Below are 262203 nucleotides of genomic sequence, written 5' to 3'. Positions count from 1 at the left end.
GGCAAATGGAGAGCTCTGTGTGTGTGTGTGCCTGAGTGGGAGCCCAGGCTCACAGGCAGGGCCATAATGAGATCTGGGGCTGGGGAGCTGGATCCACACAAATTCGTGCTGTGAGACAAGACACACATTGGTAACAGGGAGGGTGATTAGGCAGCACAGCAAGCCAGGAAAGCCTCCTTCTGTGGGAGCCTGCAGACCAGACTCAGGTGTGCTTTTGGGGGCCAGGCAGGACAGCAGGAGGGCGGCCGGCAGCAGGATCCAGGGAAAGCTTTGCCATCAGAGCTGGGAGCTGTCGGAACAGAGAGGGGGAAGGTCCAGCAGAGCTCACGGGGAGGGTTTTGGGTTTTGTTCCATCAGCTGATGGGGTCTGGTCGCTCTCAGGAGCTCCACTGGAGCTTCACTCCTTTATTCTGGCCCCTAATACGCGTTAAAACAGGATAGGAGACAGGACAGGTTGAACAGTTAGAACATCGACTGGACTTGATGATCTTATAGGTCTCTTCCAGTCTTGAACTTCTGTGATTCTGTGATTCTGTGAAAAGTGGATGTGAATCTTGGAGTAAGTAAATTTTCAGCAGAGCAAAGCCGCACAAAAATAAATTTAAAGCCTAATATTGAAAGCCAGCCCATTTTTACAAAAGTAACCCTGGTAATATCACAGGATGATACACAAGCATTTGTGTATCAAATGTACATCCCTTTTTACATACAAGCATTACAACTGAAATGTTTGGGCAGTCACTAGCCAAGGTTTAATCCAATCAGCAAACCAATAACAACATAAATAAATGAGTCACTCCCTTACCAAATTAAGGCCTCCTTTCCCCAAAACACAAAAGTGTGTACAAAAAGCGTAATTACACGAACTTCATCTCTTAAAGCTTCTGAATAAGATGCTAGCAGAGCTCAGGGTCACTGAAAGCAGAATCAGCTCATGCCAAACGTGCCTCGGTGCCAGCTGGTTGATTTCCAAATAGTGTAATATCAAAAACACAGAAAAGCTCTAAGAATCTAAGAATCTCCCCAAAATGTTGGCAGGAATGACTTCCGAAGCGTGTTCCAATCCCCACACTGAGTCAAACATGCAAATAAAAGATCTTTTTTACAAGCACATGTATTCAACATGAATATATCCCCAGCTGTACTTGTACACTTTGCAGCAAGGTATTTTTCCTAGAATCCAATCTGGGCTTGCCCATATTTTCCTAATATGAGCCATATTTGTGGATATGGGGGAATTGCAGGAAATCAGAACACAGAAATGCGTGTATTGGGGGAAAAAACAAACCAAAAACCTTTGCAATGTGGGCTTCTCATCACACAAAAATCCCCGGGCGTGTAAATAAATGAAAAAAAAAAAATCCAAAAATATTTAAAAATTGTTTGTGCTGTGAAAGAGGCAGGTACTAAATTGTCACTGCCAATTAGTCACGGGACTGCAGAGGAGCAGCAGAAGCTGGGGAAAGCTGCTCTTGTGACAGCAAATGGGAAATTAAATTAAAATCCAGGGCAAAGCCAAAGTGCTTCCAGGAGATGTGGAGCTCCCCTTTCTGCAGCATTCCTGTGTTTTGGAGGAGCAGGAGAGCCAACAGAGCCGTCCCACCACTTGTTTCCTGTCTTTGGGGAAGAGAGCATCCACGCACACATGCACAGGAATGTTTATTTTGGCAGGGTTTGTTTTAATAATTATGTTGGAAATGATGGGGGTTCTACCTTGCCAAAAAAAAAACCAACAACAACAACAACAAAACCAGCCAAACAAAAAACCCCAAAAAATAAAACAAAAAACCCCAACCCACCAAAAAATGCAGAAACAAACAAAAAACCCCCAAAACCCAACAAAACCCCCGAAAATAAAAAAAAAACCCTCCAAATAACAAACAGACAAAAAAAAAAACCCAAACAAAAAACTAAAAACCCAACTCACAATAAAATCCAAGCAGAGCCAAAGCAGTGAGGTTTGCAAGTGAAGCATTTAATATATATATACATATTATATATATATATATGTATGACATATTATATATATATATGTATGTATATATGTATATATGTGTATATACAAAACATACACATATATACATATATATAAGAGTATGTATATACAAAATGATATTTTTATAATTACTGACATCACAGTATTATTATTATTATTATTATTAGTAGTAGTAGTATATCATCAAGCCTGTTTTTTCTTAGGTATTTTTAATTTTAGTTGGGTTTTGAATTTGTTCATGTGTAAAGTTTTAGATTACAGGGTTAGATAATTTTTTTAGGATTTGGTTTATTTTTTTTTTAGTTTTTATATTATTTAGGATTTTTTTAATGTTTGGGTTTATTTTTGGGTTAGGGGTTTTATTAGTTTTTTTAGAAATTTGAGTTTTTATTTTAGAGAAGTTGTAGATTGTATAGAGGAAGTTATTAGAATTATTAGATTAGGAATTTATTAGAATAGAAAGGAATTTATTAGATGAAATATTAGAAAGATAGATTTTTTTAATATTTAGGGTAAATTGAATATTTTTAATAGGGATGTAATAGATTTAGAGGAGAAGAAGGAAAGCAAATGTCGAAAAGTTTTATTTTTTGGGTTTTTCAAATAAATTAGGTGTATAATTATAGTTGTGAATTATATTTGGAATAAATTTTAGTATTTTTAAAATGGGAAATTATCTTTATTTTCCCCACCATTGGCCGAAGAGATTTGCTGGCACTCCTCAGATAGAGTTTCAGGGGAGAGAAAAGTGTTTTCCCTGGTTTTAATCTTAGTGCGGACATCAGAGCCATCTCCTGGCCACTGCAGGCACTGGTGGAACAGCAGGAAATTTAAAACAAAAAAAATTTTAAAAAAGCTTTGAAATTGAAGGTGTGACGTCTCTCAGGAATTATTTCCTCCCCAATACCCAGAAAGTTTAATAGAAATCACAGGTTAGGATTTGATCAGTGCTTCTCTAGTGTACCAAGGAAATCATCTTGATCTTCTGTTATCATCTTTGACCGGAGAGTTGTCACTTGCTTTGGATTTCTTTATCCTCCTTCAAATACAATATAAATATAAACACAAATATAAATATTTATTTTTTTACCAGTGTATTGCAAAACCAAAAATGCTTACAAGTTAATTAGTCACACATTCCTTATCAGGCTTTAATACTCCGTGCTTACATCCTACAAAAAAAAACACTGACAGGACACGAAATTCGAAATTTCATTTTTATTTTATTGCATTCACTGAAACGAGCCGAGCTCAGCCGAGCCGAGCCGAGCCGAGCCGAGCGCACGAGCGGCTCCGAGCTCAGCCGAACCGGGCCGAGTTCAGCCGAACCGAGCCGAGTTCAGCCGAACCGAACCGAGCCGAGCCGAACGCACGAGCGGCTCCGAGCTCAGCCGAACTCGGCCGAGTGCAGCCGAACCGAGCCGAGCTCAGCCGGACCCAGCCGAGCCCATGAGGGGCAGCCGCCCCACCGCTGTGAGGGGCGGCCCCACGGCACCGGTGGGCGTGCCGGGGGCTAGGGCACTAACGTTGCCGCCGCCGCCATTCCCGCCCGCCACAGCGGGGGTGGCGCTGACATGGCGGCGGGCGGTCACGTGGCGCCGCCATCCCTCCCGCCCAACGTCTCGCGTGGGCCGGGAGGAGGCCCGGCCGATCCCGGCGTGCACCGCGCCTCGCCCCCCCCCGCCCGTCGCGCGGTCGGCCCGGGCCGCGCGCTGCCCGCGAGCCCCGCCATGGCCGCCGCCATCATGGCCGCGCCCTGAGGGCACCGACCGGCCCTGCCGCGCCGCCCGCCCGCCACGCCCGCCGCCCGCCGCCGCCTCCCGCCGCCAGCGCCGACATGGAGGCCGTGAACGCCTTCAACCAAGAGGTGGGAGCCGGGGAGCGGGCGGCGAAGCGCGGGCCGCGGCGCGGGGGGGGGGCACACACGGCGGCCGCCATCGCGTCCCCCGGCTCCCCGCGCTTCCGGCCGGGCCCGGGCCCGCCGCCTGCGGCCTGCGCGGGGAGCGCCGGCCCGGGCCCGCCGCCGGGCGGGGAGCGCTGCTGCGGGGGAAAATGGAGGCGAGCGCAGCCGGGCCGTTCAGCGGCCGCTCCGCGAGGCCCCGCGCGGGCCGGGCCGGGCCGGGCCGGGCCTGCACGGCCGGAGGCGTTGGAGGGAGCCCCGGGCCGGCCCGGCCGCCTCCGTCCTGCTCCCGCTGCCTCGCTCCCCTCCGGGCAGCGGCGCAGAGCGGGGTCCGGGATCCCGGGCCGGATCGCGGGGTGCCCGGGCCGTCACGCGGTGCCGGGGAAGCCGCGGGTCGGGACCGGCCCTTCCCGGTAATGGCTGGGCCAGAGAGCCGCGGCACGGGCACAGCCTGCAGGGGCAGGGAGCCGTGGGACGGGGCTCGTCCCGGGGATGGGACTCGGGGATCGATCCCAGTTCCGGGGACTTGACAGGCTGAAAGCCGTTTACTCGCTTTTCCTACGGCGCAAAGGTCCCTCCCCGTCTTCTTCTGGTTTTGGCTTGGTTTATTTCTTAGTCAGTGGGAAGCAAAGAGGGCCGTGGTTGTTTTTTGCATAATATATAGCAACTCCATCCAGCCTCTGCTGTGTAAAGTTTTTGACACGTGACTTCAATTATTATTAATTACTGTTAGTTGTACTTCTGCCTCAGTTGGACAGTGTGGCTGTGCAGCCCCTCCGTGGACACAAAGTCACGTAGAGCTGAGGCAGAGCCTGTTGCCAGGTTCGTGTTGGAGGCTGGGTGGCTGTGCCTGCCCGTTGAACAGAAACAGGAGGGATGGCAGCTGCTCCCCTGTGATGGACTCGGGATTTGTGAGGCTCCCTCTCTGCAAGGCTTTGTCACACACGCACCTGGGAATGCCCTCATCTGAACCAAAACTGTGCAAGAGCCAAGGGAAAAGTGGATGGCATGCAGATCCCGTTAGTGGTTTGTTTATTTGCCAGTGTTTTGGGGGTTTGTGCAGCTCCAAACCAGTGGGATGGCAGGTGCAAGGCCACCTTCCCCAAAAACCCAGAACGGCACACGTGTGTCATTTTCAGTGTTGTAGAAAGAGTCAGCGGCGACGTTGTGAATTTCCCGCCTCGGTGTGAGCGCGGTGCAGGCAGTGCCGGGGCTGGCACGGTGGCCCCGGTGCCGGTGCCGGTGCTGAGCGTGCCCGCAGAGCAGGAGTTGGTGCTCGGGGATCCCGTGACCGGCCCGTGTCCTGGCAACCCGTGTTTGCATCCCACCTCTTGCTGTCCTGCGGGAGCGGGGGGATGCCTTCCCTCGGGAATGCTGAGGGAAATCCTGCTGGGGGCTGCCGCTGGCTTCAGCCGGATCTCGCATCTGGGGGAGAGGAGTGCGCTCGCCGAAATCCCTGTCGGCAGCCCTGGGCGCGCCTGAGCACTTCCCTGGAGCTGCTGGTGTGGAGCAGCGCGTGGATAACTGCAGGGGCTCCGTGCTTCCTGCCCTGCTCCCTCTCAGGGGCTGTGCAGGGCAGAAAGCCCAGCTCACACTGCTGCCTTCCTTCCCTTTGCCTGCCCCGCTCCTGGAGCTGTGCGCGCTGCAGCAGCTGTGAGGGGGGCGCGTGTACGGCAGGGTTTGTTCCTTTCTGCCCTTTGCCAGGGACAGAGCTCTTGCTGCAAAGCTCTGGGGGTTGTTCCCTCAGTGGTGGGGTAGCAAGGGCTGGTGAGGCCTTCGGGGTGCCACTCCCAGCTCCCTGGGGAGTTACTGCCTTTATTGGGAGGGGAGCAGCTTCAGCAGTGAACATGGGCAGCTACAGGGCACCCCACAGGGGTATAGGGCACCCCACACGGGTACAGGGCACCCCACAGGAGAGTACAGGGCACCCCACAGGAGTACAGGGCACCCCACAGGGGTACAGGGCACCCCACAGGGATACAGGACACCCCACAGGAGTATAGGGCATCCCACAGGGATACAGGACACCCCACAGGAGAGTACAGGGCACCCCACAGGAGTATAGGGCACCCCACAGGGGTACAGGGCACCCCACAGGGATACAGGGCACCCCACAGGAGTATAGGGCACCCCACAGGGATACAGGACACCCCACAGGAGAGTACAGGGCACCCCACAGGAGAGTACAGGGCACCCCACAGGGATACAGGACACCCCACAGGAGTATAGGGCATCCCACAGGGATACAGGACACCCCACAGGAGTATAGGGCACCCCACAGGGGTACAGGACACCCCACAGGGATACAGGGCACCCCACAGGAGAGTACAGGGCACCCCACAGGGGTACAGGGCACCCCACAGGAGAGTACAGGGCACCCCACAGGAGTACAGGGCACCCCACAGGGGTACAGGGCACCCCACAGGAGTACAGGGCACCCCACAGGGATACAGGACACCCCACAGGAGTACAGGGCACCCCACAGGGGTACAGGGCACCCCACAGGGGTACAGGGCACCCCACAGGGGTACAGGGCACCCCACAGGGATACAGGACACCCCACAGGGGTACAGGGCACCCCACAGGAGTACAGGGCACCCCACAGGGGTACAGGGCACCCCACAGGAGTACAGGGCACCCCACAGGAGTACAGGGCACCCCACAGGAGTACAGAATACACTACTGGCCTGGAGTTCCTGCACTTGCTGGAGGTGCAGGAATTCCAGTACTGTGCCACTGTAGCCAGGGAAAATTGCAGTTTAACCCTGGCAAATGCAGCTGCAAATCCAGTTTGGTGCTGCACTCGCCGTGGTTGCTGGAGGTGATTCCCTGGAGGTGGCACCTGCCAGCTCTTGGCCACTTTGCCTGAAAGAGGAAATGCCATTTACTCCGTCAGGTGCTCCCACCATTTGGGGTTTTTGGGGTGTTGGCAGCAGTTTCTCAGATGGTGGGAGGCCCAAGTTCCAAGTGTGGCTGTAAACCTGGTGGGGTTGCTGTCCCCTCTTGGGCAGGGAGAGAAGTGAGTTTGGCTCTGGCAGGGGGTGGGAACTCCTGGGTTGTGTAATTTGTGTTGGATTGTGGTGCCATTGCCGATCCTGTTCTTTGGACCTGCATTTTGAGTGCAGCTTTGCCAGTGAACGTCCTCCTCCAAGTGCTCATGTTGCTACAGGAGCGTGCAGGGCTTTTGTATTGGCTGCTGTATTTCCCTGCAGCTGTGGTTTGAGCAGGTGCTGCCAGCTGAAGGGGGGGGATCTGACAGGTCTGGAGTGCAGTGTGTGTTCTCTGAGGAGTTCATTTCACCAGTTAGGATTCAGGTGTTAGGTGGGCATGTTATGTTACAGTATAAATACATCACAAAAGTCAACTGCATAATGGGACAGAACTTTTTTTGGTTTTAAGGAAACAAGCAAACATTTTTCTTTGAAAAAAAATTAAAAATCACCCCCCCCAAACACAAACAAAAAACTCCCCACTGAACATCTGCCATATAAATCCTTGGCATGTTTTACTTTAGGGGATGCCTTTTTCTTGAATCTGGATAACTTGAGGCATAGTTTACTGGGTATAAGAATTAGAAATAAAGATTTTTTTCTCACAGTCTTGCTGCTGGAAGTAGAATAAAGTCAACTTTCCTGTTTTGTAATCTTTTATTTGTGTTGAGTAATGCGCATCACTCACTCAGTCCCGTGTCTCAGTGTTAATGTGTGCCCCTGAAACAATTGATACCCCCCTCATGTGCCTGGAGACAAACCCATGGGAGCGCTGGGGCTGGTTATTTAGAGCTGGAGCTGCACCTTCCTTTTTGCTGTTTGCCGTCCTTAGGGCACAGGACAGCTGGGATCAGTGGGGCAGTTTGTGCCTGTTGGGGACAGCCCTCCCTCCATCCTGAGGAGCTATAAATAGAGGGCAGCAGGATATCCTTCCCGTGGTTCTGCTGCAGTTCCTGGAGCTCAGCATCCCCAGCGGGGCTCCCCGTGCACAGAAAAGCACAAGGACACAAGTGCCAGGGTCTGGCTGGGTCTCTTTGCCCCGAGGCTGTTCCAGGAGCCCTGGGAGCTGTGACACTGCGTGGGGATTCCTGGTTAGAAGCAGTGGCACCAGCAGCTTTCCAGGAGATGGGCTGGACAAAGAGCCCTGCGCTGCTCCCCAAGCTGCGTTTCCAGAGCACGTGAGGAGAAACAAAACTCCATTCTGTGCCCTTGCATGATGTCATTTTCATGAGAGTATCTTTTGTGAAGACGTTTCTCCCCAGTGGTTCAGGATTTGTGAATGGTCTTTCCAGGCCACAGAAGTAGCTTGGTTGATGAAGTGCTGCTGAGCTTCATTCATTGCTTGGGGGTCAGAGCTGGTCAAAGTCAAATCTCACTTATTTCCCAACGAATGCAGCCTGGCAGCTCTGGATGTTGTGGTGCTCTCTTACCTTCAGCAGCACCTAACGCTTGCTGTGCTTCACAGCTGGTGGTCAGGCATTGCAGACTTGCATTGGTCCTCTGAGATACAGCTTAGCAACACATCCGCCTCCTTCCCTCGAGGAAAAACGGGGGCCTGAAGAGGAAAGGGATCAGTGACTTCTGTAGGGGAAGGGAAATGTCTAGAGTGACAGCATTGCTTTCAGAGATGTGGCCGTGCATTAGCAGTAAAGGAGTTTTGGTAACAAAATAGTGCAATAGCTGTGCTTATTGGTTGTGGCCTCCACAATCCTTTTGTTTCTGTACAGGAACATGTAACTGCAGCTAGGCCTGTGAGTCACTGGAGGTTGGCTGCTTTCTAAATGCATGAATAAAATCCATTCCAAAGGATGGTGAATGAACGTGGAGCCTGCTTTGGGAAGGGTTGTTGGACACCCAAGGCATGTTGGAATGGCTGAGGGTGTGTTAGACTGCTCTGGAAATTGGAGAAGGGGAGGCTCAATGAGGTGTCCTGACAATGACCTGGGTGCTTGATATCCCCTAATCACTAACCACTGTCTGGTTCAGGAGCTCCTTCCTCTCTGTGCAGCTGCTGTGCTCTGGGGTTTGTTCAGTGACTGGATGAAACGGGCCCACAGCTCTTTGTTTGTAAATACAGACACCTTTCTATGGCACAGACACTTGAGCAGGAGGGCCAAGCCAAGGAAGTCAGCTCAAGTCCTAAAAGGCACTTTCACTGTGTTACCCAGACATAAAACAGATTTTCTTAAGATCATACCTCAAGCTGGGTAAATGTAAAAGTAGCACTTCTCCCCTGTACTTCAAAACCCCCTGGTTCTCAGGTTTCCATGTAAACTACACCATCAAAGGACATTAATTACAGAATGAGAGAAATTAATCATTTGCTGCTCAAAAGGCTGAGAAGTGAAGGCCACCAGCACCCGTTCCTCGTGCGCTGCCTGCACTCACAGGGCTGCTGGGCTGGAGCAGGGGCACAGTGCGAGCTGGAAGGGCTGTGCTCGCTCTGCCCCCTGTGAGCTCCTGTGTTTCACACTCATTGTGCCTTTGGGCACAGCCCCTCTGGCCTTGCTCTCCCTTTTGCTGGTCTGCTGTGCTTTCAGGCATTTTTAGCCTGAAACTGAGCAGGTGAATGTTCTGCCTTCTGCATCCCTGGCTTTGCAGATACTTTACCTTGTAGTTCCATCCTGCTGGGAGAGGCACCCAGAAATGCCCTTAAATCTTCAGTATTTTGTACTGTGGCTTGAGTGTAATACCCTTGAAGACCTCTGCTTCTCTTGTATCCACATCCTGTAAACGGGCAGTTAGGGGCAGGGAAAGCAGAAAGTCGTTTCTAGCAGGTCACAGCATTGCAGGCACAGGTTCCTGTTGTGCGGCAGGACTTTGGAAAACCTCAAGCTGTACATTTTCTTCGCCTTTGTTACATCCTTTTTTTTTTTTTTTTTTTTGTAAATAGAGTGTAAATTTTTGTGTCCAAGTTGTTCCTTGAGCTGATCATGAGAAACTGGATGTACTATTGTGAACCAGCCCTCTATAAATAGTGCTGGGGTGACTGTTTTGTATATTGGTTTGGGAAATGTGTGTGCAAGAAGATCCAGGTCTAACTGAGCAAATGCAACTGGAAATACCTGGGTGTCCTCTGAGCAGCTCCTCCTTCCAGCAGGGAGGAACCACGAGGAACTAGGAAGGGAGCTAAAGTTTAGCTGTAGCCATCTCTAAAACATGCTGTTGACATGTAACATACCAAGAATGACATTAGAAATGACTGTAAATAGTTATTTGGTGTTCTGACATCTTAGGTAATTTCAAGAAAAGGAGCAAAATACTGAGGTGAAATTCCAGGAGGTGGTGGGAGGGGTGAAGAGAGATGGATGGATGGATGGATGGATGGATGGATAGATAGATAGATAGATAGATAGATAGATAGATAGATAGATAGATAGATAGATAGATAGATAGATAGATATGGACACTCATGTATATGTGCCTCTTTCTCCCTGGCAGTTTGTGTCCTGGGATTTTTATTTTTTTCTGTGTTTCCCCCAGTTGCAATGTCCTGCTTGGGATACTTTTAGGACATTTCTCTTTATTATTTTGCTGCACTCGTTTCATGTCGCCTTGGGCCCTGCTCTGAGCTCTGCCAATTTCCTTGGGGTCTCTCCTTGTGTTCCTGAAATCCAAACATCAAAGCAGTGCTTCCACACCAGCTGCTTTGTTCTTTTTCTGTGGGACTGGATCCTTTCCTGGAGGAGCCAGTGGCTTCTTCATGGGTAAAGGAGGGGATATGGAGTGTCTGTTGTAATGCTGCCTCTTTTTCTTCCTCCCCATCTCACTTTTGGAGCCTTCTGGTGGTTTGTTTGTGGGTGTTGGGGTTTGGATTTCCCCCCCATTTTGTAACCTCTTCAAACAGATTTTCCTGAGATTTAATAATAGCACTGACTTTGTTCATCAGGAGTCTCTGCACTTAATTCTAAAGCACTTAAGTTTAAACTGAAAAGATGTTTTAAAAAACCCATATCAGCTCACAGAGCCCTCTCTCCTTCTGTGTTTTATCTGGCAGTTTTCGTTTGTCCATACTGTGATTTCTCAGCAAGCAGTGATGTTAGCTGGGGTATCTCTTACAGCTGCAGTGGCTTTAAAACCCCAACGTTCTGGCACAAGAACTTGCATTTTGTGGGGATGAAAAATGAAAAGTCATGGGCTTGTGTTGGTGTTGGAAAAGGCATGTGGCTACCACTGTCTGCAAGGACAGCTTTTCTTCTTTCCTGTCTCCTGGATCAGGAATCAAATTAAGAAAGTAGATACAGAATAAGAAAGTAAATTTCCTTCTCTTGGTGTTTCCTAAGGCTTCCTTTTGTACAGCTCCAAGCCCTGTTAGCATTTCCCTTTTCTCTGAGCATGTGGCCAGTTTTTTATCTCCTTCATTGATGGCTTTTTTCCTTAACTGAGGCAGTGGATAAATCTGTCTAAGTTGGTCACTTCACCAGTATCTTGGAACTTATTAATTAATAACATAAGAGACAAAGTTTTAAATGACATCTTACTTTCCATTACACTGACAAATGGAGACTCTTTGATTCTCTTACTTTGCTGTGTGGCAAATAATTGATGACATTTCTCACTCGCATTCAAGGGCTCAATTTTTTCTTTATGATGAAGACAAAAATGAAATTATGTAACACAAACCAGTTTTTTCTGTGATTTGTGAGGAATATTTCAAGGTAAAAACAATTATGTGTGTGTGCTCAGCTTTCTGTGTACAGTCCTGGTTTCCCTCAGTTTCTGAAATGTGGAGCCAATGCTTATTTTCAGTTATGGCAAATGTCACCCATAAAGATGACACATAACTTCTGTATACTTCATATAAACCTCTCTAAACTTCATATAATATCAATAACTTCTGCAGAGGTTGTCCTTGAGGAGTGAACTTTTCCCCTGGGAGCCACATGGAGGGTCAGACAGCCAAGTGTGCAGAGCAGTTCTTTTTAGCAGTAACCTGGTAAATGCTGATTTCCTTGGCTTTGTAAAGCAGCCACTCTTCCCAGGGCCAGCCAGCACAGTGTGGGATGGCACTGCTCCAATCACCCACCTGAAATGTTGTTTTTGCTTAATTGCTGAACTTCAGAGTGCATTTCTAATGTTTGTTTTCTCTGTTTAGCTCTTCTCACTGATGGAGATGAAACCTCCTATTTCCCGAGCAAAGATGATTCTCATCACAAAAGCTGCCATTAAAGCTATTAAGGTAAAGTACAACAAAACAAAGATGAAACTGGAGCAGCAGCAATGTTTTATTATTTCACTTGTAAGTAAATACTCAGGATTTCCCAATCTCAGCTTGGGGGATGGTTTATTCTAGTTCCTGTTAAGGCTGTTGTCTAGAAACAAGTGGGTGGTGAATCTCATCCCTTGGTTTTGGGCTGGGAGCAAAATGCCAGCTTGATTTCTTTGAGTCGTTGCTTTTTCATGCTACACCCACTCGAGTGTTGTGATTGTGTGTAATAAAACTAAATATTGCAGGATGCAGCTGCACCTTAGCATGTGAAACCAGTGTGGATTGCAGAGAAAGTAAATCCAGAAAGCTTTCACTAATACTTGGCAAGCTCTGTGCGTTGTGTGCACACTGACACACTTCTGGCTTGGGCCTGGCTTTCCCCCATGGAATATTTTTCTGTTTGGGAACATGGTGCTTTTTGGAATGTGACTGCAACATTCCAAAGTGGTAGTAAGCACAAAGAGTTAAAATGCTTCTAAAATGATGTGCCACTGCTGAGGAGATGATAAATGAATGGCTGTATTTATTTTCCAGCTCTACAAGCACGTTGTCCAGATTGTGGAGAAGTTTATCAAAAAGGTAAAAAGTAAAAAATGAAATTTATTGATATGCATTGCTAGATATTGCTAATAATGCTAGTAAATAACCAGAAAGGCTTCTGTTCCTTAGGGATTGAGGGAGGCAATTCTGGTTTGCTAGGTATCACTTTGTCTGTGTGAGTTCCACACTGTAGTTTTCCATAACACATAAAGGAGGGAAGGAAGGCAGTAAATGGTGAGATTTCCCACCTTCCCTACACAGCAGCTGCGAGGCACCTGGAGGTGCTGAGCTGAAAGGAATCATCACTGAGACAATAGATAATTCCAGAGAGTGCAGTGTTCATGCTTGCCTGGGCAGGAAGAGCAGGGCTGGGCTGCAGAGCAGGGTTCCAGCCCCAGAGCAGGACCCCAGCCCCAGAGCAGCTGTGCAGGGAGGCTCAGAGGGTTCCAGCCACAGAGCAGGGTTGCAGAGCAGGTTCCAGCCCCAGAGCAGGGTTCCAGAGCAGGTTCCAGCCCCAGAGCAGGTTCCAGAGCAGGTTCCAGCCCCAGAGCAGGGTTCCAGAGCAGGTTCCAGCCCCAGAGCAGGGTTGCAGAGCAGGTTCCAGCCCCAGAGCAGCAGGGTTGCAGAGCAGGCTCCAGCCCCAGAGCAGGGTTGCAGAGCAGGTTCCAGCCCCAGAGCAGGGGTGCAGAGCAGGTTCCAGCCCCAGAGCAGGGGTGCAGGGAGGCTCAGAGGACTCCAGCCCCAGAGCAGCAGGGTTCCAGAGCAGGTTCCAGCCCCAGAGCAGGCTCCAGCCCCAGAGCAGGGGTGCAGAGCAGGTTCCAGCCCCAGAGCAGGGTTGCAGAGCAGGCTCCAGCCCCAGAGCAGGGGTGCAGGGAGGCTCAGAGGACTCCAGCCCCAGAGCAGGGTTGCAGAGCAGGTTCCAGCCCCAGAGCAGGGGTGCAGAGCAGGTTCCAGCCCCAGAGCAGCAGGGTTCCAGCCCCAGAGCAGCAGGGTTCCAGCCCCAGAGCAGGGTTGCAGAGCAGGTTCCAGCCCCAGAGCAGGGTTGCAGAGCAGGTTCCAGCCCCAGAGCAGGGTTGCAGAGCAGGTTCCAGCCCCAGAGCAGGGGTGCAGGGAGGCTCAGAGGACTCCAGCCCCAGAGCAGCAGGGTTCCAGAGCAGGTTCCAGCCCCAGAGCAGGTTCCAGCCCCAGAGCAGGGTTGCAGAGCAGGGTTGCAGAGCAGGTTCCAGCCCCAGAGCAGGGTTGCAGAGCAGGTTCCAGCCCCAGAGCAGGGGTGCAGGGAGGCTCAGAGGACTCCAGCCCCAGAGCAGCAGGGTTGCAGAGCAGGTTCCAGCCCCAGAGCAGGGTTGCAGAGCAGGTTCCAGCCCCAGAGCAGGGGTGCAGAGCAGGCTCCAGCCCCAGAGCAGGGTTGCAGAGCAGGTTCCAGCCCCAGAGCAGGGTTGCAGGGAGGCTCAGAGGACTCCAGCCCCAGAGCAGGGTTGCAGAGCAGGTTCCAGCCCCAGAGCAGGGGTGCAGGGAGGCTCAGAGGACTCCAGCCCCAGAGCAGCAGGGTTCCAGAGCAGGTTCCAGCCCCAGAGCAGGGTTGCAGAGCAGGCTCCAGCCCCAGAGCAGGGGTGCAGGGCGGCTCAGAGGACTCCAGCCCCAGAGCAGGGTTGCAGAGCAGGTTCCAGCCCCAGAGCAGGGGTGCAGAGCAGGTTCCAGCCCCAGAGCAGGGGTGCAGGGAGGCTCAGAGGACTCCAGCCCCAGAGCAGGGTTGCAGGGAGGCTCAGGCCCCGTTCCCCTCTCTCTCACCCCCTGGTGCTGTCCCGCAGTGCAAGCCGGAGTACAAAGTGCCGGGCCTGTACGTCATCGACTCCATCGTGCGGCAGTCCCGGCACCAGTTCGGCACCGACAAGGACGTCTTTGGGCCCAGGTTCTCCAAGAACATCACTGCCACATTCCAGTATTTGTATCTGTGTCCATCTGAAGACAAGGTAGGACGAGCCCTTCGGGTGTTGCTGGGCACTGATGGGTGCTGCCTGGGTAGTGATTTGGGGGTTCTCTCTCACCCTGGCAGTGACTGCCGCTGAGGGTTATCACAGATGACAGCCAAATGCAAACTCAAGTTAAAATGTATTTTGCCTGACCTCATCAGTTTTTTTACACACGCTTCAGCAGTGTAAATGTGCCAAAAGTTCTTCTTGAGGCTCCTTCAGAACTTCCTGCCACAACAAGACAGCATTGCAGGAGAAGCTTTGCTTTTGTTGGCAGAGACTGTTCTGTTCAGAAATGTTTTCTAAGAAAATCATCATGTTGATTTCTTTAGTCTTTTCCAATCCAATACTTGAGTTTTGTTGGTGCTCCCCACTGTCAGGGCTGGTCTAAGGCCTCATTTTTCTTAGTTCTGCTGTACCTTTTAGTAGAACAGAGGCTCAGAAAGTGGTGTGAGTTCCTGATGGTCCAGAGAAGATGGTTTCTGTGACCTCTGTCAGAACAGTTTTGAGACTGCCAAGAACAGTGTGGTTTAGAAGCTGCCAGTTGGTTTCCAGAAAATCACCTACTCCCTTTCTCTTTGTAAGAGTGAAATAGTCCTTTTCTACCTGACTTCCTCTCTGACTCTAAATAAGCTTTTGAAAGGCTTTGATGCTCTGCAGTTCTCTAATGTGGAACATTTAGACCTTCAGGCATTGAATCTACTATTTGGGAGCTCCTGGGTTGCTGGCCTGTGAAACAGAGCAGTCCCTTCTCCTTTCTGTTTCTGCATGACCATTTTGTTCATGTGAGTGAATGAGACTGTCCATCTCCTTCATGGAACTACTGGAAATAGGGAATATTATTATTTAAAACACACTTGCTTTAATGAAGTTCTGTTTCCTAAAACCAAAAATACCCTGACCTGCAGATCCTCAACAGCTGTGGGGGATATCTGAAGAGGATAATGCTGCTTTTTTTTTTTTTTTTTTTTTTTTACAGCCTTTCTGTAAAATTAATATGTGACTGAAAATTGGAATATTGCTTTTGCCCATTTTTTGACCTTTGTATGATTTTCAAGTTCTTTGGAGAGATAGAATACCCAAAGCAACAAAAAGTATACTGTTTATCAGACCAAAATGTTACTTAAAAATAGACATTTTAAGTTTCTCTATAATGGATGTTATTTTAGCAAACATTTTGTAAAATTTTTTAATCACTTAGTTAGAGGTGGATTTACATGGGTGTATAAAACTGAGTCACAGTGAAAGAAGAGAATCAATTCATTTGAACTAAAAGGTACTTGAAGCTTCTGTGTGTGCAGGTGAATGACTAAGTCTGCAGAAAGAATAGCAATCCAACATGTGTTCTGCCTTCTACCTGCTTGCATGTTCCAGCTGAAGCAGCACAACTACTGAGACTTTTTTGTGTGAATGCTGGGCTGAAGAAGGAAAGGCCAATTTGCAGCTTGTTCCTGGAAGCTGCGTTGTTCTTCATGTCCAAAAAAAAAAAAAAAAAGAGCTTAAAATAACAGCTGACAATCTAATTGACTCTAAATTAATCCTGCAGTGATCAGTGAGGATGTTTCCACTTGCTTTCCTCATCTTTTGGATAATGATGGAGATGCAGTTTCTGGTCTCAACATAGAATTAGGCACAATACCAAGCAAGGTACTCAATCTGACTTCACAGTGTTGTGGTAGCATTTTCTGGTCTAACTGTCCCTCTCTTCATGCAGGCTTTCCAGCTTATTTTCCTTTTCTCTTTTTGGTCACATGGGTTGGGTGTTTCATCCCTGTGCAGACATGGGGCTGAAATGATGTCCTGGATTGTCCATCACACCTGGATTTCTGCCTGGCCAGAAGAGTTTTAGGGAAATGTCACAGGTTGCTGTGACAGTAAAATAAGTTGTCAGTTTTTATCTTTGCCACTTCAAAGGTGTTGCTGCCCTCTGTCACGACACAGGGTTTGTTAAGCTGGTGTGATTATGTCACTTGCTGCTCACACCTTCTCTGCAAACAGAGGAAAGTAGATTCAGCATTGGTGCTTCCTTTTGTTTCAACAGAGTAAAATAGTTCGTGTTCTGAACCTCTGGCAGAAAAATGGAGTATTTAAAATTGAAATCATTCAGCCTCTCTTGGATATGGCAGCAGGAACCAGTGCCACTGCACCCATGGCAGAGAATGCTACTAACAATGAAGGTAGGAATGACATTGTAACTTCTGCTCTCAAAGGGCACATGGCAGCAGCTTGTTTGCCTTCAGCACAAAGTGTCTGCTCTTGGTTCCAGCAGTGACATAGCAGTAAAGTCAGCTTTGTCACAATGAGCAGCCAAACTCATTTTAAATTACTGCTGATACTGTACTCCAGAAATTATCAGCATGTGAATACTGACTTGGGAAATATATTAAATATATATATATGCATGTGTACATATATATACAGGTGACTTCAGTGTGCCCTCTTAAACAGATATTTTCTCTTTTGCTTTGGAATATTTTTATGTGATTTCTCAATTTTATAATTCTTATGTCATTATTTTAATGCCAGAGTCCAGATAAGTAAGTGGGATCTTGGATGTTAAAGAGCTTCATCTTCCTTTCAGTCAGCTCAGTAGCTGAAAGCAGCAGCTGCCAGTGTCTGAGTGTGCAGCCCTGACAGTCTTGTGCTGGTGTTTCACATCCAGGTTCTCAGAGAGAACATTTGTGCCTGGGATTTTGCACGGGCTGCTGCCTGAGGAGCGCTGACCTGCAGAGCCCAGCAGTGCCAGGCTGCCCACTGTGCCTGCACTGACCTATTTAGTGCCACAGCAGAGCTTGCAGGGAATATGCATTCCACAGTTCCCTCTCTCTGCAGAGAGCAGCTTTTTGGCTCTGCACTCGTGTTTCACACTGAGCTGTGGTAACCTCCTTGTTTACTGTGCTCATGGAGCAGGACTGGGAAAATGGAGTGGAGGGAGTGAGGTGTGCTGAGAGACAGCAGAACACTGAAATATCTCCAGCTGTGTTCAGGGAAGTGTGTCCCATTAAAGGCTTTCTAAACCTGCCAGGGCCAGGGAATGCCTTGGCATCTGAGCCTGGGGGCAGTGGTGGCTGTACAGTTGAGTTTTGGGGCGGGTGAGGGGCACTGCCTGGCCGGCTCTCTCTCCTCAGTAGGGTGAGCAGGTTGGCTGCCCTCTGCAGTGATCTTCTGTGGGGTTAGTCAGGTGCACCAGAGGGGGAAATTTGGCCCTGCAATAAATATGCTAATGAATAATAGTAATAAATACATTAATGCATTATGTGAAGTAGAGTCTGTTTCACCCATAAAAACAGAGAGAAATGCAAATTTTCTCCCTTGAACAAGCAAATATCCTGCTGAATGTATTCAGGAAATAATTGGGGAGTTACTTTATATTTAAAAACAACACATAGCTTTTTGCTTTATTTTTATGTTGCATTTCACTTCTGGGAAAGTATTATTCAACACATTTGCCTGTGCTTGCTGCCTGTCAGCCCTGGAGTTATTTGAAGTGCAAACAGAGGAAGGGCTTTAAAGGAGTAGCTATTGCAAGGCAAACATGTTTGCTTAGTGTTTCAAACTAAATATTTCTGTCTGTGGAGTTTTTTTAACTTACTCCTTGTACAGCTTTATGAAGTCCATTAAAACAGATCTGGTGAACAATAGTTACTCACAGTATGTAGGAATTGATGGGATTATTGCTAATTTATGTGGTACTGGCAAGATGTTTATTAAAAAAGGTGTTGTAATGTAAGGCAGAGAGAATGGGAACGCTAATAGAATATCTTAAATTGTGATCTCAGTTTCAGCAAAGCTTAGTGGAAATGGGAATCTTTTCCTGGAAAAATGAGTAAAAATCATTTTCCTGGTGGGAGGATTTATCCATCAGCTGCTGGTGTGGTATGTGCACATGCAAAAGGAACGTGTGAACAAACTTTATCAAAGAAAACTGCCTCTGAAGTAATCCTTAAAAACCTTTAATTATTGCCAGACTTGTCTGCAGAGGTTCAGTTACTGGTGGAAAATGCTGAGAGAAACTCAGCTGCTCTTGCAGTGAGCCATGAGGTGGTTGATCCAAAAGGATGAGCCCAGGCCTGTGGGAGCAGAGCCACCACTTTCAGGGTATTGAAGCTCACTGCTAATGCTGTTTGAGTGATGAGAGCTTTTCTAAACCTGCACAGCTACAAACACAGAGCTGGGAGCTGAAATTCCGTGCGGGAGCAGCTTTTCTGTCCCAGTGCATGCCAGGTGCAGGTGTGAGCGGTGAGCAGAGCAGTTCATGGCAGAGCAAACAGAAAATGCAGCTGGGGTGCTGCGAATAGGCCCTTTTGGGATAAACGGGGGGTGCAGGCAGCTGACACTTGCTGTGGGGAGCAGGAGGGACCCTGTGGAGTCTCACAGCCCCCCCTGTGTTCTGGCCCCCCAGGCTCGCCGCCCCCTCCGGCCAAGGTTCCCTCGGAGCCGCCGCCAGTGACCGCGAACTCGGTGCCCGCCGTGCCGCAGCTGCCCAGCTCCGACGCCTTCGCGGCTGTGGCCCAGCTCTTCCAGACAACGCAGGGACAACAGGTAACCTGCTCGCTGTCCCCTTCAGGGCCTGCCTGAAAGGAGGGGAAGTGGTGGCACCGACAGCCTGGGTTTGAAGCAAAAGCTTCCCGAAGGTCTTCGGTGGGAAAGAGTATTTAAATTCTTCCATACAATAGTTGTGATATTTCATGATATTCAGTGCCTAAGTAATTGGGTACAAATTGATGCAGTAAGAAGGTTTCTGGAACAGGTGGAATATCTCAAAGGAAATGAGGAATTTCATTGGTCGGTCCATTTAAATGTTTGCTGCGTTGAAGGGCCTGAGCACTGCAATGTTGGGATCTACTGAATTCTGCCACCAAAGTATTTAAATAAGGGACTCGTGGTCTTGCTGTTAATGCTTCACAGTTCACTCAGGTTGTGCTGTGTTCATCCCCTGCCATAATCTGTATTGACATAAAATTTATATCCTACAGCTCTTTCAATACTTGGTGTTTATATGAGGACATTCACTTCACACTGTCTCATGTTTCTGTAGCTGCAGCAAATCCTGCAGACCTTCCAGCAGCCTCAGAAGCCCCAGTCACCGGTCATAGACAACACTGTGATGGCTCAGGTTCAAGCTATTACTGCTCAGCTGAAAACCACAGCAGCACAGCCCCCAGAGCAGAAAGCTGCTTTCACAGCACCTGAGCAGAAAACATCATTTGACAAAGTAAGTCTTGGTTTACATTTTCTCAAGATGGAGAAATCTGGTTTTGGACAGTTTTTATTTGGTATTGGAATATAGATTTCTGTTTTTCCCCAATTCTAACCTTGTCTTTAGTTTCAGAGCTTACATTGGTTGTAAGAATGTGATAATAAAGATATTTTGGCTGCCAGTTGGGTAAGATACAGAAAAAATAGTTGTGCTGATGTGGTTTCTTTCAGAAGCTGCTAGATCGGTTTGACTACGATGATGAACCAGAAGCTGTGGAAGATTCTAAGAAAGAAGATTCAACTCCTTCCCCTGCAGTGTCTCAGCCAGCTTTGTAAGTTCTGTGTCATAATAAAACTAACAAATCTTTGTCCTAAAACATTTTTAGGTGAGAAAGTAGATTAAAATTTCAAGTTAGTTCAGTTTAACTGAATTAACAGTCCAAATTTAAAGCACTGTTAACAGTTTTTGGTGGGGAGATTTTTGTGTCTCTTTACTTTGGTGATCTGGTGTTGCCTCATTGGTGGAGGACTCTGTTCTGTAGAGAAAAGCTCAGATTTAGTTGCAGGATGAGTTCCATGTTTTTACAGTACATCTGAGGGTGTCAGGGCATCACTGCATCAGCTGGATTGCTTTACTGGCTGGGGAAAGGTGCTCTTCCAAACGTTGTGATAGATTCTAGTATTCAAGAAATGAAAATTGCCTTTACAGTTTTATGTTTGCAAACATTCCATCCCCACACAAGCCAGCTCAGGCTCCTGTTTCCCTTTTGCTGTGCATTATGATGAAGTCTGGAATGACATGACCACATGCCAGTTTTTTCCACAGGACCTCTCTCTCATTCAGTGCACAGGCTGGATGGTGCTCAATGCCGGGGTTAGTCCACATTTCTTTTTTCCCTGCTTCAGTGCGTGGCCCCATGTCTTACTCTCTGTATCTGCATCTAAAGCCTGCTCTCAAAACCAGAACCACTAACTCTGTCATCAGCTTTCTGCCTGTGTCTCTCACCTCGAGCACCTCATGTCCACCAGTAGTAGCTCATTCAGGGTCTCTGAAGGAAATGGATAGTGTTTGCCTTAGAATGCAGACGGAGCTCTGGAGTGCAGAAAGAGGAGGTAGGTCACAGGCACTGCTGGTGTCTGCCCAGCTGGAGGCTTGTGGGCATGTTCATGTTCTGTAGGTGGTGCTTCAGGGCCTCACAGCTGTGCAGGGTGTCCCTGAGGGTGGCATCCCGTTGCTCCCAGTCTGGGGCATGTGAGCTCGGTAATTCTCTCTGTAAAGTACTGATCTGTCCACAATCTTCTCAGAATGGTCTTCTGACGCTGCAAGGTTCCATTTCCCATCACCATCAAATTCCTTTCTCCCCTGAAATGCTGCTGAGTTTCTTGCACAGGCTGTGTCTGCAAGCAGGTCCTGTTACCTGCAGACCTCCAGAATTCCCTGAGCACTGTCCATTCTGTGTGTTGAATCAGGAAGTGATGGGCATCACTGTAATAATCCTCATGTGATAGCCAGCGCCTTCTGCTCTGCCCTATTTCCTCCCAAACCAAAGTGTTTTCTTACAGCAGAGGTACAGCCAGTTTTTTCTCCTTGAGGGAAAAAAGCGTTGCCTCTTTTGTTCCCAAAAGAGGAGCTGCAAAGGGAGAGAATGAGCCTAAGGCAGAAAACCTTTCTGAAATGTTTCTGCAGGCTGAGATCTTCAGCACGCTCATAGAAGTGCAGGGGCGAGAGAGGCTCTAACCTTTGTGTAGCATCGCTTTAAATGTGAAAGGACTGCTCTTAGAGTGGAGCAAAGATCAGGAAGCCACTCTTTCTTCCTTTTCTTTTTTTGTTGGAAATAGGATCATAGCAAAGATAATTGTTCTGTCTCATATAACAGCCAGAATGTGTAAATGTGCATAGAAATCTGTCAAATAAAGACAAACCTGTGCATCTACTGACTTGTCTCACCAAAATACTCCTGTTTTAGTGGGTTTCCAGGAGAAGGCATGCAGCAGCCAGTGTTTCCTCAGCTCCCAAACATGGATCCATTTCAGCAGCGGATGATGGGAATGCAGCAGGATCCGATGCGGCACCAGGTAACCCAGGCTTTTCCCTTGTCCCCCTCTTGTGCTTTCCATGCTTTGCTGTTTCCTTTGGTGCAGCAGGAAGGAAGTGATTTTCCTGCTGGTGAAGAGTGAATGTGGCTTAGCCCTGCATCTTCCCAAAGAAACATATCTTTGGTGTCTGTCCTAGTCAGGCTTTGAAGGACAAGATTGTTACTTGTGCACCCAAATGCTTAGCCTGCTTCATCTTTTCCCCATCTTTTTGTTTGTTTCCCCATCTTTTACTGCTGGGAAAGTGAATGTAATTCCTTCTCCTAGCTGGAATTCTGTGTTTTTTCTCCTCCCAAGGTGCCTCTTCCTCCGAATGGGCAGATGCCAGGCTTTGGTCTCCTGCCTACCCCCCAGTTCCCACCCATGGCTCAGCCAGTGATGCCTCCAGCAGCACCAGTGCAGCCAACTTTCCAGTCTCCCTTCCCAGTGCAGGCTGAGCCACACCTGCAGAAACCCCACCAGCAGGTGAGCAGCCCTTGCAGCGAGCAGACCAACTCAGATGCTCTCATACATGTCATTCCCAAATGTGTGTGGATTGTCCTGGAGCAGAAGTGTCAGCATGACCAGGACACAGCTGGCTATGAGGCTGGCTTTGCTGGGAGAGAGCTCCAGGACTTAGCCCTTTCCTGCCTCCAGCATAATTCAGCCTTAAAGTAGTTTCTTAAAATATCTTGGAGAAAAGTTGCAGCAGATCTCACTTTGCCTGGGATTTTGATGATGGAGCGTGATCCACTGACTGATTTTAAGGAATAAAATCATGTTCTGTGGAGATGCAGGTGTTGCTGAAATGGGGTGAAATGTGGAAACCAATAATTTGCAAATTGAAAATGGGAATTGTGTGAATTATTTCTATGGTGCCTTTTCAGTGGCTGTGTTAAGTACGTGCAATACTGGACCGTCTCCCTGCTAGTGATCACAGGGTGAAGGTTTTGAGTCACATCACTCTTTAATTTCACACATTTGAATATTCAGTGTATTTTCAGTACTGTTAATTTAGTCTGAGCATAACAAGAAATAGAATGCTTGTCCTACTCACCCCTAACACCTGTCAATTTCATGTTTTAGGATATGGAAGTGGAACAGCCTCCCATTCAGGAGGGAAAACGGCATGTTTCTGACAGTAGGAAATCAAGATCTAGATCTGCATCAAGGTAAGTGAGTGAAAGTTCTTTCAGTGCAGGAATGAAAAGCAGATTAACAGCTCTAAGATAATGAACCTCTAAAGTCATCTCCCTTCTAGGGAAAATATTGTATCTGTGCAGTTCTCTCTCACTGGGAGAGAGCAACTTCCATTCCTTTCAGTCCAGAGCAAGTTTTAGGGAGGCAGAATGTGATAGTTTAATTTGTCTGTGCTCTAAAACACTTTTCTTATGAAAACCTTTGTGATCTGTGACTTTGTGTGTCACTGAGATAATGTGTCACATCCCAGCTGACCGAGCAGGTCTGGCTCCACTCTCTGCCAGTCATCTTGTTCACCAAGATGCAGTCGCTCTGCACGATTTCTCTGAAGGTCTGCCACACCTTGAGAGGTTTAAAACGTGAACACGATGTAAAATACAATTTCAGCGGCAGAATTTATTTAGAATGTATTATAATCATTTTTAGCCATTTCTTTGTAAAAGCAGTGAACATTTGCCTCATTGATAGAAGTGTAATTTTCCCTGTGGTGGACGCAGTTTTGCCGGTCAACTTCAGCACAAAATTAGGACACGACGAGAAACTTTTTGTGTGAACGAGCTTGGATTGACATGTTCCCTTCCCGAGGGAGCCCTTGGGGTGCTGCACAGCTGAGGCTGTGTGGGGCTCTGAGCAGGGTGCCTTGGTTCCCACAGGTCCCCCAAGAGGAGACGCTCGCGGTCGGGCTCGCGCTCGCGGCGCTCCCGGCACCGGCGTTCCCGCTCGCGCTCCCGGGACCGGCGCCGGCGCTCGCCCAAGTCCCGCTCGCAGGAGCGGCGCGAGCGCGAGCGGGAGAAGGAGCGCCGCTCCAAGGGGCTGCCCCAGATCAAGGCAGAGACTGTCAGTGGTGAGTGTGTTCCCCTCCTGCTTCTCTGGGTCACCCTGCGCCTTGCCGTGGGGCCCGGTGTTCTCGCTGTGCTCCTTGGGGTCAATGCTGCTGCTTGTGCTCTCCGGGGCTCGTCCAAACAGAACGAGAGTTAACTGCCTTGTGATTCCTGGTAGGAATCTTACCGCACTGCCCTGTGCTTCTCTACTCATATTTAGCATTTCTGGAGTATCCCCAAGTTTGAGGTATTTTGGCTGTAAAATACGAAAAAGCTGAAACCCCCTGTTTTTCTTTTCCTTCCTTCGAGACATAGAAGCAGATTGAACAAAATGGATTTGAGTTAATTGTAAATTATTACAATTTTTCTAAGTATATCAATCCTGTGTATTTCCCCAACCTGAAGAAGAGATCTTACCTGGAAAGCACACAGGCTGATGGTTGGATTTCTGATACAATCCTGGCTTTGCCAGCGTTTATACACCAAACGTAGTAGTCCTGTGCATGTTCCTTGGGAGTGTGGAATCTTCTCATCAAGTAAAATAAAAAGATTCTTTCTTATATAAGAGAGACAAAACCCTGAGGTGTTTCAAGAGCCAAGTGGTGAGTGATGGTCCCAGGGGTAGAGCAGCCCTGGAGCTGCTCAGTGGAAGCTCCCTGCAGTGCTGTGAGATGTGCTGCTGCCAGCACCTTTCCCAGGTTCTGTCAGGTTGGCTGTCAGAGTTTGCAGTTCTGTATCTCTCAGGTGGAAAACCTGGATGAGTGTAGAGTATTTCTGCAGTAACCTGCAGCCTGGGGGATACCTTGAGCTCCTTTCCTGGTGATTACCCTGGGTTCAGCATGGGATAGGTGTGGGTTATCTGTGCTATAAGGACCACCTGTGCTAACTCTTGGTTGTAGTTTGCAGTACCACACTCTGGGTAGGACAGCTGGACAAAAGGACAACTCAGCAGGATGTAGGAAGTCTCCTGGAGGAGTTTGGCCCCATTGAGTCCATCAATGTGAGTAGAAGGGGTGCAGTGTGAGCTGCTTTGATGTGTTTGGGTGCACAACATCTCTCCAGGCTGCTGTGAGGCAGAGTCATTTCTGATACATTCCAAAGAGCTGGCCTCTCATTTTCCATGTCTTGTGTTTTTGGTGTGGGCACTCAGAGCATGTGGCTGACCTGTACACAAACAAGAAGGGAGCTGCTTTGGTTTCCTGCAGTATAAAAGTACAGAAAATTACCCCATTTTCATAAAAATCCTGCTTTCCCTGCAGGATGATGGCTGCAGAATTACATCCCATGCTTCTGAGTTCCTTGGCTGCTTCATTTTATTTGATTATAGGAGCATGGACTCTCAGCTGGTGTTCTTGTTGCTCTTCTGTCATTTTAGCCATAAACACAGACAACTATTGTTTTATTTTGCTGTATTTAAGGATATTTTATGTATAAATTATAGCTGTTCCAGTAACTTCAAAAATTTCATTCATTCAAACAAACAAAAATAAGTGACTAATTTTCTTTCTATTCCCAAATTTTGTAAGAGAACATAGGAGTTTTTTCCCCAAATTCATTACAAATAAAAATTACTCCAAATCTGCAGCTAGAACTGAATGTGGAGGTGCAGCTGGCAGAGTGAAGGGGGATACTGTTGTGCATTCCAACAAAGTAACTAATTGCCAGATGTTAAAATTTACTTGAACGCTATTGTTTAGCAATTTAAAATGATTAAATGTGCAAAAGTCAGCTGTATTTTAGAGTTTGGAGGTTTCAGAAGTTGTGGAAGTCTCAGTTCACTAGAAATGTGAATTTCCAGAAGATAGTGGCTTTCTTAGCCTCTTAAACTAACATTTCCTTCCGTACTTGCACAGCCCCTTTGGAACAGCCCCTGATGCCCCAGCTTGCTGTAACTGTGCATTTGTGTGCTGTTCACTGTTTGTTACCCACAAAATGAATTTTTTCCCTCAACCCCACACAGATGATACCGCCCAGAGGATGTGCCTACATTGTCATGGTGCACAGACAAGATGCCAACAGAGCCCTGCAGAAACTGAGCCGAGGCAACTTCAAAGTCAACCAGAAATCCATCAAGGTACTGCCTGAAAGCATCAGGCTTTCCAAAGCTGCTGTAATTACTGTCATCCTGTCTCATCTCTGCTGGGCTTTGGGCTATTTCAGACTCATATGGGTTCTGGAGATGACATTCTGTAAAATCCTGCAAAAATACATCAGTGAACTGGTTTTTGGGAATTATTGTTCCTGGTCTGTAGTGGGATAGTGGAACCTTGTATCAGTTTCCTTGAAAGATTGCCAATAATTATCTGTTTAATCAACCAAAAGGGTGCCTTTTTGCTCATTGCAGGGGACTGGCACTGTCTGTTTCTTGTTGCTGTTATTTGTCTCCTAACAGAGTTTCATTACATATGATAATCCTACAAAGAGTACTCATAAATAAGGAAATGTGCATCAATTAGTGAAGTTCTTCCTTCTGTAGAATGTCAAATTAGTGTGACACTGTCCTCCAAAGGGAAATGGAATTAATCTTGGTGGCTGGGGATCATCAGAAGAAGCTGGCTTTATGCATTTTTACAAATGATGTGCAAGAGTCAAGCCAAGAAACAGGAACCAAGTCTGCTTAAAAAAATACTTTCTTCAGAGTTCTGTAGCTGTTTCACTTAGGATTTTTACTTTTTACCCTCAAATGTTTTGTGAGAATGAAATGATAAATCCATGAAAATGGGAACATTTTACTGACCACTTGTATTTCCCCCTACCCAAGATTGCCTGGGCTCTGAATAAAGGAATAAAGCCAGACTACAAGCAGTATTGGGATGTAGAACTGGGTGTGACTTACATACCATGGGACAAAGTCAAACCTGAAGATCTGGAAAGTTTCTGTGAAGGAGGAATGCTGGACAACGAGACCCTTAGTCCAGGTACAGTGTCACTGCATGGTTTTTATTGAACCTTTATTTCAGGATTTGACCATTCTGTAAAGTTTGCCCAATTAGCTGGTGATTATGTGCTCTAATTGTAGCATCTCCTCAGGCTGAACACACAAAAATCAGCAGTGTGTTTTAAACAAAAATGTAATGAATCGTGAGCGTAATGTCAGTGTGTTCCAGTCCTCTCAGTGCTTTTCTCTTTCCCAAAATGCCCCCTCACTGATCCCTCTTTGTGCTTAGCTGGCTTTTCCCAGGAAGTTCTGACAGACAATAGGGGCCATTCCTTCCATAAATTAGGTTTAAAGCGATATTTGGCATTTTTGTTACTTTGCTGCAATTCTTTAGAGTCGTATTCTCTTTTTCCTTGTTTGAGACTTGAAGATGTTGGGATTTTTAGAAATGAGTTTTCAGAGAAGTGGCAAAGCTGCTGCCTTCTTGCCTGAGAGCAATAGAATGAACCTGTTGAAAACTTGTCCCAAAGAGCCTTGCAGTTTTTGTCACAGATAATGTATCAGAATCCTGGGTGTGTATGATCACTGTCAGTGCAAAGGATTGTTAAATGACTGCTGAAAGGAGCAAGTTTATTTGCTGTGTTCAAAATAATTTGGATTTTTTATTGTCAGAAACAGTATAAATGCTTCTTAGCTCTATGCTGTTATTACCTGAGTATTTTCAATTTTTGTAAACATGACTAAACATGTTTCACGTGGCACTGCTTGTCTGACCTGTGTCTGCTGGGATTTTGTTTTGGGCAGAGTGGAAGGGAATTCCCAAGAAGTCTGAGAATGAAGTGGCTCAGAATGGAGGCGCAGAAGCTGCACACAATGAACCAGTGTCACCTATTCCCAAAGCTTTACCTGTCCCAATTCCTGTTCCCATGCCTGCACCAATAACAGTACCTCCTCCACAGGTGAGAGTTGTTCCACAGAAACAAACAAAACTCACTTGAAATAATAATTCAGGGAGGGAGGGAATGCCATGAATGGGAACTCTGTTCTCTCAGTCACAGAGGAATTGCTGCAGTGGCATCTTTGTTTTAGAAGGGCTGAATTGCGTCTTCAGGTTTTGTGATTGGCTTTGTTTTGTTATTTTTTTTATATATTAATGTTCCTCTGAAAGCTTTTCTTATTGGCAGATACTCCACTACTTTTATATTGGTAGTTTCTTGTCAGTATATCAGAGCTAATTTAAATTCAGAGTTTAATATAAAGCAGAAATAAAGGAAAAGGAAACACCGGTCACTCTAATGTGCAAACTCAGGTAATGAGAAAGAGACAAGCAGAGGTTTTTAGTTGCTCTGAAGTAGTGAGCATTCCAGTGGATCCCGTCTGGAAATCCATCACGCTGGGTGCACGTGAACCCCAGGTGCTGTGTGAGGGGTTTGTGGAGGTGAGTTACCAACAGGCATTAGCACAGAGGAAAATTCTCTAATTACAAAGGCAGACAGGGCTGGTGTTGGCACTTTCAGTGATGGGAGTTCTGGAGTGCCCCTGCATATTCTGTGCGAGTGCCCCCTTGTTGCAGAGGAGTTCGGGGTCGCTGAGATGTCCTGGTGGAGCTGGACAAGGACAGAGATCCCCAGCGGGACACAGAGCCATTGGGGCACTCTTGGGGTAACCCATGTTTCCCTTTCCTTTGCCAGGTTCCCCCCCATCCATCAGGGCCCCCCGTGGTCGGTGCACTCCAGCCCCCAGCTTTCACAGCACCTTTAGGAATTCCCCCTCCTGGATTCGCCCCCGGGGTGCCGCCGCCGCCGCCGCCTCCGTTCCTCCGGCCGGGCTTCAACCCGCTGCATTTACCTCCAGGTTTGTGGGGTGGGCCAGCCCGGGCCCTGCAGGCCAGAGCTGCACTGGGCTGTGCCAGGGGCACTCAGGGCTCCCTCTGCTGTGCTTCTTGTAGGGTTCCTTCCTCCCGGGCCGCCGCCTCCCATAACCCCTCCGGTCTCTGTCCCGCACACTCCGGCAGTGAACATCCCAAACTGTGAGTGCTGGGCCCTGGGGAGGGCAGGGGGCCTGCAGGGATTGCTGCCTGGTGCTCAGCGTGCCCTTGCCTTGTTCCTCAGCTACAGCCGCTGGTGGGAGTGAGGACACCACAAAGGAGTCGTCCGTAGGAAATCCCATCCCGACAGTGGTGTCTGGAGGCAGAGGGAATGCTGAAAGTACTGACGCTTCCAAACTCTATGGCACTGTCCCACCTCCTGTAGCACCTACCAACGTCCCTGCTCCTGTCACCCAGGCTGTTCCACTCCTTGGTAAGTGCCCTCCTGGCTAAGTTCTGCTCTTCATTCTTCCCTGCATTTTAAATACCATTTTGGTTTGGCTACTGACTCACAGGCCAGGGGAAAGGGAAGCACATTCTTCTCAACTTGTTGAAATTTCTGTCCTACTGTTGGCTTTCAAATCAATTTTAAAGGCTTAGTTTTGCACAGGAGAAACAGTCAGTATTTTTTACTACTGAAGAGCCAAAGCCATGATGTATAAGTTACAAATTCAAATACTGTCCACTTTTAGCAAGTGAAGGTTTATACAGTCTAGACAATGAACTTAGAGCAACACATCTGTATGACATAGAAACCAGATTTTAGACTCAACTATTAGATATACAAAATTACCATGCAGAGAAACTATTTTTAGTGTATTTTTGAAATCTCTGAGGATAGGGTACATTATGTATGCAATAAATTTTTTCAATAGAACAGAAAAGCTTTTATGCAGCCCTGCAGTAGGACAGGTTTTGAAACCTTTGTAAGAATATTTTATTTAACTATTACCAAATGTTTTTCTGACTAGCAAACCCAGGGTAATGGGAATATGTTGCTTAAATTACTTTTCCTAATATGATACAAACTTGGTCAGGTTTTGAAAGGGAGTGTGAACTGTTACAGAACTTTGCTAAATGCTTATTTTATGATGGCTTCGGATGGGCCAGTGTCAAGAATTTACTCCGGAGACTTGTTGCGTGCAAATTTTAGTGAGATTACTACATTTAGGGGATTTTGGGCCTCTACATGAGAGCCTAAGAAATGAATGAAAAGCTAATTTTGTGTTAGTGTGTTTCTGCCCAGAATTTTCAGTGATCACTGAAGAAAATCAGAGATTTGTCTCCCTGAGAGCTCAATGCTCTATTGGATGTGAGGGCTAAATTTTCCATCCATGACTAATGATTTATGGATACTGCATGTTGAAAACTTTACAGAAGACCCTTTCAAAACAGAGAAAAGCTTGAGAAACTCTGTGGTGACACCATGGAGTCAGGGAATTTTGTTAGGAATTTCAGAAATTCACACCTTCCTGCTGAATGACACTTTCTGTGAAGGTAGCTCAGAGTTCTGGAGTTTCACTGTCTTGGACAACATAACCTGCACTTGATATTCCTGGACTTGGGAATGTGTGAGGTTCTGAATGATTCTGTAGCAAACTCCAGCAAAATCCCACCAGATTGACAACATGGTCTCCCTCTCAGGAATTCCCTGGCAGTATTTAACACTGTAGCTGTAGGATGCCACATTCCCCACTGGAGAACATGCAGAATGCTGGAGAACAGCAGCTTCAGAGTGGAGTGAAGCCCTGCTGCTGTTGTGCTGGATCCATGAGCTTTTGGCTTGTTCCATGTGTTCCATGAGGGACAGACAGACAGCACAGAGCTCCACGTGCTGGGAGGTGATTCAAGGGGTTGGGTTCAAGTTACTGGAACCACTGAGTGAGCAGAGTTTGTGTACGAGTTAATCAGCTGCCAGCCCTGGTGACATGGGAATTATCCCAAGGGAATGCAGGCTTTGTCCAGCTGGGGGAGATGGTCAGGTCTGTATCATAGTGACAGGCAAATCTGGCTTCATCCTTCAGTAAGGATGGCTCCTGTGCCCTCCCTGGACACAAGATCCTTCATGCCAGCCTCAGCACTCTGGGCTGTGTTGTAGGAGTCGCGTGATGTAACTTGGGACGCTTTGGTGTGTGATGGTTGCTCCTCCCAAACCCATAAAATCTGTTGTGAAGGCAAGGTGTGGTTTTGCACATTGGGACAGAGCAGCAGGTGGCAGGTGTGAGGGAACTGGCTGCAGCAGGACAAGCTGGGTCAGGAAATCACCTCAGGGTTTCTCTCAGAGCTCAGGGAGTTCATACCCAGCTCAGGAAACTGCTTGAATGTCAGGTACTTCCTAAAACAAAAGAGGATTTTAACTTGCCCCAGACATGGTGTGTGTGTCTGTAGCATGAATTTCCCTGAGCATTTTCAGTAAGCTGGGATGTGTTTCTGGACAGCTCTTTAGGTTTTCAGTTGGTGCCTGATTTTTCAGAGAGAGCAAACTCCAGTAGTTCTACAGTTGCTTTAGCCTCAGCACTGAAGAGGGGTGATATTTAAAATAAATGTAAAATACAAAGTGTCCAGCTCTGCAGCCAGTGCAGTTCAGAATGAAGGAGTTCTAGGTACAATTATGTTGCTTCATGCTGCAGTTTGTGTAGAAATAAGATTGAGAAATTTAATGACTTATTAAATGTGAAACTTGCCTCCCTCGCCTCATGTTCATGCTCTGGTAACCCACATCTGCTCTGCTGCTTCTAAGCAGAAGCACAGGCTTAACTTCAGCTCTTTAGTTCTCAGTTATTCTGTTCTGCCTTGTTTTAATCTTCTGAGGAAGATTAAAAGATGTTTTTACCAAGAAGAATATCCCCAAATCTCAGAATTCCTGGGAGACATCATTAGCTATGAGTCTTGTCTTGCTAGATCTGTAGTTCTGTCACAGGAGGAGTTTAAACTGGGTGGTTACAGACCTGGTTATTGACCAGGAGGGGAGAAGGCTTTGCATTTTAGAGGAAGGAAAAAATGCAGAAAAAAAAAAAAAAAGCTGTTGGTACTGGACCATTTCTCTCCAAGAGTGGGAGCTGTGTCTGACTGCTTGCAGGGGAGGGGCAGAGGATATCATGGACTCGAAGATGTCACATGAATCTTCTCACTGGCAAAATCCAACTTCCTTCCAATATGGATTTAAAGAGCACTCAGGTGAAAAGGTTTCTGTCAGAGACATCCCTAAAGTCAGTGTGTGGTGAGAGGGCAGCACAGCAGGCTCAGCTCTGTCTGGGGACAGGTACCAAAGCTGGACAAGGGAGGGATGAACACCACGGCAGCTCGTGTGGCTGCTCCCAAGGGCAGTTTCACTGCTGACATTAATTCCAGCATCAATTCCCACAGCATTTCATCCTGGTTTTTCCCAGGCAGGGGCTGTGTTCCTAGGGCAGGAGGTGCTGGTGAGCAGGAGCAGATGGAGCAGCAGTGTGAGGGCTCTTGGAGCACGGGACAGTGCTCCTGGTTCAGACTGGAGGCACCTGCCCTGGGGTGGTGGGCAGGGCTCAGCTGGAGCTCAGGATTCTTGTCAAAATCCTGTTTTTGGCTCCTTGTGTTGGTGTCCAGGAGCTGTGGGCTCAGCTTTGTCCGACAGTGTTTTTGGAGAGGGAATTTTTTAACTCCTATGAAGAGCATAGGAATAAAACTGGAAAATAGTTGGTGCTGCATATGTGCTATAAAGAATGGAACACTATTACAAAAAAAAAGAAGCTAGGGATGACCTGTTGAATTTCCTTTTAGTTTACATTGCAGGGTTTATTCTAATGTTGCATTTTGTTTTAGTTACATTGCCAGGTTTATTCTAATGTTGCATTTCCTTTTAGTTTACATTGCAAGGTTTATTCTATTATGAATCTTTGTTGTGTCCCTTTTCTGTGGAGTGGTAAAGAGAGCTGTGTTCAGCTGTATTCCAGCCTCCTCTGTGCTTGTTTCTGGTGCTGTGCAGCTGTGGGGTGTTGAGCTGCTGTTTGTGGCAGAGGGAAATGCCTGAATCCCACTGGAGGGAGTGGGGTGTGTTCGCCTGGAAGGGGCTTTGGCTAATGTCGCTTGGGGAAGCAGGAGGCTGAGCTGGGGCTTAGGGAGAGCTGTTCCTGCACCAGGGCAAGGCTCTCCCCAGGGAAGTCTCTGGGATCAGGGTTAGCTGCTGCCTGGGCACAGCCCTTGCTGCCAGCAGCGCACAGAGCCCAGGCCGCTCCGCTCCCGGTTCTGGGCCGCTCCTTTCCCAGATAAGCGCAGATTATTGGGTTTGAGGTCGGGAAGCGCTCCGCACCCCGGCGCCGGCTCTGACTGTCGCTTGTGTTCCTTGCAGGCACGCAGGGGGTAGCGCCGCCGCCGCCCGCGCCCGTGGTGGGGCTGCAGACTCCGTCCACGGGGCTGCTGGGCGCCCGGCCCGGGCTGATCCCGCTGCAGCGCCCGCCGGGGATGCCGCCGCCGCCGCCGCTGCCGCGCTTCCCCATGCTGCCGCCGCGCCACATGCCGCCGCACATGATGCACCGGGGGCCGCCGCCGGGCCCCGGCGGCTTCGGCATGCCTCCCCCGCACGGCATGAAGGCGCCCTTCCCTCCGCCCGGCCACTTCGTGCGGCCCGCGGGCGGCCAGGGCGGCGGCGAGGAGAGCAGGGACGGGCGGCAGTTCCGGAACGACAGGCAGTTCGCGGGCAGCGGCAGAGAGCAGGAGCGGTTCGGCCGGAGATCCTTCGGGAGCCGCGCGGACGGCGAGCGGGAGCGCTACGGCGGCCGCGACGAGCGGGAGCACGAGCGGCCGGGCGGGCGCGACAGGCGAGACTGGGGACGCCGCAGCCCCGAGCGCGACCGGCACAGGGACTCGGAGGACAGGAACAGGCGCTCCAGCGGCCACCGAGACAGGGAGAGGGATTCCAGGGATCGGGAGTCGCGCAGAGACAAGGAGGAGAGCCGCGGCAAGGAGAAGCCGGAGGTGACAGACAGGGCGGAGGGCGACAAAAACCACGAGTCGCACGGCGGCAAAACGGAGGGCGCGGGACTTGTTTCAGAACTGGCTGCGGGAGACGCCGAGCCCGCGGGCGCCAGCGCCGCGGCGGAGTCAGCGCCCGAGGCTACCTCATCCCTGGAACAGGCGGACAAGGACACGGGCTCGGCGGCCGAGGCGCCGCGCTAGGGCCGCCCGGGCCGCGGAGCCCGGCGTGGCTTGTACAGTGCTGTAAATCCGCTTCCGCCCTGCGCCCCGAGGCGGGGCGCCGTGAGCAATTTGATTGCTTCCCTTCTATTTAAAATAGCCACAACATAACATAAAATACTGAAGAGATGATTAAAATATTACCCATTTTTGCTGTAACTTTTTTAAAGTTTTGACTTTAAAAAGTTTACGAATCAGAAGTAGAAGTGCTTTCTATTTTTTTTTTAATTTAAGAAAAGGTAACGGTGAAAGCTCCTCAAAACAATAGGGATGTGTTTTTAATAAACTCTATTTTCGTAACAAACTTTTAACGTGTGCTATTCTTCCTACGCTGCACTGAAGTGGAAAAGGAGTGTTCAGCAGCCTAAAGTTGGAACTGTTAATGCTGTACTGGAGTCTAAATTAGACTGGTTTGGTTCTGTTTGTTAAAGGAAATCCATCTGTTTGTGTAGCGATTCACAGAAGTGAATTTTTATTTGTAACAGTCCTCTGGAGTTTTAGATTGCTGCATTTTAATGAGCTACTTGACCACCCCGGGTAAACGTTAGTTTTAAGATGTTAATTGCAGAGTTAACTGTTTTAGTGTTTGCAATGCAATCCATTCTTTGCTTTATTTTTTTTTCCCCTCCCTCCCTTCAGTTGGTTCTGTGGTTCCTGTTGCTCCTAATTTGCCTTTTTTGAAGAAGTGACCCCTTCAGGCACCGAGCATCTGCTCTGAGGTTACACAGAGTGTGCCAGGCTGGGCAGTGCCTGCTCTGCAGCTTTGGTACTTGCTGGGAGTGAGACCTCGGAGGCACCACAATTCCAGCCTGGCTCTGCAGGCGGGGCTGGACAAGGACTGGGCCCTCCCTCCATGGACACGGGGCTGCTCCTGCTCACCCTGCCAGAGGTAGGTTGTGTGCCCCGGGCTGGGGACAGAGGGTGTTGTGGCACCTCCTCATGAGAGCCCTGCCATGTGCTGTCAGCTGTGCCGAGGGCAGGTGCAGTGTCTCTGTGGCTGATCCCTGGGGCAGGGATGCTGTGGGAAGTTCTGCCCACCCCATGTGGCTCAGAGCTCCCATAACCCCAGCAGCACCAGTGTTTGAATCCTGTGCGTATTCAATGGTTTTTTTGCTCCTTGCTATAGGTGTGTTCTACCTTTAAAGCTGGGGATTTTGCCCCAAGGGAAGGGCAGCTGCTTCCTCACATCAGTCCTTTTTTACAGCTGCCCTGCTGTCAAAGAGGGCAGAGGGAATTGTCTCTGGGGAGGGGAGAGGGTGGGAGAGCCACTGTGGAGCTCTGGGGAGAGGACATCTATTTTTATGTTCTTGCAATAGCAGAATAAAGAGAGAAAGAACCTGTTTACAGATTGTAGTGACCTCAACTTCCATGTGTTAAAACTCGTATCCTCACTGGTTGTTTCCTGCTGGGCCCACGGGACATTACCTTGTCCCACAAATCCGGGTTTGAGCCTTGGGAAAAGCTGCTCCAGCTCTGTAAGGAAGGTAGGTTTGTTTCACTGAGAACACCTCCTTAAAGAGCTGGAGACGATGAGAGGCACAAGGCTGCTCTGTTCATGCAAATCCCACCCCTGTTCTGTGCCCCAGTAGGGATCTGAAAGCCTGGAAAACTGTGGAATAACTCTTTACACCCTCTGCAGCAGTGCCTGTGCACAGCCCTCACAGCAGCAGCAGCAGCAACCCTCTGGAGGAGGCACAGGGAGGTGAAGACTCACACACTGCTCTGGCAGCAACAGGGAACGTAAGTTCAAAGTGTTTTTACAGTATTCCTGCTCTCCTACCCAGTTCCCTTAGTACCTCAGTGGAGTGGGATTACCTGGAACTACAGCCTGCTACTCCATGAATATCCTGAAGCATAGAAGAAACAACACTGATACAAGTCCTTGTTGAAGTGACTCGTTTTCTCTATGAAGAGAGAGCCTGAAATCTGCTTCAGGACACACCAGAACAGGATGGAGGCTGGCACACAGTGGCACTCCTGGGATTCTGCCTGGAACCTTGCTGGATGGAATTTAACCACGCACCTGCTGAAGCCCAGGCCCCCCTTGCCAGCAGGAGCACATTTGGGCCTTTGGGTTTTTTCTCCTGTTCACAGACAGCCAGACCGGGGTGTATCTGCCCAGAACATTTATTATACAAGTTTGAAGCCTACAAATGCTGCCCCTGCCCCAGGAGGAAGCCTGACACACCCAGGGGCTGGAACAGGAGCACTACACGTTCCCTCAGAGCAGGGATGTGACACGGAATGGTGGCAGCAGGAGGTGAGCAGAGACCACAGAGCCATTCCATCAGGGACACTTTAATTCAATGTACATCATACAAAAGTCGGTCGGTCTCCGGCGTGCGAGTGCTGCTCGGGATGCAGAGGAGCAGGACATGGATGACACATGTGAAGTTGCAGGAGGGGCAGGAGCAGCAGGAGGAGCACTGCAGGCAGCATTCAGCACTTGGCAATCCCGATCACCCCGCAGGCCAGGCGGGGCCCCGCGTTCCCGGTCAGCAGGCTCTCGTCGTTGCCCCCTTTGCCCAGGTCATCCCGCCGCTCGTGCACCTGCAGCACAATTAAAGGGACATTAATTGATCCAGCCATCGCTGCTCCTGGCAGCAGCAGCACCTCCAGAGCAGCTACACCCCGATCTCCAGGCTGAAAACTTCCCACTGCAGCTGCCCAGGGGCGATTCAGGCACCCGCAGCAGGGAGAGCAGAGTCAGGACATCTGCAGGAGGCTGGCAGGGAGGTGCCACCCAAGGCACAGAGGGATGGAGCAGGATGGATGTGGACGCCCTGTCCCTGCCCTGGGGCCCCCACTCACCACCATGGTGCGGCCGATGATGCAGTGTGGTCCCGAGAGGGAGATGACGGAATCCTGGATGCACACCTCGGCCACGCCTCCCTTGGCAGTCACATTGCCCAGGTCTCCCACGTGCCTGCACAGACACGGCAACCTCACAATGTGCCCCGCACCCAAAGCTTTCCAAGGCAAGGCTGGCAGTTCATGTTACAGCACAACAAAGGCTCCCAAATCCAGTGGAACAACCTTTCCTGCAGACCCGGTGAACACCGCCGCTGTTCTCAGAGCTTCTGCTGCCCAGGACAGCTCAGCTACTGCACAGGCTTTTGGTTTAAGGGGATTAGGAGAAGCTGTTTGTCAGGCAGCAGGTCACAGGCAGGGCAGGAACTGCTCAGTCCCAGCCTGTGCCAGGGATGATTATTCCAGTCTGGCATTGCCCCATCACTTGGCACTCTGCTCTCCCACACAGCTTGTATCAGAGCTGCATCTCTGCTAAGGCTTCCCTGGAGAGCTGAGCCTGGAGCAGTGGAATTGTCACAGGACTTGTGGACATGCTGCTGTGCTGTGTCCTGCACACCTGCCCCAAGCACAGCATTCCCTCCAAATGCAGCTGATCCTGTTGTGTCAGGCTCCTCTGTCCAGATACAGAACCTGGAATACTGACACATCCCTACCAGGCTCAGCCAGCCCAGGGCTGACCACCAGCTTTCTACAAAAATTCCTATTTTTAACCAAGTCCTACAGAACTGGGTTAATGACAGCTCTTCTCTGAGGAATCTCCTCGTTTAAGCTTCCAGGAAGCATCACTCCAGTTGTTTCTTACCCTGATACAAGCAAGACCCACTTCTTGCACCCTCCTAAGGAATGCCCCTGGCCACAGCCAGTGCAGGATCGGGATGTGCCGAGGCTGCAGAAGCCCCGGTGTCCTGCAATCCCAACCTTTAGCCCCGAGCAGTGCCTGCCAGGGCCCAGCACACATTTCATGCTGTGTCATGCAGGAGCTGGCTCAGATCCAGCTCTGCCCGGCCTGTGGCTCAGGTGGGATTTGCCAGCATTCCAAGGGCTGTCCCGAGCCCTGTGCAAGGCCAGGCTCCCTGAGCCCTGCTCCCCAACCCCAGCAGGCACGGCCACAGCACTTCCTCTGGCACCCACCCAAGGGAACTGCTGTGAGAGCTGCTCCCAGGGAACAGCCAGGTCCCACATCCCACTCAAATCCAATACTCAGCACGAGCATCAGGCCCTCCCTGTCCCCTCCACCCAAGCCGTGACAAAACCACAAAGTGTCCCCAGGAGAGTGTTTCACACCACACTCTCAGGGAAACAAACTGCAGGAGTTACCGAAGAGCAGCTAAGTGACCTCGGGAAGCCTGCAGGAATTCCCAGGGATTTTCTGGCGATGCCCATGCCCTGGACTCACCTCTCAGCATCGCTGGGACCCCCGTGCTTCTTCTGCTCCGGGTTGAAGTGGGGGCCAGCACTGGTGCACCCTGGAATAAGCACAGCGTCAGAGCAGGATCCCAGGATAAAGCTGCTGCTCCCACAGCGCTCCCAGGCACAGCAAAGAGCTCCTCTCCCGTGCCATGCCCCGCTAATCCCTGCACATAAATCACCTGCCACAGCCCTGCAAGTCCCAGGCTCAGCCAGGAGCTTTCTTATTTCATAACGCTGAGTTATCCAAGCGCTCAGGCGAGCGCTTGGTATGGCAGCTCTTGACCACCAGCCTCAACAGGCTCAGCTCAGAGTATTTATTATCCAGGAAGCAATTCCTCAGCAATGGTCACGATTTCCTCACACAGATTTGCAACCGTGAGAGCCAAGCTGCTGCTGCAACACTGCTCAGCTCTGCGGGGCTGAGCAGCCCCTGTGCGGGGACACCAGGGCCGGCAGGGACACCTTACCATTGGTGTTGTCCCCGAACTCATGGACGTGGAAGCCGTGCTCTCCATCGGCCAGTCCAGTGATTTTCCCAGTCACTTTCACGGGTCCCGAACCCTTCAAAGGAGAGCATTGATCAGCACAAGGACTTTGCCACTGCACGGCTCCGTGTCACGCCAAGGTGACAGAAAGGCCCGGCCACGAGCCCAAGGCAGCGCTGTCCGCAATGTCTGCGTTCGTTTAACGCCCTCGAACGCGTTCCTTCCCCTGTTTATCACTAAGCACAAGGAGTGCCTGTTATCTGACAGGGCCTTCCAGAAAGATCCCGTACTTTGGCAGAGTGACCTCGCGGCCGCGCTCCCGGGCCGACCGCAAGGGACAGCGCAGCTCCGGAGGGCCGCGGCCATTTGGAGCCGCAGCGCCCTCGGGCTGAGCCCGCCCGCTCTCTCCGCCACGGCGAGCAGGCTGGAGAGGGGCATCCCGGTGGCTCCGCACCCGCCGGGGCGGTCCCGGCGGCCCGGCCGTGCCCTCACCTGCTGCTCGAAGTGGATGACGCCCTCCACAGCCCCCTCGCCGCGCATCACACACACGGCCCGCACCGCCGCCATCTTGTGCCCGCCCCGCCCGCAGCGCCCGCGGACTGCGAGCAGGCCACGCCCCCTCTCCCGTTATATAGGGCGGGCGGGCGGCGCCGCGGCCAATCGCGCTGCGCGCCGCGCGCCGCTCGGCCAATCGCAGCGCGGGGAGGCGGGAGGGGCGGGGCGCGGGGAGGTGGGAGGGGCGGGGCGCGCGGCGGCGGGAGGCGCCCTCTGGCGGCGAAGGTGCGGAACGGGGACCGGGACCGGGCTCGAGAACGGGAACGGGAACGGGAACGGGAACGGGATGGGGGTCGGGACCCGGACCGGGAAGGATTCAGAGGGACCGGGAGCGGAGAGGGCGGTGCTGCTCCCGGCACGGCTCACGGCGCTGTCCCCTCCGTGCCGGGCCGTGCCGTGCCGACGAGCAGCGCGGCGTCCCCGCTCCTGCCGCAGCTGTGCCGGGCTGCGGGCGGATGCTCCGCTCCCATCCCGAACTGGAATGCGGCTGTGAGGCCGCCCCCGAGGAGCTCTGCTGTCATCCCGGTCCCGGTCCCGATGCCGGTCCCGGTCCCCGTTACGCCCCTTCTCCGCCAGAGGGCGCCCCCGCCGCTGTGCTGTCGCTGGAGCCGCTGGGCCCCGGCGCTGCTCGGAACCTGAAGCAGAATGGCAGAGACGGGAGCGTACCTGGGGCTGCTCCGGACACCTGTGCCAGCGCTGCCGCCTCCCCGGGAACAATCCCTCATTCCCCGTATCCAGTTCTAACCCACTCCGTGTCGCTTTGGAGCCTTTCCCCCTCTGGGCTCTCTCCAGCAGCTCCAGGTGCTGCTGCTCTGTCCCCACCAGCTCTGCAATGGGGTCTCACCTGGGCACAGGGACAGAATCCCCCCTTCCTGCTGCCCATGGGGTTTTATTGATTTCTGTAAAGCCCAAGTGGTTTTAAGTGACTGTTTTGGGCCCTGATCAGGCCAGGGAAGGATGCAGAGAGGTTGTGGTTGTTTCACACCTCACACACAACAAAGACCAGAGTCACGGCTCAGGTGACATTACTGCAGCAGAGATTTGTTTGTTAGAGAGCACCAAACCAGGTGAAAAGAGCTTGAGCCAATAAATACATGGAGGCCGTTTGTCGGAGAGAGAGAGACACACACATTGGGATTTGCAGCTTAACCCTGGGAAGATGCTGGGAAGAGAGCAGCCAGAGCTTCCTATCTAGGAAGGGAGAGATAAAGTCGTGGGAGTTCATCAGTCCTGCAGGGTCTGTCAGTCCTGCTGTGCCTGCAGAGGAGTCACTTGTGAGGGAACAGGGACAGCACAGCACCCTGAGCCTGCTCCAGCGCCACGAGAGCTTCCAGTGTCCTCCAGCTGGCCCTTGCATGATTTAAAGAGGTTTCTAAACTTTTAAAAAATGCAAATATCTCGTTTTACTTCGCTGCAGGGCTTTCTCTTTGAGTCTGCTCTCCAAGGCTGCCCCGATGTTTTCTTTAGTTTGTTGTTTCCTCCCTGCCAGTGAGCTCCAAGATGTGCCCTTCTCTGTGCTCCCACATAAATGTGGCACAAACAGCTGGACAGGAGCCAGATGTGTCAGCTTTCTTCAGAGGTGAAGTGAAATAACCAGGGGTAATTTCAGAGGCTGATGGCGTTAGTAATCCTGGGCTGCCCCAGCTGGGCAGGTTTGGTTTGGTTTTGTGTCACACACTTCTTTCTAACTCCTTCATTTTCTTACATCTTGCCATTAGGTGAGAAAATCCACACCCCCAGTGCAACTGAGTTTCACAGCGCAAAAATCATCATTTGACCGTGCCACATCAAATGGTGATTGATTATTTTGTTATCCGGAGTATCAGAGTCAGAGAGAAGAGGAAGAGGAAGAGGAAGAGGAAGAGGAAGAGAAGAGAAGAGGAAGAGAAGAGGAAGAGAAGAGAAGAGAAGAGAAGAGAAGAGAAGAGAAGAGAAGAGAAGAGAAGAGAAGAGAAGAGAAGAGAAGAGAAGAGAAGAGAAGAGAAGAGAAGAGAAGAGAAAGCATCTTGGTTCTCTCCCAATCTTACAGTTTAAAGGCAGTTTGGGCATCTTGATTCTCTCTTAATCTGCCAATTTAAAGGCAGTTTTGGCATCTTGGTTCTCCGCCAATCTTTTTTAGTTTAAAGAATGAAATAACTGCTGCGTGATGGAGGTTAACAGCAACATAAACTGTGCAGAGAAAAGTTAATAAACTTCTCAGCAAAATGTGACAAAGTAGCAAAAATCCCAGCCCTTAGGTCCTGTAAAAAGCTGGCCCAGAGCAAGGATAAAGCCCTTGAGGGAGCAATTCCTCCGTGGGATTTTATACGAGTTAAAAATGAGGGAATTTCAGAGTTGCATTTCCCGTGGCAACCATACACGTGGTGCAAACAAATCCCATTTCCTGCCCGTGGTGCTTCTGTGGGGAAAGCACCGAGCTGGAACGTCCATCCCGCTGTGTGTCAGGAACAATTCCTGCATTGCAGGGTCAATACAAGCCACTCCTGCCTCGGGGGGATGCTGGCACAGGGCGCTTACTCTGTGCTGCTGAAATTCGTGCTGTGGAAATGGTTATTTCCCCGCAAACCTGTGGAAAGCCCGCTTTCGGAAGGAGGGGAGGCGCTGCTGCTGTGCGGGGGGTTGGCGATTAACGCAGAGTCAGCGGGAGAGCCTTTGCGTGGAACGGGCGAGATCAAACGCACATTCACTCGCAGCACAGCCGAGCTCATCTTCGTGCTGCTCGCCCTCGCTGTGCCGCCCCCCGAGCCGGGCGAACCCGAAACGCGAGCCTCGGAGCAGGGAGAGGGGCCGTGTGGGGCGGGTGTCGGTCAGAACTTTGTCCCTGCTGCGGGTGAGAGCTGCGCCGTCTGCCGAGCCCTGCCCGCCGAGGGTTTCATCCTTTGTGACATCCTGCCGGGTCCCGTCCACCGGGGCCGCGAGGGGCCCGCACAAATCCTCCGTGCCCCTCTGCAAGCGGCCTGGCACGGTGGGACTGGGCCCGCAGAAGGGCAGGATGGGGGGAACAGGGTGGGACTGGGCCCGCAGAAGGGCAGGATGGAGGGGAACAGGGTGGGACTGATCCCGCAGAAAGGCAGGATGGAGGGAACAGGGTGGGACTGGGCCCACAGAAAGGCAGGATGGAGGGAACAGGGTGGGACTGGGCCCACAGAAAGGCAGGATGGGGGGAACAGGGTGGGACTGGGCCCACAGAAGGGCAGGATGGGGGAACAGGGTGGGACTGGGCCTGCAGAAGGGCAGGATGGGGGGAACAGGGTGGGACTGGGCCCGCAGAAGGGCAGGATGGAGGGGAACAGGGTGGGACTGGGCCCGCAGAAGGGCAGGATGGAGGGGAACAGGGTGGGACTGGGCCCGCAGAAGGGCAGGATGGAGGGGAACAGGGTGGGACTGGGCCCGCAGAAGGGCAGGATGGAGGGGAACAGGGTGGGACTGGGCCCACAGAAGGGCAGGATGGGGGGGAACAGGGTGGGACTGGGCCCACAGAAGGGCAGGATGGAGGGAACAGGGTGGGACTGGGCCCGCAGAAGGGCAGGATGGGGGGAACAGGGTGGGACTGATCTCGCAGAAGGGCAGGATGGAGGGAACAGGGTGGGACTGGGCCCGCAGAAGGGCAGGATGGGGGAACAGGGTGGGACTGGGCCCGCAGAAGGGCAGGATGGGGGGAACAGGGTGGGACTGGGCCCGCAGAAGGGCAGGATGGGGGGAACAGGGTGGGACTGGGCCCGCAGAAGGGCAGGATGGAGGGGAACAGGGTGGGACTGGGCCCGCAGAAGGGCAGGATGGGGGGAACAGGGTGGGACTGATCTCGCAGAAGGGCAGGATGGAGGGAACAGGGTGGGACTGATCCCGCAGAAGGGCAGGATGGGGGGAACGGGGTGGGACTGGGCCCGCAGAAGGGCAGGATGGAGGGGAACAGGGTGGGACTGGGCCCGCAGAAGGGCAGGATGGAGGGGAACAGGGTGGGACTGGGCCCGCAGAAGGGCAGGATGGAGGGGAACAGGGTGGGACTGGGCCCGCAGAAAGGCAGGATGGAGGGAACAGGGTGGGACTGGGCCCGCAGAAAGGCAGGATGGGGGGAACAGGGTGGGACTGGGCCCGCAGAAGGGCAGGATGGGGGGAACAGGGATACAGGGATCCCGGAGCTGCTGCTGCGGCGCGGAGGGATGAGCGCAAGCAAACTGGAACTGAGCTGGAGTTTAAAAGGGTTTGTTAGCTAGAGCATGGCAATGTCCCTTCTGGAGCTGGCCAAAGACAGAATACTGTCCAGAAAGCAATCTGAAAAATATTATTTCTTTTTTTTTTTTCTTTTCTTTTTTTTTTTTTTTTTTTTTTTGAGTGAGAGTCTCTCAAAATGTTTACACTCTCAGGAATGTTATTTTAGCTACTGAAAGGCACCTAAAGGAATGCAACCAAAACACTGCCTGTCTGTGCATAAACACAGAGTTATATTTATGGGGTATATGTTTCAAAATATAAACTTGGTAAACATCACCGAAACCCAGAGAAACCCCCGTGCCTTGCCATGCTTCGTGACTGGATAAGGATTTCATTCACAGTGACGAGAAGGAAAAGCTTGGTGTTAGATTGGATTGCCAGGTTTTTATTTGTGAAAGTTCTTACAGTGGCAACTAAACTGAACAGAAAACTTTGCGAATGCCAGCCCGGGTGAGCGTGTGCCAGAGGGAGGATCCAGGGCTCGTTTTGGGTTTATTTCAGACACAAAGTGCCCTGCACTCTCATTTGTGCCTCGTGCACAGGGCAGTGGTGCAGCAGGTGGCAGGCAGAGGTGCCTTGGGTTTAACCCAGCCCTGTTGGGTAATCCTTGAGATGCAAAGTACAAAACCACAGGGAAAATGCTCATTATTGCGCAGTTAGAAAATAAACACTACCACAGGGTGAACTGCTCTGTTTCTGCAGGAAAGCAGGAAGGACAAGCAGAATATAACAGGCAGGTGTCCAGAACAATAAAGATGTGGTTTCATTTGGAGTTTTAGACACGTGGCTTGTTCTCTGGGAGCTCTGGATGGTTGGGAACCACAATGAAACAAAGCTTCGAGGTGCTGCTTTAACACAAGCACTTAATGAGTGGGAATGCAGCTGGAAAATGCACCAGCCACGAATCTCCATACAGCTCCAAGGCACTGTGGAGCATTTATTCATTAATATTTGAGTGCCCTGCATCTGTGTGGAAGTTTCCCTGCAGTCCCCAGCCGTGCCAAGGGGCTGAAGTGCATTGCAGGAGCAGCCCACAGACTTTGCACCCAGGGCAGCCCCATCCCTGCAGCTCCAGGGGCTGGAACAGCTCCCCAAAATGTGCTCACAGCACCACTGTGTGCCTGCAGGGCTGCTCTGGAAGGGGCTGTGCCGTCTCCAGAAGCTGAACCACGTCCAGCCCTGCCAGTCTGGGGCATCCAGGTGGGCACATGAGCCTGGTGGGACAGTTTAAAGCTGCTGATAGTCCGTGGCTGGCAGTGCCCAGCCTGGCAGTGCCCAGCCTGGCAGTGCTGCTCTGTCTGCAGCTGGAGCAGCTGGAGAGCAGCCCTGACTGCGGTCATTCCCTAATCCCAGCCTGCCACTCTGATCCTGGCTAAGCCAGGACACTTTAAGGGGTCAGTTTAAGGCTGCTGACAGTCCCTGGCTGGCAGCCACCATGCCCAGCTTGGCAGTGCTGCTCTGTCTGCAGCTGGAGCAGCTGGAGAGCAGCGCTGACTGCGGTCATTCCCTAATCCCAGCCTGCCACTCTGATCCTGGCTAAGCCAGGCTTTGGAGAGCCGGGATTTTCTGCCCAGGATCGCTCTGACACAGCTCCAGGTGCAGCCCTGCTCTGCTGTGCCAGGCACCTCTGCAGAGCCAGATCCTCCTCCCTGCAGCCTCCCGGCCCTTTCCTCTCCTCCTGCCCCTGGCTGCACCCCCGGCAAGGGGTTTTGGGGAGCCACAAGCTCCCCCCATGGCATGAACATTTCTGGGCGCTGATTCAGACACTGAGCTCTGTCTATACAGAAAACAGAGGCCGGAAAGGAAAAACCTGCTCAACACAAGCTAGAGCCAACTTGTTGCTTCTTAGATTTTTTTCAGGTTCAGCGTGGGCTCTGATGGGGACAAAATGAACAATTTGGGGCAGTTTGCTGCGGGCAGTTCGGGGTTTTTAGCTCCTGGCAATTACCAGGGAACGGCACAGGACGGCGCCGCTGCTCCACGGTTGGGTGTGTGATTCGTGGAGCACGGGCGCCATCCTGTGGCGTTCATCTCTGGGCGCTGCTTCAGACGCCGAGCTCCGATCTGTACAGAAAACAGAGGCAGGAAAGGAAAAACCTGCTCAACGCAAGCTAGAGCCAACTTGTTGCTTCTTAGATTTTTTTTTCAGGTTCAGCGTGGGCTCTGATGAGCACAAAATGAACAATTTGAGGCAGTTTGCTGCAGGCCGTTCGGGGTTTTTAGCTCCTGGCAATTACCAGGGAACGGCACAGGACGGCGCCGCTGCTCCACGGTTGGGTGTGTGATTCGTGGAGCACGGGCGCCATCCTGTGGCGTTCATCTCTGGGCGCTGCTTCAGACCCGAGCTCTGATCTGTACAGAAAACAGAGGCAGGAAAGGAAAAACCTGCTCAACGCAAGCTAGAGCCAACTTGTTGCTGCTTAGATTTTTTTCAGGTTCAGCGTGGGCTGTGATGGGGACAGAAGGGGCAGTGTGAATGAACAGTTTGGGGCTGTTTGCTGCGGGCGGCTCGGGGTTTTTTGGCGCTGGCAGTTGTAAGGGAGAGTCACAGGATGGCAGCCCTGCTGCTCGCACCGCCCATCCATTCGTGGAGCACGGGCGCCATCCTGTGGCCTTCCTTTCTGGGCGCTGCTTCAGACGCTGAGCTCTAATCTGCACAGAAAACAGAGATAGGAAAAGGAAAAACCTGCTCAACACGAGATAAAACCAACTTGTTGCTTCTTACATTTTTTCAGGTTCAGCGTGGGCTCTGATGGGGACAAAATGAACAATTTGGGGCAGTTTGCTGCGGGCAGGTCGGGGTTTTTAGCTCCTTGCAATTGTCAAGGCACGCCACAGGATGGCGCCCCTGCTCCACGTTTGGGGGACAGGCTCTGCCTCCCTCAGTGCTTCTCAAATACTATAAAATTGAGAGTGACAAAAACAGCAACAAAAACCCACAAAAACCCAAGAAGCCCCCCACCAAAAAACAACAAAAATACTCTTATGAGTGAGAGGTTTGAGGAAGCAAAGGGAAGGAATGATGTAGGCTGATCAGCTCCACAAAAATAAAAGTCCTTTTTCATCTAGCTTTGTAAATTTGGTACCTCGATGCATCTTGGATTGTGTGAGAACATAAACTGTGGGAAGGGAAGGGAAGGGAAGGGAAGGGAAGGGAAGGGAAGGGAAGGGAAGGGAAGGGAAGGGAAGGGAAGGGAAGGGAAGGGAAGGGAAGGGAAGGGAAGGGAAGGGAAGGGAAGGGAAGGGAAGGGAAGGGAAGGGAAGGGAAGGGAAGGGAAGGGAAGGGAAGGGAAGGAAAGGAAAGGAAAGGAAAGGAAAGGAAAGGAAAGGAAAGGAAAGGAAAGGAAAGGAAAGGAAAGGAAAGGAAAGGAAAGGAAAGGAAAGGAAAGGAAAGGAAAGGAAAGGAAAGGAAAAAGGAAAAAGGCCTCCTTCCATGTCCCACAGGAACTGTGGAGGATAGCTCATCGTTTTGTGCAGGACAGATTCTGCCTTGCAAGGGTTGAAAACAACTAGTCTGGAAAAAGATCTAAAGCTTTCACGTGGCTAGAAATGATTGCTCTAATTCCTCTGGGGACACAGAGCAGATCTTTACATGGATCTTGCACAGACTGTGATAAAAACAAGGGCCATAAGGACAGAAAAACCCCTCCCATGAACATGAAACCAATCTGTCTGGGGAAAAAGGATTTTGAAGTGAGTGGCACCACAGGTAGCAGGAGTACAAGCAGCCCAGCTCTGCCCTGTTGGTTTAATGAGTTTATTTGGAGGCAAGGCAGGGACCCCACTGCTCACAGGCCCTGCAGAAGCAGTGCTGATGATGGGGCTCAGAAATACAGATAAATGGAAGGGCAGCTCACTGCCCTGCTGCCCACTCCTCCTGCAATTCCTGCCTCCTTCCCCGCTCCACACGGACACACAGGTGGGACAAGGGGCTCTCTGCCACCTCTGGTGCTGGTTGTGCTCTCCACACTGCTCTCCCAAAGCACTGGGACGCTGGGAATGCTTCCCAGTGCTTCCCTCACGTTGGACAGGCCATGCTGTAACCCACTGGTGAGTTAAAGGGCACTGGTGTGTGGCTTTAATCATTTAAATGAATTATTCAGAGGAGCACACGGGCACAGCCACCTTCCCATCAGCAGCAGGTAATCGGGAAAACATCAATATTTGAGGAGGAGGAAAAGCTCTGGGCTAGGGATGCAGCCAGGTGCTCTCTCCTGTGCCTTTCACAAGCAGCTGTGAGAGGCACAGGAGTACATCTGTACATCTCATGGAATCATGGAATGGTTTGGGCTGGAAAAGTCCCTGGGGATCACTGGTCCCACTGCTGTGCTCGGGCAGAGCTGTTTAATGTCTCTGCTGGTGACAAGGACAGTGGGGCTGTGGCACCGAGCTCCGTGCTGCTGTCACACACCAGGGGGACGGCATGGGGCGTCCAGAGGGACCTGGGCAAGAACTCATCAAATGCTTCTCCTCTTCTCCATATTCCTACAGGATGTGATCCCTCTGCTGGCCTGGCAGAAACAGCAGCTGAGAAACACCTGGGCAGGCGTTTTTGTTATTTCTGAACACCTGGGCAGGCATTTTGTGATTTCTGAACACCTGGGCAGGCATTTTGGTGATTTCTGAAGCCTGGCAGAGCTTCTGCAAGGCACTATGAGGCCTAATGGGTATTTTGCACTCAGGGGAGCAGACTGTCCTCACTAAAATTCGAACTAAGCAGGATTACTCATTATCTGTGCATGGAGCTGGCAACCAACCTGAGTGACTTACATAAAATCCAGAAACCTTCATTATTGCCTTGTTGTTCCTGTTTTCAAAGGCAAAAATAAGGCAACATTTTCTGGATTGGGGAGAACATTTCCTGAGAGCTACAGGGAAATCTGACAGGAAGGTAAGTGTTCCACCAGCACAGAACAAGGCCTAATTCAAACCAGTTTGGATGGCCTGGCTTGTACTGCTCACAGCCCACCAATATTTTTGAAAGAACAGTTTCCTCATTTTTATTTTTTTAACCCTTTGCCCACCTTCCCACTTGCAATGTCCCGCGTGGTTCCTGTCCCTCAGGAGCATTCTTTTGTGTGGAGGAGAAATTGCAAAGAGAGAAAAGGCATTATTTACATAATAATGTGCAAAGAGGGAAAAGGCTTTATTTACACAATAACGTGTATTGCAAAGAGAGAAAAGGCTTTATTTACAAAATTGAACAAGTGGAACGCCTGCAGTAGAGACAGAGCTTTGCTTCTGAGCTTTCCTCCTCCACACAGGTTATCCCCAGTTAAGTTTGGTGGTGTTTATTGAGTTACCAAATTGTTTGTTTCTGACTGAGCTGCTCCTGTGTGTCCCTGTCACACACGGCTCTCCTTTTGCAGCTCAGTCATTCCCGAACTCAGGATTTCCCTGGGAAGGCGTTTGACTCCTGCTGCACTCCCTGCACACCTGGAATCAGGTATGTGTGTTTATTCCTGCTGATTAAATGCTCTGCCTGAAGTGCTTGGTGTGGTGATGCCGTTTCAAACCTGCCATTAATTACTCAGTGCTTGATGAAGAAAGCTGACATTTAATATTTGGACTTGATTTGCGAGCAACACGTGATCAATGATATCTGAGATTTTGTGTTTGGTTTCTAGAGGCAGAACAAATACACAGCATTAGAAAATAAATATTCTTTATTAGATACACAATGGGCTGGTTTGGATTTCCCCACTCTGGCTTTCAGAGGTGCTGGGGAGCTGCTCCCAGCTTTTTGTGCTGAAAGCCACTGTCAGTTCAGGCACAGCTCATGTTTATTTGTTAGTGCATTATAAAATGTGCAGCATTCCTCGTGCCCACTGTCCTCTGCCCACCTCCCCTGTGTCTGACACCACAGAAACACGTCCAGCCCCACATCTGGGCAGGTAATTCGTGTTTCCAGCACCTGGGTATCACCGAGAGCTTGCTGGCTGCTCTCTGTTTCTGGGGTTACATCTCCTTTCCAGCGGATCGGGCTGGGAAGTGTACAAATACCGTATTTAAGGGAATTTTGGCACATTTCATATTTTGGGACAGAGGCAGAGATGGGGAGAGCTCAGCCCTGGTCCTGGGGATTTTAAAGGGTCCAGGATCCAAGGAGGAGGGGGTGCCTCAAGCATTTCCTCACTGCATTGCCAGAAAAGATAGAGCTTTATCATTTTAGTTAATGGCTTTAATTAACTTTCAAATTAATTGTTTTAATTAATCATAACCAATATGTCTGTTAATTATCATGTGTTATTCTTAGATTTATCTTAGCCAGCATATAGCAAAGTTGTCATAAGCTACTTTAGTGGGAATACAGCTGGGCAGAATGACTAAAACTTTAACTTGTTTATAAACTAACTCTGATGTGCTCCAGTGACCAAAGCCTGGGAGAAGAACATGGATTGGTGCGAATACCTGGAACGCAGAATTTAAGGATCACAAGGACACTTTGCAGAAAGCAGAAGGTAAAGAAGATGCTAAAAGGAGTCAGCAGATGTGTTGGAAAAGCCCTGCTGGAGGAAGTAGATAATAAGACGACTAAAAATATGGACTAATTAGCATGACGTAAGCAACCAATAACCAGTAGGATAGAATACTAATTCATGAAAGAGACCTGTGTCAGTTACAAACGCCTTTATTGGATGAAACATACGAATAGGTGAACAAGTTCTGTAGCCGTGTCTGCTGCAATTCCAGCCGCGCATCCCCTGGCCAACAATAAAGCACCGTCTGGCGCTCAGACACCCTTGTGCGAAGCTTTTACTCCTCCGGACGGTGCGAGAGGGTTTGTTGCCGTCGCGGTTGGCGGCGGGGAGCGCTGCGGTGCCGCCGGTGCCGGGGCCGCGGAGCTCTGAGGGGGCCCCGAGTGACCCTGAGGGGCCGCGCGCTCCCGCCCGCCGCGCGCGCCCGGCGCGCACCGCGCTGCGATTGGCCGAGCCCCGGCGCGCGCCGCGCTCCCGCGGCCCTCGGCCCCGCCCCTCCCGCGGCCGCGCGCGCCCATTGTCACGCACGGGGCTCCCCGACTCCAAAGGCCCCGCCGCCGCCTCCCATTGGCCGGCGTGGCCCGGATTGACGCGCGGCTCGGCCAATGGGCGGCGGCGCCCGCGGCGGGCGGAGGGCTTAAGGCGGCAGCGGCGGCGGCGCGCGCTGAGCCGCGGGCGCCCGGCGGGCACCGGGAGCGGCTCCCGGGGCGGGCGGCGACCCCCGGCCACCGACACCCGGTCACCGACACCCCGTCACCGCCCGACACCGCCCGCCTGCCGCCCATCGACCGACCACCGACCGAGCTCCGGCGCCGTGCAGGTGAGTGCGCGTCCGGTCGCGTCGCCGCAACGCCGCGCTCACCGGAGCGCCCCGCGCCCGGGCACCGCGGGCGGCCCCATCCCCGCTCCGCTGCGCTCGGCGCGGGGGGCGTGCGGCGGGTCCCGAGCCCGCCCTGCCGCAGCCTCCGGGAGCGCCGGGGCTGCCCTGGAAATGCCCCCGCCGGGCCGAGCCCCAGCCCGCTGCCTGCCCCGCCGGGAACCGCGGCGGAGCGGCCCGGGGCGCGCACAGCTGAGCGCGGCGGGGCACGGGAGGCGCCCGCACCGGCCGCCCGGGCACCGGGGCGCGCACCGGTGGGGGGATGCTTGTAGGCCGGGGGTCCTGCGGGAGCGCGGGTCCCGGGGATGCTCGGAGGCCGGGGGTCCCGGGGAAACGGTGCCCTGCAGGAGTTGGGGGTCCCGGGGATGCTTGGAGGCCGGGGGTCCCAGGGAAGCGCTGCCTGCCCTGCAGGATTAGGGGGTCCGGGGAGATGCTCGCAGGCCGGGGGTCCCGGGGAAACGGTGCCCTGCAGGACTTGGGGGTCCCCGAGGATGCTCGAAGCACTGGCACCGACGCGGTGCTGATGGGGTGGCAGGAGGCAGTGCGTGCTCCCAGCCCCACCACGCTGGCCTGGGAAGCGCTGAAAGTGACAGAAAGGCAGAAAGGGACACGAAAGCAAAGGCAGAAAGTGACACGTTGTTCCTGTTGTTCCTCTTGTTCCCCGTCAATGTCCTTCCGTCCCCCCGGATCCCGAGGGCTGGGCTGCCAGAAGCTGACCAGGGCTACGGAGTGGGTACGCGCGGGAGTTGTTCATAATTTTGAAATTCTGGTTAAAAATGTATTGGAATAGGTCAGGGCAGGCTGAGCTCTGTGGAGTTGGGTGCTGTGCTCTGAGCATCTTTCCCGCTCCCCGTGTTATTAAAATGCTCCTGTGGTTTTCAATGACACTTCGGCGCTGTGATGTAAATTATTGAGCAAGGGCACGCAGGACTTCCCTCACCTGTGCTGGAAGGGCCCAGTCCCACCGGGAGCACCTTCCTGCAGCCCTGGCAGCTCCTGGGGCTGCTCTGCTGTGTCCCCGTGCTGTCCCTGCCCCGGGTGCTGCTGTGGGATGGCACAGAGCTGCTGTCCCTGCCGCTTCCCAGGGATGGGACAGTCCCGTGGGGTCCCGAGGGTGTCAGTGACCTTGGCCGGTGCGGTTCCCTCCCAGCTTTTGCCCTTCTGCGCCGGTTTGGGGGCTGAGAGGTCCTGGAAGGGTCCTGGAAGGGGATGGTCACCCTGTGGTCGCAATTTTTGGCCGTGCTGCCCTGGCACCTCCATCCTGCTTGGGGGAAAATGAACGGGGCTGTTCCTTCCCTCCCAGGGCCTGGAATGGTGCAGGTGGAAAAGGAATGTGGCATGGTTGGCTCCCCTCAGCTTTGGCTGCAGGCACATCGCTCCCATTCCCACTTAACTGCCCCAAAATCGTGATTCCCGTGGAGGAAAAAGCCATTTCCTTCTCCCACAGCTTGGAAATGCGTGTTGTGGCAGGGAATCTCCCCAGAACGGTTTATTCTGCAGCCTTGCTGTTGTTGTTGCATTAATGACCCAGTTATGCTTTCTGGGATTTTCAAGGCAATATTGTGGAGTTCTTGCACAGATGCCGTAATGGTAACTGACTCTGGGCTCTGGCCCTGCTTCATCTCAGGTGATGCTGGCTGGGATTTGCCTTGAGGCAGACAAGACGAGCTGCTGTTTGAATTTTGGTGCCTCTGAGTGCTCCTGACCGAGTAGAATCCAGTGACATCCAATGACTCCTGCCCCATGTCTGTGCAGGGGTTCACCTGGCCTTACCTGGCAGAGGAAAGGCCCTGCTGGGTTTTTTGGTGTTTCCTGGCGTTGTGCAGCCCTGCAGTGATGAAGAGCATTGGAAAGGTGCCGGGTTTGGGGATCAGTGTCTGTAAAAGGTGTAAAACCACGTTGGTGAGCGCCAGGGCTGTGCTCTCGGGCCGGCTCCTCGTGCTGTAGTGAGGAGCAGGGTATAAATAGCAGCGCTGGGGTTCAGCCACTGAATTCAAAGTTATGGTTTCCACAGCAACCAGCGCTCGGGCCTGCCTGGTGTGTGGAATATTCCCGTTTTTGAGGAGCCCATGTGGCTGGCATCTGCTGTGGTGCTATGTCCACTCCGTGTGTGAGCATCTCCCCCCTGTCTTCCTGCTCTTCCTCTATTCCAGCTTCCAGGGACAGGGATAATGAATCCCCAGCCTTCTCCTGGGCCAGCAGTGTGTGCCCCACATGCCACCGTGTCCCTTTGTGTGCCAAGCCTTCCTTTGGGTGCTGGGGTGTGTTGCTGTATCCCACCTGTGCCTCCCCTCTCTCCCTCACCTGGGGGTTGTTATTTCACTGCTGCACCCTTAGAAATGAAATCAGAGCTTTGGGGGGACCAGGGGATGTGCCCTGGCTGCAGGAGGATGGGGATGCGACGCTGGCTTTAATAAATGTTTGCCGTACAAATGTGCAGTGCTGCTAAAGTGGTTTCATTTATAGCCAGGGGGCTGATGTATCTGCATGGTTGTGTCCAAGTTACAGTTTCCAGAGCAACTGGAGCAGCTTTGTGTCTTGCAAGACTGTTAACTAAAGCATGAAAAGTTATATCAAATTTTCCTCTCTCAGATTCTCTAATCTCAGCTACTGTTAAAAACACAGCTGTGCTTATCTGGGAGTGTGTTTGAGAGCCTTGAACGACCGGGCAGATCATCTTCAGGTGTGTGCCTCTGCCGTGAAAACTGGGATGGGGAACGCCAGCCCCCGAAGGAATGATGCTCAGAGGTAAAGGCACTTTAATGAAAAAACCCAAATAATCCACAAAAAAAAAAAAAAAAAAAAAAAAAATCCAAGCCAAAAAAAAAAAAAACCCCAAAAAGGAGTGACATGTGCCCTGTGGAGTGGGGGTAATTTTGGACATAGAAACATCAGACAGGTCTCAAGCTGTTGGAGGGTGCCCAGAGGAGGGACATGAGGATGGTGGAGGGTCTGAGGGGCCACACAAGGAGCAGCTGAGGGCACCTGGAACGTTCAGCTGGAGGCGAGGAGGCTGAGGGATATCTCACTGGGGTCTGCAGCTCCAGTCTCTGCTCCCTGGGAAGGGCTGGAGCTGTGCCAGGGAGGGCTGTGCTGGGAATTGGAGCTCACAGAGCTCCAGGGATGCTCAGGGTGGGATTGTTGGGGTGAATATGCAGCAACAGGGGTTGGGCTGGATGGTCCTGGTGGGTCCCATCCAGCTCAGGAGATTCTGTGGCTCTGTGAGGATATTTGGGCTCTGTGGTCTTGTCTGTGACCAGAACTAGTGACAGAAACCAGTGCACAAAGGCTGAAAACAATCATCAAGTGAAGGCTGGAATAAGGAGTAGGGTTCAGGATCCCCTTACCTGAGGCAGGCCATGGTGCCAAAAGCTGCTCTGTTATTATTTTTTAATTTCCTTCCCCTCTCCTTTGGCTGCTGCTCCTTCCTCCCTCTCTCAGCATCTCCCAGACCTTATCTGAGCATAATTTCAAGGGCCTTGGGATAACACCAGGTCACTCTCCCAGTTAGAGCCCTGTCCCTTCCCAGCAGCTCTGTGTGTCTCTTCCTCGCTGGTTTCTCCTTGTTCAGCGCTGTTGTGTCAGTAACAAGCACAGCATCCCCTGGAAATGGACCTGCTGGGTGCCTGTGCTGGTTTGTGAAGTGCTGTGTGGGTTTCTTGGGGAAACTCAGCCCGGAGACTTTTAAGTGTTGGCTGTGTCAAAAGGAATTAGAAAGTGAGTGTCTCAGGGCTCTGCCTCTCCGTTTTTATTAGCAGCTCAGGGTTTTCCTCCTCACATTTACCCAGGATGTCATGTCCCACTGGTGTCCCCCTGCCAGCAGCCCGTGGATAAAATGGAGGAGGAATTCTTCTCCTACGAGATGGTTTTGGAATGAAACTTAACCCCCAAACCTTGTGATCTTTGGTGTGCTGCCCAGACTGGGGAAACAAAATGATGGAAACAGCAGCTGGAAGGGAGCTGCAGTGCCTTGAGCTGCTCCCTAAACGGCTTTCAGGAGAGGTGAAGGATTTTCCTGCCCAGGATTTGGGCGTGGGAGGGATTTCAGTTTGGAGCAAGGGAAGGGATTTTAGTTTGGAGCAAGGTTGCAGTGGGCTGAGCTGTGGATATTCCAGCTGGGCAGTGTCCCTGCAGCTTGGGCAGGTGGGAGACAGGAGGAGAAGGCTCAGATCAGAGAGGAGAGGCAATGCAAGGCTCTTTGCTGTGTGCTGGGATGAGAAGGGGCAGGCTGCCACTGAGCAAAGCAATTCCTGAATTGTGTTTTCCCCCAGACGCTGGGTTTGGGTTTGAAAAAAACCCAGTTCAAGTTCTGCCCTTCCAGCTGCTCCTGAGCACTGACTGGGGCAAAGCAGTTCAGGAATTGTGTTCTCCCCCAGACACTGGGTTTGGGCTTGAAAAAAGCCCAGTGTTAATGTTCTGCCCTTCCAGCTAGGCGAAGTACCAACTTTGGGCTAACTAAGGCTTTGTGCTGGCTGAAAACAATAATTTCACCCGCCGGTGGGGAAACCTTTCTTCTGGTGGCAGCAGAACCCTGTTGAGAGCTGAGAGCCCAGGCTGCAGTGGCGGAGGCTGGGGACAGCCCTGGCCACGGTCACCCTGTGCGTGAGAGGGCTCCGTGCTGCTGAGCACAGCCTTTGTGTCTGCTCTCTGCCTGGCATTAGCACAGCTTTCCTCCTCGTGGATAAATAATTTAAACACCTGGGCTGATTAAGTGTGTGCATCTCAGCTCGGAGCAGTCGTGACTTCATTTATGTATTTGTTTTTAAATTCCCGGAGTAGATTCAAAGCAGCTGCAAATAGCTGCATCCCAGACACATCGGGCACACCTCGGGGCTGCCGCTGTGGTGGCAGGGAGTGTGGCAGTGCGCCTTTGCCTCCCCATCAGCAGCGTCTCGCCGAAGCTCCGGGCTTTACTGGCAGCTCGTTTGGTGTGCCTGGCAGCGGGGCAGCACTGCTTCCCTCGGCCCAGTCCCCCAAACCAGGCACTGGAGAGGGCAATCAGCGCTCAGACCGGCTCTCAAAAGCGCTGTCAGACAGGAGTTCCCCGTGCCTTTGTTGTCACAAAGTGCTCTCTAAAGGAGCTGCCTTTACAGAGCAGCTCAGTGTCTCTGGGCTGCAGTTAAACCGCAGCTGGAGAGCATCTCTCATCTCTCACTCACAGCATCTCCTGTCTGGAGATGTAAAACCCCGTGCCAGAGAGCTGCGCTGCAATTCTTTACCCGCGGTTTTCCCGCTACAACTGCGCTGCTCTGCAAGAACACGAACCCCTGACTGCCTGTGCCTGGCCTGTCTGACCCGCAGGAGCCAGCGTGCAGAAAGACAGCAGCATCAGGAAAGTTTTGCTTGGCTTTTGGGGTTTTTTATTTCCCACCTCCCCTTTTTTAATATATATTTTTTTAGTTTAATATACATATATTAATTTCGTTATATATACATTTAAATATATATCCTATATACATATATATAATATATAAATATATTACATTATATATATTCTATATTAACATATATATTATATATTATATAAAATATATAAAATATATAGTATCTATTATATATATATACACTGATATATAAAATATATATAGTATATATTCATATATATATTTTATGTATATACATAATATAAAACGAAATTAATATATGTATATTAAACGAAAATATATTTTAAAAATATATATTTAGTTTTAATATATATATTTTCGTTTAATTTTTGTGGTTTCCAGTGGCCTGGTAGGTTTGTCAAGGTTTCAGCCCTCCCTGTGGCTTCCCAGCCTCCCTTAGAGCAGTGCTCAGCAAGCCAGGGCAATTCCTGCTGGGATCCAGTCCCTGCTTGTCCCTTCCAGTGCTGTAACAGGCAGGTTTTGTTGGTTCAGATTATCTCATCACACTTTGCAACCTCTAAGGCAAATCTTAGCCTGGTTTGGGGAGGAATGGGCTCTCCATCCCTCCATGAGCTCTGCTGGGAAGTGTGTGTGAAACCCCGAGCACCCAGCCAGCTCCTCACGGGTTTCTGAGCTCTTTGGAGCTTCCATGACAGCCCAAATTCGTGCCCTGCCTGCATTTCTGCATTTCTGCATTTCTGCATTCCTGCCTGCAGGACTCGCTGGGGGCCTCCACGTGAGCTTGTTCCTTCTCCAGGAGCCTTCCCCGATGTCTGGGCACTTGCAGAGGCACTTTAAAATGTGCAGGAACACAAAAAGGTTAAAAAACCTGCAGAGAGAGCTGAGTGCAGTTAAATTTTCCACTTCATGTTGTAGAAAGGCGTTCAGGAGGTGGCAGTGGGTTTTGATCCAGAGGGTTTGGTGTCTGTGATGGCCATGAACTCAAACACAACGAGTTCCACCTCAGGCTGAGGAAGAATTTCTGTCCATGGAGCCCTGGAACAGCTGCCCAGCTGTCTCCATCTCTGGGGACATCCCAAAATCCCAAATTCCTGCTGTAAGTGGCCCTGCCTTGGCAGAGGGGCTGGCTGGGTGATCTCCAGAGATCCCAGCCATCCCTGGGACATAAATCCTGCCTTGTTTCTGCTAACCTTGTCCTGGCCATCCCTGTGTCCTGGCAGAGTCCCCCTGACCCCCTGGCAGGTGTGGCAGTGAAGTCTGGCTCTGGGATTTCCCATAAATCTTGGTTTATTCTGTGGGTTCAGCAGCAGGACAGCCTCATGCTGCCCCTTTGCTGCGAGGAGGGCACTGGAGCTGGCAGAACCACCTGCCAGCACCATGAAACGCCGAAATGCACAGCTCAATGGATGTAAAAACATCCAGGCCAGTGAGCTGCTGTTGTGCAAATCCCTTTTTGTTATGTCTGTGCTTTTTTTATGGGGGCTGGCTGGAGTGGGAGATGGCTCAGTGACAATAAGGTGAGCCATTAGCAGGGGTGGGTTTGGGGTTTCACAGGGCTGGGATGAGCTTGCTGGGGCTCAGAGCGTGCAGCTCCAGCCGGAATGGATTGGTTTTGTCTCTTTCCCTTAAAGCACTAATGAAATTCCAGCACTAATGAACAGGATGTTCGATTAAGCAGCTCCTAATGGGCACCAAGTGCCTTTTTAGGATCTTTCTCCTCCTCCCCAGCCCCCTGCTCTGCTGGGTTCACAGTGCTGGGTTTTCCTCCTGGTTTCCTAGGCTGTGAGTGGAGATGGCAGAGCTGTGTGTCCCTTGCTGTGTTGTTTTTGGGGAGTTGTTTGGCCTGGCCTGGCTGGGTTTTGGTGTTTTGCCTTTGGTAGCAATTACTGCTGCTTGCATTTGTGGCTCGCAGTGCAGAACAAAGCTGGTTTGTGTGCTGGCCAGCGGGAATTGTTGACAGTGCTGGAGACCTCTCATTGTGGCCAGGACCTGAATTGGCCCAACTTGTGCTGAACCCAAATTACTGTGGTTTAATTTTAGCTTCAGGGCTCCCGTGCTGGAATATTTGCTTTTCCTCTGGTGATAAAGCAAATAGAAATGAGTGTTTGAGGTCTTTCCTGAACCTGCCATGTGAGACGCAGAGCTGAAGTGTCACAAAACCTGCCAGAATTTCTATTCTTACCCTTGTCTGCTCTCTGACTGTGCTGGTAACACGGAGTTATTGTGTCCCAGGGGGTGCCTAAACTCATTCCCTGCCTGTTTCAATCTGTTTTCTGTGTTAGGTGCAATATTCTGAGTGTGAGGGACTTGCTGGGGGTTCTGCATATCCAGTTACTGGAGCAGCTCAAGGACCATGAACCATTTAAACCCCAGCTCAAGGAGCTGGATGGGAAGGTGGAACCCCTCAATTTGGGGAGCTTTTTGGCTGAGAATCTGCTTTTCTTGGAGCTCTGAATGGAGCCACTGGTGTTACCTGGGCCTTTTCCAGTTTATTTTCTCAGTGAAATTGTCCTGAGCAGGATGGTTTGAACAGGAACGTGTCATTTAGGAGGGTTCAAGTTGGGCATCAGCGGGGTTTGTTCCCAGAAAGATTTGACATTGGAAGGGATGTCCAGGCAGGTCTGGATGTGGCACTCAGGGCTGTGACAAGGTGGGGATCAGACACAGGTCACATTCCATGACTTCTCCTACCTGGACGGTTCTGTGCTTTACAAATGTCTGAGAATGGTGTTTAAGTAATGGATTAATTGTAATTATTGCCCTGGAACCCTCCTGATGTGCCTCTGTCCTCCCTGAAGGGGCTCTGTGAGTGAGAGAGGCCAGGGCCTTGTTGTGCTTTGGGCAGTTGTTTGTTGGCAATGCAGGTTTTTGTCCTTGTGTCCCAAATTAAAGCTGGTTGGCTCTCAGCTTGGAATGGGTGTGAAATTCCTGCTCCTCTTGTGCACGTGGGAAAGGTTTGTTGGCAGCGTGTGATTTCAGGGCAGTGCTCTGATTTGCAGCACAGGGTGGCTCCAGAAGACAGGACAATAAAAGGACAATTTTCCTTGGGCTGCTTGTGGGTTTCTGGAGGTACCTGCTGGGGCAGGATTTGGGTTAACCTGGAGCTCTTTGTGCAGCTCCCCCTGAAGGCATTCTGGATTTTCTACCACTCTGAACTACATCTGTATTTCTATATTTGCAATATGAAGGCTAGGCTTGCTTTGGTTGGTTTATTTATTTATTTTAATGTGTGTGTGGCTGAGGTGAAGGGTGAATGAAGTGCAGTGTAAAAGCTCCTGCAGTGTCTGCAGCCTGGCCTGGGGCACTGCCAGGGATCCAGGGGCAGCTGCAGCTGCTCTGGGCACCTATGCCAGGGCCTGCCCACCCTCACAGCCTCGAATTCCTTCCCAATTTGTATTATTATATATATTTATATATATAATATTTATATATATAATATACATATATAATTTATATATAATATATATTTCTCTATATATATTTATATATAATATATATTTATGTACAATGTATTTTTATATATAAAGATATAATGTACGTTTTATAATATATATTTTTATATTATATATAATATATTTACATATATTTATATATAATAGATATTTATAATATATATGTTTTATATTTATATATAAATATATATTTATAACGGTGTTATATGTCTATACACGTATATATCTATATATTATATATAGATATAATATACTCTTTATAAAAATATAAATATTTGTGTATTTTATATGTGCTAATATATTTATATTTTTATATGTGTATTATATTTGTATATTTTTATATATTTACATATAATATATATTATATCTAAAATAAACATTATAAATAATATATAATATATATAAACTATATAATCGTATATATCTCTGTAATATAAGGAATATATAATATTCCTTCCCATCCCTGCCTGCCCTCTGGCAGTGGGAGGTTCATTCTCTCCCAGCCTGGGTTTGTCCCTGGCATTGCAGCCCCTGCCCTTGGCTGCAGTGACCATCACAGGATGTCACAGGGCCATCCCTGCCAGGTCCCTAAACCATGTCCCTCTGGTGTGTGACAGCACCACAGAGCTCGGTGCCATCAGCCCCACTGATCCTGTGCGTGTGGGCACCCCTGAACCAAGGCAGGGTGGAAAATGTCCCTGTGCAGTGCTTGGCTGCATGTGTGAATGCAAATGCTTGATTTAACTGCCAGATCCCACACACCATCCCCTTTTCCCTGCCTTTCCTCCCCCCTGGTGCTGGAATGTTCCCTGACGTCCCCCCCTCTGGGCTTGGGCAGGGTGGGGGAGGCAGGGGACAGGCAGGAGGGACCTGAAGGGGCAGTGCAAGGAGTGCCTGTGGCCCTGGCCAGCAGGGAGAAGCTCTGCTCTGTGTTTTTCATTCCCCCTCCTTTCCCTTCCTGGAAAAGCAGGGAGAGCGTCCCCAGCGGGACCCTGGGGTCTGAGATAAGCTGTGTGCATTCTTGTGGCAGGAGTCATCTCCAGGTGGGCTTTACCTGTCCCCAGGGCTCCCTGGTGTTCTGTGTCACAGAACTAAACTTGTTCCAGTCCATGAAACCAGGGCTGGCTCTGGTGCCCTCCTGCTGCCTTGGACTGCTCCGTTCCAATGGAGCATGCCACAAGTTAGGTTTTGTTTGTTTGTCAGCGCTTTCTCCATTGCCTCCTTTTGCCCTGCAGTGGGAGCAGGAGAGGCAGCAAAGGGCGCTGAACCCTGGGCTTGAAACCAAACTCTCAGCTTGGTGCAGCTGTAGGGGAGAAAATCTATATCTTTTCTTCAGAAAACCAAATTTTCTTGAAGAGAAATTGTGCTTCAGAAGTGTAGAAGGACATCCTTGGGCCTGGCTCTTGCCTTCTCTTTGCTCCATCCTGGATGGGGGACAAAGCCAAAGGGAAGAAAGAGGAAAGAATGCGCAAGAAAGAGGAAGGAATGTTTTTCCAGAAGGATTGGAGCTCTGTGTGCTGCAGGGCTGGCAGCAGAGTTCTGCTGAGAGCCTGTAGGATCCAAACCCTGCAGAGGAGGAATGGGAATCACCCTGGTGGGATTTGGGATGGCAGGACATGAAATGCCTCAGAGATGTGGCTGCTGCAGCTGCTCCGGAATCAGTGAAGGAGGGAAATTGCCTCCCTGAGAGCCTCAGGGTAAAATGTGAGCAGCTTGGGCTGGGGACCTTCTCCCACATCATCCCAAATCCTTGTTGACAGAAGGAATGTGTGGATTTCTTGCCTGCTGGCTCCTCTGCAGCAGCACAGGCAGACAGGGACCTGTTTATCCCCTGGGCCACCAGGAATCTCTGAGGTGCAGGGAAATCTGCTGGGTTTCTGTGCCCCCCTCCATGTGCAGGGCTCTGTCTGCTCCCATTTCTGGGTGGGCACCTTGGGCAGACCTGTGTGTGCTCTGTGACCCTGTTTGTGCAGGGAAACCTGGGTTGGAATGAGGGGAAACAGTGGCATCAGTGATGGTTCAAAATAATGTCCATGGTGGACACTGCTCTCTCTTCAGGCTGTCCTAAAAAGAACATAACCCTGCTCCCAAGCTGAAGCTGGGAATTCTTGTGGTTTTTGTCCTTTTGAAAGTTTCCCAAGGAAGAAGGAGAGTCACAGAGCATTTCTGAGTTACCCAGAGGTGCTGCCCTGCCTGGGCTCTGCTTTCCCAGCACCAGGGTTGGTGTGCTGATTGCTGAGCTCAGGCTCTCTCTCCATGAATTATTTCCTTGATCTCAACTGCCAGTTGTGCTTCAGTGCTGAAACTGCATCCTCTGGAGAGCTGTGCCAAAAATGGGAGATCTTGTGATTGGCTCGTTCTGGTTCTGGGTCTGCACTGGGCTTTGAGAAGGGATCCTTTCATCACCATGAAGGGGAACTTTAATCACCATCACCCCAGGGAAGGGCTGCAGCTGGGTTTGGAGGGGTTTAGGCTGGATTTTAGGGTGCTGGGCACTGCCCAGGCTCCCCAGGGAATGCCCAGGGTGGGATTTGGGGGTCTGTGCAGGAACAGGGGCGGGACTGGATGGTCCTTGTGGGCCCTTCAGCTCAGGAGTTTCTGTGATAAGGGATTATGGAAATACAGAGGCTCTTGGAGAGCTCCAAGTGTCCTCACTCAGCTTGGGCTGGCAATTCTGGGATTCCCCTCAGCATGGATAGAAAGAACAAGTTGTCCCAAGGGAAGGGTTCTGTGTCAAAAAACAAATTCAAAACAAACCCCAAACCCCCTGCTTTTAAAATTTTGTTTCTATTATGTCTGTGCACTTAGTCACCTGTTTAATATGGGGACACAGAGCTGTTCACCCCATCAGAGTGTACAATGATCTCTCAGCACATCCTTCCTTCTTTCGTAGTGCTGGAGGTGGTGGGAGGAACTGTGTGTGAAACTCTCTTTATCTCCCTGAGAGCAAGGTCTGAACCTGTCTGTGCTTCAGGGGCAGGCCCTGCACCTCCTCCCCTGTCCCTGTGCAGGACCAGCTCTTCTTCTTTGCTGTGCTTGGGACTCTGCTGTTGCTCCGCAGCACCGTGGGATGGGAGGATGGCAGAAATGCAGCAAAGGAGGGCAATTGTGTGTGTGTGTTGTTTTCTGCTTCCTCCATCCCTAGTTTTTAGGTGCCTGCTGAAGAGACTCTCTAATCACAAGCAGATTGGAATGACCCCGTTTTTGAGGCATGGGGGGTTTGTGTCTTTGTGGAGGAGTTGGGAAGTGCTGGGCTCTGAGCCTGCAGGACAACTGATAGCCATGCAGCTCCTCTGGCTCACCAACAAAGCTCAATCCAGCCCCAAACCTTGCCTTTCCAGCTGGGTATGGCACTGTCACTGCCCCAGGGATGCCTGCCTTTAAAATTATGTCTGTAAGCTCAGTGCAAAAAGAGAATTTCTGCCCTTCTAAGCTTTTGAAAGAGATTCAGTCAATTTGTCTTGTGCTAACCTGTGCCAATGTTTTCCCTGCTTGAAATACTCTCTCTTCTAGCTGAGATTAAAAATTTCCCGTTCTCATTTAACTTTAGAACATTCTAAAAGCCAGGCCCTGAAAGTGAGCCAGAGCAGAGCTGTTGTGTGTGACTGCTTTTTTTACAGAATAAGATGTAACTTGCAGGAATGGTGTTTCAGGGAATTGGAACACTGATAGTGATCTCTCCATCCATCCAGCTGAAATCACAGTGATGTCAGAGTGATTGTCAGACCTTGGCTTTCTGCTTTCAGATCTGTTCAAGGTTTGTTCTGCTCTCTGGGTCTGTTTTTATCTCCCTTTCTCCTTATCAGAGCGCTGCTGCCACTTACTCTGCCCTCTTTGTACTTGGCTTGCAGTACCTGCTCCCACTCCAGAGGCCCAGAGTCAACACGCTGCTATTTTGGTTCCAGCGGTGTCTCTAGCTGTGCTTTTTTTTTTATTTTTATTTGAGGTGAACGTAACCCTCAGTGTTTATTTGTGCTGAAGTGGTGGCCAGCCCGTGACCCCAAGGGCAGCGTGCTGGAGCATTTCATGTTCAAAGAAACAGAGAAAGAAAATAAATCCCAGCCTAACCAGGCAGCATCAGCCTCAGTGATGCTCATGACAGTGACCCTGCCAGGGGCTGGGAGCTCCCTGTCTCGCTGGATAATGGCAATAAGGGGTCAGGTTTGTCACCTGCCACAGTGATGGGGCTGCTCCTGGTGCTGGCATGTGCTGCTGCTCCCTGGAGTTCTGCAAAGCTGCTCCTAGAAAGAGGCCACTGAGCTCCCTCAAAATAGCTAATTGAGGATGTATTTAAGCTTGTGTGTGTTAGAGGAGCCTGCCTGGCTGTAATAGGATTGTTGTGGCTCGTTTTAATGGTGCTGATCTGACTGGTGTGGGTGCCTGAGTGCAGGACAAGGTTTGGGAGCAGCCTGCTAGTTGGGCTGATCCTGTGGGGATGGATCCCATTTCCCTCCTGGTAGCAGGGATCCAGCAGAAGGAGCATTCCTGCTGCTGCTCCTTCCTCCCTGCTGGGAATGCTGATCCTGTGCATCCTGTGGGGATGGATCCCTTTGGCAGCAGGGATCCAGCAGAAGGAGCATTGCTGCTGCTGCTCCTTCCTCCCTGCTGGGAATGCTGATCCTGTGCATCCTGTGGGGATGGATCCCTTTGGCAGCAGGGATCCAGCAGAAGGAGCATTCCTGCTGCTGCTCCTTCCTCCCTGCTGGGAATGCTGATCCTGTGCATCCTGTGGGGATGGATCCCTTTGGCAGCAGGGATCCAGCAGAAGGAGCATTGCTGCTGCTGCTCCCTCCCTGCTGGCTCTGCCTGGCCTGGCACTGCAGGTGACCCACTCTGGGGACAAGGAGAATGTCCTGCATCAATATTTGAGCTCAGGGCTTACTCATGCATACAGAACTCAGCTTGGTTTATTTATTTGGTGCAGTGTTAGGAGCTGAGCGCTGGGAAGTGCAGGGGAAGGCTCCTTGTGTGTGCATTCAGCACAGGGGTCTCAGTGCTGTGCTGCTGTGGCAGAGTTTATTTTCATTTCTTCCTGGGGCCTTCCTTCAGGATGTTTCCTTTTAGCAAAGAATTAAAGGGGTTTTAGTTTGTTAAACATTCCTTATATAACCTCCAAAATGTATTTTAAGCAGAAATCTGATTTTTTTCCTCTTTTTCTTTCCTGCTGAAATAGCAGGACGAGTCTTTGGTGGGAGGCTGTTGCTCTGCTTTGTGCCTCTGCAGAATTGCTGTGGGAATTCCCATTGGAAGTGGTTTAGGTGCTGGGGAGTGTGGGCTGTGTTTCATGTCAGGGCTGCACATAAAATTGTCCTCACTGTTAAGTTCCCTCTCCACAGGCAAGGGGATCAGGACTAACCCTTATCAGAGCAAGGAGGGCTGTATGAGCATCCCACTGACAGGAGAAGCTTTGGGCTTCTTCCCTGGCAAAGCAGCCTGGTTATGGGGCTGCTGCCTGCTGAGGGAGGGTCCAAAAATCTCCCCCTGCCTTTCTTTTAAAAAGTGTATAAAAATACAATAAATTGGTATTTTCTCCTTTGGGGTTTAGATTGAGCTTTTGCTGCAGCAGTGTCACAAACTGAGGAGGAAAACCATGAATAAATAAATAAATATGCCAAAGCTCCCCAAACCCCACTGCCTCTGAGCCCTTCACTGCAGAAGTATTTGACTTTAGTGGCTTGTTTTGAGCCTTGCCTTCTGAGCCCTTTGCAGTCAGATGTGCTGCTGAGAGCAGCCTGCAATAACGGGGCAGTTTTGCTGCTGACTGCTGGATGTGAGAGGGAAATCCCTTTTTTCCTTTCTGCAGATGGATTGCTATCAGGTCTCTTCTCCTTCTCCTGCAAGAAGGTTTGCTTCAAAGGGCTTGCAGTATAAATTCTCTGTCTGATATTTGCCTTGAATGGGTAGCACTGCTAAAAAATTAATGGAGTGCAATAGCCTGGATGATGCTGGTGCCTGTGATGTGAAGGAATTTTATATTCTTCTTTTCCTTTTAATTGCCTGCTGCACGTTCTTGTTAACTATCTGTGTATCTATCTATATATCTAATTTTTGTGTTTTCCCTGTGTGTGCAGTCCCTGGGGTGCTGGTGATCAGTGCTGGGTTGGCACTTCAGCCTGGCATTGTGTGGCTGGGGCACCTCTGATGTTTGTGCTGATAACCCCGGGCAGCTGGGGATGCCTCAGCTGGCCGAAATGCACCTGAAATAAGGAGTTTGTAAATTGAGGACAGTTTCCTGAACAGGGATTTCCACTGCCCACAGGGTGCCCAGTCTGGATCTCCCCCACTTTTCTCTCAGCTCATGTGCACACATGGATTTTTTCAGGGATAAATCAGAAGGGGCAGAGGCAGATTTAACTCTGGAGCAGTGTTTTATGTCACTTTGCAGCAGTGTTTATTTCCCCTGGGCAAAAGCAAATGGTGAATACCTTGTAGAGATTGCAGAGAAACATTAATTACTGTGGCATATTCTCCTCCTTGGCTCAACTCGTGCCATTTTCAAAGCCTTTTCCATAGCTTGGATTTGTTTGTGTGGGAAGTCAGTTACATAATTAAAGCAAATTCTCTTCCACGATTCTGTGTTTTTCAGCCAAATGTTTTCCCTTAAATTAGTGCTGTCTGTAGCTGGGTAAAACAAGAGGAGTGTCTTCGTCAAAGTTTTTCTTTCTCTTTTGAAGCTTTTTTCATGTCCTCCTCCTAATGGGCATTTCCCAATATTATTCTTTGTGATTGTTTTGTGGCCGTTGTCCGCTGTGGTTTGCAGAGGCTCATTAGGAGGCAGAGCCCTTGATGCCCAGCTCAGGGTGGTATTTATGATGTGTGAGGTGCTCTCGCCCCTTTGAGGGGGGTTGCAGGAGGTGTTGCTGTGAATGGGAGTTGCTCTGATGAGGAAATTGCTGTTTTCCTGCCTGCCCTGCTCCAGAGTTTTGGGTGCTGGTGCTGCAGGGGAGTGCCTGGGGTTTGGGCTGTCAGAACATTGGTGGCTTTTCCTCCTGCCGGGCCTGACCCAGAGCTGGGGCAGCAATGGGGGTGGCAGGGTTCAGGGAGCCCACGGTGCCCACCTGCTTGGGGTTATCTGGTTTTACCGTGCACACAAGCCCCAGGAGCTGGGCATGGTGCTCACACTTCCCAAAGGCTCAGGGGGTGCCAGGGATGGTGTGGCAGTGCTGGGAGGCTGCAGCCCTGTTAGGTTTGAGGGGTGGGAATGGGAAGTGAGGGTGTGTTTGGCAGGTGTGGGGTCTGATTGAGGGCAGGCTTCACAAGGCAGCGCTTTGCGGAGTGTGGGAACCTCTCCTTTCTGGAAATGTCCTTGTCCTGGTGCCTGGGCCATGGCTGGAACTCTTCAGGTGCTCAGGAAGTGCCACACCAGGAATTCCTGGGACACCTCCAGGGTGGGCTCTCCAAACCTCCCTGGGCAGTTCCAGTGCCTGAGCACCCTTTCCATGGGGAAATTCCTGCTGTGCCCACCCTGAGCATCCCCTGGCCCAGCCTGAGGCCATTCCCTCTTGTCCTGTTGCTGTCCCCTCCTGTCAGGAGTTGTGCAGAGCCACAAGGGCCCCCTGAGCCCCTTCCCAGCTCCCTCAGCCTCTCTTCCTCAGACTTAACCCTCTGCACCCTTCACCAGCTTTGTTGCCCTTCCCTGGCCTCAGTTTGAGCAGGATCTTGAAATTTTTCCATTCATTCCAAGTGAAATAAGAGTTTTGTTGAGCTCCAGAGTATCAGTGAGCTGGCTGGAGCCTGGAGGTGCAGGCACAGAGAATGGGAATGGCACTGGAATGCCAACTGCACTTGAAGAATCTGCTGGAATCTTGCGCTCTGGTGTGGGAATGCAGGGCCTGGGCTGGGACAGCCTGAGCTGGGAGGGAGGATGGAGCGGTGTGTGCGTTCTGTGTGCTGGATGCACTGCAGGATGCCCAGCCTGGGTTTCCCTGCCTGTTCCTGCATTTCTCGGGGTGCTCTGCTGCGTGTGTGTGTGCCTGCAGGCACTGGGGGAGTGCTCCCGGGGCAGGCAGCCCTCAGGAGCTGAATCACGGCTTCCCTGGTGGAGCCCCACACCCTCGGTGTGCCAGGAGCTCCCCGGGTGGCTGCAGTGACACAGACGGCGGGATGGGCGCCGCGGCTGTGCCAGGAGCAGATGGGGCAGTTCTTTCTGTTCCTGCTATCCACTCCCCCATCTCCCCAGAGCCTGCTTTTCCAGCCCCAGACAGGCCTGTGCTGCTCCCTGATCCCCACAGCTCCTGTGGGTGCTGCCCCTGTTTCCTCTGTGAGCAGGCACCCACCCAGCCCTCACTGGCTTCTCCAAGGGTTTTGGGGGAATCTCACCCTGAAACCTCCCTGTGCTTGGTGCATTGTTGTCTTTGGCTGCTCAGAGCCACAAATGTCACATACATGAGCCATTCCTTGCTGAATTCCAGCATGGCCGTTGCCCTTTCTGCAATCTGCCCGCCCTGCTGGGCATGGCAGTGTGTGGGACATGGCTGTGTCCTGGTCCCTTTGAGTAATTGTGTGCCGACCATCTTCTCGCCATCTCCTCACCCTAAAATCCCTGGAGCTGACTCTAAGGGAAGAGGTCCCAGCTCTTGTATGGGATTCTGCTCCTGAGTGCATCCCTGGGCTTTGAGTGCATCCCTTTGGCTTTGACACCGCCACGGAATCACCCCCACCACCAATTCTAATGCTCCTTTGCCACTAAAACAAAAAGCAGAATTCCTTTTCACAGCCTTTCTTGTGAATCAGGGGCAAACATTGGTGGCTGTGGGTTGTGGCAGCAGGACCCTGCCCTGGTGGCACAGCTGAGCTCAGGGTGGTGTTGAGCCCCGGTTTGCTCACCCCATTCCCTGCCCAGCCCCTCGAGCAAGTTCTGCCTGGTGTTCAGTGCAGGCCCATCTGTTTTCCTGTGTGTTCCCCCTTCCCTGGCAGCCTGATCCAAGTGGAAAGGTGAGGTTGCACACGTGGAGCAGCTCCTTTGTTGTCCTGGCAGCTTGTTTGCCAGCAGAGGAGCCAAGTGACAAAAGGAGCGCTGGGGTTCTGCTGTCCTGGAATGTGCTCCTAATGCAAGGTCCTGGGGATTGCTGACAGGAGCACCTGAGTTTTGGGGTAATTTGGAACCTAAGACATAAAGGTCTCTTGGAACTGGGACTGAGCAGCCTCTTAAAGATGCTGAAATCTGTATTTTGAGGTTTCACTGTGTGGTTGCAGAGAGCCCCATCCCCCTGTGCTCCTGATCCGCTCAGAGCTGTCGCTGCCATCCAGCTCTGCCTGTGCCATCTCCTTCTGCCCTGTCAATGGTAACTTAATTTCCACATTTGCAGGCCTTAATTAATTATGGATAAAGTCATTTGTATGAATTTTAGAGCTGAAGGGCGGTGGATTAATGGCTCTTGGGGAACGGGAGAGGAGCGGCTGTGCCAGCGCCCGTTGCTATCCCTGGGCCAGAAGGGCTCCTGCTGTCCATGCCGTGGTGTTTGTCTGTGTGCAGACACCCTGCGCTGTCCCCTGTCACCCCGCCGAGGCTGATTTCAGTGCTCCAGGCCCTCCCCAGCCCAGGAGGGGTTTGTGTTCTTTCCCTGGAAGCCTTGCTCCGGAGCGAGCGGCCAGCGCTCCCGCTCCAGCAGTTTGGCTTGGCAGGGATTGCTGCTCTGGGCCGGCTCCAGCCCTTCCTCTGCAGCCCTGGGGCAGGCAGGGCGCTGCCAGCAGCCTCCCCAAGCCCTGCTGCGGGGCTGCCGCTGTGCTGGCCTCGTCTGGGTTCCAATCCCCTGGGCTGGGCCTGTCTGCAGGGCAGATTGCCATCGGCAGCTCCAGGCTTTTTTGGGATTTTAGCTTCCCCGGGTCAGCTGGAGGTGATGGGATCGTGTTGCCTGCAGTGACTGACAGGGCAGTGACAGAGTTTTGTGCTGCACAGCTCCTGGTCCCATTCCCACCCTTGTATTCCCACCCAGCCCCAGGAGCAGCAGCAAAACCGAGCGGGGCTGAGGTTTGCGTTCCTTTATCACACACTATCAAAAAGCATCCAAACACCAGTGCTCAGATTACTCACAGGGCCCTCTGCTTTTGGGTGACTTCTTCCTGCTTAATCCTTTCTTTTCCAAGCTCATAATTCCGTGGCAGCCTCTTGATCCTTATAGTTCTCTGCATTTTGTTTGTTTGTTGTCTCTGGCTGTCCAGATCTTTCTCCCCATGTTTACAAAATTGTGCTTGGTACCCATAAAACGTTGGTGCTGTAGTTTGGGCTCATTTTTGGTGAGATTATGATATGTGACTGGAAAAGAGAGGCACAAGTGGAAGCCTTTGTAGTTTGGGTGATGTAGCCCAATATTTTATGGGATCAGGGAATCACAGACTGGTTTGGGATGGAAGGGATCTTAAAGATCACCTTGGGCAGGAGCAGCTTGCACTAGCCCACGTTGCTCCAAGCCCTGTCCGGCCTGGCCTTGGACATGTAAGGTTGTGCTAAACTTTTCTTGAGGGTTTAAAGACAAACTTTAAAAAAGCCCCAAACCCCAAAAAGCATGTTTGCATCGATGTATTGAGCCGGCAGCAGTCCATGCAAACAGGAACGTGTTGAGGCACTGGAGTTCCCCTCTGGCACGTGGCCACAGCTCCTGCTGCAATGCTCAGCTGCCCTGGAACCTGGTCTCAGAGCTCTGGTGTGCGCTGGTCACACCAGTCACTCCAGCTGTGCCTGAGCCCACGGCACCACTCTGTAGTTAAAAGAAGGAAAGGCAGAAAAAGCAGAGCCTTGGTGTTTTCCTGTTCTCACCAAGCCTGAATTTTCGTTCAGTCCTCCCTTAGCAGTTCATGTGGTTGCTCAGTGTTGCTTCTGTGTGAATGTGTAGCATTTTAGCTGCTGGTTTCCATAGAATAGAAATGATTTTTTTTTTTTTATTTTCTATAGCTAATCAAGTCACAGCCCAGTGGCTGTGCATGAGAGGGTGGTACAGCAGGAGGAGATTGCCCTGAGATTATATAACACAGCACGTGTTGCTTACAATGGTCCCAAAGAGAGGGGAAAGCAGAGGTAGCTGGCCCAGGAGCACTGTGGATGTTGCACTCTTAGTTTGCCAGAGGGTAAAAGTTCCTGGAGCTCCGAGATCCCTCCCTGCACATCCAGAGGATCCTGGAGGGCACAGGAGCTTGCAAGGGTCCCCAGGTGTCACTGCTGAGTGGTTTTTGTGGATTTCACACCCTGGGTAGGCAGGGCTGTGGGTGAGCCTCTCTCACTTTGACAAGATCCATCCCCATTGGTCTCAGTCCCCTCTCTGTTGACTTTTGGCCATTTCTTAACCAGCTTTAAGAAGAATCTGGAGCCAAAAGGGGTCTCCTAGCAACGAGGGAGGCTGGAGAATGGGTCAGTGATTAACAATTGTGTCTAATGAAGGTTAAAAATGCAGGGCAGCCCGGAATGCCTCAGCTCCAACCTGGGGGTGATGTTGGTGGGAAGGAAATCTGTATCAGCTGTAGCTCTGACCTCATGAGCACCACGTTTCAGGGCCTGGAACCAGCCTGAAGTCTCTATTCCTCACTGATATCTTACCAAAAAAGCATTAAATAACCTTTGGATGAGTAACACAGGCATGCTCTGTGTCTGACATGTGCTTTTCCCCTGGCCATGTGACTTCACAAACAAACAGAAATAGATCTATCTGCACAGGAGAGTGGAAAATGTGTGGAAAACAGGGAGTCTGGCTGTGGAGCAGAGATGGGGAAGGACTCCAGGATGGGATTTCTGTTCTGGTCACCTGTGTGGGTGTTGGTGCACTGTTCCTCCAATGCCTCAGGAGCTTGGTGAATGCATTTTTCTGTATTTATTTGGCAGAGTGATTATTTTCCCGAGTCCTTGGTGGTGCTTGGATTTCTGGGTGAGGAGGTCCCTGGCAGCCCAGAGTAGAAGAGGAGGTGTCTGGGCTGTGCTTTCACTGACCCCAATAAATTAATTTACCCCAGTGAGTGTCCCAGCACTGCCCATTGCTGCAGGAGCACCCAGTGGGAATTTCAATCACGGGAGCAGCCCTGCATGTGCTGGATGTGATACCAGGGCTGTTCTGCCAACTCATTTACTTGCATTGGCTCATCAGCTCCTGCAGTCTCTTGCCTGTTTGCGTCTCTGTTAATTAACCCCCTTTTCAGCCCTGTCCCCCAGTCATGTGCTGATCTCAGGGGTGAGGAGCAGCTCACAGAGCATTCCAGGAGCCCTGTGTGGAGGTGATTTATGTTCCTGAGCTCTAATCCCCCATCACTGCCCAAAGCTGACAATATCACTCTCTTCCTTCACTCCCCTGACCATTTCCCCCTTCCCCTGCTTCTCCTGAGTAGACTTATTCCCTTATTAAATGCATATTTTAAAGGTGCCTTTCACTCTGCTATTACTCATCACCTTCCTCACCTCCCACCACTGGTCCAGGACAAAAATCACCTCAATGCCCCTTTGCACAGGAGTCAGGTGGTGTCTTAATGAATGCTCTCCTTGCTTGGCTTTGGCCATTAAACACACTCTGCCACTGCTGGCTCTTTATGGCTCCAGCCCAAGTGGTAAAATCCATATGTGAGACTGTGCAGAGGCTTTTAGGTGTCATTAGGGACCATTAATATGCAGAGCAGTGCCAGGAGAGGCTGCTGGGGTGGGCAGCATCCATCATCTGCTGCAGGAGAGCTTGGGGTCAGCAGAAATGGGCTGGATTTGGGCGAGGATTCCTCATCAGGGCTGGGATGGGGAGGACAAGGCAGCCCTGAGCAGCTCTGGGGTTCCTTCCATCCTCCTTCTGCATCTTTTGGGTCCTGTAGCTCTTGCAGTCACTGCAGTGACTCCTCAGCACAGAGAGGCTCTGCCCAAGCTCGATGCCTCGGACTGCATTTGGGTAAATTGAATTAACGCCCAGTTTCAGGCTATCTGCTGATAGGGTTTGTTCCTTCCTCCTGCCTCCTTCATTAGCATCCTCATTTCTGCCCTCTGAGCCTTTCCCTGGGTTTGCCCATTCATTTGCCACCAGGGATGGGTTTGTACACCCAGCACCCGGGCAGGTGGGTGCAGGGGCAGCCCTGGCACCTTTTGGTGGCACTTTGTGGGTTGTGGTCTCCATTTTCCTGTGGCTGTGTGATGTTTGCCTGGCGTGCAGGGAGAGCTTTCTGCCCCGCTTTCCTGGCTCTGCACAGCCTGGGAGTGTCGGGGTGTGTGCTGTGGTTTGTCATGGCTCAGTAAGGAAGGGAGACCAGCTGAGCAAGGGCTTGTGTATCTCCCCTTTATTTAAAGAGTGTTCCTCCGCCTGGGAAAGTTCAAAAGATGGTTCTCTCCGTGCTGGTTGCTGATACTGGGCAGGCTGGAAATGTGGGTATGTTAATGCTGCTCCTCGTGGCATTCCCTGCTGGAAACAGAAAGGGTTTTCATGTGCCTGGCCTGGGAGCTTTGATTTGAGATGAGTTCTGTCAGCCATGATGATAAATTACACTGAGAAGCGTGGTTTGGTTTGCAGGGAAAGCAGAGACATTGGAAATGCAGCTGTTGGCCCTCCTGGCTCTGTGGGAGGGGTCCCTGCCCAGGAGGGGCTGCATCTGCTGGGCTCAAGGGTCCCTTCCGTGCCGTGGTTCCGTGCCGTGGTTCCATCCCGTGGTTCCATCCCCTGGTTCCATGATGGTTGGTTCTGGTTCCAGGTGGAGCTGGCTGCCCCTGCAGTGACTCCTGCTGAGCGTGGATGGAGGGGACAGGAGTTTCCACTTTATCCCATGGGGGAATCACAGAATTACTGAGGCTGGAGAAGACCTCTGAGGCCATCCAGTCCCAGCTGTGCCTGGTGCCCACCTTGTCCCCAGCCCAGAGCACTGAGTGCCACCCCAGGAATTCCTGGGACACCTCAGGGATGGGCACTCCAAACCTCCCTGGGCAGCCCCTGACAGTGTTTAAAACCCTTTTCCATGAGGAAATTAATGCTGATGTCCACCCTGAGGCCGTTCCCTCTCCTCCTATCCCTGTCCCCTCCTGTCAGGAGCTGTGCAGAGCCACAAGGTGCCCCCTGAGCCTCCTTTTCTCCAGCTGAGCCCCTTCCCAGCTCCACTCCCTGCCCTGGACATGCTCCAGCCCCTCCTGGAGCGAGAAGCCAAAAAACAGGGGAAGAAAAAAGTTTCTGTTTGCTTTCTATGCTCATTAAAAACAATGGGAGTTCGTGGCTAAAAGGGAGATACACTGGGCTACATTTACTAAGCCCTAATGTGTTTGTAGATAAAAAGCAACCTGACACGTTTCTGTGCTGGAGATTGATAATCTAATTCCTTCACTTGCTCAGCAGGGACTGGAGCAGCATGCAGTTATTTACATGTAGGGAACATTAAACAGGCACCTCTTTAAACCATGTGTGAACATCAAATCCTACAGCCACTGCTGAGGAATGGATATGTGGGAAACACAGGAACCAGAATAGAGCAGAATAAAAAGGTGTCACTGCAGGGAGCAGCTGTGCCAGGGCTGTGTTCTGTCCCTCAGCCATGACTCCATGCTCTCAGAAGGCTCATTTATTATTTTATGATGCTATATTATATTAAAGAGTACTATACGAAACTATACTAAGGAATCCAGAAAGGATACTTAGGCTAAAAGGCTAAAAAGATAATATTAAAAGGCTAAAAAGATAATAATAAAAAGCAGTGGAGAAACCACCGCTTTCTGTATCATAGGAGCCCTAAAATACCAATTTTAATGTGATATTGTTGTGATATTTTAATGTGATATTTGTTAAATACATTTGCTGGGCTCCTCTGTGGCTCTGAGCACTTCTGGGGGCTTTGGGATAAAAGGAGGATTTCCCTTTCTGTGATACAGTGAGTTTCTATCACAGAAATTCAACTGTTTCCTACCTGTAGAACGTTCTTTTGGTGGCATTATGACAAAATACTGACCTTTGAACCTCTCATCTTTTAACCCTCTGCATTCCTGGGTCCTGAGAGGGATGTGATTAAAAATGTGGAAAGGGGAACCTTAAGCAATGTTTTGTTCTTAAATCCCCACCATTTTTAAGTAGTATTTTAGACATCTCTACTGTATTTGAAATGAGTTTGTCAGAGTGTAATTACCACGAGCAAGGTAAGGAACTCATTTAAACACTGCAACTGTAGTGGAGAATCCAATTTTCCGAAATCAGTGGAAATTGTAATTGGAGTCATTAAGCGCCGCCGTCGGTAATTAAGAGTCAGGTTTTGACATTTTGGGCTCTGTTGCTAATTATCCGTGGAGAGGCCACAAAAATGTTGTTTTTGCTGAGCATTTGGGGCTCCCTGGGCCTGTGCAGGTGCTGGCCATGCTCACACAGCCCAGCAGAGCCTTCACTGCTGCCTCCTCTTCCTCTGTGTACAAATAGGAGAGGGAGAAAAGGATTCCTCTGGGGGATGCTCTGCAGTTTGCCAAGCCAGATCCCCAGCTCCTCAGGCTGCCATGCTTTCAGAGCTGGGAGTGCAGATCCAGCTTGGTGAAACATCTGGATGTGCCTGAGGAATGGAAGTGCTGATGGATGGAGTTTTTCAGTGCTGGAAGTGCGTCCCTGTCACTCCCTGTTTGCAGCGTTCTCTCTGGCAATCAGCATGTTCTGCATTTTGAACTCCTGCACTTCAGGCAGGATGCTTTGGCCATAATGATGGAGAAGCCGTGGAACCCCTGATGTGCTGATAGTCATCATCAGCTACAACAAACCTAATGTTTATTTTTCTGTTCAAATTCAAAATTTCCAGAGCAATGGCATTTATAAGGCTTCTGTCTTTAATTTTGTTCTTTTCCCAGCTCCCAGGCTGTGCTGCCTGGGCTTCCAGCATGGGAGCTGAGGTGATGCTTTTGCAGCCACCAGTGGGTTTGTTTGTGGGTGTAATCTCCTGCTCTGGGCCGGAGTCTGTTGTGACCTCCTGTCTCAGTACAAGCAGAGTCCAGCCAGAAAGTTTCCTAAAACATCTTTAGCACTTTGGCCATGCTCATTTCTTAGGCATGTGGAAACCAATGGGATTTCTGGGTAAAACAAGTGTTGAACTTCTTGCTCTGGTGGGGGTTTTACCAAATTGGGCTTCCCTTCCCTGACCTATAAAGGTTTCTCCTGGACTTGTTCCTGATGATGTTTGGTGTGAGGGATTAGTGGGGTGGATATTCTTGGGATTTGTTTGTGGTTTCTGGATGCTGCCCTGCTCAGAACACCCAGCAGTGCCTTGATGCTGAGGGGCAGAAGACAGGGAAGCAGCTGGGGCAGGCAGGATGGAGCCAGCATTGCCAGCTTTGCTGGGCAGGATGGAGCCAGCATTGCCAGCTTTGCTGGGCAGGATGGAGCCAGCATTGCCAGCTTTGCTGGGCAGGCAGGATGGAGCCAGCATTGCCAGCTTTGCTGGGCAGGATGGAGCCAGCATTACCAGCTTTGCTGGGCAGGATGGAGCCAGCATTGCCAGCTTTGCTGGGCAGGATGGAGCCAGCATTGCCAGCTTTGCTGGGCAGGATGGAGCCAGCATTGCCAGCTTTGCTGGGCAGGATGGAGCCAGCATTGCCAGCTTTGCTGGGCAGGCAGGATGGAGCCAGCATTGCCAGCTTTGCTGGGCAGGATGGAGCCAGCATTGCCAGCTTTGCTGGGCAGGATGGAGCCAGCATTGCCAGCTTTGCTGGGCAGGATGGAGCCAGCATTGCCAGCTTTGCTGGGCAGGATGGATGGAGCCAGCATTGCCAGCTTTGCTGGGCAGGATGGATGGAGCCAGCATTGCCAGCTTTGCTGGGCAGGAAGGAGCCAGCATTGCCAGCTTTGCTGGGCAGGCAGGATGGAGCCAGCATTGCCAGCTTTGCTGGGCAGGATGGAGCCAGCATTGCCAGCTTTGCTGGGCAGGATGGAGCCAGCATTGCCAGCTTTGCTGGGCAGGATGGAGCCAGCATTGCCAGCTTTGCTGGGCAGGCAGGATGGAGCCAGCATTGCCAGCTTTGCTGGGCAGGATGGATGGAGCCAGCATTGCCAGCTTTGCTGGGCAGGATGGAGCCAGCATTGCCAGCTTTGCTGGGCAGGATGGAGCCAGCATTGCCAGCTTTGCTGGGCAGGATGGAGCCAGCATTGCCAGCTTTGCTGGGCAGGAAGGAGCCAGCATTGCCAGCTTTGCTGGGCAGGATGGAGCCAGCATTGCCAGCTTTGCTGGGCAGGCAGGAAGGAGCCAGCATTGCCAGCTTTGCTGGGCAGGCAGGATGGAGCCAGCATTGCCAGCTTTGCTGGGCAGGCAGGATGGAGCCAGCATTGCCAGATTTGCTGGGCAGGAAGGAGCCAGCATTGCCAGCTTTGCTGGGCAGGCAGGATGGAGCCAGCATTGCCAGCTTTGCTGGGCAGGCAGGATGGAGCCAGCATTGCCAGATTTGCTGGGCAGGAAGGAGCCAGCATTGCCAGCTTTGCTGCAGTCCCCACAGTGAACTGTCCTTGCCCGGCTCTGTGTCAGCCCCTCTGCTCCCTGTACAGGGAATCCTCCTGTGGCCCTGTTCATTTAGAAACTTCAGGTGGATGCACGGTATCATCAGATTCCACCTGTACCAATATTTTTCCAGTACATTCATGGTCAGAAATCTTGAAAAATGCAGCAGTTCTGTGCCATGATAATGGAGGCATCTCTTTTGCTTTGGTTTTGGCAGAAGAGAATTTTCTGCGTTGTTTGCTGTAATGAATTCCAGCAAATAATGGGCTCTTGCAGAAGGGGTATATTTTTCCCGAATAACTTCAGTTGTATTCTAAAAAAATTAATTGTTGAGATATTGTTCTTGTTTTTTTTTTTTTTTTTTTTTTTATCACTTCTTCTACCATGATTAGGGAGAGAGAATTTTGTTGAGTAACTATGTAATGAAAATATTTACCTTTCTTGCTGGGAATTCCTCATTTTATATGAGGACTGCCCTCCCCACACCAAGGGTCTCTGTCAGTCAAGTTGGCTCTCCTGGCTGTGGGGATTTCAGCATCTCTTCCTCTTTAGTCCTTTCTATACAAGGATGATGTCCCATGACCAGATTCTCCCCGAAGTTATTTTAGAAAAGCCCTAAATTGTGATCAGTGGATGTGTTCCTGTACAAGTATCCCGTGGACACATAAATATATATATATATAGATAGTAATGTTAATGGCATCTCAGCAGCTTAGAAAGCAGTTAATTCACTTTTGAGCCAGTGTTTTTGCCTGTGTGGAGTGGGAGTTGTTGCTGACATGTGCTGGAGTCCTTCCCTTGCCCTTCAGCTGCTGGTGGTTTAAATAAAAACCACTTTCCTTAGGAGTGTGTCAGAGGAGCTCTGTTTTGGAAAGCTGTTTGCTTTCTTAAGTCCATGTGCACATATGTTTTTCTCTTTATGGTCTTAGGTTTCAGTGGTGTTTAAACCTCATTTTTCAAAACGGAGTTATTTAGAAGTGAGATTATTGTGTGAGTCTCTTTCTGTGTTTGTGGGGAAAATGGAATGGAGTGATGTGTTGTCCTCTGTTTACCATCCTTGCCCTGTTAACTTTCTAAAGATGCTTTTGGGGCTGAAAACTCAAAATAAGAGATGGAAATGCCTAGAGAAGTGTCATGGTCTTTTGTAAACTGCCTAAGACTATCCAGATGTGTAAGGGCTGGTGTAATTTTGAAAATGAGAAGCTGTCCATGCCTGCAGCTCTTAGAAACCCGATCCATCAGTTTTTTGTGGGGTTTTGAGCATCTGGAGCCATTTCCTGATTCTGCAGGAGCCTTGGTGAGCAGCTGAGGGCTGAGTGCCTGCTGCCGGTGTGCCCTGCAGGGTCCCTGGTGAGCAGCAGTGCAGCAGCAGCAGTGCAGCAGCAGTGCAGCAGGGCTGTGTGAGCCCAGCTCTGCCTCAGGGCTGCCTGGTTGGTTCCAGGGGGAGCCACGAGCATGTTTTCCTCCCCAGGCTGGCGTTCTGTTTGGTTTCTCACGTTCCCCTGCTTACTCATCCCTCCTCGCCATCGCTTCCCCCTCTCCCGGCTGGCACACAGGACCCCGTGCTCATCGCCGGGGGCTGGCCCTGGCAGCCAGAGAGATGCCCAGAATCGCTGTTGTGGGGTGGCACGGCCTCTCTGGGGCTCGGGATGGGGCGCAGCTGTGTCACTGTGCTGGGTGGGACGGACAGGGGGAGCAGGGATGGACGGGCCGTGTGCAGGGCAGGGAAATGCCATTGCGGCCTGAGTACCGCGTGTGTCGCAGTGTTTGTGCCTGGCACCTGCCTGGCTGCAATTGCTGCTGGATTCCAGGGCTCTCTGCTCTGGGAGCACGTGCTGCTGTTTGTTCTTGTGGTAGGCAGCACGGGAAATGGTTTAAGGTTCTTGTGGAGTGTGGCTGTTTTGCTGTTCCCTGTCTCTCCACCTCTGTGTTTGGGATGTCACTGCATTTCCATGTTGCACATTTACAGACATTTGTTCAGTGGTCATCTGTTGCATTGCACTAAATAGTTATTGAGTTATTTGCACCCATCAAAGCTTTTTGGCCAAGATTACCTTTCCATTGCTTTTGGAGGGTGTTCTGTAGCCTGGTGTGCTGTTCCGTTCCTGATTTTCAGCTTCATTTTCCTCCAGATCCTTTCCTCTAGCCATCTATATTTAAAACTATCCCAGGTAGCTCATATATATTTTTATAAAATCTTTCCCTAAATGTTTTTTTGCTCTTGATGCAAACTCACAGTGAGGAATTTTAGATAACTTGATTCCACTCCTACATTTTGTGCATGACTTTTATCACTCACAGTTGCACTGGAAGTGTAAATACTGTCTTATAAAATATGAAATAATCCCAAATGCTCTCAGTGTGCTTGGGTTTCAATTGGCTTTTAGGTGCTAGGAAGAATGATGAGTTTATACTTGGTATTTGCACCGTGCAAAGAACAGGCAGGAAAACTCTGCTGGACACAGGGCTGGAGCCATGGAGGAGCCACTGCAGGGCTCTGGCATTGTTTGCCACGCTCACCTCTTTATTTTTGTTTTAAATTTCCTTTCCCTGGAATTACTCATGCTTGATTGTTGCAATTGATTGCAATTGTGAGAGCTAATTTTAGTGCATCAATCTGACAGTGGAAGGCTGCCAAGTGTTTGTGTAATGGAGGAGAACAACTGTGCACAGGGTTTGGTGTGGGGTGTGCTCGTCTTCCTTTCTGCAGCCAAATACCAGCAGCCAACCCATGGGCTGATCAATAGGAATATTTTATATATTGGGAATATTTGTGAATAGCCAGTTTTCTCCACCAAGAAAATTCAGCCTGCTGTGGAAGCAGGAGAGCAGTTTACAGGGGACAGGCTGATTTTATTGCCAGGATAAAGTGACCATTGCCTTAGTTTTGAGATGAATAACCAACCTGGGTTCACTTTTTAACTCTGTGTGATGGAGCAAAGAGTGTTGTTGCAGCCCCAGGAGGCAAATCTGGTGTGTTTATCTGGTGGAGCTGAAGAGTAGCACATGGATATATGGATCTGGGCCCTTGGAAAATGTCAGAATTCCAGGGACTGGCAAGGAGGGGAGCTGGAGTTGCCACAGGGTGAAAATGGAAACTTTATTTTTGAGAGAAATATTATCTCAGGGGTAAATTTGGCTTTTGCATCCACATTTTCATTTATCCAGGATTCAGGATAGACTGAAGTTGAGCTGCTATGTAGCTGGGCTTCCCTCCTTTTCCACCTGGATTTGGAGCAAGAAATGTGAAGGGTTGGAGAGGATGTGGAGATGGCAGTGGTTGGTGCTTTTTGGGACAGTTTTTACATGGACTGAAAATGGATGCTGAAAAGGAAAGCTCATCTAATGGATTATTTTTGGTGCTGAAAGGATGGGCTCTCTGCAAGATTAGATCCCAGAGCTCAGTGGAACTGGTGTTATCTCTCTCCCACGGGTTTTTGGTGTCTCCTCTCACTTGGGGTTTTTTTTTCCTGTCGTTCCAGTTGTGATTTATCTCACATGCTTGTTGCACAACAAGCTGCCATGATACCGACATTGGTCCTGGTTATCCCTCCAGAGTTATTCACAGATAGAAGTTCTGGCAAAGGCAGGGACAGTGATGATGATGAGAGGTGGAGGATCCACCTGCTTGAAATATCAGTTCATTTTTTTTGGTGTTGCTTTGGGGCTTTTAAAGTTCAGCTTGGTGCCATATGGGTTTTACTTAAGGACATGGTTTGTCCCTGGAAAAATGTCTTGAGAAAGGATGGAACAGTTGAAATATGCTCAAGACAATTAATTAAAATGCCTTTCAAGGCAAAGGGACGGAGAGGTTTTTGCCCAAATTAAAGCTCCAGCCTGGTGAAACATTTTGTCTCAGTTACAAAAGGAGCTCCAGTACATTGCTGTGCAGCAAGGGATGAGCCAAGTGCATCTGTGAGGTGTGGGAGTGACATTTCAGAGCCCACTGACAGCCTCCTTGTCAAACTGAGCATCATCCCTCTCCTGCTGCTGGCTCGGAGCTCCTCACTCTGCAGGGCAGGATTGCTCCTCTGGGAAGTAACACTGGCAGGCACGGGCACCTTGGGCTGGGAGCAGGCTTAATGAAATAAAAATACAATAAAAATAAAATAAAAGGTTCAGTGGGAACAGCCTGCCTGCAGAAATCAGGCCTCCCTTCCCTGCCAGACAGCACAGGGGGCCAAGGGAAGAGCATGAAGTGTTTTTCTGAGCAGTGATGCCTTCTCCATCCCGCTCTTCCAGGTGCTGCAATAACTGCACGTTACACTGTGGTGATGCTCCTGAGCCTGAGCAGGTGCAATTTTCTCCTTCCTCACAGGAGGATTGGCAGGGTAGAGCATGGAGAGAGACCTGTGGGGCGCTGTGTCAGCTGTGCTGGCTCTGGGGAGGGAAGTGGCACAGCAGAGGGGACACAGGGAGCTGCCAGACCTGTGTGCCGTGCTGCCAAGTGAGCAGCTCCAGCCTGCACGGTTGTGTTTACAGGGAGCTGGCAGCGTGGTGGGATTGTGTAGGTTAGAGGAGCTCTCTGGGCCCACCTCCCTCTCGGGAAGCGCTCAGCAGCGTTCCTGTGTGTGTGTGTGTATAAACAGAGGTGTTTATACACGTGCTGCTGTGCTGCTCCCAGAGCAGGGCAAGGATGGCTCTCAGGGAGGACAAGAGAGGGGCAGGCACTGATAAAACATTCCTGCTGATGTGTAATTGCAGGCCAGAGCCAGGGACAGGACCGGGGGAAAGGAGCAGTGATGAGAGGGCAGCAGCACATCAGAGAGGCTGGCTGGAGGGCAGAGCTGAGGTGCAAGCAGAGGGCAGGTTTCCTTTTTGGATGTGTTTGATGTGCAGCTCCTGCAGAAGCAAATTCCACTCCTGTGGAAGCAAATTCAGGGCAGCAGACAGTGCTGCGAGGCTGTGCTGCTCCGTGGGCTGCTGCAGAACCCCCAGAGCAGGTTTTCTGTCACCAAAGGTGAGCTGGGTGACAGGTGAGGAGTGTCCCAGTCACTGGTGTCTGCAGCCAGGTGTGAGCTCTGTGTGAAACAAAGCCACTCAGCACACATTCAAGGGCTGCTTTATCAACTTTTCTCTCTGGGAAAAGTTCCTGAACTCTGCAGTGCTTGGGGAGAGGGCACTGCAGGGATCAGAGGGCACTGCAGGCAGGACAAAGGCTGGGCTTGTTGGCTGCTGGCAAAGGCCACGTGGACAGGGAGGAGGAGGAGGAGGAGGAGGAAGGCATGCCGGAGGGTGGGCCGGGGTGGGTGAGGGCTGCAGCAGCCCCACCTCAGCCCAGCCAGGGGAGTTCAGGGGCTGCAGCGTGGGGAGGGGATGATTTCCAGAGCAGAGAGCTGGGATCGTTCCCAGGAATGCCATAGGGTTTTGTTTCCCTGCAGGGTGAAGCTGTGGGAGTTCCTGGGAATGGCCCCTTGGAAGCCAAAGCAGGAGCTGGCCTTGGAGGGGAGGAGAGGAGGAACTCCTGTGAGAGCTTCAGTGGGGCTGCCCGTGACCTCTCTCTGCTTCCCCTGGCCTGTTTTCCAAGAAAATGGAAAGGTTTCCAAACATCCTCGAGTGGCAGGGTGGTTTTATTTCTTCTAAATGACTTTTCAATGCCCCAGACCCGAGCTGCTGTGGGTTTGGGCAGCCTGCTCTCACTGGCACATCTGCACAGCCATTTGTGTTCGTCCCTCCTTGCCCCTCCACGTCCATCCCAGTTGGTGCTGCAGGATGAGCCCAAAGCCCTGGGAGTGCAGCTGTGTCTGCAGAGCCCTGGCAGCTCCCTGGGCTGTGCCAGCCTCTCAGCAGGATCCAGAGCTGGGCTGATGCTCCCACAGTGTCCTGCTGGCCAGGCCAGGGCCTTTGGGCTGCTGCCAGTGAGTAAAGCAGGAGTTGAGGAAGGTGTTGGAGGTGTGATGTGAGCTAAGAGGCGTTGGGCAAGGCACAGGGAGCTGGCGGGAGCATTTTGGGAAGGGAGAGCAGCCTTGGAGCTGGGTGCCAGTGCTGATGGAGGAGATGGATGGTGATTGAGGAGCTGCAGGGCTGCTGTGGCTCAGCTCTGTCCATTCAGTGCTGGATGCAACACCTGGGTGTGTGCCGGGCCCTGGGAGGGCTCAGTTTGCTGAAAACAGCAGGGACAGCAGTCCAAGGGCACACGGAGTTGGGGATTGATTGCCGATTTTGGTTTGTTTGGCCATCTCTCTTTGTCACACGTCACCTCTGCAGCCACCAGGATCCTTGGGGGGGTGCACGGCAGCTCCATGAGCTTTTCCCCCCAGATTTGCACCAAAACCATGAGAAGCATCTCGATATCACCCCTTTGCAGCCTGAGCTGATTTCTGCCCTGGCAAAGCCACGAAGAGATAAAGCAGTGGAGAGCTGAGAGCTAAATCTGTGCTGTACAAATGCTGGGAGCGCTGTAATAGGATTGCTGAGCTGGGGTTACATGTCCTGCAGGGTGATACAGGCTGTGGAGCCACGTTAGATCAGGGACAGAACTGGGGATTTGCAGCGCTTGTTGGGATGCTGGGCTTCCCTGTGAGCAGAAAAAGGGAAGAAAAGGCTTTTGTAGATCACACAAAACGGATCCCTGGGAAGGCTGGAGCTCCTGGGGCAGAAAACATCAGTGCTCTGACCTCAGGGTGGTTGGGTATCACAGGTTTTCCTTACAATAAATAAAAACACTTTGTAGATCTTGCAGCTGAACTTCTGTTAGTTTATATGGGAAAATTGAATGGTTTTAGCAACACTTTGATTTGTTTTTCTGCTCACCTTTCAAGAGATGCATTAAAACCTCTGCACACGTATTATTGAAATGCAGCTTTAAGCTAAGCTTAGGAGCTGTCAGAGCTGGGTTTATCTGCCCAGTCTGGCCTTGCTCTCTCTCCCTGAGAGGGCTGTGATGCAGTGTGAATTACAGCACAGCTCCTGCCTCTCCCAGAGCAGGGTGATCCTGAGCCATCTGTCCATCCTTGTGCTCCTCCAGGGGGGAATGCCTCATGTCCCAGGGAGCTGCTTGGGGAAGGAATTGTGATGGGACAGGGGCTGGGAGGAGGGTTGTTTTTGGGCTGGGAGAAGGATTTTGCTGGCTGGAGGAGGGTTTTTTTGGGCACCACCAGTGTTGGGTGCACAGGTCCTGGCTTCATCCTGTGTGACTCCACCAAGCAGATGTCTGGGATAATGGCTGCATCCAGTTGTTGGTGAGTTTTGGATGAAAATCCCTTTTTTTTTTTCTGGCTGCGCCTCTTCTTCCCTGTGAGATCCTGGAAAATTTAATTTTCCGTGAAAACCTGGAAATTTGTGCTGGCACAGGGGAGGTGTAGCTGTGACCCCAAATCCCTGCTGGGGTGGATGGGGTCTCCCTGCAGGGGTTTGGATGGAGGAACTCACGTTGGGTTTGGTGGATTTTGGAGGTGTTTTGCTGTGTGGGGTTGGGCTGCTGGCTCCTGGCAGCTCCCTCCCCTCTTTCCCAGCTGGATTGTCCAAGCAAAAGGCCATTGCCATGGAATTATGGATGGATAAAACAGAGCAGGTGTTTCCTCCCGGGGTTCAGGTTACCAAGCCCATCAGGACATGCCAAATTCTTACATTTTAAATTCCCTGATCCCCAGGAACAAAGTGAATTCCCAGCTTTGGAGGCTGACATCGTTCACAGGGATTACAAGGTGTGTTGCTGAAGCCCTGGGCACGGATTTTCCTTGTGGAAATGGATGTTTGGAGAGGGTTGAAGCCCCAGCACAAGCTGCTGCTGCTGTGGAATGGGAATTGCCGTGCGGGTTTGGAGCAGGGCATGTCGGAGCTGGCTCATTCCTTTGGCAGGTGTCTGATGCTGTTGCATCATGCCCAGAGCTGCTCAGTGGTGCCTTGGCCAGGGATGCCCTGCTCTTCCCATCCCCTGGTGTGGGAGAGCAAGCATTTTCCATAAGGAGCTGTCAGCAGGCCCTGGGCAGGGGAGAGCCAGAGGAGATCTCTGCTGGATGGGAGCTGTCAGTGCCCTCATGCTTCCAATCCTGGGCAGTCTGGGGGTTGTATTTGCTGGGGATCAGTGACCTTTCGCTGCTTGTGCAGGCGTTCCGGGGCTTTATTTCATAAATACGTTAATTTTGCTACCTGAGACCTCTGCCAGTGCGTCCAGGTTGCTCTGTGAGATCCGCACTAACCCTAATTCTGCTGAGAGCATTGAAGTGGGAGCCAAGCTTTGTGTAAAGCTGCAGCTCAGGGGCAGCTGAAGCCAAGGGCTGTGCAAAGAGATGCTTTAGAGCAGGGAAAAGCTCCTGCACCCATCGTGTCTGGGGCTGACCGGCCGCAGGGCCAAGGGAAACTGCCTCAGTTGGCTTTTGTGGCTCTGGCAAATCCCGTGAGGAGCAATCGGGGTTTGAGTTATTGCCCCCCTGCACCAACAGGTCGAGGTGTGTCAGTGATAGCAGCCTGGCTGCTGGGGTGTGTTTCTGAGTGTGTTTCAGGGGGTCACAGCTGAACGTCTCTGCGCATGTGGGTGCTTCAAGCTGACCTTTTCATTTTCTTATTCCAGGAGCGCCGTGGGACAGCCAATGTTTCCCTCTCGTCCTGATTGCTGCTGTGCCAGCCTCATGTGAGTAATGCCGGGTGGCTTTGGTGAAGGTGTGTGTGTTTGCAGCTCCTGCTTTGCTCACCTGTCCTGGAGCAGAGCCCCCAGCCTGCAGAGCAGGAGGAGGGGTCCCTTGGCAATAAAACAGGGGTTTTTGGGAATAACAACATCCAGGCTTCTTGGAGATGCAGAGGGAAATGTTTCTGTGAGAGCCCCTGCCAGGAGCCGCGTGTTTTATCCAAGCCAGCAAGTCCAGGAATGTTGACAGACCACGGCAGCACTAAATGGGGACAGTTGGTCGCTAATCTTTGCAAAGACACAGAACTGATTAAACAGGAGGATTCCCTGGGGCAGCCTGGAAGGTGCAGTGCAAGGGTGACCCAGAGGCTGCTCTCTGGCCCCTGCCCACATTTCTGTGTGCTCACTGCAGATTGACCACCGTGTGCTCACCCCTGGGGCATTCTGTGTGTGCTGCCCCTGTTGTGGCCTTTCAGACAAATCTGTGTGTGTGCACAGCTCTGAATTGCACTGAGAGGGAGGACACGGGGAGTTTGGACAGCAGAGGGGAGAGATTCTGTCCTTCAGTGCCTCACCATTGACCACAGTGCCCATAAATGAGTCTGAGTCCTCTTGCCCTGTTGTGTTTGGGGTTTTCTTGTCTCTGTGCTGCCTTCTACCCTTGCTCCAGACATCAGGGTATGGTGTGTTTCCAGCCACACAAATAGGAGCTGTTTTTTTGTTCCAGAGTAAGTTTTTTTTTTTTTTTCCAGCCCAGTGGTTTTGTAGCGCAGAGACAAAAACAGAAGAGAAAAACAGGATTTAAAAAAATGTCAGCATCATAAAGGAAGAGGGATGACACCAGAGGACTGCTCTATCATCAGAGTGAGCGTGCCCCTGTGTGAACGTGTGGCAGGGCAGCCAGTTAGCAGAAAATGATAGTGAAACTGGTGATATTTCCAGTCTCCCAGGGGAAAGCACACGTGCTGTACAATGGATAATGAAATGTTATGGTTTTTATGTCTGATACGTTAATTCTGCCAGGGCAGTAATCCCGAGGTTCCAATCCACATTTAAGTTGGGAAGATATGCACAGGCTTTTATTGAGGACATAAACTACAGTGCATTTAAGGCAAAATAGCAGGAAGATGGGAGAGCTTTCCATTTCTCTTCCCTTTTCTCTGTTGTATCAAATACTGACTCGTGCCACAGGGGCTGCTGCCCTGAAGCCTGGTGCTTCTTCCATGGCTGACACAGAACTTAATCCCTTTTTTTTTTTTTTTTTAATTTTGGCATTTGTGAATGAATTTGTGATGTTTTGGGAGTCAGGCTGCTGGAAGAGGCAGGCAGGATGTGGCAGCCCTGCTGTGGTCATTTTTGGAGAGCCCTGTGGAGGAAGGAGCTGTCTTGGAGCCTGTCTGGCTCTCTTGTTTCCCAGCAGTGCCATCAGAGCAGCGCAGGAATTGATGGACACCCTTGGTTGAAGCTTTCCTTGCCCTCTGTGGGGCTGTGCTGCTTTGCTGTGGCTTTTGGAGCTTCTCCTGCAGGCTGATGTCCCAGGGGACAGCTGCTCTAAGGACCAGGGGGAGGGAGGAAGAGGAGGCTCCTCCTGGAGAGGCTCTGGATCCCCTGGTGGGGAAGGTGCAGGGACCTCCTGGGCTTTCCTGTGCCTTTCTGCTTCCTGCAGGAAGCTCTGAGCTGGTGTTGCTGCAGTGGGAGGGGAGGGATGCTCACACCCTGTGAGCTGGCCTGGCCTCAGCTCAGGCGCTTCTGCAGAGCCCCAAAATGAGGAACAGGGTTATTCATGTCTGGGAGTTCCCTCCTGTGCCCAGCCTGGCTCTCTGGGGGAAGCGGGCCACCTTATCAAAGCCATTTCTGCAAGTGACCCAGCCCAGCATTCCTGGCATGCCTCAGCACACTTCTGCTTTTGGGCAATCAGTGCAGGCCCTGACACTGAGCTGCTCTGTTCCTGTGCAGCACTGAGTTCTTGTTCCCCCTGCCCATTTATTGCAGCTTCAGTGCCTCTCCAGCACTGCCCTGTGCATTAATCACGTCTGTGTGCGTGTGGGGGACAGAATGGAGGGAAAACAGCTTTGGTCACAGACTTGCACAGGGCAGGATGTGCCCTGATGCCTCTTAGAGCTGGAGCAGTGACAGCAGGCAGCGTTGCAGTCCCCCTCCCAAATGTTGTGTTTAATCCCAAAGCTGGCTTTAGCCCTCAAGTCACAGACAAATACTGAAAAGCCTCATAAGAAGTAGGAGGAACAGGCAGGACTTTAAAAAAAAATAAAGTACAAATGAGGAAAAGCAATCAGCAGTTGTGGAACTGTTGTGGTTTTCAGAATGCAAGGCTTTTGCCAGTAACAGGGAGCAGGTCTGTGCCCTTGAGCTTGCTTAAGAAGTTAATCTGTGCATGAACTCTGAGTCTTGGGCATCACTCGGAGCAGCGGTGGCTCTCTGAGCCTCACTCTTGCACAAGTAAGAGGGCAGGATCACAGCACAGCAGTGGCACTGGGAGCTGGGGGCTCAGGTGAGACCCTAAAGCAGCCCTTCCTCAGGTGAATGTGTAGCTGTGTCTGTCAGGGTTGCTCCAAAAAGTAGCTTGGAACAAGGTTTAAGAGCTCTTTATTTTGTTTTAAATGTGCTGGTACTCAAAGACAGCCCAAGACTGCAGTTCAGAGAAGATGTCTCTCCAGTTGCTCCTTGCTTTCCTGTGGCCCTTGTTCTGCCTCTGCTCTCCTTGCCCTGCTGGCCATGGAGAAGAGTCACGGTTTGAAGGTGCTCCCTGGTGGAGATCTCTGCCTCATGGGTGGCCCTGGGCATTTGGGAATTGTTTGGGGAGTTCCCCTGAGCTTGGGGTCACTGTGTCAGTCAGGGAAAGGGACATGTGGGGTCCTGCCAAAGCAGGATCAGCTCTGGGACCAAGCCAGGCTCCTCTCAAGGCAGGCTTGAAAACCTCTCCTGAGATGGTGATCCCACCTCCCTTTTAGCCAGGAGTGTCTTTGGGGTGGAGATCTTGGTGTATCCCAGCTGCTGTGCCAGTGGCTCCCTGTGTCCCACTGGAACATGGTGCCTCACAGAGAGCACAGATGGGCACAAACTGTGCTTTGAAATGAGAGGTTTGTTCCTCCTGAGCAGCACGGCGCTGGCAGACAGACACAGGCAAATGGAATTACTTATATGGGATGTTGTGGCATGGCTTTGAACGAGGGGAGGATGAACAGGGAGGGTTGAAAATCAGCGTTTACTTTCATGGGCAGTTGTGTTGCTCTTTCACTTAAATGAGTTGATGGGAGTTTTAGGAGGGAAAAAGCCCCCTGAAGGCAGCTCAGAACAGGTGAGCAGGCAGGGAGGAGCAGGGCTGGCCGTGAGGCACAGACAGACGTGTGGCCGGTCCAGCTGTGCCAGCTGTGATGCCACAGCCCTGAGTCAGCTGTGACAGGCAGTGCTGTGGCCCCGTGGGCAGGACTGAGGTGCAGATCCCTGCTGCCCCTGGGGGCTTTGGTCAGGCTGTGAAAGGCTCAGGGCCCCTGGGAGAGCTGTTAACAGTGTGTGCTCCCTGTGCCCTGCTTGGGCCAGGGAGGCTGAAACCAGGTCAGGCCTGCTTTTCATTGAGGTGACATTGAGGGGAGATCTGTTGGGTTGTTTTTTTTTTCCTTTTTAAACCATCTGGTTGTAATAGAAGAAATGAATTGGAGCTTGTTTTCTGAAAATGAGAACACGTGCAGTGGAGCAGCATCTTTTATTTTTGTGCAGGAACTCCTGGGACACCTCCAGGATGGGCTCTCCAACCCTCCCTGGGCAATTCCAATCCCTGACCACGCTTTCCATGGGGAAATGCCTGCTGGTGTCCAGCCTGGCCCAGCCTGAGGCTGTTCCCTCTCCTCCTGTGCTCCCTGGCTGTCCCCTCACAGCTCTGAGCCCTTTCTGCTGGCCAGGGGCAGGGGAGGGATGAAGGGCAGGAGAGCAGGAGCTGCCATGGGAAGATCTCTGCCCTCCCTTTCCGTGGGACCTGGAACTGGGATAACAGGGCACAGGGTTCCTCTCACAGCTTTTCCCTTCCTTTCTCTCTGTCTGTGCCCAGGTTTGGATCCCATATTGAGCTGTTCTGTTCCAAGGTGTGTGTGCAGCTTTGGCTGGCATGGATAGGAGATTTCATCCTGTATTGTGTTGTTTTGCTCTTCTCCACATAAGTACAACTCAGGGGCCTTTGCTGTCCATCGCACAGTGCTGGTTTTACTCAGCTGTGAGTGGCTTTGGGCGCCTCTGAGGGTGTCAATATCCTGTGTGTTTAATGCTTCAGCGCAGCGAGTCCAGAAGCTTGTGATACCTATTTTTAGTGCTGAAAAGTTTTGACAGCTCCAGTGAAGCTCCATTATCCATCCCTTGACAGCCTCGTCAGCAGCGTGCAGCTTGTCACTCTTGCTCAGAGCTGCTTTTCCCAATGAAATTCAAACTATTGGCAGGGATGTGGTGCAAGTGTGTCAGAACTCAGCGTGGAAATGACAGCAGCTACTGCCTAGTTTAAAAAAATCTATGGGAGGAGGTGTTTGCATTAGAGGTCTTGAGTAAAATGTTCCTCCTTGAGCATTCCCATGGAAAAAGGAAGCAGGCCTTGTTCTGTTCAGCTCTGCCGAGCCTTTGGATAATGCTCCCAGGGATGCACAGTGTGGGATTGTTGGGGTGTCTGTGCAGGGCTGGATGGTCCTTGGGGGTCCCTTGGGTGTCTGCAGAGCCAAACCCTTCAATTTGCCAGGCAAACCCTGAAATTGCACCTTGTGCTGGGCCCAGAGGCGGCTCCTGCCCCTTGTCACCTGTCTGGGTTTGGCAGGCAGAGGTGCTGGCTCGCTGCCACCGTCCCCTCCCTGGAGCTCACCTGGAGCCTTGGCAGCTCCCTTGTAGCCCAACAGCAGGGATCAGCTTTCCCAGGAGCTGCTATATCTGCTGACCTCTCCATAGGGAAAAACCCTCCTGTAATTCATTACCTGGCTTCTGTGGAGGCTGAAAGGGAACCATTTGTGAGTGAACAATACATGCCTTTCACAACTGCCTTTCTAATCCCAAATAGAAACATGAGGCTGAGAAAACCTTTTTGATAGCAGGGAGTGTGGATACATTCAACCCAGGATAATTTTCCATGGCATTAATGTTCTGTAATTGCCAGGGGGTGCTTTGCAGGGTTTTATTGGACAAAGTGAAGGCAGGCAGTGTTAGACATCAATTTGAGGGGGTAGGAACAATTCTGATGGTGGTGTGATGGTTTTCCTTCAGTGCCCTCTTGCGAGGTGCTGCTTCACAGAGTTTGAAAGTGGAGGTTTCAAAAAAGCAGTGCAAGCTAGGTCAGCTTTGTTCTTCAGTTTATGACTGAATGCAAGCTGGCCCGAGCCAAGCTGTGCCAACCCTTTGCTCCTGCCAGGCCACACCAGGAGTGGGATTCCAGGGTGAAAGCAGTGCGTGGCTTGGCCACATCATCCACGGGGCACTTTGGAGGCCAGGTTATGTGTGTAGGGTCGCAGTTTTTTCAGGATTTCCTGGATTCCCAATGTCCCAGTGATGTGTGCCCAGCATCGTCTGTGCTTGCGGGATGTTTGGAGAGGCACCAGCACTGGCCTGGACACCAGCTCCTCGGTGTTCCCTGGGGCTTTCCTGAGGGATGATCAGTGGCTGGCAGACCCCAGGTCGTGTCCTGAAGGATGTTTGATCAGAGGGGGTGATGATCACCTCAGGAACGCCACCGTGACTTGCAGAGGGACCCGAGTGGCCCCACCTGTCTGGGTGCTGAGACAGAACTTGCTCCAAGGCCACCTGTGTGTGCAGGTGGAAAACAAGACAGATGCAATCATGAATTTTTGAAGCAGCCTGGCTTTGTAAAGTAAGCCTTAGTTAAGGAGATACGGTCTGCAGAGCCCTGTGTGAGCCCAGCAGAGGCTCCTGCTGTCTCACCTTGCTCTGTGCTCAGGCTGAGTCACTGGCTGAAGTGACTCCTTTCTGCTGCACCAAGTGCTAATCCATTGTAAAAATGATATTAACTCATGCCTGCTAATTAGCAGGTGTGCCAGGGTGTGAGAGGCCCAGGATGTTAATTAGGGCTGATAAAAACACCTTTAGCAGGATACAGACCTGGATTGTGCCTGCCTTCCTTCCACCACAGAGAAGGGCTGTGCTGTGGGACCTTTCTGGGTCTGGTGGGATCAAAAAAGTCCTTTCTCCTCTGGGCTGTGTGGTGAGATGGATATTTGGGGACCCAGAACCTCCCTGGAAGGTTCACAGAGTCACAGAATGTCTTGAGTTGGAAGGGCCCACAAGGATCATCCAGTCCCACTCCTGTCCCTGCACATCCACCCCAACAATCCATCCCTGGAGAGGTGTCCAAAGGCTCCTGGAGCTCTGTGGGGCTGTGCCCATTCCCTGGGGAGCCTGGGCAGTGGAAGAACCTTTTCTTGATCCTCCCCTGACACAGCTCCAGCTGCTCCCTGGGTCCTGTCCCTGTCACAGGGAGCAGAGATCAGAGCTGCATCCCTCATTGAGGTGTGACCTAAACCTTCTCCATTCTGGTGGGATTCATCCTGCCAGAAGGATGGAAGGAGAAGAGACTCAGCTGAGGAGGGGAGCGTCATTTTGTGCCCTACAGAGCTCATGGCTGCTCCTGAAGCTGCTGGAGATGCCATCCCTGCATCCACCCCCTCCCCTCGGAGCTGGCCAGGCTGGCTGTGCCGTTCCAGGCAGAACATCCCAGGCTGGCTCCCAGCAGGTTTGGCAGTTCCTGGCTGTCCCCAGGGCAGCCCGACGGGGTCGGGCTCTGCTCCAGGGAACAGGGACAGGAGGAGAGGGAACAGCCTCAGGCTGGACACCAGGAGGAATTTCCCCATGGAAGGGGTGGAGAGGCACTGGCAGGGGCTGCCCGAGGAGGTTTGGAGTGCCCATCCCTGGAGGTGTCCCAGGAATCCCTGGGGTGGCACTCAGTGCTCTGGGCTGGGGACAAGGTGGGCATCAGGCACAGGTTGGACTCGGTGGTCTCAGAGGTCTTTTCCAAGGAGATGATTCTGTGGTTTAAAACCCACCAGTGGTTACAGCAATGTCTGAAGGTTTCAGCAAGCTGCTCTGCAGCAGCTCTTGCTTTCCTGGGAGTTGTGGCACGCCCAGGGATTGCTGTGGGTAGCAGGACGAGCTGTCCGTGCTGTGGCAGGGTGCAGGTGGCGCTGGCAGAGCACAAGGGTGCTGCTGCCTTTGCCCTCCCAATGTGAATTCAGTGCAGAGTTGGCTGCTGATGTGTCACAGCAAGCACCTGTCCCTCCTGTGCAGGGTGGCTGCAGCGTGGCTGCAGCGTCTCTGGGAGCTGGGGTGTCACACCTGTGTGTGGGTGCACACCAAGGCCGCTCCAATGGGAGTGATCCCATTGCAGTGGGAGTGATCCTGCTCTGATGGGGATGATCCTATTGTGACAGGAGCGATCCCGCTCCAGTGGGAGTGATCCCACTCTGATGGGAGTGATCCTATTGTGATGGGAGCGATCCTGCTCCGATGGGAGTGATCCCACTCCGATGGGAGTGATATTATTGCGACAGGAGTGATCCCACTCCAATGGGAGTGATCCTATTGCGATGGAGTGATCCCATTGCAGTGGGAGTGATCCTGCTCTGATGGGAGTGATCCTATTGCAACAGGAGCTCTGATGGGACTGGTCCTGCTCTGACAGGAGTGATCCCAATCCAGTGGCAGTGATCCCACTCTGATGGTAGCAATCCCATTCCGATGGGAGTGATCCTGTTCCAACAGGAATGATCCCACTCCAGTGGGAGTGATCCGTTCCCACTGGAGTGATCTTGCTTTGATGATAGTGGTCCTATTGCGATGGGAGCGATGCCACTCCTATGGCAACGATCCTGTTCCAATGGCAGTGATCCTGTTCTGACAGGAGCGATCCCACTCCAATGGGAGTGATCCTGTTCCAATGGCAGTGATCCTGTTCTGATGGGAGAGATCCTATTGCAACAGCAGCGATCCTGTTTCGATGGGAGTGATCCTACAGCAATGGCAGCGATCCTATTGCGACGGGAGTGATCTTGTTCTGATGGGAGCGATCCCATTCTGATGGTAGTGATCCTGCTCCGATGGCAGCTATCCCATTCCAGTGGGAATGATCCCCTCTAATGGTAGCGATCCCGTTCCGACGGCCGTGATCCCATTCCAGTGGGAGTGATCCCGTTCCCACAGCCGTGATCCCATTCCAATGGGAGTGATCCTGTTCCACTGTCAGCGATCCCTGTGCAGTATGGGAGCTGTGCCCTGTTCCAGCGGCCCCGTGGGCAGGCACAGCAGGGCAGGCACCACAGCCCCCGTGGCCCTCTGAGTCACCATGGGTGGCTCACCAAACCTGCTCTTCTGCTCGGGGTTCCCAGCCTGAAAGCTGCTCTCCGATTGTTTGTCTGCCATGGGAGCTGCTGGTTTGTTCATTCAGGATTTAAATTCACCATAATGCTGAAGATTGCTCCCTGGGCCAAACAGTGTCTGACCCCATCCCATCCCACCCTCCTCCAGCCCTGTGCTGCTCTGGGCCGTGCCTGTGGTCACGGGGCACCTCGTGCTGGGCGTGGGTGGCTCTGTGGGAAACAGCTGAGGTGAGGAGTCGAGGCGCTGTTTGAAGTGGGCTCGGACTCACTGCTCACTCCTGTTCCTGGTCATGGGGTCTGTGAGCATGGCTGTGCCTTGTCAAATTGTGTTTCTGGTATCTTGTCCCTGTCCCAAAATAGAATCATTCATCCCTTGCTCAGCACCCGGGCTGTGGAACCCCACAGCCCCACTCCAGCTGTTAAACCCTTTTGGTGCCACAGCTGTCTCTCCAGCCCTGGGTCAGGACCAGGCTCCTGCTCGTACCTTTTGCCTTTTTATTTTATTATTTTCCTCGTGGTTCTGTCCTTTTCCCAGCTCGTGGTCACTGCTGGGTTGCAGAGGGTGAGACTGTAAGGGTATTGCTCAATAGTCGGTATGTCTGAAGCATCGTGTACAGTTGTAGATGTTAATTTGTTAACTAATTTGATTTCTGCTTGTAAAGAACATTGACTGTGCTGTCTGCTTCTTTTTCAGAGCAGTTTCATACCTGTTTTTCCTGTCCCACATAGGTGGTGCAGAGGCAAGTTGGGGGATAAACACAGATGGGTTTTGTGTCGGTATTTCTTATTTATAGCAACCATTAGCCAGCCCTGGGCTGGAGGATGCTGCTGCTGCTGCTCAAATCTTAATCCACAGATGGTTGTGTGGAAGTAGGGAATTAAGTAAAACCAGATCGATGTAATTCCTAATTCCCCATCCTGGAAACCCTTCTGCACCTGTGAGAGCAGCTGCGGGTGTGTTTTTAAGGAGTCCCTTCCCAAAGCCCCCTCCCGTACGGACCAGGGAAGCCCTCGGGGTGCTGGGGGAGTGCAGGGCAGCGGCAGAAGGCACAGGCTGGGTCAGAATGGTTTATTTTCTGTCTCCTGCCTGCGAACACAGCAGAATCCCGAGGGTTGTGGAGCCGGTACACCCGGAATCTCTCGGGCTCCTGGGGATCGAGCTCTGGGCTCCTCTCACAGCCGGTGAGTTCAGTCACCCGGAGGGATGTCCCTAGGAATTCAGATTTCAGGAGCCAGCGGGGCTGAGTGGCAGCTCGTCTGCAGCCTGTGACGGCAGGAATTCATCAGGAGAGGGAGGGAGGGGGAGAGGGAGGGAGGGACGGAAGGGAGGGAGGGATGGCAAAACCCCAAACCTTCAAACACACCCCATTGACCCATCTCATCTCGGCGTGAAACTTGGCCAGTTCCACCCACTCCGGAGCGGCAGGGGAATGCGATGCAGGCGCTTCCTCCTCCTCCTCCTCCTCCTCCTGTGTGCTAGCGGCGGCCGGGGCTCGGCGAGCAGGAGGCGAAGATGTTCGTGCTGCTGATGATGAGCGGTGAGAGCCGGGCATGGAACGGGACCGGGATGCGGCACCAGGATGCCGGGCTGGCTGTCTGGTGTAGGGAACGGGACCGGGATGCCGGGCTGGCTGTCTGGTGTAGGGAATGGCACCGGGATGCCGGGCTGGCTGTCTGGTGTAGGGAATGGCACCGGGATGTGGCACCGGGATGCCGGGCTGGCTGTCTGGTGTAGGGAATGGCACCGGGATGCCGGGCTGGCTGTCTGGTGTAGGGAATAGCACCGGGATGTGGCACCGGGATGCCGGGCTGGCTGTCTGGTGTAGGGAACGGCACCGGGATGCGGCACCACCGGGCTGTCCGGCTGCTGCTGTGTGTCCGGGAGGGCTCTCCCCTCCCGATCCCCTCTTTTGTGTGCTGCTTTCTGTGAGTTGTGTTCAGTTGGGCTCTCAGGCGCTGTTTGCTTCTCCAGGGTTTGTGCTGATTGCATGGGGCCCGGGGAGTTGATAGCTGAATTCCCTAAGAGAGAAAATGTGGGATCGTGTTACTGACGGGAGATGTTCCCTTCTCCAGCTGTCTGGCTTTATTTTCCGTAATTACAGGTTGCCACGCTCTTTAATTGTTGAGAATGAGCCCCGTGAAAGGTTTCAACTTGACTGCAGCCCTGCTGGGTGTCCGTGCAGGGCAGTGCTCTCCCTTTTGGGGGGCTCCCGCTTCCCAAAGATTTGGGAACTCTGCCCACCTGGGACTGGGGGGACAGGGGGAACCTCGGCCCTGCCCAGCTGCTCATTTTCCTGCCGGTTCCTTCAGCGATGGCTTATCAAGTTATTTGATGGCTTATCAAGTTATTTAATATCCCGGGCGCTATCTCAGGATCTAAATTGCCTAATTCTTGGGTCGGTGACAGGAAATGTGAGCACAGAGCCCTGGCTCTGCAATTACTGTGACTAAGCATGGGGATGAGCACCCAGCAGCAGCAGCAGCAGTGCTGTCTCCTGCCCTGCTGCTGTGCTGTCCCCAGGGCTGCTGGGACACTCTGTGACAATGTCAGGGATGGCTCCTGCTGTCCCCAGGGCCACAGGCAGGGACCTGCCCTGACTCAGAGCCATGCGAGCCATTAGCTGTGAGCAATCCTCCGGGGCACAGGCAAAGGATCCTGCATGCCTTTTCCTGGGATGTAAGTCACTCTGGAAGTGTGCTCTCGGAGTTTTGTTTCACGTAGCAGAGCTGGCTGCTGGTTCTTGGATGGTGTTTGAATATTGCAGGAGGGATTTACATTCCCACATGTGATGGGCACTGTGGAACGGAGCGAGCAGGTTTGGTGGGTGTCACTGCCATGCCTGTTCTCCCCCATCCTTGCAGAGTTTGAAGTGATGTGTGCATTATGGAAAAGGGGTGGAAAAGTGCTGTGCTCAGCAGGGCGGGCTGGGCTGAGGGATCAGGTGCCCAAATGGGGCAGGCCTGCTCGTGCTTCCTGGGGAACCTGCTCTTTAAAGGATGCCTGGCTGGTTCCTAACTGGTTTTGAGGAAGAAATACTTTATTTTTCCAAAATGCCTGACAGAAAAAAAAATAAATCTGCCAAACCACAAATTTGCATCATTTCGGCGTTTGCTTGAGTTTAATGCTTTTGCTCTGGGAGATGAGTGGTTGGACTCCTGCTGGAGTTGGTGTTCAGCAGAAGCATTGATTTGGCTGTGAGTCTATTAGGCAGCAGTGTTTGGAGCAGGCTCGTTTGTCTCCAATGAAGTTACACACTGTGGCTGGACTCGTAGGTAATGGCTGTGTGGAAAGGAGCCCCAGGGAAACGCGGCTGATCCCTGCAGGATCAGTGACTGGGCTGCTCCAGGGAATGCCTGGGAATGCTCTGCCCAAAGCTGGGGCAGCAGGATGAGCTGGCAGCAGTGGGAGCTCCCAGCAGGATGGCTTGGCTCTGAACTGTGAGCTCACTGTGTGCGTCAGGCAGAGACACCTCAGTGCTTCCCTCTGCCTCTGGTGGGCTCCCCAGTGCTGTCTGCTCCCAGCTCTGAGGGTTATCAGCTCAAAAAATTAAAGGGGCTCTGATGGGGGGCAAAAAAGGCCGCTGGAATAAAGTACGAGCTATAAATAATTAATTATAAAGAAAAATGCAGTGCAAAAGTAACAGTGGCATCGAGTCTTTGCAGGAATTAATCAAGGAGGAGGGTGAGTCTGTACTGATGTGTCTTCCTGGGTATTATTTCGTTAAACTGGCGGCTGTGCAGAGCATTCCACGGAGTTTTATGGCCCAGTAATCCATTGCTGGATGAGGGGAATACATTATTTATAGATCAGAGTGTTTTAACATCCTCGCATGGGTTGTTTAAGGAGGTCAGGATGCGGAGCGGTGGGAATGGGATTAGCCCAGCTGTGCCACAGGCAGGGGGCGAAAGGGGAAGTCACCACGTAGATGTTGGTGTTTTTATTGTGCCTCACGAGGCACAGGTCACAAAAGAGGGGTTTCCAGAAGCAGGATGGAGTTTTTATTGCTTGTGACATGTCAGACTGTAGGTGAGCTGGAAGCAGACAGGAGCATCCCTCTGCCTGGTTCAGAGCCCCGCTCTGGCTGCGTGTGTGTGTGTGTGTGTTCCCAGTGGGATGCAGGCACAGGGCTGAGCAGGGGGATGGATGGATGGATGGATGGATGTTTGTGAGGGCTCCAGCCCCTCGTGCCTTGGTGCTGCTCCTCGTGTGGAGGCTTTCTGCTCTCTGTGTGCTGTGTCCCAGCGGCACAGCCCCGGGAGCCCGCGCTGCCACGCAGGTGCTGCATTCGCTGCACAGTGCTTTTAGTGTAATTGCTTCTTCAGGCTGCCAGGCAGGCTTGCCACGGGAGCTGGGATGTGCTGTTCCCAGGCAGCTCAGAAAGCCCTCCCAGAGCCAAGCAGAGCAATGGTGTGGGCAGGGGAAGGGGTGCCCACCGGGCAGGACTGCAGGCTGAGCCCAGCCAGGGCTCTGCTCCTGGTTTGCCTCAGGGATCCCCCTGCTTCCAGCACCCACAGCAGTTCCTACTCTCCTTTTTGCCTTCGATCCTCCCGGCTGTGAGCTCTGGGCTGGCAGAAAGCAGCAGTGGTTCAAATCTGACACTTTCCAGTAGTGCCTCGACATGGTGACACTCAGTGGTCTCAGAGGTCTTTTCCAGCTGTAACAACTGTGTCATTCCATGGTTCTAGGGGTAGTTAGGAGCCCAGGCTCCTGCTGATGTTACAGGGTTTAACCAGTGGCCAGGCATTCTCTGCGAGAGCTGTGTGCCTGTTGTTGGGAGGAGCATGGAAAATGTGCCGTGGTGCCACTTGAGCAAGGCTGGTACGGGGCAAAGTGAGTCACCCCGCACTGCCAGAGTGCCCCTGAGTTACAGGGAGCGAGCAGCAGCTCTGGGAGCTGCTCTGGGCTCACCACAAATCGCCCTGCACACGTACATCCTGCCGGGAGGCAGGGCATTGCCCAAAATCTGCCATGGCCACTCAGCAATGTGGCAGTCACAATGGGCGTGCTCTTGTGTGGGTGTGAGGGCAACAGGGGTGCCAGTGAGCAACCACGGCCTTGGGAGCAGCTGTGTTGATTCCTGAAGGGGCAAAACCAGTTATTTTCAGTTATTCTCTTCTGAAAACCGCTCTGCCTTTCTATTTGTATTTCCCATCCAAGCAGTTTGGGAGCCGTGGGCGCAGTTTCTCCTGTGAGGTGCAGAAGAGTGAGTCACTTGTTGAGGGGATGTGATACTGGGTAGTAAGTGCAGAACCAGCTCTGGAATTGCAGAGCCTTTGTGCAAGAGGTGTTTTTTCCTGTGTGTGGAGGGAAGTGTCCCTTTCATTTGTGTTGGAGCTGTTGTCCTGGTGCTGTTGTCCCCCTGCAGAGATGAAGCTGGGCAGTGTAGGGCACCAGCAAGGCTGAGCTGCAGCAGCTGGGGAAGTTGCCAGACCTTTCCAAAGCCACAAAGTGCTTTTGGGGTCTCTGAAACAGCAGAAGTTGGGCAGAAGAAGGGAAGTGTGTAGGTTTTACATGAATACCTTCTTCCCTTGTTTCTGGGGGATGCCGGGATTCCCTCCATCCCCTCCAGTGCCCAGTCGCAGTGCTGGGTGAGCCCCCAGCAGGCAGAACAAAACACCTTGAGCTGTCTGCTTCCCCCTGGGAATTGCCTGGCTGCTCGTTTGCGCCGGGCTGGGTGGGGAAGGTGTGTGCAGAGTGTGCCCCAGGCCCTCAGACGCTGCCGTGCAGACAGAGGCTCCCCATTGCGCAGGGGCACCCCGGGAAAGGAGCTGGGTGCAGCCACCTCACTGAATCCCTCAGGCTGGGGTCAGCCAGTCCCAGCTGTGCCCAATGCCCACCTTGTGCCCAGTCAGAGCACTGGGTGCCACCTCCAGCTGTTCCCTTGGGCATCTCCAGAATGGGCACTCCAGGAGCTCAGGAGCTCTGGGGCAGCCTGGGAGAGACAGCACAGAGGTTGTGCATGGTCCCCCTGTCCTTTTCTGCCCCCATCCTTTTTCCCCCCATCCTTTCGCCCCCCCAAACACACAGAGCCAGTGAGACTTGAGGCGCAGTCCAGAACTCTTTTATCCTGCACAACTTCCAAGAGAACATTTATGACAATAACAAGCCTGTGGGAGTCAGTTCCTCACTGATTTTTTTTTTTCCCCCAAATTAATCTTAATGCTTTAGTAACATCTGGATGATTGCTTGGTAATCTTTTTCTGGGAAGTGCTTTTGTGTGTGTGTGTGTGTACTTTGTTGTGGAGTGATAAATCACTGTAATTTACCAGCCTGGTTTTTAAAAATTTGGAGAGTCATCCTGTGTGATGTGTTCCTTGGAGCTGTCATTCCTGGAGGCACCTGAATGGATCCATGACATTTCAGCTCCTGTTTACTGCTTCAAACAGCTCTTTATGCCTGACATGCTTACCTGAGCATACCTCGAAGTTTGGAGTTTGTGGAGAGTTTTCTAAAAGGGAAATTAAAAGAAATAAGGGATTTTTTAGGAGGAGTAAGATGCAGCCACTTGTTTTAAGTCTGTTGGAGTTGGGGAATTCATATAAATGTCCAGTTGCAGAGTGAGAAGCTATTGGGAATATCCCTGGGAACCCCTGGTCATGGCTGTCCATTCCCAGATGGCTCAGGCAGTGCCTCTGTGCTGAAATGTGCAGCAGGGGCTGAGGCAAGACAAGGGCAGAGTTGCACATCCATGAGGTGCTCCAAGAGCTGATTCTGTATTTCCAAGCCTGGTGAAGCAATGCAGGGAGTAGGCAGAGAGTGTCTGGGGCCATGAGAGACTCACAGAGCCTTGGTTTGTGCTTCTGGGCTGGTGGAAAAAGAGAAACCAGGGCTTTTTTGGCTTTGAGAGTAGATCCACCTGCAGGGCTTGGGAGAAGGGGCTGGATTGTTTGGGAATGGAGGCATTGCAGGGAGGGTGTGCTGGCAGCCTCATGGGGTTCACAGCTAAAGGAGAAACCTTGTGTTTGCAGTACCATACAGCTGAACTCCTTGGGAACTCCTGTCCAGGCAGAGCAGGGGGCACAGAGCAGGGTCAGGATTTGGGCAGGCTGGAGGTCACACAGAGGGCCTGGTCCCTCTGAATCTCTGCAGGGACTGGGATCTCATCAGGGTGCATTGGTTGGTTCTGCTGCAGAACAGGAGGCTGACCCACTTAGTGCCTGCCAAAACCGGGCTCCCGTGCTGGGCAGCACTGATCTCTGCCCTCTGGGACAGGGACAGCACCCAGGGAACAGCTGCAGCTGTGCCAGGGCAGGTTTAGGCTGGATTTCAGGGAAAGGTTCATCCCCAGAGGTGCTGGCACTGCCCAGGCTCCCCAGGGCATGGGCACAGCCCCACAGAGCTCCAGGAGCATTTGGACACCACTCTGAGTCAGATTGGCATTGTTGGGGTGTCTGTGCAGGGCCAGGAGCTGGGCTGGCTGATGCTGTGAGTCCCTCCAGCCCAGGATATTCTGTGATTCTGTTAAATTCCATAGGAAATGGGAGCTGGGCTGTTCTGCTGCCTGAGGCAGGACGGTGATTCCCCCATCAGCACTGGAGAGATGGAAACGAAATAATTGCCAGTGCCAGGTCTGTGATGACAGGAAAAACAGCTCCAGCTTTGTGTGTGAGAGCCCTGGACCCAGGCTCACATATCCTCATGTGATGGGGAGCTCTGGTTTCAGCCCGTGCAGGGTGAATCCAGCCAGCCCCATTTCTGGAACCTAGACCTGCCATCCCTGTGGTCCCATTCTCCCTTGCACTGGGATGGGCTCCTAGTCCATGCTCCAGGTCGAGGGGCTCATCCTGCTGCTCCCCAGAACATGCTCAGGCTGTGCCATGCTTATCCCAAGGCTTGGTTTGATTTGATCTCCCTGTGTTTGAAACAACTGCCCGGGCCATGTTCCCAGAGCTCAGCAGCCTCAGGAGGAGCCCAGCTCACCTGGCACTCACACAAGATTGCAGATATTTATTCAGCTCTCTCAGAGCAATCTTGAACCTGCTCATCACAGTGTGCATCTCACTTGAAGCCACTCCAGCTGTGCAGAGCTATTTTTGCACAGGAACCCTTTGAAATTTTAATGCACTTTTCGCTCGTTGAACCCCAAAATGAATCACTTAAGGGAGCAGCAGCAGCAGTTTTACAAATCCTCTGCCTGCAACCTGTTGCTTCCACTGAGTTTTCTGTAAACTGCTTTGGGAAAAGTGAAACACATCCAGGTGTTCCTCAAGAATGTGATGGGATTGTTGGGGTGTCAGGAGTTGGACTTGATCCTTGTGGGGTGTCAGGAGTTGGACTTGATCCTCGTGGGTCCTTTCTAATTCAGGAATATTCTGTAGATCTGTGGTTTGAGGTCATGGCAGCATGTAACACTGCTGAGAAGGAACCAAGGACCAGAACCTTTTCAGCAGGTACATAAAATTACCCTTTCATCGAACTCTTGTTACAAACAAGGTCTGGATTTGAATACAGGAAGATAAAACCTCATAGATCTGTGGTTTGAGGTCATGGCAGCATGTAACACTGCTGAGAAGGAATCAAGGACCAAACCTTTTCAGCAGGTATACAAAATTACCTTTTCTTCAAATTCTTCTTACAAACAAGGTCTGGATTTGAGTACAGGGAGATGAAGCCTCGCAGAGCTCCTGATTCACTGTCTAAATGGCAAGGAAATGTCTTGGCTGGCTGGGGCTGCAGCGAGCTGTGAGTCACATCCCCATGGAGCTGGGGACAGCAGGGACAGACTTGCCGCCCCCCTGGCAGCTCCTGCCTCTCCCAGCAGACGGCTCCTGCACGTGTCGCCGTGAGCAGAGCTCTGCTGAGGTCCCACAGACTCCATCCACTGGTGGGGAAGCCTCTCCATGCTCCTCCCCAGCTCCCACTCAAAGGGCTTTCCAAAGCCCCCAGTGCTCCAACTCCTCGAGCTCACTGAGGCTTTCATTTCCAGGAGCCTGGAAATGAAAATCTTATTTTATTGCTCAAGCTGGACCAAATTTCACATTGAGAGTTCTTGCTAGTAAAAGTGACAGAGCAGTAAGAGGATTATCTTGGTCCAACCTCCCTTTTTAAACCTAGCAGAGGAATGCCAGGGATTCATATTCCACTATGCCTGACCTACAATTTATGGCAGCATTATCCCAGAGTCATGGAGTGGGTCCCACAAGTCTGGAGGTGCTTGTGACTCCTTTCACTCGATTTTTAGAGGCCTTTTCTGATGAAGTGGCACCGTGCTGTCTGAGGAGACATTTGTCACTGTCCCCTGCACGGGCACCTCACCGGGATGATCTCAAAGGTCCCAAACCATTCTGTGATTCTGTGATTTATTCTGACTTTCTTTCAGTGGTACAGGAAAGGAGCTTCTCAGGCTGTAAAAGGGGCTTTGAGACTCAGGGAGATTTCAGGTTCTTGCTGTGAATCCCTGGAATTGGGTTGAGGAGCAGAGCCCTAATCTAGCACCTTTTTGCTCAGACACAGCTTTGGTTAAGCCTCACCACTGAGCAACCACTAAAGCTGGCAGGCAGCTGGGGTGCTGAAATCCTTGCCTTGCAATTTAATGAAATCCTCCACAATTTAAAAACTTGGTGGGAAAAGGAGCCCTCAGCATGAAATAGCCCTGTCCTTGTGTGATGAGCATCCCCCGTATCTGGGCTGAGAGTTCTCTGGGGATGTTCAATAGGTGAAAATCACTTTGTGTAGGGAAACACAGGGGGATGGACCCATCCCCTGTGAGCACTGCAGGTATTCCATGGCAGCAGTGGCCCCAGATGGGCCTCCCCAGGCCCAGCTTTGTGTTGGGCTGGGTTTATCAGCAGCACAGGCTCTGAAATGGCACTGTTGGGGATGGGGTGGGAGGGCTGGGGCTGCCTGGCTGTGATTATCCCCCTAGCTGCACTCCAGAGCTGTTATTTCATTCCCATTGTGGCTCTGAAATGGTGCTCAGAGGATTAGGGGGATGTGGATGTGAGCAGCTTGATCCCCGAGAGCCTGGGCTGGGTTATTGGGGATTCCTGCAGAAACTGAGCTGAAAATTGGGAGTTTGGGCTGAAGGACCATTCGTGTCTCAGCTTGCCACAGCCCTGTGCAGATAGCCCTGTTCTGGGGCTCCCGGGGCGTGGATGCACTTTGCTGTGCTGCTGTTAGTAAGAGAACGTTGAAAATATTCTAAATATAACCCTTTGTTAGTCCAACGCAAGACCATTTTAATTTTAAATCAGCAAATATTTCAGCTGGGCTTCCATAAAGAGTATTAGTTTTTAATTATTTCTGGCATTTTCCCTGATTAAAAATGGAATTTATGACTCTTCTAGTTCTAATTTTGTTTACTGACTTGGCAGGTAGCATTGCTCATGGTTTCCTTCATGAAAGGCACTGTCATTTTGGAAAAAGCTGGATGGCTCTTGGGTTGATGTATTTCTTCACCTGAATGCATTGGGAAAATATTGGTACATTTATTTAAAGTAGATTGGAAAATATTGGTAGATTTATTTAAAAATTGGTGGATTTATTTAAAAAAATATTTAAAGGTGGTGGTGCTAACAGCTTATTAATTGTTGTTGTTTGAGCATCAGGATTTGTGTGACATCAGTCAAACTTATGGTCAGTCTAGTCCAGGATGTCAATATTTGGTTTCCCTTCAGCTGAATTAAAATTTATAGTTGGCTGTCATGATAGTAAATGGGAATTATTTTGATTAATTGTTTTCTGTGTGCAATTCCAACCCATTGTGGTGCACATAACCTGTTGTGCATCATCTTTTGCTGAGTACATCCCTCAAAATTGCCCCAGCAGAGGCATGAATGGTATCCTTTCTGTGGGAATTTATCACCCTGTTGCAACTGGCACAGCGAGGGAATCAACAAAATTAGACAGCATTTGGGTTTTTGAATCTTATGTTGGTGTTAAGAACCGTGTTCAGTGCTGTTATTTATTACTTGCCTTAAATACAGGCTAAGTTAGGAAACATCTACAGTGGGACATGTTATTTATCTGCTCACAGCATGTGGCATGCTCCAGAATATTCCCCCAAACTCCTTAATGCATTAATTGGGCAAAATCTCCCCCGACAGATAAACAATTCCGCTCTGCTTCGCGTGGGTGGATGGAGTTTGAGCAGAGAAAGCCTCCAAGCAGTGTTCCTGTGGGATTCCCAGCTCCTGGTTCAGTGCAGGCTGGCAGGCTGGACTGGGGGCTGAAGCTGTGTGTCCATGGATTTCCACCTGGAATTTCTCTGGGAAAAGAGCTGCAGTGCAGAACTGCAGTCTGCTGGGATGGAGCCACCCCTGGGCTCTGCTGGGAGCCCCTTTCCCACTCGAGCAGCGCTCAGCTGTGCCCAGCCCTCCCATGGTCACACCTCTGAGTGCACAGAGTGTTTCTGGGCAGAGCAGGAGATGGATTCTGCAAGTCTTGCACAAACAAATGGCCCTTGGCAGGCGGGACGCTGCCCTGCTCTGGCCTGCTTGCTCAGGGTTCCAGTAGAACGGGCTCCCTGGTACAGGAATATCCCAGCAGAGCTGGAGCCAGGGCAGGGCTGCACCTTCTCCCTTTGAAGCACCATCCTGCCTGTGTTTGCATTTTCTGCAGTTTTCCTCGTGTGCTGGCAGAGAAATGTCAGGGTAAGTTCCCTGAAAACAAAGGATTGGAATGAATGAAGTCTCTCTCTTAGTCCTGAAACTGGTTATGGGCTTTTTTTTTTTTTTTTTCCCTAAGCCAGTTAGGTTGGGCTTTAAAGAGCAACCCTCAAACCCCAGACAATGCAGTAGAGCCAAAAGCTGGGAGCAGGTGTTGCCCGCTTGTTCAAACACGTCCAGGGCTTGTTTCCTTTTCACAAGGCACTTGGAAGTCAGGCCTTGAGGAGGAAAACTAAAATGGAGCTGTGGAGCATGAGCTCAGAGCGGGGGCCCTGTGCCCCAGAATTGTGTATGTACATGTGGGGCTGTGAGAGGAGCAGGTTGTTAACCCTGCTGAGCCCTGGGAGCAGAGGCGCGTCTCACACTGAGCCGTCCCAGGGCTCTCCAGCCTTTTTGTGTGTTTGTTGTAATCTCTCTGCCCTCCCTGGGGCTGCCATGGATCCCTGGCAGTGCCCAAGGCCAGGCTGGACGGGCTTGGAGCAGCCTGGGACAATGGGAGGTGTCCCTGTCCCTCTGAGAGGGTGGCACTGGATGGGCTTTAAGTCCCTTCCAGCCCAAACCATTCCATGGTTCTGTGATTCCCATGCTGCAGATCTTGGCTGCCTCATGGGCTCAGATTTTACCAGTGTTTGCTGCATTTCCTGCACAAACAAACGCTTGTTCTTCCTGATTTCACTTCCATGTTCAGATCCCATCAGGGCATGGTTCCTCCACGTCAGGAGTCCCCATCCTGACATGTTGTCTCACCTGTAAAGTTGGAGGTGCCCATTGTGTAAAACCTTTCACAAGTCACTTTGGGCTGGGAAAAGAGCGTGGTGGGGCAGAGCCTGCAAGCTGGAGCAGAGAGGTGCCCTGCCAGGTGATTATACATTCCTTTTCATGGCTTGTTTGGGTTTTTTTAAGAGGCAGAGAATGAGCTGAGGCATGTTGGAGCCTGTGTGGGGAGCGATAATGGAGCGCTGCTCTCCTTTCCCACAGCTGGGCGGAGGGAGGACGTGCCAGAGCTCAGTGCCTGGCTCCTTGTGCTCACAGCCCTGTCCCCTGGGGCTGGTGGGACATGGGGAGGTGCTCAGGGGGCTCTTCTCTTCCCTGTGACACCCTCATCCCTGTGCTCTCCTCACCGTGGTGCTCCTGCTGTCCCCTTTCCCATCCCACCATCCATCCAGGCAATGAGCTCTGTGCCCCCCTTTGTCCCCTCTCCTCTGCCCATCCTGGCTCCTCAGGTAAAACAAAGCTCAAGGGGGATGGGGATGATGCAAATAGGCCTCAAAGCACATTTGCAGCCGTGCCTGTAGCAGTTTATTTGTCTCATTTCAGAGCCATTGCACGGCTGGTTTGAATTACCCCTCCCTCGTGCCCCGTTGTGCTGGTGAATGGTCAGGCTGAACAATATCCCGATATTAATTGGTGCCCTGGGATTTCGGGTGCTGCTTGGAGGAGCTTCCCTCTGCTTCTGAGCATTAAGTCACTCTGTAAATGTTTTTATTGTCTTAAAGAGGGGTTTACTGCCTGTTTACATAATTACTAATCTAATAATTGCAGTGGAATTGAGCCCTGAAAGTTGGTGGATCTTTGTGAAACTCTGCACAAAGGAAGCCCGTCAGGTTCTTGTAACTTTTATAAATATAAGCCTCTGGAACAATGTAACTGACAGAAATCCCACAAAAACGTCCCAGTTAATGGATTTTCTGTTTGCAGCACTCTGTAGGGTTACAGAAATGCTGGTGGCTAATTGCAGCCTTGCAGATGGCACCAGGAGGGATGGATTTGTGCTGCCTGCCTTTGGCTCCCTGCAGTTCAGAGCCAGGAACACTTTTTGCAGAGGGAGGAGAGTATCTGGCTGCTTTTGGGGTGCTTTGCTGGGAAAATTTCAGGTATGTAAAAAAATACACATAGGTTGTTAACAAGGATGTTCTCAGAGCTTATTGTGACTTTCTTTTGAGGGGCACTTTTTTGTTTGAATGGGAAAATGAGATGGGGATTGTGGCCTGGGAGATGGCAGAGAACTGCCTGTGCTTCCTCCTCCTTCTCCTCCTCCTCATGACGGGGTCTGCTGGGGCACAGCAGGGAGAAGGGAAGGAGGAGGAAGAGGAGAAAGAGCCTTCCCTGCAGCCAGGGACAGCCCCTGAGAGGGGCCAGTGCAGCTACTGAGGGGCTGTGAGTCAAGGAAAAGGTCCTAAAAATGAGGAAATTTTTAGGAAAACAGAGGAAATGGTCTGTGGAAAACAGAAATAACATCTTGTTTCTCTGGGCTCTCCCCCTCTGTTCTTTGCTGCCTTTGGCCTTTTCCTTCTCGCCGCGAGCGTTCGGTGCGCGCGGCAGGGCGAGATTTCCCTCTGCGACATCGGGAGCCTTTTGCTCCCTCTCCAAACCTCATGGCTGCTTTGGGGGCCTGGTGCAGGGCCCAGGGAGGGGGTTTTGCCCCTGTGAGCCCCTGAGCAGCGTGGCTGCTCTCTGGCTGGCAGGCAGGGTGTCAGGGAGCCGCTGTGCGCGGGCGGCACCTCGCCGTGCCCCAGCTTGTGTGCGCCGGGGCTGGGCAGCTCCCCGGGCAAGAAAAGGCTGCAGTCAGCACTGTGCAGCCAGGGAGACAGCTCTGCTTGCCCTCTGCCCGTCCCTGCTGCAGCCCCACACATGGGCAGCCATCAGAACTCCTCTGGGAGCGTTTGTGTTGCCGTGTCACGCCATTGGAGCCGTGCTGCTGCTGGGGAGCTCACCCTGAGCTTGGTGTGCTTTGGGACTCGAGGAGAGATGTGTCACTGTGAGCACATCAGCATTTTGCTGCTGTGACCGTACTGCAGTGGCCTCTGCAGGCTCAGTCAGAGGTCCTGTCCCTGGCCAGTATTTGTGCTGTGGATCTGGCCCCAGTGTGAGGCTGTGCTTTGAGTGCTGCACTGCACAGAGCTGTCCTTGCTCCCTTAATGTGCAGGGAATTACATATTGAGAAAGGTTTTGCAAGAGTTGATTAAAAACTGTGAATAATAAAGTACAAAATATGAGGTTTTTTACCTCTTCCCCCTCTTTTCATGTTGTTATGTCAGCTCTGAAAAGTGGTGGAAAAAACCAAAGAAAACAAGTAAGGAAGGAATTGCATTTGAAATATCTTGATATTGCTCATGGGTGGCTTGAAGGGATGTACAGCCCATCAATGCTGTGTGATAAGGAGATCTTTTCAGACCAAGACTGTCTTTGATGGTAGAACATCAGAGGTCCCCAGAGCACATGTAGGGCAGGCTCTGTAGTAGAGAGCCGAAAAGTTGAAGGACTGGCACAGAGGTTACTGCCTCCCAAAAAGTGATACAAGGGCTGGTGCAGAACCATGAAGTGCTTGTTTAGCTCTGTTGTAAATGTGTCCTTTGCTTCTCTCTCTTTAAAGGGCTTCCCTTGGAAATGGCAGCAGTCACTGTGTGTCTGAGGTGCATCACTCACTGCAGAAATAGTCACTGCTCTGCCCTGGGTCTGCAGGATCAGTGTGAGACGTGGCTGTGGCTGCTGGTGCAAGGGACAGTCACCTCTCCTGGTGGAAAAGTGTCTTTCAGGAGGAAATCCCTGGTCCCTGGTTATTTTTAACACCCTTTGGAGTAAGAGCTGCTTTAAGCAGTAGCACAGTGGGGGCTGTGTGCATGCAGACAGAAACAGTGCTGGGAGGTTACTGGGAGAGGCTGGATGTCCCTGCAGGCTGGAGGTGGCTCTGGGGGGGGACAGAGGCCACTCAGGTGAATTCAGGAGCTCAGGTGGGTCAGTAATCCCCTTGCAGCACGGGCAGGGTGCCTGTGGTCAGTGTGTGCACGGATAGAATGAGTGCGCATCTGCTGCAGGGTTTGCTTTCATTTGGCTGGGAGTGCTGCTGCAGAAAGCACCAGTGGCTTTGGCAGCCACTAAAATCATCTCCTGCTCTTTAAATGTAGAGAGGAAACTGGATCTTTTCTTGCAGGGCTGTTTTGGAAAAGTGAAGCACTGAAATGATGGAATGGCACTTGCTGCTGAATATCAGAATATGGAGAATATCAGTCCCAGGTTGGAGAAGACCTGTGAGGTGTGGGGTCCAAGCTCACTAAGTGCCATGGGCACTCATTAATTACAGTGCTGGATAGATTTGCTGTGGTTTTGTGTGGTGGTGAGGCTGGTACCTCACCAGCCTGGCATTTGGAGGAGGCATAGCTGTTGTTTTATGAGCAGTTTGCATTCCTCATACATATTTTAGAATGCCTAAAAAAAATTCCCACTTCTTCGTACTTGAGCTCAGTGTTTTGTTTGTGTGACTATAGCAGCATGAAAAGGAGTGAGAGCCTGGTGCTGAAGTATTCCCACTAGGGTTTGGAGCATCTCTGCCTGCTCCTTCTCTGGCACTGTTTTTGGGTCATTTTCAGGCAGAATTAGGCTGGAGCTGTGCAGGATGCCAGGAGCTCACAGGTACCAGCCCTGCAGCTGCTCACCTGGCACCCCTCACAGGCAGCTCCCCGTGCCAGCGACAACATTGTGCCCTTATTGACCACAGATGGCAGAGCCGGAGCAGGGCCTGCACCAACTGTGCAGGATTTGGTGTTGGTTTTTCCGGCTGCTCAGGAGCAGCGTGAGTTTGGGAAGGATGAGCTGCGTCCCTGAGTGCAGCTGTGCTCCCTGGGTCCCACTGAGGCCGGGAGGGCTCCAGGGCAGGGTTCAGCCCCTGCGCCCCAGCTGGATGCAGTGGGGCTGCTCAGCTCCTCTCTGCCTGTGTTCCATTGGACACCAGCTTTGTTCTGAACTCCTGAGTGAAGCTTCACTCGTGCTGAAGGTGTCTGCTCTGTGTTAACCTTGGCCATGATGAGGATTGTACGTTCCAGATGAGGTCAGTGTCTTGTGCAGCATCAGGCACTGCTGTTTCTGCCTGGCAAGTCCTGCCTGGTGCACCCTTTGATTTACATTTGCTTTTCCTGGCATTTCTCTCACACCCAGGGAGCTCATGGTCCTCTGGGATCAATGTGAGACACGAGGTCTGTGCTGTGCTCTGACTCTTCCCAGCCTTGTGTCCTCAGCACAAGCCACCAGCACATTTCATTTTTATGTGTCTGCACTGAAAACATGAAAAGGCTTGATGAGGTAATTCTCTCCTCAGCACAACCTCTGTGCAAAGTTTCTTATGCAGATCATAATTCCTGTGCCACTTTTTGTCATCCTCAGCTGCGCTAGCAGTTTCCTGGAAAGGTGTCTTCTGCCTTTCCCCTCTGGAAAATGGGTCATCTTCCTGCAGGGAGTGATCAGGAGCAGCAGGCAGAAATTAATTCCCATTTTTCCTGTGTCATTCCCTGTTCCATCTCCCAGCTGTGCTCCCCAGCCTTGCAGCCCATGGACAGACAGATGGATGCATCACTGCTGGGATCACTTGTTCTGCACTCCCAGGCAGGATCCTGATCCACAGGTTTTAATGTAAAAATTCCTTCCCACAGCCCTGTGGTTGCTTCTCTCATGGGTTTGGGATGCAGATTGAAAGCTGACTGGCACGTTTCAGGCTCTGGATTTTGCTCCTGATAACCTCAGATGTGGTGATTCACATGTCTCTCCCACCATGCCCTCCCTGGAAAAGGAGGCAAAGCCTTAATTTGAGTTGGAGGCCACACTCAGAGCTGATGGGGATCAGCTTTCCCCCCCGAGCTGCCTTAGCCTGGCTTTCGGTACTTTTGCTTTTCCTCTGCAGAGCATTTGCTGATCCATCCCTTTCCCATCCTTCCCAGGGTGGGGGCTCACCTGAGCCCTGAGGGTGTCTTATTCTGGGATTTCCATCCCTTATGGGTTCTGTCCCCTCTTTATTAAAGAAGCACCACCCAGCCATGTGGCCTTGGAGGTGTGTGTGCCTCCCTTGGGGTGGGAGAGCTGTGACTGGAACCAGTCAGCCCAGATCAGCTGGTGCCATCAGGTTCTGCCAGGTAAAACCCGAGTGTCTCCTTCACCCTTGGCAGTGCCAGGCTGGTCCTGAGCAGCCCAGCTTTGCATCCCTGCTGGGGCTGATATCAGGAGATGAGCTCAGCAGCCACCTGGGCACTGTGTCAGCATCTTCCCTTGTCCCTGCCCCACCAGAGAGCCCTGTCCATGCTGCACTGCCATGCCAGGCAATAATAACTGGTTTGGGCAAGTTTAGGATGTTCAATGCATGCTTTCTGCTGGTTCTGGACACTGCTTTCCTCCTTGGTCACCCCATACCCTTTCCCAGTGGGATGTGGCTGTTCTGGACACTGTTCCCAGAGGGAAGGGAGCCCTGGGGAGCCTGGCAGCAGGAATCCAGCCCTCCCTGCAGTGCTGGCCTCCCCACCCCAGTGCAGTTTTAGTGCAGGATGAGTCCTGAGCAGCGGTGATTTCACCAGGAGCTCGCAGACAGACAGATCCTGGTGCCAAAACTTGTGCAAGGCATGCTGTCATCTGCTAAGGACATCCTTTGCTCCAGTCCTTTTCTTCATTATGGAAGTTATTCTGCTGTCCTTTCTCCTGACTCTGAAGCAGTGATTGAGGAAGCTTACACAGCTCTGGTGCTCAGTGAGGTTCCTCACCCTTCTCAGAGAGAGAGAGCAGAAAGGGAGAAAAGCTCTTCTGATCTGCCTGTGTTTCACACCAGCACAAAGGGAGAGCTCTGCTGATCTGCCCGAGTTGTGTTTCACACCGGTTTTTCCTCTGGAATCCCTCCCTAGTACTTAAGTCAGGGTATCTAAAATTAGATACTTCATATCTCAGGCACCATCTTAATGATCTGTGTGAGGTCTTTGGCATTGCTTGAAAATCAGATTACTTAACTCAGCGCTTCAGTGAGGAGATACAGCAAGCACTTCCTCTGCAATTCCCCCTACCACAATTATTGCCCTGAATTTTTTTCCGCACCATTTTAATCCTTCACATCCTGTCTGGTTGGCCACTCAAGCCAAGGGTTTCAGGTTTTATTGCTGGAGCCTGTGGTGCTGGCTGGTTCTTCTGTGCAAGGTCCCACTCCTTGGCTGTACAGGGAGAGCTCCCCCAGATCCATTTGGAGCTCTGAACATTTTCTTGTTCCTTCTCAATCCTTTGAGTGCATTTGGCACGTCCCACCCTTGCTGTGTATCAGCAGTTCTGGGCTCATTTGGCACAAGCAGAAAGCCCTTTTTAAGCTAAGTGCAATAACAATAACACAGAACCTAAAGGTAAATAAACAAGCCACACCTTATTTTTTATTTCAGCTGCATTTTGGGAATTCTTTTCGTTTTTCGAGTCTCATTTAGACGTGCACACAGTCCTCAGAGGCTCCATGGAGGCCAAGGGGGCTCCTCCTTCCCGGCAGCTCCCTCCTGGCTGGGCTTAGGCTGCCCCACAGGCTCCGGGGAGTTGCCCTCGTGGCTTCCCATAGATTTGCTTATGTCTGATGATCTGAAATTAGAATCCTTCCCCTGCTCTGCCCTTTGCTGGAAACGTGTAAAACCTTGCAGATTCCCCCCAGGCTACAAAGGGGGATTTTCCCACCATTAAAAATAAAAGGGAAGGGAAGGAGAAAGAGTTAAAACATGCTCAGATAGTTGTAAAAATGATTGAAAAACAAACCCACAGCGGTGTCAATTATTCACATCCCCTCTATAAATAGAGAAACCCTGGAGAGGGGGCTTTCCCTTGGGCTACCTGCTCTGCTCTTTCATTAATTTATTGCCACGGTGCTTTGTCAGTGCTGTGCTCCTGGTTCTGTTCCTTTAGCTGGATTTGGGGATGACTGGCTGTTGCCTCTGTGGAGGTTTAAGGTCTCACAAACACAAACCTTCCTCCCTCCTCCTCTTGCCTTCTCTTCCCTCCCTTGGGAATTGTCGTAGGGGTGGTGCTGCAGCTGTAGGAGCAGGGCTGCCCACACCTTCCCCTTCAGGAGCTCAGCTCAAAGGGAGTGTGGGTTTATTTTTCCTTGCCCTCCTCTTCATCTGGAGCATCACCAGCATTGTTCTGGCAGCCGTGACAGACGCGGAGGGTGAGTGCTAGCGAGACACTTGAGAGGGGTTGTGCAGCTGGAGCTCCTCCAGCCCACTCCTGGGGATGGACGGATGGATGGATGGATGGATGGATGGATCCCTGACCTGCCTGCATGGTCACTGCCCTCACACTCCAGCTTCAGGAGCAGCCACTCTCCTCAACAGGTACTATAAGCTGTGCTTGGCTTCAAATTCATTTTTCTCACGGGCAGCGCTCGGTTTGAAATTAATTTTTCTCACAAACGAAAAGCTTCTATGGCATTTTAAATGTCACAGAAAGAAAACACAGAGAGGAGCACGTTTGTCATTTATTTTTGCTGCTTTAAAAGTCAACCAGCTTCTGCAATGCTCTGAAGTTGGTCTCGGGGCTCAGTGTCTAGATGGAGAGTGGGGAAGCTTGGAGCATTTTGGAATTGCATTTGTGAACCAAGATCTGGGCATAGACAAGTCTCTTATCCATCCATCCATCCATGGGTCCAGCACTGGTGCAGCCTCACCTCAGGGCATGGGGGCAGCTTTGGGCACCACATTTTGAGAAGGATCTAAAGTTACTGAAGAGCATCCAAAGGAGGGACACGAGGATGGTGGGGGGTTTGGAGGCTTGTCAGGGTGTCTGTGCAGGGCCAGGAGCTGGACTCTGATCCCTGTGGGTCCCTTCCAGCTGAGGATATTTTATGTTCCCTCTCCTGTGGGTTTTGCTTTGCAGAGGGCAGCCCAGGGACGTGGGATGGGCAGAGGCAGAGCCCTGGAGCACAGGAGAGCCTTTACCGTGGTCTCAGGGCAGGGCATTGGCTGGGCTGGTCTCAGCAGCAATTCATATTAACTGACTGACTATTAACCAACAAAATGTGGCCTCCAGTCACAAAGCAAGGGCCTGATTGTCCATTTCAGGAGATGGGATTGAGCGCTGGAGTTACAGTGGTGTGAAACTGGGATCATGGGTGTGGGGAACTCAGCCCAGAGCTGCTGATGGACATTGAATGGTTTCTCTAGGGAGTGCTTACTGCTCCTGTCTCTGTACGCACATCCTGCTTGATGGTGGAGTTACCAAGGGTTTCTCCAAACTGCATGAAGATTTACTTAAGCAGCCAACTGATTGCATTTGAAGTCTGACAAAAGCAATGCCTCATAAAATGAAAAAGTAAAAATAGAACTGAAAGAGAGCTGTCGTCCTTCTCGCCAACTTTTCCTGTTCACTGGACAAGGGGATGTATTTGCATAGTGATTTTGTTTCATTCTGGAAAGGAAGGGCTGTGCTTTGGAAAAGAGGCTCTTAGAAAGCTACGGTTTCCATGTTTTTCATCCTGTCCATGCTGTCAAGCACACAGAAAGCAGGTGTGCTGGATTTTTCTCCAGACTCTTGGCACTGCAGACTGCTGCAGCCCCTGGCAGCCAGAGCTCTGTGCTGTACCTGGAATCCCAGGCAGCAGATGTGAGGAACAACAAGGTGCTCCTTTACTCTGTTCTGCTCCCCTCGCTGTGTTCAGTCCATGCATGGAGGTTTCCTGTGCTCCCAGCCAGGCTTGGCAGCCCTGTGGGAAGCCCTCGGCCTGGTTTTGGAGCTGTTTTGTGGCTGTGCAGTAAATACAGCTGTGCTGCCTGCAGCCTCCAGAGCGCGGGAGCTGCTCTGACGTGTGCAGGGCTGGCTCACACACACCAGGGACGTGTCTGAGCATCAGCAGCACTCAGTGCTGACAGGGATGTTCTGTCTCCAGTGTGGAAGTTGAAAAAGCTTTATTTGATTTTTTTTTTTAAATCAGGTCAGTTGTTCCACGTGTTGATGTTTACAATGTCCGTCTCCCCTGAGAACAAGCTGGTGGGTCACTGGTCAGCTTTTCCCTTGGCTAGCATCCATGGAGCACATGTGTGCAGAAAGGGCTCTGTGCTGGAAAGGAAGTGATGGGGCTGTGCTCATGTTTCCCTCAGCCCTTCCTCCTGGGAAATCGCATTTTGCCCTGTTGGACCTTCCAGGACCTTGCTGGAAGGGAGGCTTTGCTGGGGAACTCGAGAAATTCTGCTGTGGCAGAGCCTGGGCTGTTGGAATGAGCCAGGACACTGAGGACTGTTCCAGTGCATGTTAATGTCAGACAAAGTATGAGAAACAAATGTTCTTCTTGAAAAGTACGAATTGCTTTAATTTAGGACAGACTGTCTGAGGTGGAAAAGTTAAATGGAGCAAAACTTTTCAGGAAAGAGTTGATGGATAATGATAAATCCTTGTTTTCTGGAGGAGCTTGGTGCCCAGAACTCACCTGTTCATGGCAAAGGATGTCACTTTGGAGCACATTTTAGTTACAAACTCTTCCAAAGCCACGTCAGGCTGGAAGATCTGACAGAATGCTGGGCTGTGTTTGCTTTGCTCCTCTTTTGGGCAGGTTTTTTGGGGCAGTAGCAGCAGGCAGATCTGAGCAGAGATGGTCCCAATTGCCTTTCCTGGAGGTGAGGAGTGCTCGTGGCAGGGCTGCTCCCTGTGTGGTGGGTGCAGGTGGGGAGCCTCCTGCCTCTAGGACCTTTTTTGTCAGCAAGATTCCCCTCTTGGAAATCATTGGCAGCTGGCATGATAATGAGTCCATTTCAATATAAATGAGCTTCATTTTATTAATTTCTGCCAGCTCCTGAGCAATTCATGAACTGCTTTTCAGATCTCTACCAACAGCTTGGGGGAAGAGGGGGAGGTAGGGAGCAAAGAAGGGAACATGAAGGAAGAGAAGGAAAACAAGAACATTTTTAATTTTAAAAAGAGCCAGTGACTCTCATCTCCTTTGAAAATCCAGCCAAGAGTGAGGATCACACTTTCCCCACCAAGCAGCTCCAAGAACATGAAGGGCAGCAGTAATCCCTCCCCAGGTTTTTGCTCCTTGGGACCTGTGGAGAAGTTTGTAACTCTCCCAAGTTTGTGTGCAGTGTTTAGGTGATGTTTTAGTGCTGGTGCCTGGCTGGGAGAAGGTTGGGTTGGGTGAGAGCTGGGTTGGGAAAGCACTCAGCCTCTGCCAGGCCTGCACTGGAGCTGGGCTCCTTGCAAGGATGCTCACCAGCGGTACCAGGCCTGGAAAGGGCTGGGATTTGCTGCCCACATGAGCTCAGTGGCTGACTGAAGGACTGTCCTAAGGATTGTCTCAGGTCTAGGTGAGCACAGACTGATCTCTTGTATCTGCCCTTTTGTGAGCACAATTAACCTGAGAAGCCTTGCTCACAAAGCCAGATGTAAATGCTCTGCTCCAAATGGCAGTGAAATCCCTGCCTGGCAAACCTCCCTTTCCATGAGTGGGACAGCCTGCAGGGAAACCTCCTGTGAACCCTCCTGGGTGGCTGGGCTCCCCTTGCTGCCAGAATTCAGCCTGCTCTGCTGAAAGGTGCCTCTCTTGGTGCTCATCCTCACGTGCGGGTGTGGTTTTGGCCCTGAGCTCAGACAGACCGGCCTCAGCAAGGCAAGGTGAAAGTCTGGGGGGTTTTGGTTGGGAAGAGGAGCTCTCCACATCCCGTGGCTGGTGGCGCTTGACTGGGTTTTCCATTTATTGTGCCACCATCAGCTCGCACCATCTGAATTTTGCCCGGTGCTCCTTAGGTAAGTGCTGATGACAGCCCCCTGCAGAAGGTGCTCTGTCCAGCCCTCCCTGCTAACCCTGCTCTGTCTGATTTGTTTCTCTCCCCTTTCTCCCCAGGTTTTTGGCATGTAGGCATAGACTCTGAGGCGGGAGCGATGGAGTCCCTGAGTGGCAGGTGCTGACAGCTTCTGCAGCCCCAGTAACTGCTCCCTTTGGGGTCACTTGCAATTCTGTACCTCTCAATGCCACAGCTCTCTGGGGGAAGGTTGCGCTGGATACCGGGACTGCCTCGGAAGGTACAGGTGCCTCCCTCGTGTTTCTGCAGGGCTCCGCTGGGCTCTGGGCTGCTGGGAGGGTGAGGGATGAGCTGCATGGCTGGCTGCTGGGCTGGGCTTTCCGAGGGTGCCATCCCTCCCTCCCTCCCTCCCTCCTCCTCTTACTTGAGCTGGGTCTTTCTGGAGTCCATCCTGTGCTGTAACACACGTGAGAGTGGCTCACAAAAAGGAGTGGTTGGTTAAGGGGTTCTAATGTGAAAACAGTGAAATACAAGGGTCTTTCTGGAGTCCATCCCGTGCTTTAGCACGTGTGAGAGCAGCTCACAAAAAGGAGTGGTTGGTTAAGGGGTTCTGATGTGAAAACAGTGAAATACAAGGGTCTTTCTGGAGTCCATCCCGTGCTTTAGCACGTGTGAGAGCGGCTCACAAAAAAGAAGTGGCTGGTGAAGAGGTTGTGATGTGAAAACAATGAAATATGGGGGTTTTTCTGGAGTCCATCCCGTGCTTTAACACATGTGAGAGCAGCTCACAAAAAAGAAGTGGCTGGTTAAGGGGTTCTGATGTGAAAACAGTGAAATGTGAAAGTCTTTCTGGAGTCCATCCTGTGCTTTAGCATGTGTGAGAGCAGCTTACAAAAAAGAAGTGTCTGGTTAAGAGGTTCTGATGTGAAAACAATGAAATATGGGGGTTTTTCTGGAGTCCATGCCATGCTTTGACATTTCTGAGAGCAGCTCACAAAAAAGAAGTGTCTGGTTAAGAGGTTCTGATGTGAAAACAGTGAAATACAGGAGTCTTTCTGGAGTCCATCCTGTGCTTTAGCACGTGTGAGAGCGGCTCACAAAAAAGGAGTGTCTGGTTAAGGGGTTCTGATGTGAAAACAATGAAATATGCCGCTGGAGTTTCTGAGAAACTCCAAGGCTTTCTGTGGAATTTCAGCCTCTCTGTTGGCCTTTTGAAAAAAGCACATTTTAATTACAAGAAAATGTGTGTGTTCACACTTGGTTATTAGTCTTGTACATTTTTCTATGTGGTTCTGGTGAGTTCAGTGGAAATCTTTGTTGTTGGCTGGCAGATTTTAGCAGAAGTTTATTTCTGTAGGCTCACTGCCCGCTGTGGATTTGATCATTGTTCTGGTTCTCACAGCCTTCGAGCTACGCTCCAGGAGAAAAATACAGATTTGTCACCAGGGCCTCCCACTAGAATCTAATTTTAAATTTGCAATCTGTTGTCTTGTGAGGTGCTTCAAATTTGGTTGGAAATTCAGTATTTTTCAGATATGCTCCTGGAGTCTAGTTGTCCAACCCTTTGTGGGTTCAGGGGTTAGTAACATAGGTTTAATTGAAATGAGTATTCTGGTTTTGTAATTATTTTAAGAAATAATTTAATATCGGAGCAGGGAAAGAGGAAGGAGAATTACTGTTTTAAAAGGAAATTGTGTTCTCTGAGTGGGCCATCATCAGTGGTCATCTAGAATGTGATAACTTATGTGTAACCGTTTCATGTAAGAGTCATCCAGCAAAACCTCAGCAGTTCAGCTGGAGGTCAGGCTGCTTTTCCCACATACCCAGTCTAAGGAACACTGGTCTTCCTGCAGAATTCATGCTTTCCCTGCTGGCAGCCTAGTCTTGATGTCAATCTGAAGTTTGAGCTCTCAAAAAGCATATCTCAGCCCTCTGTTCTGTCTCTTGATGTGCAAGCTGGCTTAAAGGTGGCTTTGTTGAAGTTTCTGATGTTTTTCCAGGAAGGAGCAGGATTTCTGGGGATGGATGGTCAGGCCACCTCTTGGGGATGTGGAGGCAGAGCTGCCACCCCTCGTTTGCCTGGCTGGGGCTGCAGATACAAATCTGCATCTTCTGTGAGTGCCTGAGTCAGGGCAGGGTGCTGGTGCCTCTTCAGGAGACGTGCCTGCCTCCCTGCTCTGCTTCTCAAGCCTCTCCCTCCCAGAGAGAGAAAGAGAGATTTCGTCAGAGGCCCTCTGTTCTCACAAAAAGTTTGGGTTCTGATGAATCAGCATTTTCTGCTGGAAACACCCAGCCAGCCGTGCTCACAGCCCCTGCGAGGGTCAGGGTCACTCACAGCAGATTGCTCCCACCACCACAGACCTGTCCAAAGCATGCAGATGTGTCACACTGCATCTGTGTCACATCCTGGTGGTACCTTGATGGCTCTGTAGTGGTGGCCTGTGCGTTTGGCAGCCGAGCTAACAAGGGGAGCCTTTGTCCTAGCAGCGCTTGCGTGCAGCTCCCATTAACATTACTCATTTTCTTAATTTGATACAGATTTTTTTTCTCGGAGTGTGCTGAATGCAGTTAAGGCACAGACAGGCAGCATCTGGCAGTCGTAGCCGAGCACTCTGAGCCGCTGTTGCCCCAGGGTGTCTGCTGTGGCCCCGTGGGAGGGGGAGGCTGGGGCTCCCCTGCCCTGCCCAGCTCTGCTCTGGGGATGCTGGAGTCTGTACAGGGCCAGTTCCCCTCTCAGGGCTGCCTTCCACGTCTGCCCTCTCGGCTCCCTGCTGCCAAAAACGAGGAGGTGTCACTCTCCAGAGGCATTGTCCCCTCCTGTCCCCTCTGTGTCCCCAGACAGACACCCTTGTGCTGCCTCTGGCACGTGCCAGGCCAACTAGCTCAGCAAAATTAACTAATAAGCTTTTTAAGCTTTTCATTTTGTTGGTTTTTCTTTTCCCCCGGATTTATTTTCTGCTGTTTTAGTGGACTCTGCTGCACGAGCACTCGATTTGGTTCAGGGTAGCTGGTGGGAATGCCCAGCCAGCTGTGCAGGAGGGAGGCAGAAATGGGGTGACAAGGCAGGATTTGGGGGTGTCCCTTTCTGAGGAGCCCCTCAGCCTGACCTGGTGGAGTTGACTGTCCCACCCAAGCTGTGTCCTGCCTGTCCCATGGAGATGGGCTCTGCCAGGGCATGGTGACAAACCTGGGGATGGCACTGTCTTGCATGTCATGCAGGCACTGGGCAGCGTTTGGGAGTTCAGTGGGATCAGGCAGGGCCTTGCCAGGGTGCAGGAGTGAGCTGTGGGCTCACTGACAGCCCTTTGTGGATTTGCAGACTCCTCACCCAAAGCAACAATCCACTGAATTGAAAAAGGGTCGGCTGTTTGCTTTGAAGTCTGACACTTCTTGCCAGTCTCTAGCAGATACTTCATTGTGTGAAATCACTCCCTGAGCATTCCTTCTGTGGAGGGAAGAGTTCCCTCCTTCTTTCCAGGAGAGTGTTATTTCCTCTGGGATGCAGCCTGAGCTGCTGCTCCTTTCCTCACCGAGCCCACTTGTGCTCCTGTTGCTTGTCTGGCTTGGGGAAATCTTGCCTGGTGTGCTTGGAAGGTAAAGAACCATTGCAGGTTTCAAGAGGACTTGAAAAACTGCTCATTCTCCTTAGGGTGAGATGGGAGGGATGGCTGGGGATAAAGGGTGGAAAATCCCCCGAGATGGAAGTGTGGTCAGCAGGAGCCAAAGCAGGAAAGCATTGCCCTGAGAGGGTTTCTTTTGTGGGATGGGAGCACTGAGGGCTTGTTTTAGATATCTGCAGAAGAAAAGATGCAGGTTTTGTGCTTTAAAATGTTCAATAGCCAAAAGCTGGCTGAGGGTTTTTCAGGCTGTATCAAAGAGCTGTAGCTCTTGGGAGATAATGAACCCTTGTCTAGGGATTGATAAAGCTGTCTTTTTCATTTTTGTTTTAAGATTTAAACCTGCCCTTTATTCAGTGCTTTTATTTTTCTAAACAAGTCATGTCAGCCAAAGGGAGTTCTGCCATTCATTTCTGTAGATGTAGGGCATTTCCCGCTGTAGTTTATTTCACCTGCAATTGTGTTTATGTTCAGTGCAGAAATGCCCAGATATTGATGGTGTTGTCTGTTGCTCCAGCACTGAACAGACTTCTAGCCTCAGCCACGAGGAGCTTTGCTGAGCAGAGAAGCAGAGGCACAGTCCTCCTGCTGTGGTCAGAAGTGTCAGTGCAGAGCTCAGTTCTGCCGTGCTGTCCCATTGTTTGGTGCCATCAGTTCCTCACTTTCCATGTGTTTATGTGGGGCTCATTCAGTTCTGTGCAGCAGCAATTGTGTGTATACAGATGGTGAGGGGAAATGGGTGGTTGCATTCATTCTGCCAGCATCTGGGTCAGTACCCACCAGCATCCTGGCAAGGGAGAGGAAATTGCCCCAAGAAATTAAAAACTCCAGATTATTTTACTGTCAGGACAGGTTTTTATTTTCAACCAAAACTGATGGAAATGCCTCAAAACAAAGAAGTTTTGTCTTGGAATTTCTTTTCAAGACTGATGGACTACTTTTCTCTATGTAGTTGTCTCGTGTGTAATTCAGGATTTAATTTTGAACTTTGCCATTTACTTTTCTTCTTCTTCTTGCTGTCAGGCCAGAGGGGAAGGACCCAATACTACTGATAAAATATTTCTGACATTTGTTGAGTGAGATCACAGACCTCAAAGTGTTTCCCAAGGTTGAATCAGATCATCACTCCCACCTCCTGGATGGGAAACCTGTTCCACGGCGGGACATGCACAGCTGAATAATGCAGGAGGCTGGGGCTGGGGACACCAACCCCGTCCCTGCGTTCCAGCTCAGATCAAAGAGCTCAGATCTGCTTATCTGCTTCTGAGGGAGTGGGAAGGAGAGGTTATTTTTGTCTAGTCTGAGTCACTCATGCTGATTTATTTTTCATAATATGGCTTTCTTGTGGGGGACTCTCGGTACCTGCCTAATGTTGCACAGTTTTTTTGTTCCAGAAATCAAACCTGTCATTAGCTCGCTGCCAAACGGGTGGGTTTGTACTTTGCTGTTCGGTGCTTTGCTTTGCAGTTCCTAGCCAAAAAAAAGGTGAAATCTCAGCTAAAGGTGTACATGCCTCTCCTTGTCAGCATCTGTTACCTGCAGATAAACAAGAGCTGTTGATTTTTTGAGTCTGTTGGCTGGAATGGCGGCGCTGATGCTGAGGGTCGGGTGAATGCGCACAGAGCTGAGATGGCACTGTGGTGCTAAACTGGTTCTAGTTCACACCGAGCTGCAGGGTTCAGTCCTTCGCTCTTCTGCACTCTTGGTTTGCACAAGTTTGTGTGGCTGTTTGCTACCTTCTGATTTAACTGCATTTCTAGGTTTGCTGGTGCAGCCGCTGGCTCCTGTCATTAATTAATCTGTGGGATTATCGCCGCAGTTAGGGCAGTCCCTGCGAGAATCTGCGGTGTGGGTTTTGGGACGGGCTGGGTAATTAATTAAATTAAAAACGAGTTGTTGGAGCATTGGGGTGTCCGCGTGCCTCCCTCCCCTAACGCTGTGTCCCTTGCAGACCGTGACGCCATGGGCAACGCGGAGAGCCAGAGCGTGGAGCAGGCCCTGTACGGGGACAAGCAGCCGGCGCTGGGCCGCAAGCACACGTCGCGCTCGCTGCGCCTCTCGGGCAAGGCCTCGCGCCGGGCGCGCCACGCCTCGTCGGGCAAGGTGGTGCACCACCGCGGCTCCGAGGTGAGCACGCGCTCCAGCAGCACGCCCAGCATCCCGCAGTCGCTGGCCGAGAACGGCCTGGAGTCCTTCGCCGCCGCCGAGGCGCGCCTGGAGGACTTCGGCAGCGCCACGTGGGCCGAGCGCGTGGACATGGCGCTGCGGCCCGTCTCCTACCACACGGACTCGTCGGTGACGCCCAGCGTGGACAGCAGCACGGCGCTGACGGCCGCCTCCGTGCACAGCGTGCCCGACTCGGAGGAGAGCCGGCTCTACGGCGACGAGCCGCCCTTCCTGGCCGAGGCCGACGCGCGGGCGCTGCGCTACGCCGCCAACGGAGCCGCCTTCGCCGACGCCGCCGCCTTCAAGAAGAAGCGCTCCAAGTCGGCCGACATCTGGCGCGAGGACAGCCTGGAGTTCTCGCTCTCCGACCTCAGCCAGGAGCACCTGACCAGCAACGAGGAGATCCTGGGCCTGGCCGAGGAGAAGGAGGCCGAGGTGGCGCGCGGCCCCGAGGCGGGCGGCAGCCCCCAGCCCCTGGTGGCCTGCCAGCGGGCCAACTCCATGAGTGACCTGTACTCCCCCAAAACCCCCGGGGCCACCATCAACGGGGGGCCCCGAAACGCCTTCGGAGGGTACTGCCGGAGCCTGGTGTCCGACATGCCCGAGCTGGGCGGCCATAAGATGGCCTCGGTGGGCGCCGAGGACACGCCCTCCTCCTACAGCAACTACAACACGCTGCCCTGCAGGAAGTCCCACTGCCTCTCCGAGGGGGCCTCCAACCCTCAGATGAGCCATAGCAGCAGCATGCAAGGCAGAAGGGCGAAAACCACCCAGGTAAGGCCGTTTTCTGCTGTGCTTTGGCATTTGCTGGGCTGGGCCTATAGAGGAAGGTTTTCTTCCTTTCCGAGCAGAGAGATGCTTCCAGAACTAGTCAGTCTCCAGGGCTGGCTCTGTTCCATCACTGTCCCTCCTTGATCTGCAGCTCTCCTTGGACCTTTTGCACTCTTCACTGCCTCTGAGAAGGGGAAATGTGCATTTGCCAGCAGAAGATTTCCCTGCGTGTTTTGCAGTGCTGACGGTTCCTTTTTTCCCAGGGTAACTGCCAAAGCTGATCACTCCTCTGCAGAGCTGTCCCCCATTCTGCCCTCCCTGCCTTGTCGCCCTCCCCTGCCTGCACTCGTGGCTGGAGGCAAAGAAAAAAACCTGTCAGTGTTTCCCCTCCGTGCTAGACCCTCCCTGGGCTGAAATTTCACTCTTCTAATTAGCTGATGTTAGTGTCTGTGCAAAACATCTCCCTGAAACAGCACTGGCACTGCCAGGCCTGCTGTAAAGTGAGAAATGATGGGGCATGGAGATGTGTGGAGAAGATGCTGCTTCTCTGAGCCAGGGACCGCAGAGAGTCAAGAGAAGCTTGGCTGTCAGGTGTGCTTCCTGCACTCCAGACACCAGGCCTGTAATTTTGGGCCTTTCTTACGTTTTTCCATGCTTTTCCCTGTCCTGCCTGAGGGAGTTCCTGCCCCAGGCTGCAGGCAGTGGTTCTGCTGGCAGGTTAGTTGTAGACAGGGGCAGGAAGGAGTTCCAAACCCTGCCCAGACTCGTGCTGGGATGGGGCTGCTCAGGGACTCCCTGGCCATGCTTGATCTGGGGACATAGGCTGCTGCTAAATATAAAACTGGCATGCTGAAACAGATGCTGCAGCAGCCACAACAGCAGCTTTGTTCTTCCAAATCAGTTCTTTGCTCTCCGAGGTGAAAAGCCTTTGGTGTGCCAGGGCAGGATAAAAACCTAGAGAACAAGAAGGGAAAAAAAAGGGTTTTGGCAGCCTTGGAGCTAACAGCTTTCCTGAAGACTGTTGGGTGCAGCCTGCTTTCGAGGGTATTTAAGGAAAAAGAGAATAGAGTCAGTGATGAACAGCCAAGCATTTGTTTCTCTTCTTGGTGCCTATGCTGGCATTCAGAAGATTCCTCTGAGGCATGTAGTGAAAGTCTGGAATTTAAGTAGTATTTTGTGAGGCCTCAGCCATACCCAGGGAAATTATTTCGTGGGGCTGGTTTCACTGGATGGATCTCCCGAGACAGGAGATGATGGCTGTAAGGAGTCTTAGCAGTGATTATTACCATGGATAAATTCAACAAAATTAAAGCTTTGCAAAGGTCAGAATTCCTCCTCCCAAGTCTTTAATCCCAGCAGCATCCTGTAAGTATAAGATAGTTGTCAGAAATGAAGTCATGGCAGCCCCAGCCTAGCCTGAGCAAGCTTAGGGAAATGACTGCCATTATGTGTTTGAAAAGGCAGAAATGAAGTCCAGATTTGCACACAAAGTGAAAGGAGTCCTTGGTGAGCCTGGTGAGGTGGCTTTGGATGGGGTGAGGGGAGGGAATGACCAGTCTGTGTCTGCAGCAGGTCCCCAGGCAGCAGTCTCGCCCTTTGCTCCTCTTTCCTTGGCACTGCTGGTGTGAGTGAGGCTGTGTCACTGCCCTGCCCTTACTGTGCTCCTTGGCATTCTGCTGGCCTGTGCCAGCTGGCACTGGGCACCTTTGGGGCAGTTTTGTTTCCCTCTGCCCTCCCAGTCTTTCAGCGCTTTTATCTTTACACTCCTGATGACCCCATTGCCCCGGTGCCTGCCATGTGTGTCCTCGTGCTGGAAAACACTTCCTGCTGTAAATGTGTGTTTTGGCCAGCCTTTTAAACTGCTTCCCCCATCCCGATCCCACAAAATCATTGTTAAATCTTAGGGCCATGAGGCCACCACACAAAGGTGCCCCAGGGCCAAGTGTAATGGGGTGTTGGATGCCGTTTCCCTCTTGGCTTCAGGGCCAGTGAGGTGTCACTGCTCCATGGAGTCCCTAATGGGTTCTCCTAGCCAGGAGTGAAGTTTCTGCTCAGATCCCTGCTGTCAGTCCTCACAGGACTTTGGGGCTGTGTTTGCCTGTGGTTTGTGGGTTTTTTTCCCACTTTTTGGAAAGCTGTAGCTGGGATATCTGCCTGTTTCTTTAGTCTCAGCTGCCCTGGTGCTGGAAGGGCCTGATGATCACTGGTGGCTGACTTTTGACTGGTTTAGTTCCTGAAGAAGGGTGTGAGGGCACAGCCTTGTGCCCTGGTGTTTGGTTCCCAGGTCCAGCCATCATTCCATTGCATGCTCATGAGCACCATCATGGTTCCTGTAAGTTAAATTTGCTGCAGGTTCTCACTAGCTGTCCTGGAGAAGTGCATCCCAGAAGGAAGGTGCCAGAATCATGGCTGGACATGTTTTGTTCTAATGCCTTATCCGTGGGTTCTTCACAAGTACGTGGTTTACATTAAAGTGAAAAACACAACACACCAAAACTGGGGAGGAAAATGTCTCCCCATCCAAATTTAAACCTTCAGTTGAACGGTGGGAGTCCCTCTCCAGTAAAGGGAGGGAGCTTTTCCCCATGGAGAGCCAGTTCTATTCAATGTGCACAAGTGATGAGTGCTCCCAGGGTGGCTCAGGGGCTCCCACGCAGCAGTTCTGCTTTTCCCAGCGCTGTGCCATTGAGCCAGGCTTCCCGGGGAGCCCTGCTGGGATCGCTTTGGCTTTTGGAGCCGAGCTGGTGTAGGTGGAAAGGCCTTCATTGGCTGCCTTTTGCACCCTTTTCTCCGGGAATACGAGCTTGGATACAGCTTGTTCTGACTGTGGGTTGTGCGATCCCCAGGATCCCGCAGCCTGTTCTGTGGGATCCAGATTTTATTTAGCAGCCCTGTTGTGTCCTGGGGCAGCTAAACATCTGCCTGCAGGAGACTGCCTCCTCCCCATCCTCCTCCTACTGGTAGACGTTCAGGGACAAATGTACCCCACGCCCGCCTGCTGTTGTGAGCCCTGATTGACATTTCAAGGAGGGAATTTCCCAGAGAAACTGTGGCTGCCCCTGGATCCCTGACAGTGTCCAAGGCCAGTTTGGACCGACCCGGGACAGTGAAGGGTGTCCCTGGCTTGGCAAGGGGTGGAATGAGATGGGATTTAAGGTCCTTCCAACCCAGCCCTTCTGTGATTCTGTGAATTAAGGGATGAAAACCTTGAGGTATGGTTTTGTGCCCCTTCCAGGCCTGTCTTGCCACCTCCTTATTCCATATTCCTTGTGAAGCTGAGTGGGGAGAAGGAACAAATTGCTGCCTGACTCATGTGGAAGCTTCAGCGCCAGCCCCAGGCTGTGTCCTTGGCGTGGTAAATCCCCTTTTGTCCAATTTTCACATTTATTACTATTTTTAGGCCTCTCTAGGTAGCCTGCAGGAATTTGGGATTTCAAACCTTAAAAAAAAAAGTCCTACATTAAAATTTTTGCAGATTATGCAGGAGATGAAACCAAGGGGGTTTGTGGGAATGAGATCAGGATGTACAGGGAAACCAGTCTAAAATGAGACAATCTTTCCAGCTGATATTATTTTTTTACTGTCTCAGGGAATTTCATAACTGGTTACAGTGTTCCATTATGTTCTGTAGGATGGCTAAACTCCAGAGAGCTGACACTTGCTTTTAAGTTGTGTAAAAGAACTTTTTCCCAAAATCATTTTGTGGCTTTGAGGATATAGCCCCAAAATGGAAAAGGGCTACATAGGAAGCACCATCCAGCCCAGTACCTTGTTCCCCAAATAACTGCTCAGGGAAAGGAAGAGATGGAGTGTGGGGTGAATTTTCCCTCAGGGCGTTTTCCCCAAATCCAGCAGGTTAGAGATTGGAGCCTTCCTGTGCAAGGAATGCATCCAAGGCTCTCGGGCAGACCTGTCCCCCATGGATTCTCTTCTCTGAAATCTTCTGCTTCTGGCTTCCCCTGCATCCTGTTCACTCTCTGCAGAGCACTTGTGGCCTCCCAGCCTGCTCTTCCAGCCCTCCTCAGCCATGGCTTTTCCAGCAGAGCATCTCCAGCAGCTGGAGCTCTGCTCCCCTCAAGGAATGCTGCCTGTAGCCTGGAAAACACTGCTGTTTCCAGCCCAGGTGTGATTCCCAATCAGATGGACCTTTAATCTGAGCTGTCTGACTCCAGATGGAACGGAGGAAGGAACTAAAGACAGAGTTGCACCAATTCAGTGGTGATTGCTGGCACACAGGTTAGTGGGTAGCTAAGAGCAGGGTGCTGCTGCTTGGCAGCTGCACTCCGGGGCTCACTGATTCCAGCCCCTTTCAGAGATGGTTCCCAAGGGCTCAGTGTAGCCCAGGCCACGTTCCCAATCCCCAAAAGCTGGGACTGGGACTGTTTGGCTCCCAAAAGCTGGGTCTGGGACTATTTGGCTCAGTTGGATCCCACTGAGGAGCAGGGCTCCACTGGTCACCTGCTGAGACTCTGGGCAAGCCAGCCTGAAAAACCAAATATCTCTGCCTTCAGCCCAGGCCCCCGGGCAAGGAAGGGCTGGAAACAGGCTGGGGGAAACAGAAACCATTCTTTTTTTGGGGCAGCCCAGGCTTGCAGCAAGGCAAGCTGCTCAGGAGTCCACATCTTGGTTCCTGGCCACAGCCCTGGAATGCCTGGACCCAACGAGCTGTTTATGGCCTGGCTGACTGGAAGTGGATTCGGCGAGGCAGGCTGGATCAGAGAGCTTCAGAGGCAGACTCAGAGAGGTCTTTCCTGCCCTGTCACCCAGATGGAGGAGATTAGATCAGGTATTTCCTAGTCGGGATAGTTCAAAGCAAATAGTCACTCCCTTCAGAGCACACAGCGCTGCCCCAGCCTTGTCGGGGAAAGGAGCATGTGAAAATTGGTGTTTTGGTCTTGCTGGCAAATATTTTGATACTTTTTCAAAGACCTTAATTTGTTTTTCTTCCCTCTCTCTCGGCCGGAGGCCAAGGGAAATCAAATCACCAGCCCTGATATTTGATCTAGCTCCACTCAGGCGTGTTTTTTTAAACAGTAGGACTTTGTCATTCATACATCTGAAGTGTATATAACAACATTGGCAATAGCTGTATTCTCTGGGAAGCTCTACACCCTGCATGCTCTTACTTCCAAGCATTTTGCACTTAGAAATCACAGCCAGGTTGCCCCAGCTGCTTGTTTGCTGGGCTGTGCTCACTTACACGGGTGCAATTTGCAGGAGTGCTCCTTCCCGTGTAAATGCTCCTTTGCAGTGTGTGCAGGGGTGCCTGGTTCTCCTCCCTGACGACAGGCATTATTTGCCTGCTATCTGCAGCCTGTGCTTGTTCAGGTGAGCTCCTCACAGGTGATGTGTTTGGGTTTCAAGCTGCTGTTCTAGCAGCTGTCCCCCATTTCTACCCTCTCAGGAGGAATTGCCTCTTCTTGGCTTCCGCAAACACAAAGTAACCCAACCCTGTGTTTTAATTTAACTGGGAGGATTTTGATGGCACGCTGCCCTTGGTTTAACTCGATCGCAGTTTGGCTGCCTTTATTAGTTTTTGGCTAACTCAGTTCCTCTGGAAACTCCTTCAGCTGGGTGGTCCTGGGATGAGAGCAGGGTGAATTTGGGGGTCCTCCTTTGGGAACAGAGGCATTGAACACTGCAGCACCTGAGAACTGAGGGCAGGGTGAATTTGGGGGTTCCTCCTTTGGGAACAGAGACATTGAACACTGCAGCACCTGAGAACTGAGGGCAGGGTGGATTTGGGGTTCCTTCTTTGGGAACAGAGGCATTGAACACTGCAGCACCCGAGAACTGAGGGTGTGGAAGGTGGGAACTCACCTCAGATCCGTGCAGGTGTCAGGAGCTGCAGGCAGGGACCACACTGCAGCAGGGGATTAGGGCTGGATTCTCCTTCATGGAATTGTGGATTTAGCACCCCTCAAAAGCCAGGGAGGAGCTGGTGGGGGCAGTTGAATTTTCCGCATTTCATGTCTGACAGCTCCAGGGCTGCAGGAGTCCCTGTGTGTCCAGGATTTCCCTTTAGGGCACCCAGGGTAAGAAAGGCAGGTTCCTTGGGGAAGCACAGGGATGATCTTTCTGCCACATACTGGCTGGGAAACATCTGGGGCATCAGTGAGCCAGAAGTGCTGCCAAGCCTGGTGCCTAGAGCTGAGGTGACAGCTTAGCCCTGAGACTTTCCCAGGGATTACTGCCCAGACACCTGTGGCTGTGACTCATCCTTTCATCACAAGGCTGCAGTTCATTGCCAGGGGGAGTATCTGGAGGTCTGGGCCAGTCCGTTTTTGTCAGGAGCAAATTTGATTTCAGAGACCCGTGACCCGAACCTGCTTGCTTATTAAATTACCCTGAGCAGCTTTTAATCACACATGGAAGGATTTGTTTATTTTATTTTTTCTAAATTTAACTTTTTAAAAATTTCGACTCTTTCAGACATCTCAAGAGCTGCTGCCCCAGTGCAGTGAGTGCAGAGAAGTAGGAATCAAAGCATTTCTGCCACTCAGGTTTCATTTCATGATTTATGATTTATCTCTGCTTCTCAAGTGACTGTGGAGAAAGGATTCAATTTGGATTTGCAGCAAGCCATGCCTTGACCATCAAATGATGGCAGAGTCAGTACTGAAAAGAAGGGAAAAACACTTATCAGGCCAATCTTTCTCCAGAGAGGAGCTTCAAAGGGACAGCAGTCAGATAAAAGCATGCAAACCATCAGGCTGCTGGCCCTTTTGAAATGTATTCCGTGGTGCTTGCCTCAGGAGCAGCCAGACAGGTTGTGTGCAATCCCTCTTGCTGAGTGTGAGCAACTGATTGCTCTCTTGCTCAACAGGACAGGGAACAAAGGACAGGCACTGGCTTGGAGGGAGCCCCTTGCCAGGAAAACCCCCACTCAGCTGGACTTTTAATGTAATGCTTCATTCAGAAAGGAGTTTTAACCATGAGGAACTGCTCCTATTTATGGAAGTAAGATTTTTCCTACTAAAGCAGCCCCAATGCCCATGAATCAGTGCTGCTGGTGGGGCAGGAGGAGGTGATTCACCCAGGCTGTGACAGTTTCTGTGGTGGAAGTGCAGCTCCTGCAGGCACCCAGAGTGTGCCCAGTCATGAGCCAGAGCTGGGCAAGGCTTGTCCCATCCCGTGCTTTCTTCCAGCAGAGGCCAGCACCAGGTATGTTCAACATGGGGACACTTGGAACCTGTCCCAAAGCTCCTCCCCTGATTTTTGCTAGCGGGATGTAGACATTTTTCCTAAAGCAAAGAGGTTTTCTCTGTTTATCTTTTAAATTCAGCTAGAATTATTTACCAGATGTGGCTGCAGCAGACATGCAGAGGTGTGAGTACCATGTGAGCATGTGCCAGAGCTACAGCACCAGGTACATTAGCCTGATGTAGTTTCTGCATTACAGCTCTATTCCCCACTGCCTTGTTTTGCTTGTTTTGCCTGAACCCCCGTGTTGATGTGGAGAAACAAGCCTGTGTTTAAGTGGGTAGCTAATGCTTGCAGCAGCACTTTATTTACCCACTTGGTTCAGCAGTTGAGCTGCTCCCTGCACTTGATGGAGCTGTGATAACTCATTCCACTTCATTGCACTGGGATGCTGCTGGCACGTGGCCTTGGTGGTGACAATGGCCCCATTCAGCCCGGCTGTGGTCCTCGTTCCAGGGCTGATCTCTGTGCACTGGGCACCTCTCCTTCCTGTTTCCCTTCAGCACTGTGTGCTCAGCCTCCTTCCACAGCCCCTGGGCACCTCAGGGACACCCATGGTGCTGCTCCTCCAAGCCCTTGGGCCGTGCCACGGATCCCCTCCTAAGCCCAGCCCTGATCTCCTCTTGAGGCTCCCTCCACACCACATTTCATAGAGCAGAGCAGTGCTGGCAGCTCTGAGCATCTCTGCTCCCACCTTTGTCTGCTCAGACCCTTCTCCTGCCCACAAGGCTTTGGTAAGGGGTGTTGAGGAGTGGAAAGGGCAGTGCAGGGAGCAGGGCTGTAGCCTTGCACTGAAAAGTTCTTTCGAGTCCAGCCTGTCACTTGGGTTGTGGTTAAGGTTGTGGAGATCTTTGCAAATTGTGCTACAGTTTAACCTTATGGGCAAGTATAACAAATGTATTTACTCTGAGTGCTCCATCCCTGAGGTTTTTTTGCAAGTTACTTGTTTTTATAAGCTGATATGCTCATACATTAGTTACAGAGTATAAGCCCCATTTATTGACAGGGAAACTGAGGCAGTTTAAACGATGTCTCACCAAGGTCGTCTGAATAGGCTGTAGCCTTACAAATCCTGTCTCCCTCAAGTTGGCGGTCTGTTCTAGTAGTTGTTTTCTTAAATCAACTTATTTTAACTAGAGGATCAGATATGCTAAGTTGTCTCAGCTAAGATTTTGGAACTAACTATACTTTTTGTATAGAATGATGGAATCATAGGATTATTTGGGCGGAAGAGACTTTAAAGCTCATCCAGTGCCACCTCTGCCATGGCAGGGACACCTTCCATTGTCCCAGGCTGCTGCAAGCTCTGTCCAACCTGGCCTTGGACACTTGCAGGGACCCAGGGGCAGCCACAGCTTCTCTGCCCACCCTCACAGGGAACAATCCCTTCCCAAAATCCAATGTAAACCTGTTGCCTGTCAGTGTGAAGGTAGCTGGCTTCCCAAAACCAAGTGCACTGGATGCACGTGTGGCTGTGGAAGCTGCTCTGGGTGGGGACAGGGTTGTGCTTCCAGGAACCCTGCTCAGCTCATTCACACTGGAGCAGCAGAGCGGCCCTGGCCTGGCCAGAGCAGCCTGGCTGCATCCAGTAACCAGCTGGACCAGCAGAGCTGCGCTCGTTCAGCAGGGAAGGAAGTGCTTGTTCTTCCAGCTGGACTCCACGTGTCCCCTGGGGAGCGGTGTTTATAGAGCACGGGCCCATCCATTGCAAATTAATGCCTGGAAACTCAGTCAGCCCTGCCCTGCCCCTCAGCTCTCCCTGCTCCGCAGGAGGATGGGTTCACACAGAGCTGCTGGAGGCTTTCTTTGTTTGCACAGAGCTGCTCTGGGATACAAAGAAAACTGGTGCTTGAACCAACATCTGGAAGCTTGTTTTCTCTCAAAATAAATACTCCATTCTGCTACCTCTTCTCAGAAACTCATCTTTTAAAATTTTTTTTTAACTTGTGAATCGAGAGCTAGCTGCCCTTGCAGGAGAGGTAGAGGTTGAAATTCCTGTTGGTTTTGGCCATATTTTTCGCTTCTTTGCATCCTCTTTGCCCAAATACTTAAAATATTTACAGAGCTTGGCCTTTGTTTGTCCTCTGAAATCTGCCACAGATGCCTGCAAATACCGAGGTGGTGGTGGGCATCCCCCTGGGGGGACTAGCCTTGTAGCAGGGCCCAGCTGAGTCTCAGCCTTCAAAACCCCAATTCAGTGGGGTTTTCTCCTGTCTTGCTCAAACTGGCTGTATTCTTGTCTCTTCTGATCCTTGCACTGCGAGTTCTTGGGGACCAGGAAGGGTCTGTGGGATTTGGTGGGGAATATCACATGGCCCATCATTACAGTTTGTGATGAGAACAGAAGTAATCTCAGCCACATTAACCTGTCAGGAAGGAAAAAACAACCAGAGCCTTTTTGGTTACATAATTCTCAAAGGTCGGCCTTGGGGTGTCTGAAATGTATCTTCGTCTGTAGGTGTGAATGCACAATATCAATGTTTTCTCCTCAAAATGCGTGGGTTGGGCGCTGCTTTTCTCAACGCTGCCAGTTTTTGCTACCATATGTTCTCCCTTTGCAAAACCTTTAGCACTGTTAACTTGGCTTAATGTAAACAGATGATGCTGCATCTCAGATTCCAAATTGCCAAGGCTGTGGAGGCACCACCTGGAGCGATGCACGTGGGACTGGTCTTTGCTAACCTGTGCTGGAAGCTCTGCCTCCACCTTTTGGAAATATACCATGCCTCTTCCTCCAGCTGTTTGTTTCCAGAAAGGAGGAATCTTGCCTTGGATGACCCAAGGGCAAAGTGTGGACCTGCAGGGGCTCCCTGCAGCAGTCAGGTGTCATTGTTAGGCTGGATGTGACATACACGCGTGCTTAGGGTCTAAGGAGAAAAAGATTTTTTATTTTGTGTGTTTTTTAGTTTATATGTTTTTAACAAAGCATGATTTTAAGTGATAAACTCCATTACAATAACTTATATATTTACTGGTGTACAGCCCTGGAGCTGTGAGATGTTAAATGTTGAAAACACAGTGAAGCTGGAGGGAAATGCGTGAGGCAGCTTCACCCTTCTCTCTGAGGTGTACAGTGCCTGTTTGCCACCTTTTCCTCCAGTTGTTTGCCTTTGGGACAAGAGGAGACAAGGGATTTCCATTGCCAGAAAAAATGGAGGTGAGAAAAACCATGGTGCACCCAGGTGTAGCCATGACGTTTTCTGAAAAATCCTTTCCTTAGGATTTTTCCTCTTGAGAAGCTGAGAGGCCTCAGGAGCAAAATGTAAACACTGCTTTTCTGCTGCTGCTGTGGAATGCAACAGGTAGATCTGTGATTGTTTCTAGTTAATGGCCAATCACAGTCAGCTGGCTCAGACTCTCTGTCCAAGCCACAAGCCTTTGTTATTCATTCCTTCTTTTTCTACTCTTAGCTGGCCTGCTGATGAAATCCTTTCTTCTATTCTTTTAGTATAGTTTCAATATAATATATATCATAAGATAACAAATCAAGCCTTCTGACACATGGAGTCAGATCCTCGTCTCTTCCCTTATCCTCGGCCCCCTGTGAACACGGTCACACCCAGGCTCTTGGCTGAGCTGTCCCCTCACCCCATGTCTCTGTCCCTCGCAGGACGTGAACGCGGGCGAGGGCAGCGAGTTCACGGACAGCGGCATCGAGGGCGCCGCCACGGACACGGAGCTGCTGTCGCGGCGCTCCAACGCCACCACGGCCAGCTACTCGCCGCCCGCCGGGCGCGCCTTCGTGGGCAGCGACAGCGGCAGCAGCTCGGCGGGCGGCGACGGGCTGCGCCAGGGCGTCTACGAGAACTTCCGCCGCGAGCTGGAGATGAGCACGGCCAACAGCGAGCAGCTGGAGGAGGCGGGCTCGGCGCTGAGCGACGAGCAGAGCAGCGGCACGCTCAGCTCGCCCGGGCAGTCCGACATCCTGCTGAGCGCCGCGCAGGGCACCGTGCGCAAGGCCGGGGCCCTGGCCGTCAAAAACTTCCTGGTGCACAAGAAGAACAAGAAGGTGGAGTCGGCCACGCGCAGGAAGTGGAAGCACTACTGGGTGTCGCTGAAAGGTACGGGGATGGCGGGCAGGGGTGTGCCCAGGTGGGCGCTCTGGGTGTCACTGAGAGGGGCAGGGGTGTGCCCAGGTGGGCACTCTGGGTGTCACTGAGAGGGACAGGGGTGTGCCCAGGTGGGCGCTCTGGGTGTCACTGAGAGGGACAGGGGTGTGCCCAGGTGGGTGCTCTGGGTGTCACTGAGAGGGACAGGGGTGTGCCCAGGTGGGCGCTCTGGGTGTCACTGAGAGGGACAGGGGTGTGCCCAGGTGGGTGCTCTGGGTGTCACTGAGAGGGACAGGGGTGTGCCCAGGTGGGTGCTCTGGGTGTCACTGAGAGGGACAGGGGTGTGCCCAGGTGGGTGCTCTGGGTGTCTTTGAGAGGGGCAGGGGTGTGCCCAGGTGGGTGCTCTGGGTTGTTGAGCAACTCCATAAAGGGGTGATAAATACATCACGTTGGGGGCACCATTGTCTCCTCAGGCGTCTCCGTGACACAGCTGTAATTAGCTCTGACTCTATGATGCAGAAGGCTGAACCATTCCTTTATTCTTCTATGCTATCTTCATACTATATTCTTAAGGAACCCATAACCCCTTCCAGCCTGTCCAATACAGCTTTGACTTCACTGATCAACAAACCAAAACACCACCACCCTTTGGTAAACAAATCTCCATAACACATTCCACATTTTCCTAGCAAGAGGTGCAGCAAGTTCGGCTAAGAACTGTTTTCAGTCTTTCTCTGAGCTTTCTCACAGCCTTTCACAGGGAAAATGTCTGGGAAGGCCTGTTCCTGTTCCCTCCTCAGCTGCCTGGGCCACAGACCCTCTTCTCTCTGGATTGTTGCAGGAACTCATAAACTCATAAACTCATCTCCATGTGCTTCATCAGCAGGGAAATGGGAAACCAGAGCTTTGAAACTGGCCTTCCTCTCCTGTGCTGTGCCCAAAGCCCTATCTCCTGCTCTAGGTGTGGTCACCCAGAAGCCTCAGTGTGGTCAAACCCTGCCCTCCCCACAGAGAGCTCTTCCTAGAGAACTTTTATTTATTTTTATGTTTATTTTTAATTTGCAGCGCTATTTTAAAGCCAAGAGCAAAGTTTGGAGCCAGCTCTTCCTTGGGGTTGCTGGGGAGGGGGAGAGGAGGAGGGAGGGGAGCGCAGCCCTGATCTCCTGGGAGGGGGCAGGAAGGTCTTGCTGTGAGGGGCTGCAAACAAAGGGCCATCTGGGAGAAGAAAGGGGAAGGATGAGCAGGGAGTGCTGTTGTTTTGAAGTGCTTTGGCTCAAGTGGAGTGTTAACTCCTCGGATTGCTGTGCCTCGATACTGGCAGTGTTTAACCGGGGCTTTGAAGTCAACAGCAGCCATTGTTTGGCTGCAAATTGTTTTCTGGGAGGCTGGAGCACCCCTTTCTCTTTCCAGTGACCAGAGCATCCCTTTCCAGTGACACGGCAGCTGTGTGCCAGCCTGTAAGCAGCTGGAGATGGTGTGGGAAGGTGGGAGAGGAGGAGATCCCTTTCTTTTTGGAATCTCCCAAATTGCACGCTTGCTCTGCACTTTATTTTCCTTCCCCGGGAGGATCGTACAGATTATTTTGTAACACCGAGCAGGTTGTTTGCTGGCCCCAGCTAAGATTTTTTTGTCCGTCAGTCTTTCAGCAAGCACAGCTCATCCCAGCCCATTTTAATTCTAGTTCCTGTCTGCATGCAGTGATTAAATGGCTTGGTGTTTGCCTTGGGGGGACTGCAGCTGCAGAGGTGAGGCTGGGCCATGCCCGGGGGTCTGTCTACTCCCAGGGCTGGCTCACAGCTGGCTGTCACCCTCAGGGGACCAGCATCTCACCCCTGTGTGATGGGGTGACCATGGACAGCCCCAGATTTGTGATTTCTTACACTATTTCTCATCTGGGCATGTATTTTACTGCTTGCGACTTTCTGTTTTGGCAGTCCTGGGGAGAACTAAGCTCAGGGTGAACAAAGCAGCCTGGGGTCAGGGCTCACTGTGCCCTACAGCTCCTGGTGTGCCTGCCTGGCACTAAACCCAGCAGAACATTTGAAGCTGCTGCTCGTTGTCTCCTGCAGGCTGCACGCTGTTCTTCTACGAGACGGACGGCAGGTCTGGCATTGACCACAACAGCATCCCCAAGCACGCGGTCTGGGTGGAGAACAGCATCGTGCAGGCCGTGCCTGAGCACCCCAAAAAGGACTTTGTCTTCTGCCTCAGCAACTCCCTTGGCGACGCTTTCCTCTTCCAGGTTGGCTTCTGCAAAGGTTTTTTGTGTTTCCCAGCAAGGAGGGCATCTAGCTCTGGGTGAGAGGGGTGGAAAATCCTGAAAAACCAAACACTGCCGGAGGTTTGGGGTTTTCCTTTGGCAGCACTAGAGGAGGGTCATGAGCTGAATGTGATCAGTGTCAAATCTGCTTTTTTAATAACTGGCTGGACCCTCCTTGTGTAGATGGCTGGAGCAAAGAATGGAGAAATGCTCTTGCACCCCTGTAAAAACAGCTTGGGCAGCATGCTTAGAGCACACAGACCAAGCCAGTAACCCCACAGGACACCCAGCTGGGCACTACAAGTGCTGTGCCACTCTGTGTCAGGGGAGAGTGCTCGAGGGGCTGACAAGACCAGGAGCGGCTGGAAGTGCAAGGGGATGTCTGGATCTGCAGATGCTCTCCCAGAGGGGTGCAGAATCCAGCTGGCCCTTGTTCACACACCTTGCTGCTGCCCCAGAGGACACTGGAAGTGCAGGCTTTGGTTCTTTAATCAGGAAATAGAAATGTCTCCATTTCACTAGGTACTTTAAAGAAAAAAATCCCAGGGCTTACATCAAAGACCATAGATTAGTTGATGTGTTTCACTTGAAGAGATTTCTGTCATTTGGTAGCCACTGCTTCCCTGAGTGATGTTTAGGTTGTCATCCCCTTTCTTATGTCAGGCTGGCACTAACCAGGGTGTGACAGTCTGTTATTTGCAGTTGGCAGCACGTGCTGAGGTGGGGGCATTTCCTCACTTGTGATTCAGTTTTCTTCGCTGGAGGAATCCCTTTATTTCTCTTTCCAGTGACAATGGAGTTTCTTGCCTTCTTAAGCCAGAAGCTACTCTGGGGTAGGATGTGTCCCCACTTCATCACTCCCTTGTATTCCAGAGCAAGAAACTGAATTTATACAGTGTTGTAGGGCCTTGCAGCTGTCTTTGCAAAGGGCTGCATTCTCAAACTGGTGCAAAAAGAAAAGCCCTTCTGATTCTTGGAGGGACTGAGTGTCTGACTGAAAAAACCCATCTTTTTTGGTGGGCTAACTTCCCTGCCCCCTCAATGGGATTTTTCCTTCTGTAGTACTGCCCTGCCCCTCTCTCCTTCACGTTTTCCCTGGGAAGGGGATGAGTATTTTGGCACCTGGAGACCTTCCTCCAGGTGAGAGGGAATCCCAGAGCCACAGAATGGCCTGGGTCGGAGGGAATCTTAAAGATCACCTTGTTCCACCCCCTACCATGGGCAAGGACACCTCCCACTGTCCCAGGCTGCTCCAAGCCCCAGTGCCCAGCCTGGCCTTGGGCACTGCCAGGGATCCAGGGACACCCTGTGCCAGGGCCTGCCCACCCTCACAGGGAGGAATCCCTTCTCAATATCCCTCTGGCAGTGGGAAGCCATTCCCTGTGTCTTGGCCCTGCATATCCTTACAAAGAATCCCTCTGTGTTTTTCTTGTGGGCTCCCAGACTCACCCCAAAGCTTTTCCCCCCAGAGCCCAGTGTCATTGTGCCACAGGTAGGTTTTTGTATAGGGAAGAAGCAAAACTGAGCCTTTTCAAGCAAAATTCAGTCATTTCTATTGCCAGAAATGTTCTGTGATGTGTCCTTTCTGCCAGGGAAGCAGGGGAGAAGGGAATGCCCTCAGAGCAATGGCCCTTGGCTGTCTGTGCTTTTGCAGCAGATCCTGCTTCTGCTTAGGGCTTACAGCCTGAGTGAGAGAAGTGGTGTCATTGTGGGACATCCCTGTGCCACCAAAGTTTGGGAGTACCAGTGTGAGGCCCAGCTGGGCCTCTCTGGGAAGCTTTCCTTAGCTTCATCCTTGGCTGTTGGTTGTCACCTCAGCGAGGATGACCTTCCTCATCTTCCCCAGCAAGTGGAGAAGTCATGCTGGGCTGTCTATTAATAGATCAGCCATCATCAGAAGGTTTAATTAGAACAAGGTGGTTTGGCACCTTGCTACTTTTCCAGCCAAATACCAGTGTGATTATTGCCACAGGCTGACACTCACACAAAGACTTTGTTTCATGACCTGCTGTAAAAAAGGAATGGAGTTTAGTAAAAGGCCTTAGATTGACTTCTTATTTTGAAAGAAGACTTCTTCTTCTTTTGGAAAGAAGAATCTGGAAAGATTTTTCTTTGTGTGTCAAAAGGCTCTAATCAGAATAGTTCTCTTCCAGAAAGAAGTACTGGTGTCTCATGCTCCAGCCTGCTGTCTCATAGAGTAGTTTGGGCTGGAAGAGACATTAAAGATTATCCAGTTCCATGCCCTGCCATGGCTTGGAACTCCTTCCATTCTTCCAGGTTGTTCCAAGGCCTGTCCAGCCTGGTCTTGGACACTTCCAGCAAGGAGAAATGTTCCCTTTGCCCAAACTGCCATGTCCATGCTTGGGAAGGGACAGTGCCAGAGCTGTGGAAATGAGGATGAGCCTGCCTTTAATGCTAACAGGGGTGTCTTCAGAGTGCTTTAAGACCTTCAGAAACAAAAAGCTGTTTGTCTGTGCACCACCATAAAGCTACTCATACTTCTCATGGTCACATTTTGTGCCATTAATTTATTGCTAACTGCTGCATGGCAGAAAAGCTCTCCATCCTGAGAAGGGCACAGCAGTGGTGCATTCCCTGCCTTAGGAGCTGGAGTCTAGATCCATGGCTAAATGCCAAGCTAGAAATGATGGCCAGGGAGGTGATTGCTGAGACCTTGCTAGGAAGCCCCCCCCAGCTGCAAAGCACAGATAGAGGTGTAATTCCAAGAGTTAAAAATGGGACGATGGGTGTACATAAGTGGATTTAAGGCTTTGAATCTGGAGATCAAAGGCAGAGCAACCTGCTTGGAGTTGCATGTGCTAATCTGCCATCAGTTTCATCAGTCTGGAGGAGGGTGCTGAGCTCTTTGCCTTTCCCCCCTTGGGCAGACGTGCAGCCAGACGGAGCTGGAGAACTGGATCACGGCCATCCACTCGGCCTGCGCCACCGCCGTGGCGCGGCAGCACCACAAGGAGGACACCCTCAAGCTGCTCAAGACCGAGATCAAGAAGCTCGAGCAGAAGATCGACATGGACGAGAAGATGAAGAAGATGGGGGAAATGCAGCTGTCCTCCGTCACAGACTCCAAGAAGAAGAAGACCATACTGGATCAGGTGAACTCAAAAGTTCTCGGGGATTCTGCTGGTCACAGCAACACCGAGATGTGTTGGGAAGTCTCTTTTCCCAGCCTGGTGGTGGAAGGAGTCAGAACGCTTCTATTCTCATTCTCAAGGTTGTTTATTGTATCTTTTCTGTAAAATTATTTCTCTGGCCTGCTGAGGTCCGTTCAGCAGGTCAGACAGAGGCACACTGCCTGCCCCCAGGGCAGCAGTTATCTTTTTATACTAAAATCCATGTGTACATTATTTACCATAACTCCCCAATACCTATAATCTATGTTAGACAGTGAGCTTCTACTCTAAACCAGTCCAAAAGTGCCACCATCACAGTAGAAGATGGAGGCCAAGAAGGAGGAGAAAGGCTGGACGTGCCCAGATTCCTCCATCTTGCCTTCTGAACCCCCATTCTAAAAACCCCAAAAATCTGTTTTTCACCCCATGACAAACTAATTATTGTTCTACTTGGACTTTTGTGGCTTGCAGATCCTCATATAAGGTTGGTAATTTTTTCCATGGGTCAAAATCAAAGTCACAGGTGTCTTGGGCTCTGTGCCAAGGTTTCTGAGCCCCCCTGGCAGGGATGTCCTGAATTCCCATAAAAAGTCCCTAGCGTGGGTTTAAGGCCTTTTAGAGGTTGATGGGAGCTCCCTGGAGAGCTGTGCTGCTGCCTTAGCTGCACCATTGCTCCACTAAGGTCCAGCATGGGCTGTCTGCTGGCCTCCAGGAGATTTGGATAGCAGGAGGCTGCCAGGCCATGGCTGGGGGATGCTTTGGGGAACAGCTGTTCACACACCAAGAAACGCTGCTGCTGGCAGCTGGGCTGATGAAGCCATGCCTGATTCTGCTGTCACAAGGGCCTGCCTTGACATTGTGGCTGCATCCCTGGGCCCTCCCCTGCTGCCTTCAAGTGGACAGCGTGGCTGGCTGCCTTTCAGAAGCAGAGAGCCTCGAGCAGATGTCTCCCACACTGCTGCAGCAGCACCTTATTTTGGGAAATTTGACATATGGCTGCTGCTTCCCTCATTTGGAGCTCTCCTGCCACGGCTGCCAAGTGTGCCTGTAATGTAGAGCATAGGGGGAAGTGGCTGGGGCTCAGCTAAAGGGATTTGTACCCCCTGGAAGCCTGTGGGAAGGGGAAATAGGGGAGAAAGAGGAAGGAGATGCTAAAGAACCCTACTCAAAGCTGTCAGTCACAGTGAGAGGGCAGAGCAGTCTCTCTCTTTATGTAACTGAGTTTGGATGCTTTGAAACTGTTTCCTATAAGCCATTTGAATTATTTAAATAAGTCCTTCCATAGGCTGATTGCAGCACTCTTCTGCTGATCAGATTAATTATCCCCAGTGTATGGCACTTTTTCAAGCTCTGTTGTTGCTCACAGCAAAGCTGCTGCTGTGGCTGCTGATTTGGGTTGCCCTGTGCCTGGAGTTTGGTGGGCTTTGCTCTTCTGATTCTTCAGATGCTCTTGATGCGTGAAAGAAGCCTCTTAAGGGACTGCTGAGCAGAGAATCCTGGAAATACAAAGAAAATTAAAAATGAAAATTTAATCCTCTTAATTAGCATTGTATCAAAGGAGCAGTTGTCCCAGGAGGAGACTTTTGCCACGAATGTAGAAAGTTGTTTTCCATCTAATCAAAACTCTTTGACTGTTTGCATCCTTTGGGGGGTTGGGAGGGCAGGGGAATGTGGGAAAATCAGCACTCAGGGTTTGTTGGGTGAGATCAGCCCTGGTGAAAAGGGTGAGTGTGGTGTTGTGAGAGTTTCTAGGATGAGCTGAGAGATGAGAATTTGACTTCATGTTCTTAGAAGGCTGATTTATTATTTTATAGTATTATGTTATATTAAACATGCTATACTTAAACTATACTAAAAAGAATAGAGAAAAGATATATTAAAAGGCTAGAAAAGAATAAATAATAAAAACCCGTGACTGACCAGAATCCCAGCACAACTCAACTAAAATTAGTCTTTAAGTTAACACAATTCACATAAAACTAATTAAAGGTACACCTGTTAGTAAACAATCTCCAAAGCAATCAAATAATTATTGTTTACATGTCTTTTCTGAAGCTTCTCAGCTTCTCAGGAGAAAAAATACTAACAGAGGGATTTTTCAGAAAATATCATAGTGACAGGTGTATTGTTGGAACCCAGGAAATTCCTCTGGCTGTCCTTGACCCCCTGCCTTTGATTTAGCCCTTGGAAAAAAACAATTCCCAACCTTTATATGAAGAATTACAAGTCAAGAAAGTTTAAGTAGAATAATAGCTAGTTTGTCACAGGAGTGAAAAATATATTTTTGTGGTTTTTAGAATGGGAGCTCAGGGTCCCAAGATGGGCGAATTTGAGCGTGCCTTGTCCTTTTTCCTTCTTGTTCCTAGCCTCCATCTTCTGGGTGATGTTGGCACTTTTGGACTGGTTTAGAGTAGAAACTCACTGTCTGACATAGAGATTGGGAAGTTGTTGTAAATAGGGCACTGTTGGATTGGTTTAGAGTAGAAACTCACTGTCTAACCGAGGCGATAGGTATTGGGAAGTTATGGTAACTGACATGTAGTTTTTAGTATAAAAAGATAACACCACCTCTGAGGTGGGCAGTATTCCTCTGTCTGACCTGCCAGACAGACCTCAGCAGGTTGGAGAAAGAATTTTATAGATAAGAAGCAATAAACAACCTTGAGAATGAGAACAGAAGAATTCTGACTCCTTCTTCAACTGCTGGGCTGGGAAAAGAGGCTTGTACATATCTGAGAGTCCCTCTGCCCAGCAGAGGTTCTGCGAGTGTGCCACTGTGGGTTGTTCCAAGGCATTGACCAGGCTCTGTCCCTTTCTGTCCCCTGGCAGATCTTCGTGTGGGAGCAGAACCTGGAGCAGTTCCAGATGGACCTGTTCCGGTACCGCTGTTACCTGGCCAGCCTGCAGGGCGGGGAGCTGCCCAACCCCAAGCGCCTGCTGGCCTTCGCCAGCCGCCCCACCAAGGTGGCCATGGGCCGCCTGGGCATCTTCTCCGTGTCCTCCTTCCACGCGCTGGTGAGTGGGCAGGGCTGGCACGGGCTGGGCTGGGCTGCAGGAGCAGCTGGGGGAGAGCCGTCTCTGTCCTAGAGGTGTCATTTGGAGTTGCCACCAGAAACAGATCTTCCTGTTCATCTCAAGTGTCTTCAGGGTCATCTCAAGTGTGCACAGATTTGGGTGTGATCCACACATGCCGTGAAGTCAGTGGGAGCCATCCCGTATGGACACATCCCATTAAGTCAGTGGGAGCCATTCTGAGACCCTCAGCACATGCTGGCTGAGACCTTCCTGGGCTGTCTGACTTTATTCCAATTATTCCAAGCAATTATTCCAATACTCTGGTCATCCACACCTGGTGCTCCACAAGGGAAGGGAAATGTGCTCCCTGTGGTGTGGCAAATAATGGTTGTTTAAATTTAAATACTGCAACAGCCCAGCTCTTAAATGTACAGGGAAATGTTTTGCAAAATGAATTTGAGTTGAGTTCTTGTAGTCTTGGCTTGGACTCCTGGAGGTTCACAGAAATAGCTGAGCTCCACTGTTGTCTCGTAGATGTCAGCTGTAGCCTGCAGTTGAATGCAGAGCTGTAATTCAGTCAGGGGCGTTTTTATTCTTTCCTATATGAAAAGATCAGCGTCATCATCCTGCTAATTGCTGCTGGATTTATTATATTTTTTAAGTGGCGGGCTGTAATTTGCATTTATGCTTTTTTTTTTTTTTTTTCACATCAAGCAAAGCACTGAGCTCTAGCCTGAAAAACAGTCTGCCTCTTCATGCTGGTGTCTCTGGAGAGCCAAGGGAAAAAATATGTTGGGAAAAATGTTGTGTTGGAAGAGACACGTGTTTTCTTCTCCTCTCAGCAAACTCTCATGTCCTCCTTTGCCCCCAGGAACGTGGGGAAGTGCAGCCTCATGTGAGGAGCCCTAACTCAAGTTTCAGGAAGGGAATTTACCCAGGGAAGCTGTGGCTGCCCCTGGATCCCTGGAAGTGTCCCAGGCCAGGGTGGACAGGGCTTGGAGCAGCCTGGGACAGTGGAAGGGGTGGAATAGGAGGGGATGGCTTTGAGGTCCCCTCCACCCCAAATGATTCTGTGACTCCATGACCCCAGTCTCCTGAAGGTGTCCCAGTACATTCATCCAAGATGTGCTGAGTTACCCCATGTGGCTCTGTGTAAATGTCCCAGGCACAGCTGGGGAGCCTCTCACTGTGGAAATGGAGGTGTTGCTGTGGTGCTCAAGTTCTCCTGTTCCTGGATTTCCCCCCAGTTGCCAAGGAGAGCCCTGGTTCCTCACAGGGTTCCCTGGTGCAGCAGCCAGCCTCTGTCCATCCCGCTGCAGTTCTGGATGTGCTGCACCCAGCCAGTTCCTCAGCTGGGGACATCCCTGGCTGTTCCCAGGGCCACTCTGCTGCTCTGGGCTGTGGGAATGCAGCACTGAGGTGTTCCAGGAGGTGCAGTCAGCAGGGTGGGTCTGTCTGTCTGTCTGTCTGCGCCTCCTGCCCTTCCCTACCGCTCCCTTTTTGGCAGGAGAGGAGCTCCTCTCCTCAGGCCACCTCCACCTGGGAAATGTGATTTGACAGACTTTTTATTGGGCCTGAACTGTTCATCTCTGAGTGATGTCCCACTGATCTCCAGAGCTCCCCAGATAGCTCGGCTCAGTCAAGGCAGTGTCTCTGGTTGCCACAGGGCATTTTGCTGTAGGGCAGCTGACACTGCTCTGATGGGAAGGGTCATTTCAGACCCCTTTTCCCCTTCCTGTGCCTTGCTCAATCCTTCAGATGTCACTTATCTTTAAGGAAGTGCAGGCTCAAATGCCATGAGCTCCCTGCAAGCCTTTATCTGGCCTTGCTGCACCTCTGAGTCAGCACCAGCATGCCCAGAGTGTTTCCACAGGAAGGAGCAAAGAGGAAGATGGGGTTTTTGGGAAGCAACTGATAAGTTTGGAAATCTCAGGTTTCACATGTCCACCTCTGAAACCTTGCTAGGAAAAAAAAAGAAAAGAAAAAAGCCCAAACCCTTCCCTGGTGCTGAGGTTTTGCTCAATGTTGATTAGGTGGTGTGTACTGTCCATTTCAATATTTGATGTTGGATGCTGGCAGAAGTGAGTTAATTTGCAGTGAGAAGGCAGCAGCCTGGCAGCATCCCCACTGTCCCAGCAGTGAAAACTCTGTGTTCCCATAGGATTTGCCCTTTTTCCCCCCCAGACCCCCCAGTTTGGGGGGTTTGTGCTGGGGTGCTGCAGCTGTGATGCTGAAGCCACGTGGCATTGACAGGTGGCGGCTCGCACGGGGGAGTCGGGAGTGAGGAGAAGGACACAGGCCATGTCCAGGTCTGCCAGCAAGAGGAGGAGCAGGTTTTCTTCTCTCTGGGGGCTGGACACTACCTCCAAGAAGAAGCAGGGGAGGCCCAGCATTAACCAGGTAAGAGGTGGGAGTTTGGGGTGCTGTTATTGCAGGGGTGGTTTGCTGGTGGGCAGAACGCAGCTCTCACAAAGAGTCACTGGCACAGTCATGGTGTTCCTCATCCCTTCCAAACTCAGGGGCTGCAGCTGCACATCAGGGCACAGCAGCTCCTACCAAAGGGCTGGTATTTGTCCTTTTCTTCAGCTGGATTCTGTTGTTGCATTTCTGCTCCTTCTGCTTTTCCTGCAGGCACCCTCCCTAATCTCAGGAGCAACAAAGCAGCAGTGTAAAACAGACACAGCTTTGGAGGGAAAACCCCAAAACAATCCAGACTTGTTTGGTTATTTTTAATTTAAAATGAGGAGTTTGTACAATGATTTAAATGTAGCTGAGTTTGGTGAAAACTTCCTCAAGTGACAAGGAGCTTTGCATTTAGTTGGGACACTCCCTGTTTTGGTTCAGATTTATAAAAAAGCAGAAGTTGTGCAGTTTCCACCCAGTCACTGCCCAGATCTTTCTGTAGAAAACGTGCTCCAGTGTGGTAGGAAGGTGCTTCTCTGTTATTCTTTGCAAACATCCCTAATTACAGCTTTCACTTTTTGAGAGCCATACCTCGCCTAATTGCAGGAAATGTAGGCTCTGCCTTTCTTTCTCTTCCCTCACTTCTTGTGGGGAGAAGGGCTGGGGCCACATACTGCTCTGTGCCCTGTGATTTCTGGTGCTGTCTGTGCAAGCAGCAGTGGCTGTTTTGTTCAGCAGAGGATGATGAGACACTGAAAGTTCACCTGATATATTTAGAGGCTGAGCAAAAGCCCAGGGCTTGGCTGGGATGCAGCTCCAAGAGCACATTCCCAGTTCCTTGTGCTGATGCTGCAGCATCCCCGTTGCTTTGTATTTACTTGCCCCAAATCCCTTCTCCTGAGCTGGGATCCTGCCTGTGCTGTGTTTTCAGACCTGTTTTTTCATCCCCCTGAGCTCCCTCCTTTTGTTTTTCCTTTCAGTGGAGATAATTGCATTCTTCACGCTGCCTCCCCTGCTCCTGCCCCCCTCACTCCTCCACAGCTCAGGCATGGAGGGAGATTCTGTTCCAGGTTAAAGGAAATCCATTGTGCAGAGAGTTGTAAAAAGTGTCAAGTTTTGAGGAAGTAGCAGAGTGCCTGAATGGAGTGCCTGAACACATATCCCTTGCTTGTGCAAAGTCTTGCCTCTTGGAAGCAAAAGGCAGAGGCCTTTTCCATCATGCCTGGTCCCTGCTTCATTTTGGCCAGGGAATAATTAACAGCCCAGCAACTTGGTCCCAGGGCTGTGCTGATGTGGAGCTCTAAAACTGAACTTCTCGCTGTTGGGTTCTGCTGCAGCACCAGCCCTGCCTGCCCTGTGCTGATTTGGGGTGGGTGCTGCACATATTCCTGTCTGATCATTCCTCCCGCGCAGGATCCTGTTGGTTTTGGCTCTCTGGCTCGTGCAAGCAGTGTGTTTGGGGATGGCTGTTTGTATTTCTCAGTTGGAATCCTGTTCTGGATGTGAGACAGGCTGTTCTGCCCATGGCATGTACTGTGCACAGGGAGTCAGTTTGTGTTTAAAGCAGATCTCTTCTCTTGTTCCTCAGGTGTTTGGAGAAGGAGTGGATTCAGTGAAGAAATCCCTTGAAGGGATCTTTGATGACACAGTCCCAGATGGCAAGGTAAAACCCCAACTCTCCAGCTACCTCCTTCCCCCACGTTTGCAGCTAGTAAATTCAGAATAAATGAGAAGATTTGCTATTTTGCCATTTCTAAGCATTGGAGCAGCAGTACCCACAACAGTTTTGTTGTGGTTTGCCCAGAAACACTGCACATTTCGGTTTTAAATTCAAATCTCTTTCATCCCTGCTATTTTGCTGTTGCATTCCTGGCATTTCCAGTAGGCATAGGGTGAAACCCCAGGAGAAGCACACTGCAGCAGTGTGTGGGTGGCACAGGAGGCACACTCTACCCTGCTCAGAGAAAACTGCAGGTGCCTGTCCAGACAAGCCTTCAGCCCGGGCTTAGGAGCCAAATATGTTCTGTCTGAGAGCTCTGGTGCAGCACATAATGCACCAGTCACTGATGGAGAGGGAGCTGTGTTGGGCTGCGGTTGTCATGATGGATTTTGTCTGTTTAGAGGGACAAAGAAGTGGCCCTGAGCAGCGTCCACCAGCACAACCCCGACTGTGATATCTGGGTGCACGAGTACTTCACGCCCTCGTGGTTCTGCCTGCCCAACAACCAGCCCGTCCTGACTGTCATCCGGCCTGGGGACACCTCCAGGGACGTGCTGGAGATGATCTGCAAGGTAAACCTGCCTTGGGGCAGCTGGAGATCACTGTGTGCCACTGCTTGGGCTGCTCTGCACTGGGACACCAGGTCTGTCTGGGGTGACAAACACAAATCACACTGCAGTGCTGGGGCCAGGGGCACAGCAGAGAATTCCCTGCAGCTGGAGCTGACCTGCTGTGGCTGCAGGGACGGCAGGCTGGGGTTTGCCCTGCCCACTCTGGCTGCTGTGTATGAGCCTGGAAGTGCCTGCACATGCTGGCTCTGCCTTTCCCAAAGCTAGCCATCCCCTGTCCCTGCAGTGGCACCAAGCTGAGGGTGGGACCCATCTCCCAGCCCCTGGGTGCCCCACACTGTGGTGGTGCAGCCACCCTGGTGCCCCAGCTCTGCATCCCTCCCACAGCCCCTTTCCCTGTGCCAGGCAGGTGAGGTGACCTCAGCCAGCCCTTCCCAGGAGCCAGGGCATGTGTTCCCAGGAGCCATCCCTGCTTCCCTGCCCCCAGGCTGGCACTGAGACAGCAGCAGCAGCCCCAGGATGGGGAAGGTGCAATCCAGACTTGGTGTGTTTGCTGCCTGCAGTGCGGAACCAGACCCAGCCTGGCGTGGGTGGCAGGAGGGGACAGAGGGAAGCTTTTATCTACATTGGAGTGCGGGGGGGAGAAAAACCACCTGGATTTCTTTGCCAGATGAAGTATCAGAGACGTTGGGCCATTAAAAAGAGTTCCATCTCCAAAGAGTTGGGAACTTTGACAAATTAAACACAGGCTTTCAGCTCTGGCAGCTGCGTAATGTGTGTTTTCGGAGCGAGCGAGACCTGTCACGTGCCGCTCTGAAAAGTGAGTCTGCTTTGTACAACAACAACAGCAGGAGAAAAGAAAACATTTATTACTATTGAGAGCTTAACTTTGGGGACTTGGAGAGCGTGTTGCATGTGCCTCTGAGGGAGGGAAGGTGAGAGAAAGGCGTTTGTTTCCAGTAATTGCACGGTGCGCTCGTCTCTGCCAGGTGCGCTGCAGATTCTGAAAGCTCTGCTTTGTCTTCAGCAAAAGATGACATTTTGGGAGAGAGGCATAACAGGGAAGCTGGATGACACATGATTAGTAATGGTTTATTTTTAGGGTTTATGTTCTGCTTTGGGTGAGGATGGTTAGCTCAGTGGACTGGATCAGGGTCTGGTCTCTCCCTGTGCTTTTGCTGCAGTGGGTGGGGGTGTTTAAGGAGAAGGGGAGGTTGGTGAGTGTGTTTTCAAGCACTACTATCTGTTTCTTTCCTTTCTGTGAGAGTTTCCAGCCTGAAAAGCACTGTTGAGATGCCTTTTTTTCTGTAGCATTTAATAATCAATCTCTTTCTTCTGTCTCTTGCATTCAGCTCATTTTCCCCCCTTTAATATCCGATCCACATCATTTCACATCAGTTTGCCATCTGCCATCTGAGAACCAGTCAAGTTCTGGTACAGTAAACATTTCAAGCTCTACATTTCATATAAACCTCCTCATGTTTGTGTGGATGTGGTTAAATCTGTGCTGCTAAACTGAGCTTGATTCTTCTGTTGGAGAACATTCAATGCACTAAAGTCATTGTGGAAAATGTGTTCTTATGCTAACATTGCTGCTTGTTATTATACAGCCAGTTAGGCTTTGGAGGATGCTTTGTGACACTTTTATGATTCAAGATTGGTGGGAGGAGTGTTTAAAGCATTCTTAAAGTGGTTTCTCAAAGATTTCTGCTCAGATGTAACTAGCAACATCACTTGGAAGGCAGGAAAACTCAGTGTATATGCATCAAATTGCTTTCTCTGGCTGATAGGAAATAGTTGGTCCCTTCCAGTCTTAACCATCCTGTGATTCTGTGATGACGCTGCTCAGTGTGAAGGAATGTATATGCATTAGTAGCATTTGCATAATGGTATGTCTTAAAATGGAGGAGGAAATCACACTCTGTACACGGATTTAGGCAGAGCCAGTGTGGAGATAATAACACCAAAACCCAACATGGAGATAATAGCAGTAAAAAACAAGCCCATATGACTACATGGCATTTTGTCTTTTGACTGCATAAAAAGTGAGGCAGGAAAGGTTGGGGTGTTTTTTATCCCTCACCATTTACATTTTTCAAAGAGACCTGCATGAGGGGCAAGAAGCAGAGAGCTCAAGGTCTCAGGGTTTGTGCTCAGAGCCTCTCAGAAGTTGAGCCTGGTGGTCTGGGGGCTTCCTTTGCCTTTGGGCTGGTGTTTTCCTGCTGGGAGGGCTGGGCCACACAGGAGCAGTGGGATGGCCACATTCCTGTGCTGCTGGAGGGCGTGCCAGGCCCTCTCCTTGGCCAAAGGAGCTGTGCTTGTGTGCCAGCCCACCGTGGCACTTGGAGCCTCTGGAATGGGATCCCAGCCCAGCTGTAAATTCTTGTCCTGGAGCACCTCAGCTGAGCTGTCAGGCTGTGCTTTAAACAGGGTTAGCTGCTTAATTTAGTCCAGACCTAGCCAGAGTTATTAGGAGAGAAATAAATAAACCAAGAAGCTGATTTGGATGGCTGAAAGGTACTTTGGGTGGTCCTGAAAGGATATTCCTATCATTAAAGCTGCCCTGCTTCTGCTCCCACCTCCCCACATGTGGATGCAGCTCCCAGCAACAAGAAGTGGGTTAATGGTTTGGCTTTTAGGGCAGCCTGGCTGTGTCCACATTGCAGGGACCTTTTCCTTTCACTTCAGTAGGACACCATGGCCCTGTCTGAGACACTTTAACCAGGGTCAGACTTTGAGGTAGACACAGCCCTGGGGCAGCTGTGGGATGTTAATTAGCTGGATGGGGTGGCTCATGGTTGGGCTTCTCATTCCTGACCTGGATTGGGATCACAGTGTACTGGATTGATGGCATCCACTTCGCGTTGTGGGGTTTGTTGGGAAGAAGTGCATGGGGAAGGAAATGCATGGCTCTAAATAGGAATGTTTCACCCAGTTCTGTCTTCAGCTGGTGCTCTGCCCAGAGCCTGGATAAATTCAGCCTGCCCAGATTGGATAAATTCATCCCAGGTGGTGATTTCTGCCTGCCTGGGCAGGCTGCAAAGCATCTCTTGGGGGCTGCACTCAGGAGACTTTAGGTCTCCTCCTCTTTGTTTGAGACACCTCTGTGTCTAGGGACAGTTAACTAAGCTGACAGAAAGTGACCCAGGACTCCTCTGTGTCATTTCTGAACCTTTAATGCCAGTTCTTCCCTTTGGTTTCAGGGGTGTTTGTATGTGTGTGTCTGTAAAGAGGGAACCGCTGAGAACAGCAGTAATCACTGGGAAAAGCAAGCAAGAAGCTTTCCAAAAAAGAAAGTGAGCGAGCAAGGATATCTCCAACGTTCAGCTGTTTTTCTTTTGGCTCTGGATAGTTTTCAGTCATTAGTTAATTAACTAGGAATTTGCCTGGATTACAGAGGTTGTTCCATTTCAGGTACCCCATTTCATCCACGGATAATTTGATTTTTTGGGTTGGACATATTTGAACAGAGCACTGTGCAGAGTGCAGCAATAGATCTGTTTTGCTTTTCCTTCTCATTATTGGTAGCTTTTTTTACTCCTGGGCTAATCCAGACTTCCCAAAGTGTTTCCTGTTCTCTGGGTGTTTGCTGGAGGGTCAGGGTGGGATGTTCTCCACAGGTACATTGCTCATCACCTCAGTGCTGCTGGATCACACGGGAACTGGAAAAGTAGGCTTTAAAAAACAGGACAAACAGGCAATAATGCTGCTCTTGCGTGAGTTTTCAGATAAGGCATTGTTTTCAGCACAGCCTGAGAAACCTTGGTAATTTGCTGGGGTACAATGAAAAGGCTGATGTGTAAAAGCCTTTAATAGTGGGATTTCAGAAGTGACAGTGAGGACAATTTACCTCCTGTATCTGTGAATCACTTTGGGGTTTCTCATTAGATTCAGTTTAGGAACTTTGAAAGTAACTCCTGGATGATATCCTTTGTGTTTATCATACTTGTAATGTGTTTTGATTACACACTGCATTAACCTCTGCTTAAATCAACCTTATTAATCATGCTGAGAAAAGGTCATTAACATCTCCCAGACCAAATGCTCTATCCTCAGCTAATTATAACTAATTCATTAAAATGGTGTGACCTGCTTCCACTGGGATGCAATCCAGGATGCAACTCTTGGCTGTTTCCAGCCAGGGTAACCTGAGCTGCTTGGAATTTAGAGGACAGACAGATTTTTTTGTGCTTATTAACCTTGCTTGAAATCTGCCACATCCTATTTGTGTGCTAAATTATGAAGATGCTAAAAAAACCCAAACCAAACAGAGAACACCTCTCCTGCTCCATTTTGCTCTGTTAGCAGAACATTTAGTCAGATATCCTTTTATCCAGAGGCATGCTCTGAGGTTTCTATTCCAGCATGGGCTTATTTCTGGAATGGCTTGGGAGGGAGCAGGCCAGGCCAGCAGAGTGCCCTGGATGGGTTCATGGGTTTTATTGCTGGGGGAGAGCAGGAGCAGCAGGTTTGTTCAGCCTTCAGGCAGGAGGTGCTGCTGTGAGGGTCAGAGATGAGGGAATGCTGCTTTTCTAAGGGCTCCCTTCTCTTGCAGACACACCAGCTGGACTGCTCTGCTCACTACCTGCGCCTCAAGTTCCTGCTGGACAACCAGATCCAGTTCTACGTGCCAAAGCCAGAGGAGGAGATCTATGAGCTGGTAATGCTGCCCACTGGGCTGCTGGGATGACACTGCTGTTAATTAGTGTTTATCTGAGTTCTGGAGCACGCAGAATTCTGCTTTTCACTCTGCAATTACGGGGCTCTGCAGACCAGAGAAAACTGGCCTTCAGCAAAGGGATCTCTCCAAACCTTTCATCCTGTGTTGCTGTTGAGCCCACATTTGTGTGTGGATGTGTCTGGGCAGAAAGCAGGGACAGCCACAAGCGTGTGCAAGTCACTCTGAGCTACACTGAAGCTTAACTTCTCTGCATTGTCTTTTCCTGTTGTTCACATTGTCCATGGAGGTTTTACAGACAGCACACTGTCTGAGTTTTAAAGAGGGGGGAAAACACACAAGTTGTTGGGTGTTTTTTGGGGTTTTTTCCTGATGGCAAGGTAAAGATTGAGGTCAGGAAGGTCTGGAGTTATGTGTGAGAATATGCTTCCTTAATTGCCTCAGCTGGCTGTTCTCATCTCGCTCATCTCGAAAGCAGACTTCAAAGGAATTCTGCCATGAGAGATTAAAAAAAAGACCAAACAGGATTAATGTCATGCTTTAGCTCTGTGATTCTACACAAGCATGCTGTAAACCTCTTTAAGGTCCTTTTCATTGGTGACTGGTTTACTTATAAAAAGTAAAACTTTGCTAGTTATGGGGGTTTGCTCGTTTAGCAAAGGACTTCTGGGATTTTTCATTAATGCTGTCAACAACAACAACAAATAGTGAGAAAGTGCTAGAGGAGTGCTAGGACTGAGAAGTGTGATAGAGTGGGGAAAATGGAAGCTCAGAGGAGACAGCTTTTGGCTGTCATTGTCTGGAAGGACTTTGGGGACTTGTGTTGAGAGGGTGTAGGATTGACAGAGTCATCGTCACTTACTGGGTATTCTGAAAAGCTGTAATTAGCCCAAAACTCTGTCACTGGGACTGTGCAGGGAGTGGTGGAGATGGGTGCTGCAGGATGGTGTCTGATGTGGGGATATTAAACAAAACACTTTGTATGTTTGCTTCTCATGTTTGGGGAGAACATGGAGTTACTTCCATGGGGCTGTAACTATTCTGTAATACTGATTGTTGCAGTGCTGATAGAAGTGGGAGATAAAATTACATTTTTACCAGGGAGACCTTTTGGAAATGAGGTCCTCTTCTTTTCTAAAGGAACAGTTTAGTACTGCAGTCCAAACAGAGTTTCAAAATGTTAATTATTGCAGATTGCATTTTTACACGCTCACAGCAGTGTGTAAACAGAATTTATATTCACCTGTGGGCTCTGTTCACCTGGGGCTGTGACTTTTTCTGAAGACAAAGGCTGGTTTGTTACTTCAGTGCTGAAAGGCAGAGGGATTTGAGGCTGCATGGAGGGATTCTGGGCTATTGCCTGGGTGTGAATTCGTGCTGCTCTCCCAGGAAGGATGTTAATGACCATTTCAAACACTTGGGGGCTTTCCTTGGTACAAATAAACATCAGGGTGTTAAAGGTGAAATGTCAGGCTGAGCTATAGCCAATCTGATAGTCTGATAATGAAGAAATGTGTTTAAGAAACAAAATCACTCCTTGTGATTTTAATGCTGTTGAATAATTGAATTCCTGCAATGTCTTTGTTAAAATAAGATAAAACATTGAGCTATTGCTACCTGTAAATGAGGAAAACAGGAACAGAAGCTGTGTTTGTCATGCACTCAAGATGGTATTGACTGAGGGAAATGGATGGGTGCTCTGTTTTGTGCTGGGGGTGGGAAAACACTGCTTCCTCCTCTCTAGCTGTGTTCCAACAGCAGAGCTGAGTGACACTGCTAATGCCTCTCACACAGGTGGAGAGCAACTGTTTGATAAATAATGACCACAGTCCCTTCTTCTGCCTGTAATTAAAACCCAAAAATCTGTTCCAAACCATTACAATTGATGTGTCCTCCCACAGTAACATATTTTTGTGTTTGTTTTTTTCCCCCTCTATTCAGCTGTACAAGGAAATAGAAATCTGTCAGAAAATTACCCAGCACATTCAGATGGAGAAGTCTGATGCATCCTCTGATATTTATGGTGAGTTTTGTGTTGCCTGTTTTCCTGCCTTGTTTTGCTGTTCCTCCCCAGTCAGTTCTAGCAGGTTCTTGCTGTTTACTGAGGTACCTGGAAGGTCTCTTGAGCACAGAGAGAGAAGCACTTGTGGCTGCTGAGCCACCCACAGCAGCATTCACCACTCCTTCCTGCTCATCCCACTCCTCACTCACTCCTTCCTCCTTGGGGGGCGCGAGGCATCTCAGTGCTGTGGCCAGGCGGCTCCAGAGGGGCTGTGGGGCTCCTCCTCACCTGCCAGGGGCACCCAGGGTGGCTTCCTGCCTGCCCCATCCTTGCTGAGGCTGGGCATGCCTGGCTCCAGGGTGTCCCTGGATGCTCCAGCCCTCGAGGATGTCCCAGGGACGCCTGAGGCAGGCAGAGCTGTGTGAAAGGTTTCCCTGTGTGATTTCAGCAGCATCTCCCATCCCTGTGCAGCTCACACCTGTCAGCTCTGGGGAATTTCAGGTTACAGCCCCCAGCCTGGTGAGTGTGCCCTTTGGCCTGGCAGTTGCAATTCTGCGGTGTATTTTAGAGTTACCTGTGCAAGCTCCCCCACAGGATGCCAATCTGCATCTTTTTGCTGTTTATCTAAATATTCTGCTTTAATGACTGGAATTATTCTGAATTCCCAACTGCTTATTATACAGCTGCAGGCCATTGGAGTATTGAGCTGTGCTGCAAAGCTGTGGGACTGCCTGGGGCTTGGATATTGCAGGCCTAAGAAAGGAATCTTCACCAGCCCAGTGATGGTTCAGGGGTCACATTTATGAAGAGTTGGGGCTCTCATAGCATTTCCTGTTTATTTCTTCTTCTTTTTTCCTAAGTGATAAATGGGGAAAACAGTGAGATGCACTGTGAGATGAGATCAGCTGTGTGAGGTGTAGGATGGAGCTGTGCAGTGCTCTGACCCTGCAGCAGGGAATGCTCAAAGCACCCCAAAAAAGCTGCCTTTTCTCTCCTTGAGGGAAAATAGCCAAATGTGGTTTGCATCTAATTGGCAGAAGGATTTCTGTGGTCTGTGTATGTCTCCCTGTGTGTCTGTGCTGAAATCACAGTCCTGGAGCAGTCTGGGTTGGACAGGGCCTTAAAGATCACCTCATTCTGCCACCACATGTCAGGGAGAGCTCACCTGGGAACACTCTGTGCTGTTTCTGCTCCCTGTGGCAGTGAGGCACTCCTGGAGGGTCTGGCAGTGCTGGATCTCCCACGGGATGCTTTGCTGATGCCTGAGCACAGATGTTCTCCCCTCTTTGGCTGGCACTCTTTTCTCTTTGCCAGTAAGGCAAAGAAATCAGACATCAGTGAGAATGCCTGGATTCCAGCTGATGGAATGCTGGCACGTTCACCAGCAGCTGGTTATGGCAGGGGGCTGAGGGGATTATCTGGAGGTGGGTTTGCTCAAGGCCACGTGCACTCAGAGATTTTTGTTCTCCTGCCGTCAGGAGTTTGCAGTGCAGAGAGCAGGCTCAGCCAGGGTCAGCAGCCATCTCTTCCCATGCCACCTGTTTGATGGTGATGTTTTTAATGTTCCTGGCAGCAGTGCCAGCTTATGCAATCACTGTGCCATCCACCCACTCCTGCCCTTCCTCTCGTGTGTGGAGCCCCTGTGGAAGGCACAGGGGATGGAGCAGCACATCCCTGCTGTGCCCCTCTGTGTGCAGCCTGCACAGCCACTGGTGAGGTGTTTGTCTCTGAGTGCAGGGCACTGCAGCCGCTGTCACAGCAGGTCAGGGTCACATTCTGTCTGTGCAGGGTTAACTGTGAGTGTGAGATTGCCACTGCCAGGCTGGTGCCAGCTGCCCATCTCTCATCTCTTACAGCTGATGACAACCTGTGTAATTGCTCCTTATGCCCTTTCTGCCAGGAGTAACTGCAGGATTTATGGCTGTGGCTGAAGGATGAATTCAGGAGTAACCATGTGTGCATTCAGGCTGATGGATTGAAGGAGGCAGAGGTCTTCTCATGGAGGAATCACAGAATCCCAGAATTCTGTGGGTTGGAAGGGGCCTTAAAGCTCATCTCTGCCATGGCAGGGACACCTTCCACTGTCCCAGGCTGCTCCAAGCCCTGTCCAGCCTGGCCTTGGGCACTGCCAGGGATGCAGAGGCAGCCACAGCTGCTCTGGGCACCCTGCCCACCCTCACAGGGAACAATTCCTTCCCAAAATCCCATCTAAACCTGCTCTCTTTCAGTTTGAAGGCATTCCCCCTCGTCCTGTCACTCCAGCCCCTTGTAAAGAGCCTCTCTCCATCCTTCCTGTGGGCGCCCTTCAGGGAATCTGCATTCCCAAAGCTTCCCTTCTCCAGGCTGAACAGTCCCAGTTCTCTCAGCCTTTCCTTGTAGGAGAGATGGAGCTGGGGCTGCTTGGACACTCTGATCTCCTCCCGGTGGGAGCCTGAGCTGCCCCTCAGCCTGGTTTTAATGTGTGGAGTAAAACAGCATTTCAGTTTAAAAGCGCCCTTAGGAACCAATGCTTTGTGCTGACTCCAACTGCAGCCTTGGGCACACTCTGCTGTTCTTCCAGGGCTTTCCAGGTAGGCTTTGTGGTGGTGACAGCCAATAACTACTCTGTCTTACAGCTGCTCTTTTAGTGGAGGTTCTTCTCTGTGCCAAGGCTGGTGTTGAGTGAGCTTCACAAATTTCACTTGATTCAGCCCCAGGAGCTTGCAGGCAGGTTCCAAGTAGCTCAGTAAGTCAGGAAAGGCCATATGCTTCTCACTTCTGAGCTGCCATGTTCTTCCCCCTCTTTCCTTCTTCTTCTTTTGAAATTGTATTTTATTTTTAAATCCTGGATGAAAAAATAACTCTGAGCCATAAGGATCAGCTTGAAAGGAGTCCTGTAGTCAGGATGGGCTCCCAGCACATCTGCACTGCCTGGCTGGTGGCTGATTCCATGTCAAAACAAACTGCTCCCCCCAGAGGTTTGTAAATGTTTTTCTAGTCTCTAGGAAAAGAGAGAGCAAATGGTTGCCTGCACTCATTTAGGGAGTAATGAAGTTTCAGAAAGGCAAATGTTCTGCTTTAGATAACTCTCCACAGTAAATAAACACCCTGCATTTCACTTGGTGGGTGTATTTCCTTTACAGTTGTTATCTCACTGTGTCACCCACAAATGGCAGGAAAAGCCCCCAGCCCAGAGCTCTCAGTGCCATTTGCACTGTTAGAATGAGGCTGTGTCAGCACTTCCACTGCAGGGCTGCTCTGCAGGTCTCTGTGAGCATGAAATGTGTGCCAGGCTGAGACCTGGCACAGGACAGGCTGTGCCAGCAGCAGGGGCAAAGGGAAAGGGGCATTTCTACATGAATCTCAAAATGCAGGGGTCAGCACTGTGTTCTAGCAAAGGGAAAGGGACATTCCTACATGAATCTCCAAAATCAGAGGTAGCACTGTGTTCTAGCAAAGGGAAAGGGACATTCCTACATGAATCTCTAAAAGCAGAGATAGCACTGTGTTCTAGCAAAGGGAAAGGGACATTCCTACATGAATCTCCAAAAGCAGAGGTAGCACTGTGTTCTAGCAAAGGGAAAGGGACATTCCTACATGAATCTCCAAAAGCAGAGGTAGCACTGTGTTCTAGCAAAGGGAAAGGGACATTCCTACATGAATCTCCAAAAGCAGAGATAGCACTGTGTTCTAGCAGGAGGTGTCGTGCCCTGCCTCAGTTTGGGGTGGCACATCAGCCGTGCCTCTCAGATTCCTGACTTTGTCCCAAACCAGGGCTCTGTGCAGCTTTGGTCTGCAAACAGCAAAGCCTCCTGGAGTGGCCTTTGATGGCAAGGGAACTGGGGGTCTGTTCCAAGGCTTTGCAGCTGTGGTGTCCTCAGATATGTCTGCAGATAAGTGGTGTATGCACTCAGAAATTCAGCTCCGGTTTTTGTTAGGGCCACTGTCCCTGCTAGCTTTGCCATTGTGAGGGGAGGGATTCCTGCCTGGGACAGCCCAGCCTTGGCTGCAGGGCAGGGGCTGGGACTCGCTGGAAGGGGCTGGGCTCCTCTCAGCGCTGCTGGTGTCTCTCTGCCCAGGTTTCTCTCTGTCCTCGGTGGAAGAGGAGGGGATTCGCCGCCTCTACGTGAACGGTGTCAAGGACACGGGCCTGGCTTTCAAGAAAGGTAAAACACCCCCAGAGCCCTCCCAGCTCAGACAAACACAGGGGAAGGGTCTCTGTGCTTCCTGTGGTGGGATTGCTGCCTCTGGTTGTGCTCCCAGCCTTTGCAGGGAGCGTGGCAGCACCTGGGGCGGAGGGCAGCAGGGATGGCCAGGCTGCCGTGTGCTCCCAAGGCACGGCTGGGTCTGCTTTAGTGCAGCTTCTCCAAGCTGAGGCCGCTGCATTTCCCATGCACTGACTCCCTGCTGCGCAGCTGGAACCCACCCACATTCTGGACTAGAACATGAGGGGTGACAATATCCTCATCTCTTCATCACCACTGGTGTGTGCAGCGCCCTCAGAAACACCCTCAGAGCTCTCTTGGTCAGGGTTACGTGGCCTTGCAGAGCTCATTCAGCTCTGGCCCTTGCCAAGAGCTGTTCCAAAGGCTGCTGTGCCCAGGCTGCTGCCCCCTTGGGCTGGTGCTGAGCCTGGCACTGTGCTGGGCCAGCCCAGCTGATGGAGAATGCCCTGGCAGCTGTGTGACCTGGGCTGGGCATGAGTGGCCAGAGGGGCACAGGGGAGGCGGGAGCAGTGGTCAGGGAGTGGGGACAGCCTGGAGGTGCACCCAGAAACCCACACAGGTGTGTGTTAAACATGAAAAGGCTCTCGCTGTGTCCTGTCCCTCAGCCCTGCAGCCTTGCTGGTTAACGGAGGGATATCCTGCCAAAGCCCTGGGCAGGGACGGGGGGGGCTCAGTGCCACAGGCAGGTGACACCTGTGGGCTCCTGTGTGGACAAAGTGAGGGTCAGGAGAGGGTGGTGGGGGCTTCATCATGCTCCCCTGGTTTGCTTTTGGTGGTTTTGGTGCCTGCTGGATGTGTGAGCACAGAGTGCCTCCTGCGGGGCTGCAGTGCACGCACAGGCACTGGAGCAGCTCAGGGATGTGTGGCTGCCCACAGCTGACCTGGAAAGGCACCTCTGTATGGACAGCAGTCAGCAGGGTACTGGGCAGCATTCCCTGGGGTAGCAGCAGGAAGGCAGGCAGCCCTCTGTGCCTCCTGTTATTTACATGCATTGCCTGCATCTGACTGCCCTCCCTCAGATGAGATAGTGCATTCCATTTTCAGTCTTTCCTCCAATTAACAGATTTTTATTTTCTCCTGGTAGTTTTTGTGGTTTATCCTTTTGTTTTTTTCTGTTGGAGTACCCTAGCAAGGCAGGCATTCCTTATTGGAATGGGAGCTCCTTGCTTGCACTGAGATAGATGTGAAGCTTTATCCCAAAGGATCCAAAACAAAGGCTGCAAAGAGTAAATGGAGCCCCAGATCCAATGTTTATGGTTGCAGGCCTATTAGTGTGCTGCTATAATGCCACAGAATCACTAAGTAGAATAAATTAAATAATGTGAAATGCTTGACTTGCCTTGTTTTGTCCCTCTTTCAGCTATGATTTTACAGCCCATTTACTTTGTAGCTACTCTATCCAGCGCATGTGATTCTCCCTGAAACTGCACACCACACTGGAGTTTCTGGGCACAATTACATGCATTTAGGGAGATCTCCATTTTCCTAAGGGAGCTCCCTCCTGCAGTGTGGGTCAGTACTCCTGGAGGGTTCATCCGGGCTTTCAGGTCCATCCAGGCTTTCAGGGTGCCAGCACATGGCAGGGATGCTCACCCCTGTGCTGGAAATTCCAGCTCTCATCCCTGTAAAGGCAGGGTGGAGATGGGGCCGGTCCAGCAGCCGGGGCTCTGGCAGTGCTGCTGCCTGCCTGCCCCAGGGGTTGTTTGGGATTAATTTGGGATTAAACCCCTCTGTACTCGCTGTTGCTGCTCAGGGAGTGCCCAGCTGGCCATGGGGAAGGTCAGGATGGCTGTGTCACCTGGGGAAGGTCAGGACTGCTGTGTCACCTTGGGGAAGGTCAGGATGGCCGTGTCACCTGGGGAAGGTCAGGATAGCTGTGTCACTGTGTCACCTCAGGGAAGGTCAGGACTGCTGTGTCACCTGGGGAAGGTCAGGATGGCTGTGTCACTGTGTCACCTCAGGGAAGGTCAGGACTGCTGTGTCACCTCGGGGAAGGTCAGGATGGCCATATCACCTGGGGAAGGTCAGGACTGCCATGTCACCTCAGGGAAGGTCGGGATGGCCATGTCACCTGGCAGGGCTGCATGCTGCCCTCAGCATCCCTGTCAGGGGAATCAGCTGCTTCCTGCACATCCCCTTCTCCCTGAGGTGCTGCTGCTATAAATAACTGCTGGGAGCAGGCTGGCAGAGGAGCCAGGACTGGCTGGGCAGGGCTCAGATCTGCCTGCTGGGCAGCCCTGTGCTGACATGACATTCAGGAAGGGTCACTGTAGGGCACAGTGGCTGTGCCATGAGGAAAAAGGCATCAATTGCTGCTGGCAAATTGTGAGGGATGTCTTGGTTTGGAAAGACAGGAGTCTGTTAAGGAAGGCAGGAGCCCCCCCTGAAATGGAAAATGTAAACCCCCTCCCTCCAAATGGCTATAAATTTTAAATTAAGGGGCTCTCAGGCAAAAAATATGGGAGCTGGAATAACAGTTCTGTACTAGGGAAGAAAATAAAAAGATAAACAATGCAGTACACTAGAACAACACTGCCAGAGTCAGAACCCAACCTGACACCCTGTGGGTCAGGCTGTTGGCAGCAGTCCCATTGGAATTGTGGCTCAGCCCTCCTGCAGTGGCAGGGCTGGTTCTGCTGGAGCAGGGATCCTGGAGAAAGGTGTATTCTTCCTCTGAAGATCCAGTGGGAGAGGCAGCTGCTGTTCCTCTGGGCAATCCAGTGGAGAAGCTGTGCTGGTGTTCCAGAATCTCCAGATTATATCTGGGTAGGAATGCTTGGCTCCTCCCTCTGGGCTCACATCTCCCAATGGGATGCTGTAGTTCTTATCAGCCATGCAGTGACATTCAATGGCTCTTATCAGCAGATGTGGTGAAAAAAGGCAAATAGAATACATCTTGCCTTCCAGTCTGGGACAAGGGGCTCCCTGGGCACTCTGCTCTTAGGTTGCCACTGGAGGAGCCCCCAGGCAGCAGACCTCACCAGGTCCATCACACCTCAGTGCCATTGCAGGCATTAATGATCGTGTCTAGCCACAAACTCCACGAGAGCTCCGTGCTGTGCGAGTCTGACCCGTCCCTCCGTGTCACAGGGCTGAAGGCTGGGGACGAGGTGCTGGAGCTCAACCAGAGAGCTGCAGAGGAGCTGGACTCGGCGCTGCTGAAGGAGGCGCTGGCACAGCCCGCGCTGTGCCTCACCGTGCGCACCCACCCCGAGCCAGAGGAGCCCCAGAGGCTGGCACAGCCGCCCCCACGGCGCCCAGAGAACCCCCCCGAGCCCGGGGACAGCGCCCTGCCCTTCGCTGCGGGCACCCAAGGTACGGGGGCAGCGCACACACCGCTCTGGGGGCTCGTGCCCTGCTGGGACAGAGGGAGGGCAGCACACACACCGCTCTGGGGGCTCGTGCCCTGTGGGGACAGAGGGCAGCACACACCGCTCTGGGGGCTCGTGCCCTGTGGGGACAGAGGGAGGGCAGCACACACCGCTCTGGGGGCTCGTGCCCTGTGGGGACAGAGGGCAGCGCACACACCGCTCTGGGGGCTCGTGCCCTGCTGGGACAGAGGGAGGGCAGCACACACACCGCTCTGGGGGCGCGTGCCTTGTGGGGACAGAGGGCAGCACACACCGCTCTGGGGGCTCGTGCCCTGTGGGGACAGAGGGAGGGCAGCACACACACCGCTCTGGGGGCTCGTGCCCTGTGGGGACAGAGGGAGGGCAGCACACACCGCTCTGGGGGCTCGTGCCCTGTGGGGACAGAGGGCAGCACACACCGCTCTGGGGGCTCATGCCCTGTGGGGACAGAGGGAGGGCAGCACACACCGCTCTGGGGGCTCGTGCCCTGTGGGGACAGAGGGAGGGCAGCACACACACCGCTCTGGGGGCTCGTGCCCTGCTGGGACAGAGGGAGGGCAGCACACACACCGCTCTGGGGGCTCGTGCCCTGCTGGGACAGAGGGAGGGCAGCACACACCGCTCTGGGGGCTCGTGCCCTGTGGGGACAGAGGGAGGGCAGCGCACACACCGCTCTGGGGGCTCGTGCCCTGTGGGGACAGAGGGCAGCACACACACCGCTCTGGGGGCTCGTGCCCTGCTGGGACAGAGGGAGGGCAGCACACACACCGCTCTGGGGGCTCGTGCCCTGTGGGGAGAGAGAGGGCAGCGCACACACCGCTCTGGGGGCTCGTGCCCTGTGGGGAGAGAGAGGGCAGCACACACACCGCTCTGGGGACTCGTGCCCTGTGGGGACAGAGGGAGGGCAGCACACACACCGCTCTGGGGGCTCGTGCCCTGTGGGGACAGAGGGCAGCACACACACTGCTCTGGGGGCTCGTGCCCTGTGGGGACAGAGGGAGGGCAGCACACACACCGCTCTGGGGGCTCATGCCCTGCTGGGACAGAGGGAGGGCAGCACACACACCGCTCTGGGGGCTCATGCCCTGCTGGGACAGAGGGAGGGCAGCGCACACACCGCTCTGGGGACTCATGCCCTGTGGGGACAGAGGGAGGGCAGCACACACACCGCTCTGGGGGCTCGTGCCCTGTGGGGACAGAGGGAGGGCAGCACACACCGCTCTGGGGACTCGTGCCTTGTGGGGACAGAGGGAGGGCAGCACACACACCGCTCTGGGGGCGCGTGCCTTGTGGGGACAGAGGGCAGCACACACACCGCTCTGGGGACTCGTGCCCTGTGGGGACAGAGGGCAGCACACACCGCTCTGGGGGCTCGTGCCCTGTGGGGACAGAGGGAGGGCAGCACACACACCGCTCTGGGGGCTCGTGCCCTGTGGGGACAGAGGGAGGGCAGCACACACACCGCTCTGGGGGCGCGTGCCTTGTGGGGACAGAGGGCAGCACACACCGCTCTGGGGGCTCGTGCCCTGTGGGGACAGAGGGCAGCTACAGCCTGAGCTGGGCACGAGGTCCTGGGCTCACAGGGGTGCCCTTTATCCTGGCAAAGATCTGTAAAATGTCAGCATCAGGCTGGGCTTGCCTGCAGGGTGTTGTATTTTCTGAGTCCGCCAATGAAGGGAGGAAGGAATGATGAATCCAACTCCATGTTCTCAGAAGGCTAATTTATTGTTTTATGATCTATGTTACATTAAGGAATTCTATACTAAATGATACTGAACTATACTAAAGGATCGAGAAAGGATACAGACAGAAGGCTAGAAAGATACTAATGAAATGAAAGGTACTAATGAAAACTCGTGACTCTCTCTCCAGAGTCCAACACATCTTGGCCACTTATTGGCCAATAAGTCAAAAGAATTCACAGCAGAAAGCAATGAAACAATCATCTGTTGGTAAACAATGTCCAAACCACATTCCAAGGCAGCAAAACACAGGAGAAAAAAATCAGATAAATTGTTTTCCTTTTTCTCTGAGGCTTCTAAGCTTCCCAGGAGAAGAATCCTGGGCAAGGGGATTTTGCAGAAAATACGGCAGTGACAGCAGTGTGTAAAAGTGATCAGGCTCCCAGCTCTTGGGCAGGCTGTGTGGCTTTCTCCTTACCAGAGAAATCGCCCAGGTTCAGTGTCTTTGGCTCTGTGACTGAAGTCCTGCACTTAGTCAGTTTTCATGTACCAAGTCAATCACTGATACCAGCTGGTGACAATCTGTGCCCACTGGAACACAAAGTAAGTGAGAAGTGTTCTTCTCAGCTTTTCTGGGGAGTCTTATTTACAATTTAAACATCAAAATGCAGTTTTGCTATGGTAAATGATAACCATATATTCATGATCTGAGTAAGGGCAGTTGTCAGTCTATCGTTAGGGAAACAGGAAAGGAACATTTTTGTCCAAGCTATAAATAGGGTTGCAATAGCAAGCAGATGCTTTAGCCTCATACTTGGAAATCATCACAATTCAGGAGCTGAGTGGATGTTCAGGGATTGTAGCTGAGTCTGAGGACAGGTGTTGGGTGTAAGGCATAAGCTGTGACTCGTGATTAACCTTCTAAAGGCAGCATGTGAAGTGATAGCTCGTTCCAAACACAGCTTAGGAAAAAAAATTGCTTTTAAACAAGGAATGTGGTTCTCATGGCTGCTTGAGAAAATCAGAACTTCAACAATCAACTACAGTTGCATCATCACACAAAAGAAATAAGAAAGGAATGACTCAAATTCTGTGACGTAATGGAATTTCATGAAGTAAATGGTGGAGATGATGGGAATCTAAGGAGGTAAGGTGGCATCAGCACAGGCACCCCACAAGCTGGGACAGTCACAGAACTGAGTGCTCCAACCTCTGCTCCCTGGCACAGGGACAGGGAGGGCTGTGCTGGGTATTGGAGGGTGCTGGGCACTGCCCAGGCTCCCCAGGGCATGGGCATGGCCCCACAGGGCTCCAGGGATGCTCAGGTGGGATTGTTGGGGTGACTGTCCAGGGTGGGACTGTATGATCCGTGTGGGTCCCTTCCAGCTCAGGAGATTCTGTGGCTCTGTGATTCTCCCCTCTGGGGTCAGCCAGGAGCACAGGTGCCCTGTGTGTTTGGTGAGATGCACAAATCACTCACAGGGATGTTTTAAACACCCAGATTTAGGGGTTGACATGTGCGGGTGACCCCAGTGCCATGGGGAGGGACATTCCTGCTCAGAGAGCCCAGCTGGCCAGAAGATCAATCTATAGCAAGTGGGAATTGTTTGCCACAAGTTCGGTTCCTGAATTTCTACCTGCTCCTCTAGATCTGGCAACAGAACAGGACACTGGTTGTACCTCTTGCTTCTATTTTTTGGAATCATTTAAAATACAGGAAAAATCAGTGGGATTAAGAATTAAGGAGTTTCTAGGTAATCAAAATTGTTCTGAGTCTGGCTCTGGGGAGTGCGATATTCATAGCAAAAGAGGGAGCAGGAAAAGCTTCCACACAGCTTATGGCAAATCCTCCTGAGGGGACTGCTGAAGTCAACCTCGTGTAAGATGTGGACTAAACCTACACAGGCAGCTACAATTCAACATTTTCATGAAATTCTCCCCTTTTAGTTTTCATGCAAGTCTTCCCAGTGAGGCTTTTGTGCTGGAAAATCGAGGTAGTCTTGCACACTTTCACAGCTGGCCACAAGGTGCCCCCATTTGCTGCTCAGCAGCAGCTTCTCACAAGCCTCTTGTCTTTGTGATTGTCACAGAAACCCTGAGTGCTGGGGGCTCAGCTTTCCCTGGGGTCAGTGTGCCCTGGGAGCAGGGAGTGGGAATTGGGATTGCTGTGCTCACACAGAGCCCTCCCAACACTCACATTCCTCCTGGAATGTTGGGCTGGATCTGTTCCCCCCAAAAAGGAGGGAAATATTTCTTCCAGCCAGCAGGAGGAGAGCAGGTGTCCCTGGTACATGAAATGATTTGGGATGGCTTAGCCCAAAGTGGCAGTGAAATCAAGGCTTTGCACCCAAGTGTGTGACTGGGAGGCAGCAGATCTTTCCCCTCCCATTTCCTTCTGTGTTTTATTGCATCTTTTCTTTTTCTGCCCCTGTGCTTTGTCAGGGATTCATTACCTATGTGACATTTACAAAGGGGTCTCTACTTGTATTTGGGGTATTGTGGTGTTACCTTGGATTTTTGTTCATCTTGGATTTTTGTTCATCTTGGATTTTTGTTCTTGGCTCCGCAGCATCTTGTAGAGAGCAGTCAAGTATGAAATACCCACTGACCTATTTATTTGTGTCCTTGTTGGTTGCAGCTCCATGATTTCTGCTGGATGCTTTTTGATTTCTGGGACACGGATTGAGTCTGTGGCTGAGGAACTGCATCCCCTCCCAGCAGGGTGACAGTGCCAGTGGCACACACAGCACCTGTGGGCACAGGGTGACAGTGCCAGTGGCACACACACACCTGTGGGCACAGAGAGACACACACCTCATTTTTGTGTGAGGCAAATGATTTTGTGTATTTTCAAAATATGATTTTTTAAATTTTTTTTTTATGAAAATACTTTTTTTTTTTTTTTTTTTTTTTTTATAAAGCTGTCCTGGTGCCTTGCTGCTCAATGGGAGGTGCAGAGGAGCAAAGCAGGGCTGTATTTGACCTCCCTGCAGTGTCTGCCACAGCTCCTGTTAAATCTGACATCTCTCACAGCTCTTCCATCACCTGGAGCTGCCCTGCACACGCTGAGCTTGGGGCTGGAGGTGCAATTCAGCTCTGTGGCCGTGGTTTCCTCGCTGTGTTTGCTCAGCAGCTGGTTCTGGAAGTGACCTTGGGTTTGTATCTGTGATTGATGTGAGAGCTGCCGTCCTGGGCACCGTGGATGCTTTCCCCATGGAGCTGCACTGCCTTTGCAGAGCCACAAGTTTTGTTCCTTTCATCTCTTTCTGCTTTTCCTGGCTCTGGTTCTCTCCTGTAACACAGCCTGCATACATTTGGCAGAGGGGGATTAGCTCTGGTTGTGTCTGGACCCCAGAGCAGGTTTTCCTGATTGCCTAAAAGGATCAGTGGGGTCTGTGTGCCCTCCCCATGAGGAGTGTGCTGCTCCCCTGGGTGCAGGGAATGAGAGCTGGAAGCTGGAGCACAGCTTTGGATCTCCCCACACCATCAGGACGGTATTCTGCTCTTGGAAGGGGATGGGAATGGGATTGATACCATCAGGAAGGTATTCTGCTCTTGGAAGGGGATGGGGAATGGGATTGATACCCAGATTTGGTTGTTTCACTCCCTTCTTGCAGTGTGGGGCAGTCTCTGAGGTTTAGGCTTTGCCTGCCCCTGGGTTTTGGAGACTTTTAGCATGGGGGATAATGTGAGGCACATAAATCACCATGCAGAATGGATAAAGGCTGATAAAGAATGTGCCCCCTGTTTGGGATGGTGTTTGAGTCTCCTGGATAGGAGCAGTTGGGTGTTTTGGGGAGTTTGTTGTTTTGTGGCTCAGAGAGCAGTCAGAGGCTGGAGTTATTGACACACAGGGTAAATCTGTGCTGTGAAACTGAAACAAACTGCTGCTGCACTGTGAGAACAGCCACTGAATTTTATTCCATCCTCATCCATCACAGGCCCCCTTGGGCTGAGTAATTTGGATTTCAGAACCAGCCGAGGCCAGCAGTGACCCTGATTTCTTCAGGGTTATTTTCACGGGGCTGATTTCAGACTCATTGTAGCCCAGTTGTTACTCTTGATGTGACAATTCCGGGGCACTTCCTGCAGCAGCCACCGGAGGGCTTTGGGATAAAATTCCGTTTTCCATCCCCAGTTCCCCAAATTGCTGCGGTGCTGCCTCGCCCTCTGGCGGCCTCTGCTCCTCACAGGAGGCGAGGCTGGTGTTCCCCATTTCCCCATGGAAATTAATCCCTTATTCCCGATTTTCCCATGGAAATAAATCCCTCCTTCCCCATTTCCCCATGGAAATTAATCCCTTATTCCCGATTTCCCCATGGAAATGAATCCCATCCCCAGCATCCCAGGGTGTGTGCTCCTTTCATAGCTCAGTGTTTCAGAGCTAACCAGAATTCTTCTGCAAGGAAGAAAAAGAGGACATACTCTGTTTTACTGTGGATTTATAGGTGACATGCCACCTTAAATACAAATTTAATCCAAGACACCATTCCCTAACAACTCCTGTCAAAAATGGTGCATTTAATGACAGAGCCTCTTCAGAGAGGCTTAATGACTCTGTTGTCATAACAGGGCCATTCCCTGGCAGCATTAGGATTAGGGAAGCTGCTGTAAAACTGCCCAAATAGTTGATATTGGGGTATTGGTATTTCTGTTATATATTGAAATATAAATTCATTATATATCAATATATAAATATATATATATATAATATATATAATATATTATTACATTATAGATATTATAGATATATATTTATAATATTTTGTATATATATTTTTATTATATATTGATATTTTTGAAGCTTAGGCACTGTGGTGCAGGATTCCTGGTGTGCATTTTGTGTTAGCAAGGTGCACACTTGGAGCTTTGTGCTGCAGCTGGCAGAGCTTGGCTCAGGATATTTATTCCCATGGCACTGAAATAAATATGTAAATAGTAAGAAATAAATATATGGCAGCAAGGAGAGGTACCACACATTGTGGAATTGTCATTATCCCTTGAGTTACACCAGCCCTGACAACTGGAAGCAGCAGTCGTGGGAATTTCCAGCCAAGTGCTGGGCTGGTGCTGAAGCTTTCCATCATTTTCCAGACCTTTAAGCCCCAGCCCCTTTGCTCCAGTGGTAGAAAACTTCCTTCTGTTGTGCTGGTTGTGGCCACAAGTGGAGTTGTTTGATGGACATGGGTCACACTGTCCCAGGTGTGAGGGGCTCCTGTGACCTCCCTCTCTGCTGGGGCACGCACTGGGTCTGACCCCTTTTCCTGCTGCTTTTTTGGGTTTCCCCTTGTCATTCCTGCGTGTCCCACAAAGGCAGCAAATGGCAGTGGTCAGAGGAAGGAAAGCAGCACACTGACTCTCCTGGCAGAACTAAATAAGGATGCCCAGGGCAGAAAGCAGGTGATGGAATGATGCTGACAGAAGTGGGCCGGGAGCTGGGAGCTTTTCAGGGACAGGAACGTGCAGCTTTATGGCTCTGGCTGCATTTAACAAGCAGCAGATGAGCCTGCTCAGGGCCCTGCTGGCCAGAGACATCAGGAACAGGCTGGGCACACGTGCTGCGTGTCTGCTCCTGTGGGAGATTCCTGTCTGCTGGCTGAAAGGGCAGGGAATGGGTTAAATGCAGGAAAAGGAAAAGCGTGGCTTAAAAGTAAACTGAACAAATATTATTACCTTGCTTTGGGCTGGGAAACAGCTGCAAGGTGCATTTCACACAGTGAGAGAAGGGAAATTTAATGCAGTGGAAAAACACGGTCTGGCCCACACAAATTAAGGCACATAGCACTTATTTTCTCTGCTTTTTTAAATGGACACCTGGAAAATTCTTTTTCACACGTTAATAGGGAGAGCAGAAAGCTGATAGTGAGATTTGATAAAATCTGGGCAAGGCTCAGAAAACTGAACTTCTTATAGAGAAAACACTTCTTCAAATAGATTCTGTGTTGCCAAATAACCCCTCCAGGCACATTTTTTCCTCTCTTTTCAGAAGAGGGGCCTGAGCTCTGAGCTACCTTTTATGTCCTTTCCATTTCATCAGTGCCCAACTTGGCTCCATCCCAGTGTGCAGAATATGTTCTGAGGTTATTTCCAGATTTCTGAACTCTGGGTTTTCTAGATTACCTCTGGACATAACAAAGTGGGAAATCTTGCACAGTCGTGCGATTTATTTTTAATAGGGTCTAAAAGCTTGCCTGAACAGCAGCTGAATGTTGGGTCCTGACTCCTGGAAAGGTCTAAAGCTGGGTTTGTTTCCTCAGCAGGTGAGTGTGTCAGGCCAGCAGTGCAGGAATCGCCGTGTGCCGCGTGAGCCAGGGCAGGCTGGCCAGCACCAAGGGCTGCACGCTCCCAGTTCCCATGTGAAAGCACTGGGGTGGAAAGCTCCTTGGCGCTGCTCAGCAGCCGGGCAGTGCAGGCTGGATGTCAGCATTTCCATGTGACATTTTAGCCTTATCTCTGCATCGGTGCTTGCCAGGGAAATGAATGATGTCTGGTTGTGACCTGTTTGTTTGTACGCCCGTGCTGCGCGCCCTCCTCGCAGGTCACCCCTGGGTGTTGGGGTTCCATGGGAGCTCCACGGCTGCGGCAGGGTTTCCTGGGCGTTTTGGGGAGCTCTGGCCGTGTTCTCACCCCTGTGTTGCTCTGGCAGGGCACTCCCTCTGCAGTGACCCCGACAGCTCAGCCGAGGTGGCCCCAGAGGAGGCGGAGGCGCAGGACCTGGAATCATCGGACGAGGCGGAGAAGATGAGCAAGGTGAGGAGGCTCAGTTTCCACCTGTGCTGGGAAAACGCTGCTTTTACTGTGGAGCTGTCTGTGGATGATCCCAGATGGGATCTGTGAAGGTGTTTTGGATGATCCTGGATGGAGCAAACCACAGCTTTGGTGGTGGCACATCACCCGCTGCCTCTTCAGCAAGACCCGTGCCCTTTTTCCAGGGTGGGCTCACATCTCCAGTGCCTGTGATAATGTTCCCCACAGTTTGTAAATGGGCTGGTTTGTCACCTCCATCCCCACAGCAGCTCCACTAAACCACGTGGATTATTAGGATTTCCAATTCTTGATTGCTAGGCTTAGGACACATGTAAATTAAACTGTATTTCCTTGCAGCAGTAGCATCACTCACATGCAGGTGTCTAGCTGCAAACTAATCACAGCCAGTCCACCTCAAACCGAAGCCAAACTCTGCAGTTACAGCTAAGAGCTTGTGCAAATGGGTTGCTAATTGCCATCGATTCTCCTCTGCGGTTGGTGGTGACAGTAGGTGATGATGATCGGTGGCTTCTGAGGCACAATCCAGCAGATGATCGTGATTGCTGTGAGGTATTTGCGATACGGGTGATGCTGAGAGCTTACAGCTGTTTTCCTCCACATTAATGGTGTAATGAGAATTCATCTCAGGCTGTTGGCGTTTCCCCTCGTTTTTTCTCTCCTGTTTAACCGAGCTGTGTTGTGGTGAGCTCTGGGCTGGTCCTTTGCAGAGAAAGGAAGGAAAAGACTTTGGCCCCTTGTTTCCTGAGCCCTGGTGGCAGCCCAGCCTGGACTCGTGTCCTTGATAGCCACACAGTGCAAGGGAAACGTGAAATGCTCACAGGGAAGGGGAATACACTTTGTTTCTAGCTTTTATTGAGGAACAGCTTGTGAGTACACATAATTTCTTCTTCAGTCAGGGCCCATCTTGTTGATACTTCGGGATTTTTAACTGTGAATTTGTTGTTTAGTAAGTGGAGATGTTTGTTGATAGTTTAGGATTTTAAACTAAATTTCTTCTCCTGTAAGTGGAAGTCTTTGTTTGAAACTTTGGGATTTTTAACTGTAAATTTCTTCTTTAGTAAGTGGAGGTGTTTGTTGATAGCTTGGGATTTTAACTGTAAATTCCTTTTTCATTAAGTGGAGTTGTTTTTTGATACTTTATGATTTTTAACTGTGAATTTCTTGTTTAGTAAGTGGAGATGTTTATTAATACTTTGGGATTTTTAACTGTAAATTTCTTCTCCAGGAAGTGGAGATGTTTGTTAACAGCTTGGGATTTTTAACTGTAAATTTCTTCTTCTGTCAGTGGAAGTGCTTGTTAATAGTTTGGAGTTTTAACTGTAAACTTACTCTTTAGTTAGTGGAAGTGTTTGTTGATAGATTTTGAATTTTAGCTGTAAATTTCTTCTCCAGTAAGTGCAAGTCTTTGTTGATAGTTTGTGATTTGTAACTGTAAATTTCTTGTTTAGTAAGTGGTGATGTTTGTTGATAGTTTGAGATTTTTACCTGTAAGTTTTTTCTCCAGTAAATGGAAGTGTTTGTTGATACTTTGGGATTTTTTAACTGTGAATTTCTTCTCCAATAAGTGGAGGTGTTTGTTGATACTTTATGATTTTTAACTGTAAATTTCTTCTCCAGTCAGTGGAGGTCTTTGTTGAAACTTTGGGATTTTTAACTGTAAGTTTCTTCTCCATTAAATGGAGATGTTTTGTGATACTTTATGATTTTTAACTATAAAATTCTTCTCCAGTAAGTGGAAGTCTTTGTAGATAGTTTAAGGTTTTTAACTGTAAATTACTTCTTTATGAATTGGAGGTGTTTGGCAATAGTTTGTGATTTTTATCTGTAAATGTCTTCTCCAGTAAGTGGAGATGTTTCTTGATACTTTGGGATTTTTAACTGCAAATTCCTTTTCCATTAAGTGGAAGTGTTTGTTGATAGTTTAGGATTTTTACCTGTAAATTTCTTCTTTAGTTAAGTGGAACTGTTTGATGATAGTTTGTGATTTTTAACCATGAATTTCTTCTCCAGTAAGAGGAAGTGTTTGTTGATAGTTTGGGATTTGTAACTGTGAATGTCTTCTCCAGTAAGAGGAGATGATTGTTGATAGTTTGGGATTTTTACCTGTAAATTTATTCTCCAGTAAGTGGAGATGTTTCTTGATACTTTGGGGTTTTAACTGTAAATTTCTTCTCCAGTAATTGGCAACGTTTGTTAAAAATTTAGGATTTTGAGCTGTAAATTTCTTCTTTAGTAAGTGGAAGCGTTTGTTGATAGTTTGTGATGTTTAGCTGCGAATTTCTGTATTCAGTGGAGGTGTTTGTTGGTATTTGGGGCTCTGTGCCTGTAGATCCGTGGGACTCTGGCACGCTGTGAGCGGAGTGCGTTCTGTCAGAGCAGGCTGTGGCAGAGCAGCCGGCACAGCTCGTGGCTGCTGGGGGGTGCCTGCTCTCCATGGCTGTTCCTGGGGGTTGGCCCCTCATCTCCCGGGTGCTCGGAGCTGGAACTGCCTGCACGAGGCACAGGGATTACCCCATTAGCCCTGCAGCTCGGCAGATGGAGTCAAACTGAGAAATAAACGGGTGTTAGCAGCTTCAATGCTGAATATTCCCTCCTGCAGGAGTGACTCCCAGCTCTAAGGAACCCTGCTTTCCAACAGGAGGAGCTCCTGCCTGTCTGGCTGTGAAATGTTGACATCACTGAGTGTTTCCTTTGGGATGCAGAAATATGGCTCTGTATTTGTGGGGGATGAAGGGGAGTGAGGAATTTTTTTCTTCTGTTTCAAACTGCTTGGAATGTTCTCCCACAAATGAAAGACCCAAGGACCTATGGAATATGTCTAACATTCTGAATCTGGCAATCTCAGGGATGCTGCTGTCCCTGCTCTGTACTCAGTGCCTTCCTTGCTGAACCCCCAAATTATCCTGCACTGCTTATAGAAAATCCCAGTGTTTGGCAGTGGGGAAGAAAAAAGCTCAGCTGAGGGTTTTCCTAATCCCTTGGCTTCTCTGTGTGCTTGGGAAGCTGATGTGCATGGGAAGGAGGATTCTTGCCGGGTGTGCTTTCCCATGGGAAGTCACAGACAGGAGGAGGAAAACAAAGGTGTTTCCCTGTCCCTGCACTCCCACACCTTTCCATGCTCCTGGGATTATGGCACAGCAGATTAAGGTGGTGTCCTCAGGGCTGTTTCACAGGGGTTAGTTATTTCTGTCCATGGGGAAGGCTCTGCCCTCGTGCCACCTTCCCCTTTATCCCATCCTGCTCCCAGCCCTGCATGGTGGAGCTCAGGAGAGACTTTTCTTATTTTCCTGCCCTTTTTGGGTGCAGCAGGGCAGGAGCAGTCCCATCCATTCCCTGCTGGTCAGCAGGGGAATGTCCCCATTTTAGCAGCAGCAGAGCTCCCCAGGTGAACACAGAGGCAGCATTAGGAGCTGGGATCCCAGAGCAGTCCTGCAGGGCTCCATCCCTGCCCGGGGAGCACTGCAGGCAGGGACAGCTTCCCCAGGAGGCTCCCTGGCTCTGCAGGCAGCACAGGGATCCTGGGGCACATGAATGATTGATGGGAAGGGAAGAGGAGAGGAGAGGAGAGCAGCCAGGTGCTGCAGCCGCTCCCGCTGCTCTCGTAGCACAGGCTCTGTGGGAAGGTAAGTGGGGGAAATGCCACCAAGAGCTGCCCTTGGGCCCTTTTCCTTTGCCAGGCAGGGGGCTGTGTGACACAGGAGGCACTGCAACGTGCCCTTCCTCCTCCTCCTCCTCGTGGTGCCCCTGTCCCTTCCCCCAGCCCAGCATGTGTGCACGTGGGTGTTTCCTTCGAGTGCTGCTTTGGTTCTTAATCTGCAAAAGCCTCCGAGCTGTGGTGGTGCTGGAGGATTTGGGGGTGCAGCAGGGGCCCTGAGGACTCCTCCCTTTTCTGAGGAGCTTGTCTTCTGTATATCCTAAAGGCCTGATAATGCAGAGCTTTCTTCTTCATTGCTGCTATCAAAGCAAGGATTCCATTATATGGAATAAGGAAACTGAGTGTCTGTTGTGGTAAAATACTGGAAACCCTTCTCCAGGGTGGGCTGAGGTGTCAGTGGTGTGGGATAGCTGCTGCTCTCTGGCTCTCTCCCTATCTAATTTCACCTCTTATCTCTTGGGGTGACATCCATGTGAAGGGTGGCGAGCAGGGTGCCTTCCAGGTGCACCTGGCCCTGCCCTGAGCTTTTCTACAACTTGGTTTTGCTTTGGGGAGGACTTCTGCCTTTCCTTTCTGTCCCCATTTCATGTGGGGGCCAAGGAGAGGAGAGAGCTGGGAGGGAGAAGAATGGGGGAAAGGAAAGCCTGCTCTCTGCCACCTTTTCAGGCTTGTTTTCATCCAGCACCAAATTTCAGGCTGTTTATGAAACGGGGCCATGCCCCTCTGCCAGCCTGTGTTCAACAGAGCATCAGAAACGTGTCACACCTGTAATTCCTTCAGTGGTTACTTGCCCCTGTGGTGACCTGATTATTTTCAATATTGGAGTTCCAAGGGGGCACCCAGAAAACCGAATATATGAGTTGCTGATGCTGCAGGTTGCCAGTACTGAATCTCAAAATCAGTCTTTGTCCATTTTCTTTTCCTGTCGTGGCCCTATGAATTTGACTGGGGATGTGCTGTACAGTGTCAGCAGTTCCAATTGCTGCAGGAGCCTGGTTTCTCCTGTTTCTGATTGCAGATGTGCCTGTGGCAGTCAGGGCCAGTTACCTGGCAGCAGTGCTCCATGGCTCTGTGAGTGCACGCCCGTGCCTCTTGGAGGGATTTTTTTTTCCCAAGAAAAGTAGGTCGGCTGCTCTCTGCAGCATTACTCGAGACCAGCATAAGTCTCCAAACCTTCAGTGCGTTGCAGTAGCCGTGAAAGGATTAGGAGGGGGATTTGCGGGGTCGCTTTCCCAGCGGCAGAACCGGCTCTTTGAAGTTCCTTTCATTCGGTATTCCCGGGCCGTGCCGAGCCACAGGCAGCGCTATTCCCGCTGTTCCCGACAGACATTCCCGACAGACAGACAGAAATCCCCGGCTGCCCGGGCTCCGGAGCTGCCTGCCCAGCAGCGCACGGCTCGGCACGGTGAGCGGATGGCACGGGAGGGGGAGGTGGGCGCTGTCCTGCCCCGCTCACACGCGGAGGGAGCAGCCCGGGGGCAGAGGGAGCATCTCGGGGTCCCTGGGTGGAGCAGCAGTGGGAGCATCTCGGGGAGCCTGGGAGGAGCGGGAGCAGCTCAGGAGGAGAGGGAGCATCTCAGGGTGCCTGGGAGGAGCAGGAGTGGGAGCATCTCGGGGTATCTGGGAGGAGCGGGAGCATCTCGGGGTATCTGGGAGGAGCGGGAGAGCATTTCGGGGTGCCTGGGAGGAGCAGGAGTATCTTGGAGAGCCTGGGTGGAGCAGGAGCAGCCCGGGAGGAGCGGGGGAGCCGCCAGGGATGCGCGGCCCCGGGAGGAGCGCGGTGCCCGCCCGGTGACGGCCCCGGGAGGAGCGCGGTGCCCGCCCGGTGCCAGCCCCGGGAGGAGCGCGGTGCCCGCTCGGTGCCAGCCCCGGGAGCAGCGCGGTGCCCGCTCGGTGCCAGCCCCGGGAGGAGCGCGGTGCCCGCCCGGTGCCGGCCCCGGGAGGAGCGCGGTGCCCGCTCGGTGCCGGCCCCGGGAGGAGCGCGGTGCCCGCTCGGTGCCGGCCCCGGGAGGAGCGCGGTGCCCGCTCGGTGCCGGCCCCGGGAGGAGCGCGGTGCCCGCTCGGTGCCGGCCCCGGGAGGAGCGCGGTGCCCGCTCGGTGCCAGCCCCGGGAGGAGCGCGGTGCCCGCTCGGTGCCGGCCCCGCGGCGCTGCCCTGCGGCGATGTCGGCTCTGAGGAGGGGGAGCCGGAGGGTGCGGAGCGAGAGCGCCGGCAGGGACGGGGACTCCCTGCTGCGGATGCTGTACCTGGTGAGCGCTCCCGGGGGATGGATGGGCTCGGGAGCGGCGCTCGGGGGTTGTCAGGCTTTCCCTGTGCCCTGCGGAGGCGCTGGAGGGATGCGGCTTGGTGGGCTTTGTCTGGGCGGGCGCTGCTGCTCCGGGTGTGCACAGAGTGCAGTGCCTGATGCCCGGGCACTGGATGTGTGTGCATGGCAAACTCATCAGGAAATGGCTTCAGCGCTGCCCCTCCGCAGGCAGCCGCCCCGTGGCTGTGATGTCCTTGATCCTCCTCCATGGGCAGGGTGTGAGCCTGGCGCCTCTGCTGAGCCCCTTCCCGAGGAGGGGTTCATGATTGTGAGCTCCGCTTCCCAGCTGTGCAGCCCTCGGGCTCATTTTCAGCCTTTGAAGGGATTGCCTGCGGGATTGTGCCTCAAGTGTGATGCCGTAATTCCCCGTGAGAAATCCTGGTTTAGAGCTGTCATTGTCACTGCTGCCAGAGCTGCTGCAGAGAGATAAAAGGATCTGTTTCTCTTCCAGACCTTCCCTACTTAGCCACTTTCTGTGGGAAAACGGGGACAGAGGGGTTTTTGTGAAATCTGCTTGAGGGTTTTCACCAAAATAGCTGTGCCCTGTAGCCCCCGTGTGCAGCGTGTGCCTGCTTTGTGTCTGCAGATGGATTTTTTAAAGGGAATACCAGGTGGACAGGATTGTGCTCAGGGATGAAGCACAGCAGTTGTTGCAGGTGGAGTCGAGCATTTCAGTTCTAGGAGAGAAACAACGGTATTTTTATTGATATGGGCTGATAAGGTAACCAAGTTTGTCAATATGATGGTGGTTTGACAAGGCTTGGTGGTGAGGCTCTCTTGGTTGTTTACTGCAGCCTTCTATTGAGGGATGAGGGTCAGAAAGGACCCTCTGAGGTGCTGAATTCAGAGGGGTTTAAGTGCAGCTGGATCTGCTCTAGTGCCAGACTTGGTCAGTGGTTTGTGTCTGAAGGACTGTGTGTGCACAGCAGTGCTTTGTATCCCTTGGCTGAGAGCACAAAGTTCAGCACGTCCTGATCGCTTCCCAGGGCTCTGTGGTGGGCAGGAGCCCCCAGCCTTGAGCAGACACCTCAGAGACCTTCCCTCTCAGGTGTGCTCACACAATACAGCGGTTTGGTCAGTGGGCAGGCACAGGAATGGGTTTGTGTCCGTGACTCTGTCCTGGCAGCGTGGGGTGTGTGGGCAGCTCCCCAGAGATGTGGGGCAGGGCAGTGCTGCAGCCCTGGGGCGGTTTATGGGGCGTGCACAAGTGCGGATAAGGCTTTGGAAGTGCTCTACGCTTCCTTCCTGCCATGTGGGTGTAGCTGCTCCTGCTGGGGCACAGCACATGCCTCTGGGAGTTATTTCAGCCTCAGTGCTGAGCTGGTGTTTCACACCCCGAGCGCGTTTTCGTGCTCTCTTTCTGGGTGACCCATCTTTCCCTGCAGGAGCTGCACAGGATGGGGGGAATGCAGAGTGGCAGGCAGGAACTGCTTTAACACTTGGTTTATTTGGGGGTTTGGTTCCAGATTGTGCTTTATGCAGTAGAAGTGGATTTATTTGTGCATTTGGATCTTAAAGCAAAACACCCCTGGACACATCTGCCTCAGGTAATGCTAGCAAAGCCAAACACTGCTGAGCAAAACCTGCCTGTGCTGGGGCTCTGCAGGTTGTCACATCTGAGCTGTCAGTTCTCTCTCAGCAGAGCAGGGCGCTTGGGAAGGTGTTTTAACTGTGCTGGAGCCAGGTTTCACCCACTGCCCTTGCTGGATTTGGGGCTGTTGGGATCAAGGTCACACATGCTGAAATCTGATCTAATCCAAAAGTTTGGGTGGCTTTATACTTAAAACCACATTATGTGTAGGTGGAACCTTACTGAGATACAACAGGAATTATTGAATAATTAAGATGAATAAATCTCAAATCTCAGTGACACATGCCAGGAACAGAGTGAGCTGGAGATGGACTGGTCCAATTCACTGCTTCCTCCTGCCCTCAACCTGCAATGTTTTTCCTTTCTTCCACACCTGAGTTAAACCTCAGAAACTGAAGGGGAATATTTTCCCTGGAATGAAGTGTGTCCAAAAGGCATTTCTGGGTAGACAGCCAGTTCCTGGCTCACAATAGTGTTTTGAAGAAAATGATCCTTTGTGCAATGAGCATCTTTGCTCATGTGCTGTGCAGTAAAACCTCAGGGGAGCATTTGCAGCCCCAAGAGACCTCTGAGAGAAGGGGGTGGAAATCTTTCCTTGTCCTAACATGGATTGTAGGTGCATGGAGAGGAAATAGCTCTGAGAGCAGACTGCAGGGCTTTAAAAACATGGAGATCACAACTATCAGTGGGTGGGAGTGAAGTGATGTCCCAGGGGCAGAGCTTTGTCTCCACACTGCAAGGTGAGGATGCACTTTATTTTCTCTCACTCTTTTATTTTTTTGGGGTTAGTTTTTTTTTTTTTTTCCTCCTCTGCTCTCTTCTCTGGTTGAGCAGGCTGATTTTGGATCAGTTGTTCCACAGAATTACCCGTGTTGGAGAGCACCTCTGAGACCATGGAGCCCAAGCTGTGCCCGATGCCCACCCTGTCACCCAGCCCAGAACTCTGAGTGCCACCGCCAGGAATTCCCTGGACACCTCCAGGATGGGCACCCCAAACCTCCCTGGGAACCTTTTCCATGGGGAAATTCCTGCACTGGGTGGCTGTAGAGAAATTCCTGAGGCTGGACTGAGGTGCTCTGGCAGGATGATCTGCTGTGGTCCCTGGAGCAGCTCTTTGCCTGCAGGTCTCTGGGAGGGATGGAGGCAGCCCACGGTGCCTTGGCAATCCTGGAAGCCTGGAGCTGTCATCATTGACACCGGAGACTATTCCTGCTCCAAACTCTTCAGTGTAATGAAAGATGGGAGGAAATGATCTAACACGAGGGGGTGAAGTGAGGATAACTGGCTTTTTACATAGGCAGCTGATTAAATACTAAAGGAAGCAGGGAGAGGGAGCAGCTCTGGGAATTGGCACTTACGGGGAAGAAGTTCACATTTGCAGACACAGCCTGGGGACACAGCTGCTTGCCCAGAGAGCTTCTGCTTGGAGCCTGGAGGGGATTTAGCTGGGAGGCTCTGCTTCCCCATGGCCCAGCCCAAGTGGTTTGTGCCTCTGTGTCAGCTGAGCTGTTCCCAGCGCTGCTGCAGGCCTGGCTGGGGAACTGCCAGGGGCTGGCCCGTGACTTTTGTTTGCACAGGCATTTTTGGTTCCCTGTTCTTGGGCTTCTCTGTGAGTTTGTCGGTCATAAGTGCTGGATGAGCCTGTTTTAATTAAAATTCACGTGTGTGTGAGACCAGGAATGAAGCTGAGCAGCGCTTCAATTAATTTGAATTCTGCAACTCCTTTTTTTTTTTTTTTTTTCCCTTTATCCCAGTCACAGAGAGGCAGAATAGACACTTGTGCCTGTTAAGAAGTCCCCAAGCTGCAACTGCTGAGCTGCAAACCCTCCTCAGCCCCTTTGTTCCTCTGGCTCTTAGTTGCAATATTACCACTGCTCTTTCCTCTCCCTTGTCTCCCAAGAGCACAGAGCAGGTGGCAGCTTTCTGTCGCAGCCTGCATGAGATGAACCCCTGTGAGTGCAGCGCTGCCCCCCAGGACTGTGCCGGGCCCCAGCTGAGCGCCATGAGGCAGCTCACGGACGCAGACAAGCTCAGGAAGGTCATCTGTGAGCTGCTGGAGACCGAGCGCACCTACGTCAAGGTGAGACCTCGGCCTCAGGGCTCTCCTGCTTTCTGCCTCACCTCTGGGGCTCTTGCTGCGCTTGCCCTCAGTTCTGTGACATAAATACATGTTATATATAATATACACAATGCCTGAAATGTCGCTGAAACCACGGAGATGAGGCGTTTCCAAATGGTTCGGCTCTTGGGCTAAGCTGGTGTGCAGTTACTGCTCACTGGGATCTGGTTCTGCAACTAGAAATGTGTGAATGTTTGCTTTTCCTGTCTTAAATTGTGCAAAATCCAGCTATTTCATGCTGTGTGTAAAAAGGGAAAATCCTCAGATTAGGTAAGCGTAATTTCCCACCTCAGTCAATACCCAGAGGGACCAACATGGGAATCTTTCTGTGAATTTTTAGGATTTAAATTGTCTGATGGAGAGATACCTGAAGCCTCTACAGAAAGAAACCTTCCTCACACCAGATGAGGTATGTCAACCCTTGTTTGTCTGAAATTAATTTCACTGAGTTCCATTTCTCTCAAATAATGGATTGAGTGGAGCATCAAGGTGCTGCTCAGTGATGTCTGCAGCTTGTTTTTTCCTGGCATCACATTGTTTTACAATTGCACTGAGAATTGCTGCAGTTCTAGAAAACACAATTTAGCCTCAAAGTGATATTTTCAACATTTTGCTTTTTTTCTCCTTTTATTAGCTGGATGTTCTCTTTGGGAACCTAACTGAAATGGTAGCATTCCAGGTAGAGTTCCTGAAAACTCTGGAAGATGGAGTAAGGCTGGTTCCAGACCTGGAAAAGCTTGAAAAAGTTGAGCAATTTAAGGTAATAATTGTTTACTTTTATATATTAAAACGACATTATTCGTATTATCTCATTGTTTAAATTTTGAGGAAGCATTTAACACTCTCCATCTATTTTTCTGACTGTTGCCACTGTTCATGTAAAAACCTGCATCTTCTTCCATTATTTTCAACTGCTGCTGGTGCTGCTGCAAAATGATTCTGCTGCAATTGTAGTTTATGCTACATTTAGCCATGTAGAGCACTAGCAACCATGTGCTTTTTGGTTCTATTCTTGCCCTTCTGCCAGATTTCTTGCCTTCAGCTGTCAGGAAATGCTAGAAATGGAAAGTTACATAAAATCTTTGCCCTGACAAGTCTCATGTTCAGAAGCCCTCTGGGGCTACAGATCAGAGCAATACATGGAATTTTGTATTTCCACTTCCAGTCCATGGTGGCAAACACTTCTGCCTTTCTGCAGGTGTGCATCTGCACAGGTAGAAATGGAAACTGCAGCTCTGTAAACTTCACTTCAAACCCAGGGAGATGTGGAGACAGATTTCATTTTGTGTCTGATGCAGTGGTACTGGAGGCCTGGCAAGGAGGTGATAGATTGGTTTTCCTTTGGGGAGTTCCACTCTGGCTCTCAGCACCACTCACATGGGTAAAGGACAAGATGAATAATAGTAGTAGTAATAATAATAAAATATATTATTATTACTAAGAAGAATAAGAAATTGATTATTATTATAATAATAGTTTCTCTGGCCCCTGTGTGCTCTGAGCTGCAAGAGAGGAGTGCCAGTGAAGGGTCCTTCCAGAGAAAACTCCATCTCCTGAGTGCTGCTGTTTCCCACAAAGCTGCACCGAGCTCACTTTCAGTTCTGCCCCTGGGCCTGTCTGAGAGCAGCTGGCTGTGAAGGAAATGGGGGTTCAGTGCTTTCAGTTCTGCAGTTTGCTTCCCCTGTCCCCTGACTGTCCCCAGGCTGCCCACATGTGCTCTTAGCCCCTCCCCAGGTGCTGACTGGTTCCCAAGATGTTTTGGGATTGTGTTTGTCCCCAAACACCAGCTCATTTCCAGGCAGGTGAACCCTTGGTGTGTTTGTGAGGGATGATGGTTGCCTGCAGCTCCTCAGTGCCCTGATTCAGTGCAGGGTCGGACACATCAGCCCTCTCTGTGGGCTCTGGCCATTGCTGAGGGCAGTGAGGTTTTTAGGTGCAGCTCGGGAGTTAATTCCCTGTGCAGCCAGGGCTGCCTCCAGGCTGGGCTGGGCTGGTGGTGCTGATTCCAGAGGCTGAATCCACACACCAGGGCTGGGCTGTTCCCTGGTGGGTGAATCATGGACTCACAGAACGGTTTGGGTGCAAGGAACCTGCAGGATCCCCCAGTTCCACCCTTCCACTGTCCCAGGCTGCTCCAAGCCCTGTCCAGCCTGGCCTTGGACACTTGCAGGGATCCAGGGACAGCCACAGCTGCTCTGGGGACTCTGTGCCAGGGCCTGCCCACCCTCACAGGGAACTATTCCTGCCCAATATCCCATCTAAACCTACTCTTCATTTAGTTTGAAGGCATTCCCCCTTGTCCTGTCACTCCAGCCCCTTTTAAAGAGTCTCTCTCCATCTTCCTTGCAGGCTCCCTTCAGGCACTGGAAGGGCACACTGAGGTCACCCCAAAGCTTCTCTTTTCCAGGCTGGACAATCCAAATTCTCTCAGCCTTTCCTCCCAGCAGAGCTGCTCCATCCCCCCTGCTGCATCATCCTGGTGCCACCCTGGGCTCACTCCAGCAGTGATGTCTTGGTGTGCAAACACACTAAACCTGCATTCTGCTGTCCTCCAAAGGCTGGATGGAGGCTTCAGATGACCTGGCTGAAGGCAAAGTAACTAAATGCCTTTTTACTAATGCTTTTTTTCCTTTGAATCCCAGAAAGTGTTGTTCTCCCTGGGTGGATCCTTCCTGTACTACGCTGACAGGTTCAAGCTGTACAGTGCCTTCTGTGCCAGCCACACTAAAGTCCCCAAAGTCCTGGTGAAAGGTAAGAGCCCCTTCTGAGTTGCTGTGGGAAGTGGATTTGTAGAGAATTCTTAGAGTTTGACAGAAGGCTCACATAGTATGTATCTGTATGTAAACTTGGAGATAGAAATGCTGACTTAGAATAATGAAAGATTATTAGAAATGAAATTTTTCATTTCATGACTTAGAAGAATGAAAGATTATTAGAAATGCTGACTTAGAATAATGAAAGATTATTTCTTATTAAATAAGAAAAATGCCATGGAATTAAATAAGAAAAATGCCGAGGACAGACATTGCTAAGAAAGAGCTGGAGCTAGAAACAAGTTGTAAAGGATGATTTTGTAAATAAGACTGGATACCTTAGAGAAATAGAACTATGAAAGATGCATTGTAATAAGATTCACAAGGGGTAATTTAGATGATTGGCTTTAAGGCATTTACAGCATGGTGTGGCAAAAGCTGATAGGCCAAGAAACACTTACAGTGTATTGGAATTAGGAAATAGTTGGCTGCTGGTTGTGATGGTGAATTCTAACATCTGTATTGTCTCACCCTTCACATGAACATGGGATCAAAGTTTTTAAAATGCCTCTCAGTTAACTTATTTCTGGTCAGAAAAGTGCATAATCCAACAAGGTGTCACAGCCACATGCTGGTTGTGGTCATGCTGGTTGCACCCCAAAGCTCTGAGGGCAGGAATGGGGGCACACTAGGGCAGGATCAGCCTGGGAGAATGTTTTATGCAAGCTGGTGAAATATTTTAGCCCTCTCTCCCCTCTGTCCTTCCTCTTGCCCTCACTCCAGTTTGCCTGAGGAGTTCCCATGGCAGAGTTGCCAGCAGAGCTTGGCTTGCTGGCTGGGAGAGAACAGCCCTGTGGTCTGGCTGCTGGGCCAGCTTGCCCCACAGGGATGTTTTCCCCTGTGGAATGTGAATCTCATGGAGCTACCAGTGCTTCGTGCAATTCCTTTTTGGCCAAGACATTAAACAAACAACTGGCTCCAGTTGTAGCAGCAATGCCATTGAGGGAGGAACTCTGGTTTTTCAAACAACATCTGCATGTCTGACAGTCAAAAATTTTGAGTTTTTTGTTTCTTGGTTGGTTTGGGGTTTTTTTTTTTTCTGTGCACTTTTCCTTTTTCATTTCTGCTTGTAAACTTTTATTCCCTGTGCTGCAAAGAGTACTTGGCAGGTCTGTGGAACACATCAATAAATGATTTGTTGCTAGTCACATCCATTCTTTCTTTTGGCTGTATTTTATAGGACCCTAATGTTAAAGCTGTAGACTAGGTAGATCTGGTTCTTTTGCTTTTCTTTTCTATTGCTGACTGTATTTATAAATGAGAAAGTGTTGTGCTTGAATTATGGCATAAACAGAACTTAAAATTCTATTTTAGAGGTAAATCTCCTCAGCAGCCTGGGAGTGTATTTCAGGTGTCACTTGGTGTCCTCAGCTGAGGGGCAGGTGGCTTTTGCACTTGAAACTCAAGTTGCTTTATGGAAATCAGGTGACTGCCTGCAAAAAGCTCCCAACCCCAGCAGGGGACATGACTCCAATAAAAGCAATTGTGTGGAATTGCTCCTGCACTGAATAATTTGTACGGCTATAAATACCACCTCCTCCTTCCTTCCCTCCTTATGCTCCAGTGGAGGGAGCAACAGAGAAAATGGCAATTCTATAAATTCATAGCAGTCAGGTAGAAAGGATTATGGCAGTCAGGTGTCCAGTCTGCCTGTGCTCCCAAAATCTGGAGCATTAGCCTCAGTTTGTGCTCCTGCCTCTCCCCAGCTCCTGCTGCTTGTTGTGACTCAGTGCTGCATTTTAAGGTTTAATGAGGTAACAAGAACCAGACTTGCCAATATTGTGGGTGCACCATGGCTTGGAAGCAGTGACTTCTCACAAATTTCCAATGTGAGACTTTGCTAAAAGGGAGCAGATGATTAGTCCATCTAAAATAGCTGCCAGGCCAGAAGTCCTTACTGCTCCTCCTGAGAGGCAGCTCTGGGCTCTGCTCCCTGTGACCAGGGACAGGATCCAGGGAAGGGCTGGAGCTGTGCCAGGGCAGCTTTAGGCTGGATTTTGGGGAAAGGTTCATCCCCAGAGGATGGACACAGCCCCACAGAGCCCCAGGAGCCTTTGGAGAGCTCTCCAGTGATGCCCAGGGTGGGATTGTTGGGGGTCTGTGCAGGGCCAGGGGTGGGACTGGATGATCCTTGTGGGGCCCTTCCAGCTCAGGAGATTCTGTCATGGATAGTGCCATTAAAAATTGCCCTGCTGGAGGAGGATGCCTGCTGTGAAATCCTAAATAGCACATCCGGGGAGAGTGGCAGTGACTCAAATCCTGCAGGGCGTAAATCTAATTCTGCAGGCCCAATAAATCTGCACTTCCTCACAGAATGCCTCCGGATAAACCAATTTAAACCTGGAAAAGTTGCTTTCTCATGATTTTTCATTGATCCCATGCCTCCTTTGAACCTGGCAGCCAAGACAGACACTGCTTTCAAGGCGTTCCTGGATGCCCAGAACCCGCGCCGGCAGCACTCCTCCACCCTGGAGTCTTACCTCATCAAACCCATCCAGAGGATACTCAAATACCCCCTCCTGCTCAAGGAGCTCTTTGCTCTCACTGACGTGGACAGTGAAGAGCATTATCACCTTGATGGTAAGGACTGAACCCCGCTTTTGTGTGGTTCACCTCTGCCCTTGAACCTGTCCCCATCCCTTCCTCTCAGAGGGTTAAAAATCCCTTCTGCTCATCCCCTGTCTCTTGCAGTGGCCATCAAAACCATGAACAAAGTTGCCAGCCACATTAATGAAATGCAGAAAATCCATGAAGAGTATGGGGCAGTGTTTGACCAACTCATAGCGGAGCAAACAGGGGAGAAAAAAGAGGTAACAATCAGATTTAGAGTTATTTTGGTGCCTGTTAAACTAGATCCATATTTACCTTTCCTGCTGTGTTGCTGAGGTAAATCCTGGTGCAAACAGATAAATCCCAGCTCAGTTGGAAGAGCTGAACAAGTGAATTCAGACTTCACTGAGGGGAGGGTGAGGGATGGGATAACATCCCCCTGAACTGGGGCTGGCCCTCAGTTGGTCACTCTGGGCACCATAAGGACAAAGGTCTGGTTGCTGCACCTCCAGCAGTTGGGAACTCCTTGCTTGGTGTGTTCCCAGCAGTGTGGTGTCACAGAGGAGCCCTTGGGCAAGGTCAAGAGCCACAGCAGCTGTGGGGAGGGGCTGCTTTGGCCACTGCCCCTGATGCAGCCTCTAAACCTCACCCCAAACTGAACATGTGCTTAAATATTCCAACAAAACACAAAGAAACTGGTAGGGAGAAAAATGGACAAAGGGGAGCAAAAAGCAAAGAAAACATCTGGGTTTGACCTTGACTTCCAAGAGCCGGACTCTTGAGTTTAACTGACCCTAATTTCTGCTCATTAATTAAGGGTTTACATGCATCTGTTTGCAGTCAGCTGATGAAATACCCCAAAGTTTGCTGGGGGCAGTTCTGCTCAGGACTAGACCTGATGCAAGGTCCCTTGAGCTGCAGACTGCCATCACATTCCTGGAGCTGATTCAAAGCCTTGCCTTTGTGCCTGTGTTGGCAGGTGGCCGACCTTTCCATGGGGGACTTGCTCTTGCATAACACAGTGATATGGCTGAACCCTCCTGCTTCCCTGGGCAAGTGGAAGAAGGAACCTGAGCTGGCAGCGTTCGGTTTGTATCCAGGACTTGCATTTCACACGCCTTAAACAGTGGCACAATTCACATTTAACACTGGCAGCTGTGCCTCAGCAGATGTTGAGGGTGTCTGAGCACTGCCTTCCCCAGGGCTGCCTGGAATTTAAACCTGGCCTTGTCTCTTGGCTGCAGGGCTCTCTTCTGCTCTCTGGTAGTTTTCCTGGCTCAGCTGGAAGGTTTGTGTGCTTGGGAATGGAGGAGAGCCATCCCAAGCCCTATGGAGGCTCTTGAGGACAGGCTGGGGGAGATAGGCCTGGTCACTCTTAGCAAGGAAAGGCTGAGAGGGAATCCTTCAATCCACAAAAATACCCCATCAATGCACACAGATACCCCACCAACCCACACAAATATCCCCAAGGCTGTCAGAGGATGGTGCCACACTCTGTTCAGTGGTGCCAGTGACAGGGTGAGGAGCAGTGGCCATGAACTGAAACACAACGAGTTCCACCTCAGCCTGAGGAAGAACTTGTGTCCATGGAGGGGGCAGAGCCCTGGAACAGCTGCCCAGGGAGGGCAGGCCTGCAGTCTCCATCTCTGGGGACATCCCAAAAATCCCAAATTCCTGTGTCAGCTGCTCTGGGTGACACTACCTTGGTAGGGGGGTTGGACTGGGTGATCTCCAGAGGTCCCTTCCAACCCCAGCTGTCCTGGAATTCTGGGATTCTGTGACTCCATAGCTTTTGTCTCTCACTTTTTCCTCCAGTGTTCAAAACTGCCGTGGTCCTTGTGTACAAGGATGGTTCCAAACAGAAGAAGAAACTGGTAAGTGTGCAGGGACCGTTTGGGTGGTGCCATGGGCATTTCTGGGGCTGTGATGGAGTTCTGCTTCCCACAAGCCATGGAGCTGGAATGTGCTCTGGCATGTGTGGTCCCTGGTGTCTGAGGAGCTGGGTGGGCACAGCAAGCGTTCCTCTGTCCTTTGTTGCCATGCCTGCCACATCCATTCCCTGCTGTGGGACTGTCCTGGATGAAGATGTCACTGTGAATGTGTCTCTTGGCTTAGATTCCTTGGTCAGTGTGAGTGTCTGAGAGCTGATTAATGTCTGTCACCTCACACAGTGCCCTGGGTGTCGTGTGCCACCAGGCAAGTGCTGGCTGCTCTCAGCTACCTCAGGAATCCTACTGGAGTTTGGGATTCCGTTTTAAAGCTGAGCTTGGCCGTGCTACCACAGGGGCACAGTCTGCAGTGATAGAGGGAAACTGGTGATCCCTATTTGTGGCATAAAGCAGAGAGGGGTTGGAGGTGGGGAAAGGCAGCTGGCACAGGGTGACTTCAGAGAGAAAAGCCAAACTCTGATGTATTCCTGAGTGTGTGTGCACCCAGGGCTGGGCTGGGTGACTCTGGAGGGCATTGCTGGGAGCTGAGGGGCCTTAGGGCTGCTTTAGTCCAGACTCCAGCAAGGTCCCCACAGAGAGGCCCTGAGGGAGGTGTGGGGTGGGAAAACCAGGGTTGCAGCAGCTCTGGAGCTGGGAGCCCTCAGCACAGGGCACAGCACTGTCTGCCTGCCCCAGGGTGTCTCCTCTCCTGACAGTGTTTGAAATCCTTCCAGGGAGGATCCCACAGAGCCTCAATCTATGAAGACTGGGATCCGTTCCGGTTCCGCCACATGATCCCTTTGGAGGCGCTGCAGGTGCGGGCCCTGGCCAGCGCAGGTAATGTCCCTGGAGTTAAAACCTGCCATCTGCCAGGCTTGCAGTGTGTGTGTGTGCGCCCTGGGCACCCTCACTGGGCATGCAGTGAATGCTTTGCACTTACATCTCAAGGTAGACATGAATTTCTCTTTGCTTTCCCTGTAGATGCAGAGACCAATTCTGTGTGTGAGATTGTCCACGTCAAATCTGAGTCTGAGGGCAGGCCAGAAAGGACATTTCACCTCTGCTGTAGGTAAGTGGGGCTCCCTGTTTTCTGTTTGCCTTCACAGCTGCATCCCTGCTTGCCTGTGCCTTTCCTTTTGAGGCAATCTGGTAACTGTTAAACTGGATCCAGTATTTACCTTTCCTGCTGTGCCACTGAAGTAAAGCCTGCTGCAAACAGATAAATCCCAGCTCAATTGAAGAGCTGAAGTTAATTGAATTCAGACTTCACTGAGGGGAGGGAGAAGGGATGGGATAACATCTCCCTGAACTGGGGCTGGCCCTCAGTTGGTCACTCTGGGCACCACAAGGACAAAGATCTGGTTGCTGCACCTCCAGCAATTGGGAACTCCTTTCTTAGGGAGAGTTAGGGAGTTAGGGAGAGTGGGGAGACGGTGTTCAAACCTAACTTCTTAGGGGAGAGGGTGTTCAAACCTAACTTCTGGAAGGTAGAATTTAGTACAACCTCTGAAAAGAACTTGATCAGCTTTGCACCTTTATGGGAAAGGCCTTATTGCAATTTTCCAGTTAAACTGCAGCACTGGGTCTTTATGGCAGGTGTTGTGTTCAGCTGGTTCCTTTCATGGCACCAGCTCCCAACCTCTGCACTTAAATGAGCATCCATTGTGGTGATGGTGTTTTTAGTGTTCAGGGAAGGACTTGGAACTCATGAGGATCCAACAGAGCTGGTGCCAAGCCAGTTCCTACTCCTAGGAGGAGTTGCAGGAGCTGTGGGTGTGTTCGCAGGGACAGATGGACTGAGCAACACTGGATGTGTACTGGACACAGACACGTGTGGGTGGCGCTGCAGGGAAAGGAAACCTCGAGAGGGCTGAAAGGCTGAATGTTTTATTAATCACCTGGGTGTTGGTTTCCTTGGATGCCCCCTGCAGTCACCATGGGTTTAGCTTTGCTTTGAAAAGACTGGGTTCAGGTACTTCTCTGGGGAAGCACCTGCCAGTCAATTTGCACTGTCTTGAATCACAGAAGTGGCCATTATTTACCTCATTTACAGAAAGCTATTAGCAGTTCTCAAGGGGTAACTGCCTTTTGTATTCCCACCTCTTTTTCAGCTCTCCAGAGCACAGGAAGGACTTTCTGAAGGCAGTGCACTCCATCCTGCGGGACAAACACAGAAGACAGCTCCTTAAAACCGAAAGTTTGCCCTCCTCCCAGCAATATGTTCCTTTTGGTGGAAAAAGATTGTGTGCTCTAAAGGGTGCAAGGCCAGCCATGAACAGGGCAGGTACTGTAGGGCTACAGACTTTCAAGATCCCAGTAACCCCAGCAGCGTTGTAGGACACACAGTGGTGTCTGTCACGTGTATATTAGGATTAGCATTCTCTCTTGTGTATGCAAACACTGCTGGTTTCCCATGCTTCACTTCCTTGAGAGCCTTAAATTGCCTCTATTTCCCTTGCTTTGCACTCGAGGCTCAGCTTCAGAGCAGTGCTTCTGGCCTGGAAGGGAGATGGGATTCCTGGCAGCTCCCATTGGCTGTGCACTTTACTCCCAGCTGGGTTCAGCTGAACAGAGCAGCAGCTGTGTGATCCTGAAAAGCATGTACAGAATTTTGGGGTAACCTGAGCACTTTTGAACTAAAATGCACAAGTAAAAACAGCTGCCCTGAGCTTGGTTTGAAGGGGCATCTGTGGGTGTCCTCCACCTGAGGCTTTCCAGCTCAACTGCTAAAGGGGACATCCTCCTCCTTCCCACATTTGGAGAAGTTAGCACTTGGTACTCCTATTTTTGTAATGGCCTCTCCTAAACCATGGATTTTCCTTTTCAGTTGACTTCAGGGAAAAGCAGGTTTTCATTTTCAGAACTCTGGATGCTGGAGGGAAGAAGTATTTTCTTCCAACCCCAAAGTGCACGGCATAGCTGTGTGTTTTGTCCTGGTCTGTTGTGTATTTCTTGTTCTGCTCACTAGATCCCGCCCTGCAGAGAGCCAGGCTTTCTGTGCCTCCTCAGAAGGGCAGGCCAGGCCAGCGCCAGCTGAGCCCAGCTTCTCACTCAGTGCTGCTGGAGATGCCAGACCTCCTTTCAGATTGGCTCTGTGGGGCATTTGTGTGATGAATTCTGCAGGGATTGAAATCCCACCTTGGAGTCCAGACCTCTCCCTACAGATAAAATTTGCAGCTGCTGAGCCATTGTAGTTAATGCACCTTGTGAGGCTCAGGGATGTTAAAATGCGACCTGAACCCCAAGGCAGAGCTGGATAAACTCATCCTGCAGTGCTGAGATGCTGTTCAGTGCAGGGGAGGAAACTCCAACCTCAGAGCTCTGTGTGTGCCCCTGAAGCACTGTGGTGCCTGCAGGATTTACCCCTGCTTGGGAAGATGTTCTGGCACAGAGGATGGGAATTTGCTAATTGGGCCAGTTGCTGAGTAGATGGAACTTCTGACAGCTCTTCTGAGTTGGGAGATTGGTTTTGTCCTCACCCAGAAGGGAGGAAGTGAGGAAGGGAGCAGCAGAGCCTGAACAGGGAATGTAATTCCCTGCAGCGTCTTCAGCACTGAGGTATCTCCTGGGAGAGCTGTAGGAAAGCTGCTCTGAGCCCAGATGTCCCTCTGCAAGGTGTGAAGCTGTTGGATTTTGGGGTGTGCTGGCAGCAGGGGCTGTGAGTGAGAATCTGAGCGGAGCAGATGCAGATGAGCGGTGCTGGCTGGCTGCCCAGTGCTCAGGAGGAGCAGTTCATGAGGGCCATGATCTGTGGCACGGTGGGTCCAGAGGCCATGATCCGTGACATGAGGGATCCAGAGGCCGCGATTTGTGACATGGTGGATCCAGAGGCCATTATCTGTGACATGGTGGATCCAGAGGCTGTGATCTGTGGCACAGTGGATCCAGAAGCCATGATCTGTGACATGAGGGATCCAGAGGCCGTGATCTGTGGCACGGTGGATCTGAGCAGCAGGAACTCCTCCTGTGGCCGCAGAGGCCTCATGGCGAGGAGGTGAGGATCCATGGCCACAGGGAGATGGGAGTGACGGGCCCTGCCCACCCCAGACAGGACTTAGCTTTAGGGCAGAGTTGTGCCGTGTGTAAAACACCTGTGGGGTTTTATCTTTGTGTGTGCAGTGTCAGCCCCCAGCAAGTCTCTGGGGAGAAGGAGGCGGCGGCTGGCCCGAAACAGGTTTACCATTGACTCGGAGGCCCTCCACGGCAGCAGCCCCGAGAAAGAGCCCGCGCAGGGAGGGGACACTGACCGCTGGGTCGAGGAGCAGTTCGACCTGGCGCAGTACGAGGAGCAGGAGGACATCAAGGAGACCGACATCCTGAGCGACGACGACGACTTCTGCGAGGCGGCGCGCGGGGCGCAGCGCGAGCTGCGGGAGCGGCTGCAGGCCACGTCGCTGCGGCCCGGCCCGGCCGGCGACGCGCACGCCGCCAGGATGGCCCAGCTGAGGAAGCAGGCCGCCCTGCCCGCCATCAACGGCGCCGCCGAGCCCCACGGCGAGGAGGTCATCTGGGTGCGGCGGGAGGACTTTGTGGCCGGCAGGAAGCTCAACACCGAGCTCTGAGGCGGCCCCAGGCCCTCCGTGACCCCGCGGGGCGCGCGCTTGCACGCACCGCTGCGGCAGCTCTGCCGGCCCCAAGCCGTGCGGCCACGCTCAAAACCAGGAATGAAACGAGCTTGAGGTCCTGTCTTGCGATAACCAAGGGCTTTCACACTACTTTATTTATTCTAAAACAATCAGGGGCTGAATCTGAGTACGGGGAGAACGTAATCACTGGAAAACAAATGACTCTGGGTGTCTTAACCTCTGTGCAGCCAATGGGCTCCGGCAGGAGCGCGAGGACAGAGGGGTTGGTGAAAGCCGTCGGTCGTAGGCTTATCTCCTTCTTGAGGAAACTGCCTTTTTAACCTGTACAGTCACAGTACTCTGACTCCCTTTCCCTCTCTAAATGTAAGAGAATATTCATGTATTTTAGGAATGTGTGAGGAAAGGTTTGGGATTTATGTCGTGTTCAGTCCTCTTGGTCTGTGGCTGGTCTAATTTAATGTCGATGTTGGAAGCTCTAGTTTTACATACTCTTGTAAAGATGCCAAACTCTCTTGGAAGAGATCCAAATTTAACACTTGAAGAGATATTTTTTTGTATTTTACCTGAGATGCAGGGGCACAAAGGGGTAAGAGATTTAGGGTAGCTCCACGTCTAGGATACGAGGCTAGCTTTTTGCAGAGGGTTAGGAACGGTGGTTTTATATTAAAATATGAACTGGAAAACTCTTATTTAGGTACAACTTTCTTCAGGAAAAGGTTTATTGTATATGTTTGAGACTGGAGTTTAGTTAGCTAATAAAAAGAAAAATAAAATGACATGACTGAATTGCAGTGGAGCAAAGGGATCTGTGGCGTGCCCTTGCTGGAGGCACAGATCCCTTTGCCCCACTCTCTCTGGCAGAATTTGGGCTTGGGGGACAAGGAATTCATGGCCAAAAAACTGACCTAGCCCACTCTTCTACTGTGGGTGAAACTAGTGTATTTTAATTACTTTACAAAAGCTTTTCCACTGCAATATAGGATCAAAAAAGTTCTACGCAGGTAAACTTCTTTAACATTTTAAATCTTTTATTTAAACATCTAAAACAGGGTAAAATGTGACTAAAATCTTGTGGTTTTTAAGTAGACTTCCAAATATGAAACACAAAATAGCACTTTTTTTGTTTTTAGGATTTATATAGCTTTCCCCATTGCAGTCTCACCTATAGGAAAAAGAAAAAAAAAAAAGGAAGATTATATGAAATTTTGTTTCATTTTGTCGGTATCTATTGGTGTTTGACACATCACTAGGTACTTTGAGAACCTGAAATTTTATAATAGCCTTAGGATTATATTTTATAAAATCCACTCTGACTATATTTTAAAACATAACAAGAATTATCCCCTTCCCCCCGAAACATCCATCACTGTCTGTGTGTCCCAGCTGGCATCCTCCCCTCCCTCCCCTGGTTTCTGGTGCACTATACTTGACTTATGGAAGCTTTCTCTAGTAACTTTTTGCTATCTCCTGGTTTCTTTTGGTAAGAGCTTTAGAAGAGTTTCTACCCCCTTTGTATGACCACCTGGTTGTTTTTGTACCATCACCTGTCGGTGTCCCACGTGCTGGAGGGTTTGGCTGTCCTGGGCTGCTCCCAGAGGAGGCAGTCAGCACTCAAATACTGGAAGGCTGGTACTGGCAAGGTACCGTGGCTCTTGTACATAATGTCATGACATGTCTATGTCAAAGGTTCTTATATATTTCTTTTATAAGCTGAAAGAAGGTCTATTTTTATGTTTTTAGTTCTATGAATGGAACGTTGTAAATGCCTGTCAGAAATAAAATGCTGGAGGAAAAAAGAACCAAAAATAGCTGCAGAGAGTGGTGTGTGGAGAGGTCACAGGAGGGCCGTGAGGTGGGAAGGGTGGTACCAGGGAGGAGGTCCTGCATTCCCAGCTGGAAAGGAGCCCCCAGGTAAGGCTCTGCTCGTGTTGTGGTGAGGGGACAATTCCCATTTCCCCTATGGCATCCATAACCAGCTGCTTTTCCAGGCTGGTCACAAGGAACCTTCGAGTGAGTGTTCCAAAGAAAAAGGTAAAAAGCAGCAAATTCCCCAGTAATTCCAATTGCATTGGAGGAGCTCCCCCGTCTCTCCATGGCCAGTTCCTTGGCCAGTCCCTCTCCCTTTGGGGTGCTGGGTTTGGCCCAGATTTGGGGAGTGTGGTGTGGGTTGGTGTTGGCACAGCAGTGGGCGAGCGTGGGCACCCACGGGTGGCACTCTCTGGGGCATGACCAAAATGACACAGGGGAAATGGCATCCAAGTGGGCTGGGGTGTGTGCATCACTCCCACAGCATGCCTTGCAGCAATGCAGTGTTTGCTGCTTCAGCAGGATTATTTTTGGCTTGTGAGGCTGCCAGGCCAATCCAAACTCCTCAGGAAATCGGGGAAAGGGTGAGAAGAAGACAGTGAGGGCCTGGAGAAGAAAGCAGCACACAAGAGGTGACAAGTGACACGGGCATGCCGGCTCCACAGCTGGAATGCTTTGGCTTTAAAGCCCTGTGCTGCCACCAGCCAGAAACAGAGGACCACAGAGGGAATTCCTCCTGCAGCTCCCTGTGCAGCTTGGAGAGGTGGGCAGCAGTTCCTTGTTTTTGTGCCAGGCCAGACCTGGGTGTCCCCTGTGGCAGAGGGCTGTGCCAGGTCCCAGCTGGCAGGGTCAGTTAATTGATGTCCCCTCTGCCATCACAGCTTGGCCCAGCAGCCAGGTGCTCTGCTTCTGGGGAAAACACTGCTGGAAACAAAAGGAAACAATTAGAAATACCAGCCTGAAAAATAAAGAGGGCTTGAAATTAATTAATGGTGCAGGGAACAGATCAAAGGCAGAAACTGGGATCCATAAAGCTGCAGAGGGGTGTGAATAGAATACTAAATATGTTCTAGGCTGCCCATGGATGGAGGGCAGGCTCTGAATCAACCTGGGGTGGCATTTTGCCTGTGGGCACAATCCTGGGGAGATGGAGGGAGCCCCAGAGAGGGACACAGGCTATTCTGGACCAGCTGTGCCCAGGCCCCAGGAGCCTCTGGTGCTGCATTTGGAACCCAGCTGCCCAGCCCTGGATCCAGCAGCTTTTTCCTTCAGTTCCTGAACAAAAACCTGCTCTGCTGCCAGGTTGGTCCAGCAGGAAGCCTCGCTCCTCAAATTTCCTCTGTGGTAGCCTGGAGGCTGCTCTGGCTGCACGGGGTTGGGGTTGGGGTTGGGGTTGGGGTCAGGATTAGGGTTAGGATTAGGGTTAGTGTAAGGATCAGGGTCTCCCAGATGTGCTGAAGGTTTTTCCTCACTCATCAGAGCTGACACCCACATCACAGCATCCCGGGATTCCTGAGTGTTCCCTGTGATTCCTGCTGGGCTGGCACAGTCCGTGCTGTGCCCGTGAGGGCAGTGACCAGTGCCAGGGTCAGAGTGACCGTGCCTGGACAGGAGTGACCATGTCCATGTTCACTGCCAGGACCAGAGTGACCATTGCCGCCCGGTGCCGATGCTCTCCCTCTCTCTCTCCGGTGAATCCAGGATTCGGTGCCGATGCTCTCCGTGTCTCTCTCCCAGGTAAATCCAGGATTCGGTGCCGATGCTCTCCGTGTCTCTCTCCCAGGTAAATCCAGGATTCGGTGCCGATGCTCTCCCTCTCTCTCTCCCAGGTAAATCCTGGATTCGGTGCCGATGCTCTCCCTCTCTCTCTCCGGTAAATCCAGGATTCGGTGCCGATGCTCTCCGTGTCTCTCTCCCAGGTAAATCCAGGATTCGGTGCCGATGCTCTCCCTCTCTCTCTCCCAGGTAAATCCTGGATTCGGTGCCGATGCTCTCCCTCTCTCTCTCCCAGGTAAATCCTGGATTCGGTGCCGATGCTCTCCCTCCCTCTCTCTCCCAGGTAAATCCAGGATTCGGTGCCGATGCTCTCCCTCCCTCTCTCCCAGGTAAATCCTGGATTCGGTGCCGATACTCTCCGTGTCTCTCTCCCAGGTAAATCCTGGATTCGGTGCCGATACTCTCCCTCCCTCTCTCTCCCAGGTAAATCCAGGATTCGGTGCCGATGCTCTCCCTCCCTCTCTCCCAGGTAAATCCAGGATTCGGTGCCGATGCTCTCCCTCCCTCTCTCCCAGGTAAATCCAGGATTCGGTGCCGATGCTCTCCCTCCCTCTCTCCCAGGTAAATCCAGGATTCGGTGCCGATGCTCTCCCTCCCTCTCTCTCCCAGGTAAATCCAGGATTCGGTGCCGATGCTCTCCGTGTCTCTCTCCGGTAAATCCTGGATTCGGTGCCGATGCTCTCCGTGTCTCTCTCCCAGGTAAATCCAGGATTCGGTGCCGATGCTCTCCCTCCCTCTCTCCCAGGTAAATCCTGGATTCGGTGCCGATGCTCTCCGTGTCTCTCTCCCAGGTAAATCCTGGATTCGGTGCCGATGCTCTCCGTGTCTCTCTCCCAGGTAAATCCAGGATTCGGTGCCGATGCTCTCCCTCCCTCTCTCCCAGGTAAATCCAGGATTCGGTGCCGATGCTCTCCCTCCCTCTCTCCCAGGTAAATCCAGGATTCGGTGCCGATGCTCTCCCTCCCTCTCTCCCAGGTAAATCCAGGATTCGGTGCCGATGCTCTCCCTCCCTCTCTCCCAGGTAAATCCAGGATTCGGTGCCGATGCTCTCCCTCTCTCTCCCAGGTAAATCCTGGATTCCCGCTCCGTTCCAGCCGCGGACGGCGGGTGTCCCCCTTGCCCCGCGAATCCCTCCCGGCTCCTGGGCAATCCCAGAGCAATCCCAGAGTTTTCCACTCCTAACCAGACCCATGAACAGGGAATGACTGCCAGGCAGCGGGCAGCGGCATCCCCGCTCTGCTGGCGCTGCAGAAGCGCCCCTGCCATCCCTCCAGGGGCTCTGTGCCTCATTCCATCAGGGAAAGCAATTCCAGCGGTGGTTCGGCTTCTCTTCCTCTCAGCAGAGATGAAACCCCTCTAATTCACTGCTCAAGGGGCGTTGGAGAGCCCAGGAGCTCTGAGCTTGTCTCGGGGTGCTGAGGATGGAATGGGCTCAGTGCTAGAGGAGGCAGAGGGATGTGGAGCAAAGCTGGGGTGGAAATGCTCTAAAAGAGATTCTGCTCTGTCCCCTGCGACAGGTTCCTAGAAAAAGATTCACCAAAAATGCCCTTCAGATCTCCAATATGAAATTAAAAACTCGGGCAGAGGGAGAGCATCAGCTCTCTTTAAGGTCACTGCAATACCACACTATTAGCTGAATTATTTCCAGGAAAAGGAGATTAAAACAAAGTTGCTTGAAAAGATGAGAAAATCCAATCCTCTGCCCCCACTAACCCTCAGGAGACAGGAGGAAATGAGCAGCTGCTAATGAAGAGATTTTTAAATTACTCTTCTTTGCCCGTCTCGTGTGTAGAAGAGCTGTTGTTAAAGGTAAAATAAAACAGCAGTTTTATTCAGCTGTGGGAGAGTTAGGGCTGTTTTATTGAGGATATTTAGCTGCCAGACATCCTCCTGCCACCAATAACAGCAGTTACACCTGTGGAGTGTGGAGCAGATCTTTTGGGGAAGCACAGCACACCAACTAAACTTTCTCTTGGATTCTGCTCTCTGGTCCTGAAGGCAAGGAAACCAAAATGAGGTGAGGAAGGGCTGTCCCCACATTTAAATATGTTGTTTTTACAGGAGGGAAAGGGCTTTTCTCTGCCTCACAGGGAGCTGGGGTTGCTGGGAGGTGGCAGTGACAGTGGCAAACAGCTTCATTTTCTCCTCTAGAGACAAAACACAGAAAGAAATGCAGTTTGTGTGAGGTACATTCCCACAAATAAACCTTTTCTGCAGCATGGCAGGGGGTTTTTGGCTTGGCACTTGGGGAAATCACTGATTTCACTGCCACCAAAACGTGTATAGGCGGTTCCACATCCATGCTCATGGTGGCACCCTGGCTCTGTGAGCTGCAGAGGCACAGGAACAGAGCAGGAGAATCCTCCTCATCACCAGGAATGGAGCAGGAGAACCCCCTGATCCCCAGGAACAGAGCAGGAGAACCCCCTGATCCCCAGGAATAGAGGAAGAGAATTCCCTGATCCCCAGGAATAGAGCAGGAGAATTCCCTGATCCCCAGGAATAGAGGAGGAGAAAAAAATGTTGTTTTAATTAATCCCATTGAAATGATAAATTGTGTGTTAATCTGAGATTACTCTCAGCAAAGTTGCCACAAGCTGCTTTAGTGGGATGACAGCAGGGGAAAATGGCTGAAACTTTAATTTGTTTATAGACTAACTCTGATGTGCTCCGGTGACCAAAGCCTGGGAGAGGAAGATAGATTGGACACCTGGAATGCAGAATTTATGGACCACAAGGACACTTTGCAGAAAGCAGAAGGTAAAGAAGATGCTAAAAAAGACTCACTACGTCTTGGAAAGGAAAACTACATTTGGAGGAAAAAGGTACTAAAAATACAGAGTAATTAGCATGGAGAGTGAGAAATAATAACCAATAGAGGAGAGAATGCTAATTAATGAAGGAGAATGATGTCATTTAGAACCAATAAATGCAAATTTCTTCTTTCTTGCTGAAAATGTATAAACAAGTGGGGAAGCTGTGTAGCAGCATCCGTGCGGAGGCCGTGTGGAATTTTGTCAGCCACACACAGAAACCTTGGCCAGGAATACAATCATGCCTGACTTTGTGCTGACAGTGCAACGGGCGTGTTGGGAGAGGATTTGGTGCCATGGGAGGGTTGAGAGAACCACTCAGAAGCTGTCACAGCACAAATATTTATACAGGGACACGAGGAATGAGAGAGCCTTGGCTGTGGGGCAGAACCATCCACCAGGAGCTGAGATTTGGATTTGTAGAGAATTCCCCGGGTTTGAGAGCTCAGCAAAAGCTGACAGGCCAAGAAACACTTATAATTAGGGAATAGTTGGGTTTTGATTGTGATCATGTGAATGATAACATCTGTATTGTCTCACTGTTCCCATGAGACCGAAAATGGAATCAAAGCTTTTAAAACATCTCTCAGGGGCAGAAAAGGGCACAATCCAACAAAACCACAGGAACTGATCCTGCAGCATCCAGGGAAAGCTCCTTGTGTGCCCACAGCACAACCCAGCCCAACGCAAGAGGGGAAAGTGGCTCAGAAAGGCTCTGTAAGGAATGGAACAAAGGGCTGGATGTTTCCCAATCCCTGCAGGCACAAATGGGAGGAAAATGGCAGATCAGGAGCCCACTGATGAGTGACAATCCACAATAATCGTTCCAGCTGCAGGGCCTGGAGCTGCGCCGCTGCCTTCAGCAGCGCAGGGGGAACCTGGCTGGGACAGAGCCTGGAGGGCGAAAATTGGAGAATTTTCCTTGGATGGTTACTGAAAACACCTTTTTAATTCCTGCGGGTCTTTTTGTGGGCTTTTTTATATTTTTTGGGGGGCTTTTGTTTCTTTTGGTTTGATTTTTTGGTGGGGTTTTTTTGGTGTTTCTTTTTTGTTGTTGTTTTTTTTTTTTTTGTTCTTGTTGTTGGGGTTTTTTGGGGTTTTTTTTTGTTGGGTCTTTTGTTTTGGTTTTGGGTTTTTTGCGTTTGTTTTTTGTTTGGTTTTGGGTTTGTTTTGTTTTTTTTTGTGTGGTTTTTTTGTGTGTTTCTTTTTTGTTGTTGTTTTGGGGTTTTTTGATGGTTTTTTGTTGGTTTTGGTTTTTTGAGTTTGGTTTTTTTTTGGTTTTGGGGTGTTTTGTTTTTTCTTTTTTGTTGCTGTTGTTTTGGTTTTTGTTTTTTTTTTTTTATTGGATTTTTTTGTTTGTTTTGTTTTTGGTTTCTTGAGTTTCTTTTTTGCTTTTTTTTTTTTTTTTTTTTTTTTGGTTTTGTTTGTTTGTTTTTTGTTTCGTTTTTGTGGATCTTTTTAATTTTGGGGGTTTTTTTTTCCCTTTTGCAATGAACCTCCTTGTTCTGCCATCCCAGATTTCTGCGCCCCACACCTTGTCTCCCTCAGGACAGGTCTGTATCCCCCTGTGAGGAGCAGAGGTGCTGCTGCTGCTGCTGTGCTCCCTCCAGATGGGCCTGAAGGGAAGGGAGCCCAGCCCGGCCCTCAGTGGCACCCAGAGACCGGGCTCGGCCTTGCTCAACCTCAGCCAGACAAGCTTTGCGTTCAGCAAAACTAATATTTTTAATTGATTCAGCAAAATTAATTTTCCCCTCAGGGGAAGACTAACCCACAAACTCCAGAGGTTTGTGTCCCAAAAGGAGACAGAGGAGTCCTTTTTCTTTATTCCAATAAAGGGAGAGGCCATGGGGCATCCCCTGGGATCTCTCACATTTTTGGAGGATGCAGCCTCCTGTTTATCCCAATTTCCAGCCACATCTCCCTTCTCTTTCCCCATTTCTGAGGTACTTGAGAGGTTCAGACTCCCTGATACACCTGATACCAGAGATTTCCCTCTAATGTATAACCCTCCCTTTCATTTTTTAATTCTTAAGGAATTCAGGGGTGTTTCTTCCCCATTGTTTCTTTCATCTTTCCATGTCTAATTTCGTTTATCAGCAAACCCAAAGTTTATGCCCCTCAGAAGAGCCCTGCTGCAGCCCCTCACTAAATGCTGGCAAAATGGGATTTTTGACAAGAGGGATTTTCCTCTGCACCAACCACAGCGACATCAGGGGCTCTGAACTAATTTGCTTTGTTGTCAGCCAGATAAAGATATTAACTTAATGCCTTTTGTTCCTCCACAGGGTGTTTTAGGCAGCGAGCAGAATTAATTGTGTTGACACAATGGATTTATTGTTTCAACAAAACTCCTGTCTGTTTTCAGGCAGTGGGAAGAGGGACTTGACAAAAGCAATTCTGGTACCGGGGGGTTCTTATGAAGCTGAATTTTGGGCCTGATCAAACACCACTGGTGTAAAACAGAGCCTGAAGGGAAGCCCAGGGCTGTGAGGCAGAGAGCACAAGGAATACATTGATTTTAGGGGCTGTTTTGCTCTCCTCAATTTGCCAATTTTTACACTTTTTGTGCCCGAACCTGCACTGGTGTCCCTGGCTCTGGGGCTGGGAAAGGATTAAACCCAGAATTTGGACTGAGACCCTGGAAAAGGCTCCCAAACTGAGGAGCTGCTGGAAGTGAGAATGTGGATTTATGGTTTAAAGCAGAGAAAGGAAAGTTTAGAGTTTTAGAGTTTAAGATATAGAAAAATAGAAGTAATTACAGAGGTAAACAAGGAGTTCAGAGTGCAGCACTGTAGGTTTGTGTGTCACAACATGATTGGCTGAGAAAACTCACTCTGCAGGTGCTTTAAAATATCCCATTGTTGTTTTTTTGCCAAAAATATCGGTCTCTGTATCAAAGCCCTTTACACTGCACTCCTTTAAAGCCACAATAATTTTGAATTGCTCTCAGGCCTGCAATAAGCACAGAAAAGCATTTTTCCTGCTTTTTCTGTCAGCTTCATTCACTTGGTGCAAAAACTGGATGTGGCTTTGGGCAGCACAGTATTAGAACGAAAAGCTGTTAGAGAGCATCCAAAGGAGGGAATGTTTGTTTTGTTTCGCTAGTTGCAGTTTTTGGTATTTTTGCTTGTTTCAGTTTTAGTTTTGTTCTCCTTGTTTCAGTTTTTGTTAGTTTTGTTTTGCTGTTTTTCAGTTTTTGTGAGTTTTGCTTTGCTTGTTTCAGTGTTTTGTTTGTTTTGCTTTTCCAGTTTGAGTTTGTTTTGCTTATTTCAGTTTTTGTTCGGTTTTGCTTGTTTCAGTGTTTTGCTTGATATGTTTTGCTTTTTTCAGTTTTTGTTTGGTTTGCTTGGCTTGTTTCAGTTTCTGTTAGTTTTGTTTTGGTTTTCAGTTTCTGTTTATTTTGTTTTGCTTATTTCAGTTTTTTGGGCTTTTTGCTTGTTTCAGTTTCTGTTTTGCTTTGCTTGTTTCAGTTTTCTGTCGGTTTTTTATCGTGTTTTTAGTGGTTTGCTGCTGTTTTTCACTGCTGCAGGCACAGAGGCTGCCCCGTGTGTGCCTCCCCCTGCCCAGCCCATCCCTGGAGGATCTGGGGAGGAATTTGGGGTGACCCAGCCCATGGGCAGGGCATTGCTGCTGGCTGGCACTGCCCAGGTGAGTGAGGGCTCAGCTCTGCCTGGTGGCACCCATTTCTGTGGGGTGTCCCTCTTTATGCACAGGGAACCTCACCTGGGGCTCTCTGAACAGCCTCAGCCCAGTTAATTGATCCTGTTGATTCTGCTGGCTGCAGAAAAGCAGAATTAAGAGTGAAATGGGGTTGGGAGTGGGTTGTGCTTCCTCTGGGGGGAGATGCGGGGCTTTCACTTGGCCTGGCCTCTTTGCTGGAATGAATATTGTTCTCCTTGGGCTCCAGAACATCCTGGGGATGCAGGAGAGCATCCTTGACTCCAGAACATCCTGGGGCTCCAGGAGCACACCCTGGGTCTGCAGGAGAGCATCCTTGGGCTCCAGCCCCTTTCCTCTATCCCAGGGTGCTCCAGCCTGGCTTGGGCACTGCCAGGGATCCAGGGGCAGCCACCAAGTTCCCACCCTGGCAGGGAATTCCTTCCCAAAATCCCACCCAAACCCTCTCTCTCCTTTTGCAGCCATTCCCCGTGTCCTGCTGTTCCCAAACCCCTGCAAACAGCCTCTCTCCATTTTTCCTGTAGGTGCTGAAATCCTGCTTGTCTTTCTGAGGAACTGGTGATTGCCTGCACATTCCGTGGTGTTTTGGGATAATGGGAATTGATATTCAGCAGCAGTCTGACGTGGGAATTGTACCAGCCTCCCAAAAGAAGAGGCCTGTTGGAGATGTGTAATGACAACGTTCCTGCACGGCTGCTTTTGTGAGGGGGGATAATTTGGCAGCCCTGGAGCTGCTGTTGGCTCTGCAGTTGGTGGGGAATGCTGGAGTGAACGTTCCCCCAGAGCTGCTGCTGGGAGCCTGGAGCCTGTGGAGCTGCTCTGGGGTGAACTGGTGCCATGGCACTGCGCTGCCTCCGTCCAAAAAGAAATTATTTCATTTTCCTTAAACCTTTAGGAAAAGGAATTCATGCTCAAATGGCCTTAGCTTTTATTTTTTCCTACAAATAATGTTGGATCCTATGTGATAATTTATCCACAGAAACACTTTTTTATCCTCCCCTACTCCTAATGAGGAATTTCTGCAGACAGGAAATCCTTAAATGTGGAAAGGCCAGAGGCTGGTACAAGCTGAACAGAGGAAGATAAAGATCAAATACAAAACCACGGTGTAACGAGATAAGAGGCAACACAGCCTCAGAACAAAATATTTAGATAAGGATTATTTGGGACACTGCAGGAAAGGGGTTGGAGGTTGAGGGCTCTGCTTTTCCTCCCCACACTCCTCATCCTCCCCATCCCTCTCCAGCCTCTCCCTTGGGCTGTTGTCCTTGGAGCTGCTCAGAAATTGTCACTGAGCAAGGACAGTGCTGCAGAACCACCATGAAAGGAACCTGGCCTGTTTGGAATAAGAAAAATTCCCTGTCCTTGCTTTCCTGCAGAGAGGGAACTGTGGGGTAATGACGCCCATGTCATAAATCTATTTTGATAATTTTTTAAAAAATTTTTAATTTCATTCCCATTTTTTATTTATTATTTTCATTTTTAATTTTATATCCCATTCCCACCTGTGCAATCTCAGCGCAGTCACGGAGGGAGGCTGGAGCCCAGCCCTTGGGTAAAACCAAAGCAGTGGTTTTTTATCTTTAATGGAGATAGCAGCTGGAAGTGCTGTCAGCCAGCGTGGGCAGCAGGAATGGCAGGAATGCTGCCCACAGGAGCCTGGGGACCTGTGGGCAGGGAAAATGAAAGGTAACGTGGTGGTGGTGGTGGTGTAACCTCCAGGGCTGGAGCCACAAATGATGGGAAACTCTTAACCAAACCAGCTGGGGCAATGTCCATCTGAGGGTTCAGCTCCCTCTGTGAGCCAAGGAAAGCTGAGCCTCTGGAGCTCTTGGGCCACTACAGAAATCCCGTTTTGGGTTTCTGTGCCCCTGTTCCAAGCCTGGAAGGTGTTTCAGACCCAAATTTTCAGCACATTTTAGGTCCAAATACACAGAATAAAAGTGCCTGCAGCTCTCACCCTCTCTGGAGAGAAGGGCAGAGCTCCAAGCATGAAAACTCACAGAAAAGCTGGAAACTGACTGCAGGGGTATCAATTCCTTAACACACTGGGAATGGGGACAAAAGGGAAGGTGAAATTGTCCCTGCACATGTTTGTTTGCCACCACACCACAGGATCCTGAGGCTGGCAGTGAGCTGTGATGAGCTGCTCGCAGGCACTTTGATACTTGCCCTTGATGAAATGACACGTCTGAATGCAGAGAGGAGCAGCTAATGAGATTGCTGCCTTGCCCCTTCCCTGGGTCTTAATTATAAACAAGCAGATGCAATTCAGAACATCAAATAAGATTTGCCCACATTCCCTTCCAAAAACGGTTTTGAGCAAGACGAGGCACTTAAATCTAATCCTTCCAAGAATGCACAGACACTGAATCCCCGATGCAGACACAATCTGACCACGGGTTTCTGTGGGAGCCTAATGCTTTTGTAAATTAATCAATAACATGGTTAAATGATATTTGCTCAGCTAATTATTTTCTGTGTCCTGTAAATTAGAAGAGCCTCAGTCCCAGGGAGGAGCAGCCCTGCTGTTTGTGCCCCGTTGGTGTTTGCCTGCTGATGCTTTATTTGTTTGTGTTTGTTTGTTTCTTCTGCTGGGCTGGGGGCTGCAATGATAATTCCATTTTTTTGACCCGGCCAAATCCATTCCAGCAGGGAAATGCTGTCCTCCAAACCCAAACTGGGGGAGCAGGATTTCATCCCCTGGGAAACCCTGGGGACATTTTGGATGCTGGGGATGGACCTAGGCTGGGTTCCCAGTGATTTTGAAGCGTGGGGTGGGTGAGATGATGATGTTCAGGGCTTCCTTGTGACCTAAATCATTCTGTGATTCCAGAAATTTGGTTATCCGAGAAATTTCCCCACTCACTTTTCCTGAAGTCCTGTGCCCAGCAGTGACTGCAGCAGGCAAAGCAGCAGAAACCCAATTATACCTAAAATAGACCCTACACAAATGAATATATAGAAAATATTTTACTACATTTATATACATATTTTGTAGAATAAAAACTATACTATATTTAGTGTATATACCCCCAGCATGGGGGGGCTGAGATGATTTTCAGGGGCTCCTTCTCACCTGAGTTCTTCTGAGATTCCAGGAATCTGCTTATCCAAGAAATTTCCTCACTCAGTTTTCCTCAAGTCCTGGACCCAGACACCTGCAGAAACCCAAAAGGACCCATCAGGGCTCCGAGGGCCAGAAGCAGCAGGAGAGAACCCCTGCCTTCCCATTGTCCACGTTTTCCATGTTTTCATGGGCAGCAGCCAGCAGCAGATGTTGGGTAAGTCGCTGGCCATGAAAGACAAACTGAATGTGGAAAGATTTGTAGAATGCTTCTGACTTTGCCTCCTAGCCATGGTTTACACACCCAAACACACCTGGGCAGCACAAAATATTCCCTGGAAACGGGACTTTTATCCCTTTGCACATTCAGCACTCATGCATTTGCTTTCTGCTCTTGAATACGTATAAACGGCAAGGGAAAAAGAAAGTTCGCATGAACAGCAGCAGGCTTGGATTTCAATATCCAGCTAGTTATAGCCTGAATTGTTCTTTTACTGTGTAACAAATTAGGTTTTCTCTTAACACATGGAGTTCAATTTGGCCACAGAAGTATCCTGGTTTGTGCCTGGGGTTTTATTTCCCATGCTAGGGCACATTCACAGATTAGCCTCAATATTTCATGCATGCGTTCATAGCTATAAGAATTTGTACAAAGAATCTACTGTTCCCTGTGTGTTTGGGGTTTTTTTCTTAGACTTTTACCTATGGTTTCTGTTGTTCTGGTTTTCATAAATATCTTCACCTGGCATTTTGCAGGAAAGCAAAAAACAAAGACAAGACACATTCAATGGGCAGTTCACCTTCTCGCCATAAATCTAAAGGGGTTTTGGTTTTGTTTATATCTATAAATATATCTATATTTTTGTATATATAATGTAATATATATTTTATATAAATATATATATTATAAAATATATATTTTAAATATATATTATATATATAAAATATTCCTGATTTCAGCACCCCCCAGGGACTGCACCAGGCCTTCCCATCCCTCAGCATGAGCACAGCCACAGGTAAGGGCAGGGCTTGGGGCTCTGTATTATTGATTTTTAAAATAATTATTCCCATGCAGAGCACTTGCCTCAGAAGGGACATTCATCCCCAGTGGCTCTGGCTGCTTCCAGCTCTTCCAGAGGGATTCGAGGTCTGGCAAAAAGGAATGAGAACCTGCCTTGGCCCCTTGCTGCTCTTTGCTGTGGCTGGGGGCTCAGCCACCCCAGGGGGTTCTGGACGTTGTATATATATAAATAATGTTATATATATAAAAATAATGTTATTTTGGTAGTGCCTTGTGTTATTTTGGTAGTAACTTGGCTTATCTTGAGAGTGACTTGGGTTATTTTGGAAGTACTTTGGTTACTTTGATAGGAACTTGGGTTATCTTGATAGTGCCTTGGTTAATTTTGATACTAACTCGGTTTATTTTGATAATAACTTGGGTTATTTTGATAGTATCCTGGGTTATTTTGCTAGTAACTCATGTTATTTTGATAGTGCCTTGGATTATTTTGATAGTAATTTGGGTTATTTTGGTAGTACTTTGGTTATTTTGGTAGTGCCTTGGGTTATTTTGAGAGTAACTTGTGTTATTTTGGTAGTAACTTGGCTTATTTGGTAATAACTTGGCTTATTTTGATAGTGCCTTTTGTTATTTTGGTAGAAACTTGTGTTATTTTGTTAGTAACTTGACTTATTTTGATAGCAGCTTGGGGTTTTTTGGGTAGTAACTTGGGTTATTTTGGTAGTACTTTGGGTTATTTTGGTAGTGTTTTTTGTTATTTTGGCAGTAATTTGAGATATTTTGGAACAGCTTTTGTGTGCTGAGGCTCTGCCCCTGCCTTGGGGCGCATTCTGTGTGACAAACAGCAATAAATGGTTTGAGATTACACCACGGTATGAAATCCTGCTGCAAGGAGGAGCTGAGTTAAACAGCTGAGGGTTTGGGGTTTATTCTGCCTGGGACAGAAGGGATAACAGTGACTAAAGACAAGATAATAATGGTTTAGAAGAAAAGCATTCACTCAGGGATTGATTTATTGCAGCCTTAATGGAGGGTTGCCTGCAGAGTTTATCCAGCAGAGGAAGGTGAGCTGGAATACATGAAAAAATATCCCTTATTTCAGAGAATAAACACAGCTCTCTGTGTACGTCCCAATTACCCTCCTTCCAGGGAAAGTTAATATTTCCTTTGTAGCCCATTAAGGTCAAACTCATTCGCAGCCTTTTTTTAGAGGCAGCAAACTGGTGGCTTACAGCATTTCTCTTCCAGAATTGCACACAACACAAACACAGGATGCTTGCCGCAGAACTCTTGTGGTATGTATATATAAATTTTTAATTATTATATCTTTATTTTTAAAATATATTTTTTAAAAATATATATTTTTAAATATATATTATTTCTTTATTTTAAATATATATTTTAAAAATATATACTATTTCTTTATTTTTAAAATATATATATTTCTATTTTTAAATATATATATTTTAATATATATATTTTAAATATATATGTTTTTATACAGGGATCCTTTGTACAACCAGCCCTAGATTTTTGCTGAGGCCCACTCACACACACCAGCACAGTTTATAGGCATAAGGAACATAAACAACCATAATATTTGCTCACAGTTCCCATTCAAACAGGCTAAATTGCATTATTCCCGTTCCATTCCGGAGCCCCAGCACACCCAGATTGCGGGTGGATAAATGCCCCGCAGCTGCTCCTGAGGAAAACCCTTCCAGGAGGGGTTTTCAGGAAGCTTGAACTCCATCATCTCCTCCCTGCAGCTGAGGCTGCTCCATGATTTCCTTCCCAAAATCTTTCCCTGCTAACACCTGAATTCTGCAGCCTCTCCTGCTCAGTCCTCCCCTTCCCCTCCAGCCCTTTCCTCTCTTGTCACCCCCCTTACACCCATTTACCCCTTCAGGCTGGTTTTGGCTGGTTCTGGTCTCCCTTCCCAGGTTTGCTGTCCCAAAGCCACGCAGAGAACCCCAGGGGAAGCTGCACACCGAATCCCGATGGCAGCTGCCCGGAGCATCCCAGGGCAGCCCTGCTCCCCCAGGTGATCCCAGCCCAGGTAAGCGGTTCCCAGAGCCAGGGGAACCCTTCCCAGGTGTGTGGGGCTCCCTGCACCCCGCTATCCAGGCTGTGGGGCTCAGCCAGGGCCAGCACATCCCCAGAGGGGTGTATAAACTGGATTTCCTTGCTGCACTCCCTCCTTTGCTGTTGGACTCCTGAGGATGGGACCCCAGGGCAATCCTTGCCTGCAACAGCAGCAGGAATCAGTGTCTGGAAATAGGAATGTGACATTGTCCCCCAGTACAGCCTTTTTGTTGTTTTGTGGTTTTGGGTTCTGCCTGCGCTTTACATTCTTGTTGCTCCCTGCCATCCCTCCAGTGTCTCTGTTCCTCCCCATGCCCTGCCAGGTGCTTTAATAAGGCCCAAATAGATTGGATTTTATCAACTTTTGGCACCAAACAAAACCCGACCTTATGTTTTTGCCACATCCATGCTGAATTTTATTTTGCTTCCTGAGGAATTGTTTCCTGAGGCAGGAGAACCTTCAAACAGCGCAGCACAGGGGTGTGCACAGGGATGTCCCGGGAATTCCTCCATCTGACCCTAAATCCGTGGGACCTGCAGCGCCCACCCTGGCACCTGGGTGTCCCCTGGGTGTCCCTGTACCCACAGCAGTGTCACTGGGTGTCCCTGTACCCACAGCAGTGTCCCCTGGGTGTCCCCATGTCCCACAGCAGTGTCACTGGGTGTCCCCTCTCCTCCTGCTGTGTCTCACCCACCAAAGGCTCTGATCCCTGCCCCAAAGCAGCCCCACCCAGCCATGGGGCACTCCCTGGGTGTATTCCTGCACTCTAATCCTGTTTTTCTGAGCACTTTTCATCCCCTCTGCAGCCATGCCCCAGTCATTTCCAGCAGCCAGGAGAGGGGAGGCAGGGCATGAGGCAGGGGCTGTGCTCCAGCTGTGCTCACCTGCAGGGGCTGCCTGCCTGAAAAGTGTTCTCCTGGCTAAAAAAGACCAACCAAAATTACATTTAAATGCTGGTTTCTAGAGAGATTTCCCATCAAAAATTGATTTCTGGTTCTGGAGTTAAAATAAGGAATCCACAAAGCAGTTTGGGGAATTGAGGGGTAAAGGGAGATGATGGAGACTGTGTTCAGGTTGAACAGCAAGGTCTGTGTGCAGTGTGTTCCTGTGAGGGAGCAGGGTCCTGCCAGGGAAGGGAGATTCCCATGCTGGCCTCTGATTCCATCTCCTCCTTTGTGGCCTCTGATTCCATCTCCTCCTTTGTGGCAGGGATCACAGGGCCTCCAATTCCTGCATCACAGGGCTCTGCTTCTCCTCTGCCTGTGGAACTGCTCTCCCTGTAAGCACAAATCTGGTGGTGATTTTATTTCTGTGCACAAAGCTGGTGCTGGGTTTGTTTGTTTCTGTGCACAAAGCTGGTGCTGGGTTTGTTTCTGTGCACAAACCTGGTGCTGGGTTTGTTTATTTCTGTGCACAAAGCTGGTGCTGGGTTTGTTTCTGTGCACAAACCTGGTGCTGGCTTTGTTTGTCTCTGTGTTCCACACCTCAGCTGAGGACATTCTTTCCTCACCACGTTCCTGGTTGTGGACTCGAAGCTGAGCTGCCCGCACGCCTTGGAGCGTTTTCCATGTGGAAATGTGATATTGCACTGAATAATTTGCATTACCTGGCCCTTCCTTCCAGGAACCAGCAGGGCTGTGGGTGCTTTGGGTGGACAGTTTCCTTTCCATGGCTTTAGCTTTGGCTTTCAGCATGCTGTGCAGGCACCTCAAGCTGTAATTAAATTAATGCCATCATAGGCAATGGCTGGTGTTTCCACACAAGCAAAAACCCCCAGAATATTTCCTTCTTCCACAGCACTCCTAGGGCTTTGCTGGGCCAAATTACGAGTTTATTTTTTAACTTGTATTTTTTTTAGCTTGTTCAAAGAGGTGGAGAAAGCAGCAGCACATCAGCTTCTCCACCAGCTGTGAGCTGTGACCATCCAGCCTTGTGTCAATACTGCTGTATTGATATACTGATATATATATATATATATATATACACATATATCAGTATTTAGCAATACACTGCTATATTGATATCTTGATATATATATATATATCAGTATTTAGCAATATACTGCTATATTGATATTGATACATTGATATATATTAGAAAACTTACACTAAATATCAATTAATATTAATACTCAGTGTAAGTTTTCTAAAATCTGTGACAAGTGTACACACTTAGCTCCATGAAATTCAGAGGCCAGACAATTCTTCTAAGTGTCAACAGTTTACATTAAATTATTAACTAAGAGTGCCACCTGTAGTTTTGTACAGGATTGATGTAGTGAATACAAAATGGCACTTGGCATCTAAAAAATATAAAAGCCACATTAAAAATATATGTAAAAGTATACTTCAAACATACTTCTACTGAGAAAAAAAGTGCCTTTCTTACACGTCAGTAAATAATAGCAGACCAAATCAGGTAGAAACCTGAAAGCCCCTGAGTTTCTGGAGAGGAAAGCAGCCCAGGTGGGTGCAGCAGCAGCATTTCCTGGGCTGCCTGAGGCACCAGGGTGTTTGCCCAGGCTTGCAGGGATCTGGGAGTGACTCTGGGTCTGTGCCCTGCACGTCCTCTGTGTCAGATCACCCCCAGTGTCACCGAGGCCCCTGGGGTGGCACACAGTGACCACATTTTCCTCCTGGTTCTCGTGGGGATGATCCCCCAGCTGTGCCTCTGCTCTGGATCCAAAATCAGCAGCTCTGAAGCTCAGCCTCTTCTTTACTTGGTTGCCCTGGTGAATTTTGGAGCTTGGCTTTGATGCTGGCTGGAATACTTGACTTTCCTGTACCTGCCTGAGATCATGATTAGGCTCTTGTGCTGCATCAAAATGAGAAATCTGCATTAAAGGGCTGCACCAGGTACCTCTTGGCTGGATGGGAAGGCAAATACCAACCGGCTGTTTGCCCAGCACTCGGGAAACGAGCCCCACTCCAGCCTCAAGCGGAGCTTTTGTTGCAGGAACAGCTGTAATGACCCATTTCAAACAATATTCCAGCAGGAGCGAGTTCAGGCCTCCTGCGCTGGATTTCAGCAGAGCCGCAATCGCGCGGTTAGGAAATGGTGAGCCCTGCAATGAGGCGCCTTTAATTGAATCCTGCCGCTTGCTCAATGCCAGCGGCCCTTGGGGCAGCCCAGAGCAGCAGGGAAACCAGCCCTGCCCCACCTCTGCGGGCTGCCACTGGCTGCAAACCTGCCCGGCCCGACGGGCCGCGCTCCGAGGGGATTTACAGCCCGTAAATAGCAGGGCTGGAGCGCTCGGCAGTGCATCCCAGCTCTGGGGCTCCGGGCCGCATGGAGCCTCTGCCCAGGAACCCGGCACGAGGGAACGCTGGAGAAGACATTGCCTGTGCTGCAGATTCCACCGGAGCTCTCCAGAGCATGGTTTGTGTGAGTAGGTGACCCTGGCAGCTGAAGAACATCTCTGGGGCAGCTGGAACATCTTTGGGCACCTGGAACATTTTTGGGGCAGCAGGAGGAACACCTTTGGGGCAGGTGGAACATTTTTGGGGCAGCAGGAGGAGCAGCTTTGGGCAGCTGGAGCATCTTTGGGCAGCTGGAGGATTATCTCTGGGCAGCATGTCGTGCTGCGTGCTGCAGATCACCGGGCTGATTTTCGGCGCCGTGGGCATGCTGGGCACGCTGGCAGCCACGGCCATGCCCCAGTGGAGGGTGTCTGCCCACGTGGAGGCCAACCTGGTGGTGTTTGAGAGCGTCTGGGAGGGGCTGTGGATGGACTGCGTCAGCCAGCTGGGGCTCAGGCTGCAGTGCAAGCTCTACGACTCGGTGCTGGCGCTGCCGCCGCCGCTCGAGGCCCTGCGCGCGCTCATGTGCCTGGCCGTGCTGCTGGCCGTCGTGGCCTTCCTCGTGGCCATCGTGGGCGTCAAGTACAGCCAGCCCAGCAAGGAGAGACCCCAGAAAGTCAGCCCCTTCATCCTGGTGGCGGGGGTGGCCTTCCTGCTGGCGGGCGGCCTGGCGCTGGTGCCGGTGTCCTGGGCCGGGGGCGGCATCGTCCGTGATTTCTACGACCCCGCGGTGCCCGTGCCGCTCAAACGGGAGCTGGGGGCCGCCCTCTACGTGGGCTGGGCCAGCAGTGCCCTGCTGCTGGCTGCGGGGGCCATGTACTGCCACGTCTGGGGCCGGGCTGGCAGCCACAGCCACCCCTGGCTGGCAGCACGGGCAGCGCTGCCCCGGGCGGGAGCGCCAGCCCTGGGCGTCCATGCCTACGTGTAGCTGCTGCCCACGGCGAGCCTGGGCTCCACAGGACCCTGAGGACCATCCACCCCAGCCCCTGCCATGGCAGGGACTCCTTCCACCATCCCAGGGAGCTCCTAGCCCCGTCCAGCCTGGCTTTGGACGCTGCCAGGGATCAGGGGGCATCCTGTCATCTCCCTGCTTGGATGTGCTGATGACTTCTTCGTTTCCCTCCAGGAGCAGTGATGTTGGTGCTGTGCTGTTTGCCGCTGCCTTGGATCTCTGCTCTGATGCCTGGCAGGAGCTGCTCTCACACAGGTGTGTGCTCAGAGCCCAGCCTCCATCTCTTTGGGAACGGGGAATGGCAGCAGCAGCCAGCAGGCTCTCAGGGAAGGTGAGCAGCTTGTGCTGGGCAGTACCCAGACCCTGAGGGGCAAGGGGAGCAGGGCATTTCCCTGGGGAGTGCAGCGTCCCTGAGGAGTGCCCAGGACAAGCCTGGAGCTGGCAGCACGGCTCAGAGAACAGAGAAGCTCCAGCTCCCAGTCCTGGCACAGAGATGTTGGTGCTGCCCCAGCAGAGCCCTCTGGGACTGCCCATGGATGTCTCTGATGCTTCTGGAGCCGGTGCATCCTCCTCATCTCCTCTGCAGGGCATGGAACGTGGCTCATGGAACAGATTTTTGATCTTTTTCCCAGTACTGGCTTTGCTGCTTCTTGCCACCCCTCCTGCTCTGTAAAACTCAGCACAGACTCTGCTCAGGAATTCCTGTGCTCATGCAAAATGCAGTTCCCAGCCAGGGAATCAATCACAGAATCACAGAATTTCTAGGTGGGAAGAGACCTTTAAGGTCACTGAGTCCGGCCCATGTTCTAACACCTCAGCTGCACCAGGCAGTCCCACCTGCCCCTCGGAGCACGGAGCTGCTGCCCACGGCTCCCAGCACGCCCAGCCAGCCAAGCCCTGACGCTGCCCTTGGGAATGCAGCCTGCTCCTGCCTGTCTGTCCCTCCGTCCTGCAGAGCCAACAGCATTTGCATGGGTTGGAATTGCAGCATTCCCAGCTGAAAGCCCTGGAGCCCGCATTTGGCTGCCATGGTGAGTGCCCAGGGAAGGCCCAGCCCAGCAGGGTTTGTCTGGCTCCTCACCCAGCAGTGATGGATTTGAGCATTTAAGGGACAGTTTGGTGACACGGCTGACCCTGTGCTGTGCCTGACAATCTGAGACAGTCTGCAATGGCTGTTTGGGTGAGGAGAGCAGTGTCTCTGTGCACTCATTTGGCTGCTCCATTTGAAAGGGAACATGGAAAGCTGCATTTAATTAAAGGAGCCTTTCATTAACTTGCCTTCAGCTAAACTGGGATGAGGCAGTGCCGTGCTCCACAGAAATTCATGACATGGATTAACTCAGGAGCATTTGCATGGAGGGCAGCCAGCTCAGATCCTGCACTGGGAGTTTTCTAGGCCCCACAAAACTGGTTTGATGTCTCCAGCTCATCACTCCAGCAGTCAAATCAGCACTTATTCATCCTAGGTGGAAACTGAAGAAAACACTTGTAAATAGGTTCTTCTAGCACTGAACCATGGTTTGTTGTTTTTTTTTTTTTCTGTTGTCTTATGAAGTCTGTCCGGGCAGCTGTCACTGACAGCTGATTTCAGTGGAGCCATCCTGGTGACTTTGGTAATAATTTCCACCACCCTGAGGAGCTCCACCTCCTATTTTATTGTGATTTTTTCCTTTATTGTGCTTTTCATTTTGTTCAATATGGAACTATTTGGTGGGTAAGCCAGAATTGCATGTTTTGGAGTCATTTAGATATGACATTTGTGATTAACAAAGCAGAAGATGAAGACATTTGCAATGCAAATCTGATACATATTTATGTGTAGGTAATGGATTTAAACGATGATGTACTCAGTGTAATGCAACTTTATGCAGATGTAAGTGCTTAAGAAGTAATTAAGTACAGTTTTCTGTACCATTAATTAGAGGATCCCGAATGCTTCCACTATCAGTGGGCTCATCTCGGAACCAGACTAGAACTGGGTGTGGCAACTTTACTTGCAAAGAGCAGAAAGAGAAAACTGTTTTATTTGAGCGTTTAACACCCATTTCAAAGCAAACCTGAGCTTTTCATGTCTGGCATTAGCACCTGATGACTGCATATTCCCCATTTCTGCCTTTTACTGATCAAAAGAGGAGCTCAGGCAGCCCGTGCTCCTGTGTGGGCTTGGAATCCAGCCCTGATTCCAGGGCAGAGCCAGGCTGCTGGCACATCTGGGCTTGAGTGGCACAAATGGCAATTTCTGGGATGTGTGGGGCATCTCAGGCTCACAGGAGCACATTTCAGGGTGTGTGGCGCTCACATTTCAGAGCTGGCTGCAGGAACAGCTGTCTCAGGCGGAGCTGATCTGCAGCACGGGCAACTGGGGGTGCCTCCTCCTGCTGAGCAGAGCTGGAATTCCCAGTCGTGGATTCTGGTGGGGAAAAGCCCCCTTGGAGGATCAGCAGCTGTTTTATGTCTGTATTTTGGCACTGAAGGGGTGCATTTGTGCCTGCTAAGGGACACAGAGATTTCCCTCCTCCTTTGCCCTGCTCAGATGCTCTGAGCCGACCCTGGGAGCAGGAAAAGGAAGCTGTAAGACTTTAGCAAAAAAACCCTGGACTTTTCAGCTGAACAGCTGCTGTGGATGAGTTTTCTGAGCGGAAAAGTTTGGCTGGAGGAGGAGCTGGGACACGTCCCCATGCCCAGGGCTGCTGCTGCTGGGTTATATCCAGCCAGAGCCTGTGTCCAGGGGGATTCCTGGAGTCTATCTGGATGGCTGAGTGTCCGTCCACGAGCCAGGTGAGGCGAGGATGCTCAGGAACAAGAGCCAAGGCTTTTTGGGGAGGAGTCCCTCTGTGCTCCAGGGGTGGGAATGATCCCTGCTGTGCCAGGGACAGGCCCGGCCTGGGGAATGTCGCTTGTTAAAGCTTGTGTCAGGTTCTGGGGGCTGCAGCTCTGCTCTCCAGGGCAAGGGCAGGGGTGAAGCTGCCCTGGGGCTCCGTGCTCACAGCCCAGGCAGAGCCCTCGGCCTCCCTGCGCTGCTGGGAAAGAGCTGGGTAAACACTGTTACATGAATATTGTTATATATTAATACATTTGTTAATATTGTTAAATATGAATAAATCTCTGCTGTAATATCCTGCTGGTTTATATGCTTTGATGTTTGGTGATTGCGGGACAAAGTGACTTGGGAAATAAATGTGTCTAGGTGAGCTCTTGCTGTGTATTTGAAATAAACGCATGGACTTGTCAAGGAAATCCACAAATGCCTGAGATTTTTTAAAAATTTATTTATTTTAACGGGAGACAGCTTTCTTTGAATTAAGGCGGAGTGCAGCAGGGCACAGCCCACGGGGAGGGCACCGCCTCCTCTTAGCCCAAATTCCTGGCTGCATTCCGCCCTCCTGCGTCCCCACTGCCCCACATCCCCTGGAACCTGGTGTGAAAAATGCACGTGTTTTATGATTGGCTTTTGGCAAATATTAAAATGAATACTGTATGTGTTGTGTTAGAAAGTAATGCTGTGTTAATTCTCTTAAGTACCGTTTTAAATATAGTTTTAGGTTATAAAAATTGTTAAAACAGAAACGATGCTATGTGAGATGCTTTGTTTAACAGAAAGGGCTTGCAGCGAGATTAGCAGCCACAGGACACCTAGATCTTTCAGAGAAAGGGAATTTATTGCCCTCTTATCAGAAGAAATGAACTTCTTACCGCCTTGGAGGCACTGTTAGGATTCAGAGCAAGAAGCTGACACTGACCAGAGAGAATCCTGTGTTTGAATGGAATTTATGCATCATGTATGAGATGTATGACTATGCAACAGGCCATTGTTTTTAAGGGTTAATCCTTTGTTAGCTGGGGTCCTTTTTTGGGCTCCTGCTGCCCAGGAAAAGGTACCCGGACCACCTGTAACTCTTTGTTTTTATTGTCTCATATTGCCCAAATTCAATTTGTCGAAATTGTTATTACTCTAATTTTGTTACTATTTTTATAACCATTTCATTACTATTAAACTTTTAAAAATTTAAAAACAAGTGGTTGGCGTTTTTCACACTGGCATCCGAGTGCAGAGCCCCTCGTCCCTCTGGGAGCAAGGCTGGCACCAAACCTGGTGCCCACAGCCTGCAGGGATACCAAGAACATTGCAAAGATATGGACACCCAGCCCTTCACCCCCCAAACTGTTTGTAAAGACACGAGCACTCATCTTCCCTCTCAGTCCCTCCGCATCTCGCTTTGGCCTTACAAACCCCGGGTATCAGTGCCTTAACCCTTTTTAACAACATTGGAACGTTTAACCAGCCCCTCCTGCCTTTTCTCTGTCTGCTCCCTGCAGGCAAATGCAGGCAGTGAAGCAGCGCTGGCAGCTCTGCCAGCCCCTGAACCCTGAGATCCCTGCCCACGGAGCGCCCAGCTCTGCCAGCCTTCTCTTCCAGCTGAGAAATCCCAGTCTGCAGGGCCCTGGAGACCTGACCCCAGTGCGGGATGGCCACTCGTGTCCTGCTGTCCTTCCTGGCTGCTGTCCTGGCTGCGCGTCAAGGACACCAAACGCCACAGACAGAGTCGCTGTGCACTGAGCTTCCTGTTCCAGTCATCCCAAACGAACTCAAGGAAAGATTTAAAGGCAAATAAACTAAATTATAAAACAAATTTTAAAATAGTCAAATGACCTCAAATGACCCCGAGGAGGGTAAAAAATGACCTAAAGTAACCCCTGGAAAAACCAAAAAATTCTCAAATAACCTAGAGTAACCTTTGCGTCCTCAAGTGACCCCTATGACCTGGAGTAACCCCGATTGTGACCTCAAATGACCTCTCATGACCCCTGTGACCTAAAGTACCCCTGAGTAGGGACTTAAATGACTTTAAGTAACCTGTCCTGGTTTGAAAATAATCCCAAATGTGCCCTGGATCCAGGCATGGCCCTACAGGGCTGGACAGGCCGTGCTGAGGCCCCCTTGGCTCCCCAGTTCCCAAACCATCTCCTGGGAATGGGAATCTCACACACACATTGAGACAAGGCTTATTTAGGGCTTTATTGTGGTTTAATTAAGGGGGGAAAGAAGACAAAGCTGTTTGCCTGGACCCACACATTGCAGGAGATCCAGCTCTCCTTCTCCCCCACCTGGCTGGCAGCAGGGCCCCCTAACCCTGGCCAAGGTACAGCTGCTCTCCTGTAAACGTGTTCCTGAGAGCAAGGACTGCTTCTTCACGAGAGCCAGCCATGTTATCATTGCTGTACCCACAGCAGTTCTGTCCACGAGAGGCTGGAGCAGCACTGGTGAGCTTCTTGTGGAGGGTGCTCCTCTTGTCAGCTCAGCTACCCAGGCTGCTGAGGAGGGGGGGGGTTCTCATCCCATGTTCCTGCAAGAGAAAACAGAAATTACCTCGAGGGATGGGGCAGAGGTGGCTCCAGGGTGTCGTGCACGGTGAGCTCAGGTGTGAGTGTGGAGGCTCAGAGCACACCCTGAGGGGCCCTTTCTCTGCTGCTGCCAGGGCAGCGTGTGAGCGAGCCCAGGCCATCCTCCCTGGGGCAGGGACACCGCCCGGGCCGCGGCACGGAGCCCCAAACACCCCGACCCGCGGGCAGGATCTGGGGGATCCCCGCTCTGGGGATGTCCCCGCACGTCCCCTGAGCCCCGCTTGTGCCGGCACGGCTTCGTCCCGTCCTTCCTGCGGCTGGGCTCCTGGAACGTGGTGATGTTCGTGTCCTACGAGCAGCTGCAGCGCCTGATGGTGCTGGCACGGCCGGCGCTGGCCTGAGCCCCCGGCGCCCCGGGCCGCCCGGCGAGGCTCACATCGATTACATTAATCGCATCCATTCTATTCATTGCCGGAGCGCGGGGAGCAGCGGAGCCACGGGCCCGGGGAGGGATGCGAGGGACGCGAGGAGGAGGATGCTGCAGGAGGAGAAGCGCGGGAGAACAGAGGCTTTCGGAGAAGAGTTTTAAGGGACGGAGGAAAAAATGTTTGTTGGCTTTGCAGCCGGGAAGAGCAGCGCTTCCCGAGGGCGGTGGTGTGGGCAGGCGGGACCAAGCTGAGGGCCAGGGAATTCCCGTTGTTCCTCACTGGCGCTTCCAATAAATCGCCCCTGTGGGGTCTGATCACAGCGTGGCTCAGGGTTTCTTTGCCTTTTTGGGGTGTTCAGGGTCATTGTCCCAGCTCTACGTGTGACACTAGTCCAGCACATTCTCTATCACTGCCGGTGCACTGAACAACTTCCCACTGATTTTTGATTATTCGGGTCATTGTCACAATCACCAACAGCAGCTCCACCTTCTGCCCTGCCGAGGCAGCAGGTCCTTGACCCACGGGTCCCAGAGAGAAGCTGCTCCTGTGGCCGAGGAACAGCGGGGAAAACTGAACAGTCCTGAGGGAAACCGACGGAAAAACAACTTTGGTTTGGGTTTGGACGTGACATTTTACCCCGGCCCCACCTGATCCGGGTGTTTTGCCTTAGGGAACAGGAGACAGAAGGGGAAATGGGGAAACAGATAATTTGTGACCCCAAAAGGGACGAGCTTATTGCTGTTAATTCCCGAAACACCTGGAATGATTTGGGTCTGGGAAGCACCTGGGAGCCTCCCTTGGAATCCTGGGTGGAGCCGTGGTTATAAAAGGAGGAAAGGATGGAGGCAGGGGGGGTTCGGGGGGGGAGAGGAGCAGCGCTGCCTCGGGGATCTGCATCTGGAAGCGGCCACCAGTTTCCTGCTGGGAATCCTGGAAAGAGAACTCGGTGAGAAATGCGAATGCTGCAGCTGGAGCGCTGAGAGGGGAGAGTCTGCAGGGAATGTGTCTGGTGAGTCTCCTCATGCCCCATATCTGATGCTGGGCTGGCACCAGGGCACCTCATTCCATTGAAACTCTCTCGAAATGCACTTCAATTACAAATTGGACTGCAGAATGCACGTGGGAAGCTTTGTGTCCCTAAGGGAATGCTCTGGGGCTGTGCAGCCTCTGACCTGCACAAATAACTCCTGCTCCCACAGAAACCTGCTGGCTGCAGGGCAGGAGTGCCAGCAAAGTGGCAGCTCCAGCGCCACCCCAATGAGTGACTGTCCTTGCGGCTCTCGGGGCCGGGAGGGAATGCTGTCCCTGCCCCTCTGGGAAAGCAGGAGCAGGATCAGTGCTGCAGCCGGGTCTGTTCCTGCTCTCTGTCTCCAGGGTGCCCCGGAGGGCTCTGGCTCGGGATAATCTGTGTGTGAGAGCTTCCCGTACCCGTGCCAAACCCTCTGGGGACAGAACGTGCCCAAAAGCTCCATTAACCCTTTCTGTGTGTGTGAGAGCTTCCCGTGCCCGTGCCAAACCCCTCTGGGGACAGAACGTGCCCAAAAGCTCCATTAACCCTTTCTCTGTGTGTGAGAGCTTCCCGTGCCCGTGCCAAACCCCTCTGGGGACAGAACGTGCCCAAAAGCTCCATTAACCCTTTCTCTGTGTGTGAGAGCTTCCCGTGCCCGTGCCAAACCCCTCTGGGGACAGAACGTGCCCAAAAGCTCCATTAACCCTTTCTCTCCTGCTGGCAGGGCAGCGTGTGAGCCCAGGCCCTCCTCCCTGGAGCAGGGACAGCTGAGGATGAGCCCCAGGGACTCAGCCATCAGAGCAGGTAGGATGGATCTCTTTGTGCTTGGCAATTGCTTTTTTTGGCTTTAATGTCACACTGCAGGGCTCCTCCAGCCCCTGTGCCCTGCAGCAGCACCCACAGCCCCTGGGCTGGCCGGGGAACAGCTCTGGGAGGGAAATGGATGTGCAGGAAATTTCCAGAGTTTGACAGAAGGCTCACATAGTGTGGATCTGTATGGAAATTCTGAGATAAGAAATGCTGACTTAGAAATGCCACGGAATAGGACAGACATTGCTGAGAGAGAACTGGAGCTGGAAACAAGTTTTAAAGGGTGACTTTGTAAATAAGACTGGATACCTTAGAGAAATAGAACTATGAAAGATGCATTGTAATAAGATTCACAAGGGGTAATTTAGATGATTGGCTTTAAGGCATTTACAGCATGGTATGGCAAAAGCTGAGAGGCCAAGAAACACTTACAGTGTATTGGAATTAGGAAATAGTTGGCTGCTGATTGTGATGGGTGAATTATAACATCTGTATTGTCTCACCCTTCACACGAGACTGAACATGGGATCAAAGTTTTTAAAATGCCTCTCGGTTGCCCCATGTCTGGGTCAGAAAAGAGCATAATCTGATAAACAGGAGCTTTGTGTGAGGAAGATTTATCAGATTCCTCCCAACCTTCTCTGGGGTGTTTGTGCCAAAGGGGCTCTGGCCCCAGAGCCACACAGGGTGTCTGTGCCTGCATAAACGTCAGTGACATTTGCCAAGTCTGGCAGGAAAGCAGAAACATCCTGGGGCTGTTTGGCCAGAGATGGAACATGGAGATGTCTGTGCTGGCAGGGTGTGAGTGCTGCCAGCCTGGCTCTGTGGTGCCTCTGTCCCTCAGCAGTCAGGGCAAGGGGGGAAGCTGCAGCTGAGGCAATTTTGGCTGTTTCACACTGCTTGGGCCAGACCTGGCAGCACTGGAAGAACAGCTTTCCTCCTCCTTTCTGTCCATCCCTGAGCAGAACAGTGAGATGGCGCTGCGCTGAGCCCTCTCTTTTGTGGCTGTTGTTTGGTTGGTTTGTTTGGGGTTTTTCTGTTTTTAATGTATTTCTAAGTGGTGCAGTGAGGAGCAAGGTGCTGGTTACGTGATTTCTGACTGACACATGACAGAAATGGGCACAGGTGAGTGCATGTGCTTCCTGGCACATCCAGTGTGCAATCCTGAGTGAGGATTCCCAGCCCCAGCTGCCCGTGGCACAGCTCCTCACTGCTCAGTCACTGTGAACAGCTCCCTCCTTTGCTGGGCACATCCCTGGAGTGGGAGCAGAGTCCCCTGACCCTGCAGGAATTCCCTGCTCCTCTGGAGAGGGGTGAGGCCAGAGCTTGGGGGCAAAGGACAACAGCCAAACCAGGCCATTGTGTCCCTGATGCATCCAGGACAGCGTGTTCTCCTTGTTCCCAGCACTGGTGAATCTGAACAAGATTTATTTTTGACAAGATTGCCTGTTCTTCACTTCTCCAGCTCTGCCCCACACCTGGCTCTGCAGCTGTAGCTCACCCTGCCCTGGCTGTGGCTGATAAAATGTCATTTTTGTAGCAGCAATCCATTCTTTTAAAGAGCAGCGTGTACAATGCAGAAGAGACTTTGGTAAATCCATCCAAGTAAGGGACTCTGCCTTCCTGCTGTTCCTGTAGCTCTCCTTCCTGCTTTCACCTGGGCTGCCAGGATGGGCAGGGCCCATATTTATCATATGAAAGTGCTGTCACTGAATTTGTCCAGAAGCTCTGATTGCAGACACTCATTTTCTGACGGTAAACATTTTCATTTTGCCTTTCCCCTGTTGTTCCCAGGGGCTGCCCAGGCTGTCTCCCTGTGCTCCCAGGAGGAAGGGCAGCCCCTGCCTGGCTGCCCAGCCCAGCTGGATGGGGCAGGGTTGTGTGGCCTGGCAGGGCAGGAACAGCTGGCTGTGCCCTGGAGTGCCTTGGAACCTTGCCCTGGCAGCTTTGGAGGGGTTTCTCTTTGGGATTGCTTGTGAGGCACCCTCCCTTTGTACAAAGCCCAGTGCTAAAGGACTGACAAGTGAGATGGGAGATAAAAATGGTTCTGTTAAAATGAGGCAAAGAGTGCAATAAGAAAAATGAGCTTGCTTTTAATGTCTGAAATGGTTAGGAATAGAAATGCTGGCAAAGGGCACTGATATGTTTGCATTGGTGTCACCTCCCATGGATAAAACCCCACAGTGAGCCCTCAGAGCAGAAGTGTGAAAGCTGGATCCTTGGACTTCCACAGTGCAATAATTTTCTTTTCCTCCTCTCTTTCAGGCCAGGACAAGTCACCAACCTCCTGCCCCCTTTGCCAAAAGCTTTGGTGTTTGAGCAGCCACAGGCAAGAGGCCCCAGCACAGGCTCTGCCCTGCAGGGCTCAGGCCCTGCCCTGCTGTGGGTGAGTCAGAGGCACACAGGGCTCCTCTTGTCCCCTGTGCTGCATTCCCTGCCTGGGGATGCCACTGCTGCCAGCCCAGCCTGGGGCTGCTCACAGGGGCCAGGGGGAGGGAAGGGACCAGGGTCTGACTCCAAGGGTCACAGGGCTGATTTATTATTTTATGGTATATATCACATTAAACTACACTGAAAGAATTGAAGAAAGGATTTCATCAGCAGGCCAGCCAAGAGTAGAAAAAGAAGGAATGAATAACAAAGGCTTGTGGCTGGCACACAGAGTGTGAGCCAGCTGGGTGTGATTGGCCATTAATTAGAAGCCATCACAGCTCTACCTGCTTTATGTATTATTTTCCTGTTAATGCCTGTGTGTTGTATTTTCACATCAATCCAAGCTTCTTCCCAGGCTGCAGATCCAATCTTTGGGTGTCTCTGGAAGTTTCTGGTTTTCCAATTCCCACGTCTCCCCTCTCTCTCTGTATTAAGAAATTTTTATTAATAGACTTATATGGATAATTTGCAATTGGTATATTGATTAGGTAAGTAAAGAACAGATTTTTTTTTTTGAGTAGTGACAAATACAAAGTATTTAAACTTGAAACTTTATTTGAAGTTATTTAAATGTTTGGTTTAGGCTGGTTAATTAGTAAAGTTGTATACTTAAAAGTAAACAAACTAAATAGAGACATAATATTTGGGTGAATTGTATATTTTTAAGTTACTTAATAAGAATTTTATACTATTGATTTTTATATTTATAAAGACACTTAAAGTTAATAGTTTTTGGTGGGTGTAATACAAGATGTTAGGTCTAAGTTGGGATTTTTGTGTAATTTCCATTTGTATTTCCATTGATTTTTTAGTGCTGGAGTGGTCAGTGTGGTTGTTTGTGTGATGTTGTTTTATGTTTTCTATTGAAATTTACCTGGGTTTTTGTACCTGCTGAGATGTAAGTAAACGTTATGTTTTCATATGAGAAACTATTGATACATCTTGGTTTGTAAAATTGCATAGAGATTTGTGAGATACTTATTTAAGATGTTATTATTATAATTTTTTTGTTATAAGTATGGAGAAATACTAGATTAAAATAATGTATGCAGTAAAGAAAAAATAATTAGGAATTATTTAGATTATATATAATTAGTAATGTGTGAAATTATATATTTATTAAGTATTAAAATATTGTATATTATTTTAGAGTTAGTAACAGTTGATAAATTTTAAATTAGCGGAAGGTTACACAATAGTTAAAAATAGGTTTAGTTGCTATATTGATAAAGTTGAATTGTTAAGTTAAAACTATTTGAAATTTATTTTTGATATAGCAAACATTTGGGATTGTTGTTAATGATTTTATTTAGGTAGTGCTAGAGTTTGATTATTGTTTAAATTGTAATTAGTGCATGTCACTTAATACATTTTTATGCAATGTTTTTAAAAATAGTAGTTATGAGTAAAAAATTCAGGATTAAAGATTAAATCATATAATAATTGGGTTTTGAAAAGTATTTTTAGAATAGAGATGTTTTGAGTATAGTAAACTTATTTTTTAAAGATTTGAAAGTGGTTATAGACAGGATTGTGAATTTGGATTTGGATATTGAGAGTGTGAGGGTGGAGGAAATGTAGTTGTAGGGGAGAGGCTGAATACTTAGTATGAAACTTAGAAAAATTAATTAATGTTGTAGTTGGATTTTTTATAGAAGTGTTTATGTAATAATAACTGAGGAAAGTTATAAGATTAATAGTTTGGAGGAGGTTTTTAATAAAGTTTTTTTTAAACTTTAAATAAAAATATTGAAAATTATGAGATAATATTAGGTTAAATGACAGAGTTAGTGTAGAGATTAGTTAGGGAGTTCACTTGGTTTCAGAGATGTATAAGTAGTTAGAGAATAAAAAAGTGGGATTTTGAAATTATGTGGTTTTGGTAATTATATAAAGAGATGGTGAAGTATGTGAAAGTCGGTTGTAAATATTCTAATAACATGTTGTAAATAAGTTTATTATAAACTTAATAATTTTCTATAATTAGTCTATTAGTACTAAGTGTTTGGAGAACCTAAGATAACTTTCTAAAAACATTTATGTATTAGGGAAATAGAGTAAAAAATTTAAAATAGTATGATATTAATAGTAATTGCTATTTTTTTGGTGTTCTTTATAAAAGATAAAAACTAGACATTGTAATTAAGAATAGATTTTTTAATTAAATGGATGATGTAATAAACTGTATTTTTTTACTTCTGAGTAGGTGTTTGTTAGAATTTTATTGTAGTTGTTTTAATTGGAGTTGTTTTACTTTTTTAAGAAAATTAACTACATACTTTATAGTTTGGAAAAATTATTTATAATAAAATTTAGGGTAAGTTTCATTAAATAAGATTTAGAATTAATTAATTCTGATAGTAAGGAATAATAAACCTAATTTTATTAGACCATTACAGCAATAAAATGAAATTTAAGACTATTTAGACTTAAATGTAGTGAAATTTAATTGTGTTTGATTTTATTAATACTTGATTTACTGAAGGTTGTTATTTATAAACATTGAAGTTTTGAAAGTGTTTTGGAGAAACCTTAGATTGTTGGGTTACTATTACTACCTACATCTTTACATGGTGGTTTTATTTATTGGGAGCTACATTTCTTGGTAAAAGATTTTTATTTATGTTCTATTTAGAATGGTACTAATTTTTAAAGTGGGGTTTTTTTTGTATTTAGGATATTGATTAGAATGTTCTATGTTTTTGTGGGCTTTGAGTAATATTTATTTATAGGTTTTTGATATTTGAATAATTTTAATGGTTTTTGTTATCTTTTAAAGAGTTTTTGATTTAGAATTTGAAGAGTATTTGGTGTTTGGAGGAAATAAATTTGGAGTTATTTTTTGATATGGTTGAATTGTATTTTTAATGTTAATAATGTCTACTTTTGGTACATTAGTTTGGTTTTTTTTGTTTGGTTATGGGGCAGGTCTCTTGTGTAAGCCTGGGACTGGTATTAGGACTTTTTGTCTAATATTTTATGAGTCAGCTAAGGAGGAGGTGTTGTTTTAAGTTTTATAAAATCTATTGAGAATCAGTTAAAATCAAGGAAGAAACATTATGGTAATTGAAGGGTGTTGTGTTTAAAGAGTTCTAAATCTTTTTTAATAACTTGAAATAAGGTGAGCTCAATCTCCTTTTTCTGCCCTCATGAATGGCATGACCTGCTCACGATTCACTCAACCAAAATCAAGAGCAAATGTTGGCTGGGCTCTAAGAACCTGAAATAACTTAGAAGCAAAATAAATCACATTTTTTCACCTGTGTTTTGTTTTTTTTTCAGATGCTGGACTTACCTCTGTGGACGTGCACTGAGCTCTCACTGCAGGAACCTGTCAGGCCTTGGTGGCTGTGAGTTCATGTTCTTCTCACTGGGGAGCTGGAAATAATTAATTAATTGCAGAATTAATTGAATTAATGACCCCTTTCATTTTGTGCCCTGCTGTGTGGGACAGGGGCAGAGAGAGCGAGCAGAGGAGCGGCCGGGGCTGGAGAGGAGCAGGAGAAAGGCAGAGGGACCTCCCTGGTGTCCCCAGGGCACTGTGGGGAACAGAAGGGACACCGTGAGGGCAAGGGCAGGTGAGCAGGGGACAGCTTGGGGCAAAACCCGGGGTCACCTGCAGGGAAATGAGTCAGGGGTGTTCTGGAGGGAAGAGCTGAGGGGATGAGTCCGCCCAGCTCGGCCCAAGGGGGAGCAGAGGTGAAGGCCAATCCAAAGCCAACCCTGCTCAACCCCGGAGTCCCAGAATAAATACTACAAACTGCCCATTGAGGGACTAAAAATACATAAAAACAGACCCAGGAGCAAACCAGAAGGTTCCTGGGAATCCCATTACAGTGTTGTCACAGCCTTTTTAACAGAATTTTTATCACAACACTGCATTTCTGTGTTGGGATCGTTCACTCTGTGGGCTGTGGGGTTTTTGGGTCTGAGCTCCCTCACGGTGGCCCTGACACCCTCAGGAGCGGGGAGGGAAAGCAGAGTCAGGGCTGCTGGCAGGGCAGGGGTTCTACCCCAGAGCAGACCCAGCAGCTGCCCCCCAGCCTGGCCAGGAGGGATCTGCTCTGGTTCCTGCAGGGAAGGAATGTTCCCAGCTGATTCAGCCGGCATTGCAGCGGCCTCATCTCCCGATTCAGCCGGCATTCCAGCGGCCTCATCTCCCGATTCAGGTGACATTCCAGCGGCCTCATCTCCCGATTCAGCCGGCATTCCAGCCCCCTCATCTCCTGGCACTTCCCCATGCCGCTCCCACCCCTCCTGCTCCCAGCTCCTGCCCGTTCTGAGGGGAATTTGTCCCACCAGCAGCAGGGGAAGGACACCAGCTGCCACCCTGGAACTTGGATTGTCCCCCTGGTGAATGCTGGCTGCTGGGATTTAGAGCATTCCATGTATTTGGCTGCTGAAATTTCCCAGCCCAGGGGTTTTAGCTGACAGGGCAGCACAGAGACTGTTCTCTATGTGGTGTCTGGATTTGGGGTGCCTGGATTTGGGGTTTGGTATCAGCTTTGCTAGTTCAGGTGAGTTACACCCACAGCCCCACATTCCCTGATGAATTCCTGCTGGAATAACCTGACAGCGCCTCATGGAGAGTGGAAATTCCCATGCAGAGGTACCACTTTTACACCAGCTGTATTAGGAGCCAGCAGAGGTTTCAGGGAAGCTGAGTGGGATCAGGACAAGGACAGGTCTATACTCCATAGAACTTGCTGTTTAAAACCCTCATCCCCCAGCTCCACTGATGTCCCTGGGGTCACTGGACAAAGTTCCCTGGAACCCAGCTGATTTCACCCCCACTCCTGGAGCTCGGGCTCCAGTTGATGTTTTGAAGCAGGACAAGGCAGTGGCTGGATGCACTCCCAGCCTGTGCTGAGGCAGCACACCTCTCCCTGAACAAGCCCAGCTCCTTTCAGAGCTTCAGCAGCAGCCTCTGCACATTTTTCCCCTCAGGAAAGGGATGCACATCCCTGCCTTCAGCACACCTCCAGTGGGACCCACCTGCTAAAGTTTTCCTTCACTTCTGCACTTCAGCTGGCTCCCTGGGAAGTTCCAAACTTCATCCCGCTTGAACCTCTGATTTTGAGGCATCTCCCAGGTATACTGCTTGGGATTCAATATCTGTGAGGGAAGATGGCTTTGGTGTTAGCGCTGCTGAGGAACAATGGCCTCAGGCTGGAAAGGAGAGAGAAGATTTGGGGCGGCTGAGACATACCTGGGAGCTGTGTGGGAGCTCTGGGAGGTCAGAAACGGGAACTGCTGTCTGAGCCCCTCTGCAAACGGTCCGTGTCTCCACTCCAGGCAATGCCCGCTGCTCCTTGGGGTCCTTCTGGGCTGTCGGTGGTGTCTGTCCGGGCTGAGGTATCTCCGTGTGCCTGCTCAGAGCAGCCCCTGGCTGAGGGGCCACAGGCAGCGCTTCAGCCGTGTCTGTGCCAGCGCTGTCCCGGTACCCCGGTGCCCACACCGGGACGTGTGTTCGGCACGCTGCAGGCACAGCTCCTCCCGCAGATCCCAAAGGACGCGAGGGCTGCCAGCCCTTCGGGGGCTTCTGGCCTCCTCCAGGCCCACACCGGGCACAGCCGCAGCGGGAGCAGCGGCCCCAGCCCCGCTCGTTCGGCGGGGATCCCCCGAGGATGCGGACACGGAGCGGGGGTATGCGGGCGCTGTGGCTCTCACAGGGCAGTGCGGTGTCCCGGTACTGGGGAGCGCGGTGGCCGCGGCGCTGCCGGGCCGGGCTCGGTGTCCCCGCAGGGCTGAGGAGCGGCGCCGTGTCCGCCAGGGGGCGCCCCGCGGGACGGGCGGCGGCGCTGAGGGAGCGGCGGGGCCCGGGGGGTCCCGGGGCTGCCACAGGCCATTCCCCTGCCCTACCCGTTTCCAGCCGTGATCCAGGGGCTGCTCCAGGGAAGCGCCGTCTTCCTGGCGGCCCGGCACCACCATAGCCCCGGCTCCCCACGGCCCAGAGCCCAGGCGGGACCCCAGCCCCGCACCGCCCAGAGCAGGAGCGACGGTTCAGTCCCAGCACCCGTCCCGGAGCAGCTCTTCCCACCTGTAGCGATGCCGGTCCGGTCCTGGTCCCGATCCTACCTCGATCATCCAGCCCCGGCGGGACCCCAGTCCCTCACTGGCCGCAGCCGGAGGAGCAGCACCAGGCTCGGTCCTAGCAGCCATACCGGAGCGGCTCTTCCCCCCTGCAACGACACCGGTCCCGATCCCAGCCCCAGTCGCGCCTCGACCATGCAGCCCCGGCGAAATCCCAGCCTCGCACTGGCCGGAACAGCAGCGCCCAGCTCGGTCCCAGCGCCTGTCCCGGAGCGGCTTTTCCTACCGGCAGCGATGTCGGTCCGATCCTGGACTCAGTCCCGCCTCGATCATCCAGCCCCACAATAGCCGCAGCCGGAGTAGCAGCGCCGGGCTCGGTCGCAGCGTCAGTCCTGGAGCGGATCTTTCCCCCTGCAACGATGTCGGTCCGATTGCGGGCTCAGTTGCACCTCGACCATCCAACACTAGCACCCACACCCTGCCTGCCTCCCACAGCAGACACCGGCAGGACCAGGACCCGAGCCCCCAGACCCAGAGCCCGATCCCGGTCTCACCTAGCACCCACACCCTGCCCGCCTCCCACAGCAGACCCCGGCAGGACCAGGACCCGAGCCCCCGGACCCAGAGCCCGATCCCGGTCTTACCTGAGCACCTCGGGCCCCACGCAGCACCAGCAGCAACCCCTGATCCGGATCTCCTGTAGCGCTCCGACCGTCGCTCCCGCAGCATCCCGAGCCGAGCATCCCCCGAAGGAAGCGGGACGGACGCGGATTGGCCGGCTTTTATGGGCGGGAGGGGGGGCGGGGGGGAGGTGTGGCCCCGGGGGCGGGGCCGGCACAGGTGCGAGGGGCGGGGCGTGCACAGGTGTGAGCGATCCCAGTGCGCCTGCGCGGGGCGGGGTCTGCACAGGTGTGAGCGATCCCAGTGCGCCTGCGCGGGGCGGGGCCTTGGGGGATTTAAGGCGCGGGGAGGGCCCGGCGGAGCCATTTGCTCCTCGGAGGTCGGCGGGGTAGGTTGCTGTCGGTGGGGGCTCTATATCTCTGTTTCTTTTTCTTTTCTTCTGCGTTTCTTTTTCTTTTGTGTTTCTGTTTCTCTACACCTCTCCTTTCACCCCTCCCTTCCTCCCCTCCCCCCACCCCCCACACCCACCCCCCCCCCAAACCCCCCCCCCTCCCTCTCCCCCCCTAGCCCTCCCCTCCCTCCCCCCCCCAACGGCCGCCCCCCGCCCCTCGCTCCCATCCCACCTCCCTATTCCCTCACTGACCCCTACCCTATTCATCCCTACCTTGCCCTACCCTATTCCTCCATCCTCTCCCTTCACTGCCCACCCTGCCCCGCCCCCTGCCCCGCCCCCTGCCCCGCCCCCTGCCCCGCCCCCTGCCCCGCCCCCTGCCCCGCCCCCTGCCCCGCCCCCTGCCCCGCCCCCTGCCCCGCCCCCTGCCCCGCCCCCTGCCCCCGCCCCTGCCCCGCCCTGCACACCCCGACCACTCCCCGCCTTCCCCTCACGTCCCCCCCCCGCTCCCCTATTCTCGTTCTGTGTTCCTCCCTATCCTTCTCTCCTCGCAGCCGCGGGGCGCGGGGTGCCGGGCAATAATAAAGCCCAGAGGGCCGGAGCCCGGCGCCCCCGCCCCGCTGGGGTCCCCACACGGGGCCGGAGCCGCTCTGCGGGTCCCCCCATTGCAGTTCCAAGCACCGCCCCACACCGCCGGGGTTCCGGCTGTCCCCTACATCACACTGGGGGGTCCCGGGGTGGGGGGTACAGCGGCCCCCTCGTTAGGAGGGGGGTCGGGGGGGTGGTGGGGGGTTAGGAAGGGCCCCCTCATTAGGAGGGGGTCCTTGGGGGGGGGGGGGGTAGGTAGGGCCCCCTCCGGAGGAGGGGGTCCCGGGGGGGGGGGGGCGGGGCGGGCCCCCTCCGGGGGAGGGGGGCCCGGGGGAGGGGGCGGGGCGGAGGGGGGCATTCCCCCCTCCTGGCCCCGCCCCCTCCCCCGGGGCCCCCTCCTCCGGACGGGGTCCCGGCCCGGCCCCCTCCCGGGGACCCCCTCCTCCGGACCGGGGCCCGGGGGGGGAGGGGGGGGCGGGTGGGGTGGGGGGGGCCGGACGGGGAGGGCCGTTCGTGTGTGTGTTTTTTTTTTACACGTGTACGTACGGGTCAGGTCACGGCGCGGAACGGCGCGGAGTGACGTGCCCCCCTCTGCTTCCCCCCCCACCCCCCCCCCCGCCCCCCTCCCCCCCCGGGCCCCGGTCCGGAGGAGGGGGTCCCCGGGAGGGGGCCGGGCCGGGACCCCCGTCCGGGGGAGGGGTCCCGGGGGAGGGGGGCGGGGCCAGGAGGGGGGAATGCCCCCCCTCCGCCCCGCCCCCCTCCCCCGGGGCCCCCTCCCCCGGAGGGGGCCCGCCCCGCCCCCCCCCGGGACCCCCTCCTCCGGAGGGGGCCCTACCTACCCCCCCCCCCCCCAAGGACCCCCTCCTAATGAGGGGGCCCTTCCTAACCCCCCACCAAGGACCCCCTCCTAATGAGGGGGCCCCTTCCTATCCCCCCCTCTGGACCCCCTCCTAATGAGGGTGTCCCCCACCCCGGGACCCCCGCCAAACAAGGGGGTCCCCAAACCCGACCCCCCATCCCGGGACCCCCTCCAAACGAGGGGCCCCCGTGGGATGGGGGAAGCGGAGCCCCGGCGGCGCCCCCTGCGTTCAACCGTGGAACTGCACGGGGACACCAGCGGGGCTCCTGCGGGGCCGGGGGCGCCGGACTCCGGCCCTCTGGGCTTTATTATTGTCCGGCACCCCCAGCCCCGCGGCTGAGGGGAAAGAAGGAACGGAGAGAACGGGAAGAGAGGAGGGATAGCAGGGAGGAAAGCGAAAGGCAAGGGAAAGGAAAGGCGGTGAAGGGACAGAGGGACAGCGGACAGAGAAGGGAGAGGGGGAACAGAAAGGAGTAGGGGGAAGAGGAGGGGAGGGTCTGGGGGACAAAGAAGAATACGGGGAGGAGAAGCAAGAGTAGAGGAGGGGAAAGGAGGGAAGGCCGAAAGAGGAGGAGAGGAAAGGGGGGAAGAGAGAGAAGGAGAATACAGAGAGGAAAAGGAACGGCAGAGGGGGAGATAGGAGGGGAGGCCGAAAGAGGAGTGAAAAGGAGGAGAGAGGAGAGAAAAGGGGGGAGAGAGAAAAGCAGAGAAAGAAGGGGAATACAAGCAGGAGAAAGGAAAGGTAGAAGGGGGAACAGGAGAGGAGAAAAAAGCTGCGGAGCGGGGACGAGAGTCACCCGTCCGCAGCGTGCTCCGAGTGAGCAAATGGCGGTTAACGAGATTTCCGGATCTTAAATAACCTCGGCCCCGCCCCGCGCAGCCGCGCTGGGGTCCCGCACACCTGAGCCGGTCCCGGGCCCCAACCACGCACACCTGAGCCGGAGGCGGGACCCGCCCCTGAAGCTCCGCCCTGGCCCCGCCTCACGTAGCCCCGGCCCCGCCTTCACGTAGCTCTGGCCCCGCCCCCAGCCCCGCCCTCACGTAGCTCTGGCCCCGCCCTGGCTCCGCCTTACGCAACTCTGGCCCCGCCCCCAGCCCCGCCTTACGTAGCCCCGGCCCCGCCTTCACGTAGCTCTGGCCCCGCCCCTGAGCCCCGCCCTCACGTAGCTCTGGCCCCGCCCTGGCTCCGCCTCACGCAACTCTGGCCACGCCCCCGGCCCCGCCTCACGGAGCCCCGGGCCCGCCCCGAGTCCGCCCCGCCCTACCCGGGATGGGGGCGGGGTCATCGCTCACGGCCCCGCCCGTGTCCCGCACACCGGCCCCGCCCCTGCCCCTCAGACCGGTCCCGCCCGTGTCCCCCAGACCGGCCCGGCCCGTGTCCCCCACTCCGGTCCCGCCGTGTCCCTCACACCGGCCCGGCCCGTGTCCCCTACACCGGCCCCGCCCGTGTCCCTCACACCGGCCCGGCCCGTGTCCCCCACACCGGCCCCGCCCGTGTCCCTCACACCGGCCCCGCCCGTGTCCCCCAGACCGGCCCCGCCCGTGTCCCTCACACCGGCCCCGCCCGTGTCCCCCCACACCGGCCCGGCCCGTGTCCCTCACACCGGCCCCGCCCGTCGCACCGGGCCGAACCGGGGCTGCTCCCGGCGCTGCGCGGAGCCCCGAGCGCTGAGGCGGGGCCGGGATGGGCCGGGGTTCTGGCTCGGCTCCTGTCGCTGTCGGCTGCCGGGGGGTCCCGAGCGGTGCCGCCTCTCCCGCGGCGGGCGCGGTGTGGGGCGGGGATCGGGGCCGGCACGGCCGCGGGCGGCGGGAGCTCCAGAACGGAGAGGCTCCACACGGACGGAACCGGGAACCGGCCGGGGCAGGGGGAGTCCCCATGCCGGCCCTAGGACACTCAGACCCCGCAGCTCCCCCGGTGCCACGGAATCATTTCCCAGTGTAGGAACCATTTCCCGAGGAGTCTTTATGAGAAAACTCAAAACTCAAGGATACGGGATCTAAGGGGAGGGGAGACATTCTGGTATCAATTCAAAACACATTGTAAAAAATAAATCTATGGAGCAGCCCCTGTCCTCTCCCAGCCTGGTTTCTGTGTGCTCGTCTGTGATTCCAGCTGCTCCGATGGGATTTTCAGCCTGCGGGGCTGTAATGCCTTGCCCGGTGCTAAGCACGCCAGGAAGCAATGGGAAAACCCTCGGGATCAGGCCGTGGAGCCTCTCAGTCGCCGTGTCCCAAAAGGCTGCAGTGCCCAGCGCCTCTGGCTGCAGTTTGAGGGGTCCCAGCACAGGCCCCCGGCACAGGGCCCCTTGCTTCCCCAAGTTCCTTTAGCCAGGATGATTTTTGGGCTAGGAGCACCCAAAGCCAGCAGAACTTTTTGTGGGACCTCTCCTCTCTCTTCCTCACCAAATTCCCACTGTCAAAAGCCATCCCCTCAGTCTCTGCAAGGAATAGGGCTTGGATTTCCCAATCCAGCAGGGCAGAAATGCTGCTGCCCTTATTGTATATCCTAATTGCAGTAATTGCTTAAGAAATTATTGAAAGGAATTAAAGGAATGAAGAGAAAACAAATAAGAGCTGCCAGCTCCAACCCCTTATCAATAATTTGCTTTAATTAACCAACTCAAACAAAGTAAATAACACCACATTGATACAGTATGACTCTTTTTACTGGAGTTACAGATAAATATTCCACAATGTAAAAACCTTTAAAAAGCCAGAAACTCTTTTTAAGAGATAGACAGTGTACAGCTGCAGAGAGTCTTGGGATTCAGGAGAAAAATGCCCAAGTTCTCAGTCTTCAGCATCTTCCACTCTGTGGTCACTGACAGCAAACGTGGCTTCAGCCTTAGGAAGGCACGGGGAGTCAGGGGTTTCACAGATCCTGGTGTCACCTCAGCCTTTCAGCAGGTACAGTCTGCAGGGAGAGGGAACAAACGGGTCAGAATGGACAGCCTAGTTCCAGAAAATCATCCCAGTCCATACAGCACTGGCAGAGCTGTAAGAACTTGCCAAAGGTTCATTTCCCTGAGGACTGAGGGCTCCAAGCTAAAGGCACAGGCTGGACCTGCCATGGACAGACTACGGGAAGCCCAGAAGGAAAAGCTCCTGGGACAATTCCATCAAACATTCCACAATCAGGCTCCTCACCTGGTGGTGGAAGCACATCTTCTCTCCTGTGGCTTTTTGGGATCTGCAGTGAACTGCAGGGGGAAAAAACCAAAACCCAAGTATCTCCCACGACTGGAACAGAACAGTGGGGAAAAGGACGGAGGGGCAGCTCCTGGGGTGAATAACTGGGATCCAACCCCTCCACACCAATGGAAGCAGAGGCTGAGGGACAGAGCCCTTGGGCCCAGTTTGGGATTCACAGGAAAACTGCTGGGTTTGACTTTGGCAGCAAAGCCCAGCTGGTTATCACCTCACCACCAGGTACAGCAGCAGCACCCACAGGGGCCTGGCCAGGTGTGGAATTAAGCTGTGTGGAATTAGCTGTGGAATTAAGAAAAAAAAACAAAACAGAAGCATTGTCCAGAGCATGAGGGTGAACATCCACAGCAAAATGAATGGGAACTTCAGAAGAAAACAGAGACATTGAAACTAGTTCAGGTGAACACTGTCCATCAGAACAATGCTTGCATAAAGGAACTCTGGCACAAAGCCTTGATTCACTCTATGGTTCTTGAACAATACCCTAACACCACTTTTAAGTGCTATAAACTGACCAAGCCCAAGCACACTTTCATTTTCTAGACAGATTTTAAACGGCTGAGTGAGAGCCTCAGGCTCATCCTCAGCTGTCAGATTTGCCTTGCCCACCCTAGAGACAGAGCAGATGTGGCCAGCACAGGGCAGACCTGCCCCGAGTCCTGCCTGAGCCCCTCTGGCCACGCTGCCTGCTGGCAATGCTGACCCCAAAGGGGCTCCAGACAGGCCTGTCTGGTGCTTGGCTTGTCTACTCCTCAGAGAAAAGGAGAAGGAACCCTCCCGTGCCCTGCACCTGCTGGTATTTCCTTGGCAGGAATGCAATTTCTCATACCAAAGGCAGACCTGGCTGGTTTGGGGTGGTTTTTTCCCTAGAATTTGCCTTACACGGTGATGTTCCTCAGAACTGAGCACTGTGATGCCAACAGCAGCAATACAGAAAACCCCTCTGGGGCAGAGCAGCAGAAAAAGCCTCCTCTGCACTTCCCAGAGGTATAACAGGAGAGCCCTCAGTGCAATCCTGGGGCTGGCACACAAACATTCTGTACTCACCTTTCAATGGAGTCAATAGTGAAACAGAACAAATCTCTCTTGTAGTCCAGGCTCCTTGAGGTGCATCTGTAGATACTGCCGAGGGTCTTTGAGCAGCCAGAGCAGAATAAGGTTTCTACTAAGCTCTAAGTGAGAAATAACATTGATTCAGGAGAAAAGGAAGCACCTCACCCCATCCCTTTCCTTAAAAAAAACCCAAAAAAACAAAAACAAAACCCCAAACAATAATGCATTATCATTTTTTGAGGCATTCATTCTTGCTTTACACGGTGTAAATTATGAGCACTCATCTTTCAGCCTGAATTTGCAGCAGCTCCTCAGACTGACTGACCTCAGCAAGCCCAGATCAGAACCACTAAAGATCAGAATCACTACAGATCAGAATCACTAAATTGTGGAAGGGACCTCAAAGCCCATCCCATCCCACCCCTGCCATGGCAGGGACACTGCCACTGTCCCAGCTGCTCCCAGCCCCAGTGCCCAGCCTGGCCTTGGGCACTGCCAGGGATCCAGGGCAGCCACAGCTGTGCCAGGGCCTGCCCACCCTCACAGGGAAAACTTTTTCTGACACTGAATCTAAACCTGCCCTCCTTCATGCTGAGGCCATTCCCCTCGTCCAGCCCTGCCTGTCCCTGTGAGGAATCCCTGTCCCTCAGGCCACACAGCACACCCCACACAAATGAGAGTTCCAGGCCCACACCGGCACTGCGGGCCCGGCACCGGGGCTGTCCCGGGATCCCCGCAGCAAAGGCTGGGTGTGCACTGTGAGGCACAGGACAGGCTCTGGTGTCCGTGTGAGGGACAGGGACAGGCTCTGGTGTCCGTGTGAGGCACAGGGACAGGCTCTGTGTCCGTGTGAGGCACAGGGACAGGCTCTGGTGTCCGTGTGAGGGACAGGACAGGCTCTGGTGTCCGTGTGAGGCACAGGGACAGGCTCTGGTGTCCGTGTGAGGCACAGGGACAGGCCCTGTGTCCATGTGAGGCACAGGACAGGCTCTGGTGTCCGTGTGAGGCACAGGGACAGGCTCTGGTGTCCGTGTGAGGCACAGGACAGGCTCTGTGTCCGTGTGAGGCACAGGACAGGCTCTGGTGGCCATGTGAGGCACAGGACAGGCTCTGGTGTCCGTGTGAGGCACAGGGACAGGCTCTGTGTCCGTGTGAGGCACAGGACAGGCTCTGGTGTCCGTGTGAGGCACAGGACAGGCTCTGGTGTCCGTGTGAGGGACAGGGACAGGCTCTGGTGTCCGTGTGAGGCACAGGGACAGGCTCTGGTGTCCGTGTGAGGGACAGGGACAGGCTCTGGTGTCCGTGTGAGGCACAGGACAGGCTCTGGTGTCCGTGTGAGGCACAGGACAGGCTCTGTGTCCGTGTGAGGGACAGGGACAGGCTCTGGTGTCCGTGTGAGGCACAGGACAGGCTCTGTGTCCGTGTGAGGGACAGGGACAGGCCCTGTGTCCATGTGAGGCACAGGACAGGCTCTGGTGGCCATGTGAGGCACAGGACAAGCTCTGTGTCCATGTGAGGCACAGGACAGGCTGTGCCGTGTGGAACAGGGACCATTTTTGTGTGCCCTGTAAGAGATAATGTGTCACCAAAGCCTGGCCTGACACACAAAGGGTCTCCAGGCCTGCCTGCAGCTGGAGCTGACAGCTGTGGGCACAGCTCTGTCACCCACAGCCTGAAACCTCTTGGACACAATACACTGCATTTTGGAGAGCTGCCTGGGGCCCTGCATCCCTCATTGCAGCTCTTACAGCACTCATCAGTGAGATTTGCCAAAACCCTTCCTGCCTTTCCCTCAGTGCCCGCTCTGGACATGCATGTGCTCCTTTCTGTGCCTGCCCCTGGCCCCCATGTCCCCTCTCCTGTGTCCTGGCAGCCTCAGGTGCCCCGTGCACCTCCAGGTGCCAGCAGCACCCAGGGGAGCTGGGCCCAAACTGGGGGCACCAAACTGGGCCAGGCACCCCCAGCCCCTCCGGCCACGAGCTGGAGCTGGGCCGTGCCAGGGTCCCAGACAATTCCCCACCTGCCAGGAAATGCCACAGCTTTGTCCCAGAAAGGAGAGAGTCCTGCAGCTTTAGTCCAGTAAAGGGAGAGGCACTGGGGAACGTGCCCAAGGGGTTTTTCCTTCCCCCTTTCTTTCTCTCCCTCTCTCTCCTGGATTTTTCTCTCATTCTCTCTCCCGTTTTTTTCTCTTTCTCTCTCTCCCTCCTTCTCTGTCCCTTCATCTCTCCCTCTTCTTTTTTTTTTCTCTCTTTCTCTCCCTCTCTCTCATTTTATTCTCTCTTTCCCTCCCTCTCCCTCTCTCCTCTCCTATTTTATTCTCTTTCTCTCTCTCTATTCCCCTCCTGTTTTTTCTCTTTCTCTCTCTCCCTGCCTTCCTCTCTCCCTCGCCCTTTTTTGCTCTCTTTCTTTCCCTCTCTTTCTCTCTCTCTCTCCTGTGTTTTCCTCTCTTTCTCTCTCTCCCCCATTTTTTTCTCTCTCTCGTTCTCTCTCTTTATCTTCCTTTCTCTCTCTCTCTCTCAGGGCTGCAGCTTCCTTAAATCCCAAACTCCCACACCTTCCCAAACCACCTGCCCCATTTCCCCCCTGACCCTGTTATTTCACCCCAAAGTTCAGGAACTCACCTTGTGCAGAGCCCAGAGTGCCTGGGCTGTGTAACAAACCTGCCAAAGGCAGCAGAGACACCAAAGCCATCCCAGAGCCTCACACCCCCAGCCTCACCCCTCAGACTGTCTGTAACACATCAGCTTTCCTCTCAGACTCTTATTTGCCTTTGCTTTTATTCCTTTACCATTGTACCATTTCTTTTTCACATTACCGTGAAGCAATGTATTTCTCCATTGCCAGGGAAAGACAGCTTCAGTATTTTTATAATGCTCCTTTCTGATTCAGGCTTGGTTTTTACATTCTGCTTGGGGTTTTGCTTGATAATGAACAAAGTGGGCCTGATTCCTTGGGAAATAAAATATCCAAAAGTGATTTAGTGCTGGCTTCCCAGACCTGCTCATGAGAAGTTTCCTGAAGCAAATGGGTGTTTCAAAACCTGCTCCTGAAATGTATATTCATCTCTGAGATGAAAAGAAAACATTCTGGAGCAAATAATCCACCACAAAGATACAGCCAGGGGAATACATTGATGGTGAAAACAATGGCTTAGCAAAACACTTCATTGTAGCAGGGAGGGGATCAGGCAGGCTCTGAGACAAACAAACTCACGCAGCGCTCAGTCCTGGGCTGTGAGGGGCATTCAGAGTAAATGTGTTTGTGCTCAGCAATGCCACAGCTCTGCTGCAGATCCCTGTGAGCCCTCACACAGGAGCCTGCAGAGAGGCAGGAGAGGTTTTCCAGGGCAGCCTGGGGAGCTGGGCCAGGGCTGAGCCCCAGTTACCAATCCCTGCCCTCTGCCCGCCCTGGAAATGCTCCCTGGCTCACCCACCCGCCCTCCTGATCCAGCCAGAGTCTGACTGAGGCTCCCCTGGCCTTCCCTGGCCACTTGGAGAAGCAAAGAGCAGCAGAAACCAGAACTGTGCTGGGCAGGGAGGGCATTTCCAGCTGGGCATCTCTGTCAGTGCCTCCTCTATTGGGCTGCCATGCAGAAAATGCTCCGGCTGTCAGTGAGGACAAACACAACGCACCCAAAAGCACAAATGTTCTGGTTTATCAATGCCAAGGAGCAGGAGTGGCTGTGACAGGACGGGTCACAAGCCATGTACAGCCACAGAGTTTGTTCCATTCCAGGGATCAGGAGGGACTGAAGCCACTGAGTGCTCAGTGACAGCAAATACAACCAATTGTCTCATCCTAAAAACAGTTCAGGGGGAAAGAGAAAATCCACATTGACCTCAGCTGTCTGCAGCAGAACAAAAGCAGAGCACAAATGGCTACCTGGGATCTCAGCCCTCCACTCCCAGACCTTTAAAAATGAAAGAGGGAGCTAATTTTACCATTAGGCTTTTTGTTCTTTTAGCTCATCCTTTGCCTGTCCCTCCAAAAAGGCTCCTCACTCCAATGTGTCACACCTGAGCAGTGGGGTATTCTGAGGCATTGTGGAAAAGTAATCTCTGCTGTAAACTTTTACTTTCCTGTTGTAGGCAGTGAGCCCAGCAGGGTCGGTGCCAGTGGTGCTGCCCTTCAAAGCACCCCTCAGAACAAATCCTGCTGCTGAGGGAAGTTTTCTGAGGTGCAGTTTTAACCAAACACAATCTGTGTATTGATGAACACATCACACAGCTCCCTTCAGCACCTCCCTCTCCTTTAAACATCTCTCTTCATTCCAACAACACCAAAACATTGAGGGCTCGCAGCAATTTCAGTGACAAACCCAACACCTCTGTGCAAAACACCGTTCAAAAGCAGCAAACTCACCTGTTCCCTGGAGCAGCCACAGCAAGGGCATGAATTCTGTTCCCCATTCCTGCTGAGGGCCTGAACCCTCTCAGCTGCCCTGAATTGCCAGAGGTGATGAGCCCAGCAGCACCAGGGACTGGCAGGGCAATGCTTTTCCAGCCTGAATGGTTCTGGGGTTCCAAGAGGTTCCTGGGGAGCAGAGGCACGGTGCAGGTGCCCAGATGTGAGTGCTGCTGCCCCAGGATGGCTCCAGCAGCTTTCACTGCACTCCCCAGCTTTGTGCACGTCTCTTGAACAGCCAAGTGCAGGGATGGGCCTGCACCCATCAGGAAATGGAGTTTGTGGAACAAGGGATGTGTGCAGGGCCATGAAGCACTGCCTGTGCAGGGATGGGCCTGCACCCATCAGGAGATGGAGTTTGTGGAACAAGGGATGTGTGCAGGGCCATGAAGCACTGCCTGTGCAGGGATGGGCCTGCACCCATCAGGAAATGGAGTTTGTGGAACAAGGGATGTGTGCAGGGCCATGAAGCACTGCCTGTGCAGGGATGGGCCTGCACCCATCAGGAAATGGAGTTTGTGGAACAAGGGATGTGTGCAGGGCCATGAAGCGCTGCCTGTGCAGGGATGGGCCTGCACCCATCAGGAAATGGAGTTTGGGGAATAAGGGATGTGTGCAGGGCCATGAAGCGCTGCCTGTGCAGGGATTGCCTGGCACCCATCAGGAAATGGAGTTTGTGGGGCAGGGGATGTGTGCAGGGCCATGAAGCACTGCCTGTGCAGGGATTGCCTGGCACCCATCAGGAGATGGAGTTTGTGGAACAAGGGATGTGTGCAGGGCCATGAAGCACTGCCTGCCCAGCCCTGCCTCAGGGATTTCCTCTGCTGCGCTCCCCACAGCCAGCAGGGTTTGTGTGACACCCCAAACCTGTTTGCACGTTTGGAAACCCTCCCCTGGCAGCAGGAAGCTCTCAGCGATCCCATGGCAAACTGGCTGAGCTCTGTGCCCCACTGCCTTCACGTGGCACTGCGGGCCAGTGCCATTCACACACACAGGGCCCAAACATCCCTGCAGCCCTGGGATGGCACAGAGCCACAGGGATGGCAGGGCTGGCACAGAAACGCTCTGGCTGTTCCCTACACCCCAAGGAGGATGATGGTCAGGGGTTACTGCAGCCCCTGCAAAGGTCCTTGCTGTCACCAGCTGATCTTTAAGGTGAGAAGTGTCAGCCCCAGTTGGAGTTACCCTGGGGCAGCTGCCAGGAGCCCTGGGGATGTTTGGCTGCTTGTGAGGACAGAGCCTTGCAGCCCTGGAGATGTTTGTGAGGGGATGGACAATGCCCTGCAGCCCTGGAGATGTTTTTGTGGGGATGGACAATGCCCTGCAGCCCTGGGGATGTTTCTGAGGGGATGGACAATGCCTGCAGCCCTGGAGATGTTTTTGTGGGGATGGACAATGCCCTGCAGCCCTGGAGATGTTTTTGTGGGGATGGACAATGCCCTGCAGCCCTGGGGATGTTTCTGAGGGGATGGACAAAAAAATGACCTAAAGTAACCCCTGGAAAAACCAAAAAAAAACCTCAAAAGACCTAGAGTAACCTCTGAGTCCCCAAATGACCGCTATGATCAAAAGTAACCCCAATTTGACCTTTCATGACCCCTATGACCTGGAGTAACCTCAATTGTGACCTCAAATGACCTCTCGTGACCCCTGTGACCTAAAGTACCCTTGAGTAGGGACTTAAATGAGTTTAAGTGACCTGTCCTGGTTTGAAAATAATCCCAAATGTGCACTGGACCCAGGCATGGCCCTACAGGGCTGGACAGGCCGTGCTGAGCCCCCCTTGGCTCCCCAGTTCCCAAACCATCTCCTGGGAATGGGAATCTCACACACACATTGAGACAAGGCTTATTCAGGGCTTTATTGTGGTTTAATAAAGGGGGGAAAGGAAAACAAAGCACTTTGCCTTTGCTGGGCTGTTCTACAGCCAGTTCATGTTATGATGAGGAATTGTTGGTGGTGCAGGGCTGCTCTGGGGATTGGTTCCTGTTGTTCCTCAGCTCTCAGCAGTCCCACAGCAGAGGGCTCATCTGGGAGAGCAGGCAGGGCATCAGCTCTCTGATGGCTTCTGTCTGTGCAGCAGCAACCCCAAAAGTGCTGTCCTGTGGGGTCTGTGACACACTCACTGCTGGGCTGGGCTGTGCTTTGGTGTCTGTGACACACTCACTGCTGGGCTGGGCTGTGCTTTGGTGTCTGTGACACACTCACTGCTGGGCTGGGCTGTGCTTTGGGGTCTGTGGCACACTCACTGCTGGGCTGGGCTGTGGGGTCTGTGACACACTCACTGCTGGGCTGGGCTGTCCTGTGGGGTCTGTGACACACTCACTGCTGGGCTGTCCTCCTCTCTCCATGGCAGGCTGTGCAGCTGTGGTGCCTGTTCCTTTGCTGTGGGTTCCTCCTCTCTCCATGGCAGGCTGTGCAGCTGTGGTGCCTGTTCCTTTGCTGTGGGTTCCTCCTCTCTCCATGGCAGGCTGTGCAGAGGTGGTGGCTGCTGACTCTGTCCTCCCCTCCTCCTCCTCCTCACGACGCTGCTGTACCAGACTGAGTGTTCCTCTGTCTCTAAGCATGGTGCACAGGGTGCACAGGGTGCACAGGGTGCAGGCTACAAAGAGAGCACAAAGCAGAACTAACAGCAAGATGATGATGCCATCTTTGACAGCCAGAGGCAACTCAAAATTTTCAAAAACTGCTCTGTCAAGTCTGAGAGTCAGGGGGAAACCACTCTCTGCTCTTTCCCCCAAGGGCTGGCTGTGATTGTTGAGGGGGATGCAGATGCAGCAGCCCAGCCCAGGACAAGGGAACAAAAGTGAATTTTTGTCCCAAGTTATGTTCACTTTCCCAGAGGTTATCATGCAATAGATACAATACACCAACAAAGCAATTTCCAGAGCATTCCCTGAGCTCAAGAGGAGCACTGCAGCAGACAGGCAGCTCCCCATGTGTGGAAACAGACAGAGAGCAAGGTGTAAGAGCTGTGTAAGCACGGTGAGCACCGTGGTGAACAGGAGGTTTCTGTAACACAACATTGCAATTCTCACTTCTCTCAGGACTGGCTCCGCACAGGGTGCCCAAATATGTACCAGTGTGACAGCAAACCAGTGGGAGATCCCAAGTCAGAACTACAATTTCATAGGAGAAATGAAAGAAAGGCAGAAAGCACCGGCCCAAAGTGACAGAGTCAGAATACAACCTGGCACGCCGGTGGTCTGATCAAGGGGGGCTGAGGCTCTCTGGGAGGGATGGACGTGGTTCTGTCGGAGCTGTGATCCTGCAGAAGGGCCTGGTCCTCCTCTGAAGGTCCCCTGGGATCCTGGGCCTCTTCTCCTCTGGGAACTCCGCAGGCAACAGGCTCCTGGTGCTCCAAGTGCTGGCTTATGTGCAGGTGGGACTGCTCGGCTCCTCCCCTGGGCAGGGCATCTCACCATGGGCTGATGTCACTGATGTCACTTGGGAGTCACCCGGAGAGATTCTGGGGGCCACCTGCACACAAATATCCCGTGGACAGAGTACTGGACATGAGTCATGGAGGAGAGCATGTCCCACATGCTCGAACAGCTCACGGAGATGAGGATGCATACCTTCAGTTTCATTTTCTGTTCTAACCCAAGACATGACCACACCCAGGGACTGCAATGACATCAAGAAACCGAAAATGACCCCAAGAAACCCCTGTGACCTCAAGAAACCCCTGTGACCTCAAGCAGCCGTGGGGTTCTGCACCCCCAGCTCCCAGGGAGGAGCAGCCCGCAGCAGCCCAGGCACCAGAACCAGGTCCCAGGTCCAGGCTGGCAGGGGCAGGGGTGCCACGCAGGCTCTCCCACTTTCCCTCCCTGCCTGGTCCTTCCATCCATCTGTTCTCCTCCAGGAGTTGGCTCCTTGTTGGGAAATTTAGGAGACTAGAGAATGGAAAAGTACAAGACCGTGGCTAATTCCAAGTCCTGCACCTGTGAGATAGCGTGTCCTTGGGCCTAGCTGTAGTAGGATAACAAATAGTGAAAAAGACATGAGAAAAGAGAGATGTAACCCCTTAGGAATGAGGAAGAGTTGATGGTATAGTTTAACCATTAGATAGCTTGGCTTACAGAATATTCATAAGCTTATTATTTGCTGTATAAGTGTTTGATACTTTCTTCAATAAACTGGACCTGTGATGAACCACCTGGTGTCCTGGTCCCCTTCCTACGACAGCTCCTCAGCAGCAGGACCTGAGCCAGCCAGAGATCTCACCTGGCTCGTGGCAGCCCCTTCAGTTCTGCTGCACACACTCAGTACCCAGAGTCCTAAACTGGGCAAAAAAACCCAAAGTAATTCATATTGTTCCACAGAGAAAAGTGTAAAACAATTCAGCGGACACGAGACTGCTCATGTCTCACTCTCCCTGGCCTCTCCCAGCCCTGGACAAGGTGTTTGAAGGGAATGGCAGCTGTGGATGTAACACACACAGTGCCCATTCCCATCCACACACATTCACCAGCAGTGCTTGAATCAAATGCACCTGCTCATCCTTCCCACTTCACTAAAAACATCTGAACAACTGCTCCCCCTCTGGCACAAAATTCCCACCAGACAGAGAAGTCCTGTGCCTGCCAGGAACAGTTCTTGGCCCAGCCAGGGCTGCAGTGTGGTGAGGCCGGGTACAGCAGCAGATCCTGGCACCCTGAACAATCCATTTCCAGTGGTCTTTTCACAAAAGGCACACTGACTCCTTCCCACTCACTGTCCTGGTGGCTGCCCCCTTCCCTTTGCTCCTGGGGCTCCCTGTGCCTTTTCCCATGTAAAAAACTGTGGGGGTGTCAAAACTGTGCCATTATCCTTGCCTGTACCCTTCATACCTTCTTCCACATCTTTCATCAACCTGGGATCCCTTTCCAAACAATTCCTGGCAGACTCAGCCACCCCTCCATGCCCTGCACGTGGGCTCTCACCCTGCCACAGCCACCAAACTCTTTGCAAAATCACTCACCTTCTCAAGGAGCCCAAAAAATCCCTCTGTGTATCAGGCCAGGCTCTGGTGACACATTGTCCCTTACAGGGTACACAAAAAGTGGTCACTGTGCCATGCAGGGCACACCATGGACAATGCCTGCAGCCCTGGAGGTGTTTGTGAGGGGATGGACAATGCCTGCAGCCCTGGAGGTGTTTGGGTGGTTATTTCTAATGGGATGGACAGAGCCCTGCAGCCCTGGAGATGCTTGGGTGGTCATTTCTAATGGGATGGACAGTGCATCCATCCCCTAAAATCCCTTCCCAGATTTCAGAGTCTCCTGTCTCTGGTGGATCTGTGGTGCTAACCATGGAGCTCTCCCACAGTTAGCAGGAAATACCCAAGCACAGATTACTCACTGTGTATTTACTCCCCTAACAAGTGACTGAAAATCCACCCCTCCCTTTAAGGTACATTTGGGGACTTTTAAAATTGTGTAATTCTTTTGTTTTATTGAATTCTTTTATGTAATTATTTTTTGTTTTCTTTAGTTTGTTTTTCTCTTACTCCCTTTCAACACCTTCCCTGCAATCTGTTGTTTCTAATTTTTCTCTGAGGTTTGATCCCCTGTGGAACAGGAGAAGCAGAGCTGAAAATATCAGTTTAATGGGGTTTGATGCTGCCATGTTTCCCTGCATAATTCATGTGGTGGCAAATGTATTTCCTGGAACTTCAGTGAGAAAACCTTGGTCGATGTCAACAGTGACACTGCCAGGATGAGTACCAACATTGCAGAGCAAGAGAAGGAAGTACAGAAAAAGAAATGCCCAGGGGTTGGTTCCAGTGGCCTCTGTGTTCCATTTTATCTCTTTTTCCTTTTCATCTTTTCTATCTGCTTTGGCAGCATGTCCCACAGGGACAGCCCACCCTAAATACCCGCCCTGCAACAACACCACAATTCTCTATTTCCCCACACACACTCACACCTGGCTGACAACAACATTCTCTCACAATATTCAGGCCTTGCTCTGTGCTTTTCACGGGATCCTTTCACCGCTGTAATTAATTCTCTGCATCTGGCCAAAGATTGCATTTTTTATCTTCCCAAGCATTAAGTTATGCTATTAATATGTAAATTAGCAGTTTGTGGTTTTCTTGGAGCAGAAGAACTTTATTTAAAAACATTTTAATGCTAATTTCACCATGGTGGTCCCTCTCTGTGCTTCAAAAGTGTAAATTTTGCTTAGATTTCACTGCAGAAAGCCCAAGTGAAAATCAGATTCCAGTACAGCAGGGAGCACTGACACTGGGCAGCCTGGTCCTGCCAGTGCCCGCAGGGAGCTGCTGGAGAACCAGGAATGAATGTGCTGGAATTGGGTCACTTTGGGGAGGTAAACCCCGAACTCTGTAGGGAAAAGAACAAAGTGTGGGGTAGGGGTCAGAATGATCCAGTAGACAGACACAGAAACACAAATCCCAGCCCTGGAAAAGTCCAAGGTTTGGGGCAGCCTGGGCTAGTGGAAGGCGTCCCAGCCGAAGACACAGTTTCGCACCTAAATTTGACTCCTACTTTGCCACTTGCATTCTAGGAAATTCAAAGGGCAGATAATTTTGTGTGTAAAACAAGTAAAACATTTCCAAACAAACAAAAAATAGTTTCCCCGTGTTTTAAGTCCTAGATAAACTCATTGTTGTGACTTTAGGTGCAGAAGAGTTTGGCCCACCAGGAGAGTTACAATTTAGCAAGTTTAATCTCATGCACAGACACATCCAGCTTTGTTTGTCCTTCCTCACTTAGCTTGGAGAGGATTGGGGCAGGATAACTCAAATTCTGCAGTTATTGTAAGAGAAACCACAGCTTTCAGTCCTGGATTAATAAAGCTCATTGCTGAGGCAGAGTGATCAAACCCACTTCTTCTTTCTGCCCTTGGATCTCCTCGTGGGGAGAGGAGAAGCCTCAGCTTTCCCATGTTTTATTCCTTTGAATGTGATTTGGAGAATTGTTTACCCAGCATGTGAATTGTTTTTTATTAATAGTCAATCCCAGCCCAGCTGTGTTGGACTCTCTGAGTGTATCATGAGTGTATCATCAATTTTATTACTCATTCTTGTCCAGCCTTCTGATGTCTCCTTTCTCCTTCTTTAGTATAGTTTTAGTATATCATTTTCTTTTAATATAGTACAATAAATCAGCCTTCTGAGAACTTGGAGTCAATTCTCATCTCTCCCCTTGTCCTGGGGACCCTCCCAACACCACAGCCTTGGGGGCCCGGGCGTACAGGTGGGGAGCTATAGACATTGCTCAGGTGTCCTTTTGCCCCGTTTCCCAGGATAACAATAATTTGTTTTTCACACAGTTGCCTTAAAAAAATCATAACTCAGCAAGGCAGGGGAACACAAACAAATGCATTTATTTGTGGCATAAAGGGGACAACGGGGAGGGAAAGGAGGCTTCCCTGTGCTTAAATAAACACCAACAGGGAGTGAAAACACCTCATTCATCAGTAGCTGCTCACTGAGAGAGTATCCAGAATCTCCTGCTGCACAGGAACCTCCAATTGCTGCAGCTGGGCATTCAGCACTGCAGAGATGGACACACTCGGTGTGTCCATGGAGTGCCTCTCTTGGGATGTTCTGACATTAAAGGGAGGTACAGAAACAGGAACGTCAGCAAATTAAATGAAATGAAAAATTTGAATTATATTAAATGAATTAAAATGAAAATTGAAATTAAATAAATAAAAAATTAAAATTAAAATTAAATACGGGGGCTTCCGAAGGCTGGGACTCAGAGTCTGGGACCTGAACCAAACTCGCTGACACCAAGCGTGTAGAATTTTTTGCCACCACCATGAAATGTTTCAAATTGGCTTAAAATCCTATTTTAAACCCAAATGACTGACTTGGACTCTTTCTATGTGTTCTGGGTCTCAAAGTCCTTAGGTTCTTCTTCATGAATTTTGCATTAAATCATAAAAGCTGGAGTTATGTTTTAAGTTAGGAAGAACTTCAAAAGTTTGGATTCTTCCTTAATCCATTGACTCAAAGGATTTTAAGAACATCAAACACAGCTGCACTTCCAACTAAATCCTAATAGCTGGCGTAATAAATTCATATATATATGCATATATATGCATATATATTTGCATATAGGCACATCACTGGAATAAAACCCCTTATTTCCTTCCTTAAAGGAATTTCTGAGCCTGAATTCCTGTAGGCCATGCATGCCACCTCTGGCACAAACACCCCATGCGTGTTTGCAACTACTTTAAACTCATTTCCCCTGGGAACTGACAACTCTGCAGCTCTGCTACAAAAGGTGAAATATTGGGAGGCATTAGGAGGCAGAAGGGATGAGAGCTGCGCTTGACAATTTTCCCTGTTCCAGCGCTTGTTAAGGGTGGTATTTTTAGAGCTGGGAACACATCCCTGCTCCAACGCTGTCCCATTTCCCCAGCTGCAGCTGTTTGCTCGTGCTCTGCCTGTGCGTGGCAGGACAGCCGGAGCTTCCAGCGAGTTTAATTCTCCGTGAAAATGTTTGGCTGCAATTTGTGTCCAGGGCCCTGTCAGCAGCACAATAAAACCCAGTTTTGCCTTGGTGACCTCCAAAAGTTCCTGCAGCACAGAGAGAGAGAGCTGTTTGCTCTGTGAGCCGTTCCCTGTGCCCACAGAATGAGGGTGTTGGCGTGAAATAAATAAATCCCCAGCCACAGCAGGTTGTTACCCAAGCTTGAGTGGGAGCTGGATGCCACCTCTGGCTTGGCACTCAGCTTCCTCCAGGAAAACCTGCTTTTCCTTCCCTTGCCACTGACTGGACTCTAAAAAGGACCCAATTTGTGGTGGAACAGCAGTTTGTCAGCAAAGGATCTCGGGTTTTCAGCCATGCCAAAAGGATGTGGAGAGCCAGAAGGGGAACAAGAGAGGTTTGAGAGAGGATTGCAGAGGTGCAAGGGACACTCAGGAGCTGGGGCTGCCAGAAGTCACTGCCCTTGGGGCTCAGAGCCTGGCCGGGCTCTCCAGACACCAACTCTGGGAATTTAGGGGTTCAGAACAGCCCATCCCTGTTCCCTGGATCCCAGGGCAGAGCAGACCTTGGGCTCTGGGAATTTGGGGGTTTGGAACAGCCCATCCCTGCTCCCTGGCTCCTAGGACCGTGTTCTGGGAATTTGGGGGTTTGGAACAGCCCATCCCTGCTCCCTGGCTCCTAGGACCATGTTCTGGGATTTTGGGGGTTTGGAACAGCCCATCCCCGTTCCCTGGCTCCTAGGACCATGTTCTGGGAATTTGGGGGTTTGGAACAGCCCATCCCTGGGCAGAGCCCCCTCTGGAGCTGGGCTGGCAGGACAGAGTCACCGGGTACATCGTGCCCAGCCCACACTCATTTGTCAGGTGTCTGCCAGCCCTGTTCCAGGGCCTCTGTTGAGGATGAGATGTCCTCCTTCCCCATCAAAGCCAGCTCCTGATTGGCAATTCTGATTGGGGATAATTGCTTCAGCAGCATTCCAAACCCGCAGTTATGGAGTGGGCACGCATTAACAGCAGTGATTTAATTTGTGTGTCCATTTGTAACACAAGGAGAGAGTCTCCCAGGCACCACTGTCAGTGATATTTTTGCCTGTGATACATTTTGGAGGCCACATTCACAAGAAATACTGGCATGAATAAAAGATGAGAGCACCGGCTCCTCTGCCTGCCAAACAAAGCAAACAAACATTGCCTTGGGGACACCGAGTACAAACATGTGCACGGAGCCTTGCTTTACCCGAGGAGGGGAGAGGAGCTGCCTCAAACCAACATTTCATTTGGGCACAACTGCCAGAATTCTGACACTAAGTGGTCCTGAACACCAGCTAATGAAAAGAGCTGCTAACCAGCTCGGGAGAGGAACTCGTAATTAGCAGCAGAATGAGATCTGCACTCTGGGCTTGCACTGCCTCTCTCCTTCGGAGGAATAAAGGCCCCCAGTGGTCAGTGACATCTGGTTTCTGTAAGAGAGGGGAATTCTCAGAGGCGCTGGAGTCACTTCTGCAGAGAATCACAGTGATGGATGAGCTCCTGTCCCCCAGACACAAAAGCAGCGCCTGCTTCCCTCAGACCACAGCTCAAAACGCTCTTGCTCAATTCCCACTGGGTTTGGTGGTTTCTGAGCTATATGCAGCTGTTCTCATCCCAAAACAAGCTCTCAGGCAGTGTTTTGTGAATGGGATGTAACTGCCTTGATGTCACACTGATATTGGGATAACTCCCCTGATATCACAATGATATTGGGATAACTCCCCTGATATCACACAGATGTTAACCTGATATCCCACTGATATTAATCTGATATCACACTGATATTAACCCGATATCACACCGATATTGGGATAACTCCCTGCACTCTGAGCTGCCTCCTGTGCCCAACAGCTCCTCCAGAGCTCAGCGGCAGTTTCACCTAAAAGGAGATTATTGCTGGGTGCCACCTGGCTGCCGATCCCTTTGGAGCTTTTGGATGGAGACCTCAGCTCCAGGGCAGGAAAATGGCCAGTGCATCAACGACTGGCCACGTTCCCCACTCCAGAGCCTGCAGCAATGAGTCATTAACCCGGGCATGTAATTAACTTGGACCAGGGACACACTGCATTTACACTGGTTATGGAATAGAAACCCCAACCAACACAAGCCAAGGAACAAAAATCTCCCGAGGACTCAGTATGAAATAAAGCAGAATGCAGCCCACTCCACCCCAAGGATCCCCAGTGCCCTGCCAGGGACCCACAGGCAGCCCTGGTGACAGAAATAAATCATATGGGCACAGAAATAACATCAGAGGAGGGCAGCATCCCTCTGGCACAGGGCCACATTTTGGGAAACTTGGCAAAAGGAGCTTTTTTATAGGCTCCTGAGAGGATGTGATGGACAAGAGCACCCAGAGATACCCAAAGTGTTTGTGCTGCATTTCAGGGGAACTGGACACAGCAGCTACAGAAGGAAAAGGGTAAGCCTGGCTTGGAAATGCAGCCAGCTTTCCAAAGAAGCCCTGAGAATTGTCTGTGAGGCCACCCTGGAACACTCAGGGGGATGCCTGAGGTTCCCTCTCTGCCCTGGCACCTGTGTTCAGAACAAACTTGGGCCAGGGGGACAGGAGGTGGCCAAAGCCACCACGAAAGGGAATTCTCTGCCCCAGGAATGGCCTTTCTTTGCCCTGCATCCATTCAAACCTGGGAGCACTCAGGTCAGCAGAACCGGCCCCAATTCCCTCACTTGTACCTGGTCTTAAGTGGGGAGGGGAACTGCTCTCTTTGAGTTCTGCTCACCCTTCTGTTTTTGGCCAAGGCCAGAGTAAAAGCCCTGTAATCTCTGTGTCAGCACCCAGAGCACTGAGCACACACCCCTGAAACTACATCACACTGAGGGAGCAACAACTGCTGCAGGAGGGAAGCAGGAATTGGTGAGAATTGTTCTGATATTACCCATGTAATTATTGTATACCAGCTTATCATCATCATCATCATTATTATTATTTACATAGTCATATTATATGCAAAATGAGTGAAGAAGAGTAGAAATAAATTTGGAAGTGAAGTCTGTTGAAATCACAGCCTGACTCTCAGAAAATGCCTGGAAAGCATCTCTAGCCACAGTGGATGGAACAGCAGAGCCCTGCCAAAGACAGAGATGTTTTTATTTGCCACAGACAGATGATGGCAATTATTAGTGCATTGTACTCTGCCCCTTGCAGAAAGCAGCAGTGCCAGACAGCCTGGGGGCCAAACCTAATAACCAATAATTATTGCAGACAGCGATCCCATCACACCTTTACTGGACTGGCCATTGTGCAAGTCAAAGCAGAAACCAAGGAGGGTCACTGGCAAATCTGATCTGGACACGTCAGGACACAGAACAAAAACATATTCAGGAAATATCTGTTTAGAACAGATACTTGATCAGAAATCACTTTTTGGTGCACTGGTGGTCCATGCTCCAGTTTGTTCCCAGAAAAACCACCCCAGCCTAAACCAAACACTCTTGAGAAGCAAATCACACCAATCAAGGGTTTGTCCGTGTGAGAATGAGAATGTGACAAATTAACTCCCTCAAATTAGCCTCAAGGGAGCTTTCACCCAAAGGTGAGAAGAGAGAGTCTCACTTGTAAATGTATGAATAATTCCATGGCTCCTGCTGATTTGGAGTGGGAGGTGCTGGAGCACAACAGTGCTGGGTGGCAAAGTGACACAAATGTGGAAGGGACTGCTGTCACCCCAGGTGTAAGGAATGGCAAATTGCTGCTTATATCCAATGTGGGTGAAGCACATTTGCTAAAAACCACTTCAAACTGGATAAAAACCAGAGACAGAGAAAGACTTTGGGAATGGGAAACCAGTAATCACACGGATGGATTTACATTTCACAGTGAGCCTGACTCGAGGCCACAGACCCAGCAGAAAGAAAATCCAAACTCCAAAATAAATGGTTGTGGAGGGTCTCACAAAGCCTTGGGCCTGGTCAGTGTGGGGAAGGGAAGGCTGAGAGGGGATCCATCAATCCTCACAGATACCCCACCAACCCACACAAATATCCCCAAGGCTGTCAGAGGATGGTGCCACACTCTGCTCAGTGGTGCCAGTGACAGGGTGAGGAGCAGTGGCCATGAACTGAAACACAACGAGTTCCACCTCAGCCTGAGGGAGAACTTGTGTCCATGGAGGGGGCAGAGCCTGGAACAGCTGCCCAGGGAGGGCAGGCCTGCAGTCTCCATCTCTGGGGACATCCCAAATTCCTGTGTCAGCTGCTCCAGGGACCCTGCTCTGGGACATGGGGGGTCTCCAGAGGGGCCTTCCAGCCCCACCGTGCCAGGATTGTGGGATAAGGGATGTGCCAAAGGCCCTGTAAGGGCAGCGCCTCTGAAAGGTCTGCATGTTCAACCAGCAATTACTGATTTCAAGGAGGGGGCAATACCTGGTGAGGGAAACTGGGTGGATTTTAGGCAAACACTGCAATCTCTAAAGTTGAATATTTGATGCTCATTTTCAGAAGGTGAAGTTAATACTCGGGGCAGGGCCACACTGCACTGGAATGGGGCAAACAGCCCTGACAGGATGGAAATCAATCCATTGTCACTGCTCTGTGCTCAGAGGCTGAGGGCAATGGTACCAGTGCCGTGAGCCTGGCTGCCAATTCCAACCAAGGAGAAGCGTGTGGGGCCTGTGAGCTGGGCTGGTGACACACAGGGACAGCTTCTGCTCTGGCAGAGGGGGCCTCCAGCATCACCTTCTGGGTCCCCTCCGGCATCACCTTCTGGGTCCCTCCAGCATCACCTTCTGGGTCCCCTCCACCATCACCTTCTGGGTCCCCTCCACCATCACCTTCTGGGTCCCTCACCTGCCTGTCCACAGTCACAAGGGAACACAAGAGCACGTGAACTGCTGCTGTTGCCTTTCTCTGGGAATAAAAAAGCTTCTCCCGCATTTTGCTGCAAACCAAAGCAGTGATTTATTGGAATTGTCTGATTTTATCTGCCCTGTTTGTGGGAGAGCAGAGGAACGAGGCAGCTGAGAGGCTCCCCAGAGGATGCTGTGGGATGCCCAGCAAGGGAATCAGGCTGGGCTGCGTGTGCAGAGGCAGATGGGGCTGGCTGGCCCGGGGGGACAGCAGCTGTGACAAACAGAGCTGGGGTCAGCTCCTGTGACACCCCACTGCTGGCTACCAGCAGATCCTGGTTTCCTAGCTGGAGCACTCAAAGTGCCTCAGCTTTTACAGAACAATGAGTGGGTAATTAGAGAGACCAGAAGCATTATTAGTAAGAGAAGCTCGCTTTAGCAAGAGCTCAGCTCACTCCTGTCAAGCAGCTGGCAGCCTCTGCAGATCACTAAATGGGGCTTTTTGATGCTGCTCTCTGCAGCCCCGCTCTGCTTCCCTCAGCCTGCCTGGCAGTGCAGACTCAATTAACCTTTGATTAGAGCAAAGGGTGCCACTGGCTGTCCTGGAATCTCTGCCTTGCTGCTGGGCCTTCAGAAACCAGCACTGCTGCAGCTTCTCTGTTCCCCAAAGCACCCCTTGGGATAAGAACATCTTTTCCAGAGCACTTTCTCTATGTCTCAAAGGCCACCTGGAACAGGGAGCAGGGCAAGGCCAAGCCAGACTGGTGTCCCAAAGCAAAGGGAGGCCCACATTTCCTGAGCTAAAGCAAATTCCCTGGAGTCAAGCCGGCAAGGAGCATTCCCTCCCCGCGTGCCCTCCTCTCCTGCCCTCCTGCTGACCACTGGCATTTTTGGGAGGCATGGCTGATGATGCTGCGTGCCTAAACGCACCTTGGACAGGCAGGGAATGTCAAATGTGGCTGCAAAAAAAAGAGAGACAATCTTTGAACCGAGCAGAAACGTGCTCAGCAATCCTCTTGGCTTTTCTCTGCTATTCTGCAGCCAAAAGCTGCAGGAATATTTTTGTTTACAGCCCCCACCCCTCCCCAAAAAAGCCCTCATCAGCATTCTGTGCAAGGAGGAGGAAAGCAGCAAAGTTCCCTCTGAGGTGTTTGCTGCCGTTGTTGCTCCATTTACCATTTTTAAAGAATTGTGCAGCAGGGATTGTGCAGCAGGAACCGTGGAAGCACAATAAATAGAGACTCCTTCAAGGTCTAGAGAAGAAAAAATACTGATTTTCAGTACGTGGGAATCCTCAGGTTTATAACTCGTTGTGAGGACGACTTTCAAATCATGCAATTTTAGCAAGCATGGGCTGCAAGAGACCTCCAGAGGCCACCTCATCGGGCTTGCTGCTCCACACTGCATCAGCTGCTTTCCTTAACCAGAATAACTCAGAGGACAGACGCTGCACAGCTTCTCCACTTCAGTGCTGTGCCAGGAAAACACAGAGAAATAAAAACAAAAAAGAAAAGAAAGATGTCTGCAGCTATTTCTGCTCACTTTTTGGACTCAGACTCCTGAAAGGTCTTGTATTAACACACTTATTTAAAATGCTGAACACTAAAACCAGAATTCTCCAGTAGAACACTTCAGCTCCTGCTGCAGGGGGCGACTCCACCAGCTCAGAAGTTACAAGATTCTGCAAGCCCACCTTTATGAAATATTTTTATTCCTGTTTTGCTGAAACAGTACAAGCCTGGCAACAGCATGTGCTGTTCTGGGAGAGTCTGAGGTGGAATTTCACCTCTCCAGCCTCAGCAGCCAGGCAGGGAGGGAATCACTGACAGACACCTCGTGTCACAACCACCACAGTCTCGTACCAAAACACCCTCATGCATTTTAAAGAGCCTTTCCCAAAAATCATAGCTAAAAATATACCAATCCAAATTAAATATTTGCATGACAAGGGTGACTTTAATTAAAAACCTTTGGCATAATTTAAATCACATCAATGAAAACAGTCATTGCAGAATGAAATGACTCAGAGCAATTGAGCCTTCCAGTTCAGGGTAATTGGCAGGGGATGTCTGGGGCATCACTCCCTGCAGTGATTTTATACCCCTGAAAAAAGCTGATTCTGAGATCCTTTTCACAGACACAGAAGCAGCTGAGCCCAAACTGACACATGACTCTGACAAGCCATAAGTTTCTATTTGCCTAGAAGAAGAAAGGTTTTGCTCAGGTCCAGAGGGGTTTGGAGAAAAGCCCCCAGGCGCAGAGGAAGCTGCTCCCAGGTTTGCAGGATGCTCAGCTGCAGCAAAGTGAACACGCACGGATTGCTTTCCCTTCACTGCCCGTCCCAGGCCAAGAGGGTGTGAGCATCCTGCATCTCCCAGCTGTGTCTGCAGGGCTGGCTCTCCCTGGGGCCAACAGCTGGGGATTTAACACTGCAGAGCTGGTTTTCCTCACTGCCACTGCACAATTGCAAACCTGCACAGTGAGCGTGCACGGAATGGAGAGACAGCCCAGGAGCTGCTGTCACTGAAACCATGGGACACACTCTGTGTTAGGGGCTGAGAATTCGCTCCTGCTGAGTCTCAAGAGTGAACTCAGGGGGTTTGCACCCCTCAGGCAGGCACAAGGGGAGTTTCTGCCCTCTCCTCCTGCCTGCCAAGCTCCGAGTGCTCAGGGAGAAGCAGGATGGGAACCTGCACTGGGTATCACCTCCACAGAGGGGATTTATCCTGACTGTGCCTCTCCCTGTGGCCGCAGCACTGCCTCCCCATCCCCAGCCTCACATGGATGGAGAGCATTTGGGAGAACACCCACGTTGGGGATGGAGATGGGCACAGAGGCTCAAAGGCTGAGAGTAACACTCAGGTTTAGGATTGAGCTGGGCACAGAGGAACACTCAGGTTTAGGGTTTGAGCTGAGCACAGAGGAGCACTCAGGTTTAGGGTTTGAGCTGAGCACAAAGGCTCAAAGACTCAAAGTAACACTCAGGTTTAGGATTGAGCTGGGCACAGAGTAACACTCAGGTTTAGGATTGAGCTGAGCACCAAGGCTCAAAGACTCAGAGAAACACTCAGGTTTAGGGTTTGAGCTGGGCTCACAGAAACACTCAGGTTTAGGGTCTGAACTAAACACAAAGGCTGAGAGGAACAAGCAGCCTCAGACACACAGGAGGTGGCACACAGAGCACAGCACATTTCTGCGTCCCAAGGAGCGGCCCAGACTCCCCAGAAGGCAAATCAGGCAAGCAAGAACACGGTGCTGCTGTCAGAACTCTGTCTGCAGCCCGTGTGACTGCAAGAGCTGCAATTATTGCACATTTGGGCTGAACTTGCCCAAGTGGTGAAGCCATCCTGCCTGTGCAGCTGCTGCAGGCACGTTCAGAGAGGCAGTCGGGCCCCACAGGGCTGTCAGAAATGCACTGATGTGCCTGCCAGGCTGTGCCTGCACCCAGCAGCACCACCGTGGGCTTTGTGCCCTCACACTCACACACACACAGCCTGTGCTGGCATCCCCAGCTCCTGCAGCCTCTCCCCACAGAGGCTCCACACCCCCCAGCAGCTCCAGGAGATCTTTTCATCTCCTTGCTAAGGATGCTGCACCTTCCATCTAATCCAAGGGAAAAATACCTATTCTCATTCCCCCACCCCAAAACAAGAATAGCTTCACCTCTCAGAGCTGACAGTGCCCACATCCTCTTTATCTTCAGGAGTTTAGAAGTTTATACTGTCATTGCTTCCTTTCCTGTGAGTGTCCTGCCATTTCCAGAGGTTCCCCTTATCCCCCCTGCCCTGGCTCCAGATGTGGCTGCATTTTGGGATCTGGGGATTTGTTCCCCACACAACCCTTATAAATCATCCAGGCTTGCTGAAGACCCAACACTTGCAAAAGAAGGACAAGATGTTTTTCCTTTTTGCTAAATGTTGAGGCTCAGACCTGACAAATCATCTTTTCCAGGGAAGCAGTGGCCATTGGAAAGGCCACATTTCTCCTCAGTGACAGCACATCACTTGGAGAAAGACCAATCTAACTGCAGATTATGCAGCAATTTTGGCCCATGTTGGCCTCTGAATTTGCTGACCCAGCCACACACTTATTGGAAGTGACATCTAATCATTTTGCAAATTTTTGACTTTCTGGTTGTCTATTTAGACTTCTTTTTGTAAGATGTGTCCTTGAAAGCAACCAGGAAGCACAAGGAAAAAACCCAGAACGGAAAATAAAAACATTTCTGTTGCTTGATCAGCTCTCTTTTGCTCTCACAGGCGCACAGATGTGCTGCAGCTCTGCAATCTTTGTGTGGAAAAGCAAACACCTGCTTGTTAATGGAAAACCTTGCTAATTTTAGACTGAAAGCTCTCAGAACCTGCAGCCCCAAAATTCCTGCACGTGAGGGGGCTGAGAAGGAGACTCAGAGCACACAGGGCTTGCAAAATTCCCAAATATTTGTCAGTTTTGACACCGTGCAGGCCGAGTCATGAGGACACCTGTTTGAAGCGCCAGCTGAGGGGGTCTGAACAACACAAACACCTTTAAAGCCAAACAGTGACAGCCTAAGGCAGCCTGGAGAACAAGGAATATCCTGCCATGGTTTTCACCTCGGCCTCAGCAGGTCAAAGGCTCAAGTGGGGCACTGTCCAAAATTTGGCTTCTTTTTGGTGCTGTTCCCTTGTTTGGCTAAGGGAGGCAGGGCAGAGCAGTAACACAATGAAGGGATTTTAGAAAGATCACAGATGCATCTCTATTAAAAACTAATCAAAGGCTAATTCAGAGTTTTTGAGGAAAAATAGAAAAGAATACATCTTTTTGTATTCATATGTCAGAACTGCAAAAGAATTAGGAAAGCAGGAGGATCTGACAATAGACTGGAGATCCTTATCAGCTACTAAACCAGATTAGCTCATTCTTTCCCAGCTGATAATGAAATATTTACAATTTCACGTGCTAGGACAAAGCTGTGACCCCAGAAACAAGGATGCAGCCCAAGCAGGCTGAGCACAAGGCAGACACCAGTGAGAGAGATCCCATTGCCCTGGGGCCAGGAAGGGCTGGGCCGACGGCAGAGCTGGGTTCCAGCTGTGACCCCGATGTCCCCAGGTGTCCCCATGGGTTCCAGCTGTGACCCCGATGTCCCCAGGTGTCCCCATGGGTTCCAGCTGTGACCCCGATGTCCCCAGGTGTCCCCATGGGTTCCAGCTGTGACCCCGATGTCCCCAGGTGTCCCCATGGGTTCCAGCTGTGACCCCGATGTCCCCAGGTGTCCCCATGGATTCCTGCAGGACCCCGATGTCCCCAGGTGTCCCCATGGGTTCCAGCTGTGACCCCGATGTCCCCAGGTGTCCCCATGGATTCCTGCAGGACCCCGATGTCCCCAGGTGTCCCCATGGGTTCCAGCTGTGACCCCGATGTCCCCAGGTGTCAACGAGTTCCCAAATACAGCCTTACAAAAACGCCAGACATTTTAGAGAATTTGAACTGTGAAAGGTGGAGAAAAAATATAGGTGAGTAGTGACAGAAGTAATAGCATAAGCTAATAGGCTGAAAACATTTATAAAGTATTGTAAGCAAAAAAAAGTTAGCCTCTGACTTTTGCATCTCTTGTGTCTCACTAATCATCGAGACTGAAAATAAAATAAAACCTTTTAAAATGCCTCTCAGTTACCCCATCTCTGTAAAAGGCAAGGAAAGCAACACCATGGAGATGATTTCATCTTGCCTGGAAAGCAGAACCCCACTGCTACCAGCCCTGGCAGCACCTCCTGGGACAAACAGCAACATTTTGCATTCCCCTTTTTTCCCTGCCATTTCAGATATTCTGGATCACGGCACCCCCAAACCTGGGGCTGATCCTGTGGGTTTTTCAATCACTCAAAGTGACCAGCAGTCAGGAGAATGGAAACACAAAACTGAGGTAGAGACTGCGAGCCTGAATTTAGAGACTGAAATAAAGGCTCTACACCCCAAAAAGCCCAGAAATCAGATTTTCTTGCTTTACCTAACTGAGAATGATGGAACAATCATGGGCAGTTTGTTTGATTGGTGTTTCCTCAGGTAAACAAGGCTTGGAAAAGAACTTTGAGCCCCGAAATGATGCTGAGGTCTGTCCAAAAGGAATGGGACCTGCCAGGGATCATTGAGACCTTCCCTGAGACACTCCAACCTTATTACTGAGCACAGGACTGGTGCAGTGAATCTTCTGCAGGGTTTTAAGGTTACAGAGATATTTTGCACTATGTAGCAGAGCCTGCTTCATGCCAGAGAGAATTATCCATTCTACCTGAGCAGAAAGGAACTGAGGCAGCTTAAAAAACAGCTTTAAATCAAAATAAACACTGAGTCATTAAAATGCTACAATGAATTAAGAAATTATTTGCTTTAATACATTGACTTCTGTGGTTTACTAAATCAAGGGCTGCTGTAGTCGCCATGGAAAACAAGCTCCATTTGTCGACCTTTGTATTTACGTGCACAAATACTGGAAAGGGCCCAGAACACTGTCTGCCTGTAAATCAGCTTTTTCTCATTCTCAACTTTCACAAATGAAATACATTATTGTGACACCTTTAGCATTTATCCGGGTAGCGAGTCCTGCACGTTCCTTGCTCAGCCATAAATTCAGGATAACGCAGCTGAAGGCAAATGCATTTCTGGCAGGGAGTGCTCAGAGCAGGGAATCGGGCTGGGAATCGGGCCGGGAATCAATCAAGCTGGGAATCAATCAAGCTGGGAATCCATCGGGCCGCCTGCCTGCGTGGATCCATGTGCAGGGGCTGAGGATTCCCAGCTCCATCCACCACAGGCCCTGCACAAGCAGGGAGTCAGGGGCACCTGGTGCTGCTGCCCCTGCACAGGGTAACACCTTCCAAACCCAGCCTAAACCAGGGCCCAGCCATGATTTCTGTCTCAGGCTGCAGTGCTCCTCTCTGCTCACACAACCCTGCTCTCTATTTGAAATAATTCAATATTATTTCAAAATATTGAATGCCCATTTGCTCACAACCTCCGCTATAAAAGCGACTAAACCCCATTCTGAGGCTGTTTATAGAACTAAAAACCCACAGTTTTTCCTGGCAGAAGTTACAGTGTGGGGAAACAGGGTTGTTCAGCACCAGGTATTAGCATCATTTGCTTCACTAATTACAAACAAAGAGCTGTCCCTGGCAGAAATCACCAGGTCACTAATTAGGAAGTAGAAATGTGTTTTACAGCAAGGCTTTGCTGCCTGCTAAGCTTGAGGAAGTGGGCATTGAGCTCGAGAAGAGTGGAGCCAATGCATTTTCATTAACTGCACCTTCTACAGGAGCACTCAGACAATGCACTGGAATAATTCTCCCCTGTGGAGCAGCACTTCACGCGCTCCTCACTTGGCCTTTAGTGCTGGGAACGCTCCCTGGCAGCAGGCAAGCGGGGCTCCTCACACAGCACTGCCCTGGAACAGCACCAGGAACGGTTTGTAAAAAGTGGCTGATCCCAAACTACACCCTCTGAGGCCCACCAAGCAAACACCCAGGCACATGCTGGAGCCCTGCTTGCTCCTGGAGCAGGACAGCAGCACTGGGGTCCCAGACAAAACATGAAAAACAATATCCTAAGATCCTTTCTCATGTTTGTCACCTCTACTTGTAGCAGGTCAAAGGCTGAAGTGGGGCACTGTCCAAATTTTGGCTTCTTTTTCTTGCTGTTCCCTTGTTTGGCTAAGGGAGGCAGGGCAGAGCAGTAACACAATGAAGGGATTTTAGAAAGATCACAGATGCATCTCTATTAAAAACTAATCAAAGGCTAATTCAGAGTTTTTGAGGAAAAATAGAAAAGAATACATCTTTTTGTATTCGTATGTCAGAACTGCAAAAGAATTAGGAAAGCAGGAGGATCTGACAATAGACTGGAGATCCTTATCAGCTACTAAACCAGATTAGCTCATTCTTTCCCAGCTGATAATGAAATATTTACAATTTCACGTGCTAGGACAAAGCTGTGACCCCAGAAACAAGGATGCAGCCCAAGCAGGCTGAGCACAAGGCAGACACCAGTGAGAGAGATCCCATTGCCCTGGGGCCAGGAAGGGCTGGGCCGACGGCAGAGCTGGGTTCCAGCTGTGACCCCGATGTCCCCAGGTGTCCCCATGGGTTCCAGCTGTGACCCTGATGTGCCCAGGTGTCCCCATGGGTTCCAGCTGTGACCCTGATGTGCCCAGGTGTCCCCATGGGTTCCTGCAGGACCCCGATGTCCCCAGGTGTCCCCATGGGTTCCAGCTGTGACCCCGATGTCCCCAGGTGTCCCCAAGTGTTCCTGCAGGGACCCCGATGTCCCCAGGTGTCCCCATGGGTTCCAGCTGTGACCCCGATGTCCCCAGGTGTCCCCATGGGTTCCAGCTGTGACCCTGATGTCCCCAGGTGTCCCCATGGGTTCCTGCAGGGAGGGCTGGGGGCTGCCATCCTGGGGCACACTGAGCACAGGGAAGGCAGGGCACACATCTGGGGGTGTGGGGAGGTGTGAGCTGAAACATCACCTGCCCCAGGTGGGTTTGTGGGGCACTGGGGAAGGGATTGTGTGGCTGCATCACCTGCCCCAGGGGGGTTTTGAGGCACTCTGCACAGCTCCTGCGTGAGGGATGGCACCAAGGGTCCTTGGCTCCTGTTTGATTCCAATTCCCTCCACATCTGCACACACAATAAAAACACCTCTGCTGCTGGAGGGGTGTGACAAGAAACTGATGCTGGGGATGTGAAACTGAGTTTCAGGTCAATGCTGAACCACTGCAGGAAGGCAGTTCTGCTTTAGCTACTGCAAACAAAACGCTGTGCAGGATTTCAATGCCTCCTCTTGTGCCTTTTCTGCTATTTATGGTTGGAAGCAGGCAGAACTCACCCTATTCCTGTCTGTGTCAGCAGCAGCTCTGACAGATACACAGGTAGCTGATGGCAAGCATGGCATAACTTCTGTCATTTGCTTCTACTGTGAAAAATTATGCCCACAGCTGTGCCACCTGCAAAGGAAATACTTACACACAGGCTACTCCTTCCACCTAGAATGCTAAAACTCATTCCCAGAAATTCTGAGAGAAGCACAGAGAAGGAGGCAAAGTTCTGCCACCCACAGCCCAGGGATGATAGAAATGAGATATCTGAATAAAACTTGTTTAAATAACCACACAGGGCACAAGAAGTCCTTCAGGGGGATAAGCAAAGCTTTATCTTTGCCCTGAGGGGGTTTATGAGAGCAGCCTTAG

The 262203-nt window shown here is 51.1% G+C and overlaps 5 protein-coding genes across 8 annotated transcripts; 3 read left to right on the top strand and 2 right to left on the bottom strand.

Annotated features, from left to right (window-relative positions):
- The first annotated feature begins 3725 nt into the window (after window positions 1-3725).
- SCAF4 (SR-related CTD associated factor 4) lies at window positions 3726-34392 on the top strand. Of its 2 annotated transcripts, XM_059493260.1 has the most exons (21): window positions 3726-3863; window positions 11982-12065; window positions 12630-12674; window positions 14444-14605; window positions 16647-16782; window positions 19008-19147; window positions 19644-19820; window positions 20036-20136; window positions 20631-20678; window positions 21772-21880; window positions 22196-22363; window positions 22964-23049; window positions 23731-23921; window positions 24798-24898; window positions 25859-25972; window positions 26660-26816; window positions 27581-27735; window positions 28468-28630; window positions 28725-28805; window positions 28888-29076; window positions 32971-34392. In XM_059493260.1, the coding sequence occupies exons 1-21, from the start codon at window positions 3834-3836 to the stop codon at window positions 33795-33797; spliced, it is 3264 nt and encodes a 1087-aa protein (XP_059349243.1). In that variant the 5' UTR covers window positions 3726-3833; the 3' UTR covers window positions 33798-34392. The 2 variants fall into 2 exon arrangements, with proteins under 2 accessions (XP_059349243.1, XP_059349244.1); XM_059493261.1 differs by lacking the exon at window positions 20631-20678.
- A 1705-nt stretch (window positions 34393-36097) lies between these two features.
- Window positions 36098-39111, bottom strand: SOD1 (superoxide dismutase 1). Its single transcript, XM_059493262.1, has 5 exons — window positions 39014-39111; window positions 38504-38597; window positions 38023-38092; window positions 36627-36741; window positions 36098-36365 (listed from the first exon to the last, which is right to left on the bottom strand). Exons 1-5 carry the CDS (start codon window positions 39086-39088, stop codon window positions 36255-36257), a joined length of 465 nt encoding a protein of 154 aa, XP_059349245.1. The 5' UTR covers window positions 39089-39111; the 3' UTR covers window positions 36098-36254.
- An 11342-nt stretch (window positions 39112-50453) lies between these two features.
- TIAM1 (TIAM Rac1 associated GEF 1) lies at window positions 50454-193798 on the top strand. Of its 3 annotated transcripts, XM_059466330.1 has the most exons (28): window positions 50454-50587; window positions 85345-85404; window positions 116980-117158; window positions 122447-123435; window positions 134246-134696; window positions 136754-136926; window positions 139833-140057; window positions 142905-143090; window positions 145344-145490; window positions 147082-147156; window positions 147615-147785; window positions 152338-152442; window positions 154402-154483; window positions 158521-158607; window positions 161758-161982; window positions 170346-170449; window positions 179918-180097; window positions 180477-180545; window positions 180771-180896; window positions 182779-182887; window positions 185350-185529; window positions 185641-185759; window positions 186479-186587; window positions 187315-187373; window positions 188162-188264; window positions 188409-188496; window positions 189539-189711; window positions 191547-193798. In XM_059466330.1, exons 4-28 carry the CDS (start codon window positions 122458-122460, stop codon window positions 191987-191989), a joined length of 4767 nt encoding a protein of 1588 aa, XP_059322313.1. In that variant the 5' UTR covers window positions 50454-50587; window positions 85345-85404; window positions 116980-117158; window positions 122447-122457; the 3' UTR covers window positions 191990-193798. The 3 variants fall into 3 exon arrangements, with proteins under 3 accessions (XP_059322313.1, XP_059322314.1, XP_059322315.1); XM_059466331.1 differs by lacking the exons at window positions 50454-50587; window positions 85345-85404 and adding an exon at window positions 95156-95305; XM_059466332.1 differs by lacking the exons at window positions 50454-50587; window positions 85345-85404; window positions 116980-117158; ... (11 more) ...; window positions 161758-161982; window positions 170346-170449 and adding an exon at window positions 176242-176370.
- Window positions 193799-211520: 17722 nt separating this feature from the next.
- Window positions 211521-218258, top strand: LOC132086730 (claudin-8-like). Its single transcript, XM_059492603.1, has 3 exons — window positions 211521-212388; window positions 214821-214927; window positions 218033-218258. Exons 1-3 carry the CDS (start codon window positions 211837-211839, stop codon window positions 218256-218258), a joined length of 885 nt encoding a protein of 294 aa, XP_059348586.1. The 5' UTR covers window positions 211521-211836.
- A 3937-nt stretch (window positions 218259-222195) lies between these two features.
- On the bottom strand, window positions 222196-229660 carry LOC132086719 (collagen alpha-1(I) chain-like). The gene is made up of 6 exons (XM_059492591.1): window positions 229215-229660; window positions 228790-228981; window positions 227747-228648; window positions 227533-227652; window positions 225833-225915; window positions 222196-222962 (listed from the first exon to the last, which is right to left on the bottom strand). Exons 1-4 carry the CDS (start codon window positions 229555-229557, stop codon window positions 227536-227538), a joined length of 1554 nt encoding a protein of 517 aa, XP_059348574.1. The 5' UTR covers window positions 229558-229660; the 3' UTR covers window positions 222196-222962; window positions 225833-225915; window positions 227533-227535.
- Window positions 229661-262203: the final 32543 nt, after the last annotated feature.

Source organism: Ammospiza nelsoni, chromosome 2, assembly GCF_027579445.1.
Source record: "Ammospiza nelsoni isolate bAmmNel1 chromosome 2, bAmmNel1.pri, whole genome shotgun sequence".
NCBI classification, from domain to species: Eukaryota; Metazoa; Chordata; class Aves; order Passeriformes; family Passerellidae; genus Ammospiza; species Ammospiza nelsoni.
This window is presented reverse-complemented; position numbering and strand designations above follow the sequence as displayed.

What these genes read in the sequence shown, in the direction of transcription:
- SCAF4 (XM_059493260.1), top strand. Translation starts at nt 3,834, where the DNA reads ATGGAGGCCGTGAACGCCTTCAACCAAGAG. An exon ending in AGATCTAGATCTGCATCAAG is followed by an intron (nt 23,050 to 23,730) that starts GTAAGTGAGTGA and finishes TGGTTCCCACAG; the next exon opens with GTCCCCCAAGAGGAGACGCT. An exon ending in CAAGGCAGAGACTGTCAGTG is followed by an intron (nt 23,922 to 24,797) that starts GTGAGTGTGTTC and finishes TCTTGGTTGTAG; the next exon opens with TTTGCAGTACCACACTCTGG.
- SOD1 (XM_059493262.1), bottom strand. Translation starts at nt 39,088, where the DNA reads ATGGCGGCGGTGCGGGCCGTGTGTGTGATGCGCGGCGAGGGGGCTGTG. An exon ending in TCATCCACTTCGAGCAGCAG is followed by an intron (nt 38,598 to 39,013) that starts GTGAGGGCACGG and finishes TCTCCTTTGAAG; the next exon opens with GGTTCGGGACCCGTGAAAGT. An exon ending in GTTCGGGGACAACACCAATG is followed by an intron (nt 38,093 to 38,503) that starts GTAAGGTGTCCC and finishes TGCTTATTCCAG; the next exon opens with GGTGCACCAGTGCTGGCCCC.
- TIAM1 (XM_059466330.1), top strand. Translation starts at nt 122,458, where the DNA reads ATGGGCAACGCGGAGAGCCAGAGCGTGGAGCAGGCCCTGTACGGGGAC. An exon ending in CCGAGCGCACCTACGTCAAG is followed by an intron (nt 180,098 to 180,476) that starts GTGAGACCTCGG and finishes GTGAATTTTTAG; the next exon opens with GATTTAAATTGTCTGATGGA. An exon ending in ACCTGAGCTGGCAGCGTTCG is followed by an intron (nt 186,588 to 187,314) that starts GTTTGTATCCAG and finishes TTTTTCCTCCAG; the next exon opens with TGTTCAAAACTGCCGTGGTC.
- LOC132086730 (XM_059492603.1), top strand. Translation starts at nt 211,837, where the DNA reads ATGTCGTGCTGCGTGCTGCAGATCACCGGGCTGATTTTCGGCGCCGTG. An exon ending in CGGGGGCCATGTACTGCCAC is followed by an intron (nt 212,389 to 214,820) that starts GTCTGGGGCCGG and finishes CTCACATTTCAG; the next exon opens with AGCTGGCTGCAGGAACAGCT. An exon ending in ATTCCCAGTCGTGGATTCTG is followed by an intron (nt 214,928 to 218,032) that starts GTGGGGAAAAGC and finishes TCCCTGGGGCAG; the next exon opens with GGACACCGCCCGGGCCGCGG.
- LOC132086719 (XM_059492591.1), bottom strand. Translation starts at nt 229,557, where the DNA reads ATGGCTCCGCCGGGCCCTCCCCGCGCCTTAAATCCCCCAAGGCCCCGC. An exon ending in GTGGGGCCCGAGGTGCTCAG is followed by an intron (nt 228,982 to 229,214) that starts GTAAGACCGGGA and finishes ACATCGTTGCAG; the next exon opens with GGGGAAAGATCCGCTCCAGG. An exon ending in AGCTCCCACACAGCTCCCAG is followed by an intron (nt 227,653 to 227,746) that starts GTATGTCTCAGC and finishes CTTCCCTCACAG; the next exon opens with ATATTGAATCCCAAGCAGTA.